Source organism: Phyllopteryx taeniolatus, chromosome 7 (assembly GCF_024500385.1).
Source record: "Phyllopteryx taeniolatus isolate TA_2022b chromosome 7, UOR_Ptae_1.2, whole genome shotgun sequence".
NCBI classification, from domain to species: domain Eukaryota; kingdom Metazoa; phylum Chordata; class Actinopteri; order Syngnathiformes; family Syngnathidae; genus Phyllopteryx; species Phyllopteryx taeniolatus.
This window is the reverse complement of record NC_084508.1, coordinates 4,105,073-4,350,658: the sequence shown is the minus strand read 5'-3', so window position 1 is coordinate 4,350,658 and position 245,586 is coordinate 4,105,073. Positions and strand designations below refer to the sequence as shown.

The 245,586-nt window shown below is 44.9% G+C and overlaps 11 protein-coding genes, 1 long non-coding RNA gene and 1 other non-coding gene across 45 annotated transcripts; 5 read left to right on the top strand and 8 right to left on the bottom strand.

The window, feature by feature from the left end:
- Nucleotides 1-2,244: 2,244 nt before the first annotated feature.
- Nucleotides 2,245-13,504, bottom strand: LOC133480999 (UV excision repair protein RAD23 homolog B-like). Of its 2 annotated transcripts, XM_061779835.1 has the most exons (12): nt 13,363-13,504; nt 13,111-13,214; nt 11,462-12,889; nt 9,046-9,127; nt 8,882-8,961; nt 7,385-7,731; nt 6,382-6,428; nt 6,169-6,296; nt 5,268-5,397; nt 3,949-4,130; nt 3,709-3,864; nt 2,245-2,541 (listed from the first exon to the last, which is right to left on the bottom strand). In XM_061779835.1, exons 3-12 carry the CDS (start codon nt 11,528-11,530, stop codon nt 2,428-2,430), a joined length of 1,335 nt encoding a protein of 444 aa, XP_061635819.1. In that variant the 5' UTR covers nt 11,531-12,889; nt 13,111-13,214; nt 13,363-13,504; the 3' UTR covers nt 2,245-2,427. The 2 variants fall into 2 exon arrangements, with proteins under 2 accessions (XP_061635819.1, XP_061635820.1); XM_061779836.1 differs by lacking the exons at nt 8,882-8,961; nt 13,363-13,504 and having other exon boundaries at nt 11,462-13,324.
- Nucleotides 13,461-20,852, bottom strand: LOC133481000 (calreticulin-like). Of its 2 annotated transcripts, none has more exons than XM_061779838.1 (9): nt 20,674-20,851; nt 19,236-19,337; nt 18,671-18,874; nt 18,433-18,527; nt 17,558-17,767; nt 14,615-14,728; nt 14,403-14,546; nt 14,236-14,328; nt 13,461-14,084 (listed from the first exon to the last, which is right to left on the bottom strand). In XM_061779838.1, exons 1-9 carry the CDS (start codon nt 20,756-20,758, stop codon nt 13,929-13,931), a joined length of 1,203 nt encoding a protein of 400 aa, XP_061635822.1. In that variant the 5' UTR covers nt 20,759-20,851; the 3' UTR covers nt 13,461-13,928. The 2 variants fall into 2 exon arrangements, with proteins under 2 accessions (XP_061635822.1, XP_061635823.1); XM_061779839.1 differs by having other exon boundaries at nt 13,927-14,080; nt 20,674-20,852.
- Nucleotides 20,853-21,220: 368 nt separating this feature from the next.
- Nucleotides 21,221-21,292, top strand: trnah-gug (transfer RNA histidin (anticodon GUG)). Its single transcript has one exon. It is a non-coding gene; the product is annotated as a tRNA-His (tRNA).
- A 539-nt stretch (nt 21,293-21,831) lies between these two features.
- arhgap39 (Rho GTPase activating protein 39) lies at nt 21,832-51,324 on the bottom strand. Of its 3 annotated transcripts, XM_061779830.1 has the most exons (11): nt 51,159-51,322; nt 34,852-35,280; nt 31,073-32,342; nt 30,840-31,004; nt 29,801-29,986; nt 29,105-29,318; nt 28,312-28,385; nt 28,035-28,234; nt 27,514-27,605; nt 27,131-27,300; nt 21,832-24,918 (listed from the first exon to the last, which is right to left on the bottom strand). In XM_061779830.1, exons 1-11 carry the CDS (start codon nt 51,167-51,169, stop codon nt 24,724-24,726), a joined length of 3,006 nt encoding a protein of 1,001 aa, XP_061635814.1. In that variant the 5' UTR covers nt 51,170-51,322; the 3' UTR covers nt 21,832-24,723. The 3 variants fall into 3 exon arrangements, 2 of the variants coding, with proteins under 2 accessions (XP_061635814.1, XP_061635813.1); XM_061779829.1 differs by having other exon boundaries at nt 27,131-27,605; nt 51,159-51,323; XR_009789421.1 differs by lacking the exon at nt 21,832-24,918 and having other exon boundaries at nt 27,275-27,300; nt 27,816-28,234; nt 51,159-51,324.
- A 3,540-nt stretch (nt 51,325-54,864) lies between these two features.
- rad54l (RAD54 like) lies at nt 54,865-64,537 on the bottom strand. Its single transcript, XM_061779158.1, has 17 exons — nt 64,075-64,537; nt 63,911-63,991; nt 63,067-63,183; nt 62,926-62,986; nt 62,645-62,780; nt 61,689-61,758; nt 61,293-61,581; nt 60,884-61,008; nt 60,668-60,818; nt 60,130-60,256; nt 59,973-60,047; nt 59,189-59,319; nt 58,519-58,629; nt 58,233-58,435; nt 57,319-57,498; nt 57,077-57,240; nt 54,865-55,190 (listed from the first exon to the last, which is right to left on the bottom strand). Exons 1-17 carry the CDS (start codon nt 64,075-64,077, stop codon nt 54,980-54,982), a joined length of 2,235 nt encoding a protein of 744 aa, XP_061635142.1. The 5' UTR covers nt 64,078-64,537; the 3' UTR covers nt 54,865-54,979.
- A 1,018-nt stretch (nt 64,538-65,555) lies between these two features.
- On the bottom strand, nt 65,556-78,324 carry lrrc41 (leucine rich repeat containing 41). 4 transcript variants are annotated; one of them, XM_061779160.1, is made up of 10 exons: nt 77,729-77,863; nt 75,890-76,035; nt 72,629-73,349; nt 71,586-71,795; nt 70,797-70,964; nt 69,772-69,870; nt 69,293-69,421; nt 69,142-69,214; nt 67,822-68,057; nt 65,556-66,790 (listed from the first exon to the last, which is right to left on the bottom strand). In XM_061779160.1, exons 1-9 carry the CDS (start codon nt 77,814-77,816, stop codon nt 67,838-67,840), a joined length of 1,854 nt encoding a protein of 617 aa, XP_061635144.1. In that variant the 5' UTR covers nt 77,817-77,863; the 3' UTR covers nt 65,556-66,790; nt 67,822-67,837. The 4 variants fall into 4 exon arrangements, with proteins under 4 accessions (XP_061635144.1, XP_061635143.1, XP_061635145.1 ...); XM_061779159.1 differs by having other exon boundaries at nt 65,556-68,057; XM_061779161.1 differs by lacking the exon at nt 75,890-76,035 and having other exon boundaries at nt 65,556-68,057; nt 77,729-78,324.
- On the top strand, nt 73,258-77,735 carry LOC133480691 (uncharacterized). The gene is made up of 3 exons (XR_009789343.1): nt 73,258-73,389; nt 75,721-75,835; nt 76,315-77,735. It is a non-coding gene; the product is annotated as an uncharacterized LOC133480691 (long non-coding RNA).
- Nucleotides 78,325-79,024: 700 nt separating the features above from the next.
- On the bottom strand, nt 79,025-94,623 carry taf4b (TAF4B RNA polymerase II, TATA box binding protein (TBP)-associated factor). Of its 2 annotated transcripts, none has more exons than XM_061780085.1 (15): nt 94,204-94,623; nt 93,740-94,134; nt 90,924-91,051; nt 90,735-90,836; nt 89,625-89,747; nt 88,751-88,873; nt 87,347-87,436; nt 82,757-82,894; nt 82,582-82,690; nt 81,305-81,389; nt 80,846-81,137; nt 80,653-80,778; nt 80,442-80,498; nt 80,241-80,348; nt 79,025-80,160 (listed from the first exon to the last, which is right to left on the bottom strand). In XM_061780085.1, exons 2-15 carry the CDS (start codon nt 94,086-94,088, stop codon nt 80,044-80,046), a joined length of 1,947 nt encoding a protein of 648 aa, XP_061636069.1. In that variant the 5' UTR covers nt 94,089-94,134; nt 94,204-94,623; the 3' UTR covers nt 79,025-80,043. The 2 variants fall into 2 exon arrangements, with proteins under 2 accessions (XP_061636069.1, XP_061636070.1); XM_061780086.1 differs by having other exon boundaries at nt 82,760-82,894; nt 94,204-94,622.
- Nucleotides 94,624-94,892: 269 nt separating this feature from the next.
- ddx10 (DEAD (Asp-Glu-Ala-Asp) box polypeptide 10) lies at nt 94,893-98,549 on the bottom strand. The gene is made up of 2 exons (XM_061780084.1): nt 97,076-98,549; nt 94,893-96,130 (listed from the first exon to the last, which is right to left on the bottom strand). Exons 1-2 carry the CDS (start codon nt 98,372-98,374, stop codon nt 95,069-95,071), a joined length of 2,361 nt encoding a protein of 786 aa, XP_061636068.1. The 5' UTR covers nt 98,375-98,549; the 3' UTR covers nt 94,893-95,068.
- An 829-nt stretch (nt 98,550-99,378) lies between these two features.
- Nucleotides 99,379-158,668, top strand: szt2 (SZT2 subunit of KICSTOR complex). Of its 10 annotated transcripts, none has more exons than XM_061779961.1 (74): nt 99,379-99,547; nt 100,296-100,421; nt 100,489-100,659; nt 105,165-105,335; nt 105,407-105,556; nt 107,948-108,101; nt 108,171-108,277; nt 108,777-108,987; nt 110,381-110,551; nt 110,720-110,951; nt 111,024-111,153; nt 112,414-112,559; nt 112,833-112,985; nt 113,124-113,238; nt 113,726-113,961; nt 114,392-114,631; nt 115,043-115,121; nt 116,141-116,229; nt 116,308-116,476; nt 116,564-116,681; nt 117,760-117,870; nt 118,398-118,601; nt 118,696-118,790; nt 119,525-119,663; nt 119,735-120,013; nt 120,348-120,534; nt 121,365-121,492; nt 123,148-123,415; nt 123,987-124,140; nt 124,215-124,307; nt 126,046-126,124; nt 126,189-126,494; nt 127,661-127,796; nt 127,867-127,983; nt 128,358-128,427; nt 128,499-128,684; nt 129,849-130,040; nt 130,160-130,349; nt 131,081-131,155; nt 131,337-131,475; nt 131,562-131,697; nt 132,535-132,655; nt 132,743-132,895; nt 133,627-133,729; nt 133,853-133,967; nt 134,870-134,957; nt 135,031-135,149; nt 135,516-135,680; nt 136,102-136,186; nt 136,574-136,744; nt 138,208-138,402; nt 139,430-139,650; nt 140,159-140,319; nt 140,748-140,845; nt 140,935-141,067; nt 141,442-141,572; nt 141,757-141,807; nt 142,820-142,983; nt 144,227-144,412; nt 146,930-147,185; nt 148,094-148,173; nt 149,197-149,322; nt 149,860-150,062; nt 150,529-150,625; nt 151,098-151,178; nt 151,434-151,508; nt 152,685-152,750; nt 154,074-154,287; nt 155,228-155,405; nt 155,476-155,598; nt 155,755-156,262; nt 157,257-157,367; nt 157,438-157,506; nt 157,572-158,668. In XM_061779961.1, the coding sequence occupies exons 1-74, from the start codon at nt 99,524-99,526 to the stop codon at nt 157,713-157,715; spliced, it is 11,067 nt and encodes a 3,688-aa protein (XP_061635945.1). In that variant the 5' UTR covers nt 99,379-99,523; the 3' UTR covers nt 157,716-158,668. The 10 variants fall into 10 exon arrangements, with proteins under 10 accessions (XP_061635945.1, XP_061635950.1, XP_061635947.1 ...); XM_061779966.1 differs by having other exon boundaries at nt 117,757-117,870; nt 126,219-126,494; XM_061779963.1 differs by having other exon boundaries at nt 117,757-117,870; nt 128,367-128,427.
- hyi (hydroxypyruvate isomerase) lies at nt 151,083-162,003 on the bottom strand. Of its 3 annotated transcripts, XM_061779984.1 has the most exons (8): nt 161,796-162,003; nt 161,609-161,720; nt 160,443-160,557; nt 160,301-160,379; nt 160,188-160,237; nt 160,016-160,085; nt 159,230-159,364; nt 158,664-159,150 (listed from the first exon to the last, which is right to left on the bottom strand). In XM_061779984.1, the coding sequence occupies exons 1-8, from the start codon at nt 162,001-162,003 to the stop codon at nt 159,095-159,097; spliced, it is 825 nt and encodes a 274-aa protein (XP_061635968.1). In that variant the 3' UTR covers nt 158,664-159,094. The 3 variants fall into 3 exon arrangements, with proteins under 3 accessions (XP_061635969.1, XP_061635968.1, XP_061635967.1); XM_061779983.1 differs by having other exon boundaries at nt 161,609-162,003; XM_061779985.1 differs by lacking the exons at nt 158,664-159,150; nt 159,230-159,364 and adding an exon at nt 151,083-151,220 and having other exon boundaries at nt 161,609-162,003.
- ptprfa (protein tyrosine phosphatase receptor type Fa) lies at nt 162,004-227,215 on the top strand. Of its 11 annotated transcripts, none has more exons than XM_061779972.1 (36): nt 162,004-162,143; nt 165,093-165,324; nt 179,024-179,193; nt 179,260-179,405; nt 182,150-182,291; nt 184,722-184,910; nt 189,363-189,380; nt 191,574-191,684; nt 197,665-197,934; nt 198,882-199,463; nt 200,674-200,810; nt 202,489-202,633; nt 204,663-204,974; nt 206,022-206,215; nt 211,323-211,440; nt 212,397-212,978; nt 213,469-213,566; nt 213,648-213,904; nt 214,589-214,667; nt 214,830-215,039; nt 215,182-215,345; nt 215,491-215,502; nt 216,636-216,748; nt 216,890-216,922; nt 217,431-217,528; nt 217,846-217,969; nt 218,041-218,216; nt 218,282-218,401; nt 220,052-220,206; nt 221,061-221,346; nt 222,952-223,130; nt 223,214-223,340; nt 224,027-224,152; nt 224,240-224,394; nt 224,974-225,109; nt 226,331-227,215. In XM_061779972.1, exons 3-36 carry the CDS (start codon nt 179,094-179,096, stop codon nt 226,397-226,399), a joined length of 5,763 nt encoding a protein of 1,920 aa, XP_061635956.1. In that variant the 5' UTR covers nt 162,004-162,143; nt 165,093-165,324; nt 179,024-179,093; the 3' UTR covers nt 226,400-227,215. The 11 variants fall into 11 exon arrangements, with proteins under 11 accessions (XP_061635956.1, XP_061635955.1, XP_061635958.1 ...); XM_061779971.1 differs by lacking the exon at nt 162,004-162,143 and adding an exon at nt 162,192-162,681; XM_061779974.1 differs by lacking the exon at nt 162,004-162,143 and having other exon boundaries at nt 162,192-165,324; nt 215,185-215,345.
- Nucleotides 227,216-227,679: 464 nt separating this feature from the next.
- kdm4aa (lysine (K)-specific demethylase 4A, genome duplicate a) lies at nt 227,680-243,690 on the top strand. 4 transcript variants are annotated; one of them, XM_061778787.1, is made up of 22 exons: nt 227,680-227,808; nt 228,801-228,968; nt 229,031-229,206; nt 229,726-229,840; nt 229,907-230,100; nt 230,750-230,799; nt 230,877-230,980; nt 231,084-231,221; nt 231,771-231,973; nt 232,036-232,169; nt 232,985-233,364; nt 233,940-234,024; nt 234,118-234,302; nt 235,441-235,645; nt 235,731-235,807; nt 237,569-237,624; nt 237,707-237,815; nt 238,056-238,244; nt 239,229-239,399; nt 239,492-239,611; nt 240,577-240,669; nt 241,298-243,690. In XM_061778787.1, the coding sequence occupies exons 2-22, from the start codon at nt 228,828-228,830 to the stop codon at nt 241,436-241,438; spliced, it is 3,066 nt and encodes a 1,021-aa protein (XP_061634771.1). In that variant the 5' UTR covers nt 227,680-227,808; nt 228,801-228,827; the 3' UTR covers nt 241,439-243,690. The 4 variants fall into 4 exon arrangements, with proteins under 4 accessions (XP_061634771.1, XP_061634770.1, XP_061634772.1 ...); XM_061778786.1 differs by having other exon boundaries at nt 233,937-234,024; XM_061778788.1 differs by lacking the exon at nt 239,492-239,611 and having other exon boundaries at nt 233,937-234,024.
- Nucleotides 243,691-245,586: the final 1,896 nt, after the last annotated feature.

Below are 245,586 nucleotides of genomic sequence, written 5' to 3'. Positions count from 1 at the left end.
TTGGACATTCCATCCATTTTCCACACTGCTTATCCTCACGAGGGTCACGAGGGCGTGCTGGTGCTGCAGCCTATCCCAACTCATTGCGGGTACACCCCCAACTGGTCGCCAACCAATCGCAGGGCACATAGAAACAAACAACCATTCGCACCTACGGACCATTGAGTCTTCATTAGCCGAGCGTCCATGTTTGTTTTGGGGATGTGTGAGGAAACCGGAGTACCTGGAGAAAAGCCACATGCAAACTCGAACCCGCCATCTCAGGACTGTGAGGCAGATGCGCGAACCAGCCGGCACCGTTCCGCCTAACGAGACATGCCACTAAATAAATACAAAGATTTATTCATACGCTAATCTATTATGACACTACCAGTGTCAATGCTTTGTCTTACAGGCGTTAATGAAGTATCTAAGTATGAATCATTGCTACAAGTATGAAACTTAAGCTGTATCAATATTTCAACTTTATTCTCATATGGACTATTAATATACTGTAGATATACTTTTGTTAAAAAAAAAAAAAAAATTATCCTTGTAAGAATTCATTAAGATTTGTCTGCTGCCCCCCAAAACTACATTTCCTGCATTGTAGAATATTATTTTTCAAAATGACGAAGATTATTGCTTTTTTTAATTATAAAAAAAAAAAAAAAAACAACATTGTAAGGAGGAGGAACATGACAGCCAGCTCGCATTTATTGATTTGACACAAAGATGAAAAGTAGCAAACCATCACAAGAAGTCTGCAACCAAATGTGTACGACTCAAAAGAACATGCTAGAAACTCGGTCGTTCAAATTTTCGACCTCTCTTTAAGGGGAACATTTTAGAAAAAAAGCAAGGTGCATGCTGGGAGATAATTGAGTTGTCCATTTATCGCGCACACACTGAAATTCCCTCTAATCCAAACGCTGTGACTTGTTTTCAACAGTGATTAAAATGCAAACTGACAGTCGAGATGAATTTCAATTTCTTGCTGATTGGAACGCCCGCTACCACTTAAGGTAGCCCACCTGAACAATCGGTGCGAGGAACGCCACCAAAATGCAGCTGATTCCATGACCGTACGAAGTTTTAGGGCCGCATTGAGGAAAAAAAGTCGTCAAATGAACACAAAGTCAACATTTCTTGAAGGCAAAATATTCCCGATTTTAATCTCAGAATATGACTCTTTCACTCAAAGGAAAATGAGTTATCTAAACAAAACAACATTTTATTTACCAAATGATATTCTCATTAGATTACAACTTTTTATTTAAAAAAAAAAAAAAAATCAACGTTCATCTCAATGGAAAAACGACTTTATTGGTGTAAATTTTCAACTTTTCCTCCCCCCATAAAAACATGACTTTACTGCCCTAAGAGTAAGGTTTTCCGTGAAAAAATTACTTGATTCTCATAAAATGACAATTTATTCCTTGAATCAATTGCAAATCTATTCTTGTAAAATGAAAAAAAAAACAAAAAAAAAACATTTTCCCTCAGGAAAAAGTTCCCTTTTACACTGAAAAAGAATACATTTTAATAAGATTGCAACTTATTTCTTCCGAATTTTTTTTTTACTATTACGAACTATAATTTTTTTTCTTGTATGAATTCAAATTGTGGTAATAGTTTGACATTTTTTGTGGGGGGAAAAAACTGTGACATTCCCTCAAAATATTCATGATTTTTAATTTGGAAAATCTGTAAAATTCATTAAAAATGTAAAACATTTTAATTGGGGAAAAAAAATGTGGACTTTATTCTTTTGTTCAACCAAAAAAAATCTCAAAGTTTGACTTGCTCTCATAACATTCTTGACAAAATTGACTTTCTCGTAAGATTATGCTTTTTTTGGTGCCAAAATCCGACTATCTGGGGGAAAAAAGTTATGCCTTTATTCTTCTGGCTTGATGGTAATTCAATTTCTGCCCCAAAAATATATTTTAAAAAAACTATTCTCTTAAGATTCCGACCTTTTTTCCTCAAAAGGGTGGATAATATATGTTTTCTTTTGCTAGTGGCCCTAATATCATGTTTGTAAAGTGCAGAATAATATCAAGCTCGTATTTGTGGACTAAACAAGAAAGTCCAGGTAGTGTCTTTCATTTTAGTGACGTTTTCACAAAAGATTTGTATTTTTATGTTGGCCCCCCCCAAAAAAAATTAAACATTTGTTTCGGCTTCATCCAAACATCGGAACTAACGACGACGTCCATCAGGTGTGATTGTGGATGACAAAAGAGCTTGGGAAAAAAAAAAAACTATGAATGGTGACATTTATTCAAGATTTGCAATCAATCAATCAATCAATCAATCGCAATGCTGCTCCTGCGCACACAAAAAACAACCAAAGGCTGGTGGCGTGTGAAGGAGACAGCGCTTTCGACATACGACTGGGGGTAACAAAACCAAACCAAACCAAAAAAAAAAAAAAAAAATGAACTACTCGTCATCCCAGGCTTGCTGCAGCAGGAAGTTGGCGGCCAAGTTCTCGTTCTTCTCGCAGGCGAAGTACGCCTGAATGACCAAACCCTCGGGGAAGCCCAGCGCTTTTAACTGAAACACAAGCACACGTACGCACGCTGACTTACATGCTTACGCAACACGCGGACTAAAGATTTCGGGCAGAAAATGACGACGCGTCGACGTCGGTCACGGAAAAATATCATATCTTCATTGCCTGATGTATTTTAAAAAGGCATTTTAAAAGGCAAACTTTCCTGTTTAAGCAATAATGTATTTATTTTTTTCAATGAGAAAATCATTGACCTAATGTAGGCTTTTATAGTTTTTTTAGTGGCAAAACCACATTTTCATAGTCCAATGTTGGCTTTTCATGACATATTGGATTTACATGGTAAACTAGACTCATCAAGCAGAGCAAAAAAAAAAAAAAAAAAAAGAGCCATTTTAAGGCTTAATATCATATTTGGTTTTATTGTTGAGTGGTTCTCAAACTTTTGGCATCAAGTACCACTTCAAAAAATATGAAGTACCATCAGAACGGCCAACGTTAAAAATAGTCCAAAAAATACAGCGGCTCAGATTTGAGTCCTAAGAGCACATTTCCTGTACCCAAGGTAAATACAACTGAACACTACTTAAAACAATGTACCGTACTTGAGAAGTTAAGAAGGTACTTGAAAAGTAAAAAAAAAAAAAAAATTGACATGATTTAAAGTCGTCATGACAACATTTAAAGTCGACAGGACGGTATTTTTTTTTTATTCTGATGTTTATTGAAAATGCAGCCGGACACAAACGGGTTTTTCGGCTTGATGTCTCATCACGAATACTTTACATCGCGTCCTGTCCACTTGAAATGTCATTATGACGATTTGAAATCACGTCTCTGCTCTTTTTTCCTCTCTCACGAGGTGACCCTCGTAGCTTCATTCCAAAATGTATGATTGTATTTCATGTTTGAAATGTTGCCACTTTGAAAGAATCGCCGAGTTGAATACAATTCGCGTAGCAGACTGAGAACCGCCTGGCTAGGCAATAGAACATTTTTCATGAAGCTTTCTGTGACCAAATAGTGTTAAAGTTGAACAATATTACATTTACATGAAAAACATCCTGTTTAAGCAAAATATCTTTCATATAAATGGCAAAATAAGACAAATGTAATGTTTTTGTGGTTTAATGTAGCTTCTTTGTGAGCAAATAGCGAATTAGTGGCTTGACATTTGATGTGTGTTTCAGCAAAGCTTCTTTACTGACCCTCTCGATGGCCTCCTTCTCCTGCGGCGTGACCTGGATGTAGTTGGCACGGGACGACGCCCGCGGCTCGGCGGCACCCTCGCCCCCTCCGCCGCCTCCGCTGCCCTGAGGCTCGTTGAGCATCTGGACAAATCTCTCCTGGTGCTGCGTGATTTGCTGCACGGCAACAAAAGACGAGGCGAGGCGTAAGACCAAGCGGCCGCCCGCGTTCGGGTGTCGGCGGGCGTTCGGGGTTCCGACCTGCAGAAGCTGCGGGTTGTCGCGGCCCAGCTGCTGCAGCAGCGCGGGCAGCAGGGCCGGGTTCTGCTGGATGATCTGACGCATCTGCTGGAACTGAGGCTGGTTCCTCAGGAACTCAAGCGGGTTCCGCGTGGACGGCGAGCCGCCGCCCCCGCCGCCGCCGCCGCCCGACGACGACAGGCCTGACGGGAGAAGAACCCCACAACTGTCTTCAATTACAGTCAGCCCCGCCTATTTGCACTTGGCTATTCACCTAATTGTGTTTTTGGCGTCCTCTCCGAAACACTCAAGATGGCGCCAAAGCTATGGCAAATAAGTAGCAGACTGGCACCTTGACTTAAGAGCTGAATTCATTTCCCTGAACAAGCGTGTAAGTAATTCTTTGAACTTGTATATCAAATCAATGTTTCCCCATTGAAAAGAATTGAAAATGCCATTAATCCGTGCCAACATAGTCGCGGTTCGGCATTCACAAATTCGCTGATTCTTTTTGGGAACAGATCCTGCGTTATTTGCGGCAAAACTCAAGTCTTCGAGAATTTCTGTAACGTAGCAAAACAAGTCCCACAAATATTTTGTTTTTAAATTTTCATGTCGAAAGAAGAAGTCACCGACATGGTGCTCAAGGGCACCGGGCAGCCCCCGAGGACCACTTGGGGAGCCCGCGGGCCTCTTCTAAAAATTGCTCACCGGTGATGGGACATTGTGATTTTCTAGGAATGTGGTATAAGTGATCATTTGAAAATGTGAACACTGGCAGAGATCAATAGAAATAAAGTGTTGTTGCTTTAGTACCTATCAGCGACCCACCTTTGGGTCCCGACCCACCAGTTGAGAATCACTGGTCCAAAGTATTGATGATATTTGTTGAATTCATTTCACTAATTTCTTTGAGACAACAAACGGTTACGGTTGGCAGGAAGTTGTCCGCTCAACCAAACTTCCATGGCGGAAGACAGAAGGCTGCTTGCTCATCCAATCCCAAACGTAACAGCAGCCACGTTAGACTGGCGATCGACAGTGAGCGGGAGAGAATCGACGGCGTACACGGCGGTGCCCGCGTCCGCTTCGGCTCGTGATCGTTTTGCCAAGCTAGGACTAAATGGGGAATCAAAACCAGTGGAATCCGGAACAACAGCTCAGCTGAAGATCGCCAAACGTATCTGCGAGCGCCAGCTCGTGTCGTCGCCGCTTGGATGGAACGCCCGGTAAACACAGACGACCGTTCGAGCACCGCTACATGTGTCTTTTGCCATCGGACAGCAACGCACAAAATCAGCACACCGAAAAAAGGCCACGCGTTGTGTTTTTGCACATACGTTCGGCGTCCGCCGCCGGCGGCGTCTGCGTAGCGGGGGCCAGGGTGGCCGCGGGGACCAGGGCGGCCGCGGGGTCCGACGGAGCGTCCCGAAGAGCCGGCGCGTCGCCGGCCTCAGTGGCGGGGAGACCCTGTGGCATACAAACGTGGCATACACCCGTGGGTGGGCAAAGTCCAAGGATATTTGTTCCAATCATTTTGCGGGTTTCTTCCTACAATTGCGTGATTAAAATATATTGTAATGTTTTTATTAAGACATAATTGCTAAAGAAACACACATACATGAATAAAATGAGAATATTTTACATAAAATGAATTATTTTATTACAGTATATTAAAATGTATATTGATATTTTAATTTTACATTTCAACTCTTAAAATCTAGGTTTATTTCAATTATAATTAAAATCAACTATACAATTATATTAAACAATTGAATTATTTTAATGTAATGTAATTGTAAAATAAAATATTTTTTTTCTTTTCTTTTTTTTTTTTTTATAAATACTACCAATATAGCCCTCTATTTTTTATTTTAAACCATCATGAGCCATTTAAAAAAATATTACATTTATATAATTTCTTTTAAATGATCCATTTTACATATACACCTGCACATCTGTGATGAGATTTGATTATTGTATTGCCTAAAATAACATAACATAATTATCATTCATCAATTATACATACTTGTAATTAAATTCAAACAAATAAAAAAAACAAATAATTGTATTATTTTTAAATACAAAATATATTGGTTGTAACAAATATATATTGTATAATTTAAAATAGTATATCTTCCATATTTTATGTTGACATATTAACAAATATTTACCTTTTCTAAAACTGTTCATTAATAAGAGGTCCTGATTATTTCATAACGAAAAGTAGGAAGCGCTCACGGTGAGCAAATACTCGACGGCGCGGTCCGGGTTGTTGTAGCTGGCCCGCAGCGCCGAGACCACGGCCTCGCGTTCGTAGCCCATGGACATGATCTCCGACACCAGGTTCTCGTAGGCCTGGCCCGTCACTGCCACAACCACAACCACAACCGCGAAGAGTCAACACGGGGTTTTTTGTTTGGCGTGCACTTTACGGATCGGTCGGCAACTTACCGAGAATGGACGCCGCCTCCTCCAGCAGGCCGAGCTCGTCCGCCAGGCTGACAAACGCAAACAAACAAATTCATCGAGCGGCAGTGCCATTTATTTAACTGGCAAATACTACAAACGTACACTTCCGTGGCTTTTTAGCTACGTGATAAAGTCCCGTCTGAATTGAGAGTTGCGAGACTTCAGTGCGGTACTGCATTTTGCCACAACATGCAGCGGATTTAACCGTTTAATAGCCACCGTGCTATATAGCGGTCGAGTACGTTTCCCGTGTCACTCGTTCACTGGAAGTTGAGGCATCTCACACGCTGACAGAGTGCGTATTTGTACGATATAAACAGAATATGTGTCGCGATGGTGACAAAAGATGACGCAACGCAGTTGACGGGGCGAACGGCGAACGCCATGTAAAAACGACGTTATTGGGAGGATCTCGACAAACCAATCAAAATGCTCGAAAACGGCTGAAGATAGCTTTGAAAATGGCTGGCAGTGAAGGAGTTAAGAGCAAGAAGAGGAGGCAGAGAAGGCCCCCAACAAAGCTTCAGCAGCAGGTGTTCTATCCCACGGAGCAGCGAGAATCGATGCCTGAGATTAATGTTGTATGCGCTCTTTGCACGTGTTGCTGCTCCATGTTCGTTTAAATCCTTGGAAGATTTAGATGTATTGAAACAGTTATGCTCATTCCCATTAGCCCATCTATGGCATTTCTCATTCTAGGTCAGCATTTAGCTACGGACAGACTTTCGTTAGACAAAATGACATGGTTTGGTTGAACATTTCGCCGTTGAAATATAAAATGTTGAATTGTCTTGTTTCGTTTGTCAGTTTTATAGTCAACTGGGCTTGACAAATAAACAGCTTGAAGCAAGCACACTGTGCCTCGTAGTCGAGAACTTTTGTGTTTCCGCAAAGTAATGTTACCCATTACATTTATTTTCTTTTAAAAAAAAATAAAAAATTAAAAATAAATTAAAAAAAAAAGGCTCACGCTTCCGGGTCTCACCTCGAAGCTGACGAATGGACGGACGCTCGACTTCCCGCTTCCTCCGTCGGCGTGTCTTCGGCCTTGTCCGGGTCCGCCGTGACTGTCGAAGGGGCGGCGGCGGGGTCTTTGGCGGCGGCCGACGGCGGAGACGCGTCTTCGGGAGAAGTGGTGGGGGTGTTCTCCGGGGCGGGCGGCGGGGGCGGCGCTTCCGACGACTGCGTGCCGGCGGGGGCTTCTTCTGTCGGGACGCGCACCGAGGAGGATGAAGATGATGAGGACGGCTCTGTCGTTGAGGAGGAAGAGAGGGGCGGCGCTGATTGGTGGGACGACTTTGGGGAGCTTTGAGGGGCGGGGGCTGTTTTGGGCTACAAACAAAGAGAAGCGAATGTCAATGTTTGGAAAAAAAAAAAAAACGATGACAATTACATTTGTCCCTCCCTTTATTTGAAGGAGACATATTGTTCATTTTTTTCCCACAAATTAATTTTTTTTTTAATAACATTTGTGACTTTTTGTTAAAATCCACAAAGGAAAAAGAATGATAACACACTCTGCTTCAAATCACTCGGCTTTGGGGGCGTGGGTCAGTCTCATGCAGCGGTTTTTGTTATGGCGACAATGGAAAATTGCTTATTATTCTGCCATTCCTAGTTAATTCAACTAACCAATTATTTGATAAAATAGGTTAAAAACATTTAAAATGCTAACGTGTATAGAAAATATGTACAACTGTATTATTTTAACCATAAATTAAGAATGTATTAATTATTTTAAAAATTGTATTCTAATTTCATTAGAATCAATCAGCCATTTAATTACAGTTTAAATAATGTAAATATGTATGTAAATGACAAATTCATTTTAATTTTATTATTTATAATTTAATTATAACTAACAAATTACAAATAATTAAACATTGTTTGTAATCTTATAAAGTGCATGTAAAATAGCTTTAGTAAAAAAATAATTGAACTTTTTAAATTATCTTAAGAATTTAAGTATAATTAACCAATTATTTAATAAGTCACCTCTTTAAATATTAAAATGATGTAAAATATATAAAAGTTTTTATAGAGTAAAACAAAGAAATTCTTTCAATTTTTTAAAATATGTTCTTTCAGTTCCTTTAATACAATAAAACTAAAAAAATAACGTAAAATTGTTTATTTGATTATTATTTAGTAGAGCATCAGTAATAATAAAAAATAATAATCAATACATTGCAACTGGCCAATTTCAGGAAAGAAATAAAAAATAAAATGTAAACTACTGTTTATTGATGTAACTTAATGAAAAAAATAAGACATGCATTTTAACTGACCAATTTTCGGGGAGGGAAAAAAAAATAACTTTTTTTTTTTTTTTTAAATATAAAAGAAAATCGAAATTAGTGCACCAAATATGACAGGACGGCTTATTGAAATGGAGCAGCCCGTACTTGGCTGTACTTTGTCCCCTGGCGATTAAAACATATTTCATATATATACAAAAAGCAGCCAAAAAAGCCCTTTTGACCTTGGTGACCATGACCACCACAAAGTTCTTCTCGCTGATGTTGTATTCTTTCAGCGCCGTGTCATCGTTCAGGATTTTCCCTGCCACCGAGGAGAAGTTACGTGAGCAGCGGAACACTTTTTTTTTTTTTTTTTCCCCCCATTTTGACGAGCGGCGTCCATCACCTGCGTAGATGAGCTTTTGTCCCGCGACGGGAAACGCATCTTTTCCTCGCTCCTCCGCGATTCTCTCCTTCAACACTTTCACCTGACAAACACAAAAGAACAACTTTCAAGCTGGAAATGAAGATCATTCAACACAATGCTTGAGATGGCATATGGCTGCGTGTTCTTTTAATCCATTTGATCTGTGAAATGAGAAATTCAGTTTTTTTTCTGTCAATCGGAAAGAGTTCCCAGGTGTCACTCTTATAACAGATCTGTGGCACGGTTTTGTCAAAGAACCCCAAGGATCAAATACTGCGCACATATTGCTACAGCTTTCGTTACCATGGCAACCAGTGGGCTGGATCTCATTTAGCAGTCCACTCCTCCATCTTTGGCGGGCTTTTTTGCTTCCACACCGAACACGCAATTTTTTTCCATCTAAATTTTGTCCGTTTTCGAACATCCGCTTGGTTTTCGGAGAAAAAAAGAAAAAGAAAAAGAAAAAAGAAAAAAAAACTGATAGCGACGGCCATTCATTTCCTGGAATCGATGCGTGTTCATCCGAGGCATTTGGTAAGTCTGTAAGTATCAAGGGTTCAATAGACGGCAAGGCGAGCGTTTATGCACAATAAAGGCAATAACAAGCCTCCCAGTCAGCACTGGCAATGTTGGCAAAAGTCAAACCTTCAAAATAAAAGCATACAGTATAATAAGAGTTGCACCGCACTTTCTTGGGCCCCGTGGTGGCTTATTTTGCATCTCTGGTCAAGTAGTGTAGCAGTGTGGTGCATTTCATGTCCAAACAAAAACACACGCAAGCCCCATGTAGGCAACTCAGCCAAACATTGTTATTACATTATTAAATTGCTAAATTGGAATATTTGTTTCATGAAATTGTATTCATTTATTCCCTATCCTGTTCATTTGGTCACATTTCTCTTGGCTGAACTGCTTCCACCAGGCATATGTAGATATTCAAAACCATTTATTTATTTATTTACTTTGTTTGTCCAATCACATTTGAGCCCCCCATGAGTTGCCGTGCTAATGTAATCTGCCCAGGACCTTTACAATCAGATGTGCCGCTGGCATGTGTAACTTGAACTATACAGTATTAGCAAGGACACATTTCTTGAACCAGTCACATTTGAAATTCACCCGCACAGGGCCAGAGCGCTTTTTTTTTTTTTTTCCTGTCCTCTGATTGGTTTGTCAGAGCAAAAATTGTTACAGCCAAGGTCTAGCAAAACATGTTGGTACTGATCTGCACACGTTAAAACATTTAATAATCCGTTTTTCTGGTGAGCATGATGTTCTATTTACATTTTTATATATGTTTTTGTGATGTTAATTGTGAACCGCTCCAGATGATTTTTCTATTGTACAAAAACATGTAGTAAAGTACATTTTTCATATGTTCCCGTTATGAAGCTCATTCAACATAACTGTTGACATGCTAAATGTTCTTCCGTTTGCTTTTTCTTCCCTGTGAAACTATTTTAAGAATTCATATTACGACAGCCATCGCTGTGCTATTTATAGCTCAGTGGGATTTAGGAATGGGTGGAATGACTTTGTTTTTATTTTTTTAGTGGCATTTATTTTATTTGTTCCGAGTTCTACCCTTTTCCATGTGTTGCTTCGTTGTTTTCAGCAGCTCATCTTTCCGTAGATGCAAGCAGTTGCGTCTAGTGTCTTCTCTCCGTGGATTTGTTTAAAGCCTTTCGGGCTAAAATAACTTCTGTTGTGTTACCATGAGTGTAACATACACATTAGTGCAGTTAAGGGACGTCAAATATGGTTTAAAATGCAAATATGAAAGGCTTTGGATGCACAAACAATGAGGAATCTTGCACAGTCATTGACTGACATCGAGAAGCGTAAATCTTCATCCGCAGCAACACTTTCGTTCGGCGTTTTTCAAACTACAACAGCACCCGACTCGTTCTGAGTGCTATTATTTTAAACTGTACAGCAAAACTGTTACGAACGTTGTACTGTGATACTATAATATTCATAATATACATTTGCCCTTAAGGAATCGAAGAAACAAAGCGTAGTGCGAATTAGAACGCGAAGCATTTTTATTTTGAAGGAAATCGACGCATGCACCGCTGTGACTTGGGTTAGCTTGACTCGAGGCTACGAGTCAGAGCGCAGGTGACTTGAGGTCCCCCAAACACGTCGACTGGTGTCCCCTCCCCTCACAAACCTTGAATTATCCCCCACTCAAAAAAACAAAACAAAAAAACGACACCTAAAGAGCTTTTAAGCCCCAGTTAACCAGAATTACGCCGCGGCTAGGCTAGGCTAGGCTACCACAACCATATGCTACAAGCTAGCCCGCGGGTCCGGTGGGGTTCCGGTTCGGTCCCGGCCGCCGCCGCCGCCACCGCCGTCGTCGTGTTTACTTCCTCGAGCAACTTTCACTCACCGTCTCCTCGGCGTCGATGTGGATTTTAAACGTCTGCTGCTGGAGCGTCCTCAGCGTCACCGTCAGCATCCTGCCAGCCGCTCGAGCTCGAAATACACACGAGAGAGGAGGGGGGAACAAACAAACTCCTTTCACACTTCACATTCGCTCTGTGTTCGTCTTTCTCGACTACTGAAGAGTCGGAGTTTTAAGCGCACAAGTGGACTCTGTGAGTGACTCAGCGGTCTGACTCAATGGAAGCCGGCCGGGGCACAAGGGCGCCCTCTAGCAGGCCGCGGGGTAGAATGGCAGGAACACGGTGGCTTCACGGACGGTGGGAAGTAAGAGAACCCAGCGAGAGCTGATGGCCACTCCGACCTGAAACGCATGTCGTCACGCTGTGCTGGCGGAACATGGCAGCAAAGTTTCATGACCCGTCACACTCCGAAACTTTAATAACCCCAAGATGTTCAGAAATTCAGCCAGTTCGACTTAGCAACGTGAAATTTGGTGGACATGTCTGTCATGAGTTGACCCACAAAAGAGTCTCCAAAATCCAACTTTCCTTTTCTATCCTTTCCGAGCGAGATGAATTCCTAAAATGCTTCGGGAAGGTGCCTCCATGCCAGCGACCCACAATCCTTCCAACTGCAATATTTCAAGCGACTGACCACTGACGAAGTTTACAGACTACACAAAGACGCTCGACAGTTGCACGCTAGAGACTTCTAAAAAATGATTTCATCCAACTTTTACTTCATTAAACAAACATGCATCAAGAATACAATGTTAGTGAATGTTAGCCTCAACAATTGTAAGATTAATATTGCGCACAGAGAAGACACAAGAGCTGTAAACACCAAATATCCTAAGATGAAGAAACGTGCGAGGGATGAAACTTCGAGTGCAAGAGAAAAAGGACAACAAATGAAGAAGAAAAGAAGCAAGCTCGACTTCATTTTCAGGATTTATTCCGAAAAGAGAAGAAAGAAGCAGGATCGCCTGCAGGGGGCGATATAGCACCAGCGGCCGAAAGGCAGACGCACGCGCCCTCCATTTCCGTGCTGGAGCCCATCCCGGCTACCTTCGGGCGAGAGGCGGCGACGCCCTCAACTGGTCGCCAGAGTGTCGCATTGCAAAAACACACACGAGCACATCGAGCCAACGTTTCCATGGCTTTTGCAGTAAAGCTCCGAATATATTCTTTCACTTCATGTTAGCATCTTTACCTTTTTTGTTGTACAAACGCTCTACGTGGGTAGAATCTGTCAAGCAGGAATTTTCCCAAGCGCCCAAGCTCGAGATTCAAATCAGCAATACTCGCCGTGGTTTGAAGTTAACATTTGCAGGCGTTCTCCGAAGGTGACAAAAAAAGTCCGTTTCGCTCAGCGACGTGAGATTCGGTTGACATTTCTATCACGGATAGACGAAAGGCTCCAGAAGCCAGGTCTGAAAAGACACCCGAAGTCGGCCATTTTGGTTTCAAGCTGCCACTTTAGTGCGCTCCAAAGAAACTCATAAGCGCCTGAGCTTTAGTTACAAATCCTGTTGAGTTAGCTTTCTACGCTGATTCCAGAATGTTTCTCGCACGGCCATTTTTTTTTCTCCCCGGCAAAATCCCACTGATTCCCGCTGTACTTGACTTGGCAGCGGATTCCAATCGCACTCACCTACGGCACCCGAGAGGCGCGTGCGGCGCCCGATCGGTCGCCGCGATCGACGTCTGCATACAGAAAGCTAGCAGAGTAGGAATGCTGAGGATTGGCGCCGCATCCTTTGAAAAACACGACAGTGTTAAATGTACATTGTTTCTTTCATATTTCATTGTATGTCAATATTTGAAAAGTTTTGGAAAACAAGAATAGCATTTTTTTTTTTCCCCCCCCCCAAGAAATCAGGGATCTATAGTTCAACAACTTGACCTGATCGAGGAAAAACTGAGAGCAGTTTTGCATTCCGCACCCAAAAATGAGCTCAACAAAAATGCTGTTCCGCAGGACCAAAAAAAAAAAAGCTCGTGTCAGATTGTTGAGGCGTGTCAGTTTATTCGTAGAAGTCCAAAAGCAACGTCGAGGACCAGTGGGGGGAACGGTCATACGTTTAAACACACGCAGGCGGAAAACGAAGAAGAAGAACGTTGGACTTTCAAGTGTAAAATCAAGACGAGACAAAATAAGAACAAAATCTCTTATCGACTTCATGAATGATGCACACGCGCGCGCGCGCGCACACACACACACACACACACACACACACACACAAACTGGCTGCGCAAGAACTCCAACAGTCAAAGCAATTGTGGTTAGCAAAAGTGCCAACGCCAGTCAGTGTGCCACGGCCGCCATTTTAGGAACACAGCAGACCTCAAAAACAAACGAAAAGTGCAAGCAGGGATGGAGGGGCCCCCCCCGCGCAACTTTTGGCCAAAAACATCGTCAAACTGTAAGCGTCAGTAGCAACTCCTCGCAACCGCCAGCCTCGTGCGCGACTACAGTTCGGTGTTTTTGATCTTATACACATCATCCTCGTCGTCGTCGTCCTCACGGTCCCCGTCATCTTCATCGTGCATCCCGTTCTTCTCCTCTTCCTCCCACTCCTTCCTCTCCAGCTCGTCCCGCTCCTCCTTCATCTTCTTCTCGGCTGCCTGGCGAGCGCAAAAGTCAACATGTTGGCATAACCTCTGCACAATGGAGGCAAGTGCCCGAGCTCAGCTGCGATAGGCTGCGGCTCGCTCGCCACCCCAAAGACGACAAACCCGATAGAAAACGGACGGATAGGTCGCGTGGCCTCGTTACCTGCGTAAGTCCCCAAGTCTGCCGGGCAAACTCTTCCGCTTCCTGGACGTCGTCGGCGATGAGGAAGTTGTCAAAGATGGTTCCGGACTTCACCTGAAGGGGGCGACACATCACTTAGCGCACAACGGTCGTCCGTTCCGGACTGCGGTCTGTGTTTCGGCACTCGCCTGCCACAGTTCCAATCCCAGCACGCCGATGTCATCGAACTTGTACATGTCAGCGTCGTAAACGTAGTCCGGGTTGGCGATCTCGGGGTGCACCCACGGGCCTTTGTAGTCGGGGTTGTCCATCTGCTTGGGCGTCCAGTCGCCCTGCGAGCGGCAACAGGCGAGGTGACGCGGCGACTGGTCGCGGCCCGGCCGGCTAGGGACGCACGTACCTTGTAGTCCGGATTGATCATCGTGCGAGGCGCCCACTTGCCGTCGAAGCCTTCGTCCCAGTCGCTCGGCTTGCGGTGCTTCGGGTCCGGGATGGTTTCCGGCTGGTCCCAGTCCTGGAAAAGCACAATTTCAATTTTCACACGGTAAAGTTAGGAGGAGCTACAAACCCCTTTCGCACCGCCAAATCCGGATTTTTCACTGCTTCTCTGTGTAAAAACCGGGATCAGGGTATGAACCTCGTCACCGATTTGGCCTGCGCAATTATCTTATGCGGCGCAACCTCGGTTTTGGTATGATTTGATTTGGGATGATTTTTAGGTTGGTTTTTTTTTTTTCGGCAAAACTTTACAATCAAAACGTGCGACTCGGCAAATTCATTTCCCGGAATTTTCGTAAGTTGCGTACAAAGGCAATAACCCTCCCGGTCTGCTCGGCAACACTCGGGGAGCATCAGTGCAACGCATCCTGTCAAAAGTCGCACCGTCACGATAAAAGCACACTCTGCTTGGCCGCCTGGTGGCTCATTCAGCAGTCGAGCAAAATAACAGTTTGAGCGCGACTGCTAAATAGGCCACCAGGGGGCCGGGCAAAGTGTGCTTTTATTTCGAAGCCCGCCTTTCGAGCGGACGTTACATCGATGTTGCCGAGCAGACCGGGAGGGTCGTTACTTGCCTGTTGAACGCTTATGACAAAAGAATCTCCCTTACCGAACTTCATTTTTGAACGTTTGGTGTGGTCGTTGCAGAATGTCAGGAATGTGGCAAGTTTCAACGTGCTAATTGGCACGAACGGGATGCGTTTGATCAGATTTAGACATTCAAGCTTTTACTGTCACACAATGATGTTAGGAAGAGCTACAAGTCCTTAACACATTTTTTTTGTGTTACATGTATTTTAATTTGTATTATATTGTGAAATATAGTCGCTAAACTTTTTGAATGACAGTCAGTAGTAATATACTGTCAGCCATTTTGTAAGTGACCGAGCAGGAAACGCTGATGTTTTTCCGAGAATGAAAAGCATTTGCACTTGTTCTAACTTGACTTGTTATTCTTGTCGATCAACTGTCGCGCGGGTGTCGTCATTTGACGAGCTCCAGGCCGAGTGGCTTGGAAGGATTTGGGGAGGAAAAAAAAAAATGGCAACGTGTGGAAGGTGAGAAAGGATTTCAAAGTGTTTGCGTTACCACTTTGAGGTGTCAATTTGGACACAATTACTTCTGTCGTTTTGTGTAAAATGGTAGAGGCCATTTAATGCTGGATCTTCTGTTACGGTCTCAATTTTGCTGGATCGTCGTGTTCCTTTGGGCTCGTCCCATTGGGGGTCGCCACAGCGCGTCATCCTTCTCCATGTCAGCCTATCTCCTGCATCCTCCTCTCCAACACCGACTGCCCTCATGTCTTCCCTCACGACATCCATCAACCTTCTCTTTGCTCTTCCTCTCGCTCTCTTGCCTGGCAGCTCCATCCTCATCATCCTTCTACCAATATACTCACCATTTGTCCTCTGGACGTGTCCGAACCATCCAGGTCTGCTCTCTCTAACTTTGTCTCCAAAACATCGAACCTTGGCTGTCCCTCTGATGAGCTCATTTCTGGTTTTCTCCAACCCGCTCAGTCCTAGAGCGAACCTCAACATCTTCATTTCCGCCACCTCCAGCTCTGCTTCCTGTTGTCTCTTCAGCGCCACTGTCTCTAATCCGTCCATCATGGCTGGCCTCGCCACTGTCTTCTAAACTTTGCCCTTCATCCCAGCAGAGACTCTTCTGTCACATAACACACCTGACACCTTCCTCCACCCGTTCCAACCTGCTTGGACCCGTTTCTTCACTTCCTGACGACACTCACCATTGCTCTGGGCGGTTGACCCCAAGTATCATCTGCGAACATCACGGTCCACGGTGATTCCAGTCTAACCTCATCTGTCAGCCTATCCATCACCACTGCAAACAGGAAGGGGCTCAGGGCTGATCCCTGATGCAGTCCCACCTCCGCCTCTGCTGCCCTCGTACATGTCCTGTATTATTCTAACATACTTCTGTGCCACTCCAGACTTCCGCATGCAGTACCACAGTTCCTTTCTGGGTACTCTGTCATAGGCTTTCTCTAGATCTACAAAGACACAATGTGGCTCCTTCTGACCTTCTCTGTACTTTTCCATCAACATCCTCAAGGCAAATAATGCATGTGTGGTACTCTTTCTAGGCATGAAACCATGCCGTTGCTCGCAAATACTCACTTCTGTCCTGAGTCTAGCCTCCACTACTCTTTCCCATGACTTCATTGTGTGGCTCATCAACTTGATTCCTCTATCGTCCCTACAGCTCTGCACATCACCCTGGTTGTTAAAAATGGGCACCGGCACACTTCTCCTCCATTCCTCAGGCATCTTCTCACCCGCTAGAATTCTATTGAACAAGCTGATCAAAAACTCCACAGCCACCTCTCCTAGATGCTTCCATACCACCACAGGACTGTGATCAGGACCCGCTGCCTTTCCATTTTTCATCCTCTTTAATGCCTTTCTAACTTCCCCCTTACTAATCATTGCCACTTCCTGGTCCACCACACTTGCCTCTTCTACTCTCCCTTCTCTCTCATTTTCCTCATTCATCAACTCCTCGAAGTATTCTTTCCATCTCGCGAGCACACTGCTGGCACCTGTCAACATATTTCCATCTCTAACCTTAATCACCCTAACCTGCTGCACATCCTTCCCATCTCTATCCCTCTGTCTGGCCAGCTTGTAGAGATCCTTTTCCAGACTACTGACCAATAAAAAAAAACAAAAAACCAAAAAGGCGTTTTCACGCTTTTTAGCCTCCTGTTGATGTTTTATATGGATGCCAGGATTTTGATGTTCCCGCACATGAGGTAGTATCGGAGCGGAACCCATTTTTCTGGGTTCCGTGCCTGCGAAAGGGCCAGAACGCGGCACGGTACCTCAGGCTTGGTGTCGGCGGGGTCGTCGACGGCGGCGCGGTCATCCCAGTCGACGGGCTTGCTGGCCAGGGGGTCTTTGAGGGTCCGGGGGGGCAGCAGGTCCCAGTCGTCCTCCAGCGAGCCCGCCGCCGCCTCCCGGTTGTCGATCTTCACCTGGTACGTTTGGTCCGGACGCAGCACCAGCGTGTACACGTGGCTCAGCTCGTCGTCCTGCTCGTGAAAACAAGTTGCCATTTTGTCAAGGAGAAAAGTCACCATTTTTGATGAGAAAATGCTGTCATTCTTTTCTAAAAGAAAGACGTCCAAGAAAGACGGACAGAAAAATATTTTATTCCTCTCAGAAAAAGTCGTAATCGTTCTGAGAAGAAACATTTTACTTTTTTCAAAAAAAGTTTAAGATGTTCTTTTTTTCCAGAGGAAAAAAGCGACTTCTTTCAAAAAACATTTTATTGTTAAATGTTTTGTTGTTGCTGTTTTCATAATAGTAGTGCTGTTTTATTTAAATAATTAAAACAGAATTAAAATATGATTTTTTTTTTCCCCCACCCAAGGTCATTCATTATTTTTTCCAGGAAAGTTGCAATTTTTCTGACATTTTGTTTCAAGAAAACAAAGTTCTCATTTTCCCACAAAGGTGAGTAAAAATTGTCTTTTTTTTTTTTTTTTTTTTTACAGATAAGTTGTAATTTTGTTGCAATCTTTCAGAGAAAAGGAAATAATTTCCCCCAGAAAAGAATGCTATTGTTTTTTTTTTTTTTTTTTTTTTTTTTTTTTAAGATTAAACAAAGTATTAATTTTTGGGAGGAAAAAAAGTTTGAGCAATTTGCCGTCCGTAAAAGGCGGTCGGTCCGATTCCGCCAGAAATGTTTGCGGACCTTGCACCGGATGTTCTTTTTGATGAGATGTCCTCGGCCCTTGTAGTTGAGGATGACGTGAACTTTCTTGTTCTTCGAGCCGCAGATGTCGGCACCTTGAAAGGCAAACACAAACCGCATGCAGCAGGTCAAAGGTCAAACCTCCGCTTTTCACAGCCAGCGTTCGGGTCGCGGAGCAGGTTTAGCCTTTCAAAGTAGGGTTTCAACTTGGGGTCGGGTTCTAAAGTCATTTGCTGACCGAACATGATGTAAAAAGGCGACTGGTCGTTCAGGCGGTTCTGGTCGAGTCGCGCGGGGAAGATTTTGACGTAGCCGCCGCCGCAGTTCAGCTTCTGTTGGTGCTTGACGCTGAACTGGATCACCAGGACTTTGCCCTCGTTGCTGAACGGCTCCATGCGGGCCGACAGCGCGTAGAAGTGGGCGTCCTCGCTCGTCTGCAAGCCTGAACGGAAAAGGCGACGCGCAAGAAAAAGAAGAGTGAGCAGTCGTTGCACAAACAGCCCTCGAAGCCTTTAATGCCACACCCAGCTGAATTTGACACCCCAAAATGACACTGTGCATTTAAAACAATCGAACATCGTCGCCTTCAGAACGGCCCGCGAGCTTAATGCTAACGTATGATGGAAAATCCCATTGAAATGCTAAATGTTAGCATTGAGAGTCGTGCTTTTAAAAGCAAACACAAACGGTGGAGCAACACATGTAGATAGATAATATAACAACACTCACGGGAATATATTTGAAAAAAACTTACTGAGTTTGGGAGAAGAAGTTTGGGTGCATTTTCGGCGGTCCCGACTCACCTTTATCGAGCTCCGCGTCACCGTAGAACTTTCCGGCGCTCAGCTCCCATTGGCCGTAATCGTCCCTGTGCTTGGACTCCACCCACCTGCTCCTCCAACTGTCTGACAAAACAAACGCACCAGATTTCATGTTTTTACTTCGGTTATGTTCAAATCCTTCGAAGGGGGAATTCAGCACAGCTAACACTTTCAAAATAAAAGACATTTTAATGTCGTCTGTGTGGACTTTGCACGTTCTCCCCGTGCCTGCATGGCTTTTCTCCGGGCACTCCGCTTTCCTCCCTCGTTGCTATCAAAGTACGACCCCCCCCCCAAAAAAAACATGATGCAGTTTTCTTCCTGAAGTTGCTCTCCATTTTATATTAAAAAAAACCATACTTATTTCATACAATTTGACATTTACTTATTTTGTCTGCAAAAATAAATGTAAGTAAAACAACACAGCTGTTGCCCTTCTTTGTGTGTGTGTATCTTTTTTTATTTTATTGAGAAAATAATACAAAATTCAATTCAATATTGACAGGTGTTGTGTTACTTTTTTTTTTTTTTTTTTTTATTAAAAGACTACCCTTATACAGTTTTGTTACAATTTTATTGAAAAACAAAACAGTTGTTTTTTTCTTCACGAAAGTGGGCATATATTTGTTATAAAAAAAAAATACAGTTACTCAATCAAAATGGCCTTTCTTACTGTTTAATAACTTTTATTCAAGGAAAACTGAACATTATTGCGTCCTAATTTCATCTTTGTGTTTTCTAGGGAAAGCATAAAACATTTCTGTAGACTGACGTCATGCCATATTCGTGCACGAAATCAAAAACACTATTATTAATGATCTGTAAGGGGGGGGGGGCGGAAAAAAAAGAAGGTTGTTAGTATTTGAAAGTGGTAGTTGAATAATTTGCTGTTAAAAACGTGGTCCTAAAAAAAAGGGCGACAGATGGCGAGTTTGCAAATTCCACGTTTGTCCACGCAAGTGCGATGTTCGCTTTTCTGCTGAAGTTGACATTTTGCGTGAAGTCGCGGCGGCAAACAATTTTGGGGGTGGGGGGGGGGGGGCGGGTGCTCGAGCCCAAAATATTTATACGATTAAGAGAACACATGGATTTTTGGGAACGTCAATAAAACAACTATTAAGAAAGGAGTTGACTATTCCCAAATGTCAGGTTTTTGTGAAATACAAAGTTGAGACCAAAATAGATCATTTAAAAAAAACAAAAACAAAAAGAAACTGTACAACTCAATTGAGACAAAAGCAGAGGGGAAGTAAAAATCCCAAATCAATTATGACGGGAGCATATGCACAATCCTTCCATGGACTCAAATAAATGCCCCTCAAATATCAAATGTGTGGAAATCTTATTTTGTGGCTAAATGCAGCACTGCTTTGTTTGTTCCAGTGGAGTGCGTGTGCGTGTGCGTGCGTGTGCGGCGCACCTCCGTCGAGGAACTGCTCCTTGAAGAAGATGGCGGCGTGGCCGAGCGACAGCAGCGGCAGCAGCAGGAGGGCGACGGCACTCATGGCTCCGTCCGGGCTGAACTTGGCCAAACTTGAAGACGCTCGAGCGGGGAGAGACCAGAACCGCCGTTGCGCTTTGAAGAAAATACGGAAAGCGAGCCGAGCACCTGTGGGGCCCGCGCCGATTGGCCGAACGCTCGGCCAATCGGAGGAGAGAACGAGTGTGCCTTCCGGCAAAGTTCGGCAACGTTCGGCTTCCTACTTCCGCATGCAAGTCCAAAAGAAAGTCAGCGGAAAACATTTCAACGTGGGTTTTGGTCCCTTATTGTCACAACGTTTTTTGACTTTAGGACGACTTTAGTGGAGTCAACTTGGTCACCTTCACCCTAAGCTGTACATTTTCGTTCTGCTTTTCCATGCAAGTTGGATTTTTATTTATTATCATTTTTATCTGAACATTTTTTTTTTTCATCTTCAGTTCTTAATGCGTCTGCTGACACCTGCCGTCGTCCGCCAGGATAGCGCGCCGTGATCGTATAGTGGTTAGTACTCTGCGTTGTGGCCGCAGCAACCCCGGTTCGAATCCGGGTCACGGCATGTTTTACGAACCTCTCTTATTAGCCCTGAAAAAACAAGCTTGGAACTGAGTTTCTTCTTTTGTATTGCGACTCGAGCGAAGATCATTGTTTCCGTGGACCTCCCAAAATTCCGTACCGAGGTTTGGGAAATCACCACAAGGGGGCGCCGCAGTCTGTCAATACAGTTACAAATAACAGAGCCAAATACTGAAGCGATCATGCAGTTCAGTTCTTTTCTGGACAAATATGAATGTATGTTTTTTTGGGGGGTTAAACAATCCTTTTTGTGAGCAAATGTTGTGTTTTGATGGCAAAATGTACATGACTTTAGTGACTATTTTGGGGGCAAAGACGCTGTGCTTTCCCCCAAAGTTCCACTTTTTTGGTCCACCGTTGCATTTTTGTGCACAAATGTTGCACTTTTGTGACCCAACTGAGCGTTTTTGTTTTTGTAGTGTGGCGCAAAAAAAAACAAAAAACAAAAAAACATTCGCATGGCCTAATGGAAATTCCATACAAATATCATTTCAGGGTTGAACATATTGACGAGAAACCGAGTCGCTTGGAGTCTTTTATTCAAGCAAAACGTTCAGACTGGACAGGAAGTGACAGTGACACAAACAACACGGAACTTCTTCACTCTTCACCATCCTCCTCCTCAGCTTCATCTCGTTGGAGTAGAAAAAAAAAAGGTCCAAATTTAAGAAGAACTTTAAGAGAACTATCTGCTCGGATGTGGCTACGTCTGCATGCTGATTGGCTGCTCGGCCGGGCTTGGCCACGCCCACAAGGACGACTGGCAAACTTCGATCAATGTGAGGAAATTTACCCAAAGTTTTTCTAAGCTCGTTAGTCTCACGTTAACATTCACAGCAATTTCTCCATACGTCGTTTTTCTTCCCCCCGACACACTTAATGTACATCGTCAACAGGCGTCAAATAAATAACAAATAAATAAAAAGAGCAGGTTAAAAAAAAAACATGTTAAGTTGGACGGCTTCTCAAACTTTTAGAATCGTCGTGAAAACATTTTGAAAATGACAATTATTTCAAAATTTGAATAACAGCGGGGTGCCTTGAGATAGCGTGCTGAATTCACGGCCCCGCCTTCAGGGATGTGCGACTTGGCCACCGGGTGGCAGCATAAAACAGTCAAACAAGACGAGACGAACAAAGTTTTTGGCAGAGGATAAATAATATATGCCTGTAAATACTGTCTTTATTTTCTCGCTATGTGTTGCAGCATCAATGCTAGTTTTGTCAGCCCATCTATGGTGTTTCCCATGATGTGTTAGCATAAAGCTAAGTGGACATTGTTTTAAGTACAGGACTTGTTGTCTGCTTCCTGTCAAGTGAGTTGAGTTACATTCACTGCCACCGCACGGCGCTCGCATCTCAAATTTTTGCTCGCAAGTCAAAGCAAAAAAATATAAAAAAATCAATTGGTCACTGGTATCTCAAGGCAGCGCCGTACTTTTAAGCTCGTTGTGGGTCAAACGGGGGGCCTCTTTCACACAGACAGCCTGCCGAGGATTTATTCCGCCTTCAATTTTGACGCGGAACCCAGCAAACGGGAGAGTGTGAGAGAGAGTCTTGTGTTTTCACGTACTTGGCCGAGAAAGATCATTCAGCGAGTGTCAGGTTTTAAATTTCACACGCCCGTCCCGTCCCGTCCCGCCCGGCGTAGCGGAACACCCTTTCACACAGACGGCCGACTGCTCTGAACGTTGGAAAATTGCCGCTGGACTTCTTGCGCTTAGCTTATCCGGCCGGACTTCCTTCTCCCCGGCCACTCGGTCCAGCTCTCCCGGGGGGGATCCCGGCTGGACGTCCCCGGAACACCTCGCCGGGGAGGCGTCCGGGGGGCATCCGAACCCGGCGCCCGAGCCGCCTCATCCGGCTCGCCTTCAACCTGTGGAAGTGTGGTCTGTGCCAAAGGGGCACTTCGACTTGGCACCTTGAGAAGCACGTTTGTGTTAAATGGTGTGGAACGAGTCAACAAAAAGACACATTCGCAAATCAGCGGTGAGTCGGGCCGGCCGGCAGGAAGCCGCGTGACCGGACGGCGTCCTGGTTGGTCCTGCTCTGTGAAGGCGTATGGAAAACCCTTTCAGCATTTAGTCCATATCCTTTATTTCTGGCTGAAGTTCCATGTACTAGTATGCACTTTGCCCTCACTCGCTAGTACATAGAATAGAGCGGACCGCCGTTATTCGCGGGCTGGACCGCCAATAGCAAATATCCGTAGATAATTGTCACCCATTTCTAATTGCATTCATCTAATCTTTTTTTTAACCCCAAAAATTCTTGAACAAGAGGAGATCAACTGCTAATAAGCGTTTTGGGGGGTTTGTTCTCTCCCAAAAAAAGAAAAAAACAAAATGTAAACATTGAAACTGCCCCCAGATTTGCCAATAGTTGAATCTGCTCGGGTTGCACTGTACTACTGTGCATGTGATTGTCAGCGTGGGCTAGCAATACCACCCGTGGTACGCCGGCTCCCTCTAGTGATACATGAAAGAATCGCTGAAATAACAATATTACAATGACACTTGAAGCAATCTAAGCTCGTTTAAACCTTCTTTTTTAAATCCAGTATTGTAATTTTCTTTTACATTTTTAGTACCTTTTAAGTTGACTTGCATTTCATTTAACTTTACCAATTTGTTAATTTATTTTCTTTATTGGGTGTACAATTTCTATGTAGCTTTTATGTGCAATACATTTTGAATTGAATGAAGTAATTTTTTTTGTAACCGTGTTACAGTGGCTGACATTAATATTCAATGTACTTTTTAGGAATAAAACGTCTCACTTTTGATGAACAGTAGGGCTGCAAATATCGAATATTTGAGGACCGAGTATCCTTCCGATTAGCCTATCGATTAATCGAGTAATCGGATAAAAACTTCTCTCCACGGGGGCTGGTGCCTTCATCTGCAGTAACGTCGGCCTGTGTGGAAAATTGATCCCGCGTCCTCCTTTTTTTTGTCATCAAATTATTTGATCCTTTCGACTAATTGTTTCTTTAGGCCTAATATGTTATCTGATTTTAATGTTGGCCATGATGGGGTCGTTTGAGAGCCAAGTATTTTTTTAGGTGGTACTTGGCGCAATAAGCTTGAGAACTACCGCCCTCGTCATCGTACTAGTGCGCCCTCGTCGTTCTACTAGTACGCAGAATTTTCTTGCTTGCATTTCTATGCGGGGATGGGCTTCGTGCTACTTTGGCTGTTTTCATCTCTGTGAAGCACTTCGGGTTGCATTTTTATGAATGAAAAGTGCGATGTAAATAACATTTGATTGGTTGGTTGAGGACAAAGAGTATACTAGTACAAGGACATTAAGGATATGGAAAAAATGCTGAAGGCACGCGCGCGGAGTCCTGCCGTCGTGTGGCCCATGGCGTCGTCTTGTTTGTTCGTTTGTCGTCATGGTTTTCGGGCGGGGCTATAGGACGGCGTCCATGAATCGGGTGTCGAGCGCGTGTATGAGGAGCCTGATGAAGGACATCTCCTTGCGCGTGTTCTCGAAGATGACGCGAGGGTCGTCCGACTGGCAGCGCAGGCAGTTGGGCGCCATCACCATGGCCAGGTTGTTGACGTCCATCTTGGTCACCGACACGTTGGCCGGCTGCGCGAACACCTGCCGCACCCAAAAAGGCAAAATGAATTACGAACCATTTTCAGGAAACGTCACCAAAAGTCAAGCGCTGGCAATACTTTTCGGCTGCACACAACTTCCAATACTGACGTGACATTTTTAATTTGGCAAATTACCGTAATTTCTCGTGTATAATGTGCATTATTTCCCCCCCAAAATTGTCAAAAGTCAATGGTGCGCATTATACATAGGTATAGGGGAAAATGAGGGGGGGGGAAAAACGTTCCCATTTCATAAATGTATGCCGCCATCTAGAGGTTATGAAAAAGCTGTACACTTTCATTTCAAAATGCCACCGCCCCCTAGAGGTTATGAGAAATGTGTACACTTTCATTCATACGCCACCACCACCTAGTGGTTATAAAAAAGATGTAGCCTACACTTTCATTCCAATATGACAGGCGTAAGTATGACTGCATATATTTAGAGTTGTGCTCATAAATTTACATACCCTGGCAGAATTTGTGAAATATAGATATCTATTTTTTAATATGACTGATGACTGAACAACAACCATCCTTAATTTCTTCATGGTTATGTTTTGTTTAATGATAATGCTTTTCTGAAATGCTTGACCGTTTAATTTGAATCTCATTAAAATAAAATTAAATGTGTTTCGCCTCGTCCTTCATGTTGTCTTTTAAGAATTGTACCCATCTTACAAATTCTGCTTGGGTAATCTAACATATGAGCACCACTGTGGTTTTTTTTTCATTTACTAAATAAAAGTAGTGCTGTGAATTTCAAATTAAGAACAAGTAAATAAAAAGAAAGTATTACGTCTTCAAATAAAGTGGTTCACTTCAGAATAATTCTTTGAAAAAAAACTAACAAAATCCAGATAATACTTCATGTTTTGATCATATGGGTCGAAGCAAAATCATGCATTGTAAAAATGCATTATACATGGGTAGAAGGGTTTTCCAGAATTTTGAGGTCCACTCGGGGGTGCGTATTATACATGGGTGCGCATTAGACACGAGAAATTACTGTAATTAAAATTACTGCTTCACTTTTCCCACATTTTGTTATGTTTCAACCTTATTGCATAATGGAAAACAAATAATTTTTTTGCTTAAAATTCTACACACAACTCACGATAACGACAACCTCGAAAAAAAAGCTTGCTTTAAATTACTTTTTGCAAATTTACAAAAATTACAAAAACTAAGAACTAATATTTACAGTACAGTGCGTCCAAATATAAGTCTGCACAGCGCTTCAGCTTTTCCACATTTAGTTATCTTATGACCTTATTGTATTATGAGAAAAAAAACATTATTCAAAATTCTACACTCAACTCCTCATAATGACAATGCAATTTTTAATTTTAGCAAATTAATTACAATTACTGTTTACATTTTCCACAGTTTCTTATGTTACAACCTTATTGCATTATGGGGAAAAAAAAATCCTCTAAATTCTACACACAACTAACTACCCGTAATGATGTTATTTAAATTTTTTGGGGATTCGGCAAATTAATGAAAATGACTGCTTCACTTTTTCCACATTTATGTTACAGCCTTGTTCCAAAATAAAATCTATTAATTTTTTCCCTCAAAATTCGACAGACGTCTCCCCATAAAGACAAGGTGAAAAAGTATTTTTTTTTTTTTAAATGTTTGCCATTTTCCCAAAATAATAATAAAAAAAGCGCACTTCACTTTTTCCACATTTCCATGCTACGTTACAAACTTATTCCAAAATGGAATACATTCATTTTCCCCTCAAAATTACACACACAACACCCATAATGACAACATCAATACATTATTTTGGGAATTTTTGAAAGTGTATTGAAAATTAAGACATATGAAATTTCCTTATAAATAATAACTAATTATGTTGTTATTAAAATAAAGTTTTGTATGTACCACTTTTATTCAATTTTGTTAATATTTGAAATGGAATAATGAATAACTTTTTTCAAATGAATTTTACTAAAATAAAGAAAGGCCACATATATATGTATTTGACAGTTTTGAATTCAATGATGGTTTAATCATAATGACATTAATAATAAATGATAACACTGAAAAAGGTGCATGCATTATGTTATTATTAAAATAAACAATATTACACATACATTTAACATTTTTTAAGTCAAAAACTGATTGATTATTTGTAAGGCCAATCACACGTGTACAGCGGCCGCCGTCGTTGTTGCACACGTGCGCGTGTGGGCGCGTACCTGCAGGAAGCGTATGAGGTAGCATAGCACCAGTTTGTTGATGTGCGGCAGTCCCAGCACCACTTGGACGGCGGCGTCGGCGTTGTCGTAGTTCTTGACGCACTCGTCGTAGAACTCGTGCGGGATGAGCGGCTCCTCCAGCTCGCGGTACCAAAACTTCAGCAGCGACGCTGTTGCGCGTACGCGAGCACGCGTCAAAGTCGTTGCAGTTAACGAACACAATGGAATGACCAAAACAGAAATAACATTAAGATGGGAGTGTTTTAAAAAGATGGCTAACTCAGGGAAACGGCATTCATCCATCCTTCCATTTTCTGTCGCGCTTCTCCCCACGCGGGTGGCGGGCGCCAGTGATTGTAAAGGTGGCGGACGTGAGCGCTCACCCGGAATGTGAGGGTCTTCGAGTCCCGTGGGGATCTTCCACTGGTCCACTTGTAGCTTGAGAGCGTTCACCTCGTCGATGTCTCCCGGAACCCTGGACACCCGAGCGCCACGTCGAGTTACTATTACAATGACGTTGGCATTCAGTAAAAAAAAAAAAAAAAAAAAAAAAAAAAGGACACTACAACTACACTGGAATTCAAAAAGCCATACATCAGAACATTTTTGAAAAATGAGCAAGCACAAGGTAGCCACGCTTATAATCATAACAATAATGGTAAGACTAAAGCTGCAAGCATTGCACCTCATTTTTGGCGGGGAAGCCTCGAGCGGCAACAATGAATCCATTAACCCACAACTAATTGCATCCATCCATCCATTTTCTGTCGCGCTTCTCCTCACGCGGGTGGCGGGCGCGCTGGAGCCCTGGAATTTTCCCGAAACGGGACTGCTGAAATGCCGATGACTTCAAATCCCATCGCTCTGCCCGTCCGTATTAGGCACAAAGAAAAATAAGCCTGACCTGAAAATGCCCTCCGTCTGGTCCCCGTTGAGGCCCAGGACCTCCTCGGACAGGCGGGTCTGGACCCAGGGCAGCTGGTGGTCCGGGTAGCGCTCCCTCTGCAGGGCCATGACCTCCTCCAGGGAAGAGCCGAACATGGACGGGCTGAAGATGGCGTTGCGGGCGTGCTGGATCTCCTCAAGGGACGGCTTCTGAAGACCCTGAGGAGGAACGGGGACACGCGTGACTGGACCGGACCGGACCGGACCGGACCGGACCGGATGACACTTGCTGGTACCTTCTTGGCTCCGGTCAGCGCCGCCTTGGTTAGCTTCCTGTAGCAGTGTTTAGCGTAGCTGCTAATAGCAACTCCTGAACAGCATAACAACAACAAATTATTATTATTATTTCTTAGTTTGAAAAACTTTTTTAAAAGTTTTGTAGTTTTCAAGTTTTATGAATGCAAGATGTACGGAAGTGATTAGAAAGGGTAGTTTAAAAGCGATGAAAATATTGTATCTACTTTATTATTAATTATCTTATTTAGGTCATAATTATTATTATTACTAAATAAATAAAAAATATCGAATTCCCCTTTGAGGGAACATAATGAGCATAAATACCATAAATATAGTCTCGTATCATATTAATATACAATTATTTATTAGGAGTAAAAAAAACTGGATTTTCATTTTTTTTATCGCGATCATATGTTGTTGTTATTATTACTGTTATTATAATGTATTAAAACTTTGTTATTAAATACATGTTATAGAATTTCCCCTTGAGTGTGATATTGAGAATGTCATGAAAAAAATATAATAAAAATAAAAATGCCAATTTAGCATACGGCCATAAAAGACGAATTATTATAAGGTTTGATGAACAATTATGACTCTCTTCCATTTTTGCCAAATTTGTCCTGTAAAGTGGAAATCTGAGGCGCTTGTGTAATTAATGACGGACACGCGCGAGTGCCCAATGAGGTCAGAAGGAAGGCGGGGCTTCAGGAGGACCGGATCTGTTTTTCACGGTGTCCGTTCACTTCTTTCCCCTGCCGAAATGCGGTTGCAGCGGAGACGTGCGCGTACCCTTGGTGTCGTTCAGGGGGTCCATATGTCTGCAGATGTAGCCCTCCAAATAGTTGTGGAAGCGCGGCGTGGGCGGGAAGAAGGCCAGGCAGACGGCCATCAGCTCCCAGCCGCGCTCCAGGCTGTCGTAGCGGAAGTTCTCGGTGGTCTGGCGGCACAGCTGGATGTACAGCTCGTCGCGGAGGCCCCGGTTGCTCCACCCGCGGACCACCACCTGGGGGCGGACGGACGCACAAATGGACACGTCCTTTTATAGGGGTAGCGAGTCGACCCCATACCGCCGGTGAGAAGAAGTCACATATCTGAAGGTCGCAAGTCCCAAGCACTCACACTCAAGTACAAGAGCAACACTTAAGTTAAAGTACAAGTATCTAAACAGAAAATAACTTGGTAGAAGTTAAAAGCCACCTTGTAGACTGTTCGGGTTGGTCTGACATAATCGCCTTCGAAAAGGGGGTCCCACAGGGTTCAATTTAAGGACCGCTTCTGTTTCTTTTATATATACAGTTGACGCGCTATTCGCGGGGGCAATGGGACCAGGCTCGACCGTGAATAGCAAAAATCTGCAGATATAGAAAAAATATAAATAAAATTGTGTTCTTCGTAGACAATAAAGAATATATGCCGATGAGTGTTGTTCTATTGTCTATATCGTCAAAGCGCCACCGTAGTTGCGGAGGTTTTGCGTGGCCGTACCTCCAAGGCCACGCAGAGGGGGTCGGCTTTGGTGCGTCGGTCGCCCATGTAGGTCTGGATGAGCTTGAAGATGTCCACCGCCTCCTTCTTGACGTTGCGGTCCGACGTGACGATCATGGGCTTCTTGATTGGCTCGCTGCTCCACGCCAGCATGTTGGCGATCGACACCTTCCTCCTGAACAAGCCCTGCGCACACGCACGCACATATTATTATTATTATTATTATTATTATTATTATTACAGTCAATAGCCACCTAGTCACCATTCACAAATTCACCAACAGTAAAACCGGGTTTGCTCTTTCCATATTTCACCTATTTGCAATTGTTGTCAAGAAAGTGTGTTGAAGTATTTCAGCTCACCTGTTCTAAGATTTTTGTATGGAAGGGAGGAGTTCAATTTCGGCCAGGTTGATAAAGAAGTGACAGAGAGTCTCGGACGGATGTTTTTGCTCTGCTGAAATCAAAATGTCCGAAAGCTATTTATTTTTTAATGGTCGTGTAAGATGATTTATGCCTTCGAAACATATTGCGTGTGCAGGGTTTAAACTTTCAATATAAGCAACAATAAAGAATAAGAGGCGGGGTCGTCAATTAATCGCAGCGGGGTCGGGTCCCTCTGCCCCGTACGTAATTTGGGGGGGGGGGGGAATACCGTACGTAATTAAAAAAATCAAATCAAATGAGTGTATGAATCGCTGAGTGGAAATGTCATTAAGCGGCTGACAGGAAAGTAGTCATTTTATGCATTGCGAAGCCAGCAACCTCATACATACGCTGAATTTTCTTTCCCAATGAAATAACCTGTAAGTCATTTATTGTTAAGAGGAAGTTGGGTTCCACAGAAAAAAGTCACAATCGGCAAACTTGTGAATGGTGAACTCCAAATAGGTGGGAGTGGACCTTACATTTCAAAACTATCGCCCAAAGGCGGGCGGGGTGTCAATTAGTCACGTATTTTCCGCCGCGGATAGCGAGCGTTGGCGGTAGTAGTATGTGTTGAGAGTGGACGGAGAGTGCTAAAGGTAGCGCCTGTGCACCTGCGTGTGTTTGTTGAAGTGCTTGGACGCCCAGTTCTCGATGTCGGTCTCGGAGGACGGCTTCCTCAGGGTGAATTCCGGGAAAACGCCGCAGCTGGCGCTCGGCATCATGTTCCTGGCGTTGCGACTGGCCTCAAACTGGGCGCAGGCTCCCAAGTCCTCCGACTAAGACAGGAAGTGAAAAGTCAAGCGCCTGGGGGAAAGCGTGGAGGAGCAGCTTGCGAAGCGGGTACCTGTGAGGGGTGGAGGTACGTCTCGGGCGAGGCCAGGCTGGTCTGCATGGAGAGGCTCTTCTCCAGCAGGGCCTGCGGGAATCCGAGGCGCTCGAAGGTGCTCCGCTTCCAGAGGTGTCCGTCGCTCTGCGCCAGGGCCTCGTCCTCGCTGAAGGCCCTCACCACCGGGCCCGGCAGCGGGGGCGGCACGGCGCCGTCGCTCTCGTACCCGTCCTTGGAGCCCTGCGCGCCGCCGCCCTGGCCCGAGTCCCAGCTGCTGCGCTGCTTCATCACCTGCTGCGCCTCCCACGCCAGCCGGGCCTGCGCCAGCATGGCCTCGGACGCCGTGCCCCCGAAGTCCCCGTCGGCGGCGCCGCAGCGGGCCAGCTCCTGGGAGAGCGACGGCTTGCGGCTCTTGCGCTTGCGGTTTCCGCCAGGGGAGAAAGGCCCGGCGGACGACGAGGACAGCGAGTGAGTCTGGCCGGACGTCCAGGATACAGAGTCCTCGTAAAGCAGCCTCTGGCCCCCCTCGCCGCCCTCGCCGCTGTAGTCCAGCAGCAGGCGGGGGTCCCTGATCAGAGACTGGCTGTGCTGCAGGGTGTAGGAGCCCCCGTAGGAGCCGCCGTAGCCGGCCGTGGTGCCGTAGCGCAGCAGCCGGTCGGCGGTCTTGAAGCGGGGGCTGGACGACGACTGCTCCACGTACACCAGCTGCTTGACGTACTCCTTCCCCACCGGACTGTACTCCAGACTCTGCATCTTCTCCGGACACTTCTGGCGGGTCAGAACCAGCTGGCCGTAAGGGGACTGCTTGGGGGAGTGGTAGAGAGGCGCCGAGGTCTTGCGGGCGGGCGACTTTCCGGTGCCGTAGAAGGAGGAGGAGTCGGCCAGGCGGATGTCGGAGGGCGGCTCCTCGTAGATGGGCGGCGGCTGGTACTCGGAGGGCGGTTCCTCGTAGAGCGGCGGCTCGTAGGCGTAGCGCGGCGACGACGGCTGCGAGTCGGCCGACGAGCGCCGCTGGGTGCCGCCCGGATCGGCGCGCTTCAGGAAGGGAGAATTGCGGCGCTCCGAGTACGGGACCGGGGAGGCGTCGGGTTCGGAGGGCGCCGGGTCGCCGCCCCCGGACGAACGGCGGCTTCGCGAGGCCGTGCCCCCGCCCGACAGAGCCCCCGGCGTGGGCGGGTCGCACGGGGAGAAACCGTTGCCCTGGTGGCACAGGAAGCTGGGCTCCCGGTCCGTCACCTTGATCAGCATGCGCTCCTTCGTACCCGTGTTCCACCTGAACGGCGACGTCCTGACGAGGAGGCGAGGGCGGGCAGATGAGGAGAGAGAGGAAAGCCGAGAGAAGGAAGGAGAGGGGAAAAGGCCAGGGAATGCGGAAAGGCGACGAGGACCCAAACGGAGGACAGAAGGAGAGGAGACAAGGGGAGAAGGACAGAAGAAATGAGCGACGAGGAGGAGGAAACAAAGATTGGGAAGGACGGAAGACAAGCGGACAATGCAAGGAAAGGAGATGAGGGCAGAGGAGGCGACAAGATGAGGTGAGGAGATGAAGGAAGGGTACAAGGAGAGGGAGAGAAGTACAAATACGGAGGACGGGAAACAAGATGAGGTGAGGAGATGAGCGGGAGCATGCAAGGAAACGAGACGAGACAGGAGAGGAGAGGAGACGAGGGAAGGACGAGAGGAGGAAAGGAGACGAGATGAGGAGACAATCCGAAAATTCCAAGGGAGGAGATAAGAGGAGGTGAAAAGGGCAGAAGAGGAGATGAAGGGCAATTGAAGTTGATAATTAGACAATGAAAGGTTGAGTTCATACACTGAACAAAGTTGATTGTTTTCGTGCAAAAAGGACATCCGTTTTTTTTTCGCTTTTACGGAGGACGCGGACGAATTTGACGCGGCAACGCGCGAGCGCCTCACTTTGCATTCGCGGCGTCGAGGAGCGCCAGACGGCCCGCTGTGAAATCCATCGGTCAGCTGACGCGTTCGCCGGCGGGCGCTGAATGGCCGCCCGCGTGAGAACGGGACAACGACAAAAAAAAAAACAAAGACAAGGAAAAAAAAACTTCACGCCTTCCTTCCGCCTCGTTAATCTTTTCAAGGCGAAACGCAACATTTGCATAGCGCGGCGAGGCCGCGTTGTCAACAAACATTGTGCCAAAGTGCTGCATTCACGGCTCATTTTCGTCTCATCCGCTCAATAAAGTTTTCCTTTTGAAAATCGATCCGGTTGACTGGCAGGAATCTCGGAATGGTTGCGCGTTGTCGTCATCGTTTCTCCGAATCAAACACGCCAAATGAAGTTCGAGGATTTTGGGATGGATGAGATTTTGCCGCTGTTGCTGGACTGACCTTTCCCACGGAAAGAATCACAAACGCGTCGTTTTTGGGGGTGATCTTCTTTTTTCTTTTGCGAAACGCCACGCAAGCTGCCTCGTGACGTTGTTGCAATACACCAGAGGGATCTGTGATGGGGCAGCCGTTTGCATTCACACAATAGCAGACGGCAAAATAAATGCTGGTATGAATGCGTACGAATTTGTGAAGTGTCTTGAGCGGCATTAGGATTATTTATGCGCTGGCGTCGGCAGAGTTTGACGGACAGCACGTCAATTTTTTCCTGTCTTTCCTGTTCGCCTCTTTCGTCGTTTTGAAAACGGGACTTTCAGCGCGTCTTTGGCGGTATTGATCAAAAGATATGGAAACTTGATTCGAACTTTCGAAGCGCTGGGAGCTCGCTGCACTTTTTGTTACAATTTACAAACAAAGATGTCGATTGTCTAGGATTTTGGAAAAAAACATACTCGGGATTGCAACACCTATCGCGACCGCCGTCTTCCGATGTTTATCCGCCACCGCTAGCCCGGTTGTTCTCAACCACCTCGGGGTGGTGTGGGCCATCTTGATTGTGGGACCTCCAGTCCGTATTTGGTACACTATTGCTGCTACCTGCTACTTCGGCGCTTCTTTGCACAGCCTGCATCCAGGGTCCCATCTGATGCGGCAGACCCCGGCCGGCCTCCACTCATCTGGTGTTCAGGGCCTGTTCTCATGCTGCCAGGACCTGCGCCTCTGTGCTGTCTTTCAGTTTTCACTAGGTCAGCTACTTCTCCAATTTCTTATTGGTACATGCCATGCGGGGGCTTGTCTTTCCACAACAGCCCATCTGGCTCCTTCTCCTTACTGGGCTTCTGTTGTCTGAGGCATTCTTTTCGTTGTTTTTCCCTGGGGGGCATCTTCTTGACACCTGTTGTTTCCTCCTCGATAGTGCCTGTGATTTTTGTACGCGAACAAACGACTTTGATTTGCTAGCCGGTTAGCTGCCATATGCTCGCCACTTATGTTCAGAAGCGAAAGCGTATTGCCTGACTGCTATTGGTTGCTACTTCCTTTTTTCTTGATCGGACTCTCAAGTGGGTAGAAAACCATTTTTTTGTGAACGTTAAGTCAACGGCTTTTATTGTGCTCGATTGCTACTTCTTGTTTTTGTTCCATTGCCTTCGTAGGACTCCCCGCCAGTTGCTTTTTGGGAACAAACGACTTTGATTTGGAGATTTCAGGACTGGTGTTTGAGTCCAAATGTTTGACAAGTAAACAATGTAGACAACTACATTAGCTTAGCTAGCGGTTAGCGTTGAGCGCTCACAACGTGAAGCGCTATTACCGCTCGGCTGAGCGGCCTTTTACGAACTGATTTGGATCTGGCGTTTGAGTGCATCTGTTTGCGACGTTGGTCAAGAGTACTACGTTAGCTTCTTACGCTAGCTGCTTAGCACCCACGCGCTCGTCCTCTCACTCACCGCTCTGCGTCGTCTTTCCCGGCCTGCTTGTCTGTCCCTTCCTGGTCCAGAGAGGACGAGGTGCTCCCCTCCCGGCTGACGCCGCTGTTATGTCCCGGACTATTGTCGGCCGACGCGCCTCCTCCGGTGCCGGTGGTGGCGCCGGCGGCGTGGCGGGGGCTGGCGCCGTCGGTGTGCTGCTTGAGCGTCTGCAGCTTGGCCAGCGGGATGATGTCGCAGCCTTGCGGGCGGTGCCAGACGGTGCGCTGCGTGGAGGCGTTGTAGTAATAGAAGCGTGACGTGTTGGGGTCGAAAAGCTCCCACCACTGGTTGTCGCCGGTGCGCTTGATGCGCACGCCCGCCGGCGGGTCCCACACGCACTCGCCCGTCAGCAGGTTGGCGTACATGCGCTCGCGCGTGCGCGGCTCGATGATCTCCACCCACTCCAACCTGGCGGCACACAAACGGCAAGCCTCGTGAGCTTAGCTCAGTTAGCATGGGTCTTTATTTTGCTATTTTTAGCCGTAGAAGCTCAGCCTGGAAAGCGAATTCAGAAGAAGCTATTTGCTGAAAAGAATTACGTTGTACTGAATTGTGACCATATCGTGCTACACAGTTTTACACCATCTTAGTTTTCCACATTTTTTGGGCGTTGCTAATGCATGACTCGCCCCTCCAGACCTAAAGTTAGCTAGCAAGCTATTCCTACACCCACTTCCCTTCAGGTAGTCTACCGGCGTGGCCGCTTTAGAGCGCCTCGTTGTGCGCCGTGAGTGCCGCACATCATGGAGAGAAGGTGGAAGAGCGTGGTACATATAAAAAAAGAAAAAAAAGAAGTAAAAGTCTGGCGTGACAGCCAGCGTGTGGACAGGGGCTTCGCACTGGTAAGGCCGCTAGAGTGCCCCGTTGTCGTGGCGTGTGAAAGCGTGACATATTCCATCCAGCGGTGACTTTAAGTGAATATATTTTCACAGCTGAAATATGTATATAAAATATATCGGCGTAAGAAAGAAGCTAGACGAAGTCGTGTACATTTTGCCAAGTTGTACAAGTGGTATTTGATTGACAGTTTTTTTTCATTAGCAGCCCCTTTCACGCTGCTATTTGGCGCATCAAGAGAGACGGCATTTACAGGTAGCGCAATGCTGTTGTGCTGTCCATCAAGTATTTTAAATGTCACGGACTCACGGCAGATGCTGACGTCATTTAATTAAGTGTGAAAGTGCAGCAATATTGCGCCTTTGCTGGGTGAAAGGCAAAGGCGAAATATTATTGAGGGGTACAACTGCGCAACTGCTATACATGCACAAATCATAAACTACTACTAATATTATAATACGCTGGCCGACTGGTTAGAGCGTCAGCCTCACAGTTCTGAGGACCCGGGTTCAATCCCCGGCGCCGCCTGTGTGGAGTTTGCATGTTCTCCCCGTGCCTGCGTGGCTTTTCTCCGGGCGCTCCGGTACGGTCGCATCAGCGGCGGGACGAAACCTGCGTTCGTGGTAAATGCCCGAATGGCAGGACGCGAGTGCGTAAAATGTGAAGAGGTGTGAAACAATTTTGTGGGAAGTCTGTTACGATGTATTTATTCTTGTAGCGTACCACTGGACCGCATCATTAATCCCTGTCACACTGCCTTTACGCCAAATGGGCGCATCGGGAGGACCAGCATTATTCTTTCACACAGCTGTTGTGGTGGTTTCCCGCATTCAGATAATTAGATGCCATCGCCGCTACAGAGGCGTGAATGTCGGGTGCTAAACGTCGCAGTAGCCACTTCAACACAGGTTTCTCTTGCAGCTGTGCTCGTGCGTCAGGAGACGTGAGAAACCTGGGTGGAGTTCAACTTTTTGCAGGCTCTCTGCGTGAAAGAGGTAACACTGAGAACTGTTTTCTACTATTTTGATATTTTGACACATTTTGCGCACGTTCGTGCGTGGAGGCCGTCGCAGTGCCTCTGTATCAAGTGGAGGAGAAGAAGGGGGCTGTGAGTTAGAAATCCGGAGGGGCGATCCGGAGGATTAATTGGCCATAATTGCTTCGTGTGTTTGCGTTCCAAATGACCCACTTTAGCCGACGCCGCCGAATGAAATATTCACGAGTGAGAAATAACAATGAACACATGAACCCCTTTCACGCACACCGCTCAAGATGGGATTCTACAACCTTTGTCTCCCCATGTCACCGTTCTGTTTAAATGGCGCTGACAAGGAATGGGGGGGGGGGGGGGGGGGGGTTTGGCCAAGTTACCCTGCTAGTATTCGGTTTTTGGAGGCGGTTGCATCAGACGCCGCTTGGGTATAACGGTACGACACGATGCCGCAACTTCCACTTCTCCCGTCAGCTGGAATCCGAGCATTCATGCCCCGGATATTCGTCAAGTAGGTTTTTCGACGGGTCGCCGTAGAAGAGGCTCTGACCCTGCTTGTCTGTCACACGGCCAACTGACGGCTGCGGGACGTTGGCCATCTTGTTGCCGCTCACACGCTAGCGACGCCATACGACCTCCACACGCTCCAGCAATTTGCGCTGAAGAGTGAACAAAGCGTTAAAACCTGAAGCTCGCAGGCGCGGTCGCGTGTTTCCGACTACGCTTGCTAACAACTCGGACGGATGATACGATTCTAGGCTTTACACGATCCGGATTTTTGGGGCCGATCACCGATCAGAAAGTGTAAAAAAAAAACGATAACCGATCACAAGATGGAGCAATGTGTCTTTTTAAAGGACTTGTTCGTTTATTTTCGTCTATACTGTATACGACTGTAGACTGAGACGCAGGGTAAATGTCTTTTGCGGTCACTGATCAGACCGGCAAATTATGACCGATCAGCATAAAATGCTAATTATCGGCCGATACCGATCAAACCGATCAGATCGACGTAAAGTCTACACGATTCAATCCAAGAACGGTTTCTGTCCCTTCTGGAAAGACACAACTGGATTGCAGAAGGCTATTCGACTCACCTTGAAGCTATCGGGGTAACCCGGAAGGATTCAATACGATTAAAGAATAATATTTGAATTCAATGTTTTTTGATCAAAGAATTCTATTTTGTTCACTTGGCATGATAGGAGTGATTTCAAGAATGATATCTGACTCTTCAGAAACCATACGATTTATATTTGGCTCTTGTGGAAAGGCACGAATCGATTCAAGAATGCTAACTGGCTAATCTGGAACAATAGGATTGGTTGAACTTGAGCCGTGCGGCGAGTCAGTGTCGCTGGTGGCACGTTTCTTAGTTGTATATGTGTAAATAAAGGCTAATTGTGCTATCATAAGCTCTTTCTCGGTCTTGGTTTTGTGGTTTTCTAGTTTGCGTTGGCTGGCAATATTTGGATTTCTGCTTTGAAACCAGCTGGCAGTGAAGGAGTGCATATTGGCACAGTCGATGACTGACCGATCGCATACGGATCCCCGTGTCTATTTTGCAAGAAACTTTCCAAGCTGTAAAAAGTTCAACTCCCGCATGTAAAATGGGACAATTTGCAATTTGTGCAAAGCGCGCCTTCCGAGCGCATCCAAAGAGGAGCAGGGAGAGGCTTGAACTCGCTTGACCGTGACACCCGACCGACATCTTCGCATGTCCTCCGGCCAGCTTCTCCCTCGCCACTTTCTGTCCCTGAATGCAACGTTTGTCTTGCTTATTTGGCATTCCTGCGCGCGTTCCATTTTGTCTTTGTCTCCGTGGCTTTCAAGCGCTAGCCGCTCGGTTCTGCAAATCCGCCAGATTCTAATCCAGATTGAACGGAGAAGACGCTTGAAAGTAGACTGAACACTCCTCTGCAGATTTGTTTCTGTCGAGATACCATCGACAGTCTCATTTACTGCACAGCACTGACAACATACGGCATGTCTGTCAACTGGCACTTTTTCACGACAATGAAGACTTTAGAGTCTTTAGTAAAATGAAAGGACCTATCTAATACTGCCAATATCGGCACTTATTCCATCGTTGTGTGGACTGTAGAAAAAAGATATATCCGAATCAGTAGTCAACTTAAGCTTGTTTGCTGATGACTTGTTTGATTTTCAGCCGGCCCATATTGAGGTCGAAACCTGCTGACGTCAGCGACGGAATGCCAGCACATTTCCCGCTACTAGTACGTGTTCTTGGTTGCACCACAAATCGATACTATTGCTCTGTCCCCACTATGTCTGTTATTTTTACGCAATAGTCCCCAATTTAAAGCGGTGAAAATAGCTTGGATGCAAATCTCCAAATGTCTGAAAAGTGTTGGATAGATACAGGTTTAGAAACATTTGAGTAAGCTTGTTTAGTCAAAATTAATCACTGACAAATTTCCATTTGATATATATATTTTTTTGCATTTAAAAACAATTTAAAAAAAAAACACTTTTCTTACATAGTTGCGTTTACTTTTTTCCCGTCACTTTTTGCACTTTTCATTGAATGCGGCAATAAAAAAACGTGCAGAGGCTGGCAAATGGCTGACTTTGAAGACCCCTGATGTGGAATCAGATAGTGAAAGCACGAATGACGACACGAGGCGCTCCCGTGTCGCGTGTTACTACGGCACGACCGCAGTCGACGCTGGAGGCAGACAGATGGCGGCCTCAACATCTGCTGTCCTATCAGGTGTCGCCGCCCCGCCACCCCCCCCCCCCCCCCCCCCCCCCCCCTCCCCCCATCGCTCACTCCCTCTATCACTTCAAGATGGCGGCCACACAATTATTGGCGGCCGTAGGGTGAGCGATGACAGGAAGGCAAGGCGGGAGGCCTCGCCCTCTTCGATTTCTGTAGTCAGCCATGAAAGCAGAGGGATTATCTGTTTTTTTTTTTGCAAACATCTGCTTTTACTAAAAAAAAAAAAATCGACAGATTAACTATTAAAAAAACTGTTCAGTGCAATCCTATTTTAATGCAAAATAAATTTGTATTTGATGCCCGTATTAATCGATAGAATGATCGATTCTAAAGATAATGGCTAGCGGCGGCCCTCTTCATAATCAGGATAGCGCCGCATGTGTGCAAAAGAGAACGTCATGACGAGAGCCGTCGGGCTCCTCCCCGCCATCTGCCGCGTCGCGGCCTTCCGCTCAATCTGTCGCCGGCGCATCTCGTCTCCGGGGACTCCTGCGTCGTTCCCGGTGAGCTTCCTGAGCTCAACTGGACCATTCCCAAAAGCGAGCCGGCACGACGACACCTTCGAAGGCTGGAGGTGGCGGCCCGCGCCTGCCGCCCCGCACAACGAGGCCACAAAGCTTTTGTGCCGTCTCCTCATTCCAACTCAACCGTGGCACTTTTGTAATTCCGACTAATTGAATTACATTCAAATGAATGACGTTCATTTGAGAATGAGCACGTCTGCCTCACAGTTGTGAGGTTGCGGGTTCAAATCCGGCCTGGCCTGTGTGGCGTTTGCATGTTCTCCCCGTGCCCGCGTGGCTTTTCTCCGGGCACTCCGCTTTGCCCCCACATCTCAAAAACACGCGTGCGAGGTTGCTTGAAGACTCGAAATAGTTGTTTGTTTCTATGTGCCCTGCGATTGGCCGGCGACCAGTTCAGAGCGTACCCTGCCTCTCGCCCAAAGAGAGCTGGGATGGGCTCCGGCACGCCCGCGACCCGCGTGAGGACAAGCGGAACGGAAGATCAATGAATAATTCGAGAATGTAAAGAAATCAAATTGTGTAATTACTGTATGTTTGGATAAGCCAAGTCATAACAACAAAATCTGTGTGTGTGTGTGTGTGCCTTTAAGGGGCATGGCCTAGTGAGTGGCGTCAGAAATTTGGACCAGAAGTGTACGCGTGAGCTTCTGGACGTGAGTTGTGGCCGACAGCAGCTCCCGTGTGAGAGTTGCTCCATTATTTTCCTCCATTCAATCGAGCGGTGCTGTATGTGACGATCGCTCCTAAGTATCGTTTTGCATCGCAACTACCATTAGAGAGCGATTATCAGCCGGGCCCGATATCGGCGGCGATCATCCGCCCGGCCGATCATCATTTTGACGCATATCGGGGGAATTATTTATTGATGTATTTCAATTTGCAGCGAACTTTATAAGAGATGCTGCCGAACTTGGGAGCTCCCTGCAATTTTTGCAAACAAAGACAAGATTCAGTTGAAGTTATATTGAAATTTGGTAAAACTATTTATCGTTGAACACTTTTGGGAGCTATTTATTGGTTTCATTTTCCATTTTACTTTCTAAGCCCCGCTTGCTTAGCCTGGGAGCTCCCTGCACTTTTTGTTAGGATTTCCAAACGAAGATGAAGTTGAAAAAAGCAAAAAAAAAAACAAAAAAAAAAACTTCAACATGTTGCAAATGTGAAATCTGATTAATTAGCATAATGCTTAAAGGCATTCAAACGAAGTTAAGTGTTGCCATTTGTATTATTCAAAATTTGGACGCAAAAATGTTCCCTTTCACTGCAAATGAATATCGGCTCCGTATATCGGCTGTCGGCCTCCTTGACTAATCAAAATTTACAATTTTTTGGGGAAGTTGCTGATGTTTTTTCAACGGATTTAGGACAATTTTGCATCGCTGTATCCAAAAAATGGCATCTCTTTCTCTTTTTAAGGTCAGGTTTTTATGCTAAGTTAATTTTTAAAAAAAATCTGATTTTCTTACTCAATTGATTATATTTTTATGACATTCTCGATTGACTTTTGTTGGATTTTGTGAAATGAATCAAATGTTACAAACTTTGCTTCCTGTAAACTGAATCGTAGAGATTGATCAAATTCAGTACCACAACCTTCCGACTGTTCGTGACTCGCAACACCCTAGGGGGCCGCGCCCCCAGGTTGAGAACCCGACATAAAGCAAAACTACCTGTACATGCAAACAAAAACGTACAAAAAAAACCATGTAGCCATAGTTGACATCAAAATTGTCCCAAATCAGCAAAAAAAATCTCAAGACTCTTTTTTTTAACAAATGACTTAAAACCTTGCATGTCCACTTTCTACGCGGAGTTTTCTTTTACTTTGTGAGTTCTGACAGGTAAAAAGCGTTTGTACCCGTCAAGAAAATGTCATGTGACGCGCACGCACACGCGGCAGCGTGCCTAATAAACTATGTTCAACTAATTAAACATTGATCGCGGCTTTATCCATTTGCGCAGCGGCTCATGTTAAATGCATGAGCTGCTCTTTTCCGACACACGCGCCGCGCTAGCTAGTCGCCGTCACGCTACGCGCCGCCGCTAACGCCCGCGAGTGAGTCAGCGTCAACGCATCAGCTGATTCCACGGCATTTGATGACTGCGTACAATCGTCATAAACAGTGAGCGCGCCAGCACAGATGTCCTCCCCGCCGGCGACTCGCGGACGTGCCGCCTGTTCGCGCTTGCTAGCTGATCTGTTAGCTTGTCAGCGATCAAGTCTCCCCCTCAAACTGCTACCATGATTGTGACAGGCCGTGATTACAATCGTGTCGTCAAAAAGATTCAAAGACTTATTGTCATACCAACACACATTTATTTGGATGCAGCCAAAATACAATAGACGGGGGGTGTGGGGTGTGTGTGTGGGGGGGGGGGGGGGGCTACAGAACACTGCTCGAGCAGTCTAACGCGGCTTTTCCATTACAAGTTCCAGAACGGCCCGGCCTCGCTCTTGCCCGGTCTCGCTTGGCCTCCGTTGCGTTTCCAGAAGTGGGCGGGATCAAGCACGACGACGACGAATCAAGAATTCCTTCTAAAGGGGGAAAAAAAAACACGACGATGTTGCAAATATACACGGTGACAAAACTCACCGTCAGGTACAGTTTCTAGCAAAATTGTTGGTCGGCGGCCATAAATGGCATCCATTTCATCGGCCCCGCTTCTACTGTTTTGGTCTTTCGCTGTCCGGTAGTCGCGTTTGAACTTCTTCAGCTTCTCAAGACACTGCTTCACGGTAATCCAAAAGCCGAGTAGAGCCGTTCTCTGAACCATACGCCGGTAGATACGCTCATTTCTCGTCGCTCATTTCTCCTTCTGCTAATATGGACGAAACATCCACCGGCCAATCGAATGGCAGTGACACTACCACGCTTAAACAAACGCCTGCATCTGTCGGCCACTCAGATGGCCGAGCTGCCGAGCCTCTCCTCAGCCTGCGTTTTAGAACCCGGTCGGAGGAGGTTCTGTAAAGCGGTGCCATTGTCACCACTCGGCCTCGAAAAGGTGCAATGGAGAAGCGACCACATGGGGCGGAGCGAGGCTGGTTGAGGGTAGATCTGGGCAAATGGAAAAGGTTCTGGAAAGAAGCTGTTCCTCAGCCTGGTGCTCCCGCATCAGATGCTCCGTAGCCTCCTGCCCAAGGGGAGCGGATGGAGGAGCACATTTGGAAAAGCTCCTCAAGACACCCGCTCCCCAGTCTAGCATGTCGCAGCTTCCAGAGGAAGTCGAGACGTTGGTGCGCCTTCTTGAGCAGCCGGGAAGTGTTTCGGCTCCAGGTGAGGTCCTCGGAAAGGTGGACTCTAAGGTACTTGTGGCTGGAGACCACTTCCACTGCTGCTCCTCCGAGATGCAGTGGGAGGGAGGGGCCTTCTGTCCCTCCTGAAGTCCACCACCATCTCCTTGGTCTTCTTCACATTAACGCAAACATTGTTCTCTTTGCACCAGTGCACCACATGGTCTACGTCCTCTCTGGTGATGCGTCACATACACAAGTTGTGATACTCCACACTTGAATTCATCTGAGAGACGGATTATGTTACGGTAGGTGCTGCTGCTTTGGTTAGCAACAGAACACAAATGTGGACGCACACAACATTGGGAAGCAACACTTTCCCATTGAAATGAATTGAATTGCAATTAATCCATTACAGTCGACCCCCCCCAAAAAAATAAAAAAGGTTGAAGCAAAAATCTTGCATGGATCTTTTTTCCACAAGGACTAAGGATGCTCATTCGCTGGCTCCCACATCACTCACCAGGCCCGGCCCCGCCTTTGAAAGCCATACATACTCAAAGCCACAGATGCTACAATAGAACGTGAGGACTGTGATCCCGAAAATAAGGATATGGACAAAAATAAGACATGCACCTCACATGTACATGTTATTGCGTTTGATCATGCAAAAGCAATTTCGATCTGATGACTCGATTAATCGATGGGATAATCGGTAGAACACTCGATTCTAAAAGGCTGTCATTACTTATGCATGAGTAAAAAAATAATAATTGTTGATTGGACTTAATTTGTTAAAGCTAACAAATGAGAGAGAAAATAAAACGCTGTGAATGCTTTCTAGATGCACTTAGTGCATCCAAAAGGATTCACAGTGCTTCACTTTTAGAGCCTTTTCAAATTTTCATGAAGAAAAAAAATGAATAATCTATTCTGGAATAAGGCAAATGTGGAAAACGGGAAGCGCTGCGAACGCTTCCCGGATGTCGCCCCATCAATGTTACGCCGAGGATGGTCCACATCCCACCGATGACTTTCCGTGTCAGTGGGCAGGCTGCGTCCAGGAATCAATGTTTTACAGAGCATTTGGTCCCCTTTATCCCTGCGGTTATTATTCGTGCCAAAATGCCGAGTTCTGGTGTGTACCCTTCAAAATAAAAGGCTACACGCTTAAAACTTGCACATATAAACCACTTGATGCGATAAAACAATGAATGTATATTCAGCCCATTGGGTTAGTTCCACACGCATTGCCTTTTAGTTCAAAGGTTTGCTATTGATACTGGTTATACAGAACCCCGAGTCAAATGTTCATTTGAGTTGAACTGCTCAAATTCAAACGATTTTGGTTTGAAAGTGAAATCTAAAACCCCAACTTAAAACTCTTCCTCTGTCTTGTTCACCTATTCCGAAACCCAAAACCTGTTTGAAAGCATAATTCTAATTTGACACCCTAACTTGAACCAGCCTTGAAACTCGAGGTGCAATAATTACTCGATTAATCGACAACCAACCTCCGATGGCATCAGACGTCTGTGGTGCCATCATTAATAAGCACACACAAAAAGCTAAAGAAAAAGCACATCCTCGCTGCCTTTAAAATGTGTGGACACACACAGGGTTGAGTTCATTTTGTTTATTTGATGGGGAACAAGATTACGAACACGCACAGGTATATGCGCTACGCTGGATGGTGCGTATCAGTCGAGTGCAGTGGAGATGGTCTCCTGGCAACCGTGTCCTTGGCGATGGCGTGACCCTCCGCCGCCGCACGTGTGCCACACGTCTGCAAAGGTAGCGTGACACCACCCGCCACCCCCATCCCACCTAAATCCCACGATTCCAGCCTCACGCAGACAACAAGCAAGATGTCAGGCAGGGCGCGGTACGGTACGAAGCTGGTGTGTTAAAGTAAGGTAAGGTAGGATAAGGAAAGGAATGGAACGGAACACTACGGTATAAGGACACTTTGTTATCTCTGGAGCGACATTGTGACACCTTAACCCAGGCTTGAAACCCTAATTTAAAACCCTAACCCTTGTTTGAAACTAATACTATCCTGAAACCTTCATTTGAAACCCAAACTTAACACATTCACTGCCATTGACGGCTTTGGAAGTCCAATTTCCATGTTAACTGGGAGGGCTGGCAGTAATCCTAACCCTGACTGAAACTAACATCAAAACCTAAACCTGACTTCAAACCCTAACAGTGACTTGAAACCGTAATTTCAACCAATTTACCTGACTCCCAATTTTGTTGCGTTGTGTTGCATTTTCTACAGTACAGTGTATATACAGTACACCCAGATGGCCATCACGGGCATCAAGGGACAAATTGTGCTCGGCCAGTCTTTTACAGCTCTATTACACACACACACACACACACACACACACACACGCGGATTGTGGGTGTTGAGTGGCTTTGAATAGCACGTGGAACACTTGAGTGGGTTTGTTTGACCACTCTGACCCCGCAGCCTGCAACCCTGTGGACCAATCACAGCCATTAGCACGCACGCACGAATTGAGCAGCTTGCTGCATTTACACTGCGGCATAAACGATTCCCATCGAGTGCCTGTACACGTACTGTAATGACATATTTCATACCGTATTGACTGTGGCCCAAGCCATATGCACGGGTTTTTTGGGGCCAATGTTTGGCAGAATAAAATTCCGATGACTGATTAATCAGCCGATGAATTGAAAAATATATCACGAATAACTTCTTCTTTGGTTCCTTAAGGCTTACAACAATAAAGAATTACAGTAAGGACATGACTGTTTTACAATATTTTGTCCTTAAGGATGAGTTTAACTTTACCACAGAAAGAAAAATCAGCAAAGATTGGCCAATTCTTTGTTTTGTTGTAACGTGTTATTGTGTTAAAAAAAATAAAATAAAGTCTTTTGTATTATTTGAAAAGTTCAAATATCATTTGATTAAATCAGCCAGCCGATTAATTGGTCAGCCATATGTAATGTCTACACACCTCGATTGTAAGTTGTAAAATATTTACATTACAGCGGTGCTTTGAGATACGAGTTTAATTTGTCCCCTGACCACGCTGGTAACTCGTATCTCACATCATCTTTCATCGGCCGGGTCGTGTTCTGCCTAGAACGCAAGTAGGTCTCGTCTCCTCCCTGAGCTCATCAGTGCGGCACTAATGTTAGTTCTACACATGCCTGTGAGGACTGTTGCATTGCCTGTCTACATGTTGCTGAACCATTTGTGTTCAATCCATTGCTGAAAGGGTTAGGCACCGCAACATGCTAATGAGCATTAGCATTAAGCTAAATATACAACTATTGGAGTTATTAGCACTTGATGGCAGCAGGAAACTTCACATGACCTTTGTCTTACAAAAGTCTGTTAACTTAATGCTAACAGACCATGCAAAATGCCATCGACGGACATCGACGTTTCGGAAGTTGTAATGGATATTTAAACACAAATGGTGCAGCAATACACAGACAGACAATATGACTGTACTCACAGTAATATATTCTTTATCTTCAGCAAAAAAATATTTGCTACAATTACTATTATTACAGCTTGCTGAGCCGTTGTGACCGGCTTCTTCGTGTATTTATTATATTATGTACGTATTATTATTTGATTTGGATGCCTCCCGGACGCCTCCCTGGTGAAGTGTTCCGGGCACGTCCCACCGGGAGGAGACCCCGGGGACGAGCCAAGAGACGCCGGAGAGACTACGTCTTCCGGCTGGCCTCGGGATCGCCTCGGAAGAGCTGGATGAAGTGGCTGGGGAGAGGGAAGTCTGGGCGTCCCTGCTAAAGCTACTTCCCCCGCGACCCCACCTCGGATAAGAGGCAAAAAAAAAAAAAAAAGAAGAAAAAATGAGAGAAAATCCCACTGCCTGCGCTTACTTACTGTTGTTGTTGTTGTTGTTTGTCACAATTTCATTTTTTCAACAGAGCGCATCAATTATCAATGCTTTCCTTCAGGTGACATATTAATATTTGCGCCTCCCAAAAGCATTTGGATGTGACGACGGCGGCAGCTTGCGCTTGAATCGTCTCCACCTTCCCCACCGAGTCGTGCGTCCGTGTGTGTGTGTGCGCGCAAATCAAAGTGTTACACTGCAGCTTAGTGTGTTGATATACTGCCGCCACCACTCAAACCCTCACTGCAAAAACAACAACAACAACAACAACAACGGCTGCGGGGAATTCTTTCATTTCCACAACCTGTCAGTGTGTGTGTGAGTGCGTGTAATGCCGATTGGCCCACAGACACACACAAGCACAGTTCATTAAAATGGCCTCCTCCTTGTTAACAGTCTCCCATCTTGTCACATCAACACACACACTCGTCTCACCACACACCCACCCCACAAACAAGTACAGCAACACACACGCGCACTCCAACTACTACAATAAGACATAATCCCATTAGAGTGGGAAAGTGACCCCCCCCCACCCATTCAAAGGACCTCCGCTGCTAGCAAAGATTCGCACGTAGCACCCCAACAAGTCAACAATAACCACAAACCTTTCGTGCGCCTTTGACCGACTTTGAAAACTCTTTGAAACCTTACAACCTTGTTCGAAACCCTAACGCAGCCTAGAAACCCTTGTTTCAACTATATATTACGAGAATGGGATGGAACTGGTGCCCTGCGATTGGCTGGTGTACTCTTGTCTCTGGCCCGAAGATAGCTGGGATAGGCCCAGCACGCCCGCGTCCCGCGTGAGGAGAAGCGGTACGGAGAATGGAGGATGGAACTGGTTTTAGTTGTTTGAAACCCCACTTTGAAATCGTAAACCTGGTTTAAACCCGTCATCCAAAACCCCAAACCTGTCTTGAAACCATACTTAGATACCTAACTTGAAAACCCCAACCCTGTCTCCAAACCCCAAGTTGAAACACTAACTCGTAAGTCAAAACCCTTATTCGGAACCCTAACTGGAGCTTGAAAGCCTAATTCGGAAGCCAATTAATCAATAAAGGTAATTTGCTTGAATGGCCATTCATTTTTCCTGACACTTAAAAGTAATTTTATGTCGTACTCATTTCTTCAGGTCAGTATATTAACATAACAACCAGTAATCATCATGATGGGTTGTCGTCATCAATAAAAGCGATCAATCATCTCCACACAATCAACCCTCATACCTCACAAACACTGCATTGAAGAGAAAGTCTGCCATTTTGTTGTGAACCATTCCTTTGGGGCCAGTAAATGTGATCGTCACTTTGAAAAGTGGCAGAAAGTTTCCAAAAATCCAGAACTGGAAGTCTGTTTGATTTAGGGTCCTGATATTTGGTGGACATGTACATAGATATGAAGATGAGATACACCAGTGCGCTGTTAGCACTCCAGATAACCGACGCAACTTTGTGGCGGCCATGTTGGTAGGGGCGATGTTCCCATCAAAGGAAATACCATCACAGATGCCGACCTTGAACTTTGCGTCCATAACAGTCCGGATGGTTCTTTTCCTCTTTGGCCCGGAGGACACGACGTCCACAATTCCCCAAAACAATTTGAAATGCGGACTCGTCGGACCACAGAACACTTTTCCACTTTGCGTCGGCCCACCTTAGATGAGTTCGGGCCCAGAGAAGCCGGCGGCGTTTCTGGGTGTTGTTGACAAATGGCTTTTGCTTTGCATAGTAGAGTTTCAAGTTGCACTTACGGACGTAGCGCCAAACTGTATTTACTGACATTGGTTTTCTGGAGTGTTCCTGATATCCTTTACGCATCGATGTCGGTTTTCGATGCAGCGCCGCCTGAGGGATCGAAGGTCACGGGCATTCAATGTCGGCTTTCGGCCTTGCCGCTTACACGTGCAGTGATTCCTCCAGATTCTCTGAACCTTTTGATGATATTCTGGACCGTAGATGACGAAATCCCTCAATTCCTTGCAATTGTCCGTTGAGGAACATTGTCCTTAAACTGTTGGACTAATTTCTCCCGCACTTGTTCACCTCGCCCCATCTTTGCTTGTGAATGACTGAGCACTTCAGGGAAGCAATCACGGCCCCCACCTGTTCCCAATGAGCCTGTTCACCTGTGGGATGTTCCCAACACGTGTTCGATGAGCATTCCTCAACTTTCTCACTCTTTTTTGGAACGTGTTGCAGCCATCAAATTCCAAGTTCATGATTATTTGCTAAAAACAATCAAGTTGATCAGTTTGAACATGACATATCTTGTCTTTGTAGTGTATTCAATTCAATATAGGTTGAACATGATTTGCAAATCATTGTTTTCTGTTTTTATTTATGTTTAACACAACGTCCCGACTTGATTGGAATTGGGGTTGTAGTTTGAAGAGGCCACATCGGGCAAATTCCAAGGCTCGGTTTTGACAAATTGTATGTAAATGTTGACCATTTACATGACCGTGGTTACTGATGGCTGTTTGTAATATTTTGACCCATAATCATAACGGTACATCATTTCTCTGTTGAGCTTCCATTCAAATGCATCATCATGCTCACACACAACAAAATCTGCATTTTGTGTAAAGTTCAGAGCAGCCAAGCTCAATATGCGTGTGTCGTGATTTACATGTTACACGATCCCTGTGACACACAAATGCATCGGGCATCAATTATTCAGCGAGGCTAACTATACTAGCATAGCTGAGTAGCACGCTGTGCCAGATACAGGCTAGGCTAGCCTCGTCAACTCGAGAAACGTCCGCAGAAGCGAAAAGGTCGAGTGCACTCTCCTTCCCGAACTGCATTCAAATTTGGCTCGTTTGGAATGTTCCGCCGCACGCCGGCTAAACAGCGAGTCGGGAACACACCTCAGTCGTTATTCCCGACCACTAACATGAGCTCTCCAGTTGGCCGTGTGCGGAGAGGTTGAGTTCATCATCCAGTTGCTACATTTTGGCTGAGGTCCAGGTTTAAAACAGCTGCTTTATCAAGCTCGTGCAGCTCACGTCCTAAACTCTTGAATGCCAAATTCACTCGTAGCGGACACAAATTAATTGCCTTATGATATGCATCCATCCATTTCCCCTTGCGCTTGTCCTCACTACGGTGGCGGGTGAGCTGGATGGAGCCTGCCCTCGAAAACAGGGCGAGAGGCGGGGAGAACCATGAGAACATGCAAACTTGTGACCAGATGTGGATCCTGGACCTCAAACCTGCGAGGCAGACGAACTAACCAGTTGTACACTGTGCTGCCCGCTCTATGCCATCGTGTAGGCAAACAACAGTTTTTCCACCTTTGATGATGATGAAATTGTGCAATTGTGTGAGAGCTCGAAAGGTGCGGTAATGGAAGCAGGAGGGCGCCGCACTTCCTGTCATCACGATAAGGCCACAAAAACTTTACATTTTGCTTTCGATGTCTACATTCGATTAGTGAAGTGTGACATTTGTGCACCAAAGTGCAAAAATTGACAGCGAAAGTTGTATTTGAAAAGAAGATGTATTTGGCCAGGAAAGTGACCATTTTTCCATTCAAACGCACTAATTGTCGACAAAAAAGCAACATTAGATTGACGGTCTCCATCCATGCTGAGGATGCTGAAGACGACGACGACGACGAAGAAACAAAACAAAAAGCAGCAGCCTCCTCCTCATCCCACACTGATGCTCGCTTAGCATCCTCCGTTAGCATCCCGTGTTAGCCGCATTCCAGTGAGGACGATTCGCTCCGACAGGTGCACGCAGCCGGCAGCCGGCAGCCTCCTCCGGGGCACCGGCGGCCGACAAAGCCCAGCGAGAGTCGACGAGCACCGCACGCCGAGAGAGGCACACCTGCTACGGCCTTGTTTTTTTTTTTTTATTATTTTGCTTTTTTTTGGGTTGTTTTATTTGTTATTTTTGGAGGGCGGCGAGAACGTTGATGAATGGTGGCCCGAACGCGGCGAACGTCCGTCCGTCCTCCCGACCTACCGAGGCAATGACGCTCGCTTCATCCCGCAACCCGGCGAGCGGTGAAAATACGCGTCGGTCGGACTCACCTCTCGGCCATTTTTTCCCCCGGCGGTTGTTAAAATCCCTTCCGAGTAAATCCCACAGAGATTCGCTCCATGTTGCCCGAAAACGCAATCGCCGCAATCCAACGAGTCGCCCCCACACGGGCCAGACGACCGTCAAGCGTGCGGCAAGCACCAGTGGCACATCCGGTCACAACTTTCACAATAAAAATAAGATCGCGCAGTAATCCGTGTGAATCCCGAGCGCTCTCGCTTTTCCTCCTCAGACCTAATATCACAAACACATTGGATTACATCACAAAAGCCCGTTTAAGGTTATGTCCTCTGTCAAAATCGTGCGCAAATTTTATTCTGAAACTAACAAAGTTCCTTTCAGAGCGTTGACATGTTAGCTAACTTGGCGCACTGGAGGTTAGGCGTCAAATCGAAGAACCGTACAAGATGCCAGCCTGCTACGGTGGAACCGAACATGACGACACTCGGTGACGGCAGGGCAATCCCAGCATGCTCTGGGACATCAATCTTCTTCTTCCCCTACATTCTTTATGATCATTTTTACCATGAACACTGCTGCAAATGTTTGGATTCATGAACTGGAATCCAACCCTTCATTGCCACAGTTGTACATATTCGTCAAGTACGTCTTTCAACGGGTAGGCGCGGAAGAGGGTGTCGGCCTGCTTGTCTGTAAAACTCAGGTTTGTAAACTGCTGTAATGACTACCGGATCCACGTAGATGGCGGAGTTGCATCGCTTTGGATTTGAGATCAGCACAGTTTTTGGGTGGAAGATAAAGATTAGGCGGAGAATTGGGCTTGTCAGAGAAATGCCAACATATTGGAAGTCGGACAAGTTTAGGCACTAAACAGAGTCTGTATTTGTATGATATATAAAAAAAAAAAAAGAGTACGTATCACGTAGTAGAAAGTGTGTGTCATTTGTGCCAAAAGTTGACGCTTTTCATGGAGGGAATTAGGAACCATGGAAAGAAGCCGCTGACATCCAACTCGAGCCATGCCGTGAGTCAGTGTTGTTCGTGGCGTGTTTCTTAGTTGTATAGCTCTAAAGAAATGATTAGTTCAACGAAAGCCCTCTCTCAGTCTTGCTTTTCTTTTTGGTCTCATAATTTGAGGTGTTTCAAAACTCGCAAAAAATATTAGCATCAAAGTCACTGTTGTACTCGACGTTTTCTCCGCTTTTTGGTCAGAAACCATGTTTATGGTGAAAGCAACCCAAGTTCTCCCGCTAAAGACTAAAGAACGGAAACCGATAGAAAAGAACTGTTTTTTTCCTGGCGAAAGAAGAGAGTCTATTATTTCTTTCGGTAGTTTTGGCGCTTCTATTGTCACAGAACAGTGGGTCTCGAAAGTGCAGTCAAAATGCTCTAAAGCTGCTCGCAATTTGGGGAACTGCTTTGAAAGCGGCTGGCAGTGAATGACTTCATGCTAACGCATAACAGGAAATGCCATAGAAGGGCTAATGAATAACATTGGTGTCGTGTTTCAACCAATGGACATTTGAGCACAAACAGTGGCACAATACATGTAGACAGTGAATATAACGTTACTCAGAGGCGTATATTCTTTATCGTCTGCGTCGATAAACGACGTCACTTCAACGACTAATATTACTACGACTTACGGAGGAGCTGAGGACCGTCTCCATGTATATACAGTACGCATGTCTGTATTGTACAGAGGAAGTTGTGATTGGTGCAGATTGTAATGGACATGTTGGTGGAGGCAACAGGGGCGATGAAGAAGTGATGGGTAAGTACGGCATCCAGGAAAAAGGACAGATGGTGGTAGACTTTGCAAAAAGGATGCAAATGGCTGTAGTGAACACTTTTTTCCAGAAGAGGCAGGAACATAGGGTGACCTACTAGAGCAGAGGTAGACACACGCAGGTGGATTACATCTTGTGCGGACGATGTCATATGAAGGAGGTTACCGACAGTAAGGTCGTGGTAGGGGAGAGTGTGGCTAGACAGCATAGGATGGTGGTGTGTAAGATGACTCTGGTGGAAATATGTTGACTGGTGCCAGTAGTCTGCTAGATAGATGGAAAGAATACTTCGAGGAGTTGATGAATAAGGAAAATGAGAGGGAAGGGAGAGTAGAAGAGGCAAGTGTGGTGGACCAGGAAGTGGCAATGATTAGTAGGGGGGAAGTTAGAAAGGCATTAAAGAGGATGGAAAATGGAAAGGCAGTTGGTCCTGATGACATTCCCATGGAGGTATGGAAGCATCTAGGAGAGGTGGCTGTGGAGTTTTTGACCAGCTTGTTCAATAGAATTCTAGCGCGTGAGAAGATGCCTGAGGAATGGAGGAAAAGTGTGCTGGTGCCCATTTTTAACAACAAGGGTAATGTGCAGAGCTGTGGGAACTATAGAGGAATGAAGTTGTTGAGCCACACAATGAAGTTATGGGAAAGAGTAGTGGAGGCTAGACTCAGGACAGAAGTGAGTATTTGCGAGCAACAGTATGGTTTCATGCCTAGAAAGAGTACCACACATGCATTATTTGCCTTGAGGATGTTGATGGAAAAGTACAGAGAAGGTCAGAAGGAGCTACATTGAGTCTTTTTAGAGACAGACTAGAGAAAGCGTATGACAGGGTACCCAGAGAGGAACTGTGGTACTGCATGTGGAAGTCTGGAGTGGCAGAGAAGTATGTTGGAATAATACAGAACATGTACGAGGGCAGCAGAACAGCGGTGAGGTGTGCTGAAGTTGTGACAGACGAATTTAAGGTGGACGTGGGACTGCATCAGGGATCAGCCCTGAGCCCCTTCCTGTTTGCAGTGGTGATGGATAGGATGACATGGAGAAGGACGACGCGCTGTGGCGACCCCTAAAGGGACGAGCCCAAAGGAAAACAAGATGATGTCTGTATTGTGCTGCCTGCAGTTGGCCAATGCGCACACACCTAAAGGAGCAGCAACATGTCTACTGAGTGAAACCCCCCCAAAAATTTATTCTTTGCATTGTAATTATATCATTACATTATGTTTTTATAAAGAGCAATATTATATAGTGCTACTTAACACTATACAAAAAAAAGTCTCGGGATTTTTCGGGGAGACCGGAATGATTTAATGGCATTTCCATTCATTTCAATGAGGAAAGATCATTTGAGATACAAGTGTCTTAAGTTCCGGTATGCGCACATCTTTTCAGCATCATCTCATTTAGACATAAGTAGTGCTTTGCCACCATCTTGTGGCATCTATGGGCAATTAATGTGGATTTTTGGCTGTATCGCCAGGGCTGGGCCCCTATCAACCGCCAGGAATGAAGGTTCACTGTGTACGTTTACAAACGTTGTATTTTGACGAGCTTTTCATATTTTATCGGCTGCTCCGTGATTTGATGAAGCAAATTTGTCTTAATAAACCACCCTTGAAACATGGCTTTTCTCCGGGTGCTCCGGATTCCTCCCACATCCCCAAAATATTGCATGGTAGGTTAATTGAAGACTCTAAATTGCCCGTAGGTGTGAATGTGAGTGCGAATGGTTGTTTGTTTGTATGTGCCCTGTGATTGGCTGGCGACCAGGTCAGGGTGTACCCCGCCTCTCGCCCGAAGATAGCTGGGATAGGCTCCAGCACGCCCGCGACCCGCGTGAGGAGAAGCGGAACGGAAGATGAATGAATGAATAATTCTTGTTTCATTTGATTGTGGCGTGACGAATGCAGCTGGTGTCAATAGAAGTTTGCATAATAGAAGTACTGCACTTTACATGTTTACCTGTATGTTAAAACAAACATGGATTTTATTTTTTAGTTTTGATAGAAAAAAACAACAACAAACAAGCGGAAATAAATACAAGCGGAAATAAATACGTGTCATACGAGGGCCCTCTGGTCGTCGTGGGAGCGCTGGTGGAAGACGAAGGAGACGGCGAGGTCGGCGGCGCCCCAGCAGGCCTTCAACACTTGGTCCCTGAGGCCCTTCTTGTCCCAGCAGTGGTGCCACTGGGACAGGTCACTGGTGCAGTCCGACTCGGCGGCGGGGGCGCGCGCTTGGATGCCGTTGACGCAGCGTCGACAGCGGAATCTGCGAGGTCATTTCAAGTCATGAATGCTTTTTTGTTTTTTTTTAAACATAGCCCGTTTCATCATGAATGCTCCATTTATGTGTTGCTGCTCCGCGAGTGGTAAAGTAGGAGTTTGACGGTTTATAGTAACTGTGACATATGTGCTAATTTCTGGTTCACATTATACGTTTGCATCAAGACTTACTGTAATTTCTTGTGTATAATGCACATTTTTCCCCTCAAAAAATTGTCAAACGTCAATAGTGCGCATTATACACAGGTATAGGGGAAAATGAAAAAGACTTTCACATTTTACAAATGTATGCCGCCCTCTAGAGGTTATGAAAAAGCTGTAGCCTACACTTTCATTCCAATATGACAGTGGTACGTATGACTGCGTATATGTACAGTTGTGCTTATAAGTTTACATACCCAGGCAGAATTTGTGAAATATTATTTCTGTTTGTTTGTTTTTTTTAAATACGACTGATGACTGAACAACAACCATCATTCATTTCTTTATGGTTATGTTTTGTTTTATGATAATACTTTTCTGAAATGCTTGACAGTTTAATTTGAATCCCATTAAAATAAAATTAAATGTGTTTCACCTGGTCCTTCATGTTTTCTTTATAGAATTGCACACATCTTCCAAATTCTGCCTGGATAATCAAACATATGAGTAGACTAGAACTAGAACTACTATTTTTCTCATTGACTAAATAAAAGTAGGGCTGTGAATTTCAAAATAAGAGGAAGTAAATAAAAAGAAAGTATTATGTGTTCAAATAAAGTGCTTAACTTCAGAATAATTATTTGAAAAAAACTAACAAAATACAGATAATACTTCATGTTTTCATCATATGGGTGGAAGCAAAATCATGCATTGTAAAAATGCATTATACACAGGTTGAACGGTTTTCCAGAATTTTGAGGTCAACTTTTGGGGTGCGTATTATACATGGGTGCAAATTAGACCCGAGAAATTGCAGTATGTTATCATATCGTTTGATTGAACATTTTTGTGTTTAATTATGCAACGTTTACTTATTTTATTTTACATGTCAGTTGTACAGTAAACAACTGGGAGTGACAAAGAAAGCTTGAAGAAAGCACACTTTGTCTCTTTTTGGGCAAACTGTAGGAGCGAGTCTTTTCGTTTCCTCAATGATGTTATACGATTGTTCCCTATTTCTATGTAGCGGCACGGTGGACGGCTGGTAAGCACACCCGCCTCACACTTCTGAGGTCCCGGGTTCAAATCCAGCCTCCCTGGTTGAAGTTTGCATGTTCTCCCCGTCCGTGCCTGCGTGGGTTTTTTCCCGGTACTCCGGTTTCCTCCCACATTCCCAAAACATGCACGGTAGGTTAACTGAAGACAAAACTGTCCGCAGGTGCAAATGGTTGTTTGTTTCTATGTCCACCGCGATTGGCTGGCGAGCCTAGTGAGGCTAAGCGGTTCGGGAAACGGATGGTTTACATGTCCTTATTTACATTTCTTGTGAATATTTTTGAATGTCTAGAACAGATTTGGATTTACAATATTTTGTGTGGGAAATATTGCTTTGGTTTTTGTACAATTTGGTTTTGTTCAAGACATTTTTGGAAGAGATTAATGATGAAAACCAAGGTTCCATTGTATATTAAAATGGTCTCTATAGCGCGGGTCTAGAACGCATTATTGCCGATATTTGGGGGTTCACAGTGTGACAATTAGAGCTACTCGCTGACCCACCAGATGATGCGACTAGTTTTTATTTGATCTGAAACAGAAAAGGCAATGAACAGTATTATTTTACCTTGGCGGGGGTCTGATTATAAAGGGTTGTTGTTTTGGACGATGGCAACAAATTGCAATCATACATCCTCACAAGCTTTCGTAGCAAGCGGAAAAGCGTATTCTTACTTGTCGTGCGTGTCGCTGGCTGTCTCCCCGTTGAGCGCAAAGAGCTCGCGGAGTTCCCCCAGCGAGAAGTGTCGCTCCACGTCCTGCTCCTCGTCCACCACGCAGCTGCTGAGCGCCTTCTTGTGCGCCTGCCTCTGCAGGATCTTCTCCTCGATGGTGCCCGTCTGTGGGCGCACGGGCGCAAAGACGGGGTGGGGTAAAAAAAAAAACCTCAAGAACGCGGCAGCGTCACGGTAACTCACAGAAAGTAGCCGGTAGACGTAGCAGGTCTTCTTCTGGCCGTCCCGCCACACGCGCGCCATGGCCTGCTCGTCGTTGGCCGGGTTCCAGTCGGGGTCGAACATCACTAGGCGGTTGGCGCCGATCAGGTTCAGGCCGCACCCGCCCGCCTTGCTGCTCAACATGAAGATGAACTCGGGGTTCTAAAACACACACAAGGCCGTGGCCGCATAATGCAAAACGCCAAGACGGGCTGCTGAATCGCATCGGTGTTGCCATGATGTAGCCCTTACACACATACACATGACGCACACAGACACACAATATTACAAAACCGCCAGGCATATATTCTTTATCCTCTGCGAAAAATGACAAAAATATTAGTTCAGCTTACTGAGGAGCTGTGACCGTCTCTATGTATATGTCGGTGTTATACTGCCCCCAGGTGGCCAAGACGCACACACCAGAAGGAGCTGCACCATTGCCATGAATTAATCATGATGCACACACACTGTTCAATTCCTTATATTCTATTTGTTATTACTACATGCTCACATAAAGCACAGTATTATAGAATGCCATTTCCTTGTTTAAAAAAACATTACAAACATTTGTGTTGTATTTATTGGGAGGTTGTGAGTAAACAACTTTTTCCAAACAACTTTTTCTTTTTTTGAGCCTGTTGTGTGCGGACAAAAAGTTGCGGTCACAAGTTTACATTAACTAATCGTGGGCATGGATGTGATATTAATTTTGGGCCTTTAGTGCTTCAAAGTGAAGGTGGTTTGTTTGTGTGGAATGATTTGGACTACTGACGACAGTTGTTGATCTAACACTGGGTTCATGATTGCGTACATGCTAGATACAAAAAAGTAGCTCTCAACCTACATTCCTATCGGTTCCTCAAAACATCCGTGTACTTCTGGCTCCAACTTACGTCCGGACTGTTGAATCTCTCCACAATCTTGGCCCTCTTCTTGATGGACATGGTGCCGTCCAGGCGTACATAAGGGTACCTTCTGGAGTGGCACAGCTTCTCAAAGACGTCCAGCGTTTGCGTGTAGTTGGAGACCAGTACCACCTTATCGTCGGTGGTGCTCCTCGTCATGGCCAGGATCAAGTCCAGGAGCAACATTTTGCCTGGAACGAGAGGATGCGCACCGCGTGGTGGGCGACGACGTACCCTTCGGCGTCGCGGCTTTGGTGCACGTTGGGCTTCTTACCCGACAGTTGAGGCTCCACACTTTTAACGGAGTAGCCGGCTGGAAAAAGATCCAGAGCGCCTTCAAAACCTTCCTCGCCCTTCACGCACTTGTCATAGATGAGCGCGGGGTCTGCCACGCAACCAAAGCAGACATGTTATCGATTCAGGAAAATAGCACTCTATAATATTGTACTTTATACAAACATACAGTAATGACATAAACAGAAAAATAAATGAAAGAGTTTTCACCGCACTTTTTGCTTCACTTCGATGGACATTGTGTTTTGTCTAGTGTGCGCACCTTGGCCATTTTGGGGCAGCATAACAGACAAAAAGCTCTACGTGGAAACGGTCACAACTCCTCACTAAGCTGCAATTCCATTAGTTGTTTGTTGCAGACGATAAAGAATATAAGCCTATGAGTATAATGAGAATACTGCTCGACACTATCTGGTATCTGACCTCCTTCCAAAGATAATAAACTGCAATCTCTTTCTCCATTAAAAGATTTGTTTGTTTTCCCCAAATTGAAGCGAGTCACATTTTTCCATAACAGTATATTTCTCGCAGAACAGAATTACGTGGAAAAGGCAACTTTGATGGGCTGTGTGAAAACGGTTCAGGGCTGTCTTTCAGTCCATCTGTCCATCTTCAGGAGAGAGAGAGAGCGAGAGTCCGAGAAATCTTACGATTGCACAGTTTCTTGAGCGAGGTGATGGACGACAGGGACGAGACGCTGATCTTGCCCCCCTGCAGCGCCTCGACGGGTTTGGCCTGCCTCAGGAAGCGCTTGTAGAGCGCCGTCTGCAGCGGCGTCAGCCTGTCGGGGGACGCGTTGCCGCAGTTAGCACGCCGCCACAGCGAGTGCAAGTAAGTCACGGTGGGATGTGCAAGTCAGCAGTCTCAAGTCCTAACCTACGTTCAAGTTTCAAGCAAGTCCCAAGTTACTGTTGAAATATATATATATACATATATATTATAAAAGAAAAAAATCATTAAAAGAAAAAAAAAAAAATCATAAAAAGTCATCCATCAAGTGATACAATCTTGTTCAGTCACAAGTATCACCAATGCACTGCTATGCAAAGCGATAGTGTTAGGTAAAATCGGAATGTTCCTATTTTATATTTGTCTATTTCAAGTTCGTGCTTGATTAAAAAAATAAATGAGTCACCAGTGATTCAGTTTCATCTCATCTTGAGGCTTATTTTTACTGTCACGTTTAGACACACCACACCGAGTACGCAAATTGTCTGTTGCCCGGCCTTGGCCTGTTTTACTGCCGCTTCTCCTCTCTTCTCCCCCCTCCTCTTTTGCTCGGAGAGGGGGCTACGCGGCACAGCATGTTGAAAATGCAGATTTCCAATTGGAAACACAGGCAAGTCTCGTCAAGTCATATCGTTCAAGTCGAGCCGGTCAGCCGTTTTAGCAAATCGAGTCCCTCGTCCGAAAATTGGAGTAAATTCCACCTACTTGCAGCAGACCACCTGCTCAATCTTCACAGGCAGATACTTGGACAGGATGTCGGACGTTCTCCTGATTAAACACCTGAGGACACACAGCAGTTAAGATCACTTTCACCCCGAAGCAGAAAAGGGGGAGAGGAAAAAAAAAAAAAAAAAAAAAAGACCCGTTGACGATGCTGATGAGCTCCTTGAGTTTGTCCTCTCCAGTCTGTCGGTCGTTGTCGCTGGCGTCGGCGTCGCGACCCTTCAGGATGGGCAGCTCAAATCGCTTCTTGAACTCCTGAGCCGTACCTGCGGTGACGCGAACAGCAGCGAACGCACTTTGAAGCCCGTCAGGTGGCGCAATTGAGAAGTGAGGCAACCAACATGCATCCGTCTCATTCAACGCCAGCTCGCACATGAGGTGCAACATGATAGAAAATGCTTGGGAAAAAACACAATTTTTGGGAAATTCAGCCCCTGAATCTAGTTTCACGAAAGTCCGGTACACGTAAAGACAATCGGCCGGTTTTTTGCTAGAGAGGTGGCCCGACTGTTATCAAATTTGAAGTATGTACTCTCTCTCTCTCTCTAATTTGAGAAAACACCTTGCGCTAAGCTCTCTCTCTCTCTCTCTTCCGGGAGAACTGTGTCAAAGCAATAACTAAGGCTCCTGATGCTTGGATTTTCCTGCACGGTATCCTCATGCGCGCCAGCGCTTACCCAGGATGCCGGCGTTTACAAAGTGCACCAGGCTGAAGTACTCCAGCAAGTCGTTCTGGATGGGCGTGCCCGATATCAGCACTCTCCTCTGGGCGCGCATGGCGTTCAGGGCCTGGTAAGTCCGGTTGTCGGAGTTCTTGAGCCGATGGCCCTGCACGCGGCAAGCGTTAAACGCGTTTGTCGCGCCACACGCGTGCCTCATTGGTCAACAAATACCTCATCGCAGATGATGAGTCCGACTTGGCCTTTGTGCAGGACCTCGGCGTGCAGGCGGAACGTTTCGTAGGAGATGATGAGTATCGGCGTCGGCACGCGCAGCCCGCGCTGGGAAATGAAGTTCACTGGGAAAGAAGACAGATACAGTGAGGCCGCAAAAAGTGAACCGTGACATAGCGAGAGACGTCCGGACTTTATACTATCGTAAAAAAGGTGTAGGCACCTTTCAGTCCGCTTCATCCCTCATTGTTTTTTGGTCTCTGAAATTTGATTTTCACTGATGACCGAATAAATACTGCTACCACTACTGCTGAGAAAGACTGTTTATTGATACATTATCACTTTTTGCTACAACGCTGCTGACTATTCCCGCGGTTTATTCGACAGTATTGCACGGTAAACGATTTACCAAGCTGCCGGTCGATGTCGTCCTTGGACCCTCCGTCGATGGCGACGGGCGTGACGCGAGTTCCCAGCCACTTGGCCACCTCGTTGTACCAGTTGCGCACCAGACTGGACGGCGACACCACGATGGCCTTGTCGATCTCGGGCTTGGCGTCGGGGCTCTGGCGCAGCAGCGTCCACACCAGGGCGACGCACTGCAGGGTCTTGCCCAGGCCCATCTCGTCGGCCATGATGCAGCCGAACGAGCCGGGGATGCGTCGTCCCGTCACGCAGTCCCACAGGAACTTGACGCCCTACGAACAGGATGTAAACATGGACGTCGCGCACTGAACACACTTCCTGCCTCGTAAAACCTGGTTGAAGATAAGATCATCTTTTCGTGGCTTTAGATGGAGTTTACCTCTCTCTGGTGAGGTCTGAGCACCTTCCCCAAGACGGGATCCAAAACCACGTGGACGGGAATTTTGTCCCTGGACAAGATGAAAAAGAGGTGATAATATGACAATAAAGTGAACACGATAAATCAGTGGTTAGTTTTTTGTTTGTTTTTTAACACTAAGTACCAGAAAAATAATAAAAATAAAAAAATACTATTTTTAAAATGCTCACCAAGTAACACCATAATGACCAACATTTAAATACAATAACACATTAGGCCTGAGTGTTCATCAAAAACATGACAGTCACTGTAACATTATTGCATTGTTTGAACATTAACACTTGAGTTTAAATATAGGGAAATAAAAAAATAAAAAAAAAACATGATTCAATGTAATTTCATATCGCACGCAAAACTAAAATAATAATAATAGTACAAACGTTTTTAAACACAAACATTAAATCCAAATGGATTGGATTTAAATGCCACTAAACTGTACTTACAAATTTGACTGTACTGTACTTCGAGAAGAAAGTGTAGTTACATAAAAAAAAAAAAAAGTAAAAATGTACAGAAATGTAAACAGGTTATAAGCATAGCTACAAGCTTCATGTTTGACGGTATTTCATGTCTAAAATGTTGTAAATGTCTTTGTATTTAATTCATGGATTATTTCGCATATCACTAGTGTTACTTGTACCACACTTTTGACAATTACTCTCTAAAGCTCACCATTTCTGTAAATAGAGGGGTGCTAGCTGGCTAAAGCTAACTGTTTGGGTAAAATAAATGAGCTGTAGTCGTGTTAGCTTGCTAAAGGCAACGGTTTAGGTAAAAAAAAGAGGTGCTTAGCGGCCATGTTAGCAGCTAATGCTAACCGTTTAGGTAAATGGAGGTGCACACTAACGGTGTTTGTAAACTAGAGATGCTAATGTCATGTTAGCTGGCTAACGCCATGGCTGCAACCGTGGTCCTACTTGTCGGTTTTGAGCTGCTTGTGGGCGCTCAGCGACTCGGGCTCGAACAGAACCAGGGCGTCCTCCGCAAACGGGTCGTGGAGCGCCCGCCTCACTCCCGCTCGCTTCAGGCCCAACGTTCGGATGCCCAGCGGCCCTGCGGGGGGGGGGGGACAATCAGCTCACGTTCGGAAGACAGCGCCGTTTATTTATTTGAAGTTTGAAGTATTTTAGTTCCTGGAACTAAAGGCTTCCAATTATATATGTTCAGCAGTGCAAAGTTGTGGCGGGCAAAACCTCACCCGTGTAATTCGGGATGGGAACTTTAAAGGGCTTCGACAGAATCCGCCGAATAAATTCCTCCTGCGGAGAGAAAATGTTCATGAGGCCACGAGGCAGCCGGACTCGAAGCGTGCGCTTGAGTAAACGACACCAGGCCTCACATGTCGGTTGCCGTCGGGGCACACGGGACGGACGTTGAGCTGCGTCAGCGGCCTCCTGAACGGAGACACGGGACTCGGCCGCAGCTCTGCTTGGCCACCTTTTAGCCTTTTTTCCCCCTGGGCACAACAACACAGCACATCTGTCACTCGGAAGATTTCATGTTGAGAGACTGAAATTCTGAGGATTTGAACAAGTCTCGAAAAAAAATTAAGTGATTATCAAAAAAATTGTTGATTCATTTGATAATCGATTCATTGTTAATCAATTATTGCACCTCTGATACACACCAGCATGCCGATCACAGAAAAGTTCTGATATGCATGTGTTTTTTGGAGATACTTGGCAAATAAAGATGATTCTGATAGTTTGCGCCATTTGCACAACGGTCTCAATTAAAGCCTCTCAACAGTAAATATTCTCAGAATTCTGTCGTCCTGCCCGAAAGCTGACTGATTGTCTTTGTGTTTGATCAAAATAAGACATTCGCAAACACCTGGTTTTACTCATTTTTGCATCTTACGGCCCAAACCGCTAACTGAATCATAAACAATTTGAAATGTCTTGTTTTTGAATAAAGTGGGGGAAATAAAAATAAATAATTTTGTTTCAATCATCACAAAAAAAATAAAAATAAAATAAAATCAAGCCACAGATGAATTACATTGACAGTATGAATGTTAATTACATTATTGGTAAACTCATGCAAAAAAGAAAAAATACAAATACCAACTAGCTACTAATCATGTTGACACAGATTGTTGCAATTTACAATGTAATCATGTTTTATTGGTGTGTTTTTTTTTTTACTTTCATAACTAAGTAAATGGCAAAAAGGCAACTGACCGCCGGACACGTCCACTCTCCATCGTCCTCATCCTCGGCTTGCTTCCGTTTGGCGACCTGACTGGGAGCCAAACTCCTCCTCTGGATGGTGATACATAGCAAACAAACAAAATATGTCATAAGGAGACTTTTGAAGGTAGGTAATATCACACCGTGTAACTTACCATGACCGCTCTTCTCTTTTCTAGCCGTCGTTTTTGTTTCGTTTTTTTGGCACAGCCCACGAGCTAGCTCGCTAGCATCCTTGCAGGCATCAAATGAGATGAAATAAACGGCTGCCTTGCCTTGCAACGGATTAGGAGACTTTTTTTGTGGTCATTAACGTGTGGCAACACAAACCGCCAGCAGTGTACAGTCAAATTGTCTCATACTGCGCGCTAAACAACTACGGCAAACGCGAAGGGGAAAATCAAACGTTCCGCGTTTAAACTTCATCAGAACGAAGATGTACAACAGCAAAACAAATATAAAACAAAAACCAAATATATGAAATAACAGGAAAATTAGCGTTTGAATACAGACAAATGAGCCGGTGTTCAATAATGTCTTCATCATTGGCCGTTAAATCAATATGTAGTGAATGGTTCATCCCGCTAGACCCCCCTCTTCCAAAATCAAAATGGCACCGCCCGCCATGTCGTAGAGTCTGACGTAATCAATAAATCAGGAAGTAGGAACAGACAAATCTAATCCGTAGATTATGCATTATATTCCTTACTTTTTCAGGTTAGTGATTATTATCAATTATATATTTAATGTCTTATTATTGTTATTATTATGAAATATAAGAGACACATAGAGATTGATATGTATGTGTACGTATATATATATTTTTTTAAATGTGTACGTGTTTTCATGTGCTTGACTGGCGCAACATTAGCCGTTATCTTGAAAAAAACGGCTGCTAGTGAAAGCTATCCCCCGCGAGGTCGCGAGGTTCAAATCACTCATGAGTACATTCACTGCGTAGTACATGTTGTCATGCAGTCTCGGACCAATCTGTGTTTGGGTTCCGTTCGGAAATTCAGTCAGGCGGTACCCCCGCGCCCTGAGATTGTGGCATTCAGAGACAGAGCGTGCTCCATTTTCAATAGCTTTACGAATGAACGTGTTGACTTTTGATAGGGATACGTCGGTACAGCCGCCATATTTAACGTGTCCCTTTTGCTTGTATCAAGTGGCACGCAACCAACAACGCTCTGAATTTCCGAAGGTTCCGGGGTGCAGAGAGTGCGCCCGGAGTGAATTTCCCAACGCCCCCCGTTGATATATTGTGCCGGTGCGAATAAGTCTAATGCAATTATATATTTATGAGGATATTTGGGTGTGTATCTATAATGGGGGGCATCAAACAAAAGTGGATACAGTGTTGTGTAAGCGTGCAGCCAGTAATCCGAAGTCCATTAAATCGCTGAAAGCCAGCGGCATGGCTTCGGCGTTAGCTCTGATAAATACAAAAGTCTGGAGTCTGGAACATGTTATTTTTGGTCCAGTAATATTTTTTTTGTCAAGCCTTTGACAATGGATATGGAACGAGGAAGCGCACCAATTCCTCGAGACCCATGAAAGTGACTCACCTACGATGAGTACTGTACGTCAACAATGTCACCATGACCAAGTTTCGATAAAATCTGAAACTTTCAAACATTTTCAAACTTTTTATTATTTACAATAACTTTGTACTGTACTGGGCGTTTTAGGCCATGAAAAAAACTTACAAAATAATTTGTTATCGTACAGCAATACAGGGGAATATAGCCTCAAAACAAATGTGATTCAATTTCACGGACAATCGGCTATATCGGACGCCCCATTCGTCCGTTCTTTCGAGGGTCTGCTGTGTTGTATTTTGCAAGTAAAATCGTGGGTGTAAGCTGTGATACTTCATTCGACCCAATATAGACCCTTTCCAAAAAATGTTAATATCATGAAAAATGTTATTTATTCCATAATTCCATTCAAAAAGTGAAACTTTCATAGATTATAGATTCAGGGCCCACAATTTAAACAATTTCCAGTATTTATTTATACATAATTTGGGCTTCCAGCGCATAAAACCCACGAAATCAGAAATTCAAAAAATGTGAATACTGTGAAGAAATCACTATTTACTTCTCAGTTTTTGTCAAAAAAAAAAGATATTAGGGTGACATGAAATCAATCAAAAGACGGTACTTTCAAAACGATATGTTAATCTTCAGTACTTGGTTGGGAATCCCTTTGCTTGAATCATTGCCCGGATGCGCCATGGCATTGAAGCAGTCAGCCTGTGGCATTGCCTGGGAGTTCTGGAAGCCCAGATTTCATCTTTGTTTTTGGGTCTGGTGCCCCTCTTGGTAATACCCCATCGATTCTCGATGGGGTTTAGATCCGGTGAGTTGGCTGGCCAGTCAAGCACTGTGATGGCATGGGCATCAAACCAGGTTTTGGTGCTGGAAGACAAAATCTGCATCTCCGTACAGATCCTCAGCAGAAGGAATCACAAAGTCCTCTTCAACATTCTGGTAGACTCTTGCGGTGGCCTTGGAGTTTACCAACACCTGCACTGGACATTGCAGCCCAAATTATGACTGACTGCGGATATTTCACACTGGACCTCAAGCAGCTTGGGCTCTGTTCTTCACCCGTCTTCCTGCAAAGTCTGGGACCTTGATTCCCGAATGAAAGGCACACTTCACTTTCATCGGAAGAGGACCTCGGACCGCCGGCCGACAGTTCGGTCCTTCTTCTCCTTGGCCCAGTTGATACGCTTCCTACGTCGGCTCGGGCTCAGAAACGGCTCGACAATTGTAGCGCATCTCTCGGATGCGTCTGAATGTGGAATTACGCCCCCAAACTAGGTGGCAATAGAGACCGCATCATAATTCTCCGCCTTCACTCCTGTTGCAGACAATACTTAATGTCATCTATTTACAATACATCCCATAAAAAATATTGATACAGGGTCAAGGGTCACCCAGTTACTTTTTCCTCCCCATCCTGTCAATGTCGACACGTTATTTCTAGAAAAATATGTCTATATTATTTGTGTGATATTAGTTTAGGTAGACTGTGTTTGTTTATTCTTGTGATTTCCATGAAGATCAGACCACATTGGATGACCAATTTATGCAGAGATGTTAGAAATTCTAAAGGGTTCACGTAACTTTTTCCTCCCACTGTAGATGGCGTTCAGCCGATATTTTGCTTTGATGCGAGCAAAAACATGCGCTGTATGGTGGCAGTGACATGTCAAGCTGTTTAATGCCACTCCTAGCTGAAGTTTGCTGTCAAACTAAACACGGAACGAAGAGAATTCCCTGTTTTGTGTTGAAAACAACCACTTAGCTTTAAGTCCCTCTAGCTCAATGCTAACTAACAACGCAAAACGCATGAGACAGACTAACGAATAGCATCTGTGTGGCGGTCAAAACGGATATTTGAACACAACAACACATCAACACACGTTGACATATCACGATGTTGATATGTCACAATATTCACCAGCATACATTCTTTATCCTCTGCAAAGAATGACTAAGAATGACTGTACTTTGAGTAGATGAGACCGTCTCCATGTGCAGTATCTGTATGTCTGTTATTATACTGCCCCCAGATTGCCAAGGCGCACACACCAGGAGCAGCACAACAGCCATAGAATTGGAAGCAAAAAGTGTAGCTGAATGGCATTGATTCATTTCAGTGGGCACCACTGAACATGGATTTAGCAAATAAACCCTCAAACGGCTTTCCTCATTGACCACTTTACCACAACCACGAGCATGCTGGTGTCAGGTGACTAGTGACGAATCACATGACACGTGCATGTGACTCTCACTTCCTGGCACAGCTGCGCAAAAATAGAACATATACCAGAGCTTCTGCTTCCATAAAAGACTCGAAGCGAATCTCTCTCTGGGGTTGTCACGTACGTTTCCTTCCGCCGCCTCACATGTTGCTGACGTGATCGGCCATGGCGTTTCTCGAGTTCCACCAGTTGGTCCGGAGATGACAGAAAGGGCGGAGCTTGTTGAGCGCCGCGTTCCACGTGTCGGCGTCGCGATCTCCCGGGTTGTCCGTGACGTCCAGGGTGAGTTTGCTCAGAGGAGGATGCGACCTCAAGGCCTCGGCGAAGACCTGCAGGTCTGCTGGCTGAATGAAGTTGGCCCTGGACAAAGACAACTCAATTGCATGAAAGGGAAAGAAAAAAAAAAAAATCACATTCTATAATATTCTACTTTCTGAACGCAGAGGATAGCCAAGTACATATAGCAGGTATCGGTATTGGGCCAATACCGGCCTTATTTCAAGCTATCGGGTCCTCGTGGAAGCTGCCGAGAATAGCCACTGATTCGTATGAGCAAAACAAAAAAAAGAAATTTGACATTGAGTAAGTCGCCCTCGCCAGTAATTGGTGCTACACTGTGGCGGTCTGACACATTGGCGAATCAACAAAGGCGTAAGAAAGAGAAAAAGGTCTTTGCCTCACAATTATCTGTCATTGTGTTAATTGAATTTTTATGCATCAACAGTACTGGTAGTATTGGTGAATACACAAGAGTGAATACTAACACTGGTATCGGTCTGCAAAAAGTGGTATTGAGCATCCCTAACAAAAAACAACAGTATTGACATAATTAAATACAATTTAATTTCTCCTTCAATGCACATTGTGGTGTGTGTACCTTGGCCACCTGGGGGCAGTATAAGACTGACATGAACTATACTGTACTTCTCTTGCATTCTCAGTGCGGCAGTAACAGTCCTTCTTCGCAGAGGATGAAGAATATACACCTGCGAGTTTGTTATATTTCATGTCTATGTGTGTTGCTGCGCCCTTTGTGTTCAGATATCCATTGCTTAAAGTGTAACAACACCGTCATATAGATGCTAATTGTTAGCGGTGTGCCGATGGTGTTTCCCATTGTATGTTAGCATTAAGCCAACGGAGGCTATGAAGTTGTTTTAAATACACAAGCTCTTTTTGTTTTTGTTATGTTTATTTTGACAGTAACCTTCAGCTGAAAAGTGCCAATAAACAGCTCCAAGACTCAAACTGCTGCTTGTTGTGAAGTGAGTGGAGTTGTGTTTACTGCCAATACACAGCATTCATAGCGCAAGACAGCACTACTAGGATGAAGAAGAAATTTCGCTCCAGGCTCAAATATCAGAGTGAGTCAAAGTCAGCCTCAAGTATGCTGCACTCGAGAACCTTGTTGCTCAACTCTTCCACCGTGATGCTGAGCACTCACCTGACATTGAGGTACTCCAACGAGCTGGGCGCAGGTCTGGAGAAGAGTCCAGCCAGCACGTGCACGTGTTTGGCTGCGGACACACGGACACGTCAAGCACTGCACAACAGGTGGCCGTCGGCGAGGTGAGGCGAGGGGAGGCGAGGCTTACCCAGGCGGTTCAGAGACAAGGTTAGTTTGCGCAGGGACGGCAACGCCTTCAGGGCGTCCACCAGCTGACGCAGACTCTCAGCCTTGTCAACGGCACACTCCAGAAGGCGACAGGCATGGAGCTCCAGCTCTGGAAGACGACAAAGGAGGTGAAGGAGGAGGACAAGGAGAAGAAGAAAAAGGAGCAAGGGGAGCATGATGAGGAGCATGTGGATGAGATGCAGGTTGAGGGAAAAAAAAGAAGAGAAGATGAGAAAAACAAGATCAGAACAAGGAGGGAGTGGAGGAAGACGAGGCGGAGAAGGGGGAGGTCGAGGACGAAAAGAACAAAAAGGATGAGGAGAAGAATGAAGGGAACAAGAAGATGGAGGCTCAGAAATTGGAAGAGGAGGAAGAGGTGGTGGAGGTTGAGAAGAACAAGAAGAAAGATGAGGAGGAGTAAGAGAAGTAGAGGAGGTCTGTGTGTGTGTGTGCGTTTACCTTCCAGCTTGCAGACCCTCAAAACCTTGACGATCTCCTCCAGACAGTCGGACAAGTTTAGATCCGCCAAGCTTAGACTTGTCAGGCAAACGTTTGACTCTAAACACACCAAAGAGTGAAGTATGCGCTCACGTTTTCACCTTCTTTCAGCTCACATTTTTTCTTTTGTGCACAGGATAAATGCTAACTTTTAAAACATATGACCATCAAATCGGATTGAAGTCTTGGCGTGCGTTATTTCGAAACAGAAGCCTTTTCTTGACTTCGGGTCAACTTTTTTTTTTTTTTTTTTGCACACTATACCCAAAAGCGGATTATACATGAGACATTTCAGTAAACGCAGGTGCCGAAGATCCCACACAAAACAGCACATTTTGCTTTGAGAAGATGTTTGATTAAACTTGTTGCACTTTGACGAAAAGAGAGTTCAGCGTTGCACAATATGCAAATGACCTTTGTTTTATGAAAAATCCTTTTGAAGCAAAATTTGCCGCCGAGCACACCGGTCGGAGTCGCCTCACTCATCTTCGCACTGGCGTCGGCGTGGACCTGATCACTGACCTTGTAGGAGCTTTCAGATATCCTTCCGCCGTGTGTGTGTGTGTGTGTGCTCAAAATAAATTGTGTGATTAATCATTTAATAAAAGATTCATGCGCTAAATTTTTGTGATTGACAATTATGCTTTAATGCCTTAATTTTAACAGCCCTACGGAAATGCTCATCTTATATTTATAGTTCTTTTTAGTTAAAACAACAAAGTGCAGGGAGTTCCCAGGGTCAGCAGCGTCTCTTATAAATTCCATAGAAATTTCAAAGAAATAAATAGTTCCCTGAACTTTTCCCAGTTTTAAATTGATTGCTGATCAGACATCGGATTTAAAAGAAAAAGGGAGATGGCGAAATGGGCCAAAATGCCGAATAATCGTACTATGCCGAAAGTGCACTGAATTTGGGTACCCATCACAGCGCTCACACGGGCCAAGTGTGCGAGAATATTAAGTGTTGGAATAATCTGATGGTTTACCTGCGAGTGTGTTGAGGAGTTCCTTGAGATGGCAGCCGGTGAACAGCCGAATAGACGAGACGTGCAGCGAGACCAGACGGGGGCACAGTGTCAACGTGTTCAAGAGGAAGGCGTGCTCCAGCCGGCCCTCGTCCGATTGGAATGAAAGGCGCTCCAGAGGAAGTTCGCCTGCGAGACGCACACCCGGACACGCCATCAACCGGCGCACATCCACCAAAGCCGACTGGAGGCCACTCGGTCGTTTGCATAAAAGGCTGCTAGATTCATGCTAACACAATGGGAAACGCCATAGATGGGCTAACAAATAGCATTGTCGTAGTATTATAACATTCTAAGACAGGGGTGTCGAGCTGCTTTTTGTTGTGGGCCACATCGTAGTGATGCGTTCCCTTGGAGTGCCGTTATGACTGTGAACCCATATCAATGTCTAATCGCCTCATATTATTACATATATGCAAACAATTGATGAATAACTACTTTTGAAATCAGAAGCCAGTAAAAAGTGTTATTATTTATTATATAATATCAATTTTGGTATTTTTGCCAGAAACATGAAGTAGAGGCACATGATTTGCTTTTGCAGGCCACATAAAATGATGTGGTGGGCCAGATACAGTCATGGCTAAAACCATTTTATATTTATAGCTAACCATTTTATGATTATTATTATTGTTATTATTATTCCTGCACGTGCACACCAAGAAGGAGCAGCACAATGTCCATTTAATTGAAACAAAACTAGTGAACTTTTTTTATTCCATTTTTTTTCTAATTCTATTACATTCTCACCTTCGATCTCTTCGCAGATTCTCCTGAACCGGGCGGTCTCGAACTCCACATCCAGCTCTTTCAGTTCTCGGTAAGCTTTCAACAGCACGCCTAGCAGCGACATGCACGGCAGCAAGCAGACGGCCAGACGGCGGAGGGACCGGTGGGGCCGCGAAGCCAAAGACTGCAAAGCTTTTGCCAGGTCGTGTATGTGGCTGATAGGAATCCTGGCTGCGACACAACAAACAACAACAGTTGAACAATCAACCACAGTGGAAGCCGCAAAGTCAAATTGCTCAAATCCATGAAAAACGCCACCACCAAACCGTTTCTATCATCAGGCACTGTGGCATTTTTGTTTTGTTTTGGTTGCCAAATGAAAATGGAAAGAACGATTTATGACCTTAAAATGTTGCATATTGTCACTGTCAGGGAAAACCCCCACGTCGTCTGTTATGTTTATGGATTATTTAAAAGTGTTGCAAAATGCTAGAATACAAATCTATTCACGCTCTTGGGGAACTTTCTGACCGTGACGCCACCGACAGGGCGGGTAAAAATGTGCTCGTGATTATGCGCTTGTGTTGTTTGTTTGTTGAATAAAGCGATTAAAAGAGCACAAGTGGCTGTGTCCATTGTCCCTCTACCTAAACCACCTGTTATGGATTACAATTCATTCTAACTGGCTGTATTTATTACGCTACTTATGTTTACTTCCTCGTAGATGTGCAGCTGTACTTTGCAATGGGCACATTGGACTTTAGGTTCCTAAGTGTGAAACTATGCCAAACTTTACACACTCTTTCGTCCCGGCTCGCCCTTATTGCGACATGAGTGTGCAGTAACAGTTCTTGTGGAAAAACAATCCTGTGATTTAAGTCTGATTTTAGGAAATGCGAGAAAAAGCGAAGGACAAAATAGTGAGTAACGCCTGTACAAACTATCATACCAACTGATGTGGTGTTTGCTGACTTCAGCAAGATAGCGTTTTTTTTTTCCCCTGAAATGGTCATTTTGGAGATGAGAGGATTCTGCCCGACAGTGACGTAAGAAGCTGCACTCACACCAACTACGCAGCGTGAGAGAGGTGAGGCTGTCAAAAGTGGGCAGGATTTTGATGATATCCGCCAGCTGCTCCGGGAAACGCACAGTCAGTTCCAGACTTTCGATCTTTGAATCTGGATACGGCGTCATGCGGCTGGGATAACAGTCTTTACAATGGTACCGTGGAGGCTCACAGTATGACGCCCCCATCCTCCTGAGTTTGATTGAGGGACCGTCTTCGTCGTCCAATTCTTCTAAATATTCATCATAAGGAAAACCTTTAGTAGTACCTAGACCCAAAGTTTCATTGTTCTGCCATTCCGTGAGAGGTCGATACCGATGCCCTCGGTAACCGAGCAGCCAGGTCAAGAAGTTGACGAAAGGTGAGGACAGGCTGAGGTGTTTAACCGCGCCGTGGTCCAGAAGACGATGGATCATGAAGAACAGTAGTTGGGACATATCCCGGGACATCAATTCGTCCTTCAACACCACCCTCAGCTTCTCCACAGTCTTCTCCAGACTGTGGAGAAGAGTCGGCTCCCCCGAAGTCAAGTCCACGTAGGGGCGCATGTCGGAGCTGAACGTCACGTGGTTGACGCTCTTGATGGCTGTCGACACGAAGGTGGGAAAGCTCACATTTTTCCAGACGTCCATGTCGAGGGTGGAAGTGCAGAGGAGCTCGGCAAACATCAGTCGCATCACTTCCACTCTCAAGTCTTGCTCAGCGAGAAAGATTTTTTGCTGGAATCAAGCAGACGAGAAGCTGTGAAGATGTGTCAAGGTGTGTTGAAGACATTTGGAACAGGGTCAATTAAGGTGTTATCATTTCCAAGAATGGGTGAAAATCTGTGATACAGCAATACTGCGGGTTTTTTTTATTTAAAATTGGGGTTGGGGGCTTGTTTTAACACCTCCAACATGCTTTAAACACATTCAACCTTAATCAAAGACAGCTTCATTGATTATTTGTCTGTATTAAACGTATTCCTTTGCACGTTTTCACTCTCTGGTTCGCATAGTTGCCCAAATAGGAGGCAAAGCATGCTTGCTTCAAGCTTGTTGTCACTCGCAGTTGAAGTTTACTGTAAAACTGACACAAAAGACAATTGCACATTGTATGTAACCGCCATATGTGGAATGTCCGATGACCAATGTGGGACACGAGGTAGCCGCCTTCCTGTATATGCTATGCTAACGAGCATAACTACGGTTTGATGACAGAGTGGAACCTCAATTTACCAACGTAGCCCCGCAGATAAGTGAAAATCCAAAATTTAGAAATACTTTTACAAAAAAAAGGTTTTGGGAAACTTTTTGTTTTGTTTTAGGGCCTTCAAACACACTTAAAACAATACACACACACTTAAACACAGAATATACTGAGAGAGTGCAAGCGCAATGGATTAAAAAAATGGCAAAAATATCAAAATTAATAACACACACAGCATCAAAAATAAGGTGTTTGCATCTCAGAGAGACTACCTGTGCTATCAATTGCTTTAACTGGTTTCAATAAGTCCGGACAAACTATCGTGTCCATTTTATTTATTGAAATATAAGTCAATATAGTAATTATTGTGACAGGTCTAGATACTGTACATGTTTATTGTACCTCTTGCCATCCAATGGAAGAGCATTTCATTGTTCGGCCAGTCACGATATACGCCCCTGGCGTAGATAGAACAGCTAATATATATTGAAAAATAATTTCAATTCAACAATAATAATGCTGTGACCATACTTTCACTTTTAACCTAACTATACAAGACATAATTGATTATCCTAAGAGTCAATGTTCACCAAACAGAACTGAAAACCACGACCCCGAAACCGAGATGAGAACCGAGCCGTGAACCGTTCCACACCTCGCGTCGACATCGATATCTTGTTGTGAACCGTATCCGGTCGCGTTGGACAATTTTGTTATGCCATCTAGGCACAGGACGTCGCTAGCTTCCAAGATCATCGGGAAGCTGGCTCACGTGTCCACGAATACGTAGAAATTGAGAAAAGCTTCTGCAAAGCTGTAATGTTAAAAATAATCAACAGAGTGTGCCACAACAATATTTACATTATTAAACAATTAGTGTCTTCAGTAGGAAAAATAATTATACACCGGTGGGCTTCACAGTGTCACTATAGTATTTCTGTATCGCGGATTTCACTTTATTGCAGTCCGAAACCTAACCCCCGTCGACAAACCTAAACCCCGTTTCTCTTGCCGTGCGGGCAAGTGGATTTCATACGAGTATTCTTGGCAATTGTAAACATTAGAGGAGGTTTTATGGTTTCCGACTGGCTGTGATGGGCTCGTGACGGGACACCGTTCGGGTGCGTGTTGGTGTAGCGCGGTGCAGAAAGGACGGTTTGTCGCAAGTTCGTCATTAAGGACAAAAAGAGAACATTTGGCTGATAACGTTCGTGATATCATTACGTGAGCGCTTCTTTTCTTCAAAATTCGAGTCTCCCCTCTGGCCATGCGCGCCAAGCAGAGAACACTGCCCTCTGCTGGTCAGCGTTAGACACGGCATCTCCCTCCCCATAGCATTTCATTTTCCTTCCCTGTACCGCAACTTGGGTTCGCCATTTTTGATCGATCGCCCCTTTTCATGTTTGTTGCATCTTTCTACAGTTTTGTATATCTTGATATGGTGCTCAAGGTGTGCAAAGCTTTACTAAAATATGGACTTTTGTCAAAGCAATTGTTCACGTTTACATTATTTCTAATGGGAAGGTTATGTTCAACTGACAAACTTCAAGTGACAAACCCCGTTCAAGAACCAATTAAAATCGTAAATCGAGGTTCCACTGTTTTTTGAAGCCGACTTTGCTCAAATGTTTTCTTTATGGCCGCTGTCCTCAGAAAAGTTAAATACATGAACAGGGTATCATTTATTTATGGAAAAATATGATGCACGCAAACACGAACGAAGCCTAAAAACACTGTCTCTTGTCGTCTTTGGTGACATCTTGCGCCACAATCGGCCGGAACTAACAGGTGGCGTACCTTTAGTGGCAGTAGCAGGCATTCAAATCAATAAGAAATGGAAGGAACAAAGCGGTCTAATCATTTCTCCTGTGACTGTATATTCTCTCTTCTCTGCGCGCTTAGTGGCGGACCAGCGCTTCCTGTTCTTCTCCGCTGAATCCCTTCCTGTAAGGCCGGCTCAGTGGTGCCTGGCCTGTTGAGGCGGAACGTGCGACTGCACTGCAGGAGCGCAACCGAAGTGAGATCTGCCTGTACAGCGTACACTGTATACAACACTGTAAAACACACCGACCTCGCGCCTGCTCTGAAAATGCTGGTAGAACTTCATCCATGACGAGAACGTGGATATTCCTTTGAGCTCCAGCCCTGGTTGAAGCTCGTCCAGCTGACACACATTCAGGAGAGGAAGCAGCTCTTTTATCAGGTCTGCTGGCAGATCTGACGCCATGTTTAAAAAAACAAAACAACAACAAAAGCTCATGAAGAGAGGTTTCACGCAGTGAAATGTGTTCTCAAAACAATGGTAGTCATGTAAAGCATAAAAATACGGTTATTTTTTCTGTTTGGAAACTTACGGCACCACCTTTATTAAATGTTAAAACACTAAATATATTTTGTCCCAAAAAGTCCATGCGGCAAACGTCAATCACTTTGAAGTCAGAGTACGACTCGCATATCTGCTGTTACATTGACGGAATGTTTCTTTTGAGGATAAAGCGCTGAAACCAGGCTGACTTAATACCCTCCAACAAGCAACGCCTGTTTAAGTGACACGAGTCAGCCGACGGTGTGAAATCAACAAGCTGGGCCCGAATACAGCCACGACAGAGGAGATGTTCGCCGAGCACAGCGCCCTCTGCGGACAAGGAAAGCCTCCGGCCCCTCGTAATCCACATCTGGGCAGACCTCACCCGCCGTCAAGGATGCGACGCCAACACCGGCTCCCCAAACGCCATCCGGCACGGAGAACCTCCCGGACCGCAAAGGACACGTGGGCCCCGCAACGGCTGGCGACCGGCTGCGCCGGCAGACTAGTGCACAAAGCCAGTGGGATGGCAAAAGACCCTTCTTTCTGGAACATTCCGGTCTGGAAGAACGAGCCTCCAAAACAGATGTTCAAGGCATCTGCTCCCCTCGCCCACGCGAACAACGAATGACTTTGGAGTTGTCAAAATGACTTTTATTCACCTTTCTGGGGTTGCACGCCTTTCCTTTCCAATGTATTCTTTGACTGTTCCATAACTGCGGTGTAACTTCTTGGAGGTGTTCCCTTGTTTGTCTCATCCAAGGACATTCCCAAGCGGGCTACAACAGATGGTGGCAACGTCCTGAAGGAGCTTCCTTATCGTCCGTTTGTGTTTTTCGACTTGCGGGCTTAGAGAGGCTCGCAAAGAGCCTCAGGACAGCCGGCCGTCCTTTTACACCTGAGCTGTGCATATGGTCTGATCCGAATGAATCCGCGCATTACCCGACTGGAAATAATGGCAGTGTGTTTCTCTTGATGCGTTTTTTAGTGCTGGGCAAATGATACCGAGGCTTCAGCGCTCGTGTCACTCTTCCCGAAGCGGAGTGATTCGAAATGCTTGTATCGGCGCTTGTATCGAAACACCAGTGTCACGTGACCGATGACGTTTCGCTTCGCGCTTCAAAATGTTGCTAAGCTTTTCATTGGCTCATAGTCTTTTGGTGTGTGTCATGGCTCATGGAGTTTCAAGTTTAATTTCTTCTTTGGGTTAATCTGGAATGTGTTTTAGAGTACGGGGGAGAGCATCTGCATATTTGATTACGTCAATTTGTCCTAATCATTATTTGGTATGAATGAACGAAACACTCGAATGACTTTTCTGAACTTTTATTGGTGTCATGGGAAACAGTGCCAGTCGTGCTCTTTAGAGGTTGCTATGGCCTCAGTTGTCCACCAGAGGTCACTGTAGCCTTGAATCTTTTTCGGCACAATTGTTAGGAAAGCCTCAGTTATTTTCCCAATTGTGAAACAGCTTTACATTGGCGCTGTGCTAAAAGTTGGATTTGATTCTCTTCGAGTCGGCTGTTAAACCGGATGTTAGCATTGTCCCGGGCTAGCTTGCTCGCCACGAACAAAAACACGGAAACCGAAACACTTTGCACTCACTGAGAATCGCCGCGGTGCCCACAGCGCGGAAATGTTGCTCGTGGATGGCTCGGAAGCAGGCATCCTTTAAAGTCGGCCACTTTTCCATTGCCGTTGCCCCGTGATGCTTTTGATCGATTGCGTTGACTTCCGCGGAAGTGCCGTCACTCACAATGAGCGCCAACGGGAGAAGATGGCGACTACAGGAAGACGAGCGCCACCACTGGCTGGGAGGCTAGCAGTGACTTTCTTCTCCAATTGAACTCGGTGAATGTTTTTCCTTCTTGTTCTTTTTCTTTGGGCTTGCCACCCTTTTCCACACGAGCCTCTCTCCTGCGTCCTCCTGCGTTCTAACACCAAATGGCCTCATGTCTTCCCTCACTCCATCCATCAACCTTCTCTCGCTGCGTCCTTGCCATCCTTCGTACAACCCCAATTCCAATGAACTTGGGATGTTGTGTTAAACAGAAAAAACAGAATACAATGATTTGCAAATCTGAGAAAGTTGAGGAATGCTCATCAAACACCTGTTTGGAACATCCCACAGGTGAACAGGCTCATTGGGAACAGGTGGGTGCCACGATTGCTTCCCTCAATTGCTCAGTCATTCACAAGCAAAGATGGGGCAAGGTTCACCTCCTTGTGAACATGTGCGGGAGAAAATAGTCCAACAGTTTAAGGACAATGTTCCTCAGACAATTGCAACAGACAATTGCAAGGAATTTAGGGATTTCATTATCTACGGTCCGTAATATCAGCAAAAGGTTCCAAGAATCTGGAGAAATCACTGCATGTAAGCGGCAAGGCTGAAAAAATAATTGCTTCTTTTGTTGGTCTCTTAATGCCTACAACAATAAAGAAAAGAATTACAGGCAGAACATTTGACTCTTTTACAATACTTTGTCCTTCAGCATTTGTTAAACTTTACAACAGAGAAACATTCGGGTCCTACTTCGTGGTGAAGCCGACATGAATTCAAGCCGAAGTTGTGTGTTACTTCTTACTCGTTTGCGGCTGCAGGCGTCGGAGCGCTGAGAACGAGAGGGTTCCGGCTAAAGGCCTCACGGGGGCCCGCGACCCTAGTGAGGAGAAGCGGCTCAGAAAATGGATGGATGGGCCTCACGGGGCAGCGGCGGCGCGGACGCCTTCTCGCACTTCAGCCAATTCCTGTTCGGCCGGGCCAGTTGATACGTCGGCGCCCGCATCAAAAGCGAAGTCACCACACTGTTACTGTAAATACTGTACAGATGTGACAGAAAGTTTTTATGTTGTACCCCCCCCCCCCAGGTACAACATGCAAAAAAAGAAAAATGCTTGTGAAAGTTTTTTTAATGAAACAGATTGCTCTTTGCAAAACAATGTCAAAACAGCTTCAACATAAGCGTGAACACAACAAAAATATTTGATAAACACAAAATCCTACACGTCAATCTGTGTTATTACAGTGGTGCCTTGAGACTTGCAACTTTTGAGATATGAGCTGTTGTTCGGGTGATTTTTTTTTGGCTTTGACTTGCGAGCAAAAATTTGTGATTCAAGTGTGCGAGGTAGGAGCAAAGTCAACTCGCTTCACAACGAGCAGCAGTTTATCAGAAATTCTTCACGTCCGACTAAACGTGAAACAAAGACATTGTGGATTTAAAACAACCCTCTGCCTTAAGAATGACCCCGCTAGCTTAATGCTAACATACAATGGAAAAAGCCACTGACGGACGAACAAAAGTAGCATTGATGCGGAAACACATGTAGACAGACAATAAAGCAATAAGGGCACACACGTATTGTTTATCCTCTGCGAAAAAAATGTTTGATACATTGGAATCCCACATATTACTTTTCAGACCTCCTTATTCACGATTTTTTAGGGGGGGATTTTTTTCATTTCTTTTTTTCATGGCCATGATAATGAGCATCAGTAATTCACATTGCTGAAAATAGCAGTGGCTCTTCATTTGTCTTTATGAAAATGTTATACTGCCCCCCGGTGGCCCAAGGCGGCCACACCAGGAGCAGCAGCAAAAGGAATTGAAGCATTAAATTGTGATGCACAAGCTGTTTTAACTCTTTACATTCTATTTAATTACATTACTTGTTTAACTTGTGTAACAGATGAATGGCCTTTCCATTCACTTTAATGAGAAAAGAGCTTTTAAGGGTTTTGCGTTACAAGTGTGATCGTGGAACAAATGAAACTTGTATCTCAAGACAGCTCTGCAGAGTTGTCAGAATGTTGTCAGGATGGCACCTCACGGGCGGAGTTGTCAGAATGTCAAGATGGCACCAAACAGGTGGAGTTGTCCGAATGTTGTCAGGATGGCACCAAACGGGTGGAGTTGTCAGAGCATGGCCTTGTAGAACGTGAGTGAGCGTCGCAGGAATTGGCTGTGCTCCATGCACAGCAGCAGATCTCGCAGCGTCACGCGACTCACGCGCTGCCTGGGCGCCAGCGACACCTGATGCACACGCACACAACATTGCATTTGCACATGCACACTTCACACAATATAAAACACGCACGCACGCCCGTCCGTACGTTGCCTTCCGTGCGGGCGAGCCCCCTCTTCTTCCTCGGGCCAATGGCCGCCAGAGCGGTGAGGTTGGCTTCTCGCTGCTGCAGCTGAGCTTCTTCCATTTGTTGTAACTCGATAAGGACACGACCACAACAACAACCGAGTCAGCCAAACCAATAACGAAGAAATTGTGGAAACTGAATTTCGACCGAGTGAAAAGTCACCTCTTTTGCTCTCTGCTTCAGCTGCTGCTGCAGCGGATCGTCAGGGTGGGAGCGACTCTGCCGGCGTGAGACAGAAGGTGGAATGGGTGAGAAATGAGAGTGGATATGGAATCTGCGGTGATGCGGAGGAGACAGGATTGCGCCCAGATGCGGTTCGAGACAGGAATGAGTCTGGATTTGGCACGAGACAGACACGGTGTATCAGACTGACCCTGGCCAAACGCATCAGCCTGTCCCTCTCCTCTTCGTCCTTCCTCCTCTTCTTCAAAGCGTCCACCTCCTCCAGGAAACGCAGCTGTGAGCGCACGTCGCTCACTTTGTCGTGCCACGAGTCCTCCTGCGGACGCCAACCGGCCAAAAGGAGCTCAGACGGGACACAAACCGGGAAGTCCAGCCGCGAGTACCTTCAGGGCCGCCTTCCGGTGTTCCGCCATCACGGTGAGCTTCTCCAGGAGGCCGCGGAGACACTCCTGAGTGGCGTGAGAGACCAGAGCCACCACCTCGGGGCCCACTTCCGTCACCCCCAGCGGGCGTCCCGCGCGCAGGAAGCGGCCCAGCGCGGGGCCGGCGGACAGGAAGAGCTGATCCTGGCACGACCGCACCACCGAGCCCACCGCGCCGGTCAGGATCTGAGCGTTCTCCTCGCGCAGGTTGACGCCCGCCATGGACGCCACGTCGTTAATGTCGTCGTCTTCTCTGCGTCATCAGTCTCATTTTCGGTCAAATATTTCCACACGCTTGAAATATAGCACGGCCGTATGCCGAAATGCGACACGCGTTACGACAGTGTCATAAAGTGACACGAGATGAGATGAAAGCATTTGGACACACAGTTGGCGTGGAATGCATCTGAATCGTCTTACTTGTACGAGCCTGAAGTGTCCCTGAAAGCAAGTCTGGGGGCGCATGGAGGATCTCGAGCAAAAGGTTGCCTCACGGAGAACCCTCCTAAAAAAAAAAAACAAAAAAAAAAAAAAGAAAGAAAAAGAAAAAAAAGAAGATGGATTTATGACAGTTCCTACCACTATTTTCGGAACATCCGGTGTGACAAAATAGTTCAGACAGCGACAATTGCTTTCAACACAACAGAACAGAAGGGAGTCTCAGTCATCCAGGTCATTGCAATCCACAAAGGTTGAACCGAGGTAAACGGACTTTCCGTTTGTTTGTTGAGAACGGTTCACCTTTCATCCAAAAGGCTTCAGCCCGCAATGCGGTCATTTTTTGCAGCCGAGCTGATTTGAGCAAGGTGCCGACAGCCGCTGGGATAACATCAATTGGAAGATGGCGCCGGTTCCACCCACCCAGGGGTCAGACGAATAGGAAGGACATGTGACCTGCCAAGTCACCAACTCCTCTCCATTTCTAATTTGATGTTGCGGATTTTTCGCGATATCACTTAGACGAGGCAAGTGCACGGTAAAGAAAACATCATTAGCTAATTCAATATAGCCTACCACCGCTAGGTAGAATGAATCCTAATCCCTCGACGGGTGGTCAAGGATAAACACAGCCGCCTGTGTACTTTCAATTACAAGCACATTCATACATCGCATGGCCACAACTGATGCCCAGAGGCACGCAACATGCAGACTGGCTACCGGTTAGCCACTTAACAGCCAGCCAGCCGCTAACCTGAGCCAACAACGGCTAACTCTGCACTTGCATTCACCGACTCCCACGTCACTCACCAGCTCAGGCCCCGCCTTCTAAAGCCACACATTCAAAGTTACAGATACTACAGTATAGAATGTGAGGAAGGCAACCCAGAGCCGACACAAATAATACATGCTCCTCACATGCATATTTTGTATGGGTATTAGTCAAAATCTATTTTATTTTTTTGCGATTACTTGAATAATCGAGGGAATGATCGGAAGAATAATCAATTCTAAAATTATTCAATTGCCTCCGCCCCGATAGGACGAGTTTATAAGAGTACAGTAACGGTTAATAAGAGTGTGGGTAGGGTCATAAAGCTTTAAAACATAAATAATCAAATAAACATATTTTCTCTACTTAGCGGATTTGTACGTAATTTGTGTGCATCACAGGGGGTTCTGGAACGTAACCCTGTCGAGCCATTTATACAGAAAATTGCAACTTTAGAAGCCAGGTTTAAAGGTGCTCAAGGGCCTACCTGAGAAGGCTTTTCCCATCTGGACCGGGGTGACTTCGGGGGTAGAAATGGTTCGGAAGCTCTTGCAGGCCAAAGTTCTGGACTGGGGCAACGCGCTCGCTCCACTTGACTGTAAAACAGATCATTAACAGGAATTGACAGGATTTTTATAGAGATCGCTAGGAACAGCACAGACCACCTGATGGAGGGCTTTCGGACTTGGAGCTGGGTCCACATTGGGCTTCTTCACAGCAGGGGTGCAGGAGGAGGAGCAGGCCTGCTGGATGAATGCCTGCGGGTCTGCGGTGAGGCAACGCACTGCTGGGAGACTTTTCTGACAGAAGAAAAAAATGAAAGAATCCATTACTGTTATGCCGAGGAAAAACATACTAATATGGTCGGGCTGGGCGATATGGCCTTAAAATCAAAAAGGTGTCCACAAAAATCCGATTTCCCAGTTTAATCCTTACTTTTCCCTTCACTTAGTGAAAACGCAGGTGAGTGCCGTCATCAGTTTTTCTTTTTGTCTTTCCCCCATCTGGAATTTGCTTTCTTTCTCATGAAACTACTACTTCAAAACTGTTTTTTTTTTTTCCCCCTCTGAGTTTTTTCCCAGCAACTTACACAGAGATCACATTTTTTGCTTCAATTCAATGGACATTGTGCTCCTCCTTCTGCTGTGTGCGTCTTGGCCACCTGGAGGCAGTATAATACAGACATATAGATATGAATAAAGACAGGTCAGTCCTAAGTAAGCTACAATAGTAATAGTCATTCTTCGCAGAGGATAAAGAATATATGCATGTGAGTATTGTTAGATGATCTGCCTACGTGTTCTACTGTTTGTGTTCTATTATATATTGCTTAAAGGGATAATACAGGATGTCGTCACTACTCTATATTTTGAAAAACAGGAAAGAAGAATCATGTTCGTTTCTATCTTTGTCTGTTCTTTCATAATCCGCCCTAGCAAATGGACAGGTTTCGCCAAAAACAGCAGTTTCTGGCCCAAGAGCGGAGAAAACCTTTGGTCAAAAGAAACAGAACAGTGACTTTGACGTTAAGATTTGTTTTACTTTGTGACACCTCAAACTATAAAACAACAAAAGCAAAACTGAGAAAGTTTTTTTTTTTTTGGGCAAACTCACTTTATTTACAGAAAAACAACACACGCGATGAGCGACGCTGACCGACAGCATGACTCGAGTTGAACGTCAGCGGCTTTTTACACCTGCCGTTCGCCATCCACTCTGTGAAATGAGTCATCTTTTCTTACGATCACAACCGACACTTTCTACTACCTACCGCAACATACTCTGTTCATAGAATGCATACATATACACACTCGAGTCAAGTGTGAGGTGCCCAAACCTCTCCCTTTTTATTCCAAGATGGCGCATACCCCTTTGGACGTCTCGAATACATGCTCTCTAGTATAGTCTATGTGTTTGTGTTCTTCGTTCGTCTTTGGAGACATTACGCGACTCACTTACACAAGGGGAGACTTGCTAACTATCACGGAGTCTACTCCGGACTTTCTTTCACCAACTTTCGCAAATCCGCTCAGTTTTTTTTCCCCGTGTTACTCACCGGAGCAGCGACCGCGGTCTTTGGCGCATGGAGGCGGAGGCGGCGCCACAGAGGGAAGCGAGCCGGCATCCAAGTGAAGCTCCGCAAGAGAGGATGCAGATTGGCGTTCCCGTCGATTCCACCTCGCGAATCTACACTCCCTACCCAACAAAATGGACGAGCTTCATCTTCTGATAAAGACCAGTAAAGACTTCGGACGTTCTGCATTTAGAGTCGCTGTTTTTGAACTCTAAGCCATTCTACTCGCCGCGTGAGTTCGCATCTTTCATTCTCGCCGGTGTGTATATTCCACCTCAAGCCAACACGAACGCCGCACTGCTAACGCTCGCCGAACAAGTCTACGAAATTGAAAAAAAACCACCGTGCGGACTCACCCCTCATTATTCTCGGGGACTTTAACGAAACTAAACTCAACCACAAACTCCCTAAATACAAGCAGCACATCGACTGTCCCACCAGGGAAAATAACATTTGAGACCACTGCTATACTACGCTAAATAACGCATACCGTGCTATACCTCGTGCATCACTGGGCTCGTCTGATCACTATTTAATTCACTTAATACCAACATACAGGCAAGAACATAAATGAGTGATGCCTACAGTGAAAACAGTGAAAAAGTGGACCAATGAAGCAGAGAGAGAAATTCAAAGCTGTTTAGACTGCACAGCATATTCAATACAAAACAAGCCGTGGTTCACTGCCAAATTTAAGCAGCTTCGCCAAGCCAAGTAAGACGCATATCAAAGCAAGCACAGCACTGTATAATCGTTTAGCGCTAACGATTCTAAATCAGTCCGGCATCCTTTACTTCTACTGCAGATTTGAAAAGGACACTCCAACTACCGGAGACAAATTCCTTGGGTGTCTTTTTTTTTAGACATACTTGGCATCTTTGCTTTTTGCAGATGATGTGGTTCTGTTGGCTTCATCAAGCCGTGATCTCCAACTCCCAATGGAGCGGATCGCAGCAGAGTGTGAAGCGGTTGGGATGAGAATCGGCACCTCCAAATCGGAGACCGTGGTCCTCAGTCGGAAAAGGGTGGCGTGCCTTCTCCGGGTCGGGGATCAGATCCTGCCCCGAGTGGAGGAGTTCAAGTATCTCGGGGTCTTGTTCACGAGTGAGGGAAGAATGGAACGGGCGATCGACGGGCGGATCGGTGAAGCATCTGCAGCGATGGGGACTTTGTATCGGTCCGTTGTGGTGAAGAAGGAGCTAAGCCAAAAGGGAAGCTCTCGATTTGCCGGTCGATCTACGTTCCAACCCTCACCTATGGTCACGAGCTGTGGGTCGTGACCGCAAGAACAAGATCCCGGATACAAGCGGCCGAAATGAGTTTCCTCCGCAGGGTGTCCGGGCTCTCCCTTAGAGAGCCGCTGCTCCTCCACATCGAGAGGAGCCAGATGAGGTGGCTCGGGCATCTGATTCGGATGCCTCCCGGACGCCTCCCCGGTGAGGTGTTCCGGGCACGTCCCACCGGGAGGAGACCCCAGGGACGACCGAGGACACGCTGGAGAGACTATGTCTCTCGGCTGGCCTGGGAATGCCTCGGGATCCCCCCAGAAGAGCTGGATGAAGTGGCTGGGGAGAGGGAAGTCTGGGAGTCCCTGCTAAAGCTACGGCCCTGCGACCCGACCTCGAATAAGCGATAGAAAATGGATGAATGGATGGATACTTGGCAAAATTAAGATGATTCTGATTCTGATGGTTCTGAGGAAGTGGAGCGGCCGGAGCTGCGGTGCGGCCGACACAACCTGGAGCTGAACACGCTCGAGACTGTAGAGATGATGGTGGACTTCAGGAGGCCTCCTTCGCCACAGCTGCCCCTCACGCTGTCCAGCTGCCTTGTGTCTACCGTCGAGACCTTCAAGTTCCTGGGAATTACAGTCTCTCAGGACCTGAAGTGGGAGTTCAACACCAACTCCATCCTCAAAAAGGCCCAGTAGAGGATGTACTTCCTGCGGCTTCTGAGGAAGCACAGCCTGCCACAGGAGCTGCTGAGGCAGTTCTACACAGCGGTCATCGAATCCGTCCTGTGTTCATCCATCACATTCTGGTTTGGTGCTGCTACAAAAAAAAAGGACAAACTCCGACTGCAACGGACAATCAAAACTGCTGAAAGGATTGTCGGTACCCCCCTACCCACCCTTGAGGACTTGCACGCTGCCAGAACTAAGGCAAGAGCGTGCAAAATCCTCTTGGACCCGCATCCCGGTCACCACCTCTTCCGGCTCCTTCCCTCAGTTAGGCGCTACCGATCAATGCAAACTAGAACGAGGAGACATTCCAACAGCTTCTTCCCTCTTGCCATCGACTTCTTAAACACCTAACCTACAATTCCATTGCAACATGCTGGCAATTTTTTGACTTGAGTTCGTTGTCACATTTCTGTGGGGCCAATTGTACATTACTCGTGCACTCACTGTAGTAGTGTCGCCACGCTGCACTATTTGCATATCTGTTGTTGACCAATACTGGCATAATGGACTGAAGAGTATCTGCAACATTTGCACAATCGACATTGTCCCAGATGATCGGACTACTCGTCACTTTAAGCTGCATACATTTCCTGAAGTCTCGGCGCCCTTTGCACAATGGTCATTGCAACGGACTATTGCAATATTAGTCATTCAAACTGCTCTAATTGCTAGAGAACTCATCTTTTTGCACAATTGCCCAAAACAAATAAAATTGTACCAGAATTACCAGATTACTAGCAACCTTTTATTACTCAGTGACTGTTTTGCTCAATGTCTTTATGTCTCCAAAGTGTTCTCTGTCAATTGTCTGTTGTCGTCCTCGAGCGGCTCCAACTACCGGAGACAAATTCCTTGTGTGTTTTTGACATACTTGTCAAAATAAAGACGATTCTGATTCTGATAATCGAGAGATTAAGCGCCTAATATTTACCTTCGACTCAAAAGCTGAGCTGATCTCAAATCCAAAGTAATGCAACGCAACCATCTCCAGCAATATGTTAGTCATTGCAGTGGGTTATCAACCTGAATCTCAGGCAAGCTGGGCAAGAGCCTTTTCCACGCTTACCCGTTGAAAAAAGTACTTGACGAATATGTACGACGGTGGCAGTAAACATCCATGGCAGTGAAGGAGTTTAAAAGAATTACACTGAGCAATAAACTCTACTCAACAAAATCAATGAATGGCCTGCCCTAGTGTCATGGTGCCTCACTCACCTTGAGGAAGGGCACTAAGCAGGGCTGCGGTGTGGACTTGAGCTCCCGATAGAGCGCCTGCGTGAACTCCTCCGCCTCCATCTTGCCTTCCTGCAACCACAACATGGACGTTGGAAGCTACAAATGAATCAGTGGTGATTCAAATCGACTCGGGAATCCCCGTGAAAAAACAAATCCAGTGTCAAAGAACAAAATCTAAAATGAAAGCTCTACAATGAGCTACACGGATAACATGGAAGCACCATAATGGACGCTGAAAAGGAGCCATCGCCAAAGGGGGCAACCGTGGCAGAAATGGGAGAAAGTTTATCCAACACAGCAGGGTGAAAGAGGACGAGAGCGGCTAGGTAGCCAGCAGGCTAAGTAGATGCAGGCCAACTAGAAAGGTGGCATTTTGGTCCGGTCCGCGAGGATTTATGGCACCGACGAGCACATAACAGACCCGGGGTTTTACCTGTGCCCAAGGGATCCTGGTTAAATTAAGCCATTTTAAACTACGACAAAAACTTTTCTGTATGGAGACGCTGAAGCTAAAACGCAGTAGTCAAAACATGCCAGCGTTTACACTATATTGCCAAAAGTATTCGCTCACCTGCCTTGACTCAGATATGAATTTAAGTGACATCCCATTCTTAATCCAATCTGTTAGAAAGGCTTAAACTCCCCTGGGAAGGTTTTCCACAAGGTTTAGGAGTGTGTTTCATTCATTTTCCGTACCGCTTATCCTCACGCGGGTCACGGGCGTGCTGGAGCCTATCCCAGCTATCTTTGGGCGAGCGGTGGGGTACACCCCGAACCGGTCGCCAGCCAATTACAGGGCACATAAACAAACAATCATTTGCACTCACATTCACACCTATGGAAAATTTGGAGTCCTCAATGAACCTACCATGCATGTTTTTGGGATGTGGGAGGAAATCGGAGTACCCGCAGAAAACCCACGCAGGCACGGAGAGAACATGCAAACTCCACACAGGCCAGACCGGATTTGAACCCGGGTCCTCAGAACTGTGAGGCGGATGTGCTAACCAGTCTTTCACCGTGCGGCCTTTATGGGAGTTTATGACCATTTTTCCAGAATGTTGGACGAGAAGGCCTGGCTCTCAGTCTCCGCTCTAATTCATCCAAAAGTGTTCTGTGGGGTTGAGGTCAGGATTGTGCAGGCCAGTCAAGTCATCCATGTCTTTATGAACCTTTGTGCACTAATGCACAGTCATGTTGGAAAAGGAAAGGGGCCCATCTCCAAACCGTTCCCACAAAGTTGGAAATGCACACAATATTAGCCCCTGAGCACCAGTGAAAGGAATTCTGAATGCTTCAGCATAGCGAGAGATTTTGAGAGAGAGAGAGAGTGAGAGTGAGAGTGAGAGTGAGAGAGAGAGAGAGAGAGAGAGAGAGACCCACCAGCAGACTCCTGACCAGGCCCCGGACGTTGTTGGCCATGTTGGCAGACTTTGAGTCGCTGGACGCTAGCTTCATCAGCGTCACCAGGAAGTTCTTGCACTTCTTCACGCTCTCCAGCGTCTCCTGGTGGACAGCAGGACAAAAGGCAACTTTGCGGATGTTTGTCCTCAACATCCCCAGTCGAACATTTCAAGGGGACACACAGCGGCGCCTTGAGGTACGAGCCCAATTCGTTTCATGACCACGCTCGCAGCTCCTATCTCAAATCATCTTTTCCCGTTGAAATGTTGAAATGAATGGACGTGACCTGCCCTCCCCCTAAAAAAGCCAACAATAATGTTTGTTTTTAAATCAGGAAAATAGCACTCTATCATATTGAACTTTACAAATTTAAAAAAAAAAACTGGGTAATAACATAATTAAATAGAATGTAAACATTTAAACAGTGTATGCATCACAGGTAGATGATGAAAAGCAGGGGCCCCAGGACAGAGCCATAGGGCACACCTGAAGTGACTGGGTAGAGGTTGGAAGAAAAAGATTTTAGCTGAACGCACTGACTGCGGGTATGAATGAGACCAGTCTAGGGTGGTGTAGGTGAAGCTGACGGAGGAGAGTCTATTGAGGATGGGGTGTGAGATGGTGTCACAGAGGACGAGACGGAAAGTGAACCGAGATCAGTAGTTGAGTTTGCTGCCAGCATACAACGCTCGTATCTCAAATCTCTACTCGCCAGCCGAAGCAAAAACAAACAAAAAAATTATCTGAAAAAAGGCACTTGTATCTCAAGGCACCACTGTATTATGGAAAATTGCCTTTATCTGAAATTAATACTTTCGCACAGGCGTAAGCGACGTGAGGATCCTGCACTCACCTGACTAAACGCAGGAGGGGGCTCTTTCTTGGTTTCCACGGTGACCGGCTGAAAAGGAGCCCTGTGTTCAGCTGCCACGGTGCGGGTCGGAACCGCGGCTGGATTGGGAGTCATGCCGATCACCTGAGGGCACAGAACCACGGATGAACGCTTTACACACAAACCATGATTGGCATTTTTGTATTACCCTCATACTTGTGCATGTGTATTTTTTTAAATATTTTTTAATTATGACTTGTAATTTTGTATACTTATATTTTTATAACAGTCATAGTTTTAACATTTGTTATACTATTATATTCTTTGTTTTCCCAAAATTCTTTTCTTTAATATTTTGATATTCTTTTCTACTATGGATGTATTTTCACCTAGTAGTTTAGTAGTATTTTCTCATCTTTTTGCATAGTATGTGTACAATATTTTTGTAATTGTTTCTATTATTATTATTATTGTTTTTTTATTCTGTCCCAAAATTATATTTTTTTTTTTTACTAATTAGTATTTTTCGTGTACTTTTGTATCGTTTGTCTAATTTGTATTGTCTTGTATTTCTATTTATACTAGCTGCAGTTCTTATTATTTTTTTTCCTATTGTTTTCCTATTTTTGTAGCTTTTGTCTATTTTTTTCCTTTTTTTCTACTATACATCTAATATTTTTGTATTTGTTTATAATACTATATATGTGTATTTTAATCTAATATTTGTGATTTTTGTCAAATGCTAAAAATTTTATTTTTTGACTAATATTAGTTTTTTGTGTGTGTAATATTTTCATCTAATATTTTTGAATTAGTTGTCTAGTATTTTTGTAGTCATTTCTAATGGTGTATCTTTCATCTCATACTTTTGTATATTTGTCTTTTTTGTTTAATATTCTTGTATACTATGTCTAATATTTTGGGATTTTATCTAACATTATTGTATTCCCCCCCTACTCTATTTTGTGCGTAATATTTAAAGCATTTTTGCTGTTAGATTGTGCAGATGTACTTAATGGCGATGAGAGTGACAATGGCCATCATTTTGCTCACTGTCACTGCGATACGAAATGTGTTTGAACTCTACACAGAAGAGTAACAAGTCGTCCTGGCGGGAGCGCCGTGCCAGACCTTGACCATGGCCGTGTTCTGGACCGCCGCCGGCTGGAAAGTCGCAGAAGCCGTCATCCTGATCATCGTCACCTTCTCGTTGCTTTGACTTGCGGATGTCGCCTGATGTTCGAAAGCATCACAGACATCGTCAACGCGGACGACGACCGCGAGCGTAGGCGAGTACGGGCCCGCGGGGCGTACGCGTACCTGTGAGGCCGGAATTCCGCTCGCCGGGCTGTTGCCAGATCTCGCTCCCTGCTGTGCCTGAGCCTGTGCCAAAGCCTGCTGGGACATCAGCATCAGCTGACCGCTGTCACTGCGGATCAGCATCATACCTGTCCATTAAATACACAGTTTCACACAGTGGCGCCTTGAGACACAAGTTGAATTTGTTCCGTGACCACGCTCATAACCCAAAACACATTCATCTTAAATGAATTTGAACTGAAATAAACTGAAATTAGGAAATGCTATTAATCTGCTCCAGCACCCCTCCCCCCCCAAAAAAATGTGTTTCATCGTGTGACATATTGCACTCTATATTTAATTTTATAAAAATATACAGTAATGACAAAGAGAATTATAGAGAAAAGTAAAGAATTATACAATTTTTTCCACATTTTTTTTTCTTCAATTCAATGGACATTGAGGCGCTCTTCCTGGTTGGCCACCTGGGGGCAGCATAATGCAGACATAAGGCTATACATGAATGAGACTGTCAAAATTGCTCAGTAAGATGCTGTAATATGAGTCTTTCTTTCCAGAAGATAAAGACTACACGCCTGTGAGTGCTCTTATATTGGGCTCATCAAGTCTCATTCCGACCTCCTCAAAACATTGAAGGCGACCCGGAAGTTGTTACCAAGCCGCCATATTAAGGATCGTCTCCAGGCAAATCGAGGAGCGAGCAGCTTCCTTGCTCCTCGAGAGAACGTCTGGCGGGAGGAGCTAGCAAGAAGAAGCAAGGCGCTAGGAAGTTGCAAATATAGAAACGAAATGAGTCCATAGTCTGTCTAGATGTTTTGCCCTGCCACTGAAGTACAAATATCCGTTGCTCGAAGGGCGACGCCGATGCTACTGGTTCGCCCGTCAAAGGCGTTTTGCATTGTTGGTTAACATAACCCAAAAGGACTCCTTTAAAGCAAAGCTATGTGCTTGCTTAACATGCACGTGTAAATCTCTTTGTCCATCCATCCATCCATTTTCCGTACCGCTTTATCCTCACGCGAGTCGCAGCTATCTTCGGCCGAGAGGCGGGGTACACCCTGAACTGGTCGCCAGCCAATCGCAGGGCCCATAGAAACAAACAACCATTCGCGCACACATTCATACCGAAGGGCAATTTAGAGTCTTCACTCAACCTAGCACGCACGACTGTGCTATGAAGAAGTTTTTGAAATGTAACGTCCACTTAAGACAGACAGACAGCAGCTGCTGTGCACGGCGGGGAGAGTGCGGCGTGAGCTACAAGGAGACCGACGGCACTCACTCGGTCACACCATTTCAAGGCACAACACATGAACGTACTGCAACGTGTGTGTGTGACTTGAGGCTTAATTACACGTCATAGTTTTTGGGGTTTACATTCTCTCATTGTGTTCATATACATATATGTTTGCCATACAGTGCTACAGTTTTTGGGGGGGATTGGAACAGATTAATCGCATTTCCATTCATCTCAATGGGGAGAGGTGATTTGAGTCTGTAGATGTGACTAGATCGGAAAGCTGATGGCAAATTCAGCCCCTGAAGCAACATGAAACTTGTCTACCATGAGGGCACCAAAGAAAATGCCCCAAAAGACAGACAAAGTCGACCATTTTGGTTTCAAGTGGCCATTTAAGGGTAGCGTTCGGCCATTTCTGGGTGATCAAAGATGAACGGCTCAGTATTTTGCCAGCATGTTACCAAATTTTAACTGCGTATACTATGCACACGTACCACGCTAAATTACGAGGAATTAAAAAAGTTCCCGTCCTTGATTGTGGACAGAAAATGGTGGCAAAAATTGATGGGTCGCCACAAAACTCTCATAACTTCACCCATGATTTGGTATGTTTAAATTCAGCCCCCAAACTCAGTTTGACTGAGCAACATGACATTTGGCGGACGAGTCTATCACGCGTAACAAACAAACAAAACAAGTCTCAAGAAGACATGTCAGAAAAGACACGGGAAGACTTCTATTGTGGTTTGTAGCAGACATTTTAGGATCACGATCGGCCATTTCAAGTTGAACTCGCCCGAGAGCTTTTGTCTTTCTACTCAATTTGAGCCACAAATACGAGCCAGATGACTATTATACAGACCGACCGGGGGGGTTTGATCAGGGGATGTCGTCAATCTTTGTCAACTGTGAGGGTCTTTTGAGTAAGGGCTGGAGGCTACAAACAGACTTGACTTCGATGAAAAACACAAAATGACAAAACGGAGAGAAAAAAAACCAAACAAAAAAACTCATTAATTGTGAATGGTGCATGACCGCAAAGCTTAATGACTCCCGCTAGCACATCCTTTTGAAAATGTTTCGCCAGTCTGACCGAGCAACATGAATTTTGTAGACCAACAAAAAAAGTCTCGAGAAGCCATGACCTAAAAACACTCGGGAATTGTGCCATTTTGGCTAGAAATCGCTTTTGTAGGATCTTTTCCAGCTTTCCTTCAAATCCAAACTGGTTTTTGAGAGATTTGGTGGCAAATTTGAAGCACGTCCTCGACACGACGAGACAGATGAACAACACTGAATTTCCCAAAAATGTGACTTTTCACCATTACGTGCAAGTGGAGCATAGTAGCAAATTTTGGATGACACGATGACAACAAAAACTAATCTCGGAGCTCGTTTTGAAAATGTTGCCTTCAACATTCAATTTGGTAGACCGCAAGAAATACCAAGAAGATTTAGCCGAAAAAAAACAGCCCAATTGTGCCATTTTAGGGTCAGTTCCGCAGGGTCCTTCAGAAGAGAACTTTGAAGCATGTATACTAGACAGTTTCTGTCATATGACTTCCAAATCAAATACCTGGTGGGATCTGGATGTTGGCGGGCCGAGGCGCCACGGGCAAAGGCGGTCCGGCCGGCCTCGGCACCGTTATCACCACCGTCCTCCTCTGGGCCGAGGCCGGGGTCGGGGTCACGGCGGCCTGGCTCGCAGTCAGAACCGGTTTGGCGACCTTGGCCGTTACCACCATGATGGCGGAGGACGACGTCAGGGGGGCCTGAACCGAGGAGGCGGGTTGGTGGCCCTGGCCCTGGGAAACACCTGGAGTAGGCACGGGGCCGTGCTTGGCCGGGACCTGGAAGCTCTTCCCTGGAATGCCGCCGGCCTCTCCCGCTCGTCCCGTCCCCGCGGGGGCTTTATTCGTCGCCATAATTGCTTCCAAGTGGCAATTGTGTCTTTATTCGGAGCCTTCGTCACTTTTAAGTGGACAACACAAATGTGAGTTGTACCGTTGTTACATTTTTGAAAGAAACTTGGAAACTTACGCAAGTGTCGCGAACGTTGCCGACCTTCTGGAACACTCGAAGGCTAAACGAGCGTCGAGCTGCCGCCGACAGTTGCTCTCGGATCATTGATTTGCATTTTAGTGGCGTGTCAAAGCCAAATGTCTTCGGCTTCGCGCCAGGCTGAATCGTGTTGAACAAGGCGAATTTCGAACAATGCCCAACTTTGAAATGTTTGCTAACGCTGCCAATTTGGAGACTTTGGATGAAACGCGTTGTCAAGCCACGTCACGAAAAGGAGTCCACATTCACTTGTTGCACAAAATCTACGATAACAGATGGTTCGCCGGGTTGCGTTTTTTGGCTTTTTCGGACAGGCGAGAATATGTAAATGAGCTCTTCAGGTGACACTGAACGGTGGTGCGTTCAAGGCACACAGGAAGATCGCATGGCACGTGTTCAAATGACGTTCCTTTAGTTTATTGTCTGCATGTAAATGACTCAACGCCACCTTTGAACGCCAAATACACTGGCAATTGGATTTTGTGGCACATTAATACTGTATTCTTTATGTTCGGCTGCTGCGGGAAAACGGGTAGGAGCGCCACTTTCTTGAGGCTGTCACATTGTTGCTATTATCTTGAAGAAACTGAAATATGACAACGGAACCCTTGGAGGAGATCCGATGTTGTGGAGCAAAAAAAAAAGGAAACACACGCACGCAATACAAATGATTTCATAACAGAATAACTTTATATCCAAGTCAGAATATCACGATGAATGTACACTTATGAAAGAGGACATCATTAAAGTGGGACGAGAGACGATATGACAACGCGATAACGGTTAAAGGAAGCAAAAGCGCTCTCCCCCAAAATGGACGCCAGCGGGCTGCGACTTGTCGGCTTCACGTGCGTCCCGACAGCAGCTGCAAGACCAGTTCCTCGTCCTCGACCAGCGACAGTCCCGTGTCCAGCGCCACGTGTTCCTCCTCCTGCCGCCTTGCCTTCTTCCTCCACCTCCTCCCCGGTGCCTCCTCTTCCTCACCGCCGCTGTAGCTGCGTTTAGCGGGGCGATCTTCATCCCGCTCCCGCTCCTCCTCCTCGTCGTCGGGGTCCGGCAGCGTGTCGGGGTCGAACTCTTCCTCGCCGTCGGTGGCCAGGTACGCCACCGCCTCGTCCGACTCGGCTCCGTGCTGCTTGCCGGCCTCCCTCCTGGCAGCTTTGGCCTTCAGCCTCTTCTCGCGGTGTTTGGCCTTCACCTTGCGGCTGTACTCCTGCTTGTCAAACTCCCGGTCCTCCCTCCTCAGCCGCTCCTTGGCCTTTTCCACGTCGATCCCCGACACTTCCTCCTCCTCGTCCTCGCCTTCCCGCTGCGGTGCATTGCGGCCGGCGGCCGACCGCTGCACGGGAGGCCACACCTGCGTGGCTTGTCCTTCCTCGGTGAAGGACACTTTGGTGTTGACTCTGAAGTTCCTCTTGAGGACCTTCTTGGCCTCTTTAAACTTGGTCATCTTTTGGATTTTCTTCTTGCCTGATTCATCCATCTGCTTCTGGTGTCCTTCCTCCGGACTGAACACATACTTTCGCTTGAGCGTCAGGAAGTCGACGTCTCCCAGGTCGTCGTCGTCCCGACCCTCGTCATCATCAGACTCTTCCCGGAGGGGAACATCTCCTCTCAGCTGGGTTTTGAAGCCGCTCAGTTCCTCCTCTTCCTCAGACATCTTCTCCGCTCCCTGCGCCTGAGCTTTGTTGAGGAAGCGCACCCGCGGCGCCACCGCCAGGCCCAAGGACAGCGCGTACTCGTGCAGCCGGAGCTCGAAGACGTCGAACACGTCCTTGTTCCTCATCAGGTAGACGGAGCGCAGGTAGGAGACGAAGCAACGCTGCGCCCGCTCCTTCTGCTGCTGCTCCTGAGCCAGGAAGGCCTGCAGCTTCTGCTGAACATTTTGGAGCTTCTCTGGATTCACCTGTAAGCGAGCAACAAATCACAACAGGAACTTAAGACGCTCAGAAAGAAAACAAGGCGTTTTCTAATTTGCTGCCTCAACGGGCTGCGGAGGAAATTCTAACACAAAGTAAACAGTAAGTTTTCTAGTTTGTTCCCGGGCGTAACGCGTAACTGGGAAGAAATCCAAAGAAGGGATAAACAGTAAGAAGGAAATGGTCTCGGTTGCTGCCTAAACGGGATGCAAAAGGAATGAAGACAGGAAGTAAACCGTGTTTCGTAGTTTTTTTGCGAAACTTGCTGCGGAATAAATCGAAAACAGGTAGTAAACATGAGGGTTTTGTAATTTGCCACCACACTGGATTGCAGAATAAATTGAAACAGTCAACAGTCTTTGCTGCCTAAATCAGCTGCAGAAGACATTCTAACAGAAGCTAAACCGTACGTTTTCTAGTTTTCTGCAGAAGAAATCCAAAGCAGAAGGCAGACATGAAGTTTTTGAGTTTGTGGCCCCAAAGGGCTGCAGATGGAATGATCGAAACGTTTTCTTATTTTCTGCCGAACGGCGCTGAAGAAGAAATCCAAAGAAAGAACAAACAGGAAGTGTTGTAGTGGTTGCTAAACACGAAATGCAACTACACAGTAACAAGGAAACGTTCAAGTTTGCTGCCTAAACGGGATGCGGAACCAATCAAAACAGGAAGTCAATGGTCTGTTTTGTAGTTTGCTGCTGAACGGGCTGCGGGAGAAATCGGAAACGGAGAGGAAACTATGTTTTGGAGTCTGCTGCCAAAATGGATTGCAGAAGAAGTTCAAACAGTCGACAGTAAGTTTTGTCGCTTGCTGCCTTAATTGTTAAAAGGTTTGCAGTCGCTGCAGAAGCATTTGAAACATTTCGAATTTGCTCAATAAACGGGGCATCGTCAACCGCCGAAGAAAAGGCAAGGAGAGGACCAGGAGGACCCACCTGGATCTTGTCGACGGGCACCTTCTTCTCCCGCAGCCTGGCAATCATGCCCTTCTCCTCGGAGGGCAGCAGCAGCAGCAGGGCCTCGCCGCCCTCCTTGTAGCGTGCCGTGCGGCCCACCCTGTGGATGTAGGTGTCGGCGTCCTCGGGGCAGTCGTACTGCAGAACCCAGTTGACGGCGGGGAAGTCCAGGCCCCTGGCGGCCACGTCCGTGGCGAAGAGCACGGCGTTCTTCTTGCGCAGGAAGTCGTCGTAGACCTCCACCCGCTTCATCTGCCGCTGCTTGCCGTGCAGCGCCAGCACGGGGACGCCCGGCCGGAGGCGGCAGAAGATGCGGAACAGGTACTGCACCTCCTTGCAGCAGGCGAAGAACACCAAAATCTTCTTCTTCAGGTGGCTTCGGATGAAGGAGAAGAGCACGTTGACCTTGTCGTGGAGCTCGCACACCACGTAGCTCTGCTCCAGCGTGGCCGGCGTGCTGAACTTGGCCTTCTCGTGCACCCACACGTACTCGGGCTCCTTGAGGCTGAGGCGGGCCAGGTCTTTGACCGACTTGGTCTGCGTGGCGGAGAACAGCAGCGTCTGGCGGCTCTCGGGGAGGTTCTCCACAATGGCGTCGAGCGTGTCGGCGAAGCCCATGTCCAGGATTCGGTCGGCTTCGTCCAGCACCAGCACGCGCAGGTCAGTGGCGTGGAAGGCGGCCGTTTCGTCCATGTGCTGCAGCAGCCGGCCCGGGGTGCAGATGACGATGTTGGTGCGGCGGATCTTCTCCGACTCGCCCTTCAGTTCCTTGCCGCCGATGATGAGCCCCGCCGAGAAGTCGTGGTTCTTGCCCACCTTGCGGAGCACCTCGAAGGTCTGGTAGGCGAGCTCCCTGGTCGGGGAGATGATGAGGGCGCCCAGGCCGTCCACGGAGCTCCACTGCTGGCGGTACAGACACTCCAGCACCGGGATGAGGAAGGCTAAAGTCTTTCCCGAGCCGGTCTTGGCGGCCCCCAGCACGTCCTTTCCCTGCAAGGCCAAGCCGACCGTCTGCCTCTGGATCTCGGTGGGCAGCCTGTACTGACACTCCTGCAGCCCTAACAAGGTCTTCTTGGAAATGGGGAAGTCGGAGAACTTGACGACTTCCCTGGTGTCGATGTCGGCGTACTTGCTCACCAGCCGCTTGATGTTCTCTCGCTCGACCTGCCACTCTGGCTTCTTCGTCTGGCGCCGTTCACGCTTGACGCGAGCTTTCTTCACGTTGTATTTCTTCTTCCATTTTTCGAAGTCTTTGATGGGATCCGACGTGTTTGCCATGCCGACGACTTTTTTATGTTTTTATTTTGTACTTCTTTTTGTAATCTTAAAACATGGAGAGCAGCAGACAAGACAGCCAAACGCGCTCCGGTTGACGGATGTGTCGGTCAGCGTGGAGCAAACGGCGCCTTGTGATGACGCCATCACCGAGCGCCGTCGTAGTCGAGGTCTTCAATTTTTTAATCATGTTTTTTTCCCCCCCGTTAATATTATGATATGGATACTGCCCCTGTTAAGTTAAAATTTAATGAAATGTTATTGTTGCCATGTTTGTATTATTTTATTGCCATTGTATTGTTAATAAATCAATTTGAAAAAAAACAAAAATCTTTCTTCTTCTTCCTTTTTAACGATGGTTTGCAAAATGTGATAATGCTTTAGCGCCACTCAAGGATCTTTCATCATTACTGCGTCAGTTTAAAATTAGCGTATTGCATTCGCTTGGATAAAAAAACCCTGTTTTTCGGAGTATTTTTTGAGGGCTTTGTTTTTCTGATTATTTTTTTTAAATTAGTCACTATTTTTTTTAATTAGTCCAAAAGGCAGGTGGAAAAAAATTAGTCCGAAAAACAGAAAAAAATAGTCAGAAAAACAGGTGGGAAAAAAAATTGTCCGAAAAACTGAAAAAAATAGTCAGAAAAACAGGTGGAAATGTTTTCTGTCAGAAAAACAAAGCCCTCAAAAAATACTCAGAATAACAGGATTTTTTTTTTTTTAATCCAAGTGAATGCAATACGCTTCTGTAGTACAGTATCTTCTTTACTTGTGGTCGTTTTTTCTCTCTCACAACTTTTGTGAAAATACCCTACAAATTAAACCAGGAGGAATTTGCGCTACACTCTTGGGTATGAGGCATTCATTTGACCTGTATTTTGATATTTCCAGAAATGTTTTTGTATTGATTTGTTCACTGCTTTTTATTTTTTTATTCGGCCGAAGTCGTTCTCGCGACGGCTCTTCAGTTTCCACTTCGGATCGCTCGGTGGCGCCTGTGAGTTTGATAGCGCTTTTCCGACCGCCATTATTGAACGCGAAGAAGACGCGTCCGGAGACCAGCAGCTCCGCGACAAACAAGAATCCGCTTCGGATGAAAACAAGCTCCAAATCGATCTTCCGAGGACCGCCGACAAGCCTTATGCGACGCATGGCATGGCGGAGAGACAGGACAATGAGGTCAGTCAGCGCAGCCGAACAAAGTGGCGCGCTGTTGTTCCATTGCACTCGCGGTTGCTCCCGTCGAGCGCCATCAAGCCAAATCCGAGCAAGTGGACTTGTTGAGCGTCACATTGTGACACTTTCAACACCAACTTGTGCTTTAAGGCTGCCACCTGACGGCTTGCTGTTCGTTGGTGAAGTCATGTTTGCTGTTGTCTTTGTCGTTGATGTTGTTCTTGACATTCATGAACATCCAAATGGAGTCGGGTTCAAAACCCGGTGACATCACGCCATTGCCTCAATTGACCTCAAATTCAAACTTCAAACTTGCAGTACAGCACCGCTCAAAGGGACGACGACTACTCCACTGTTAACACCCTCAGCGACGACTCCTAGCTGCCGCACTCAACTACAGTAGAATACTAACTACACCCTCAACTAGCTGCACTGAACACTCAAAACAACTACAGTGCAACCTCGGTTCACGAACAATTCGCGTCGAAGTTGGTGCTTCGGGAAACAACAAAAAAGGGTTGCCAGCTCGGTTGGTATCAGGAGAAATAAAGCTAACCATACAAGGGGGAACTAAACAAAGCACTAAACACGTTTTGAATAATCCTAGTTGCTTTTTCTACAGGCAAAGGGGGTGAGAATAGATGAAAATCAGGAATGGGATTTTTGTGGGAAAAAAGTCTCAAATGTGATTTTAAGGACATTTGGTCGCGCTCCAGTTGTGAGCAGTGAATTCTGTGCTTGCGTGGTCCAGGTGGAGGAGGCCAAGCACATCTACCTGCTGATGAAGGAGGAGTACCGCATCTCCAGGAACGTGCGTCTGGCCTGGTTTCTGGGCAAACTCAACCAAGTCATCTGGCCCGCGTCCGAGCGGGAGCTGGTGAGTTCCTCGAGCTCGCCGTTTGCGTTCCAACAATAAGGCGGCCGATCGGAATCCTCCCTTGCAGCTCAACTCCGGCAACGAGTTGGATTTGCTGAGCGTTTTACCCAAAAGATGGCAGCAGGACACCAACGCCGCCCAGCCGTCCATGTTGATGCCGTCCACCCGCGCCACCTTCTTGGCACGCAGGTATCGCTTCATCATCGAGCTGGACCTCAGCCCCTCCACAGGAATTGTGGTGAGTTTTACTCCGGTCGGCCAATACTGCACTTTTGTCTACTAACTACACACTATCGCACCCTTAACTACTACACACTCATCGGCTGCTACACCCGTAACCACTACACTTAGACAACATGGCGCCTACCCGTGCGGACGCCTCGGTTACGCGTTCTCTAGTATTGTTTTTGTTTTTGTGTTTTTCGTTCGTCTTTGAAGACATTACGTGACTCACTTACACAAGGAAAGAACTATCTTAACTATCACGGAGTCTACCCCGGACTTTCTTTCACCAACTTTCGCAAATCCGCTCAGTTTTTTCCCTCTGTTACTCACCGGAACAACGACCGCGGTCTTTGGCGCATGGAGGCGGAGGCGGCGGCACAGAGGGAAGCGAGCCGGAATCCAAGTGAAGCTCCGCAAGAGAGGATACAGATTGGCGTTCCCGTCGATTCCACCTCGCGAATCTACACGCCCTACCCAACAAAATGGACGAGCTTCATCTTCTGATAAAGACCAGTAAAGACTTCGGACGTTCCGCCCCCCTGTGCTTCACGGAGACTTGGCTTTGTGAGGCTGCACCAGAGGGCAGCGTCATGCTTCCCAGCTTCTATCTTCACTGGGAGAACCGTGACATGGAATCATTGGGGAAAACAAAAGGCGGCGGGATATGCTTCTATAGCAACAAAAAATGGTGTACGGACGTCAAGGAGATCAGCACACACTGCAGCCCGCGTTTGGAGTCGCTGTTTTTGAACTGTAAGCCATTCTACTCGCCTCGTGAGTTCGCATCATTCATTATCCCCGGTGTGTACATTCCGCCTCAAGCTAACGCGAACGCCGCACTGCTAATGCTCGCCGAACAAGTAAACGAAATTGAAAAAAACACCACCCGGACTCACCCCTCATTATTCTCGGGGACTTTAACGAAGCTAAACTCAACCACAAACTCCCTAAATACAAGCAGCACATCGACTGTCCCACCAGGGAAAATAACATTTGAGACCACTGCCATAGTACGCTAAATAATGCATACCGTGCTATACCTCGTGCATCACTGGGCTCGTCTGATCACTATTTAATTCACTTAATACCAACATACAGGCAAGGACTTAAAAAAAAAGTGGAGTGTCTTTGAAAATTCAGCTGGCAGCCTGGATGAATATACGGACACTGTCACATCCTATATTAGTTTCTGTGACGATGTGTGTGTACCAACAGAGTCATTTCGCACATTCAATAACAACAAGCCGTGGTTCACTGGCAAACTTAAGCAACTTCGCCAAGCTAAGGAGGACGGGTATCAAAGCGGGGACAGGACCCTGTATAATCGCGCTAGAAACCAGCTGACTAAAGAAATTAACATTGCAAAGAGGAACTATGCAGCAAAGTTGGAAAAACAGTTTAGCGCTAACGACTCTAAATCAGTCTGGCATGCGTTCCAATCGCTAATTATTACAATTACAAGCGACGATCCGCCCCAAGCTGAGAACAATAGTAGACTAGCAGACGACTGGAACACCTTCTACTGCAGATTTGAAAAGGACACTTTCACACCCCACACCCACCCAGCCGCACCGCCGACCACAATCACACCTCTGACTTCTGCGTTGACCATCCACGAACAGGATGTGGGACGCATCTTCAAACAACAAAAGATTAACAAAGCGGCAGGCCTAGACCATGTGTCCTCATCCTGCTTCAAAGTCTGCGCGGACCAGCTCGCTCCAGTCTTCACTCAGATCTTCAAGAGATCTCTGGAACTGTGCGAAGTACCATCGTGTTTCAAACGCTCCACCATCATTCCAGTCCCCAAGAAACCTACAATCTCGGGTCTAAATGACTACAGGCCTGTCACCTTGACATCTGTGGTCATGAAGTCCTTTGACCGTCTCGTGCTGGACCACCTCAAGAGCGTCACTGGTCCCCTGCTGGACCCCCTGCAGTTTGCCTACCGAGCGAACAGGTCTGTGGATGATGCAGTCAACATTGGACTGCACTTCATCCTAGAACACCTCGACGGTGCGGGGACCTACGCGAGGATCCCGTTCGTGGACTTCAGCTCTGCGTTCGACACCATCATCCCTAACTCCTCTCCTGCCATCTGCCAGTGGATTTACAGCTTCCTGACGGGCAGAACACAGCAGGTGAGGTTGGGGGAGGCCACCTCATCCACACGCAGCATCAGCACTGTCCTCTCTCCGCTGCTCTTCTCTCTCTATACGAACGACTGCACCTTAACACACCCGGCTGTCAAACTCCTGAAGTTGACAGATGACACCACTGTCATCGGCCTCATCAAGGACAGTGACGAATCTGCATATCGACAGGAAGCGGAGCGGCTGGAGCTGCGGTGTGGCCGACGCAACCTGGAGCTGAACACGGTCAAGACTGTAGGGATGTCTGACTGTCCAGCTGCCTTGTGTCAACTGTCAAGACCTTGAAGTTCCTGGGAATTACAGTCTCTCATGACCTGACGTGGGAGTTCAACACCAACTCCATCCTCAAAAAGGCCCAGTAGAGGATGTACTTCCTGCGGCTTCCGAGGAAGCACGGCCTGCCACAGGAGCTGCTGAGGCAGTTCTACACAGCGGTCATCGAATCAGTCGTGCGTTCTTCCATCACAGTCTGGTTTGGTGCTGCTACAAAAATGGACAAACTCCGACTGCGACGGACAATCCAAACTGCTGAAAGGATTGTCGGTACCCCCCTACCCACCCTCGAGGACTTGCACGCTGTCAGAACTAAGACAAGAGCGTGGAAAATCCTCTCCGCATCCCGGTCACCGGCTCTTCCGGCTCCTTCCCTCAGGTAGGCGCCACCGATCAATGCAAACTAGAACTAGTAGACATTCCAACAGCTTCTTCCCTCTTGCCATCAACTTCTTAAACACCTAACCTACAATTCCATTGCAACATGCTGCCGATTGTTTTGTCTTGAGTTTGTTGTCACATTTCTGTGGGGCCAATTATACATTACTCGTGCACTCACTGTAGTTGTCTCGCCACGCTGCATTATTTGCATATCTGTTGTTGACCAATACTGGCCACTCATGCCAGAGTAGCATCTGCTCCATTTGCACACTGACTGAGGAGTATCTGCAACATTTGCACAATCGACATTGTCCCAGATTATTGCGCTACTAGTCACTTTAGACTGCATACATTCCTTGAAGTCTCGGCGCCCTTTGCACAATGGTCATTGGACCGGAGTATTGCAATATTAGTCATTCTAATTGACTAATTAGACTCTGCATCTTTTAGCACAATTGTCCAAATTTTTTTTTTACCGGCATTACTAGATTACTAGCAACCTTTTATTGCTCAGTGACTTTTTTTTTTTTTAAAATGTTTTTTTATTAATTTTACTTAATGTCTTTATGTCTCCAAAGTGTTCTGTCACTTGACTGTGTTGTCGTACTCGAGCGGCTCCAACTACCGGAGACAAATTCCTTGTGTGTTTTTTGGACATACTTGGCAAATTAAGATGATTCTGATTCTGACTTGGGCTGCACGAGTTTTTGTTTGAGCATCGTCATCGCAATGTACGTGTGTGCAATTGACGCTGCGATGTTGGTGTCCTGTAATATACAGTGAATCAACTGTAACATTAAAAATGACCAGCAGAGGGACCTGTTTGGACATGCTCAAAAGATGAAAAGATTATACACTTGCTGCTTTTCCCATTTCGCTCCTCAGAATAAAACTAGGCAGTGCGCGAGGTGCATTCAGGGACACTGCGTAAATGGGTGTGAATATGTTCTTTTCTAATACGGTACATAATTGTAGAAATGGATTACTAGGAAAATTATTTGTGTCAGAATGCTTTAGTTAAAACACTGTACAATCACACTGATAATATGGAATTTGTTTTGTAATAAAAGAGTAGATATGTTATTTTGTTAATATAGTCAACAAGAGCTGTGAGGAAGGCAGAGTTATAAATGTCCTTTCACCATCGTTTCTGTCATACTGTGTTGCACATTAAGGACAAATGTCCTGTTTTTGTTTTAATTCCCCATTTTAAAAAAAAGACCGAGAAAGTTTTTCCCATGTTTTTGAGATTGTAGGGTGAAAGCTGCTGCTGGCTACTAGTGTGGACTGAATGGCTGGCAACATTGGGGAAGTGAAATGCCAGTTTGGAGGGGAATCGCTCATCAGCAATGTACTGGGGGGGGAAAAGAACAACTGTGAACTAGTTTGTTTTTGGACAGGTGAACTTCGTTCAACATTTTGAATGATGAACGATGAACTGAACAAGTTCATTTTTTGGAACAATGAACTGAACTTTGAACTAACCAGCGCTTCCACAACTAACTACACGTTCAACTACTATGTTCTCAAATCCAACCGACAGCACACCGTCAGCTGCTACATGCTTAACTACTACAACACCCTCAACAACTGAGTACACCCTCTCCACTACTAAACAGAGAGAGTTTTCGTAACATGTCTGCTTTCAATATTTTAGCAAACATTTCCCTGGCTTAGCATCAGCACGCTAATACGCTAACCTGATTCCCAGGACGACAGCACGGGCGAGCTGATTTTCGACGAGGTTTTCCACGCCTTGTCCAGATGTCTGGCGGGGCTCGCTCAACCCTTCAAGGTCCCGGGAACCGAGCAGCTCTTCACGCCAAAGATCTTCATCACCGTCCTCGTCTACTCCTCCATTTTCGGACTCACGTCCCATCAGGTCTTCCTCTTTTTTTCCATCTCCCGTACGCCGAAGCGTTTTGGTGAGCTCAGCTTGTCGGTGCGCTGCAGGTCCTGGTGCAGGGATGTCAGCTGGAGCGAACGGACCTGGGCCAGTTCCTGCATCACATCTACCAGCAGCTCAAAGCGGTGGAGAGCAACATCGCCGACGTGCTGAATCAGCAGCATGAAAGTGTAAATCAACATCCTGGGAACGGGAGAGTGAGATTAAGATTACCGCTCTTTTCTCATAATAGCACAACTTTTTGTCTTCGAAAATAATGATTTATTTTCTCATTAAGATTATGACGTTCTTTTCCTTGGAAGAATAGGATTCGTCTTGTGTGAATGACTTTTTCTCGTAAGCGTGAAACTTTTTCTGTAACATGGCGATTTTGTTCTTTGTAAGATGACATTGTTTTAACTTTTTTTCTTGAAAGAATACTGTTGCTCTAATGAGATTGCGACTTTTTTTTCTCATGAGATTGACTTTTTTCGTCATAAAATTCCGACTTTTATTCACGTAATATTACAATGTATTGTCTCGTAAGATGACCAACTTTTTCTGAAAAGATGAAAACTTTTTTTTCTAACATTGTTTTTCTCGTAAAATTGTAACTTTCTCCCCCATAAGAGGACAAATTATTCTCGTAAGATTATGAGGTTTTTTGTAATATTACAAATTTCTCATATGATACTTTTTTCCTCATAAAATACATATTACAAAAATATTTTAAAATGTTTTTTTTTTTCGCAAGACAATGACTTTTTTGCCTATAAATTTATAATGCTTTCATAAAATACATTTGTCTAATGAGAGTTTGACCTTTTTCCGCCCAATAGTGCGGCTTCTTTGTTCCTTGTGACATCCATTTTTTTTTTTCTTATAATGTTATATTTTTCTTGTATTATCACTACGAGGAAGTGTGGCTGTCACTGTTGAATATTTTTAGAATCGAGTCTCCTATTGATTGATCAAATAATTGAATAATAATCGCCCTCCCGCACTTACTTAAAAAAAAAAAAAAAGTACTTATTTTATACTAACATGCATTTTATTTTCATTTACTTCATTTACTGATGGACTTCAATCCTTCAACTGCATGTGTTGATAGTAAGGTTTGAATAAATGGTTAGCAATCGCGTTTAGCATTAGCGTGCTAGCGACGACCATTTGAGGTCAAACAACCAACACGTTATCGCCAATGCTTATAGCATACATGTCAAACTTAGGCCAGGGGGCCAAATTTGGCCCACGATGTAATTATATTTGGCCCGCAAGACCATATCAAATGTGTATTAGAGCTGGACCGCCAGTATATAGCACATGCGCCACTCGTATTCCAAATCCCAGAATGCTTTGCTAGTGTGTTGGCCCATCAGTCTCGAGCGGCGAGCACCCCTTTCCCTTTCTGTTGCAGTCGTTAGCAACTATGCTACCGGTCTCCTCGAGCAAATTTACACTTCCCCTTCCCAAAAATGGCCAAACGAAAGTTGGAAAACGGTTCAATTCCAAGACAGGTGGGAGACAGACCTTTTTGTCATGTGCGGTGCAACGCGGCTGTAACAAAGAATATAACATAATTGAATTAATGTTTTTTGTTTGTTTTTTTTTTAACGCCCTTTATCAACTCCTAGGCAGGGACTGTTAATACTTTGAAGTTTGGATTTTTATTGAAGGACATTCTTATTTTTTGGGGTTGTGTTGTTGTTGGCCTTGGAAAAACGATTTCCATCAAAAAGAAAGGTAGTTGGTGATAGACAAATAGAAGATGGTGAGACAGAAGAATTCATGTTATCAATTTAAATACAAAACGACAAACAAATACCACTGATGTCTTTTATCGCCAATTTGATTCCTCGTGTTTATAATATTAAAGTTTGTTAATTCCAGATTCAGTGTTTAAGCAAAAAGTAAGTTTGTTGTCATATGCTAAACTTTAGCGCTACATTTGTGGAGAGAAGGGAAACATGGACAGTGATTTTTCATGAAATGTTGAGTTTTGAATTTAGAATTTTGGCCCACCGTGAGTTTGAGTTTGACACCCCTGGCGTATAGAGTGTAGCGTGTAGCTGAGTTTGGTAATTGCAACGTCACTTCCGGTAGCCCTCGCGGTGGGTCCAGTCACTCCACCCCGGTGTCTCGAGGTTCGGGGAGTGCTCAATACGTGTAATAAAAACCTCATAACAGATAAACAATGCAAATATGAATTTTAACTGACCCCATAACATCTTTGTCCTCTGGCCTTTAACTACCAATCAGCTCGCTCATCGTGATGATGTGATACTGTATGTACATTACACATCAAGCAGCGTCTTAGAAATCACTTCCAGATGTGGCAAGTTTATCATTGGCTCAACTCTGTGTCCGTCTGCAGTAAACGTCAGTGTGAAACATAGGACATAGGACATAGGTTCCGGCGGTGCAAACGTGGTGCCGGGCTGATTATGATTGTTTTTTTTGGGGGGGGGGTAGAAATTTTGTGTCGACCTCATTTCGAAGTTGTTGACTTCGCCGAGTTATTGGTTTTTGTTTTTCCATTTAAAAAGAAAAAAATAAAATAAAATCCCAGCCCTGCTAGGAAGTAATCGTTGACTGTGTTTGACCTTTAGAGCTCTGCTGAGTGCGGTCTCCCTGGCAACGGCGCGGACGAGCAGCCTCCCAGGAGGCCGAGCGTCTCCATAGTGTCGGCGGACATGGGCCTGGTCAGCATGGTGCGCCAGGGCATCCTGGCCCTGCAGCTGCTGCCCCCCAACTCCAGCGCCGGTAGGTCGGCCTCCCTCGGTGCCGTCGTAGCGTGACGCGTGCTCATTGTAGCGCGCGCGGCTGTTCCAGGCATCATCATCATCACAGACGGCGTGATGAGCGTCCCGGATGTTGTGGTGTGTGAAACGCTGCTCAACCAGCTGAGGAGCGGAACCATCGCTTGCTCCTTTGTGCAGGTTGGCACGACGCTCCACTGCTACCGCATTCTCAGCTGCTACACTTCACGAAACTATACCTGCTTTAACTACTACACCTTCCACTCCTAAACCCGGAACAACTGTCAACTTCTGCTACCCCTACATTGCACTACGCATTACGCGACTACTACACCTTCACCCGTTACTGCTACACCCATGACAACTTCCCCATCAACCACCACTACACCTTTGATGATTCCTATACCCATAAATACTACACCCCTCCAGGCCACCACTGCTAAACCGTAACTACTAGACGCTCAACTTTTACACTCGACTCTTACTACACCATTAACTATTAGTACTAGACCTAGAACTACTCCAGCCTCCACAGCAAAACCCATAACTACTACACTCTCAGCTCCGACGACACCCTCCGCTATTTCTATGACACCCTCTACCGTCAACTACTCCACGCTTAAGTGCTACTGCGGACTTTTCAATACGCCTGAAGAAGTGCGATGTGCCGGCCGTTCAGGTGGGCGGGCCGTACTCGTACGACTGCAGCTTCGGCTACATCCCCAACGTAGAGCTGATGAAGTTCATCTCCGTGGCCACGTTCGGGTCCTACCTGGCCAGCTGTCCTCAGGCGGACCCTCGCAGTCAGGACATGAACGCCTTCCACAAGGCCTTCCTCACGTACTCCTTCCTCAAGACCCCCGACGGCGTCAACTCGGACATCTTAAGCGGTGAGACGCTTTTTCTCTTGCGATGACTTTTTTCAAAATTATAAGATTACAACTTTTTATGATTCATTTTCTCGTTTTCTTGTGTAATTACACCTTTTCATGTAAGGTAACGACTTTGTATGACCTTTTCTACATTTGTTTGGGTTTGTGACTTCACTCAAGTTTTTTTTTTTTAAAGGATTATGACTTTTTTAATGTTTTATTTCCTTGTTAAAGTTGGACTTTTTGAATGACGACTTTTTTGGTAAGTTAACAAATTCTATTGTAATATTACAAGTTTTCTTTTGAAGACTTTTTTTGTGTAAGATTACAACTTTTTACGATTTATTTCCTCATAAAAATATGACTTTTTTTAGATCTTTTTACATTATGACTTGTAAGGTTACACCTTTTTGTGTAACTTTTTATGATTTGGTTCCTCATAAAAGTATGACATCTGTAACTTTTTAATTGCGACTTTTTTCATGTATTTTTACAAATGTTCTTTTATTACAACTTGTAAGATAACTTACTTTGTATGATTTATTTACTCCTAAAAATAGGACTTTCTACTATTTTTTTTGTAACTTTTGTCTTGCAAAATTACAAATTTTCTTGTCATATTAAAAATGTTTTCTTGTGAGATTATGACTTTTGTAGGATTAAATCTTTATACTTTTTCCCATATAATTACAACTTTCGGTAAAATTAGAGTTCGATGACTTTTCCTCTAATTATTTTACGACTTTTTTTCCGTGTAGGGGTTACGACCTATGATTTCCTCATAATAGTATGGCTTTTTACAACTTTTGTTCTAAGGTTACAAATTTTATTTTGTTAGTTTACAACTTTTTCTTGTTATATATATATATATATTATATATATATATATATATATATATTTTTTTTTTATTTTGGTATTTTTTTTTGTAAAATTACAACCTTGCAATGTAAATTTATTGTCATCTGATTCCGTTTTTTTCTGTCTGGAATTTTTATGAATGGTTTCTTGTAAGGTTACATCCTTTTTGTGGAAGCCAACAAAATTTCCTTGTAAATTTGACCTTTTTTCTGTTAAAATTATGACTTTTTTTTGTCCTCGTAAGATTGCGACTTTTTTAAATTTTTATTTATTTTATTTTTTTTAAATAAATAAATTATTTATTGTAAGAGCACAGCTTTTTTCTTTGTAAGGTTAAGATTTTTTTTTCTTCATAAAACTGCCACTTGTTTCTCATAATCTTACAAGAAAAAGTTCTTGTAGCATTTTTTTTTTTCTTGTATAATCACAACTTTTCTGCTCGTTTTAATTTTGTAGATGAAGACCTCTTTGGTAACCTGACGTCTGTCTGTCTGTCTGTCTGTCTTGTAAGATTGCGACTTCTTTCCCTCGTAACACTGTGGACGTTTTGCAGTGTCTCAACACAAGCTGTTCAACGAGCACCTGGTGTCGGCCAGCGGTAATCCGGCGCTGGTGATGCGCAGGAAGAAGCACACGGAGAAGGAGGTGCACGCTCACTTGATCAGCGTGGTGTCCGTGAGGCTCAGGGAGGGTTACACCATCCGAGAGATCGGCCTCACCAAAGGTTGGACCGCCGAGAGCGGAGAAAGTCTTTTATTTTATTATTTATGTATTTTTGCCACCTCATGAGATTACATCTTTTTTTTCTCCTCAAATCAAGATATCTTTTTCTCGTCGTAAGATTGCAACTTCTTTCTGAGCCGACGTGTGGTGCTCGTTCGCTCCCTTTCAGGCGGCAGCCAGCTGGAGGTGAAGCTGGTGTTGCTGTGGAAGCACAACATGCACATCGAGTACGTGGCGTCCGCCTGCTGGCCGCTGGACCCCGGCAAGCGCGCCACCCGGGTGGAGGTGACCATGGAGGGCAGCTACGACATCCTGCACGACATCAGCTGCACGCAGAGGAAGCCCATCACCAGCCCCTACCGCACCTCCGTCATCCGCCGCTTCTGGAACACTCTGCAGAGGTAGCGAGCGAAGCTCTCGACTCGTGACGATCGATCGTGCGATTGAACGATTGACAACTGCCGCGTTTTCAGCATCAATCAAACGGATCAGATGCTGGTGCACCTGCAGTCCTTCAACTCCGTTCCGGAGAACTACACCATCCCCGAGAGCACCAAGAACGGAGTTCCGCTCTTCTACATCCCGCCTGGATCCACCACGCCGGTAAAGTCGACAGCTCTCGCCCCTATGGCGGTGCCCTTCCAGTCAGTTGGCACGTCGGAGGCCAGCATTTCTCTGCCCGACTCTTTCAGGCAGAAAGCTCTGCTTACCTTTTGGCTTTGACCAAGCAGTGCTTAGGCCGTCGTTCGAAAGTGGTTCCTTCCTTCTAGAACGCAGATGTCAAACTCAAAGCCCGGAATGAAATTCAAGAAAATTGGCAATGTTTTTTTCTCTCTCTTGTAAATGGTCTGCCTGCGATTAATTGTTCATTGTTGTAAGTGTTAAGGGACCAAAATAGAAGTTATTTTATTCAGATTAGCACCAGCACACCCGTGACCTTAGCGAGAATAAGCGGTTCAGAAAAGGGATGGATAGATACATTTTTAAACTAATCATGCCATGAATCGGTGAACGTAATTTTCTTTTGCCAAATATCGGAGTCGGCCTCCCAAAAAATCTCTAGGGGTCGGACCCCATAATAACATTTGCTCACCACATAACCTGCAAACATGACAAATGTAAATAGAACTGTACCTAATGTTTTGTCCGTCCTTTTTCTTCTGTGAAGTTTATTGGCGGTTGGTAAACCAGTTTAATGGTGCAATAGCGCCACCAACGGATATTGTTCGTACACTGCAAGGAAACCAATGTGAACTGACGGTGACGCACTTGTGTCTCTAAATGTGAAAGTATCTCAAGGCACCACTGTAGGTACGAAGCTAATGATACTTGGTTGTCCAAAAAGCGCATTTCACATAATACGTCCCCTTAATAACATAACTAAATTGTCTTTTCAATTAGCGAGTAGGAATGTTCGTGTGTCTCTTTAGCTGAATTCCCACATAGTGTTCTTAAGAATTTTGTTCCTGGAACAAAAAGTTTCTCTTTACATGACACCGACTATAATTGCTTTGAAAGTAAAAAAAAAAATGTAGATATTTATTTTAAACCCCCAAAAATTCTTGAAGAAGCAAGGATGAACTTCCAGTCAGTGTGTTTTCGGGGTTTGTACCCCCCCCCCCACCCCCCAAAAAAAGAAAAATTCATTGCCGATGAAATCGAAAACAAATCTGCGAATAGGTGAATCCGCAGAAGCTGTGTTGCAAGTATGTGGGGGTCCGCTGTACTAACTCCCCCTTAGCAGGTTCTGCGGGAAATTACACTGAAGTGAATCTCCAAAGACACGATGGTGGCATGACGGGCGACGGGGGGGCGGGGGGGGGGCGCTTCCTTGTGACATCATTGCGCTTTTGCCTTGTCCAGGTGCTGTCCCTGCAGCACGGCGGCTCCAAAGACTCGTCGCAGTCGCAGTTCGCCTCCTACTGGAAGCCCATCCTCTCCATGGACGCCAACTTCTGGCAGAGGTGGCTGCACATGCACCGCATCGCCATCATCCTCGAACACGACATGTAAGCCGCGCCCGCCCACACGGCGCGCTCTTTGCGTCTTTCTCTCGCCACGTGTGCTCAGTGTGTGTGTGCGCGCGCCTCTGTGAGTGTGTTTTGTGTGTGCGTCTTTGTATATTTGTGTGTCTGTATTGCTGTGTATTTTGCATTGTGTTTTTGTGTGCCTGTGTGGTGTTTGACTGTGTCTATTTGTGTGTGCGTGTGTGACCATTTCTCTGTCTGTGTGTGTCGTGGCTCTCTTTGCGTGTGTGTTTGTGTGTGTGTGTGTGTGCGCAGGCCCGTGCCCAAACACCTGCACACGGCGGGCAACAACGGTCGTTACAGCACCATCCAGTGTCGCATTTCGCACTCTGCGCTCACCTCGCTGCTGCGGGACTGGAGCAGCTTCGTGCTCGTGGAGGGATACTCCTATGTCAAACTCATATACAGGTGATGATGATGATGATGATGATGATGATGATGATGATGCCACCCCCCTGTTCAGCTTGTTGAGCAATGACACATTTGCCTTGTACGCTTGGTCCTTCTTCAAACTTGAGTTGTGAGATCTGCATCGTGTGCCCGCAGTGCTCCGGAGCAGCCCCCGTCCTCCTTCTATCTGGTCCGGCTCATCTCCAAGACCCCCTGCATGGTTCTGCGACTGGGCTTCCCCATCGGAACGGCGGCGAACATTCGAAACAAGGTGCAAGGGCATCTTATGACTTCAACCAACGTACCAAACCACAAATATGAGAGGGTCCACCATAATGGGAAATACACTGAAGAAAAATATAAACGCAACACTTTTGTTTTTGCTTCCATTTTTCGTGAGCTGGACTCAAAGATCTAAAACTTTTCCTACATACACCAAAGGCCGTTTCCCTCAAATATTGTTCACAAAAGTATTTTTGTTCAGTATATTATAAAGTGTACTGATACTGATGCCCTTGACTGTGTTTCTCAAATTGTGGTACTTGTACCACTAGCGGTACGCATAATGGTACTTGAGTCACCGCCTAAGCACAGTTTCGTTGTACTTAACTTTGTAGGACAATACATTTGCATTTCATCTTTCTTCAACTTTTATTTTTATTTAGGTTTACCAATACTCTCTATGGTATAGGCCTATGTCAGTAATCAACAATATTCTAATATGTAATGATACACTAAATGAGTTTCGTACTCACTAGATTGTGGACGAGCTGCGCGAGCAGATCCTCAAACTGCGCTTCCCGCAGCGCATTCAGAGCAAGGAGGCCACGCCCAAGACCAAGAGGAAGGCGGCGGCGCCGGTGCCGGTGCCGGCGGCGGTGGCGGGACAGCCCTCCCCGTCCAAGTCTCTCGCCCTCTCCGCTCCCAAGCAGGCGCTGTCGGACCGGCCGTGCGTGGTCGTGCTCAACAAGCCGCTGGAGAAGCTGCTCATCAGGTCGGACCAAAAGCGCATCCGTAAAAGTGGTTCTTGGTCAGGGTCACAGTTTCAAAGCACGGTCTAAAAGTAGGGCTTCAAGTTATGGCGAAAATTAGGGTGTCAAACTTGGGTTTCAAATTAGTCTTCAGGTTTCAATTCGTGGTTGGGGTTTCAAAGAGGAGTTTGAGTTCAAGTCAGATTGAGGTTTTCAAGTAATTTACTTGTTCTTTTCTGGATTATGATATCACACTAAAGTTTCTAATCACAGTAAGGTTTTCAAGTTATGGTTTTTAATCAGGGTTTCAAATGAGTGTTTCAAGTAATTTTTTGTTTTGTTTTATTTTATTATTTTTTTTTACTTTAAATCTGAGATAGAGTTTCAAATCAAGAGTTGCGGATGATAAAAATCAAAGTCTTAGTTAAATAGCCGCTTCAATCTGTTCTCCAGGTACGAGAAGTTGCCTCCAGACTTCAGGACTCCCTTCATCTTCAGCTCGGAGAACTCTTCCTCGCAGCCGTCCGGCGGGGCGGCGCCCCTCAGCGTGGCGGCCAACCGCGCCGTCACGTCCACGCTGGCCTCGCTGTCCCGCTACTTCCTGCACCGCCGCTGGGTGTGGGCGGTGCAGAGCGGCCAGGGTCCGGCCGTCGCCATGCAGGCCGTCGCCCACATCCTGTCCGTGCTGTCCGAGTGAGTCCCGGCGTGCAGGGGCGCCTTGAGATGCCAGTGTCCCGGTTTGCGACTTTGATTTGACACTCAAATGGAGATTAGATTCATGCTAACCCATAATGGGAAGCGAAATAGGTATGGACTAACAAATTACACAATAGTGTTTTTGGGGGGTCGGGGGGGGGGGGGGGGGGGGCAAAACAGATTAGTGGCATTTCCCAAATAGATTAACCGCATTTCCGAAACGGATTAATGGCTTTTCTGAAACGAATGAATAGCATTTCCATTCATTGTAATGAGCGTGGTCACAGAATGTAAATATATTTGTATCTGAATGCACCATTTTGCTTTTTTTTTTTTTTTTTTTTTTTTTTGCTTTTCCCTCTCGCTTTGTCCCACACAAACAGACAGAATGAAATGTGTTTTGTGAAGGATCCGCCTGTTGGAGGGTTTTCATTTCGCCGCCAGCGGAGACGGCATCGTCAACATGGTCGTCGAGCTGCCAATGAAGGTCAAAGACTTCCCGTACATCGAAGACACAAAACAAGAGCACTCTTTAACTGCATTGACATTCCTCCACTATATCGCAGATTTTTAAGCAGTTCTTAGTGGGTTTTTTTGTTTTTTTGTTACTGGGGTGTAACTATTCATTTTTACAACGATCTGTATCACCCTAATGAGGTCCAACACTAGAGAAAATGCATGGATGGTTTTGGCCTCGCAGTCAAGAGGTCACGGGTTCGGGCACCTTAGATACACTGAAGACTCTAAAATTGCTGCTACAAGTGAATATATATGAATAGTATTGGTGAAGCAGCATGTGACTTGTTATCCAGGGTTCATTTGAACACCCTGTACACAACTGTGCAGGTATATCTCACATCGCAATCAATTAGAATAGTGTCAAAAGCTTTATTAAGTTTGGTAGTTCAATGCAAAAAGGGAAACTCAGAGAGATGCACAACACACAGAGTGAAATTCTGAATGATTTATTTTCATCAATTTGTATCATTTTGATGTTGCGGCAAAGTCATGTTTGTGGTGGGCCACATGGTAGTTATGATCTCCCTCAGACAGCCGTCATGACTAAGAAACAAATTGATGGATGAGCCAGTAAAATTTGAATTCTTTTTTTTATTTTTTAAACCAGGGATTGGTAACAAATAATGCTTGCATCTCATCACCATTAAAAGTGGAGACAATTTGTAATTTTGGTATTTTGGCAAGAAACAGGAAGTGGACAACATGATTTGCTTTCATGGGCCACATCGAATGATGTGGTGGGCCCAATCTGGCCCCTGGGGCTTGAGTTTGAGAACGCTGTGGCTTGCAGCAGACAAGCCAAACAAAATTCACCATGTCTAGTAACCACCATACTACACAAAGAACAATGAAAATGATTTTGAATGTGGAAATGATGCAGGAAGTTTCCCTATGAAAAGTGTTGAATGATGTCCTAATGTGTGAGTACTGAAGTAAATCGATGACTTTTTTTATTTATGGAGACGTACCGTATGTGCGTGTCTGCAGGGCATGTCGGCCGACTCTGAGCGAGAGAGTCACTCGTGCATCGTCCAGTACATCCTCTTCCCGCCTCACGCGACCTCCACCAAGGACAGGTAGCGCCTCCTCCGAGGCTTCACTTTCCCTTTTCCCGTCGGCGCCGTTTGTCAATAAAGTGGCGCCGAACGTCGCAGCTTCTCCACGGACGACGACAACGACACGGAGGTGGAGGCGGTGGACGTGGACGTGGAGCTCAACTTGGTGACCGAGTGCTGGGTGGAGCCTCAGAGCGGCACCGTCGCCGACTGCTCGGAGCAACATCGCCACCTGCGGGGCCTCCGCTACCAGGAAGTGCCTCAAGCCGTGCGTCCTCCACCGTTCCGCCTCCTCCGCATCGGAGTTCCCTTCGAGCGGTCCGATTGACTTTGCTGGGTTTTTTCCATCACCCAGATCTTCCCCAGAGATTTGGCCTGCATGTCCACCATGATGACGTTTGAGTACCTGAGTCAGCTGTGTCAGAACAAGGACCAGGTCTGCACTGTGCCTGCTGGTCTCAAGGACACCGCAGGTGACCAACTATCTTCTCTGCTTTCATTCCTAACAACCGTATTTATTTAAATAACACCAATCTAGCTAAAATTATTAATAGTTTAGTAAAAAAAAAAAAAAAAGCTGCAATATCCGCTGCACAGCGTTATCTCCAGGCAGATTTGAATCATGACTTTTATTCCCGTATTAATTCATTGACCACTAGCCCATTTTCAAAGCAGAGTTCCTCATCTTGCCAACCGCTTTAGAGCATTTTGATGGATCTTTCAAGACCCACAGAATATTGCTCCGCGTCAATGTATAAGCACTGAGAACCTACCGAAAGAAGTAGTAGTAGTCTCTCTCCTTTCACCAGGAAAAAAAAAAAGTTTGTTTCTAGCTTTTTCTGTTCTTTTGTAATCAGCAGTAGAACATGGGCTGCTTTCACCAAATCACCGGTGTCGAGGATGTTTGTGTAAAGAAACAAGCCGAACAGTGACTTTGCTGCTAATATTTTGGACTTTTGTGACACCTCAAAGTATAAAACAACAAAAGCAAGACCGAGTAAGGGCTTTTCATGGCAAAATACTAATATATTTACAGATGTACAACTAAGATTCGCATGGCTGGAATTTCTCACTTTTCTCACAGTCGCGATGCACACTTTCTACTACCAGCCGCAACGCTTACTTTGTTTAAAACACACATGACATACTATTTGTGGGAGATCTACACCAGGCACGACCAAGAGTAGCGAAAATTTGCGAATAATGGACTCCCATTTTAATTGGGCAATAGAATTTTTTTCTGGAATAATCTGGAAAATATCACCACTAAGCGGTTTCTCCGAAAAACTGCAATTTGCTCGTGGAAGAAGCAAAACAACGTATTAAAGGGGTAGAGAAAATAAATGGATCATTTCTTTCATTTGGGGGAAGACGGCAACCCCATAAAAGTCACATTTGATTTATTCAACCCGATGTAGCCCGACTGCAAAAATCGAAGAACCGCCATCCATAAGGGCGTATTGTAGCGTGCGGGGCGTACCGAACGGCGCGCGGTTTTGTCGTCCATCCTTGACCCTGCTCATATCCGTGTGTCCCTTCTGGTTTCAGCAGAACTTTCTTCCTCTGAGGAGAACATTCACATGGTTCCTTTCCAGTTTGATCTCATCCAGCTTCTGCCCAAATGCCAGCAGGTGGAGCTCTTCTTCCTGACGTTCAGCACAGGTAATCATCGTTTACATGAATCAAAACATCTGAAGCAGGAGTGCACAGATCATTTTACACTTGAGACAATGGGAGGCCCAGGATGCACGTGTCATGGAAACAATGAGACCCACCCCTGGACAATGAGTCCTTGCAATTTATCATCACAGATTACAGATACAGTAATCCTCCGCTATATCACGGTTCTTGCTTCTCGGTCCTGCTATACTGCAGATTTTTATGACAGTTGTTACTTTGTTGTATCTTTTTGTACAATACTTTTGTGTTATCTATTACTCTTGCTGTCTCTCAATATATTATATGTATTGATGATGTGTGTGTGTATATACTATACTATAAAAAGTTGCTGTGAATGTGTTCTCGAAGTTATAAGCTTTGCAAAGGTCCACCCCACGGGCCAGATTGGACCCCCTGGTTTTCCGGTTCTGCCCCACGGGCCGTACGCTTGGCGCCGCGATCTCAAATCTCTGCATCATCCAAAGACGTCGTTTCCGATTCTGGGCAAACATCGTCTTCCGTGTGTCCAGACGTGGAGGTGGAGGAGCTCCTCCGCAGCGGCCCCTGCCTGCCCAACGAGCTGCTCCTGGGCCTCTTCCACAGCAGCCTGGAGGAGGAGCTCAGTGACCGCGAGATCCCCGTGGTCGGCGGGGACCACGCCGCCTTCGTACGGCACGTCCTGGAGCGCGAGCGCGACGCCCACCGAGCGCCCTTCCCCCTGCTCGTCATCAAAGGTGAGTCACCCCCAGGCCCCGCTCATCTCATGAGTCTCACTCATAATGTTTTTTTTTTTTTTTTTTTTGGGTTTGTTTGTTTTTTCATCACAAGAGTTTACGAGGCATCCCGATAGACAGGAAGTGATGTCATCCTTTCACTTAAGCGGCAGCAGTAAAGAGATGACGGAATCCACTAGCACTTTACAGGTAATCTTGCAACAAACCAAAATCAATGTTTGTGCATGGCTAACAATAATACTCAGAAAGTTTACGGTGTAAACTTTACACTGAACCTTTTGACATTTATGCTGCAATGGATGCAACATTTTTGTCAGTATGGACACAGATTTAAATATAATAAAAAAATAAATAAAAATGGTTTCCATTTAAATTGTTTTAAGAACTATACAATAAAACAATATTGGACATTTTTTTAAATAAATATTAGAAAGAATAGGAAATATTAAAAAATAGATTAGAAAATATGATGCCAATCAGACATAGGGTCCCCCCCTCTTCACTCTCTCTGATTGGTTCAAAGATCGTGTGTCTGCTCTCAAGTTGTTGTTTTTCCTGAAAAAAATATTTTTTGTGTCGCACCTTTCAGAAATTGCATATGCGACCAAATTAGTTGCACTATCGAGTCCTGTCTCACCCCCCCCCCCCCCCCAAAAAAAAATCATATGCCAGATTTCCAGCACCACCCCAGTGTACTAAACCATCATCTGGAGACGTCCTTGCAAATTTTTGTGCATCTGAGACGCGGGACGCACATCAAGAGAGATCCCTGCATATTACCCGAGAAATATGAGAATAAATAAATTCGAAATAGAAAAGAGGGAGCAGAGGACATCTGGTCACCCGCTCAAAAACATCCTCAGATGTGAATTCCTTGTTCTTTGAAGATATTCTGAATGTTTATTGTAAGTTTTGACCGGCAGAGTTTGGCCAACGCCGACCTGGCGTACGATGAGCCTTCGCTGGTGGGGCAGAGTTGCTCGGTGCCCCAGTGGAGGTGCTACGCCAAGCACGTCAGCTCCCAGCAGATCTTGCTCACCTTCCTGCCGGCCACCTTCGCAGGTTTCCACATCTCCATGCCCGCTCACTGACAAAATGCTGCAACGTACAAACCGGTCTGCATTTTCCCTCAGATGTCCTGATGCTGATGACCTCGGGGCTGGAGGCGGAGCCTTTGAGCCACGCCAGCACGCAGGAGGACGACACGCTGACGCAGGCCGACTCGCCGTCCGGATCCACCGGCGGACCGGACCGCTCCGAGTCCGGCCTCGGTCTGGCCTTCAAGATGACGGGGAGCTCCAGCGGCAGGTCGCCCCTCGTCTCGCCGCCCCCGGACGGCCATCCGGACGCCCTGGCGTCGGACGGCTGGGAGACCAGCACGCCGGAAACCCAACCCGGAACGCCTGGCTCGGGTCAGTCCACGGCAGGGGGATGCGGGGCTTTTCACACCCACACTTTTCCCGTTGAAAGGTTTCAGCACTTGTACCCGTGGGGAATGGGTGTGTTTCACTTTTTTAGTGAAAGGCTTCAATACCCACACTTTTCCTCACACCCTCAGGGCGGTGGGTGTTTCGACACCCATCATTTTCCCAATGTAAGAGTTCAACACCCACAGTATTCATCCCACCCGCGTGAAATGTGGGTGCTTCAACACGGACACTTTTTTCCCCCGCCGTTATTGCACAACGTATCGTGCTAGACGCCGTCAATATGTCGAACAGGTGCATTTGTGCGCGTGTGTTGCAGATTTGGGTGAAAACCGTCATTTCTCTGAGCCGCAGCGCGCCGACGCCCTGGGCCGCCAGCTGTCCCAGCAGAACGCCGGCATGCAGCTCAAGTGTCCCGTCTACGTCTACAACTGCTGCCTGGAGCTGCTGAAGGAGCAGCTGGTCCACCCCGCCGCCAACCGACAGCCAAGAGACGTCTTCTTCAGGTACGCCAGACCGACCGCCCGCCCGCCCTCAAATTATTTCATTATCTAAATAGTTCAAACAGTGGATGATGGTACTGTGGCTTACAATAGTATTAGATCAACATTTTAGGAATCAAAACTTTCTAAAACCTGGAGCTACTACGCGACCACATTTGTCTTGTAGCCTGATCCAGCCATAAGACTCCAGGGCGCCACCATCGAGTTGGGAACTCAGCCAGTGACATGGCACCTCCCACAAGATCTCAGGGGCCATGACATGACTAACACTTCAATGTTTGAGATATATCATTTTTATAACGGTTGCATTGCTGATTTGATGTCTTTGTTTGCCGTTGTATGGCGTTTTTCGGAGTTGAGTACCACCTCGGTGATGACACTTGACTGTAGGCCGGGAAGTGCTGTTGTGCTCTTTTCTGTGCCATCACCAAATAAATCAAGTCGGTCCCAACAATAAATAAGGGCGGTTTAAGCAACATTTCCACCGCAAGTTCTTGGAAATTGTGCTTTTTGATGTCAACTCGACTTTATCTATATAAAACACTTTGAAACAGCCTCCACACAAAGTCCTCTACATAATATAGGGTTCGCCGACTCAAAGGCAGTTTTATTCATCAGGCTGTCAGGAATCTGAACGCTCTGCCCGCTCTGCCCTCTCTAACTCTTCTGTCCTCTGCCCACCTGAACTCTTGACCCACCGCAAACATGTAGATGCACACACACGCACACAAACACATACACAATACAATAGAAGTACCTTTTGAATGAGAACAATAGATTCATAGCAACGTGAAGTTGTAGAAGCATTCCTGTTGCACCGTGTGTCCCGACAGGTCGCTGTCTCAGGACCGCAGCGGCCCGTCGCCTTGGACCGACCTCCTCGCGCAGCCTCACAAGCACAAGGAGCTGGCCCACTACTGCGGCCTGCTGCAGGAACACTACCAGCAGAGCTTCGCCAAAGGTGATCCGTCCAAACCGCTAGTCTGCTTAGACTTCCTCAGTCACCCTGGTCAGGGAATTGCACCATTGTTTAAATGGAAGGCCACTGGATTTTTGTAATGATTTATAGGCACCTTTCAAGACAAGAGACAGTAGGGCTAATGCTAATTAGAGTCGTCCCTCCATAGATCACGGTTCACTTTTTTGCTGGTTCAGGGCATCGCAAATTTGTTTATTCTACTTATATGATCGATTTTTCGCTATATGGCGGGATTTTGCTGTTATTATTTTTCCACATGGGCTGTTATACTTAATAAAATAAGCTAACGGGCAATTTACCGATTGGAAAGTACCACTAGCTTAAGTTAAATGTTAAAGCAAAGCAAATGTATTTATATAGGGCATTTCATACACAATGTAACTCAATTCGCTTTACATGATTAAGAGCATTTAAAAACAAAGAAAAATAGCTTATAAACATTTCAAAAAACAAAGAGAACAATAAAAATACAAGTAAAAGAGCGTGCACTGCAAGAAAGATCATTTAAAAGTGGAAATGCTCTAAAAAAGCGTGAGTTTTTAAAATTCACACTTGGGGCTGACCTCACTTCTCTTGGCATCTTATTCCATTTGTGTGCGGCATGACAGCCACATGCTGCTTCACCATGTTTCTTTGGACACTATCTGAGCTCAGAGCCCGACTGGCTTTATATTCCATTAGCGTTTCTTTCATGTATTCAGGACCTAAACCATTTAGTGATTTATAGACCAGTGCCAGAACTTTCAAATCTATTCTATAACTGACTGGGAGCCAGTGTAGAGAATAAAAAATTGGAGTAATATGTTCTGACCTCTTTGTTCTGGTCAGAACCCGAGCCTGCCGCGTTCTGAATGAGCTGCAGCTGTTTAATGCTCTTTTGGGAGACTCCAGTCAGAAGACCGTTACAATAGTCAAGTCTAATTGATATGAAAGCATGGATGAGCTTCTCCTGGTCTGCTTGGCACATGCAAGCCTTTGCTCTGGATATGTTCTTTAGCTGCTAGGGAGGCAGTTTTAGTAATTGATATGATGTGACAGGTCGGAATCTATCAGTACACCAAGGTTAAATGTTAAGTTGAATGGTAAAGTAAACATCATTAGCTAATTAAAAACTGAATGACCTACCACCACTAGTTAGAAAAAATTGTAATCCAAAACAGGTGGTTTGGCTAGAGGGAGGGTGGAAACATCCATTGGTGTTCTTTGAATCACTTTATTGAACAAACGGTAACAAAATACAGTAAAGACGAGCATATTCTTCGCCGACCTGCCGACAACCTCAACTGACGCCGTCACTCTGCACTCTCAAATACCACAGTGTTGAACGTGAGAATGGTCATCTCAAAAATAATGCCTGGATAATGCCTGGACCTCACATGTATATTTTGTGTAGGTAAAATTTTTTGATCATGCAAAAGCAATTTTTACACTATTACTCAAATAATCGATGAGATCATCTTTAGAATAATCGATTGTAAATATATTTGATAGCCCAAGCCTGACACCTGACACCCACTTTTCCCACCCTTTTGTGTGCTAAAAGCAATTGTTGCTGGTGGACAAAAGCTGTCTCTTTTTACGGAATCTCTGTGTGAAATGGTGTCAAGGGTCAAGTTTGTCTTGCGTGTGGCATCCAGGCGTCTACCGAAGCCTCCAGCAGTCGCTCAGCATCAGCTCCCAGGATGTCCTGATGGCTATGGACTACTGCGAGGAGTCCTTGCAGGAGATCGACATCACGACCTTCCTGCAGACCCTGTGCGGACACATCCGGGTGTTCCAGGAGAACGGCCAGGCTCCGGCGTGGGCTCGGCACCCAAAAGCCGCCGGGAGGTCGGCCACCTTCGTCGTCGGTGAGGCTGAGGAGGATCGAGCCGACGTCAAGTCTGCAGTTGCCTCCTTGTCCAGGTAGGTGAACACGTGGACCAGACGTCATCTGGAAAGTATTCACAACGCTTCACTTTTTCCATGTTTTACTTACAGCCCTAATTCTAAAATAGAATACAGTAAACGTGTGTGCGCACATGCGGTTGGGCATTCGTCAATTTTGCTTTTGCACTAAATCCAAATGAATAAAAGTTGTCTTGGCGGCATCTGGGTGTCAAGTAGGTCGTATGTTGAATTGAGTTGAGACCTGCATTCATTTAGATATAAGACACCAGTGGGCCACTGCAGGCAGGCTCATCGACACCCGTGGGTGGCTCGGATACATGTGGGTGACATGCGGGTAACTTATAGACAACGGCAGGCGACTCCTCGATTTCAAAAAAACAAAACATGTGGATGACTCGTAGACACCCGTGGGCAACTCGTAGACAGCCGCGTGGACACCCGTGCGCGACTTGTAGACGCCCGACACCGGTGGGCGACTCGTGGACAGACTTTTCTGCCATCTTGTGGCATCTGTAAGCGCTTCCTAACCTGTGAATACTTCACAGATGAACAGCATATCGCTTAAGGTTTTATGTGTGGAATACAGTTTTGAGATGGAAGACGCCAGCGAAGCAGAATCCCGAGGTCACGCGCCCCAGCTCGTCCATGAGGAGTCCAGGAAGCTCTCGGCGTTCCCCCTGGAGTTGCTCCAGACGCATCCTACATGTGACACGTGTCCAGATGTGCACACGATAATCCAGGTGAAATGTCGCTGAAGGGCGATCGCATGACACGCTGATGTTGTGCTGAAGCTGATCTGCTTCAACCTCTGCAGGAAAGGTTCATGGGGATCGTGTTTCAGTATTTCAAACCTGTGCCTTCCAATCCACATTACTTTTTCTACTGCCCGCCGTCTTCCAAGAAGGAGGTGAGGAAGTCCACGTTCATCTCCTCGATTTCTCTCAAATAAAATTCCCATTACTCTCTGACATGTGATCGCTCCGCAGTGTTGTGTGCATCCATGTTTATGTTCTGTGGAGCTACGCCATTTACTTGTCCCACCCTATCTGCCTTTCTTGATGTTCTGCTTAATAGCTCCCAAATAGTCCCTTTTTTCCCCCAGTAGACTTTATGTGGTCGCTCCAAAGTGTTGTCCATCCATGTTTACAATCCAGGTTGCATATTTGTCCAGTCTTGCCTTCATTCGTCCAAAATACAAACTGTACTTTCTCTTGTATAATGCACATTTTTCTCCCACCCAAAAAAATCAATCGTCCATGTTATACATAAGTATAGTAAAAGTTCCTAAAAGTAAATATCCTTCACAATAAAATAAGATATGAGTAGATTGGGTCTTAGAATAGCTATCAATTAGTTTTAAAACTTGTGGGTAATAAGTTTACATCATATTTAGGTTCCCATTTAAAATGTTATAATTCATATACTCCTATATTGTGCATAATAGTATTGTGGCTGTGATGCACCCTAGTCTTTCGTTTTGACACTGCGGCTTCACGGTGGTATTTTCCACCTCCCACGTGGCCATTGGCACATTAGCCGGCTTGCACAATATACTGAAAGCCAGAGAGGTCATGTGCCCGGATAACACGTTTACTCCTGGTGCAACATAATTAAAAAATACTTAAAACACAACAGAAGGTACAGTGGACAGATAAACACGATTTAGAAAATAGACAACTATTTATGGTACTAGAGTACTAACTGACATCAATCAACTATACAACGGCGCTAGGCACGCTTGGAAATGCGATGTTTTAATGATGGCGTCAATGTTGACGTCGTCGTGGCGGCTTGCTGTTAGAGGATTTCCCCGGTGGTTAAATCCCGGAAATACGATTAATATAAATGTTGATCGGTCTTATGTGTGGTTATTCCCTCTCTGTAGCTTTATTTGTGTCTGAACTATTTTATTATTATCTTGCACCAGGAGTGAACGTGTTATCCGGGCATATGACCTCTCTTGCTTTCAGTATGTTTTGCAAGCCAGCTATCATGCCAGTGGTCACGTGGAAGATGGAAAATACCTCAGCAAAGCCGCAGTGATAAAACTAAACACTAGGTTCCGCCACAGTAATATTACTAAAGAGCAAGTAAACCTCAATATTAATCATAATACTGATCAGACTTAATTTGAAAAACAAATTTGAAGGGGACGACTGCGAACATTTATTGCATATAAATATATCAATGGATAGGAAGTAATGGGTGCGCACGATACTGCACATAGGAAGAAGGGTTTTCCTAATTTTGTCAATTTTGAGGGTGCACGTTATACCTGAGAACGTATTATATGTGAAAAATTATGTTAGTCCCTCTTTGTCCCAAAAGACCCTGCCATCATCACTCCACAATGTTGCGTAAGTACGCAAGTATGTTCTGTGGCGCTGCGTAATTTTGTGTCTGCCTCGTTTTCCCAAGGAGACGCTGACATCTGTTCGCTCCCGTTCTTATTTGCGTGCATGTCTATGCTCTGGGAAACTGAAACTATACTTATTTATTGAGCCCTGTCTGCCTATGTTACTCATTGTTTGCTTAATATCCCTAAAATAGGACCTTAATTCCGCAGTAGACTCTGACATGTGCGTCAACGTTATGTCATGTCATGACTGTACGTTATGTCGCAATTTATTGTTTGGCTACTCCAGGAGGACTCAGAGGACGGTGAGATGGCGGCGAGGCCCAGCGAGGAAACGGTGTCTGAGGCTGAGCAAGCCAGTGAGGACGGTGAGGTTGTTCCCGACCCCTTTCCGTCCAAGATTTGAGTCTGACGCCGACTGGCTGTTTTTAGAATTGAAGTCCGACGGCTGCATCACCACAGAGAGCGACAATGACCTGGTGGTGGAATACGAGGAGCAGCCCAGCGGCGGCAGCGGCGGGAGCCTCAGCAGCGGCTGCGAGGACCGCTCGCGCTCGGACTCCAACACCGTCAACCAGGACCAGGACTCCTTCAGCATCTTGGACGAAGGAGACTCCCTGCTGGAGGCGGAGGGGCCGCAGATGGACATGCCGCCGCTCTTCCTGCACGTCACCTGCTCCGTCAACGTCAAGAGCTGCCACGGATCCACACCCATCCGCACCCTGCCCACCTGCCTCGGTGAGTAAGATCCAAATAATACCAATAGCTCTCATGAAGATGCACAAAATGGCCATTTTGTCAAAACGTACAGTGGTGTCGGGGTGCAACATTTAATTGATTATCGAATTAATCGACGACTATTTTGGTAATTGATTCATCGTCTAGAGACCTTACCTCCAAATCTTCCAAAGCCACGGACTTTTAGCCTCTCAATAGTAAATATTCTCTGAACGCAGACTGATTATCTTTCTGTTTGATCATAAAAAGACATTTGCAAACATCTGTTTGTACTTTACAAAACAGTGATCAGCATATTTGCCTTTTTTCTGACGTTACAGTAATGGATTTTGGTAATTAGAATCCGTTTGTATGTACATTTTCTTCACTGTCAGTTTGAAATAATGTCCCATTTTTTAATTGAAGAGATGGAGAAAAAAAAAGTTGTTATCCCATTCATCGAAAACAATTATCAACAGATTAATCGATCAAATTCGGTCATTGTCACCTAGCTCCTCTCTGAGCAGCAGCGGATGGAGGAGGAGAGAGCACAAGCGGCAGTAAAACAGGCCTATGTGTATTTGAACTAAGTACGAAAGTGTAAAAATAACTCTTAAGTCTGGATTTAAACATTTCTACTGAGGTAGCAGCTCTAATATCCGCAGGTAGGGGATTCCAGAGTACTGGACCCCGAATGGAAAATGCTCTAGAGCAGACATGACAAGCTCTGGGCAAGTGGCCCGGGCAGCAATTTCGTCCGGCCCACGGGATCAATTTGAAGTTAGCATCAACCAAACGTGCACATAATTCCGTGAGCAGAGTTTTCTTATTTGTGTGAACGATACAGTACTCAGTTTTGGCGGTGTGGGGATAATCGGGTGTAACCGGTGACATTTTTCTGCTCGCTGTCGTAGTAGTTTTGCACTAGACATCATCAATAAACAGCTGCTGTGTTGTCAAGTTACTGCCACCATCTCACAATCGGCTGGACGAAAAACCTCAGAAGTCCGGGTAGAACTTTTTTTTTTTTTTTAGCAACAGCTCTCGAAAGGATGCAGTACCTTTTGTAGAAACATAAACATCCCTTTGTTCCTAATGTTCTAATGAGTCTAAGGGAATGTCAGAAGGCCGGGACCAGGTTGTGGAGGTGAATGCCCGTAAATTGATGATACATGTCGTGTCTGCAGGTGAGATCATTTCCTGCTTGGAAGGCGCCGAGGCCTTGCAGTCGGTGGACCTGAACGAGCTCTCGGTCACGCTGGACATCTTCGTCCTGACTCTTCCTCTGGAGATCGAAGTCATGGCCGACTTTCATCACAACAGGTGAGGCGATGGGGTGAATGCGGCCGGCGTTGTTCGAGATGAACACGCTGTCGTGTACGTGTGCTCGCAGGTACACGTCTGAGAGCAGCGTGTCTCTGAACCGTTCCCCGGGACAGCCGTCGTCGTATCGGTCGGACGAGGAGCTGTCGGCCATGCTGGAGGGACTGAACGGAGCTGACGTGGACGTGTGAGTGTAGTTTGGATATGCTTTACGTGAGGCAGGTTTGCAACCCTCCAGGAACGACGTACATATTCTCAGGTGTTAATACTCACAGGCATTTGTTCTCTAGCCTGTCCGAAAAAAAACTAACATTATTTCGGCTTACTGAGGACCGTCTCTAATATATATCCATCCATCCATTTTCCGTACCACTTACCCCCACTAGGGTTGCGGGCGTGATTAATCGATGATCAAAAATAATGATCGATTAATTTGATAATCGATTAGTTGTCGATTAATCGTTCCACCTCTTTTAAAGGAGGAGGTCAAAATGAAGGCACCTGATTTCATTTGTCGGCGCAGAGGCAGAAATGTTACATGTGCTTTTTGTTATCTGTCAGGGTGTGTAGTGAACCTTTGTCCAAGCTACCGCTTCCTCACAAGCTGGCCATCCTGGCCACCATGGACGAGGTGAGTGTGCAATGACGCCGTGCCGCCCCGTACAGGTCCCCGAACGTCCTTTGCCGTTTCCTCGCCATCAGATCCGCTGGCTGCTGGAGGACGAGATCGTGTCGGCCCTGCGCCGCTCGCGCTCCGTCGGCCTGCCTACGCTGCTCAAGGTGGCGGAGCACGTGGTTCGCTCGGCCGGGCGGCCGCACTGTCGCAGCGAGGACGTCCCGCTGCAGTTTGTCTTCAGGCCCGAGCAGTCGCTGGAAAAGTTCAAGGAGGCGAGTCTCTCCACTCACTACGACCGCTTTTTACACAGAATTCAGCCAAATGGCAGTGGTTGTACTTAAATCAACTCACCACAAGCAGCAGTTTGTCAGATAGTGAACAGTTCTTGAAAAAACAGGCTTCAAGATATTTATATCCACTCCCGATGGAAGTTTACTGCCAAAACAAACATCAAGAGAGAATTACACGTTCTGTATTTAAAACAACCATGTAGCTTTTAGTCCACTCAGCTTAATGCTAACAAACAATACAAAACACCATATACAGGCTAACAAATAGTATCAGTATTTGCAGTGTTATACTGTAATCCTTCGGGCTATATGAATATTAATGGTGGAGCAACACATAATAATAGTCTGCGTATACAGCGGATCCCTGCTATTCGTTGAGGATAGGGACCAGGCCTGACAGCCAATAGCGGCAATCCGTGAATAATTACATTATCATTGAGCGAGGAGGGCATCTGGGAAAGCCAGTCCGTGGAATTTTTTTTTTTTTTTTTTTCTGTTAACACGGAAAATCCGTGAATACGCGGGGATATACCACCCAATAAGCATTTTCCGTGAAAAAGGGAGGTTGTCCCCTCTAACAAAAAATGGGGGGAAAAAAAATCCATGAATGCCGAACTGCCAATATGCGGGGGTCCACTTTATTCCTTATCCTTTGCGAAAAATGACTCGGGTTCTAATATTACTGCAGCTTACTGAGTCAGTCGTGAAGCTCTTCTTCGTCTTTGTCTCCGTCTGTATCATACTGCCCCCATGTGGCCAAAGCGTGCAAACCGGACGGAGCAGCACAATGTCCATTGAATTGAAGTAAAAAAAATGCAGCAAAAACTGTTCTTTCTTTACATTATCTTCAATTGGCATTACTGTATTTTTTTATGTAGTACGATATTATATATAATATATAAAGTGCTAATTAAATCTTTAAAAAGTCTAGTCTTAAAAAAAAAACACATTACCAAAATGTGTTTTTTATGAATGGATTAATGGGATTTTCATTTATTTCCATGGAGAAATATGATTTGAGTGTATCGAGTCGCGAGCGTGGTCACGGAACAAAAAAAACTCCTACCTCAAGGCGCCGCGGTATATGAATTCTACGTCCAAAGGTCAAAACGGCAGCATGTAATCTGTAATGTGTGACCCCTGCAGGAGTTCCGTCGTATGGCGCTTCCTGGCTACGTGCTCAACAGCGAGGAGGACAGCTTCTACTACGCGTCTCTGAGCCGGCTGCACCCTCAGAGAATCCACGCCGTCAAGAAGCTGTCGGAGAGCATCGCCGCCAACAGTGCGCCGCCTCAGGAAGAGTCCCTCTTGGAGAGCGAAGCTGAGGCCGAAGACATGGTCAGAAAACTCGAAAAATGTCTTAAAGAGCCTATAAAGTCAATTGAGAGCTTAGTTTCTACATACATTATACTTGTTTGTCAATTGGTGTAAATAACTTTGAATCGTTTCACCCGCAGACCGCCAACGTTGCTGCCGACACCAACGAAGAGGCGACAGTGGAGTTCGGTGAGCCGCTGGGGCTCTCAAAGACCGATGGCGGGAACGCGCAGAGTTCCGTTAGCCTCCAGCTCCTGAACGAGCCCACCTCACCCCCCAAGACATCGTCCAGCGTCAGCTTGGCCGAGTCGGTGCAGTCCGCCTCTCACAGTAAATCCCTCACACAGCGCACGTTTGTTCGCGTAAACGTACATTTAACAGAGTGCTGAAGTACGGCTACATATGTTTTTGGAATGTCACGCCTGCAAAAGACGCCACGGTGGGGATGGCCGTCTTTCGAGGGTTACTAGAACAGCTGAACTTGATTTTGGGGTTACTCAACAGCAATTTTAATGGTGGCAGTTGTGTGCTGACTCCCATTTAACATAATTTGGAATGCAATGGTTAATCCTGAACACATCCACATTCCCCGTTATCAGAGGGTGTACAATTTTCTCAGTTATTTTTACTTTCCCTTTTGAAAAGATTTTAAAATTTATTTTAATTGAGCTGCATAGGTCAGATGTCACATTAATAGTGGATAAAGTTTTGAAATGATTTATTTATTTTTTAATTTTTTGTATCACAATAACCTGGCATGTGAACAAGGGTGTGTATATTTTTCTATAAAGCCTGGTTTTGGAATGTGGGAGGAAGCGTACTCGGAAACACCCACACAAGCACCAGGTGAACATGCAAATGGCACACGGGAAGGCCGGAGCCAAGATTGGAACCCTGAAGCTCACTGTGCTGCTCCAAATAAACTAAATAAACAACACAAACAAGTCAAGAACCAAATCACAAACCAAGACAGCAAGACAAGATATTCAGCATAGTTCACCCCCGCTGCTCCATTCAGTCCTCTAATCATGTTTCAGGACTATTGCTATTCTCTTTCACAGGCTTTGGCAGGATGAGGCCAAGTCGAGTACAGAGTGTCGTCTCCAGCCAAGGAAGTTTGGATTCTGACATGCAGGGTGAGTGGGAAATCTACTGTTCTTTAAAAACAAAATAAAGATCAGAGAAAACCATCATCTTGAATCAGGTGTTGTTACTGTACATTACCCACATAAAATGCATAGGGCCCTTGCATTGAAGCTTGTGGGACACCTCTCATTTGTGCGAAGCTCAGCGTTTCCCCCCCCACCCCCACCGTAGGATATGACGGCGGTAGCAGCGACTCTGAGTGCGATAGTCCCACCCTGGACAATCAGGAGAGTCAGACCCCTCTGATGCCCGACTTCTGGCTCATGGCCAAGATCCACCAGGACAGAGTCAAGGTCTACTCGCATTCTAGGTAGGACCGTTGCTCAGGAACCTTACGAACTTCAACAAACGGTGGTGTCTGAGACAGAGAGTCGTCGATTTATCTTGTATGTGCAGAAGCGTGAGCGAGGAAAAGGAAATGAACGCCAAGGAGCAGGAGAACAGGGAGGAGAAGCAGGAGCTGCTGGAATATTTACAGCTGCACCAGATGGTGGTGAGGAAGATTGGAGAGCTGTGTCGCAGAGTCAACCAGGTAACAACACCACCACTTTAACTACTGTTCCTATCACAACTACTACTATTGTAACTACTACCACTATCACAACTACTGCTACCACTACTACTATCAGTACCATAACTACCACAACCATTACTACTACTACTACAATCTCAACCACAATTGCTAACTCTACTATCACTACTACCACTGCCACTACTACTAGTCCATGTACTAGTACGTTCTTGGTCCTCACGAGTAAGACAATTCAGCGCACTGGTAGACCAAATATATTTTACTAGGAAAGTTGTTTCCACTACTGTATGACATTTCTGCGCAGCAGTTAACGACTAGGAGGTACTAGTAGAACAACTGCATATTTGTATTGTATTCTATTAATGTTACTTAGCTAAAACTGTGCACTAGTTGACATCTGGATGCTTCTTGTACGGCTCGTGAAGATGTTAAATAGTAGAATTTTAATTTTAATAATTTTATGAGTAAGACACAGTTGTTCTACTGGTACACACTCGAAGAGAATTACATGTGTATTCAAAACAACCACATAGCGTTGCCTTAATAAAGTCAGTTTAGCTTCATGCTAACAAACAATGAAAAATGCCACAGACGTGCTAACGAAGAGGGTGTCACTGTGTTGTACCCTGTAAGCAATGGACATTGGAACACAAATGGTGGTGCTGGACATGTAGACATAACAATACGCACAGGCATATATTCTTTATCCTCTGAGAAGACTAGTCTTACTGCAGCTTTCTGAGGAACTGTGACCGTCTCCATGTATATCCATGTGTCTGTATTGTAATTTTCTGTGCTCAGCTCCAAACATCTTTGTTGTTGTTTGTCTGTTTTTAGCACATGCTGCTGCAGGACCTTCACGACACTCACATGTGCAACTCTCTGCTGGTGGCGGAGAGCGAGGAGGACATCTGGAAGAGCGAGTCCGTGTACAGGCAGAGGCGCAACACCTCGGACGGTCAGTTCGTGCCCTCCAGCCGCATGCTGTGAAGTCGGACGGATGTGTAGTACCCAGCGTTTTGTGTGCGTGCGTTGTCCACCGCAGATTACCACGCCGAGGAGAGCTACCAGGCCAGAGATTACCTGGCTGCCACCATGCACTTCATCCCAGGACACTTTGCCTGCGACGTGGTGTGGAGTACCGTCATCCACATACACCCAAAACTCAAGATGGGACCCAACACGGGCGTGTCCAGAGGTCGGGATGTCTATCATGAGTAGAACCACGAAATAGACACGGGGAGTCAGCCATTTTGGGTCAAAGGGGCCTTTTTGGCCATTTCCGCAGTTTCCTTCAAAGACTAACTTGTCGGTGGGGTTTTTTGAAAATTCAGTCCCTGAAGCCACTTTTACCTAGCAACATGAAATTTGGTCGGCATATCTCGACCCACAAAAGTCTCACGTGACAGGCTCGAAAAGACACAAAATGGCTTCCATTTTTGTTTGAAGCAGCACGTTTCGGCTTATTGTGGCCTTTTCCTTCAAAAACCAAATTTAGCCCAGGGATTTTTAGAACATTTTATGCCATAAGCCAGTTACACTTAGCAACATGAAATTTGGTAGTTGTGTCTATCATGAATAAACACAAAAAAAGTCTCGAAGACATGGTTAAAAATACTCAGGAAGCATGCCAATTTGGGTTTGAAGCACCAAAAGTTGGCTCATTTTGTCCGTTTCCAGACGGTCTTCAGAAACAAACTTGGCCTAGGTATTTTGGGGGAAATTCAGCCCCTGAAGCAAGTTTCACCAAGCAACATGAAATTTGGTAGACGTCAGTAGACCCGCAAAAGTCTCAAGAGCCATTCCCTAAAATACACAGCAAGTCGGCCATTTTGCTTTGAAGCAATCATTCTTATCAAGTATTAAATCAATTATGCACTGAGATGGTCCTCTGCGTGAGTATCTTGACTTGTTTTTTTGCTATCTCAGCCATCCAGGCCTTACACTCCGTGCTCAACTCCTTCTCCCTGGGCAACAGGAAGAACATGTTTGTCTACCAGGAGCGCACCACTAAATCCGTCTTCTACCTCAGGTTGGTGACACCCTAACCTCTTTCTCTGTGAACATGCCATGTTCTCCTGTTGTCATGCAGCCCCCCTCCCCCCGTCGCATTGCATTTTGGGTATTGGGTCACGTGTTGCTTTTTCCAACGCAGACTTTACGAGACGTCTCTAGCGGGCAAATACTCCGACGTGGACGGTGGCCTCCACACCTCTCGCTCCCTCAGCCTGGCCAGAAGTCAGGAGCCACTGTTTTCCGAAGACATCATGGTATGTTTAAAATAATAACTTTAACTTTTAATGCTTCATGTTCAGTGTCGAAGAAACCTAATCAACCGCAAAAAATGGAATGGTTCCTAGTAGAGTTAAGACCTTCAAAAACAGTCCTTTGTAAAGTCGTCTGTTTCTGTTTATCATAAAACTTGAACCGGCAATGTTTTATAACTTTATTTTTGCGTTTGAAGCACTCATTTTTCCAGGCCAACTTGTCCTATAGATTTGATCAAATTGAATCATGTACTCTACATTTATTTCTTTTTTTTCTTCAATTCCCGGAACAAGTTTGACTTAATTAGCAACATGAAATTTAGTAGGGATGTCTATTATGAATATAGCCTCCCAGAAATCTGACAAAGCCATGCTTGAAAAGTTACCGGAAGTCTTCTATTTTGGTTGGAAGAAGACATTTTGGGATTATTTATTTTGGCCAATCTGGGGTCCTTCAAATGTCCGGGGGGGAAATCTAGCCCCCCGAAGACAGTTTCAGTTTGCATTATGAAATTTCATAGCCGTGTCTATCATGAGCAGACCCAGGAAAAGGTCTCAAGAAGTAATGCCCAAAAATGCACAGGAAGTCTGCCATTTTGATTTGATGTGTCACTTCTCGGCTCACTTTTGCCATGTTTGGGGTTTCTTCAAAGACAAACGTTTCCTTGACATTTTGTCCGATTTCTTCCAAATTTGAACCACTTATACAGTACATATAGACAAATGGATGGTTCTGAATAACGTAAAAACAATAAAAGAGTTTGAAGATTGTTATTTTCTAATGTCATGATTAAAAATGCCATATTGAAATGTTATAGCCCATGCAGCAACCTGTTACCTGCTTCCCGTGTACCTAATGAAGTGTCCGTAAAGTGCTGACTGATGTCTGATGTTTTGGCTTTCAGGGTTCCAGGTCATCTCTGGAGGGTTCTCGTCCGGTGGGCTTGGTGGACAAGCACATCTTGCTACTGGTGCACGGCGTGGGAAACGCGGGTAACAGACGGGATACTTTAGACGCCGCCGAAACGTCAAAGACATTTTGCTGAAGCTCGTCCGCGCTCGACAGGTCCTGAGATCACGGACGAGCTGGTGAAGGTTCTGCGCAAACGTCTGGATGAAACCACGCTGGATATCATCACCATCATGCTCGTCAGGAACTGCAAGCTGACGCCCGCCGACGTGGAGGTCACTTCTTCTTTACTCAGCCCCAAAATTCTGTAATCACGCTTGTGTGTGGCAGGTTTCTGAGTTGTCCGGGCAATGTTCTGGCTTCAGAGGTAGTGTCAGAGTTGGATTGGAGGCAGGGCAGCACCTGTGTGAAAGCCGGGACAGGGGTGTAAAGTTTAACACTGTTGTGTCGAAAGCTATTGTCGCCTCTGACGTCATCTAATTGCGGGATGCTGTGTGAACGTGCACACGGTTCTGGCAGTATCCCACTTTTTCTGGGTTCTGTACTGAAGTCACAGGCAAATAAAACCAAATGTGCTATTCCAGCGCTGATACGTTTTGTGTGTGAAAGAGGCTGACGCTGCTTTCACCCGCTGTGTTCAGTTCATCCAGCCGTCCGGCTCTCCCTCCAGCGAGGTGATGACGTTCGGCCTCCCCGCCTTCTGCCGCCCGTGGCTGTCGGCCGTGTGGCACTACCTCCGCCAGAACTTGCTCATCTTCCTGCACGTGCCCAAGTACACGGATAGCAACACGGCGCACCACTTCAAGGTAACGCCGCATCGTCTTCTGTTCTGCAAAAGTTGAACTGGACTTTTGTTGGTTGTTGAAGACAGACCGCCATCAATGCAAAGGGCTTCTTCAGTTCAAAATGCTGGGGGAAGCGGCAGTAAAACAGGCCAAAATCCAGATGTCGGGGTGAGGCAGGGCTAGAGAGTAGTTGCATAGCAGGTGTGGTGAGAGTGTAGAAATAAGTCTTACGTCGAGATTTGAACATTTCTACAGCGGTAGCCGCTCTAATTTCCGCATCTTGAGCATTCCAGACTGCTGGAGCCTGAATAGAGATTGCTCTCGAATGTTGGGGTCATCCAGTCGTGACCTGGATGACTGAGAAACTACCCCTCAACTTCACTCACTGTGAAACTCCCCTCCTCATTTTACCGGATGAATGATGTCCATCTCCTTTCTTCAGCACTGCTTTCATTCGAGCGCCGACATGGCGGACGGCGACATCTACCTCTACAACAAGCCTGGAGGTCAGGGGACGGGGGGCAAAGGTGCGTCTCCTTTTCACTTGCGTGGTCACAGAACCAATTCAACTTGCATCTCAAGATGCCGCTGTACTTGGAATAAGGTGTTCAAAAGTCATCTTGGCTAGTAAGCCACTTTGTGCTTCACACTATTATCTGGTAAACTGAAAATATTTCATACTTATTTCAGATACAAAATTGTGAAGGCAAAATCTTTTTTTTTTTTTTTTTTTATTATAAATTGAAACGTTTTTCCCCTATTAGAAACAAAAGATATTACCGGTATTACAACAGCCCCAAACTCGCCGGGCCTGCCTGAATGAACTGCGATTTCTGCTCGTCGAATGGAAAAATCTCACGGCAACCTCACACATGCAAATGGATCATTGATCAAATTTCAAATGTATTGATCAGGAATCGCTTGCATCACGCTGACGTTCGTGGATGGCGCGGGGCGACCCCTTCAGGCCCCCGCCCAGGAATGCGGCAGACAAACCGACAACTGCTCCGCCCCTCTGCAGCCCCAACACTTTGACCTTTTGACTACCGTGCTTAGGGTAACGGCCAACGCCGACTGGAGCCAAGGTGAGCTGTCGCGCAACGTTTGCAATTGCTTCCAAAATGTCATCCATTTCATTTTAGTCGGCAGTCCAGTTACATTACAATCATCGTAAGGAAATATGTCAATGACATACTCCTTTATTTCTTTAAAAAATATGGTTGTAGATTGAATACTAATTTATCCATCCATTCTCTGAACCGCTCCTCCGTCACTCAGGTCGCGGGTGCGCTGGCGCCTATCCCAGCTGACTCTTGGCGGGCGGCGGGCTCCACCCTGAACTGGTTGTCAGCCAATCGCAGGGCACATAGAATCAAACAACCATTCGCGCTCACATTCAATTTAGAGTTGTCAATTAATTTTTGGGATGTGGGAGGAAATCGGAGTACCCGGAGAAAACCCACCCGGGCACGGGGACAACGTGCAAAGTCACAGGAAGGCCGGAGCCCAGATTTAAACCAACGACCTCTCAACTGTGAGGCGGATGTGCTAACCACTCTTCCGCCCTATGAATTTATTTGAAAAATATAGTCCTAAATTAGATACTAATTCCCTTTTAAAAAAAAAAAAAAAAAAAAAAAAAAAAAAGATTGTAAATTAGACAGTAATTTATTAAAAACATATATTTGTAAATTATATACTAATTCATTTCTTTTTTTTAAAAGGAGACTTAAAAAGTAAATGAGTCACAAATTTATTTATAGTAAAATGTCATTGATATAAAATTGTATTTTCTTGTAAATATGTCAAGGAATTCAAATTCATTTAATTGAACATATTTGTAATTACACTTTTTTTCTTAAAAATGTCATTAAAATACGAATTTATTTCTTTTAAAATATATTTTTAAATTACCTAACTTCCTGCTTTTAAATATGCCATGAAATAGTCATTTTATTTAAAAGAATGTACATTAATTACAATTTCTTAATATTTTATTTACATTTTTATGTTATTGAGATACCAGTTTATTTTTTAAATGTTAGTAACATTCTCAAAATTTACAAATGAATATTTTCAAAATATTTTGACTATAAATGCTAATTTACTACTTTAAAGATACTGTATGTAATTCATGTACTCCTTTATTTCTGTTTTTAAATATCATTAACATTCCAATTTTTGTTTTCAAAATATTTGTAATTGAGATGAAATTAATTTCTTTAAAAAATATTTGTGAATTGTTATTGAGATGCTACTTTTTCCTAAACATGGCAATATGTTCTGAATGTATTTCTTTTAAATACTAATGTTCTTCTTTTAAAATATGTAATTGATACAATACCTTTCCTTTTTTTTAATATTTGTAATTTATTTGAAGTCAGCCGGGATGGGCTGGAGCGCCCCGCGACCCTAACCGGGATACGCCGTGTTGAAAATGGATGTATGGATAAGGCTCTAACATAAGAAAATGTGGCGAAAGTAAAGCTACACTTTGAGACTTTGAGCAATTTTTCTTTTGATTGAATTTCTTGGAATAACTACTTAGAGGCGGCGCCGCTGCTGGTGCGCTTCGACGTGTGGGAGCAAGGCAACGTCAGCCCGGCGCAGCTGGCCGACAAGCTGCAGGGGGCGCTGCGCCACGCGCTGTGCGACGTGCTGATGGAGCTGATGGTGCTGCCCAACCCGCTCTGCCTGCCTTGCGCCAATGCCAGCGCGCACGGCCGCAAGGACCACGGCAAAGGTGCGATGCCGCCGTCTGCCCGCCGTTTTTAAAAAATATTTAAATTGTCACTATTTTTTACGTGCCAAGTATATGCTCCTTTTTTTCCTAATTACATTTTCGATCGTTTCACAATGTCCGTCATCGGTCAAATCGTTCGTCGACTGTGTTGTCCCAAGATTTCATGGCTACATCAAAAATAACTAGGCACACTAAATCCTGATTCGTTATTCATGTTGACAGTCACAATTGTCTTCCGAATCAGATTCAAAGTGTTACCGAAATAAAGTCAAATAAATGTCATCGTCCAACAAATGAAAAATCCAATTTGATTATTTGAAAACTATCTATTGAACCGGAAAGAGAATATGCTGTTGCGTTACGGCTGCCGCTTCTGCCTCCAGAAAATTTTTTCTCTTTAGTTTCAAATGACTTACTTTACCTCGGATCCCTCGCTGCACAGTGACCAAAGGTACAACCCGGGTCGGTTTTGCGCCTGTCGGTGCCGTAAATCCTTTGCTGCCTGGGACCAGCTGCCTCCTTTCTAGCTCGCTAGCTAGCTAGCTAGCGTCACGCGCGACCCTGTGTCGAATCCACTTTCTGGCATTCGTTCTGCCACCGTGGCCCCTTCCGGTGTTGACTCCTTTCCGGTATCGGTTGTGGCGCTGGCACGACTATCCGGGCAGCTCCTTGGGCTTGGTTATCGCACGCCTCATTCCGCGGAGATCATCTTGTCGGTGGAGGTCTGTGGACTTCAGGCCAAATGCGCACATGCAGAAACTATGCGCAATAAGCCAGAATGCCGTACGCCCTAAACACGGGCTCAAAATCATTAAATAGTTTGTATTTTTTTAAGTAAATGCGGCGTAGCGGCGGTTGCAGCTCGTGTCAGAATAAAGTACGTAGTATGATCGTATAAGATTTGTTCTGATTCGAGCCTGAAAATTCCGATTCGCCGATTGCTTTTGCACGCCCACTCGAATCCCAGTTCGAGTCACCACCGATTCGTGTGTAGCCCTAAGGATCACAATTGGTTTCCATTTCCAAGATTCAGGTGCGCTCGAGGCGAAGGAGGCGAAGAACACTCCCCGGCAGCGCAGCGGCTCTCGGGTGTTCAGAAGCAGCCCCTCGCCCATCACCTTGCCGCACGCCGGCAGCGGCGCCATTGGCGGCGGCGGCGGCGGCGGCAGCGGCGTGACGGGATCCAGCACGCCCGAGTCCACCACGCCCACCGGAAGAAGCACGCGCCGCAGCTTCTGGGACATTCTGGTATGTTGGCATGGCTTCTTCGTCAATAGAGTGTTACTCCAACACAAAATGTTATCTTGTTGTTGTTCTTGTTGTTGTTGTTGTTGTACAATCAATCAAAAATCCAAAAGCGGTGATAAACCTAACTGTCGAGCAGAAATGCTGCTAACTACTTGTCGCTTTGAGTCCTCTCAGCTGCCCTTTGCTCTTTTGCCCACTTTTTTTTTTTTATTTTTTTTTTTTTAAACGAACCTAATGAAGATGGGGCCCGAGAGGGCTGACTTTTTTCACAGATCATATTTCTGATTTTTTTTTATTTTATTTTTTTATTGCAACCTCCCTCTTAAGATAAAACTGGAAAAAGTCCAAACTCTGAAATGTACTTCAGTAAAAAGAAATTCTTTACTCCGTTATCGATCGGATCGGCGACTTATGACGTGAAAGCCGATCAGCATAAAATGCCAATTATCGGCAGATACCGATAACACCGATCAGATCGTTTGAACTAACTTGTAGTTTGTGGCCCCAGAGCAAACCCGACTCGTCGGAGCTGAGCAGCCCGAAAACCACTGACGACATCGTGCTCGAGCGAGGCGAGGAGGGCCGCGCGGCGCGGCGCAGGCACAAGACGGAGAGCGTCAGACAGCAGTGGTCGCAGGAGAGGCTCGGCGAGCTGGAGCAGGCGCACAGGTATGAGTCGTTCGTGCGCCTGTGCGAGCTTTCGTTGAGAAGTATGACACCGGAGAGGGCCGGGCAAACGATATTTTCAGACGATGGGCCCCAGATCTTTTGTACAAACCCCCCCCCCAAAAGTGTCTTTGAAAAATATGTGCAATAATAAAATGATCATTCATGCTTTTTTTCAAATTGAATTCATTGAATTTGTTTGTAATTATGATTTTTTATTATTAAGTAATTTGGGACAGCCCAGGACACGCTGGAGAGATTATTTGATTAAAAAAGTCGTTGCTTTTACTATTATGTGGATGTACATAAACGCTCGATGGGTCTGATTCAAGACGTGTACGCGATGCTGTCATGTCACGCGCTGTCCGAGTGTTTTTTCCAAAAGTCGTCAAATGGGGTGAACGGGGAAATATCCATTTTTGTTGTCGCAGGAGGCAAGCGTGCCAGCTGGAGGAGGGCGACGCCGGCGTCCTGCATCCCGTCTACCAGCTCACCTGCCAGCCCTGGATCGCCTTCATGGCCCGGCTCGGTACGCCGCGCTCGCCGTAAATCACTTGTTTTTAATAATTCAATAATAAATTGTTTCATTTTGAATTGTGGTCCCGGCGGGGCGGCCAGGCTGCCCGTCTGTTCAGCAGTGCTCGGCCGACGTGGCCTCCCACTTCCTGCTGCCGTCCGTCCTGGCCGAGCTGGTCAACCTGGTCGGATCGCTGGCCGCCGACACCGACGTCAAGGTCTTCGTCGAAACCAGGTCGGTGCTCGTTGCGCCCGAAATGCAGCGGGTGGCGCCGGTAGCCTGAGCTGGAAGGACCTTTGAGCCAATCACGAGCCGCAAGAATGTCAGGCACAGAAAAAGCAAAAACACTATCCTCTTGGATATATGAAGTTAAGCAAAAATATCAAACTAAAAGGATAAAGCACTCAGCTCACAAGGCATTTGTAAAAATATGTCAAGGAGTTACTCATTTATTTCTTTTTAAAAAAAGAAATAAATAAATAAGGCAATGACATTGACAATTGAGATTAAACTGCAATAAAAATGTATACAACTAGTACGTCGGTGATATTTTTCTTTCCAAAAAATAAAGTGCGTTGTGTCAATAATGTTGTAATATCTCCTTCCAGCTGTCCCGCGTCAGGAGACGTCTTCGTCCCTTCCTCGGCTGTGCCGAACCTGTGGCGTCCTCCCCAGGCTTCCCGCAGCTTCATCGTCGTCGGGAGGAACTTGCAGCAGTGGCGCTGCAGCACAGAGCAAGGTAAACGCATCCTAACCTCGTCATTAGTCTAGCCCGCACGTGTTCATGCATGTATGTCTAGCGTGCGTGCGTGCGTGCGTGTGTGCGTGTTGTCTTAACATGACTTGGTGTTGAGCCGTGTCCTGTCCTCTGTTTCTTGTCGCTCGCCGTCCGTCCGTACCGTCTTTCCGTCTCGCGTCGGCAGCGGATGACAGTTCAGGGGAGGAAAACGCGGCGACGCTTAGTAGATTCACACGTGAGTAGGACTTCTTCTACCTTCACAACTGTCACACAGGTCGAAAAAGAAGTCAGAAATTAGAGACAGAAATAGTGGAGGAGTGGGAATAAAAATAAAAAAAGGCTAAGTGACGCAAGCAAAGCAGAACATGTAGGTTTCTAGGAGTGATTGAAATGAGGGGAGCTCGGGGCAGTCTCGTATTTGAGGCGGGAGACAGTTCATCATTTATAGACTATATATACATACATTTCAGCTTTGATTTACTTACATTTTTAAAGGTCACAAAACAATCCTGGGTACAAAGACTTTGCTCATTGGAGCAGCAATTGCTTGGTTGGTTATATATTACACAATGTCATGTTTTGGGGGTTCTTTGTACAGGTAAAACCCGTTTTGGAAAAAGATGCACGGAGTGAGATACGGAAACATTTTGCTGACATGACTTACAGTCGTGGTAAACTGAAATATGCTACAATTCTTAAAAGCCTGAAGTAGTATACAGAGTACCTTGGCGCCCATTGTTTACAAACATGAAGGGATGGTCTATAGCAATGTTTCTCAACTGTTGTCACCCTGGGACCCGCATTTTCCTTTTGTTGCAACGTCGTTGACCCTCTTTTGTAGAAGTTCAAAATAATGATTTTTTTGTTTGTTTGTTTTGTTCATAAATCGGCTGTGAATTCATGTGCAGTATATTATATTTTGAAACACCATTTCAAATGAGTTTGACACACCGCAGAACACTAGAACACAAGTGTGTAACATTTCCTGTCCCTGACCTAGTATGTTCCATGTAGGAACTTGGTACGCCTCTGTACTGGAAAGAAAATATCAGAATATGAATACGTAACATTTTTTACTAGCTGTCTTCCACCCACCCAAAATGGCTGCGTCAACTACTTTTGGGTCCGGACTCACCAGTTGAGAATCACTGGTCTGGAGAGCATGAAATGTGGTCGCTGTTGAATGAAGAGGTCCAGAAAAGGCCCTTGACGCGCCCGTCCGTCCTTGTCCTTCCGGCTGTGTGCAGCTCACAAAGGCCTGCAGCGCTTCGAAGCCTCCGAGCAGCAGCAGCAGCAGCAGCAGGGTGACTGCGCCAGCCTCTCGGGTCAGCACCAGCAGCAGCAGGCGGGCTGGGCGTCGGCACCCGTTCCCCGACAGAGGTTCCTCCTCATCCGCATCCTGGACAAAAAGGTAGTTGGCACGGCACATGGAGGAAGATGTCGCATAAAGTGGACCACATCGCACGGGCCCCGAAATTCAATTCAATTGATTTAAATGGGGCCCAATCGCAACGGAAGCTGTCTCAAGGCTGTACGGTGAACCGCCGCAAATAAACAACGGGGATAGGGATTGAGCCCTGCCACAAATAGCGAAAAAAATTCATGCCCACAAAACAATATTGGTAATTGCATGTAGATGCCACAAGATGGCAGCAAAGCACCGAGGGTAGGTCCCCCCGAAAGATCAGCGACTGGGCAAATTCACTTTGTAAAAACATATTATTATTCAGGCACATTTATTTTTTAGAAAAGTGAAAGACAGCTTAAAAGCCTTTTAAAGCAAAGCATTAAATGCATTTTTAAACAGACAAAATTACGAAAAATGTACAGTGCCGGAAAGAGAGTGTCAAGAATTAAACAGTTTGTGCATTGTGATGAATTCAACGGGGCTCTCTCTGTCGTGTGCGAGATATCAAATATTTTTGGAAGAATTGTTCACAATCTTTTGCTGAGTTGAGTTCACTGCCTCCATACGGCGCTTGTTTGTATCTCAATTTTTTTACATCGACCAGACGACAGCTCATATCTCCAAAACGTCATATAAGTTGGGCTAGTTGTATCTCAAGGCACTACTGTGCTTTAAAATGTGCCTCTTCATTTTGAATTGTGTTTGGGGGAGGTATAACTTTTTCCCCCCCCAGCAAGGATTACAAGTGGGACTGTAATAGGGCTGCAGCTATCATATATTTTAGTATTCTCCTAAAAATTGTATCAAATCATCAAATATTTGGGTAAACTCTAGTTTTCCTTGGTAAAAGAGCAATTATGAATGCACAAGGAAAAATACACCATTTGACTGGATAATAAATGACCGATTAGTTATCAACGTTTTAATTCTTCAGTTCACATTAAGCAGCAAACTGTATTTTCTTGTCCATAAACGTTTTCAGTGAAGCAATTTCAAACCCAAAAATAAATACAACTAATATAAAGACATTTCACTTGAAAGTGAGCATTTGTTGTAAGTATAAAAACATAGGGCTTGAATTAAAACAGGCATGAGCAGCCTTTACGCGGTGTGCTTGACTTGAGCTTTTTAGCACGTGACGTAATAATAAAGTAGCTTGACGGATGTGCGCTGATGAGCTGCGACCCCCGTCTAAGTCGAGTAAAAGCAACGAACTCGCCCTCCAATGAAAGTTGCCCACCCGCAGGTGACGCTGTACAGCTACAACTGGTCCCTGGACCTGGGCGCCTCGCTCAACCGCGAACTGGTGCGCCTGGTCAGGTGGCAGAACGCCCGCGCCCACGTGCTGCACTGCCTGCTCAGCCAGAAGATGGGCCTGTTCCATCACCACTGCTTCTCCGACGCTCCGCTCCACGACGTCCACTCCGAGCGGGTAAGCGGCCGCTCGCTCGTGTCGCCGGGCCGACGTCTGCCGGCGCTTCTGCCAGCTGAGGTGGAAGCGACCTGTCGGGCCAGCATCTGCTTCCCGGGCCGCGGCGGGCGGCGGCTCCCGCGGCCCCGCGCGTGCAGCTGTTGCGGCCCCGGGGCTGTCGAACCACCGCGTCCTCCCTTGCTACTCCCTCGAAAAGCAGATGCATAGCATGAATATTGAACGTTTCATCTAGCGACATGAAATTTGGTAGCTTTGTCTATCGTGAGTAGAGTCACAAAAGCGTCTGCCACTTGGTGAGAAACTTTCAGGGGTTCTTTCAAAGACCAAACTCAAATTTCAATCCTGTTAAACAGGTGTACGCCACAAAATTACATTCAAAGCAACATTTGTGTGATGACCATAAAACACAAAAGTCCAAGAACTCAGCTCATGAATGTTTTGAAAATTCAGCCCCTGAAGCCAGTTTCACATAGCAACCTCGGTTTTGGCAGACATGTCTATCATGAGTAGAGCCACCAAAAAGTCTCAAGAAGCCATGTCTGAAAAGACACCGGCAGTGTGCTATTTTGGTTTAAAGCAACCCCTTTGAGCCTGATTTGGACTGTTTCCAAGGGGTCCTTCATAGACAAACTTGTCCTATGGGTTTTTTTTTTTTTTTTTTTTTTTTATATAAATGCAGCCCCTGAATTAGCTACATGAAATTTGGTAGACATGTCTATTATGAGTAGACCCACAAAAAACTAAAGAAATCATGCCTGAAAAGACAATCTGCCATTTTAGTTTGAAGCAGTCAGCTTGCGACTGAATTTGGCCCACGCATACTGGATGGACAGATGGTCGACACTAAATAGCTTTTTCTGCGTACGACATCGAATGTGGTCTGAGCATGGCTGCAAAGCTTTGTCACGGGGGGAAAAAAAGGGCTGCAAGGGCTTGTTCCCATCGCCGCTTGCAGCTTGAACATTTCTCACTTGGTTCGCAAGACGGAGAAAAAGTGACAATGAAATAAGCACATCTGGAAATGTGTCAGTGTTGTATTGATGAGGCATCACAAAATGAAATGCTGTGTCGAGATTTGCTTTGGATGAAATCGATTTCAGCTTTGACTTTACGCTCGGCAGTCTTTTATTCGAGTCGGTTTCCTCTTCCGAGCACCTCAGCAAAAAACACGGCCGCTGCTCTTGTATTAAATCTGCAGTCAAAAGCGAAACACAGCGTGTCAGTGTCAGTGCTGATGCATGGCAAAGCTGGAAAACTTGGAAATGTATTATTATTGGTACTGTACAGTACTGTAAAAAGAAAAAGAATATAAAGTTGTGGTGATCTAGAACAGGGTGGTTTGTATGCAGGTGGTGTGCCAGGCTTAATGTGCAATGCAGATTTGATGCCAAAAATACGCGATTACTTCAAGCATTAAAAGTCGACGCGGCGTAGTCGACTAGTCGACTGATCAGTTCAACCCCTATTGTGAATACAGCGTTTGACTTTCTTCAAAATTGTGGGAAAAGTGAAGCGTTTCACTTTTTGAGACTTTGATCATTTTGAGGAACAAAATGAATTGAATCCATTTTGCAACAAGATGAAATAACATATTGTGTGTGTGTGTATGTGCTTGAGATTTACTGGAGCAGCATCTTCCAGCAAAGTGCCCTTTAAGTGCGCCCCGCGCAACAGCCCATCCCCCACGTGCCCCCTGCGGCCAATTACCAAGCGCAAAGAACTTTAGCTTTCCCTCCGATGGCCTTCACGGCCGCGTCACTAACGAGCTCGGACGGGAAGCAGAGTCAGAGCGGCAGAAAATTTGCCTGAATCGGCCTTCATCTGTCACGGCCGTGATTGTGGAGGGGAGCACCGGCCGGGCCGCCGCCGCCGCCTCGCCGGCGGCCCGCGCCTCTCCCGCCTCGGGGTCGCCGCGGCGGCGCTGGGCCGTGCCGGTCCCGAGCTGCTCCGCTGAGCTAACGCGCCCCAAAGTTGCTCGACAAACGGCGAGCGTGGAAATTAAAAGTCACCGTCTTGTTCCCTGATGAGCTCCGTTTGGGGGCCAGAACAAATGGAGCCTTATAGAACATGAAATATGAATATGTCGAGATGTTACACGAGGGGGACATGCTTTAAATGTGAGGGCGATGTGCCACATTGGAGTTCTGCAGCAATGCATGTTTATTAGATCTGTTTAGATCATTAAATAGGATGTGTTACAGATGTATAGAACATTAGATTTGTAAATAGGCTACATTAGTGATGCATAGAACATTAAATATGATCTAACTGTCATACATTAGAGATGTCTAGATATTAAATCTGATGTAAATATGCTACATTAGATGCGCATACAACATTAAATATGACGTAATTTTGGTCCATTAGAGGTGTGTAGACAAAGACAATGTAAATACGTATGTAACCGTAAAGGTCCATACATTAAATCGAAATGTGTGACATCAGACGTTCATCCATTAAAAATGATGTCGCTGTGCTACATTGGCGCTAAGACGAGTGTCGTCGTTCCTTGCCCAGGACCCCAACCCCTTCCTGGGTCCGTCCACGGAGCCCGACACGCTTCTGCGCAGCGCCGTCCCGCCGCCGGCCGGCAAAGAGCAGGGTCGGCTGGCGTCTTCGGGCCGCAGCCTGGCGCCGCTTCACTTCCCCTCCGAGCTGCTGCCCTTCGACGAGGCTCTGAGGGACGTGTGCGCCATCAGGACGCTGACGGACGGAGACGCCGTGGCCCGGCACGGCGGACAGCTCTTGGACATCAAAGCGGCCGAGAGGAGAGGTTCGCGGACTCGGATTTGAATTGACGCTAATACGCTCTTACTCGCCAGCGCGACACCAAAATGTTCAACCAAATCATATAATTATGAAAGCCTGCTAGCTGAATGCTAACATATGTGAAACACCGTGGAAATTAGCATAGAGGTTACGAGATTTCCTGCTACTTTACCACACATACAAACAGATCATACAATAATACATGTATGTATTTTCTGAGGAGTTTACTAGGGGACCTTCTCTGCCTCTTCTTGTTGCTCTTAATTACGCGGCACGTCTTCCAGTAGAGCTCAGTGCTGCCCAGCATGTTGTGGCAAAACGTGGTACTGCACTGAAGGCATACAACTTTAAATTCAGACTTGCCTCCACACTGTAAGAACTATAGATTAAAAATCTGCGCTATAGCGGGAGTTCAATTTGGCGTTAAAAAAAAAAAAAATATATATATATATATATATAGCAAATAATTGTCACCCTCCCCCACAAAAAACCAACGCAAACCATAAACCACAAACTATGATCGTGAAACACTTTAATATAATTTCAAGCTCATCTTACATTACCCTTAAAATGTAATGACTTAAAGATGATTTGATTTTAGCAGAGCAAAAACGTCATGGAAAAACGGTTGAATATTGTTTTCCAAAGTAAAAGCAGATGTTTGTAAATGTCTTTTGAATCAACACAAAGATCATGGAGGACGACAGAAATTGGAGAATCCGTATTTACGGTTGAGAGGATGGAAGGAAGTGAAACAAGGTCTCTCAACGATTATTCGATTATCAAAATAGTTGGCGATTAATTTGATAATTGATTAGTTGTCAATTAATAGATCATTGTTGCACCTATAATAACGTTGTTATTGTTACTTTCGTTGCAATGTTGCTCTTTTGTTTTTGTGGTTTTGTGCAGAGCTGGAGAAGCAGATGAAGATCGAGAACCTGTTTGTGACGTGGCAGCAGCGGTCGGCGCAGTCCAACATGCCCATCGCGGTGCGTTCGGCGGCGCGTCCAGGCGTCAATGACAACAATAATACATTAGATTTATATAGCGCCTTTCCGGACACCCAAGGATGCTTTACAGATGAGACAAAAACAATAATGCAGGACTAACTACCTAACAATACTTAAAGGTGGATAACTAAGGGCCAAAGGCCTGGGCAAGCGTGTGGGTTTTAAGGTGGGTCGGGGCATCTCAGAAGATGGTGAGCAGACGCATGCTTGAGGACCGCAGGCTGCGAGGCGGAGCGTATTGGCGGAGGAGGTCCGATAGATACTGGAGGGTTTTGTTGGTGAGGAGGAGGCGTTTGTAGGAGATCCAAAATTTCACGCGGAGCAAGTGAAGGTGGATAGACATGGGGTGATGTGCTGCCAGGGCTTGTGGTGGGTGAGAGCCGTGGCAGCTGAGTTCTGGACAACTGAAGTCCGTCCAGGGTGTTGTTGGGTACACCCAACAGTAGTCCAGGTGGCTGGTGATAAAGGCACAGATCAGTTTCTCGGCAACGGTGCCGGAGAGTGATGGCCACACATTTAATGTGTGACGGCGTCAGGATGAGGTCCAGGTTGCGGACTTCAGGGGATGGGGAGATGTAGGCGCTGTCCGCCTGGAGGAGAACGTCCTCGACCTTATGGAACCACAACCGTGAGCTCTGTTTTCTTGGTGTTTAGCTTTAGTAGATTTGATGACATCCATGATTTTATTTCCTGTAGGCAGCTGGCCAGAGAAAGTGGGAAGCTGAGTGGATGGCGTAGTGCTGAGATAGTATAGTCGGCGTAATAGTGGAACTTGAGTCCACGCCACCGCATAATATGACCAAAGGGGAACTTGTCAATGGTGAAAAGGAGGAGCTCAAGGACTGAGCCTTGAGGCACACCTTGATCTACTGGGATGGGGGTAGCCGGAGCCGTTGATAGTAAATAGTGCATATAGAACATAAAGCTTCCCAACGTCGTGGCCCTTGAGCACAAAAGTTTGCTTCTTGTCATTCATACCGCCTTTCCGAACGTCCTCTTCAGCTGGCCGACCTGGAAACCCTGAAGCAGTCATCCCGTCTGGTCCACTACTGCGCCACGCCGTTGCTCTTTGACCCCATCTTCCGCAAGCAGATCCAGGAGGAACAAGCCCCTCAGCCGCCGACCAAGGTACCGGACTCATCAACTTTAACACCCATTATGACTATTTATATTGTACTGTAACTATTACTAGAACTATAACAAAGTAACTATATATATATATATATATATATATATATATATATATTTTTTTTTTTTTTATTTATTTATTTATTTATTTTTTTCTTTTTCTTTTTTTTTGACAGATTAAAGTTGAAGAATGTCAGTGGCCCTTGTATCATTCCATTTTTTGTATGCGGCCCTTACATATTACAAAAAGATGCAAAAATATTGGAGAAAACTGAAATAAAAAATACATATGTACACACAAAAAATACACATTTGAAAGGATTTAAAAAATGTTAGGATGGAAAATAGAAAAATTCAAAATTAGAAAATATTGAAAAATAATGTATTCAAAATAGAAAAATATAACTAGAAACATTTAAAACTACGACAAAATGTTAGAGCAAATTTAAATAATTGCTCAAGAATATGCAAATAGAATGAAAATATAAAAATATTGTACTAAAAACAAATATTATTAGCGCTCCCGCTGTTTTGCAGAAGCGACACCGGTCGAGCGACTCGACGGCGTCGGGCCGCGATCGCAGCTACAGCGGCGACTCTGGCGACGCGCTGCCCGGCCGGCTGAAGGAAGAACACTGGCTGCTGGACATCTCCGGCAGTTTTCTGCAGCAGTACGTGCAGTACCTGCAGAGCATGGGCTTCATCCTGGTGCAGGTGCGCCCGCAGTCGCCCGCTCGCAGGTCTGTATCCAGCCGTGTCGCCCGCATTCACTGTTGGGGGGGGGGGGGGGGGGGGCGTATGATACCAGCCGTCCGTTGTCTTTGCTGCGTGTCCTCATTCGGGTCGCGGGTGGACGCAGCTTATCCTAGATGACTTTAGAGGGGAGGCGGGATCCACCCTGGACTGGTCCCCAGCCAGACAATGTCAGGGCACATGTGGGCAAACAACGGACTGGACTGACTGCGGTTTGTTGAAGTTGGCACAACGGTGAACATTTGTCACTTCTGGAGAATTTCCACTTGGTGGCTCACGCACCTCTGACCTCACCCCACGCCCCCCGAGTGTGTGTGTGTTTATTTGTATGTTTGTGACTTGAAGTGTGCACGCGCGTCACTTTGTCGGCCTCCTCCCGCGTGACTCGCTTTGCTTTCGGACGTAAGCGGACCCCCACTGACCATCGCTCTCGCCCTCCATTTTGTCCGTCAGCATCGCCCGCGCCCGAGCCGCCATGTTGAGCTCCATGTCGTCCGAGGGCAGGATGTCGTTCTCTTACGTCAAGCAGAAGAGCGAAGACAGCCCCAAGGTGAGGCAGCCAAATTCCAGCAACAGCACTTTTGTCTGTATGATGCAGCGACTTATCAACACTCCTTTTATAATTGTTGAATTATTTTAAAAAAATTAAATTAGTGATTTAGTTTATTTTTTCATTTATCGCCTTAATTTATTTTGAATGGCATCTAATAAAAATGGGTAAAATATACAATTTTACACGCACATTTTGCGCATTTTTACTTAATTGGTGAATTAATATTAATTAGAATTATTCGGGAATATATGCTGTTTTAAATATAGATTTACCATTTTTTAAATAAATGGTGATTATAATTAAGTACATTTTTAAGTAATAATACAAAAGAGCATGACTTATTTAATCAGAATCCTCTTTATTTGCCAAGTATGTCATTTCACCTGTTTTATTTTATGAAATAATTGGTGAAGTAATGGTAATTCACTTATTCTTGTTATTTTTCTCTTTTTGTGAATCCATTATGCAGACCACTGTGTCCGCCACCACCGCTTACCACCTCCAGAGGGCGCTGCCGGGCGGGATCGTGCTGATGGAGCTGGCATTTCAGGTCCGATAAATTAACACTCACCGGATTCTTCATCGGGGACACCTTCAGATGACAAGAAACAACATAAATGCTGACTTTTGCTCGCTTTAGTGTTCATTCGGGTTCTCTCTTGCTAATGCTAATGCTAAGGTAACAAAAATATAAGAAACTGTTCTCAGTATGTACAAAAAGTAGGAAGTCGAATTGCAAATATGGCAACAAGTACTCAAAGGTGTTTGAGTGGAGTGATTTGTATCTTTTCTTTTTTTTTTGCAGGGCTGCTACTTCTGCGTCAAGCAATACGCGCTGGAGTGTTCTCGCATCCCCATGGGCCAGTCGGTCAACTCGCAGGTAGGAAGTGGGACGATTTCACGGTTCTGTCCGCAAAATGAAATGTCACTCCATCCAAGTGTGTCAGAAGCTCATCAAACTTTGACGCCACGCTCCGCCCATATTAGACGACGTAGTCAAAAAAAAAAAAACATCACAATTTAGCGTCGGCCATCTACCTCTAGGATAGCCGATTCCGGTTTTACCGATGAGGAGTTTGGCAAAGTTGGAGTCTTGGAATTCGCCAAAGAAAATGTCTGCTTCAAACCAAAATGGCCGACTCCTGTTCTATTCCGGGCATGGGTCCTGGAAACTTTTTCGTCTGTCCTTTTATTATAGACGTCCACCCAGTTTTGTGTCAATAAGTGAAATGGGAGTCAGGGGATCTTTTTTTTTTTTTACTTCAGTCTGCGCTACTCAGTGAGATTTTGGGGCTGGGGGCGGCGTCTTGAGGTCCCCCTCAAAATATTATTAATAATCAGCGATTTCAGAAATTTGAGTAAAAAGATTTATTACAAAAAAAGAGGAGAGTAGATGGTGTTCAGTCTTAGCCAGGAGCTCCGTTCGCAAAACCTTTGTTATATTTTGTTGCAATTGTTAGAATTGCAGTTTAAAAGTGGGATTTCAAAAGGGTCTTGTTAAAAATGAACTCATCAGATCCAACGGAATGACGAAACTCGGCTGGACTAAAACGATGGTAACTTTGTTTGTGGGGCCGCTTCGTTCCATCTGGAACGGGTGGCTCGAATGTGAAATCTCAAGACGAGCCAGCCGTTGCTGCGTGTAGCCCTCAGGCACACTTCCTGGTTCTCCACCAATCAGGCGTGCGTACGGTGCCTTCAGGGACCTCTAGGATTAAGGAACCCACGACGACGGCAAACATCAATCCAGTTTGCTACTGTGTTGTTTGATATTTTTCATTTGAGGAATTTAGACCTGGTGAAACAGCATGTGGCTCATCACACAAGGGTTACTTGTTTTGTACGTTTGTCATCATGAGGTGGCTTGATGTTTTCATGGTATTTCCCAGTGTTTCAAAGCGAAAATGCGTTTTTTTTTTGTGGGCGGCCTACCCAATGCCGAACGGACGCCATCGTGCTGTGTGTCTGTCCTAACCCCCCCCCCCCCCCACACACACACACTTCCCTCCCCTTACTCCCGCATACACGCACACACTTCCTCTCATCTCTCCATCAGGGCGGCCTCCTCACCAAACTTCGTTGCAAGCCGTTCCCGGACGCCGCCCCGGTGTTTGACTGCGCGGTACGTCCCGGCCAATATCGGGCGAGGGGGCCGGGGGGCCGGGATGGGGGAGACAGTCAACCCCCCCTCCGCCCTTCCCTCGCCGCTCTGCTCGCTGCCGTCAATCTTTGCTTTTTTCCTCCTGCGGGATGGCTGGCAGTCGAATGGAACGAGAACTTCCCGGTTGACTTGAAATGGTGGCACAGGCAAAGGTTTATCTGGACCTTTGAACCGCTGAGCTCCTCTGTCTGATTTCCTGGCTGCTTGCTGGTTGTGATTTGCTTCCGGTTTCTCCCGCCTTCCTGCAGCATTTCCTCCCGCTTGGACTTCTCCCCCTATCGCTTGTAGCATGTTTTGTCATTTTGCCTTCGAAGGGGTCAATCATGAGTCGACCGTGGATGAAAAGTCAACGGTCATCCGTTGTGCGGACTTCGCCGGGGCCATGACTTTCATTTTCCCACCGTGCTTTTGGTCCCGGCTAACAAGTGGTGTCCCCGAGAGACGACCGAGTTGACTCAGCCGCAAAAGGAGCCGTTCGGGACTGCGGATTAGAGACTAGTCGTAATGACGCAGACTTGATAGTCACGCTAGAAGTTCAGGAACACCACGACGGGGGATGGAAAAGTTCATGTTTTCATTCCTCCGTGTCGAAAGGATGGTCTTACCTTGTCACCGTGGTTACCCATGGTGGCTGCCGTCTCCTTGACTCCTGGATTTGAGCGGCAAAGGTCCAGAAAGGACACTGCGGCGTATGAAAGTTAAGAGCAAGCACCCGTAAAGATTTGATTATATTTTCCCTCGTGGAGGCAGCACTTCGTCACCAAATGACACTTTGTCTAACATTTGAGTATGTGCCAGTTATCAGAAGCTAAGACTAATGTGCAACACTGCAACTGTGTTTACCTTTTGGCTTGGACAAGTTCGTGCTTTCGTGTCGTGTGACCGCCGCTCGAAAACGACTTTTTACATCATATGTCCCCTTGACGCGAAGCGTCCAAGCATTTCTTTACGGCTCGACCTGTTCAGTGTGATGGGTGAGCCGGAGTCTCTCCTAGCTGACTTTTGGCGAGAAACGCAGGGTCCACCCCGGTCTGCTCGCCAGTCAGTCAGTTCCAGAACACAAATGGTCAGATCACCGCTCACAAATATGGAAAGTGAAACCGGAGTACCTGGAGAAAAACCCCACACAAGCGCAGAACATCCTCACTAACCGTACGCAACGCCGCGCCACTACTCTGATGATTACCCCAGCTTGGTCTGCTACCTTTCTCCTCATTTCCCAGAATGCTCTGCCCGCTTTGGGCTGCGATTGACATGCGAGATGAACTAACAAATCTGTTGCAGCTCTCCATGCTGTTCACGGAGGAGTGCGACAAGGTGCGCGACTTGATGCACGTGCACTCGTTCAGCTACGACTTCCACCTGCGTGTGGTCCATCAATACCTGGTGGGCTGCCACATGACGCTGCGCCAGGGCTACCAGCTCACCGACTTCCTCCGAGACTTCATCGCGCAGCACCCCGACATCCCCAAGTTTGGACGCAACCACGTCTTCCAAGGTGGGGGTGACGAGCATCCTCGTACGCTCCGTTCCAAATTGTCAAACAGAGATATAAATATTCGTGATGAATATTGAAATGCGAAATGACTTGTAACAAACAACTCACTGTTCCAAATCATTACGGCTTAACAGTTTAAAAAAAAAGAACAAATAGGTTGTAAAGAAAAATAAAAGTAAAATTATACTCTACGGGTTCTCAATAGGGTTGAGATCAGGGGACGACATTGGCCACACAATGGCTTTTTCTCCCAGTGTAGCCATAGTTGCCAGCCACTGAGGTTGTGTCGTGGTGTCTTGCGTGAGGATTATTTGACCGTGTTTTCTTCCGAGGCAGCAAATGGTCAGTTCGAAACTCATTGTGACACCTTCAGGCACCCTTGACGGGTTTCACTTCCAGACTCCAAAAAAAAGCAGCCTTGTCAGATCTGGCCACCGAAAGTCCCGCTCTCTTGATATCATGCATCTGCTTGACAGAAACTTTCCGTTACATGACTTGATTGGAAAATAACAGTACAGTGCAGTCTGAGTCCCACACAAAATATTTAACAGTACAGTGATTGATCTTGAACTGTCTGGCGTTCTCCTTCCTTTTCCCAAATAAATTGGACTTTTGCTCCCCATTATGTCTAAAAACTTTCACTCCTTTCTTAGATATCTTTCCTTAAACTCTGCTCACCTTGGTAAATAAGGTTCAAACGTGTCTGAGATTGACGTCAGCGATCTCAACAAGTGTGCAAAAGCTCAAACGTTGATTTACTTGAAACCACACATGCATAATAATGTGGAACACAGGACATTTGAGTTTGCAGTATAGTTGAAAAACTTTTGTGTTCCTGGTACAAAAATAACTGTTTGAAAAGCTTGTAGGTTCTGTGAGTTGGGGGTTTAAGGTGCTCCTAGGGGCTTCCTGATTGTTCTCCTGCCATCCTTTGATCCAGGGAGCTTCTCCATCTCCACGGGGATGATCACCGCCCACCAGCTGTACAACTACATCACCGACCACGCCAGCACGTACGGCATGAAGCCCCTGCGCATGTCCAAGCCCACCTTCGCCACCGACGCCAAAAAGGCCACGTCGGACCTGCATGAGTACGCGCTGGTCGCCTTGTGGAACAGGTAGGACAAACGGCGCCGCAACAAACGCCTAAGTTGCTTGGCCTGACTCGGAATTCTTTCCCCGCTCCAGCTCGGGTTCTTACAAGGACCTGGAGGGGCTTCACCACCACGACGACTTCGACGTGTCCCTGGTGGTGTGTCACAATGCCGCTCCCTTCGAGGAGCAGTCCGAGGGGGAGAGACACTTGCTGAGGTAGGAGAGGCCGACTGAATGATGTAAAATAGCCCGCTTGTGACGTCACAGTTGGGCACAACTCAGGGACACATTTTCAGAAATAGCCAAAAGAAAGATGCACCGCAATTTGTATACAAGACATTAAAATGTCATTTTCCATGAATGTGTGCGCAGGTTGCACTTCTACGTGATCATGACGAGCCAGCGAGAGCTCTTCCCTCGACTCACAGCCGACATGCGGCGCTTTAAGAAGCTTCCTCAGACCCACCGCGAGCTGGGCGGCCGCGCGGCCCCGGATCGGGTGGAGACCTGCACGTCCCCCGGCGGCGAGCAAGACCTCTGGGAGGATCCCACCGGGTCCAGGTCGGAGGCCTGCGCACCCAGCGACGGCAACGAGTTCTACCCTCTGGTGGGCGCCGCCGGCGACTCCCTGGGGCTGCTTTACCCGACCCCGCTGTTCCCGCTGCTCAACAACGAGGTGGCCGCCGCCCGCCGGCAGGTCCGGGCCAGCGTGGACGAGGCCATGGGACACTGCCGCCGCGACAACCTGTGGAGGAGGCTTTTCCACGGCGAGCACCTGGCGCTGGACAAGCTGAAGCTGACCAAGCTGTCCTTCTGCGAGCTAGAGGAGCTGCTGGAGGCCGTCCAGAGCCGCTCGGTGGGGGACATTGACCCCCAGCTGGTGAGAACCACCCTCTTGGGTGCCATTTTACAATATTTGGGTTTGTATTATCTTTTATGTGTAGTTTTTGCTCTCAACGCAAGGTGGAGCATAAGCACTAGAAAAGGGAAGGAGTAAGGGTAAGCTCCTGGTAATGGGGGGCAGATGCGAAGGGGAGTTTGAGGTGCCTTTAGTTGGGGCTGATTGGTCCATTGCCACATCCTTTCCAGCTCCAGCCTTTCCAAAACAGAGTCTTTTAAAGGGGCTATGTTTTCCTGCCGGTTGGTTGAAATGAACCGGTAGCCACCAGGAAGGGTGAAGGCCAGTCTTCAAACGTACTTCCATGTTTGTTTCAGACACTTAGGGCACCTCACCAAGCAGGGGAAAGAGTTCTCAGATGTCTGTAGACTTGCAAACCTTTAACCTATGCAATGATGGTTGTTGCCGCTGGACACAGTTGTGTGGGCTAGGGAATGTATTGGATGGTTCATCAGCAGGTCCACGTTGTCAAAAAGTTCACTTTTCTGGCAGCGTTGGACTGCCAGTTGACTGAAGTGAACCAGGGTCCCCACCAGAATCATCTTTATCAAAGTGTTGCTGGTGGTAGGCGGTCCCGGTTAGTAAAATGGCAAGCGCACAACTTTAGCAGTGGAGCACCCCAGGGGAACTTCAGGGTTTCTGTGCCTTGCTCCAGGACACCAGGTGCTGGTAGGGGACAGATGATCCTGCATTGTCCATCCTCTACAACGCCTTTTGTCCATGCAGACAAAACGTTTCCGGCAACATTCTTCTGCCGGTCGGTTAAAATAACCCAGGATCCAAACCACCAGGGACTCGTCAAAGTCATGGTAGTGGTGGTAGGTGGTCCCGGTTGCCCCAGGAAGGGTGAAATGTGCTTCTGTATTGTTTTGGACCTCCATCACCTTACCTACAGTATCTGGGGAAAGAGTTCTTTGATTTGTAATTTGTAGACTTGAGCCCATGAACTCGTGAGCTCGTCTTTGTGTCGCCACAGGATTGCTTCCTGAACATGAGTACGGCCTGGTACCAGAGTCTCATCAAAGTGCTGCTGGGCCGATTCCCTCAAAGCTGTCGGCATTTTGATGACGGCGGCATCCAATATCTGGTGAGAGATTGTCTACGTACTGTGCCCAAAACTGAATCACGTGGACAACAAATCTAACTTTTTGTTCCAGGCTGTTCTGAACCAGAAGTTCACCGACTGCTTCGTTTTGGTCTACCTCGACTCCCAAGCCGGCAAAACGGTGAGTTTTCAAGATGTCGTCAACTGTACCAACCTGCGAATTTTCCACCGTCGTTGTCGTTCCAGAGTCTAAAGGTGGTTTTGCGGGAGCCGCTGCCGCCGCGGCCGCAGGACGGCAGCAGCCTGCCGCCCCAACTGGTCTCCATGTACCACCACCTGGAGTCGGTCATCAACACGGCCTGCTACAACCTCTGGACCGGACTCTTGTAACCAACGCTCCTTCTCGCTTAAGTTTGTGTCTTTCATCGCCCATCTGAGGAAAAGCCAGTTTGCGTCGACTGTCGTTGGCCCAAAAGCTAGATTGTTGCTTGATAGCATTAGCATTAACTTAAGCTGCTAGAAAGCATTTATTTATTTATTCAGACATTTATGGATCATGTTTTTAGTCATAAGTCTCCAGTTTGGACTCCTTTTGGGTCCAGACGGACGTCCTGCCCAGTTAGCACAGAATCGCTCACACTGAGTGTCCGTAGACTACAAACGCTTGGTCCCGAGATGCGTGCCAGTCGCCTTGCTTCCTTGAAAATGCTCCCGGACACGACATTCCCACACTTAGTTGGACTCTGTGGAATGAAATGAAACTCTTGAGGCTTTCCATCCAGCTGTCTTCAAAGGCAGATTGCACCCTGGATTGGGCAGCAGGACCACCGTAGCGACACCTACAGTCCCTGCAAAGGGCATGTTGGACTTTCTATGCATCTTTGTGCGCCGTTCCTGTTCAGAGTGACGCCAGAATCTGTGACCGGGAGCCGACGCTGGATCTGTCGCAGTCATGCGCGGGGACATGTTGGGCTTGATCGGTGCCTCGCGTCGGACTTTGCGCCGAGATTTCAGTCCGAGCTTTTGTTTTGCTTTTCGCTGCCCAAAAGTGCCTATCCGTTTTTTTTATTGACTTTGCGAGTCACAAAAACTTGATGAGAAGGACATTTCTCAAGGGGTTTTTCCCCTTTGTTGGGGGTTAGCGGCGCTAAGTAGCGTCACTGTTAGCCAAACACACACAAACAGTGAGCTTAAGGATGCCTAACACTGCACTCTTCAACTGTGTCAGTAGTGTACTGTTTATGTACTGCATATTGTATATAATATAGTATATAGAGGACACTTGATGCACTCTGACAAATGCAAAATAAATCAGGCAACAAACAATTATTCGATCAGTTCAATTTTGGAGAATTTGTATTCATTATTGCGAAAACCTGCCTCAATCAGAAACCATTATCTCATTCATTCAACTGCTCTGCAGTGCATAACATTGCCCCCTACAGGACTGGAGAGGAACAATCAACTACTGCAAATTCTGATCGTTTCAAATTCTTTCTCCAATTAGATTTTTCCTCTACACACATAATAATGTTGTGGGGAAAAAACGGACTTATTTACTTGTGGAAATGCAGGCGGTCGGCTTTACACCTTTTGCGCTTGTTCTCGAGCAGACAAGACTGGAATCACTTCTTGTGTTTTCTAATGAAACCAACTGTGGCGAATCACTATTAAAACAGACTAAAACCAGTTCTGCAATCTCAAATATGACATTTTACGAGATAACATTAGCAGCTAGGCCACCGCTTTCATTGTTTGTCCGTGCAGCGTCACTTCTTGCGTGTCCAGTAATCTCGGAGCCAAGCCAAACCTTCCTGCGTTCTTCCTGGAGAACAAGACGACAAGCGCAAGGTTAACGACGCGGAACGGACGCACGCATGCACAGCGCCCGCGAGCCCGCCCACCTAGCGGCTTGTACTCGCAGCCGACGTATCCTCGGTAGCCGAGCTTCTCCAGCGTGGAGAAGACGTAGTCGTAGTTGATCTCGCCGGCGCTGTCCGGCTCGTTCCTGCCGGGAACCTGAGCCACCTGGACGTGACCTGACGCAATGTCCACAATTTCACCGCATTCAGAATACTGCGTATATTTCCCGATTAAAATACATCATTGTAAGACGTTGCATGAAAATTCAGAAATATTTTTAAATGTTTGAATTTTTCATACGAAAGACACCGCGACCTTAGTAAGGATAAGCGGTACAGAAAACGGATGGATATTAAAAACATACTTTTTCAGCTCTTTCTCACATTTGCTTTCAATTTGTTTTAATAAAAATAGATTTTAAATATATTTATTTTGAATGAAAATATATACTTATTCAAAAGGTCTTTAAGTAATTACATTAAAGACCAGTTTAATACTTGGCCGGCGACCAGTTGAGGGTGTCGCCCGCCCAAGATAGGCTCCAGCACGCCCGCGACCCGCGTAGGAGAAGCGCTACAGAAAATGGATGTTTTAGTGAATAAAATGACATTTGAAAAATAGGAATGTCTATTTCTTATCTTTGTTCAACTACGGTTTGATGGCAGCGACATATAATGACAGGCAGAACAATTCAAAGCTCTTCCACTAGAGGGCAGAAGGTACAGCATTGCAGCGTATCCGCTTTTTGTGCTATTTTCGTTCGGTGCTTTGCGAGATCTTTTTGTGTTCATGGCGAACGTCCGTTGACGAACCGGCGTGTTGCTCACCCAGCAGCGGCAAATATCGCTGAATGTTGTGCGTCAGGTTTCCGTCCATAATTTGCCAGTGGAAAACATCCTGCATGAAAATGCGGACGTTGTCACCCGCCGCAACATTTGCGAAACGTTTGAGATATATGTATATATATATATATATATATATATATATATGGCCACTCACCATTTGCAGTTTGATGTTTTCCTTGGCCACTTTCTTCAAGATGGCGGCGGCTGTGCACAAAGACAACGAGTTGGAGAGCGACAATTTTGAATGAATTTTTTCCGGCTTTTTACCGTGGTGAGGCGAGGACAGAAAGTAGCGAGCGTCGGTCAGCCGCGTGTTGATGGGCTCGATCAGGCCGGTTATTCCTTGCTAACACAGATGGGAAGTTAAGTGGGTCGTTTGGCGTTGTTGCGTCGCTATGGCGACGGACACCTCTGAGAGCAGCTCGGCAGCGTAGGTGAGGTTGCGCACGAACACGGCCTCCATCTCCTGCAGCGCGGTGCCGCCGTCGACTCCCGCCGGAATCCTGCCGGCCATAATGTGGATCCTGACACGTGACCCACACGCGTGTGTGTCAATATGACAGCGCATACACATTTGAAATATTCAAAATCGATCATTTTTCATGCCATTTATGTTTTGATTCAAATGTTAGCATCTTATTGCAATTTTAATTCTTTTTCATTGAGTTTTAATTTAATAAAAAAGACCATATGAATGGATATTTTTCCCCAAAAAAGCAAGTTTACATTTTAATGTAATGTTTATTGACGTCAGTAATGTTTTTTGTTAATAAAAATCAATACATGTCAATACACGCGGCGTTGAAAACACCGCGACTCATACAAATTTGCAACTTTTGAAATTATAGTATTGAAGAATTTGAAAGACCATTTCATCAATTGATGTATTTATTTTCACATGGCTAATGAAGAGGCCAGTTCGTGTGTGCGTGTTGTTTTTTTGAGTGTCTACGTCAGGGGTGGGCAAACTATGGCCAGCGGGCCACATCCGGCCCGTTGATCATTTCAATCTGGCCGGCCGAAGATTGGTACAGAATCGCCCAAACCATATGAAAATCATGACGACATTCATTTGACCTTGTGCTGTAATGCCCAGTGGTTCCACCAGGTAGCGCAGCAGCTTCAGTGATACATTAACTTGGCTTTGGCTGTTCTGTTTTTACTCTGCTACTGCTCTGAACCGTTCTTCGACCATGAGCGGGCCAAAGAAAAGTCGACAGTGAATGCCGAGTGTTTCACATAGAATGGACTACGAAATACCTTTTCACCGAAGACCGGTCAAAGGCCGAATGTCTGGTTAGTTAAGAAACCATTGCGGTTTTCGAGGAATATGACATCAGCCGTCACTTTTCGACCAGGCGAGCGGATTACGCGGGAACCGATGGCGGTTCAAATGGAGCTCGCGGGCTCCGCAAAAACACCTTTACCTGACAAAAAAAAAGGTGATCAACAAAACAACACTGTTCCCATTGAACGTATTAACAGTCCAATCGCTTTTTTTCTTCTTCTTTTTGATACGTAAGCATCTGGTCCTGTTTGCCCACTCCCGCTCTATGTGTTTTGTGCGCGCGTGACCTTTGGCAGTCGAGAGCTGCTGCATAGCGGACGGCCTCCTTGAGTCCTCGTTCGAAGTCTTCTTCTCTTCCGGGTAGCGCCGCCAAGCCCAACTCTCCCGCTGTGACGTCACCTGCAACACACGATGATGACGATGACGTAGGGGGGAGGGGGTGTTGTTTCTGTTTTCCGTCTCCTGTCTCCTGACCCGGCGGCGTGTTGATGAGGACGACGTCCAGGTCGTGGAGCTCTTTGGCCGCGCGGAGCTCCAGCGGGTGGACGTCGTAGAGCCAGGCCGCCTCCACCGCTCGGAAGCCGGCCTCGGCGGCCGCCCGCATCCGTTGCGGGAAGTCCGGCAGCTCGGTGAACAGCCAGCTGATGTTGGCGCAGAAGCGGAGCGCCGACGACGAAGACATCGGGGAACTTTGCTTTTTCCACCAACTTTGACACGGGCAGCTGTGACGTATACGGAAGTAGAGCGCAAACGGGAACTAGTCACGTGACTTTCCTTTTTCTTACATCATCAAGAGGACACGGAAAAAAGTCAACAAATAACGTCGGTGTGGTTGTGTGGTTATCTTTAGAATTTTCTTATTGATTCAAGTCACCGCAAGTACACCTTTTTTTTTTTTTTTCCCCTCACCATGGGGGCGTTTTGTTTAGTCATGTGACGTGTCCGGAAGTGGTGGGGAAACTTTTCAACATTTCAACAACCAAAATAAATTTCGTTTATTTGCGACCTTAAGTGGCGACCAGTCAAGGGTCTAAACGGCCTCTCGTCCCAAGTCATGTGGGAGCCGTCACCATTATGACGAGCGCAAGGAAAATAATAATACAAAACTAGCTGGTTGATGTCGTTTCTACGGAACCCCTAAAGGGACATGGCGGGGGGGCGGGGCGGAATAAACAAATTAACAAAACCCATTTTGCTCATCCTGCTGCTACACTCGTGTGACGAAAGTTTACATCGATGCTCACCGCCAGTCTTCTTTTATTTGGTCGATGACGCCATCAGGTTTACAAAAACAAACGTTTGGAGGAAGGAGCGCTGCTGCTTCTGCTGCCATACACTCGTGTGACGTCAAGCAATGAAAGTAAAGATGAATCTGATTCTGACTCTGATTCTGATTCTAATTGTGATTCTGATTCGAGCCACCAGGTGGCGCTACTTGTCAAAGCTGTTGCAACATTTGCCGGATATGCAGCTTCAGGTCCATGTACTAGTGCACTCTTTTGTCCTCACTAGGAAGACATTTCAGCGCACTAGTAGAGCAATTGGTCTTAGTAACACTTCCGCTACTAGTGTCAGTTTTCAGTTTGCAATGAAACGTACCGGTTGACTACTGTGATGCAGTAGTAACACTACTAGGCCCAACGAGTAAATCATCTGTCACGCACTAGTAGCCTTCTGATCAAGGATATAGAATAAATTCTTTCCATGAAGCAGTTTGAGCATTTTCTGGATATTCTGGCTAGCCGGCTTAAGCCCCATGTACTAGTAGACTTTTTGTCCTCACAAGTAAGACAATTCAGTCCAGTAGTAAAACGATGATTTACATTTGGCCTACTGGTATGAAAAGTCAGCATACTGCCACGCCCTAGCAGTAGTCAAGTGCCATGCACTAGTAGCCTAGTTATATGGAAGAAATGCTTTCCATGAATTGTTTCAGCATTTCTTCCATGTCCAAGTACGAGTACGCGCTTTGTCCTCACTAGTAAGATAGTTCAGCACACTAGTGGAATTACACGGGCGCAGTAGTCATGTTTTTTTTCACTATTAGGGTTAGTGACATGATATCATTTTACCATTTAACATCTAGTGCTTCACTGGTAGTGCCCAGATGTCAATTAGTGCCCAGTTTGGCCATAGTTGAACATTTTGACATTGTATTATAACATATTTGTATCTAGTTCATTGTAAAATAGTAAACATCAATTGATAAACTAGTGTTGATTTGTATTTTTATTTTTCCTTGGAAGTGATTTGTAAATGTTTGGAAATGATCTAATGCGATTGTTGTTGTTGTTTGTTTTTTTTCTTTGCGGTGCCGAGCGGACGCAGGACGCCATCTGTCACCGGGAGTCCGCCTCGCGAGAACCGCGCTAATATTAGCATGCGTGCCCTCAGGGAGGCGGGGCCATCTGGTGGGCTCTTAAACACGGAGGGGGCGGCTTGACCACAAGTTTGCGGGCTGGACCGTCAAGTTTTTGCAAACACAGGATTTTGATTTGGATCTTTGCGACTTTTGCGTTAAGATTATTTTGCAAACTGTAATTGGATTTCATGCTTTCGTTTGACAGGCTTCCCTCGCAATATCGCTGTTCGCCTTTTGCAGATTCAGTGCATTGCGTTTAAAAAAAATACAAACTCTGACAAAAATAATATACAAAAAACTGAATATGATACAATAGATATCAATACAAAATGACCAAAAACTTGATATGAATCTACTAATATTGGAATGAAAATGGCAATTTGCATTGTAAAGCCACGTTTATTTATTTGACGAGAATTTGAGCAAAAATTGCCAATTCACGCAACTTTATGAAGGGATTAATATGACAAAATGAAATAAAATGAAATATATTTGACCATAAATGACCCAAAAACACAAAAAAAATACAAAAGAAAATTCACAAAACACAGTTAATAAGCCTCACATACTTTAATAATTAAAATAAACTCTGACAGTGTTGACATACAAAATATGATAAATGAATACGATACAATAGGTATGAATTCAAAATGGACTAAATTTGACCAAAATTGAGAGGAATCCATTAATATTTCAATACAAAATGGACAAAAAATGGAATGACCTTAACTAATATTTGAAAAAGAAATGGTAATTATTATTGCATGACCAATTATTTTTTGATTTGACATTAAATTGTGAACAATAAGAGATAATTAGCATCACACAATTGGTTGCTTAGACAAAATCTGACCAAAGCAGCATAAAATTGATGACAAACTGGATAAAAAGGTCAACAAAATAACACAAAAAAGACCACAGAACGAGTTGATGAGCAGCATACATTCACCTTTTTGTTTGACGAAAAAGTGGACCAATGACAAAATCTGACAAAAATGGCACAAATAATAATTGAAAAGAAAAACTTTTAGCATAAAATGTAATACATGATCTAAAATGACTTTGAAGGGGCATAAAGTCCTCAAAAAAGCTGTATCGAGTTATGATTTAGAATCTAAACTGTAAATTCTGAGACGCTTAAAAATTGTGACGTCATGATTGACGTGCGTGAGAGCCGCGACAAAGCTCGCCGACCAATCAGCGTCGTCAGGTTCGCTGGACTTTCCGGAAAGAGCCGAGGTCGTCCGAGGTTTGCCGAAGTCTGCCGAGCGACCAGCAAGCATCAGCGCCGAGCTCGGTCGCTTTCTTTCTTTCTTTCTTTCTTTCCTCTTCTAATTCTTCTTGTTCTTCTTTTCTTTCTTTCTTTCTTTCTTTTTCTAATTCTTCTTCCTGTTCTCGTTGACGGCCAGGCAGCCGGACGGAGCGGAATCAGCGGACGAACAGAACCGGAAGAGGAGAAACGCGCAAGGATTTAACGGGACTTTTTTTTTTTTTCCTTCTTCTTTTTTTTGTCATTGGGATTTTCCTCGTGAGGACTGATTTTGTTTTCTGTTTTTTTTTTTTTTGTTTTTTTTTTTTTGTGGATGTCGTGGTGCGGACCACCTGAAGAAGACCACCTCCACCCACCTCCCCGGGAAGATGGTGAGTGTACGCGTGCACGCCGTCGTCGCACCTGTGCGCGCGCCCTTCACGTGCTGTGCTCAAATCAAGAGACAGCAGGCAACGTCCATGCAACAGTTCAACACACTGAAAATGATTCAACAATAACATAAAATCCACAAAAGTAAACATTACAATCATTTCAGTAATTGCATTTAAATAAAACAACAACCCAAAACAATAATAATAATAACAACAATAAACTGGTTATGATAAGTTATCTTTCATTTATTAAGATTACATTTTTTATTTTATTTGTTTTTAATTAGATTTGATTTGAGATATTTTGTATAATTTTAATTATGCATTATATATTAATATAATTTTGCTATAATAATAATAATAATAATAATATACTGGTTTCAATAAATAATTGATTTATTAAAATTATTTTTTAAATTGTAGTATATATTTTATTGTATGTTTATTATTTATTAATGTAATTAAAAGATAATATTTAATAATGATAATAAACTGGTTATGATGGATTATTATTGATTTATTAAGAGTAGCTTTATTATTTGATCTTATTTATGTTAGATTTTTATTTTTCAAAATTGATTTTGTTTTTTGTATAATTGTATTAATGAATTTATTATTTTTGAATTGGGTCTTTAATGGAAAATGCTGTAAGTCAGTCATAGTCAATAAATTCATCTATTGCTACGAAAATCGATATTTGCTGACCATATTTGCGCTTGCATTATGTTTGATATTTGAACACGCTATTGTGATTGTATCAATTATTACAATATTACAAATTCTTGAGATATATTTAGCAAGCCCCGACCGATGTGGATTTTTTGAAGCAGATGCCGATTACGATAAAATTCTGATAACCAATTAATCGACCAATTTATTGAAAAACATATAATAAATACAATAACTTCTCTATTGGTCCCTTAATGCTTAGAACAATTAAGATGAATTAAAGTTAAATGATTTGACTGTTTTGCAATAATTTGTCCTTTAGTATTTGTTTAACATTACAACAGAGAGAAAAATCTGCAAAAATCACCAATTTTTGGACGATTTTGCCATTTAAGAAAAAACATTTGTTTGGATGTCATTATCTTTGTCTTATATTGTAATGTGGTAATGTATTAAAAAAAAAAAACCTGAAAAAAAAATCGGCCCAAAATTTGAAAAGGGCTAATATCAGCCGATTAATCGGTCGGCCCGAATATTGATTATGATTTCCCACAGACCCAAGTAAGTGCCGATGATGTCATTGTTGATGATGTCGTCATCACCGATTGTCACGACGTCAAACTTGAGCCGCATGTTGCGCGGAAACGCGCCGTCAAAGGCACGCGGCGACGAGCGCTTTGCGCCCACAATGTGCGGGAAGGCCGAGCGGGAGCCCGCCATGGAATACTGATGAAACGCCTCCTTCGTCTTCCTCAACTTCCTCATCGAAAATACTGTCGCCCACACAAAAAAGTTGCTTTTTGTACTCAAAATTGACATACTTGGCCTTAAAAATGCTATGCATTGTCATCAAAATTAGAGGCTCATTTTCCTGTAATGTGATCAATTTTTTTGACGGCGCTTTGGTTTTCTCATGCTGAAAAAGTCCACAAAATTGTTATTCCAAATATTTTTCCATAAGAATGATGTTTTTTTTTTTTTTCAATGTGTGTGTTTAAGCATGTTAGTTTCCCATGTAAATAATTCCAACGCTATTCTTTGACACACAAAAACATTCAAATTTGTAACAAGAGTGCAAGATTTGGGCAACAATTGACTGCAAAGTTGTATTTTTATTTTTGTATTCTATTTTTTAGTAGCTGTAGAAAATCTTCTAACAATCAGAGTAGCAACCCTTTGACAAAATTGTCAACAAAAGTGCAATATTTCTGCACCAAAATGCAATCGTTGACCACAAAAAAGTTGTCATCTTTTTGTCAGAAAAATATATATATAGTTGGGAACATGCTTGCCATTATTACCCAATTTCTTGTGGCAAAAAGATCACATTAGGTTATGGAAATGTTGCGTTTTGCCTTGAAAAAAGACAAATTCCTCGTGTGTTTTTTGGACATACTTGGCAAATAAAGATGATTCTGATTCCGATTCTGAATCTGATTCCGATTAGAGAACAAATTATAATATTTAGCTGTAAAAAATAAAAGTAAAAAAAAAAATATATATATATATATATATATATATATTTAGTAACTTTCTTGTTATTTTGAGACATTTTTAGGCACACAATTGTTTGATTTCCTCAGGAAATTACTTGTGTCATCTTTTAACAATATATTTGATTGTAAATTACTACGTTAGATGAACAAAATGTTACGTTTTTGCCTAGAAAACAACTCAGGGGGAAAATGTAGATTTAAAATTTACATTTAAGATTTTGAAATATATTTAGCATTTAGATTTAACATTTATATTTACAGTAAACACTGCACATATTTAACATTTAGATGGAGCCATGGGGACAAAATGATTATAGCAGCCTTGTTTCTTCAGTTTCTTGTTCATTTTTTAATGCCTGGTACAACTAAAGGTACTTTTGTGCACAAAGCAAAATAGCTCATAAGAGTTGAATTTAAGCGCAATTTGTTTTATGGTTTTCTTGATAATAACCACAATCACGCCCAAGCGTGACTCAATGGGCTGCATTTTTGTCGTATTTGTTGTAAATGTGCAAACAAAGTGAGTCTCCAAACGTGACAGCAGTTTTTGAAACATTTTTTAAATAATGTCATTTTCGGCCTTTTCCGAAGCATTAATGTGCTTTGGGGCCATTTTGGGTTGTGATTCTCCCCGACGAGGCGATGAATCACCGGCGGCCATCTGTTGGCGATGTTCCGGCCCGAATCCGGTCGGCGAGTCGAGTCTCTGGGCCGGACGCCGGCGGGATGGGAGCCCGCTGAGCCCTGGCGCGCTCGCGTCGCCAAGACAATCTGGCGCCCCGCGGGACGCTTCGGGGCGGAGCCGCGCCGCGCCGCGCCACGCCCATGCCCACGCCCACGCCAACGAAACCAACTGCACACGAGAGGACGTGTTACGATGGTACCAAATTGAACACTGAAACATGGCGGCGCATTCAACCTTTTACTTTATCGTGACAAGAAAAATGACCGCCAAAAAAAATACTAAAAACTAAAAAATACAAACAAATTACAAAAAAAAAGACAAAATTATCAAACAACTTCATAACGATTTTACAAAATCAAAATGACTGTAGCATAATCGACCAGAAATCACAAAAAGTGACAGAAAGTGACAAAAACATGACAAAAAATGCCAATAAATTAGAAAAAAACGAGCCCCCAAAATACTTCATGACAGTCGCAGAACCACCGACTTGTTGATCCAAAATTACTTTTTTTTTCTTTAAAGAAAATGACAAAAACAACCTATTTTATTTTACAGAATGAAAATTGCGTTATCAATATTATTATTATTAACTACAACTGACCAGATTGACATAAATGGCCAAAAATGACAATATTTCCAGAAAATGACAAAAAATGCCACAAATATGACGAGTCAAAAAAACAAATGTATTATTTTGTTTTAAAATATATATATTTATAGTGTTTTCTTTGTGTTTAAACTAACCATAAAGGCATTATTGAAAAAGATAACTTTATTCAGTGCTTGAGACCCCATACACTCACACTGAAAAAAGCAGAATACGAAATAAAGGTTGGAAATAAATCATAAACAGCAGTCGCGCCAGATGCACACTAGAGGGCGTGTTTTCACGAGTCCTGACGCAAAAGCAAAGAATTGTCAAATAAGATCAAAGATGATACTTTTTTTTTATCAGCAAAGCAAAGAACAAACGTGACGTCTTTTGTGTGCACGAATGCGGTTAGCAGTTAGCAGTGAGCATGCGATCTGAAAGCACAAAGCGAGGCTCCTTTGATCGGACGCCCGTGGAAACGTTATCAGATCGCCGAGATCTTCTTCAAGTTCTTGGACAAACTTCTGAGCTTTTCACTCCCGCTTCAGGTCGCCGCGATCCCATCTGCAAATGATTTTACACATTCCAACATAGTGCAAAAGGATTGGGACACCATGTGGAAAGTGGAGAAAAAGTATTGGGACGCCAATCGGAAGTGAAGAAAATACGGACAAAAGTATTGGGACGACAACCGGAAGTGAAGAAAATAGGGACAAAAGTATTGGGACGGCAACCGGAAGTGAAGAAAATAGGGACAAAAGTATTGGGACGACAACTGGAAGTGAAGAAAATACGGACAAAAGTATTGGGACGACACCAGGAAGTGAAGAAAATACGGACAAAAGTATTGGGACGACAACCGGAACTGAAGAAAATACGCACAAAAGTATTGGGACGACAACCGGACGAAGAAAATACGGACAAAAGTATTGGGACTACAACCGGAAGTGAAGAAAATACGGACAAAAATATTGGGACAACAACCGAAAGTGGAGAAAATGTGGACAAAAGTATTGTGACGCCAACAGGAAGTGAAGACAATGTGGAGGAAAGTATTGTGATGCCAACAGGAAGTGAAGGAAATATTGGGATGCCAACAGGAAGTGAAGAAAAAGCGGACAAAAGTATTGGGCCGCCAACCGGATTTGAAGAAAATATGGACAAAAGTATTGGGGCGCCAACAGGAAGTGAAGAAAATGCGGAAAAATGTATTGGGACGCCAACTGGAAGTGAAGAAAATAGGACGCCAACAGGAAATGAAGAAAATATGGTCTTTTTTAATAGCTCTGCTGTGAAATTGGGAGTTATTATATTAATTTGACAGCATTTTGACAGATCTTTCAAGACCTGCAGAATACTGTGTTCTGTCACAATGCAAGCACCAAACTTACTAAAAGGAGAAGTAGACTCTCTTCATTCACCAGAAAAAAAATTGTTTCTAGCTTTTTCTGTTCTTTAGTAATCAACAGCAGAACATGTGCTGGTTTCACCAAAGACTTCGGTTTCTGATACATCCGCGGAGAAAATGAGGTTTTTGTGAAACATTTCAAGCAGAACAGTTACTTTAACGCTAATATTATTTGCTTTTGTAGGCACCGCAAAGTGTAGAACAACAAAACCAGACCTTTATTTACAGACATACAACTAAGAAACGAGCCTTGAGCAACGCTGACATTTTTTACATGGTGCCATTCACATCTTTTCTCACGATCACAACACGCACGTTCTATTACCTCCTGCAACACATGCTATTCCATACATCTACGTGTTCTATTTGAGTGTGAGGTGCCTAAAGTTGTCCGACTTCCAACGTGTTGCCATTTCTCTCCCTCATAATTGACGCGATGAGCCCAGATTCACCCCCTCATCTTTATCTTCTACTCAAAAGCTTTGCTGAGCTCAAATCCAAAGCGCTGCAACACCGCCATCTGCAGGCATCTGTTAGTCATTACAATGGTTCACAAACTTGAATTTCACAGACAAGCTCGGCAAGACCCAAAACGTACTTGACGAATATATTTTTGGGTGGCGGGAAACAGTTGGATTCCAGTTAACGAATAGAAAGTCAATGAGTCAATCTCAGTCGAGATCACTTCAACAATACTTCCTTGACACCAATGACTACTTTCCTCACAGCCAGGGCTTTGGTGCCAACTTGTGGCATCTTACAGAAAGAGCACAAAAACATGCGACTAGGTGGGGGTTTTCAGCAAATAGCTGTGGATCGATTCCACAGACAAAAAAATACAATAAATGCCAATAGGTGAATTTGTGAATAGTTGGGAATTCACTGGATAGCATTCGAAAGCAACGGGAATCTCGCACTTACGTAATCCCTGACGGTCAGAGGAAGGGTGTGTGTGTGTGTGTGTGTGCGTGTGTGCGCAGGTTGTGAAAGTGTAGCAGCTTTTTGACCAGCGGGAAGGAGACCAGCATTGTGCTGACGCTGCACCTCATCACAGCATCCACACACAAACACACACACGCACACACACGTTTGGACTTATTGGCCAGGCATGATGAGAACAAACTGGAGGGCTGGGTGGCATTTGTGTATCATCTAATAATGGAAGAAAATCTTCTTTTCCTTTGCGCTCGTCCCATTGGGGGTCGCCACAGCGCGTCATCCTTCTCCATGTCAGCCTATCTCCTGCATCCTCCTCTCCAACACCGACTGCCCTCATGTCTTCCCTCACGACATCCATCAACCTTCTCTTTGCTCTTCCTCTCGCTCTCTTGCCTGGCAGCTCCATCCTCATCATCCTTCTACCAATGTATTCACCATTTCTCCTCTGGACGTGTCCGAACCATCCAAGTCTGCTCTCTCTCTAACTTTGTCTCCAAAACATCGAACCTTGGCTGTCCCTCTGATGAGCTCATTTCTAATTTTATCCAACCTGGTCACTCCGAGAGCAAACCTCAACATCTTCATGTGGTCTGCTTCCTGTTGTCTCTTCAGTGCCACTGTCTCTAATCCGTCCATCATGGCTGGCCTCACCGCTGTCTTCTAAACTTTGCCCTTCATCCCAGCAGAGACTCTTCTGTCACATAACACACCTGACACCTTCCTCCACCCGTTCCAACCTGCTTGGACCCGTTTCTTCACTTCCTGACCACACTCACCATTGCTCTGGACGGTTGACCCCAAGTATTTCAAGTCCTCCAGCCTTGCTATCTCGTCTCCCTGGAGCCTCACTCTTCCCCCACCACCCCTCTCATTCATGCACATATATTCAGTCTTACTTCGGCTACTCTTCATTCCTCTGCTTCCCAGCGCATGCCTCCATCTTTCTAACTGTTCCTCCACTCTGCCACTCCAGAGTACCGCATGCAGTGCCACAGTTCCTCTCTGGGTACTCTGTCATACCCCGACTCCATTTCTCATCCCATCTACACCATGGTAAAATAATTTCAACCCTGCCCCTAAACTTCTAGCCTTACTGCCGTTCCACTTGGTCTCCTGGACACACAATATATCAACCTTTCTCCTCATCATCATGTCAACCAACTCCCGAGATTTTCCTGTCATAGTCCCAACATTCAAAGTCCCCGCATTCAGTTCTAGGCTCTGTGCTTTCCTCTTCTCTTTCTGCCGAAGAACCCGCTTTCCACCAAATAATGGAAGAAAATACTGTACAGTCACTTGTTGACCTCACGTCACCTAACCTCACATCACTTGACCTCATGTCACTTGTTGACCTCACGTCACCTGACCTCACATCACTTGACCTCATGTCACTTGTTGTCCTCACGTCACCTGACCTCACATCACTTGACCTCATGTCACTTGTTGACCTCACGTCACCTGACCTCACATCACTTGACCTCATGTCACTTGTTGTCCTCACGTCACCTGACCTCACATCACTTGACCTCATGTCACTCGTTGACCTCACGTCACCTGACTTCACATCACTTGACCTCATGTCACTTGTTGACCTCACGTCACCTGACCTCACATCACTTGACCTCATGTCACTTGTTGTCCTCACGTCACCTGACCTCACATCACTTGACCTCATGTCACTCGTTGACCTCACGTCACCTGACTTCACATCACTTGACCTCATGTCACTTGTTGTCCTCACGTCACCTGACCTCACATCACTTGACCTCATGTCACTTGTTGACCTCACGTCACTTGACCTCACGTCACCTGACCTCACATCACTTGACCTCATGTCACTTGTTGACCTCACGTCACCTGACCTCACATCACTTGACCTCATGTCACCTGACCTCACATCACTTGACCTCATGTCACTTGTTGACCTCACGTCACCTGACCTCACATCACTTGACCTCATGTCACTTGTTGACCTCACGTCACCTGGCCTCACATCACTTGACCTCATGTCACCTGACCTCACATCAATTGCTGACCTCATGTCACTTGTTGACCTCACGTCACTTGACCTCACGTCACTTGTTGACCTCACGTCACCTGACCTCACGTCACTTGAACTCACGTCACCTGACCTCACGTCACTTGACCTCACGTCACCTGACCTCACATCACTTGACCTCATGTCACTTGCTGACCTCACGTCAACTGACCTCACGTCACTTGAACTCACGTCACCTGACCTCACATTGCTTGACCTCACATCACTTGACCCCATGACCACGTGCAGTTCCACGCCTGACTCGGAGCTGCTGTTATATAAGCAACCGAATTGAAATGGGCTCAGTCGTTGTTTTTTCTTTGTTCTATTTGAGGGAGGCGTTTTTTTTCCTTAAGTGAAGGACGCATCTGGCGATTAATTGGGTCACGGCAACGATTTGAGGAAGCATGAAGTTGATCCGACATGACCTTCAGGGGTCACAAAAGTCTTTGTTGGTCCGGCTGTGATGGAGGAAGTGTTTCGGGGAGCGGGGGGGTCGCTGGCGGTCCGGGCTCTGCGTTTTTGTGTGTGAGGTGGGGGGCGCGTGAGGTGCGGGCCGTATCCATTTCAACAACACAAAAACGTTCTTTTCCTTCTAAAGGCGAACAGCTCACGTTTCTACCGCACATGAATCACTGCTGAGAACATGAACTCATGGGGGGTCAAAAGTCACATGACACCAACACAAAAGCGGCCAAGCAGCGGGTGTGGCCGCTTCATGCCCCGCCCCCGCGAAGTCACGCAACCATCATGTTGGCGTCCTGAAGGAGGCGGTCGCGTCTCGTGTTGCGTTCGCTTCAGGGCGCAATGAAGTGGCCGCGCCAGCGCCGAGCCTCTGCCCACTTGCTGTCTGTCATGTCAGACTTTTTTTTCTTTTTCCCTCACTCTTCTACCTTGTCTCTGTGATGCGGGTGCACTCGCGGCCGACAACGAGGCGCTCTAAAGCGGCTACGCCGGCCCTAAGTCCGTCCACGCGCCGGCTGTCACGTCACGTCAGACTTTTCTTGAATTTCTTCCCCCTCCCTCGCGCTTCTGTCTTTCTCTTCGTGACGCGCACGCACTCATGGCTGACGACGAGGCGCTCTAAAGCTGTCAGCGGACTATCCAAAGGGAAGATACATTTTCGGGTGCAGGCATAGCTAACTAACCGCACGTCGCAATTTCTCCGGATAACCGCTGACGTGAACGAAGACGCTCATGTTCTTATTTAGCGGTCTTGTCTTCAAGCATGTTTTGTAACGTATCTGTGAATTTTCTCGCAGGGACTTTAGCACAGGAAATGAAAAACATTTTGGGTTTTTGTGTACATGTAAACGCAAGCGAACGTTGAAGATTCCCAACGGGGTCTTCTCGAAGACCCTCATCCACGCGTACGCTCCTGCTCTGTTTCCCAACAAGCACTCGTCCTCCTCCTCCCCCTCGTCTGCTCCAGTAGCACTAGAGGGAGGAGCCGCTCTCACCTGGGTCAAACCTCTAGCGCAGCTCCCACCCTAGTGACCCCCAACCCCCGATTGACGCCCCCCGATCCCCCGAGAGGAACCCGACACCCTCGACGCGGTCTCCGCTGCGGCGACGTGAGCGGCTTCCCAGCGGGCGATGTCAGATCGATCGCGACTCCGCAGCCGGCCTCCGCCTGTGGTTGACCCAGCCGGAACCCCCCCCCCCCCACCCCCGCAGTAGCCCCCTCCCCCCCTCCTCCAACAACACCCCCAGGCTGCACGCTGAGCAGCCAGAAGGAGGAGCACTTTTAGGGGCTTTACGTGAGAATTCTTCGAAGGCTGCCAGCATTTTTGCAACTCTGGAAAGTCGTCTTCATGCTTGTTGGCCGCAGGTCTTCTTCATCTTCAGAAGAGTCTTCTTCATCCTTGACACGTCTTTATTCATCTCATCTTTGGACCATCTTGTTTTACCCTCAGAAGTCAGCAGAGTCTTCTTGTTTTTCTTCCATTTCTTCATCCAGTGTACCTGTGGTGCAGGTGAGACGTCTGCTCGCACGTCACGTTTTCTGTGTTTAATGGACAATAGTGGAATTCCGGTGGTGAGAGCAAGAGCTCACCATGGCGTTTATTATTATTTTGGGTGTGTGTCTTTATTTGAGTTTTTTTTTGTTTTATTTTACTGTGTTAGTGTACTGTATGGTTTCCTGTTTTCTATGCCGTGCTTCTATTTGTGTATATGTTGTGTTAAAATATATTTCAAAGTAATTTACCCGCCAAAAAAAGGTGGAACTTTCCAGAAGATTGCAATTTTCCCTCAAATGCTGGTGTTGTTGTATACGGTCCTCAAACGTGTACTGTGAATGTAGTGTGTGCACGTCGTCCACATTAGTTAGTAAGAAACTGCTTCAATTGTTAGTCAGTAACCAGTTGGAATGAATCAAGGGGGGTTGTTGAGTGACCCGGTCGTGCACTTTGAACCCGCTGCAGGTGTCCACACAAGTGTTGCCGTCGCACGTTCAAGGAAACAACCTGACAAAATGCAACATTTCTGTTCCGGCCTCCCCCCCAAAAAATGACAACACATTTTGTCATGTGTATGTTCGATAAGGAAAATCTATATCATTGTCCTTTATAAAAACATACAGGAATAATTACATAATTAAATACAATGTAAAAAATTAATATGTTTGGTGTGGCATTTTCCATTGTCGTGCTTTAAGCAAGCAGGGGTATTCTAAGGCAAAGTTGTTTTAAAGACACAGTGTGTAATTCACTTTGTTGTAGGTTTAGTTTGACAGTAAACGGGGCGTGGCACGAAACAGCTTGAAGCCTCTTTTTTGGGAAAACAAATGTTCGCCATTTACCAAAATGTTGCTCGTCGCGAGTTCGCCGCCACCGCACAGCGCTTGTAAATCAAGTTTGCGCTCGCAAATCAAAGCGGAAAATGGATCACACGAAAAAAAATCATATCGGGAAAAAACTCCCAAAACTCCCAAAAACGCTTTTGATGGGTAGCAATGACAAAACAACACATTACGAATGATAATGATCTGACCTTCTCTCCCCTTTTCACTAAATTAGTCCATATATTATTTTTCACCAACATTCTTTTTTAAAAATATTATTTCTTTATTCTATTCACTGTTTTAATGTTCCAAAACTCCATGACGTCAAAATATTCAGCTCATTCAGAACGTTCAGTTATCACATTTCGCATTTTCCACAAGAAAAATACTTTCAAATTCATCGAAAAATTCATAATGTTCAACATTCCAATAATTCCTACTTTTTGAAAAATTGCACATTTTATGTTGATTTCATCGAGATGTTTTAACAAATTCACCTCAAATTCAACATTTTTTAAAAACTGATTTTAATTCACAATTCCAAATATTCCTATTTTTGGATGAAAAATAATCATTTTTAAGCAAATTTACATTGATTGTATAATTCTGCATTTTACAAAGTCTCCTATTCTACATTTGTAATTCATACTACAACATTCACACACAAGTTCAGCCAGAATTGCACGTTTTGTTTTTATGGAGTTTTATAGCTTCAGATAAAATGTCAGTTTCTAAAAAAAAAAATAATAATAAATCCAGATGAGGAACATAAAAAAAGAAACAAAACAGGGACAAGGATGTTTCATCTTTAAATTTTTTTTTTTTCGAGATTTGTAAATGTTAAAACGGGTCAGTTTGACCCGTGACATACCAGGTTAGTCAACTGAAATCCAAGTTCCAAGGAGAGGAGTAATACATGCCGACTGAGTAACTAAAATCACGTTTATGTCCAAAAACGTGGTCCATCCAAAGTTTGTCAAATGTGACTGAAAATGTGATAGTCATGCTCGTTCAAATGACTGATTTGTTTTGTTTGTCAGTGGCTTCTGTTAATAATAATAGATATTTTTTTTCTGGAAAAAAATGTTTTCCACGCTGTCCGGCTGGTTGCAATTATTATTTTTTTTATTTTTTATTTTTTTCTGGCAAGAAATCTTACACGTTGCGAAGCAAAAGAGTCCCCGGGGCAAGTTTGAGTTTCACGCAGCTGGAATTACGTCCGTGAGACACAACAGTCGCGAACACACAGACACACACGCGCACACACACAAACGTGTTCCGTTCCCACCGGTGGAATGCGGCTGCTCGCTTACATCATTGCTCAAAGATCCGCTAATGCTAATGCTCCAATTTCATGACATCATCACTCAAAAGTACTTCACACTCGACTTCAATTATTTCTTTTTTTTATGTGGAAACGAGCAAAATTCCAGCCCTAAAAAAAGCCCCACATTTCTATTAAAGAAAAATAGCACTGTACTGTATAAAAAAGATAATAAAAAATTGCCTAGCCCCATTTTTAATTGCTTACCTTTTTTCCTTTTTTATTTGCCTTTCTTACTTTCTCTTTTTTAATTGCCTTCATTTTCTCTATTTTTATTTGCTTTCTTCCTTTCTTTTTTAAATGACCTTTCTTTTTTCTCTTCTATAATTGCCTTCCCTTACTTCCTTTTTTTTTTTTAATTGCCTTTGCCCCAATTTTAATTGCCTTTCTTTATTTCCTTTTTAAAGAAAATTGCCTTTCTTACTTTCTCTTTTTTAATTTCCTTTCTTTCCCCCCTTTTTATATTGTGTTTCTTTCCCCCCCCCCTTTTTTTTTAAATGGCTTTCTTTTTTTTTGTTGTTGAAAAAAACCATTTTCCCCCCCAAAAAATTGGCTTTCTTGAGATTCCACCGCTAATGGCGCTAATGGCGCTAATGGCGCTAATCCGGCTTTTGTGGCCTTCCTCTTTCGGACGACAACGTCACCTGACTCGTGTGCTCAGTCATTCGCGCTCTCTCTGCTCCTCAACACATACTCAACGATACCACATGACTGTACAATATAGCACGCTACCATACTATTATTTACAAAAAAATAATAAATCTATAATATAGTTGCCTTAGCAAGAGTAACTAAGGGGCGTGGCTTAGTGGAAGCTTCATGGTCCAAAACATCTCGCACCTGAGATGAAGAACCACCGAGGCGGGTGTCGGGTAGCTTGGGCGACGTGCCCGCAGCACCCGTAGACGCGCCGGCTCCGCCGGCGTCGACATTTGAGCACGTTTACGACAGGTGGCCGCCGGGCAGCTGGCCAGTCGGCGTTCGGCGTGGTCGAGCGCCGCCGTGACGCGTGACGTGTCCGCCGCGCTGCAATGTGACAAAGTGTGGTGCGCCGTTGTTCGGGGGGGGGGGGGGGGGCGGACGTGGCCTCGGAGGTCGGAGGTCGGAGTGAGGGAATTGAGCTTTTACAGCAACATCAGTTAATCGGCTCACATAATCCATTTTGTGGCCATTGTCCTCATTTGTGTGGCGCGTCGACTATCACGAAGCGACCCACCAAAAAGTCTCAAGGAGCCATCGTGAAAAGACACAGGAAGTCGACCGTGTTCGTTAGTTCGGCCATTTTAGGCTCATGTTGGACTTTTCCAGCTGTCCTTTGAATTTTGGGGAAATTTAGCCCCCAAAGTCAGTTTCACTTTGGAACATACAGTGCCGTGACAAAGTATTGGCCCCCTTCTCAAATTCTTATATTTTTGCAGAATTTCCTCACTTTCACTTTCATGTTCAAGAGCATCCAAAAAAATGTAAATATCAGACTGTGAGTCTTGCGCCGTTTTAAGCGTGCGAGGCCTGAACTTGTTTTGGGTCGGAAAAGGTTGACATTCCTCTCGTACTTTCCATCTTTAAACACTGAGACGGTTACAGCTGTTTCTTAATCACGCTTTCGACGCTGCAAACGGAGCGTTATTTCACATATGACACTTTGTTTACTTTGGTGTGCCTGCTCATCGTTTTGATGGCTTGAAACGACTCGGCGGTTGCTTCACGTTAGCATTTTGAGCTAACGACAGCTTTGCATCCTTTTCCATCTCTCCCGGCAGGTGTCTCTCGATGACGGCGTGAATTTGTAGCCAACCGGCAGCCTCGTCAGGAGCGTAGAGGAGAGAGAAGATGGGCATGCGCCGCATCTGTCGGCCCGACGCTGGCGCCGTTCCCCTCCTGGCGCTCTTGTTGTCGTCCGCCTCGCTGGTGCTGCCGTCTCACGCCGACAGTGAGTGCAGTGCAGTACGCGGCGTTTACCGTACGCGCCGTTTTACGGCGGCGTTTTTCCTCGCAGGCGTGCCGAGCTTCGTCAAGTCGCCCGACGACCTGACGGGCATCTCGGGGGGCGTGGCCTCGTTCGTGTGCCAGGCGCTGGGCGAGCCCAAGCCGCGCATCACCTGGATGAAGAAGGGCAAGAAAGTCAGCTCGCAGCGATTTGAGGTACGACGCCCGACACGACACGCCCACCTTCGCGCCCGTGCTGGTGATGAATATTGTTTCATTTGAAAATATGGAGAAATTATCTGTGTAAATTCATTCAAATTAAATCAACTTATTGAAATATATGATTCAAAAACGGAGCATTGTTATCCAAAATATTTGTAATTAAATGACTGAAAGTTAAAGTGAACTTGTTTTGATTTTAAAATATTGAAAATATATCCATCCATCCATTTTCCGTACCGCTTCTCCTCATGCGGGTCGCGGGCGTGCTGGAGCCCATCCCAGCTATCTTCGGGCGAGAGGCGGGGTACGCCCTGAACCGGTCGCCGGCCAATCGCAGGGCACATCGAAACAAACAACCATTCACACCTACGGGCAATTTAGAGTCTTCAATTAACCTAGCACGCATGTTTCGGGGATGTTGGAGGAAAGCGGAGTGCCCGGAGAAAAGCCACGCAGGCGCGGGGAGAACATGCAGACTCACACAGGCGGGACCGGGATTCGAACCAGCAACCTCACAACTGTGAGGCAGACGTGCGAACCGGTCTGCACCGTGCTGCCATATGTAAATTAAGCATGATTTTATTTTTGTAACATTTGAATCAAAATACAGTATATCGGAATCAGAATCAGAATCATCTTTATTTGCTTAGTATCTAAAAAACACACATGGAATTTGTCTCCGGTAGGTGGAGCCGCTCTAGTCCAGCAACAGACAGCCATTGGACAGAAAATACTTTTGAGAAATGAAAAAAAAAACCAGTTGATTTTATTTTACATGTGTTTTGTGGACTTGGAGAAGGCGTTCGACCGTGTCCCTCGGGGAGTCCTGTGGAGAGTGCTTCGGGAGTATGGGGTACCGAACCCCCTGATACGGGCTGTTCGGTCCCTGTACGACCGGAGTCAGAGTTTGGTCCGCATATCCGGCAGTAAGTCGGACTCGTTTCCGGTGAGGGTTGGACTCCGCCAAGGCTGCCCTTTGTCGCCGATTCTGTTCATAACTTTTATGGACAGAATTTCTAGGCGCATCCTGCCCCAAGTGGAGGAGTTCAAGTATCTCGGGGTCTTGATCACGAGTGAGGGAAGAATGGAACGGGAGATCGACAGGCGGATCGGTGCAGCGTCTGCAGTGATGCGAACTTTGTATCGGTCCGTTGTGGTAAAGAAAGAGCTAAGCCGAAAGGCGAAGCTCTCAATTTACCGGTCAATCTTCGTTCCTACCCTCACCTATGGTCAGGAGGTGTGGGTCGTGAGAAGCTCGGTCATCCGGGAGGATCTCAGAGTAGAGCCGCTGCTCCTCCGCATTGAGAGGAGCCAGATGAGGTGGCTGGGGCATCTGATTCGGATGCCTCCCGGACGCCTCCCTGGTGAGGTGTTCCGGGCATGTCCCACCGGGAGGAGACCCCGGGGACGACCCAGGACACGCTGGAGAGACTACATCCTTCGGCTGGCCTGGGAACGCCTCGGGATCCCCCCCGGAAGAGCTGGATGAAGTGGCTGGGGGGAGGGAAGTCTGGGCGTCCCTGCTGAAACTACTGCCCCCGCGACCCGACCCGGATAAGCGGTAGAAAATGGATGGATTTTATTTTGTTCCTCTCGGTACTTGAAATGAGATCTGCAAAATCCATGTTTGCGTTGAAGACGTGTGCGTTTAACAGCTTATCGCATTCCCGGACGTTCGCAAACAAAAGTTCACCTTTTGTGTCGCCCAGGGTAAGAACGCTCGAGAATGTTTGCTCGGTGTCACGGTGGGCGTCGGGTTGCCGCGTAACCGAAGCCGACCCTCATCATTCCTCCGCCGCACACCTGAGTGTCGTAATTGGCTGGCGACGTTCTGGGCAGTTCCGAATGCCATCCATCCATTTTCTTTACCGCTTTATCCTCAGTAGGGTCGCGGGCTGCTGGAGCCCATCCCAGCCAACTTCGGGCGGGAGGCGGGGTACACCCTGAACCGGTCGCCTGCCAATCGCAGGGCACATCGAAACAAAGAAGCAATCGCACTCACATTCGATTTAGAGTCTTCAATCAACCTAGCACGCACGTTTTTGGGATGTGGGACGAAACCGGAGTGCTCGGAGAAAGACCACCCAGGCACGAGGAGAAAATGCAAACTCCACAAAGGCGGGGCCGGGATTTGAACCCAGGTCCCCAGAACTGTGAGGCAGACGTGCTAATCAGTCGTCCACCGTGCCGGCTGCAATCCGGAATGTTCTCCAGGAATCATCTTCTTCTTCATCTTCTTCAAGTGGAGCTCAAAGCTGAAAGCGACGCCCACCCGCCGGGAGGTGCCCGCCTCATTAGCGCAGGAATGCCGTGGCGGAAGTGCAAAGCCCCGTGTCCCGACCTCTGAGTCGTTAACACCCACCCCCTTCTGCGTGCCCCCCCATCCCCCGCGTCACCCCCCCCCCACACCCCTCAACATTCCCAAGACCCCTCGCATACCCAATCTCCACTCAGGCACGTCATTGCATGCAAAACTTCCTCCTCGCTAGGTGGTCCTCCTTTCTTCGGTCCGTTGAGCTGCAAGCCGAACGAAAACCTGGACGGAGGCGGGACACACCCTGGACCGGTCGCCAATCGATGTCAGGGCACATTTGGACAAACAATGGAGTGGTCAGACTTGTGGAAGTCAACATTCATGCATTTTCTAGCTTCTCCTACTATTCCCTTTTGACATTTTCTTAAGCTAAACTAAGATAGGCTAGGCTAGGCTAGGCTAACCTCTCCCATCGTCTTCGCAGGTGATCGAGTTCGACGACGGCTCGGGTTCGGTTTTACGCATCCAGCCGCTGAGGACGCACCGCGACGAGGCCGTCTACGAATGCAATGCCGCCAACAGCCTGGGAGAGATCAACACCAGCGCCAAACTCACCGTACTGGAAGGTGCTACGCCCGCTTTCATGCGTTGTGTAAAAGGGGCTCAAGACAGCGACAATTAGTGTCGGGTGTTAAACTTCACAAACCTCTAACGGCTTTTCGCTTTCCTCTTACACACAGCTGTCCTTCCGCCTCAGGTCTAGCCTCTGACTCTATCTTTGAAGCCAGGGTCCACTTTGAGTACCTGTTCCATGTCGGTACCTTTCACACAGGACAAACACCCAGGAAAAAGCTGGCGTTGATGTACTGTGTGAAAGGGGCTGAAAACGTGTCATCACAAAATTAGATGACTGGTGTGTCGTATAAAATGGTTGACTGATGGCGACGATTTAGTGTCTGGTGTTAAACTTCAGACCCCCATCCCAGCTTTCTGCTATCCCCTTACACACAAATAGTTGGGTGTAAGGACAGTGAAAATTGCTTTCCACACAACAAATGATACTACTGTTACTACATGGGAAGGCAGTAAATCCGCTGGCTGACTCACCCCATTCTATGTCAGTGACCTTTCCCACCCAAGTGCTCAACTTAACACATCTGTCACAGGTTGTCCACTGTTTTAGCTTTGTGGTTTGAACTCCGAGGCAGGGAAATTAACAGAACAATTTCGTACCCCCAATTCTGTGTCAGGGCCATTCATATGGAACAGCGACACGGGAAACGTCACTGAAAATGCCGACTGCTATTGTGGCCTAAGTGCGACCTTGCTGGATGGCAGAGTGGTCAAAAAAAGTGACCTAGAGACAAGCTCAGGGGCCCCATTGACACGCCGGGGTACGCACCTGTTTTCTGTTTTCTGGACAGACGTGACTTACCAGGCATAACTTCCACCTCACGCACGCATGTTTTCACGCATGTTTCCACGCCCGCCGCACCAAGGTCGCCACAGAGAGGGCGAGTCGATGCCAAGGGTCAAAGTTGCACACTTATCTTTAGATCAGCTTTTATTTTTAAATTCATTGGTTGAGCTCAAAAGTGCATGATAACATTTGACTGCCACATTCAATTAGATTTGTGTCATTAAAGTACGTGTGCACAGAAGCGCTAGTACAGGTATGTGTGCCTATGTTTCCACAGATTGCGCTATGCCCCTATGTTAAAGCTATAGTATGCTACCTATATATTTATTATGTATCATTTTTAATGTGTATATATGTATATATTGGACGACTGGTTAGCACATCTGGCTCACAGTTCTGAGGATCGGGGTTGAGTGGAGCTCGCATGTTCTCCCCGTGCCTGGGTGGCTTTTCTCCAGGTACTCCGCTTTCCTCCCACATCCCCAAAACATGCGTGGTAGGTTGATTGGAGACTATAAATTGCCCATAGGTGTGAATGTGAGTGCGAATGGTTGTTTGTTTCGATGTGCCCTGCGATTGGCTGGCGACCAGTTCAGGGAGTACCCCGCCTTTCGCCCGAAGATAGCTGGGATAGGCTCCAGCACAACCGCGACCTGCATATAATAATAATAATTATTATTCATATAATAATAATAATAACAATAATAATCATAATTAATTATTATAATTTTTGTTGATGCTATTGCTATCTTCTGCTCTTTTAGCCTATTTTTCCAGTTGACCTATGGCGTCAACAAATGTAAACAAGCTACCTGGTGGCTAACTAACTGCTAGCATAGGAAACAGTGATTTGGACAGTGTTACATCACAGTGTCTTTTTACTTTATACAAACTATCTGTTTTGGAAATTGTTGCTGTGGGGGTGTGTGACGGAATCTCAAGCCGAAACCCCTCTAAGCCCCCCTAAGCGTCCTCCTCCTTCTTCCCCCACGCTGTCACTTTTGTTTGGCTTCCTGATCAGGTTGCGGGTGTGCTCGCCTAAACGGCGCGCGCCTCATGGTCACACTTTATTCACGACGTGTTTTGAAACCGGAGCAGCTCTTAAATCTGTCCTGGTATCTCGGCTCAGGAAAACAATATCAAGATTACCCACAGCAGTGATTCCCAACCAGTGTGCCGTGGCCCATTAGTGTGCCACGAGCGATCTTCAGGTGTGCCGTATGAAATTATCAAATTTTACTTAACTGCTCAAAAAATTACTCATTTACAAGAAATCTTTGTCCCTTTATTTATGCCAGTGAAGCAAAGTGACAGACGAACAAATACATGCTCTTCTATTAGATATCAGGAAGTACAAAACGTAATGACTGTGTATCGACTTTTTGTGACGTTTGTTTGTTGGTGTGCCGTGAGATTTTCCAATTGTAAAATATGTGCCTTCGCTCCATAAAGGTTTGAAATCACCGGTGTACAGTGAACCCGCACTATATCGCGGTTCATCGTTTGCGCCCTTGCTGTATCACAGGTTTAGAAGCGATTGTTTTTTTCTTTCTTATGGATTTGTACAGCATACTGTATACACTGTACAGGTAAGTCCGGGATTGACTGTATTTTGAAGTATGTTGTGTTGTGTCAGAGGAGCAGATCCCTCACGGCTTCCCGAGCATCGACATGGGACCTCAGCTGAAAGTGGTGGAGAGGACGCGCACGGCCACCATGTTGTGCGCCGCCAGTGGAAACCCAGATCCCGAGATCTTCTGGCTCAAGGACTTCCTGCCCGTGGACATCGAAAGCAGCAACGGACGCATCAAGCAGCTGCGCTCAGGTAAGCCGCACATAACATGGCCGCTACGCTAGAACACCCAATATGGCTGCCACTTGAACACGGCAGCGAGCTAGCCGGAATTCCTTTTCCAGGAAAGAAGACCACTGGAACACAACCGACAAGGCAAACCCACCTGTGCCCTTTTCCTCACACCACAATACTGTCTAAAGCTAATGCTAATGGTGTAGGTAAAAAAGAAGCCAACTGTGGTCATTTTATCTGGTTGAAGGACATGGATAACTGGTTTAAGCTAATAGCATTGTTAGCATCAGAGTATAATTGCCATTTTTAAATTACTGTGACAATTTCAATAAAAAAAACAATGTTTTTTTCAGAAAACCTTCAAACATGACTTTGGCAATTATTCTATTTGTTAACAGAATTAGGATCCCCAAAAGCAGACACGTGGTTAGGTTGTGTACATTTGATTTAATAACCAAAGTTGTATATAACATACGTGGAGAAAGCGGAACTAAAAGTGCACGTAACACGCGAGTACAAGTAGTAAAAGTACAATCCATAGGAGACGCTGACAAAAAGGTTAGCGTGAAACAAGTACCAACTATCCGGATCTAAACTAACTAGGTGGACGGAGCCACAGCAGAAGGATGACGCCAAGAAAAGAAAAAAACTAAAAGGGAATCTAATCCACACCAGATTAGAAGGGACTCAGGGTTTGCGTCAGACACGAAATGTACCAAAACTAATACTAAGGTACAAGAAGCAATCGTGTAATACGCATAGGTGTGGAACAGCGAGGAACAATGGAAGAGAGCAATGCAATACAATAATCCAGCGGCCTCCTTCTGTTTCTGTTGCACCTAAATAACCAACTGATCATCATTGCCATCAGGTGTGCAACAGGAGACGCCGCCCACGAGCAGTCAGCCAGGAAACTGGAGACTGAAAAAGAAAAAACAGCAGAGGCAGAGAACGGGGACATGACACTAAGGGGCTAACAAGGTGACATAGAAGTGCACTGTTGTCATGTTAACTGGCTAAAGCAAATAATAGCTAGCTAAAGTTAACGGTATGCATGAAATAGTGGTTCACCGTGGTCATGCTAGCTGGCTAATGCTAACGTGCTAATGTATATAAAATAGAGGTCTGCTGTGGTCATGTTTATAGACTAAAATAGCAGTGCACGCTGGTCATGTTAGCTAGTTAAAGCTCACGGTAGTGATGGCGAGATGAAACTTCAGGACGCATCGTAACACTTCAGTCATTGGTTCGAGTAATGGTTCATTTCTTGATGCTTCATGTGCACACGAATCCACCTGCTGGTCATGTGCAAAATCACAGGCAGCTGTATCTTAACACTTTCACTGCCACTGAAGGCTTTAGACGTCAAATATCCATGTTAACTGGGAGGGCTGCCACTGATTAACCACATACCTTTATGTGATGCGTTGCATTTTGCATCTTTTTGCCTTTTGTGAATGACTATGTATGACAAAACAATCCTTGACCAAGTAATTTCCCAACATATAGTGTATAATAAATTATTTGTGAACGTACTCTGTGTGCATAAAATATTCATCATCACTGGTATGGCAGGTTGTATAATGTTTTTCTGTCACTTTCAGAAAGTGGCATGGGCTTAAGCGGGCAGAGGACGTTGAAAGTGCTTATTTAGAAATAATAGTTTATCACCATTTTTGTTATAAGTGATTCATTCAAGAGCAGGATTATATAAATTGGGGTAGAGTCATTTTTCCTCTCCCAGTTAGGTTTGATTGTACCCTACTTTCTTGGAACACAATAAACCTCTTCCCTTTGAGTAAAATAAGAAATGGTGGAAAATACAGTTTTTGATAAACAAATGTGATTAATAAGACCACACGACCACCATACCCCAGGTGAATCAAGTGCACCAATCGCTAGTCTGTTAGCCCAGGGTGCTAGGTCAGCGGCCAGGAGCCTATTTCCAAGGATTAAGAGGAGTGACGTAAACTGAAATAGCTCGCTATATCTACTGTCCAAGCCAAGTCCAAACTATGCTGTAAACACTCTCCGAACTCTAGTAGCCTATACAAACTACACAATCTTTATCCAAACTCTGAGCTGATCGCAACTCTATAAATATATATATTTTTTAAAAACACGTTTTGAATGGAGACTGCATGAGGGCTGTCAAACCTAGCAGCAAACTCTGAAGTGCTTTCCGAATCGGTCACGTGGTACAGCGGGACAGCGAGGCTTCGGACGTCATCATTTCCGGCTCCTCCCCTAAATGAAACAAGCCTCGATATGCGTTTTGCAGAAACGCCCCCTTCATTACCCGAAACACGCTTCGAAGAGTCGGCACATCTCGTAACATCACTAGCTAACGGTGTATGTACAAGTAAAATAGAGGTACACTGTGGTCTTGTTTTAGTTGGCTGAAACTAAACTCGAGCAATGGGTACATTCAGAAAGTCAATCTGACGTTCTAACTTTACTCTAAGTGTGCGAGTGTTCCAAGAGGCAGAGCGTGTGCACTTTCTTTGAATTTACGAACGACCGCCTTGCTTGAACAGCTTCCATGCTTGTCCTGCCTGACGCTCTGACGCGCTTTCTCCCCAGTCTCCCAGTATTCTCCGAATAACCTAACGGGACAGTCCAACAACGCTCTGAGTTTCCAAACAGTGTAGCACAGTGCACTCGGAGTGCATTTTCGAACTCACTCCATGTATGTAAAATATTGGTGCGTTGTGGTTATGTAAGCTGGCTAAAGATAATGCTAACATGGGTTGTAAAACGGAGGTGCACTGTGGTTGTGTTAGCTGGCTAAAGCCAATTTGCTGTGGTGATGTTCACTGGCTGAAATAGTGATGCACTGTGGCCATGTTTTAGTTGGCTAAAGCTAATGCTCACACTGTATGTAAAATAGAGGTACATTGCGTTCATGCTAGCTTGCCAAAGTTAACATTGTACACTATGTAGATGCGCCCTAATGGTGTAGATTACAAAAAAAGAGCTGTGCTGTAGTCAGTTTATCTGGCTAAAGCTAACACTAAAAATAGTTGTGTGTCTGCTCTGTGTCACGCTGTGGTCATGTTAGCTGGCTAATACGAAAGGTGGCTATATGTAAAACAGAGGTGCTAACGCTGCTCCACTGCCTCTCTTTTGAAGCAAAAATTGTGAAAAGATAATAAAATCTTATTATTTTTCACAATGACACACCATAAATCTGTCATTTGATGCCGGAGCGTCATGGAACGTCCAGCCTCTCCGCCCACCCGGTCCACTGGGCCCTTGGAGAGCTGCTGATGGCCCCTAACCAACCCCCAAGTGGGGCCACACAGCTTCCAGGGCCCCTCTTTGTCTTGGGACTTGGTTTATTATCCAGATGGACGGCATCTGCATAGTAACCATACCTCCATATGTCTCTGACTCATATAACAAAGTTTTATCATTCTATTGTTAGCAAAAATGCAGCACAATTACTTTGTTTAGCTTTCCACAAACAGAGAGAGAGAGTAGCTACAAACTTAGTAGAAGACTAACACTAAGCACTAAACAAAAAAAAGCTAGCAGGTGACTTAGTGGTTCATAATTAAAAGTAATTTTAATTAGACAGTAAAGGACAGTTAGCTTGATGCTAGGCGTGATGTAGCTCACCAATTGTGACTAATCCAGTGAGCTAGAGTGTAGCTTAGTTGGCAGTATGTCCGGAAGAGGGTGGCTAAGTAGTCTGTGTTTCAAATAAGGAGTACTTGGTCACTAAGGTAGTAGGTAGCTAGCTAGTCTGTAAAACAGATTGCTAGGGCTAGCTAAGTCGTCTAGAACGACGCAGCTGTTGGAAAAAAACAGTTAGCTAGATTGTAGCTAAGTAGTTGTTAAGTATGATAGCATTTGTTTGCTTGTTAGCAGGTAGCTCGAGGTTAGCGAATTTATTGGTAACTAAGGAGTAAATAGCTAGAGTATAGCAAAGTAGTCAGTAATTAAGTTAGCAGGTCATTAGCTAGGTTGTAAGTAGGAAAGATAACTAGAGGCTAGCTGTGTTGTTGTTGGTAAAATGCAGTTGGTTGGACTAGTGTAGCACAGTAGTTTGTTGGGAAGTACGTTAGCCCGTTGTTCGATGGTTAGCTCAGCAGTTTGTTTGTAAAGTACAATTAGCTAAATTATAGCTAAATACTTAGTGGGCCTAAGAGTAAGACAGAAAATTTGAGGTGAGCTAAGTGTAAGACTGGTTAGCTAAGTAGCTGGTAGCTTAGCATCTTAGGTTGGCTGTCGTCCTTGTTGACAGCAGGGTGTAGCATTTAAATAAGTACCTGTAGAAAATGATAGTGTGTGAATGTAAACTTAGGAGGAGAACACATAATAACAGCTTAGTAAAAACAAGAAATGCGTATTATATACTTATTCTAATTACACAGAAAGAGTAACAATCTTGTTGAGTTGTCTCCTTCCTCCCTGACTAATGAAAAATTCTTTCTGGTCTTATTTGCATTGACTTTACCTCACCAGGTGGTACACCGATCAGAGGTAAGAATGCTGGAGTACAGAAACACCTCCTAACCCCCACCAAAACCCCCCAAACCACCAAACCTCCTCATACACCTCCACCTCATCATTATCATCATCATCATCATCATCATCTTCATCATCTTCATCATCATAATTTCTGTTTGTCCACTTTCAACACTCAATCCTTCTTCTCAAAAGAACACTCAGCAGCATTCGTGTTCTTTTGTGTCATTTGATTTGAATGGAATTATGCCAATGTAACTCTTTAGTATCCAGTAGTTTAATATCTTAGCGCAAAGAGTTGAACAAGTCAAGAAGAACATTTTGGACATCTATGGACTCTGAATGCTTTTACAAAAATGCTTTGCAAGTGTGTAACCGAGTAGTTGGTATGTTAGCGGGGTTTTAGGTAGTCTGTTACAAAGACTGATAGCTTGAGGTTAGCTTTGTATTCAGTAGCTAAGGAGTCATATGTAAAATACAGTTAACTAGTTAGTTAGTGTAGCTGATATGTTGGTAAGTCTGTTACTGGGTCCTGAGCAGGTCTCTGTCTAAGACAGATAGCTTTAAGATTAGCTAAGTTGTTCGTAGAAAGATATAGTGAGCTACAGTGTAGCCAAGTAGTTAGCTAGTCTGTGAGTAAGACAAATAGCTGGAGGCTAGTTAAGTTGTTAAATTGAAGTTGTTATGAAAAATGTTTGCTAGAGTAGAGCCAAGTAGTTGGTAAGTACATTAGCAGGTCGTCAGCTCGTCTGTGACATACGCAGATAGCTCAAGGCCAACAAAGTTGTCCTTAGGGCGTTAGCGTAGTAGTTAGTATTGTTGTCAAAGTTTTGGCAACAATTTTAAAACTGCTAGTGCGCTACTCTATTCTTTGGAAATGGAACTTGAAGTGAAGTGTGGCGAAACCTTTCACCTGTAGCTCGCTCTAATTGGGCTAGCCTTCTCTAAAGAACAGGACTGATGTTGACATCTTACAAATCCATACCATGATGCATTTCACGAATCTATTCAGAAGACATGTCACAATTGCATGATGTAGTGTGTCACTGCACCTACAACGACACATCCTAGTTTTCTGTCTCAACTTAAACACAATTGTCCGACAAAAGTTCTCAAAAATATCTACAAAATGGAAATGAGGTGCAGTCGACATGTCAGGTAAGTTACATGAGAAAAGACATGCCGAGTACCCGTCAACACAGGAAAATAAGTTTCTACAACATCCAGTTTGACTCTGGAGTGAATTACATGGGTTATTGTATTTAGAGTGAATCGCAACATAATTAGAGTGCATCATATTGTATACCAATTGAGTTTGATTGTTTTATAATTGGAGCAAGTCATATCATGATTAGAAGGAATCGTATCATAATTAGGGTTCAATCACATGATATCATAATTGGGGTTTATTGTACAATAACTGGGGTAAAACATATCATAACAGCTTATTGTGTCGTAGTTGGACTGAATCACATTGTAATTCTAGTGAAGAGCATTATAATTTAGTGAATCAGCTCATATTTAGAGTAAATCCTCTGATGATTTGCGTTAATGAGATTATATTGCGAGTGAATTATATTGTAATTAATATAAAATGCATCGTAATTAGAGTAAATTGTATGGTAATTGAGATGAAACGTATCTTACTTAGACTGGAAAGAATCATACCGTAATTGGAGTGAATCCTGTCGTAATTGGAGTGAATCGAGTCGGATCGTAATTGTCGTGAATCGTGTTCTAATCGACAGAAAACACATTGTATCATAGCTGGAGTGAATCGCATCATAATTTGAATGAATCATTCCATACAGAGTGAATCATACCATATTGTAATTGGGGTTAATTGTATTGTAATTGGGGCTAATCTTATTATTATTATTTAATTAGAGTAAATGTATCATAAATGAAATGAATCGGATTTTAACAGGAATGAATCATATGATAATTGGACTGAATCGAATCATAATTACAGTCAATCGTATTGTAACTGGAATGCCTCTGGAATTGGATTAATTCGTATAATAATTTCAGTGGATCATATCATAATTAGAGTGAATCTTATCGTAACCGGAACCAGAACCACTACACCAGCAATGACTTTGAAGAATCAAAGACGCTAACGACGCTACATGAATACAAACTCTCAGTCACGCTGTCCAGTCGTAAGTAAACAAGGATGCTGACGTGACCTTTGACCTGCGTCCACAGGCGCTCTTCAGATCGAGAACAGTGAAGAGTCGGACCAGGGGAAGTACGAATGTGTGGCCGTCAACTCAGCCGGGACCAGATACTCGGCCCCAGCGAACCTCTACGTTCGAGGTAAGACCAGGAAGAAAACCACAGAGGCCTCCTGACGCATCACGCCAGGACTTCCTGCTTTGTCATGTCCAACTTCCTGTCTTGAGCATTCTCTGCGGCCCTCATTTGTCTTTGTTTGATTGATTGATTGATTGATTGTGTCCAAATTACTGTTCACCATGCTAGCAGTTAGCCACAGGCTAGCTAGAAGCACAGTCGCTGTTTTTAATCAGGCTTGTTGTTGCCTTTGATCTTTACAGGTGTGATGTCATCTTCTTCTTCTTCTTCTCCTCCTTCTTCGTCTTCTTGTGTTAGTTGTTGTTTGTGTCAAACACTCCTTCATCCGTTCACTCTGTCATCAGGGGCGGGTAGAGTAGCCAAATATTATACTCAAGTAAGAGTACTGTAACTTCAGAATAATATGAGTCAAGTCAAAGTAAGAAGTAGTCCTCCAAATAATTACTTGAGTAAGAAAGTAGTCAGTGAAAAAACTACTCAAATACTGAGTAACTAGTGAGTAACTTGTGATTTATTTTTTTAAATTAGAGCATGAATGTCAAATAAAATAAAAATAACTGAATAAAATATTAATGTGAAAATTCAGATATTGCTGAAAAATATGACTTAATCCAAAAATGATAAATAACATTTTTATTAAATTAAATCTTCATAAAATAACAAATTAAGGCAAACTCAGCTCTAAGAAGGGGTCTTATACTATATTGTTTCTACTTGTTAAAGGCTCACCAGGCAGATTACAAAATGGGGAACAAGGCTGCAGTGAATTTAAAAAGTATACACAACCCGCTTCAAATGCCAGGTTTTTGTGTTGTAAAACAATTTTGTCCAAGATAAATCATTTTCAAACCTTTTTCCACCATTAATGTGACCTAGAATTTGAACAACTCAACTGATTTATTTTTGTATCTTTTTGAGAGGTGATAATAAACAACGGAAATAAACTTGAATGTGATCGACTTGGACTTGACGTTGAACTTGCTGCCTTCTTTGCTAGGTCACCATTGCAAAACAGATGTCCTGTTTTAACTGCTCTTTTACCTGGTTAAATAAATTTGAAACAAAATAAAAATAAATCTGGTTGCACGAGGATGCACTAACTCTTGTACGTAAATGCCACGTGGCTGTGTTCAGAAGTAACAGATCACATTCAAACTCATGTCCACACACACCTGCCACCATTTAAATTTTTAAGTGGAAAAAACAACATGCATAAAACCTTACAGAAACATTTGCTTCATCCACTAAAATGACTGAATGAAGAAGCTGTTTGCTAACCAGACATATTGATAAAGTGTGTGTGTGTGTGTGTGTGTGTGAGAGAGAGACAGTGAAAGAGAGAGAGAGAGAGAGAGAGAGAGAAAGAGAGAAAACAAGATGCATGTTTTACAGTTACTTTAGACCTAAACGTAGCGTTAATGTTGCCATATGCTCACCAAGACAACAGCAAAAACATCTGCAACTTAGCGCAAGGTGTTCTCTCAAGTTAGAAGTGGGCTGAAATATGCAAGTTGATTGGTGAGCTGGAGTCAAATGTCACTGTGGTAATCACGGCGGATTGCAGCAACGGCGCCCGACGCAGAAGTCGACAACAAAAGTCTAAAAATAGATCGCGCATGCAATTATTGATAAATGAAAGTAGCGAGTGGCATGTAGAATATTGTAACGTAGTAAAAGTACCGTTTCACCTTAACATAAATAATCGAGTAAAAAAAGTATGGTTCATTAAAACTATTCTGACAAGTATAATTGATCCAAAATGTTACTTGAGTAAATGTAACGGAGTAAATGTACCCATAGTGTTTGTACCCACCTCAGTCAGTCATTTAACACTGATCCATGAGTTCATCCTGCTATTATTCCATCCATTCATTCATTTGTTCGATCTTTTGCTCTTCTGTCTTAACATCCATCCATCTGTCCGCCCGTTCGTTCGTCCGTCCATTCATTCATTCATCCATTACTTTTCCTGTTGATCCACTAATTCATCCAATCCTCCATCATTCATTCACTCATTCATGTATGTTGGCGTATGTCTCGTTATTGCTCACCCCTCGAACCACGTCGTGTGTTTGGCCCTTACTTTTCGTCGGACTTTGACTGTGGGTGTGCGTATGTGTTTGCGTGTGTGTCCAGTGCGTAGTGTTGAGCGTAATTATGATGCTAAATAGACATTTTAATCAAACGTGCAACAATGATGATTGTCACTATGGTCAGGCATGGTATCAGGCTTGTGTGTGTGTGTGTGTGTGTGTGTGTGTGTGCGCGCGTGTGTGTTGAAGCATATTTTTGGCCTGTTTTACTCTTCTCTGTTTTTCCTTGTCTCCTTCCTCCTCGCTTCCCTTCTCTCGTTGTTGTCGTTGTTGTCGGCTCCTTGTGCGTTGCCACCCCGTCACACAAAACCCAAACACTGCAAACACTGCAGACCAGCGAGAAGGTTTGTTTCTTCACTCGTCCCGGACGTGGAGGCGCGGCGGACAGGTGCCAGGGAGCGCTGGCGAGTCGCCAGGCGCCTCAGGCCCGTCCCGGCCTCCCCCCCTTGCACCCCCCTTCTTCTCTCTCGGGTCCCCCCGCCAGCCTGCACCCTTACGCCCCCGTTCCCGCTTCCCTGCTTCTGCTTTGCCTGATGATGCGTGCACTCTACACTTTTTAAAACAATCTTTTCACAATAAAGCATGAAAGCAAATTTATGGTTTGACCTCAGGAAAAACAGCACACCGTCCATCAATAAACAATGGTATCAAGCAAATATTCTTCACTCAAATAAAATAAAATGAAATAAAAGAAGGAAACCAACTCAATCAGTGAACCAAATCACGAGTCTGCAGTTTTTCAGCTGATTCCGCTAAATTGACTCAACTCAAGTTGAAATAAAATCATTCATTATTCAATGAAGTAAAATAATGTGAACTAATACAAAATATACATTGTTCACTTGTACAACAGAAAATGTTAACGGAGTAAAAACATTTATTTATTAATGTAAAAAAGAAAAAATTTTGACTCGTCAAAAAAAAAATCATTCAATTAAGTAAAATTAAGTCTTCACAAATGTAAAAGCATGCTTTATTATCAACTTAAGTGAAATATGGAAAAAGTGTTTTTGTGTGTGTGTGTTTTTTTACCTAAGGCTAATACAAATGTTCACAGAAGTAAAAATATTGTTGACTTACATGAAATAGAGAAAAAGATGCATGGAGTGAAAAAAATATTCGCTTAATTAAAATGATGACAAGTGTTGACAAAATGGTAAAAACATCCACTACTCAGTTAAATAAAATAAAATGTTAACTGAGTTAGGTAAAAAAATTAAAAACATCAACTGCAGTAAAATTATATATATATATATATATACTGTCTGTGTATATATATATATATATATATATATATATATATATATATAAACCATTTAGTAAAAATAAAGTAAAATAAAAAGGTTCACACAAATAAAAGAAAACTTTTTTTTATTAAGATAATAGAAAATGTTAGCTGAAGTAAAAAAAAAAAATGTTGATTTCTGTTTGCATGTTGCTACAATCTCCACCTCGCTGCATGACTGCGTCCCACTGCTTCCTCCCCATCTTAGAAATCTCCTGCCCCCCCCTTTTCCATCTTTTTGCTCTCGGGCATGTCTACACACCTGCTCTCGCCACGTACATCCTCTGTGTCGCCATGGCAACTTGGGATGGGGGGGCTGAACACGAAAACATCAAAATGAATCCATTGTGCTAACATGCTAACGTGCTAACGCTTCCCTCCATGCCAGCATGTTGTAACTTCGCAGCCTCTTAATAGGGAAACCAGCCACTTCATTAAGTACACAGCATACCTCCTCGAGTGACCTTTGAGAGTAAGAGAGACTCCCTAGAGATGTTCACATGTCTATTTCAAACATCCGGAAGCTATTTAAGGACGTGGGTGTCTTTTAAGTGGCCGTCCATGCTGCATTATTTAACACGTGCAAACTCAAAACATTTTGGGATGCGGTATCGTAAAAAAAAAATTCTGCAAATGGGTTGACTCAATAAAGTGATCCGCTTCAGTCGTGTCACTTGAGTCACTCCTGTGGCCGGTGACTCCAGTGACTCAAGCCAGTGAACCAAATCAACTCAAGTCAGTGAACCATATTACAAGAGACCGCAGTGTTTACGGTGAGTCCGTGAACTTGAGTCAGTGAATCAAATCACAAGTCTGCAGTGCTTCTGGTGAGTCAGCTAAGTGGAATCAGTCAACCAAATCAACTCGAGTCCATCCATCCATCCATCCATCCATCCATCCATCCATCTTTCCCGCTTATCCTCACTAGGGTTACGGGCATGCTGGATCCTATTCCAGCTATCTTCGGGCGGGAGGTGGGGTACATCCTGAACCGGTCGCCAGCCAATCGCAGGGCACATAGAAACAAACAAACCATTTGCACTCACATTCACACCTACGGGCAATTTAGAGTCTCCAATCAACCTACGCATGCTTTTGGGATGTGGGAGGAAACCGGAGTGCCCGGAGGAAACCCACGCAGACACGGGGAGAACACAGCCGGGGCTGGGATTTGAACACCGGTCCCCAGAACTGTGAGGCAGACGTGCTAACCGGTCGTCACCTTGCCGGCTCAACTCGAGTCAGTAAACCAGAACAACTTGAGTCAATGGATCACATCAACTTGAGTCAATGGATCACATCAACGTGAGTCATTGAACCAAATCATTCCAATCTGTTGTGTTTTCACTCAACTAACACGGGTCAGTCAAGCAAATCAACTTAAATTAGGGAACCAAATCCCATGAGTCCGTACCTTTTCTGCTGAGTCTTCTAACTCAACTCAGTAAGAAAAGGAACTTGAGTCAGTGAACCAAATAAACTTGACTCCATGAATAAAATCAACTTTAGTTATTAAACCAAATCGCATGAGTCCGTAGTGTTTCCGGTGAGTCGAAATTTCAAGTCAGTGAACCAAATAATCTGAGGATTTTGGTGTTGCCACTTTCCACTGAGTCCACTAGCGCGAGTCAGTCAATCAAATCAACTCAATCAGTGAACCAAATCATGAGTCTGCAGTTTTTCATCTGATTCCGCTAAATTGAGTCAGTCAACCAAAGCGACTCGAGTCAGTGAACCACATGAACTCAAGTCAGTGAAACAAATAGTCGGAGGCTGCTGTGTTTCTGCTGAGCCTGCTAACTCAAGTCAGTGAATGAAATCACGAGTCCATGGTGATGGCAGTTAGTTGACTTCAAATCAACTTGACCAAATCATGACTCTGCAGTGTTTGCCGTGAGTCCACTGACACGAGTCAGTGGAACAAATCACAAGTGAACTAAACCAACTTGAATCAGTGAACCACATTAACTGGAGTCGGTGAACCAAATCATCTGAGTTTGCCGTGTTTCAAGTGAGTCCGGTAGCTCAAGTCAGTGGATCAAATCACATGAGTCGAGTGAACTAAACCAACTTGAGTCAGTGAACCAAATCATCCAAAACTGGGGTGTTTCCTGCAAGTCTTCTGACTTGAGTGCGTGATTCTAATCCACTTGAGTCAATGAGGTTGACGCTTGCCCTGAGCATGACCTCTTCTGTTGAACCAAATCATCTGAATTTTGCAGTGTTTCAGATGAGTCTGCTAGCTCGAGTCAGTGGAACCAAACCACGTAAGTCTAGTGTGCAAAACCAAATGGGATCAGTTAACCAAATTATATGAGTTAGCCGTGTTTCCGATGAGTCCGCAAACTTGAGTCAGTGAACCACATCAACTCCTGTCTGCTGTGTTTTCCGGGAGTCCACTAACTAACCTTCTGTGCCCAGCCAGAGAACTCGTAGGATGCGGGTTCATCAAGAACTCTGAATCTCAATCCCTGATTCAGTTTGATGATTCGGGAATGCTAACTCGGTTCACCGTAAACTCCAGGCCAATCTAACGTGCTGATGTCCTCCCCTTTAAACATCCTCCTCTGACGCCGCCTCTCTTCGTCCCGTCCTGCCCGCGCAGTTCGCCGGGTGCCGCCACGTTTCTCCATCCCGCCGTCCCACCACGAGGTGATGCCCGGGGGCGGCGTCAACCTGACGTGCGTGGCGGTGGGCGCGCCCATGCCCTACGTCAAGTGGATGAGCGGCGAGGCCGAGCTGACCCGCGAGGAGGAGATGCCCATCGGACGTAACGTGCTGGAGCTGGCCGACATCCGCCAGTCGGCCAACTACACCTGCGTGGCCATTTCCTCGCTGGGCGTCATCCAGACCACCGCGCAGATCACCGTCAAAGGTAGAACAAACGCTGTCACTACGCTGGGGCTTTTGGGACCAAATGGGACCACTACTGCATTTCCCCGTTCAAAACATGAAGCAACATTCAAAACCCTTTGAGAACGATACTGCATTTTATGATATTTTGCTCCGAATTTGATGCATTTTTCTAAACAGATACATTGAATTAAGATTTAAGATTAAGATTTCATTAATATTGTCAAATTTCTTTTTTTTGTTTTTTTTTGTACTGCTTGTGCGTAATACAAAACCTGATCAATAGTATAACCACTTTTATAAAAAGAAAACATATTCAGACTTTTTTCTTATAGCATCATGACTTTTGCGTGAAATTACAACAGTTTTCTCTATTTTTTGTAATGGTAGTTTTTTTCTCTTAAAATTAGGACTTTCTACTCATGGTATTACAAGTTTATTCTTGTAAGATTAAAACAAATTCTTCTCAAATTCAGAATTTTTACTTATATTATGTTTTCTTGCAAAATACCGATTTTTCTCATACGATTGTGCAGCGTGTATCGGTTATTCAATAAATGGACTTCATTTGTTGTAAAATCAGGAAAGGACCCGCCAGCAGTACCTCCCGACACCACTAGTCGGATAAAGTGAAACTAAGGGTTGACAAAAATACTTTTATCCTTTATATTTCAACTTGTTTGTCGTGGTATTACAACTTGATATTCTGAAAATTATGACTAAATATTAGAACCATTTTCTTGTAATACAGATATTTTCTAATAATGTTAGGACTTTTTCTAGCTAGCTAGATAGACCGAAATTGAGAAAACGGCAAAATATTGTAAAACGTCGCTACATTGGAAAAAAAGTCGTGCCATCGATTGTACAAATATAAGGAAATAAAAATTGAAAGCCAGTGGTCCAAATTCAAATTCAGAATCGATGTCAGATGAAAAATTTCATTTCCGTGTGCCCCCCCCCGCCCAGCCCTGCCCAAGCCCCCCACCTCCCTCATGGTGACCGAGACCACCGCCACCAGCGTCACCCTAACGTGGGACTCGGGCACCCCGGAGCCCGTGTCCTACTACGTGATCCAGTACCGGGCCAAGGCGTCGGACGACGGCTTCCAGGAGGTGGACGGCGTGGCCACCACCCGCTACAGCATCGGGGGTCTCAGCCCCTTTTCCCAATACGACTTCCAGGTAATGGCGGTCAACAACGTGGGCCGGGGGCCGCCCGGGGCCTCGGTGGACACGCGCACCGGCGAGCGGGCGCCCTCCTCGCCCCCTCTTGGCGTCAAGGCCCGGATGCTGAGTCCCACCACCGCGCTGGTCCAGTGGGAGCCCCCCGAGGAGGCCAACGGGCAAGTCCGGGGCTACCGGGTCTACTACAGCGCCGACCCACGGGCGGCGCTCGGCGCCTGGAGCGAACACGACGCGGACGACGGCCGGCTGACCACCCTGGCCGGACTCACCCCCGACGTCACCTACGGCCTCAGGGTGCTCGCCTTCACCTCGGTGGGCGACGGACCCCCGTCCGACGTCCTGCTCATCAAGACGCAGCAAGGAGGTGAGCGCGTCCAAAACAGCTTCAGTCCGTACCGTTCCGTATCATATTATGCCATATCATAGCTTAACATACCATGTTGTATTATATTCCCCTATATCGTATCGTACGCTACCATACCTACCAAATGATTTTCATACCCAGTCGTACTGTATCATATCATACCTCACCAAGCTAAACCATACATTAACATATCTTACCATTTCATATGATGTCGTACTGCATCGTATCGTACCCTATCATATCATACATATCCTGCCACAGCATACCATATCATATTATACGCTATCATATCATACCATATCATATTGGATCATTTTAAATCATATCATATCACAGCATACCGTCCTGTATCATATCGTATCATATCGTCAGTGGCGGAAATTGGCACGTGCGGAGTGTGCGACCGCAATCGTCAACTGTTCCGTTGATGAATGGATTTCTCAAATCATAAAATGTATTGCAAATGTGCCCATTATCATTAGTAGCGTCTTGGAAAAGGTATAATTCTTCATCCGTAAGCCCCCGCCGTTGACGATTGGCTGTCCAACGTAAACATATAGCGTAGGCTGCATTTGGACCGCATTTGTACAGTGAAAGAAAATGGTCAGCATCTCCCCCGCCCATGGAAACGATTGCCCGCCGGTCGCCATCTCGGGGTCTCGGGCCGCCATCTCGGGGCTTCGCACAGGGCACCGTTAAAGCCAGCACCGCCACTGCATATCATATCACGTCACACTACATCTTACTTTATCATATCATCCCAGTTCATAATATGCCATACTATACTGTATCAACATCATACCATATCACACTACATCATACCGTGTTACTCCATGCTATATGATATAATACTATATCATCATATAGTATAATGCTATGGTATAACATAGAATAGCTATCCACCGTAGCATATTACAGTATTCCATAAGATTCTCCAGCATGCCATATGATGTATTAAAATATTACACCATGCCATGTAATGTTCAAGAGATGGGAGGAAAAAAAAAAGACAAACTCGTCCAAAGTTGTTGTCTGCATGCTCAGACAGCAACTTATCTTTGTAATATATGAACCCGAAAAAAAGGATCCACACCGCATCTGAAAGATAAAAACCACCAACAAAGTCAAGTGAGCGTCTCGATTTATTACTGTGCTGCGCCTTTTCACACCTTCGTAAATCAAAGGCAGATTCTTCTTGTCGCTTTTTCAGTTCCTGCTCAGCCGTCCGATTTGGAGGCCGAGGCCGAGCTGGACTCTCGGATCGTGCTGACGTGGCTCTGGCCCGTCCGGGACCCGGTCGTCGGCTACGAGCTGCTCTACTGGGAGGCCAACGAGCCCCAGGAGAAGGTAGACGGACTTTGGATTCATCTTTAGCTTTTAGAACAGGGCTGGGCAAAGTGTGTGTTGAGGGTCTGTTCTCGAAGTCGGCCCACCCAGCATTTACACCATCAGGAGTCTTGTAATGTTTCTTGCATTAATTTTCCTTTTTTTTTCCTCTCCTAAAATGTGTTCATTCAAATATATTTATTCTTTATTCATTGTTGATTGGTTGAATATTTGTCAAAATACATTAACATTTAACATTAATGTTTTATTTATGGTAATAAATAATTGTTCAATTCATTATAATTGGATTCTACTTGAGTGTATTATTTGGGGATTATTTTGTATTTATTCCTTTTTATTTAGCTTATTCATTCATCTTGTTAAATAATTGGATAATTGATTTATTGTAGATACGAAAATAAAAGATTTTTACAAAAATAATTTAGCATAATGCTGTACATTTAACAGTTTTATTTTTTAAATTAAATATTTTTGTTATTATTTTGAACTATATTAATTATAAACAATACAATTTAAATAAAGTAAATAAATTTATTGTAAATATTAAAATTAAAAGTCATTTGAAAATAGTTTTGAATGATAATGTACTTTTTTACATTTTTAAAACCATTTTATGAAATAATTTCTTACATTTTTATAATAATATAAATAATTATTCTTTATTAGAATAAACTATTTTGACATGTATTTATTCATTATTATTTAGTTTATTCATGTATCTCATTAAATAATTGGTTAATTCATTAATTGTAGATACTACCATTAAAAAAGTAATGATTTTGCATAATACTGTACTTTTAAGATTAATTGTTTTATAGAAAATAATAATTTAATTTGAACTAAATCCATTATAAATAATCCAATTTAAACATGAATTATTGTTTCATTATAATTGGATTCTACTTGAGTGTATTATTTGGGGATTATTTTGTATTTATTCCTTTTTATTTAGCTTATTCATTCATCTTGTTAAATAATTGGATAATTGATTTATTGTAGATACGAAAATAAAAGATTTTTACAAAAATAATTTAGCATAATCCTGTACAGTTTTATTTTTTAAATTAAATATTTTTGTTATTATTTTGAACTATATTAATTATAAACAATACAATTTAAATAAAGTAAATAAATGTATTGTAAATATTAAAATTAAAAGTCATTTGAAAATAGTTTTGAATGATAATGTACTTTTTTACATTTTTAAAATCATTTTATGAAATAATTTCTTACATTTTTATAATAATATAAATAATTATTCTTTATTAGAATAAACTATTTTGACATGTATTTATTCATTATTATTTAGTTTATTCATGTATCTCATTAAATAATTGGTTAATTCATTAATTGTAGATACTACCATTAAAAAAGTAATGATTTTGCATAATACTGTACTTTTAAGATTAATTGTTTTATAGAAAATAATAATTTAATTTGAACTAAATCCATTATAAATAATCCAATTTAAACATGAATTATTGTTTCATTATTAGAAGAAACTATTTTGAAGGGATTTTTTTTCTTCCACTTCATCGCTGAGTGAGCTTGTCCGTGTGTCCATTTTTAAACGTCAAAAGTGTTTTTTTTTAGTTTGTAGTAGTAGTTTGCCCAGCTCTGACTGAGATGATCCAAGATGGCTGACGGTTGACGGCCCATTGTGGTTGTGGTCCGGCAGCACCGCGTGACCTTTGAGCCCACCGGATCGTACGCCGTGGACGGGTTGAAAGCCGACACCGTCTACGCGTTCACCCTGGCCGCCAGGTCCGAGACGGGCTTAGGAGTCTTCACCGAGCCCATCGAGGGCAGGACCGCCCGATCCAGTAAGTGCAAAAACGATTAATTTTTTTTCGGGTTTGTCTGTGTGTGCGTGTGTGTGGGGGTCAGTTTATCTGGGTTAGCGATTCTCAACTGGTGGGTTGAGACCCAAAAGTGCACCGCAGACCCATTTGGGTGGGTCGGGGACAACTAGTAAAAAAAATCTATTCCTCTTCGGATTTTTTTCAGTAGAGTACAGCGACGGAACATAGTAGGAAAGTGACAAGAAATGTTGCTTCTTTGCGTTCTAGCCACACGATTAGCCTTTGGTCGGCGGACATCACGGTAAGCGATATGCCTTTGGAGCTACAGCAAATTCATTTCAAACGGCATTTGAAAATATAATATACTTTCCATGTGTTTTCAGAGGCTATTTTTAACCCCCAAAAATTCTTTAATGTTCTTCTATAAAAGTGGTTTGCGAAAATGTGGTTACCTGAAACAAATCAAAGCTTCTCAACCGCTGCAATCCTGAGAGCCGCACTTGCCCGATGTCGCCAGGTTGCGACCCACATTTACAGACAAGAGCAATAAAGAATAGCCTTTGCAGACATATGTATATAATATTTTTAAACATTCGCATGTTCAAAGTGCCTTTCAGGAGCACCTTATGATTAAGAAACTGAGGATAAACATCATGTAGAAATATTAATAAGGTACAATAAAAAAATCAAAATTGCATAAAATACGGCGACAAAATTTCACTCATCTTGGCACTGATATCCCTTCTTTTTTTTTTTTTTTTTTTTTTTACCAAAAGTAGTAACGTTCCTCACACACAACTGTCAAAATAATGTCCGACCTGGGACACACTTTGAGTATTTCATTGATCCTCAGTTTTTAGCTTACATACAGAATTTGGATGTACATCGTTACATACAACACAGTAGTAAAGTCATCATAAATGTAACTATTTGTAGGACAAACACTTGACAAATATCAAAGAATGAAACGAAAACCAGAAAGTACGAGATTAACTGAGTGTGCCTTCTTGTGCCACGTGACCACGTATTCTTACGCCACTCACTGCACAAACGAACCTCGAAACCCTTTATGTCGGGACTGTCACGACGCACCCATTATGGGTCCGCAAGCCACTTTTGGGTCCCGACCCAGCAGTTGACAATCACTGCGCTAGATCCTTGCTAGGTTAGCATACTGATAACTGGTCCTTTAACGCTCACTGGACAAGACCAAAGACAAGGTGGCCAAATGTTCTTCCGGAACCATGCTAGGTTGGCATGCTGCTAGCTGGGCCTTCAACACTCACTAGACTCCTTCACATCAAAAACAAGATGTTACTCTTTGGCTGTACTAGGTTAGCATGCTGCTAACTGGTCTCTCAACACTCACAGGACTCTACAAAACCAAAGACCAAATGGCAAAATGTTCCTCTCCGGGTAGATAGGTTAGCACAATGCCAGCTGCACCTTAACCTCTCATTGGACCGTACCAAGATCGAAGACAAGATGTTTGTCTGGATCTATGCTTGGTTAGCATGCTGCTAATTGGTCCTTCAACACTCACAGGACTCTACGAAACCTACAAGGTGGCAAAATGTTCTTCTGGATTTGTGCTAGGTTAGCACATCGCTAACTGGTCCTTAAACATTTGCTGGACTTTACAAGACTCAAGACAAAGTAGCAAAATGTTCCTCCGGATCTTGGCTAGGTAAGCACGGTGCCAGCTGGACTCCTCGAGATTTAAGACGGGGTTGGAAAATATTCCTTTGGATCCATGCTAGGTTAGCATGCTGCTAACTGGTTCTTAAATGCACGCTGGACAATACAGGACCGAAGGCAGGCTGACAACATGTTCTTCTGGATCTGTGCTAGGTTAGCTCACAGCTAACTAGGCTTCATCACTTCCAACTGGATCTATGAACCCCCAGCGTTCCAGTGCCTGTAACGTCATCTCCGGCCAGTCCTCGTTCCCCCCCACCCCCGCTGCATTGTGTGTTTGTGCCATTTCATACTTTTCGTGTGTTTTCATGTTAGTGTGTCGTCTTCCATGATGCGTCTGTGTTCCCATCAGCCCCCTCGGTGCCCCCCCGAGACGTCCGTCTGCTCAGCCTGAGCTCCACCAGCATCCAAGTGAGTTGGGAGCCGCCGGCCTCTGCCGCCGGACTCCGCGATGCCGGCGTCGCCGGCTACTCCCTCGCCTACCGCGCGCTGGCCGGGGAGGACGCGCAGCGCCACCAGGTGACGGGCATCGGCGCCGACGTGCACAGCTTCGTGCTGGAGGGTCTGGAAAAGTGGACGGAATATTCCGTGTGGGTGCGAGCGCTCACCGACGTCGGGCCCGGACCGGAGAGTCCTCCGGCCCGCGTCAGGACGCAGGAAGACGGTACGTGGACGGAAGGCCGTCGCCGCGCTGGGGAAGTCCAAAGGCCGTCCTACGTCCTGCGTCAAAGAAGAATACTTGTCTTGTTGGCAAAATGATTTCCTGGAAAATTTGCACAGATGCTGTTGATCATGTCCTTATTTTATTTCACTTATTCAATTATTAGTTATTTCCATTTGTAATCTCTTTTTGGGAACTAAACCCATTTAATATTCTGCTTTAAAAATGATTTTTTAATCAAACATATTTAGTTTTCCACTTTTAAAAAATAGCCATCCGCCCATTTTCTATCGTGTTTATCCTGGTTCGTGTGGCGGCTGAGCTGGCGTATATTCAATTCCTTCAGTCAGCAATTTTAGTTTAGTTGTTTTAGTTAGTTAGTTTAGTGTAATTTTAGTAAGTAGTATTTCATTTTGACTTTGATTTAACATTCTCCTTAATCTGTTTCATTCAACATAATTAATAGTCTGCTAAAAATAACTTACATTTTTTAAACAATTGGTTTCATTGAAATCATTTTATTATTTTGTACTACACTTTATAATGTATTTATATATTTATTTACATATTTAGGTAAACAAAAACAATGTTTAAATAATTCAATTAAATGCAGTCAACATTTTGTATTTTGAAATATATTTAATCAAAACAATTAGTTTTGTACATTTTCTAGTTATTCATTGTTTTCCTTTTTTAAATAATTTAATATATTTAATGATACACATTTAATTCTGTGCTTTACAAAAAAAAAAAATTTTCTCCATTAAGTAATTAAATTTGACATTTTGATTTTAAAGAAAATAAAAAATTTAAAAATGATACATTTAAAATAAAACAAATATATTTTGTATAACATAATTAACATTTATTTTCAAAATAATCATTCAACATTGCTTTTATTTGTAAAGGTATTTAATTTATGGAATTAAACATAGTTCACATAGTGCCGTTTACGACTTTTTAAATTTCATGCTAGTTGATTTGTAACATTTCACATGATAAACGCCATCATATGGATGACACGTTGTTGTTGCGGTTGTGGTCGTTCAGTGCCGGGAGCGCCGCCCAGAAAGGTGGAGGCGGACGCCGTCAACTCCACGGCGGTGCGGGTCAGCTGGAAGCCGCCGCTGTCGCTCAAACAGAACGGACAGGTGCGAGGCTACCAGATCGTCTACTCCAGGATGGAGAAAGGCGAGCCTCGCGGCCAGCCGCTCATCGTGGACGTCGCCCGGCCCAACGCTCAGGTACTCGCCGGGACTTCCAAACTTACAAACGGTAGCGCTCCGGTTCTTTTGGAGGGTCGCTCGAAAATGACCCAAAAGGAGGCCTGGGACGCCCGACTCCACATTTTCCTCACTTGTCACTTCCTGTAGGTGGACCAATACTTTTGAACACGTTCATAGACAATTTGACACTTGATGAGTTCAAATGCAAAAGCAGACATCTCCATATTTTAGAAATAAAAAAGGGGGGGGGGGGGGGGGGGGGGGGAAATGGGGGTATTCTAAATTAATATGGATTAAGAAATTATGAGGCTAATTTGAAAAAAATCGAATTTCGAAATAAAGAAAATGTGACACTTGTAAAAGTGAAAAGTGAAGAAAATGCTACAAGAAACAAAAGAATTGGGACATGTACAGGAAGTGATGAAAATGTGGAGTTTGGACAAAAGTATTGAGACACCAAGAAGAAGGGAAATATGAACAGAGGTGGGCAAAAGTATTGGGACACGTACAGGAAGTGAAGAAAATGTGGATTTTGGACAAAAGTATTGAGACACCGATAAGAAGTGAAATATGAAAAAGGTGGGCAAAAGTATTGGGACACGTACAGGAAGTGAAGAAAATGTGGAGTTTGGACAAAAGTATTGAGACACCAATAAGAAGTGAAATATGAACAAAGGTGGGCAAAAGTTTTGGGACACGTACAAGAAGTGAAGAAAATGTGGAGTTTGGACAAAAGTATTGAGACACCAATAAGAAGTGAAATATGAACAAAGGTGGGCAAAAGTATTGGGACACGTACAGGAAGTGAAGAAAATGTGGAGTTTGGACAAAAGTATTGAGACACCAATAAGAAGTGAAATATGAACAAAGGTGGGCAAAAGTTTTGGGACACGTACAAGAAGTGAAGAAAATGTGGAGTTTGGACAAAAGTATTGAGACACCAATAAGAAGTGAAATATGAACAAAGGTGGGCAAAAGCATTAGGACACGTACAGGAAGTGAAGAAAATGTGGAATTTGGACAAAAGTATTGAGACACCAATAAGAAGTGAAATATGAACAAAGGTGGGCAAAAGTATTGGGACACATACAGGAAGCGAAGAAAATGTGGATTTTGGAGTCATAAGAGACACAATTAGTCTCCTGTTGCCTACCGCCTTTGGGGCTAGTCGAAGTCTTGGACATAAATCTTGCCCTGCTGCCACAAAACACACGCAAGTCAAACAAAACAGAAGAGAAGTAAACTAAAGAGAAAGAAAAGTCACCCTGGAAACAAAACAAGGAGATTAACTCGGACTTTCCCACTCTCCTTTTTCTTTTTTGGCAAAGCGGATAAGAATCAGCCTGCATGAAGGAAATGGAACGTGGCCTGGGGGTGCGAGGAGGAGGAGGAGGAGGAGGAGGAGGAAGAGCCAGACATGCACAGACGTGTCCGTGCGCGCCTTAGCAATCTGACTCATCTCACTTTTGTCTCCTCGGGACGTCCTCGTTCAAAACTAATAAGATCATTACTCTAATAACAATCTAACCCTTTATACAGTATGCTATATAATATCACACCTGGACTATCTATCTATCTATCTATCTATCTATCTATCTATCTATCTATCTATCTTGACTTTTACGAGTAATAAATTGTAATACGAGGAAAATATAGTCGGAATACTATGTTTTAATTTTTTACGAATATAAAATAATCTTCTGCAACTAAAGATGGAATACTACGAGTATACAGTTAAGCAAATTCTTTCATGTGAAAAAAGTCAACATTTTGCAAGGAAACGTTGCAATACTATGTACAAAAAGATTGAATCAAATGTTTTTCTTTAAATATTAAACAAAGTTGCGATACTACGAGAGGGAAGTCTTCATTTTCTGAGAAAAAAAAATCATTTTCAGTCCTTTTAACAAGAAAAAGCGCATATTACGAGAAACCAGTTGTAATGTTATGCACAAAAAGTCAGGAAAAAAAATAGTTGGATTTTCAGCTAATAAATCGTAATGCAAGTGGAAAGTCCTCATTTGACCAGAAAAAAAGGTCAAAATACTATGAGAAAACAAAATTGTATTTTTAACAATTGAAGAAGGTAAATGTAAGAAATTTTACAGTTCAAAAAAGTGCAATGGGTGCGCATGTGTCAGCACGTTTGAATCCTTTCACGTCATCGTCCGCCGCGCGGACATTTTGTTCGGACGCTTCGGTCACGTGAGCCACCGAACGTCCTGACGGCCTGCGGGAGTCGCGTGACCTGTGCGTTCGGTTTTTGGGAGCTCGAGCGAGTGGCGAGGCGCCGACCGGTCTTATCTGATCACGCCACGCTCACGCTCCGCCGCCATCTTCGTCGGCGCCGGCGCAAGACAGCGTTTCATTTGTGTGAGGATGTTTGACTGAGTCGATCATTGTCGATCATTTCATGTCAGCGGCAAAGTTTGGATGCGATGTCACTCGGTGTTCATGCTCTCATTGGCTGCGCTACGTGTCAATCAGTACTGATTGGCTGTCACGTCGTCGCGTGGCCTAGCCAGTGAGCCATTTTTCACTTGGTGGTCGAAGTTTTAAACAATTGTGGAAAAGATTCCAGATTTCCAGATGCACACTTTAAGAGGTGAAAAAGTATGGAAATGGAACATTTTTAAAGTGGTTCATTTGAATAATAACATAATAATTCATTGAATTCATTATGATTACTAACGAATTAACCAATCATTTTAAAATGTTATTTATTCCAAAATGACTTTTAACGCCCGCAGAAAAAGGATGAAGTGGTCAGCTTAAGAAGTGTTGGTGTAAAAAAAAAAAATGAAAGCATGGTGTGGAGCGTTTTGCGACGATGAGGTCGATGGGGACCAGCACTACCACTACTACTAAATGGGTTTTATATACTGTTGAGCTTTTCTACACATGCAAAGCTGCTAATAATCGAGTTACGACTAAAATAGGAACAAAATGTCTTCCTAACAATGTGGTGAATGAAGGTTTCCTCCCCTTTCTGCTCCGTGTCAAGCGCCGATTTGTGCACATATCGCATGACTGATCCTCAAGGAACTACTTTAAAAAATGGATTATTTTACTAACATTTGTATTATTTACAATAACTCAATTAAGCAATTATTTAATAAAAGGAATAATACTAAAATGAGTACATTTCATTTGTCCAATATTGGGGGGGAAAAAACATCTAAATGAAGGCCACAAATGATACAGAACTCTTGATCATGTAAATGTAAATGCGGATTATTAGCGACAAATGTAGCTAATTAGCATGCTCACCAGTGTGCTAATGTTTGTTAGCATGTTTGGATAACCCTGCACTATAGCGCACAGTGGATGTGCTGCGTGCGTGTAAGGTGAAGCGGAAATCTGCGCGTCGCTTCTGATCTGCGTCATTGTCAGCGTCAGCGCAGCCAGGGGGCGCCACTAAACTTATCAGGCTGAGGCTGTCAGACAGGTCCCCGGAGAGACCCCCGCGGCGGCCGCGCGGCTTTCGTCGCAAGCCCTCGGAATCGGCAGCTCGCCGGCTTGAGACGGGAAGGCTGCAAATCGGCTGCGACGCTCCTCCGGGTGAACAAAACAAATGCGGCCGAGACCACCGGCGGAACGTTCTGCTCCGGCGCCAGCTGCCATCTTACTGTGACCTCACCTGCCTCCTCTTTCCACACACCTGCATGCTCTGGATCTCAACTCCTCTACAAACAACAACAGACTTTTTTTTTTTTTCTCGCTTCAACGTTTCAGTGTTGTACTCTAGATGTTGCATATGCGCCAGGTTGACAAAATGTAGATTCTCAGGTCATCCAGGTCACGGTCATCCGCAAAGGTTGGATCGGGGCAACTGGACGCTTCTTGTTGTTGAAAACGATTCATCTTCAGGCTTCTTCAAGTTCTTAAGTGTGGCGTCTCCCTACTGTCCCTCTCTAAAATCGGAGTATATTACTCCCATTCCGAAAGTCTCTAAACAGTCCCTAGTCAACTTTAGAATAGACTTTAAAATTCTGCTACTGGTGAATAAATCACAAAATGGTTTAGGTCCTGAATACATTCAAGAAATGCTCACGGACTATAAAGCCAGTCGGGCTCTGAGGTCTACAGACTCGGGTCAGATCGTGGAGCCCAGAGTCCAAAGCAAACATGGTGAAGCAGCATGTGGCCGTTATGCTGCACATAATCGGAGTAAGCTGCCAACAGAAGTGACGTCAACCCCAAGTGTGCATGTTATTAAGTCCAGGTTCAAACTTGTTCTTTTTTCTCCTGCTTATGATTGAGCATTATAGCACTTTTAAAATCTTTCTTGCACTGTACGTTATTTTAACAACTTTAGTAAGATGTCTTTTATTTTTTCTCTACTTTCTTTTTTAACACTTTCAATCACGTAAAGCACATTGAGGTCCCTTGTGTATGAAATGCGCGATATAAATGAATTTGCTTGGCCTTGCCTCAAATCTTAAAATACAGTACATCCTTTATGCACATAATCTGTTATGTTTTCTTGTGGGGGGGGGGGGGGGGGGGGGAATGATGCAATTTAGTTCTCAAAGTACATGTAAGGACACCAAAAAGCTTAATGCGTTTTTTTGTTGTTGTTGCTTTCTTTACAAGATATTAAAGTACCTTGAGAAATGTTCCAGTTCCTCTTAATGGTCCAGAGAAAAGGACATATTTGGGTTTCAAGCCCAACAGACGCAACAACGTGACACACTGAGACTGAGAACAATCTCAGGATAGCGTCTAACTTTCATCATTTCCTGCCAGGATGTCAACTCTCCACTGGATAAACTTCCAGATATTCGACACTTTGTCTCCTAACATTGGGAATATTTACACTGCTCCTTTTGCACTCTACATGATCCAAACTAATTCCGACCTGGTTTTGCAAAATACCATCCGCACGGTTATAGAAACTGCCACCTCCGGAGAGAGTCGTGGAGCCTCCCCAGGGGCACATCCCAGGGAGGTGAGCGTCAGGTCGGCCGAGCCCCGCTCAAAGCTCTGGTTCAAAGCAAACAAGCGATTCCTAGGAATCGAATTACTGGGAACCGGTTCTCAAAATGAAGTTTTCTTTCGATTCCCACCCTTATACGGTGTCCCAAAGGTTTGTGTCCAAACTGCTCACGTCCTTTCCCGACAGGAAGCCATTTTGACGGGCCTGCTGCCGGAGACCAGCTACTCGCTGACGGTGGCGGCGTACACCACCAAGGGGGACGGCGCCCACAGCAAGGCCCGGCTGGTCACCACCACGGGCGCAGGTGCGATCCTCACTGGAGGACATTTCACCATGACGTCACACGTACCTCCGGGTGGCAAAAGCTCCGCCCTTCTCAGATGGCACCGCTAGTACACAAACCCTTCTTTGTCATTGAGAAAACGGGGGAAATGGCTCGAATCATGATTTTAGAGGGAAGATTTTTGAAAGTGTGACGTGTCAGTCGGAAAGTAGATGTTACGTGAGGTCGATTGCTTGGAAGGGAGACGAAATGCCAGCCGTAATTTACATTTCAACACATAAGTAGGTTCACAAATTCAGACATAGTTGACATGATTACTGAGGGACTAGCTGACTAATTGGTTGTGACGCTGTAATGGATAGTGCGCTGTAGTCTATTAGCAGACTAGCTTTTGCTAAATTACTCAAAGGCTGCGCAGAAGGTTAGAGCCATAAAGGGTCGAGATGGAAATGCGTTGACTGGTGCCAGTAGAGTGCTGGATAGATGAAAATGATACTTTGAGGATGAATGAAGAAAATGAGAGAGAAGAAAGCAGAAAAGGCAAAAGGACCAGGAAGTCTCAGTGATTAATTAGTACGAGAAAAGTTAGAAAGACACGAAGGAAGAGGCTGAAAAATGGAAAGGCAGCTGGTCCTGATGGAGATGTGGCTGTAGAGATTTTGATCAAGTTGTTCAACAGAATTCTAGAGGGGACAAGCCGAAAGGAAAAGACTACTACGCCACCAGTTCTTGTGATCATCATCATTTGTCCCTCTTACCCACAGGTTTTTTTTTTGTTTTTTTTAATAAATAATGTAAACCTTTTGGTGTCTATTTTAACAACACAGTTTTTGTTTTCGTCACGGTTTCAGTCCCCGTCAGTGGTAGTCGCTCACTTTTGTGTCACCCGGATGTAACCTGACTCTTTACACACTGTGAAAAAGTCTTTTATCGTATTGAGGGGCGACCTACTTCACTTCCTGGTTTTCTGTTTCCAGTACCAGGCAAGCCCACCATGATGATCAGCACTACCATCGGCAACACGGCGCTGATCCAATGGCAGCCGCCCAAGGAGATGGTGGGCGAGCACGTGGGCTACCGGCTGCAGTACAAGCGGGCCGAGGAGGAGTCCTTTGCCGTCAGAGACTTCCGCAAGACCGACGACCACTTCACCGTCACCGGTCTCCACAAGGGGGCCACCTACATCTTCAAACTGTGCGCCAAGAACCGGGCGGGCAACGGCGAGGAGTACGTGAAGGAGATCAGCACCCCAGAGGACGCCCCCGCCAGCTACCCCCTCAACCTCAGCGTGGTGGGCTTGACCGCCACCGCCACCCGGCTGTCCTGGGAGCCGCCCCCGCTGGCCGAGCGCAATGGGAAGATCGTCAAGTACGTGGTGGTGTACCGCGACATCAACAGCCAGAACGAGAGCGCCGACACCACCGAGGAAACGCACGTGAGCCTGAGCGGCCTGCGGCCGGACACCACCTACGACATCCGTGTGCAGGCCTTCACCGCGAAGGGCGGCGGACCCCTCAGCCCCAGCATACAGAGCAGGACCATGTCCACCGCAATGTCGGGTCAGTACAACACAACTCTTACTATTCAACCGCACAAGCTTAAGTTGGAGATCTAGTTTTTGATTAGGGTTTTGACCTGGTTCTTGAGTGGATCTTGGCTTGGTTTTTGACCTGGTTCTTGACTGATTTTTGACTTATTGTTTTAATTCGGCCGTTAACATTGTTCTTGACTTGATTTTATACTTGGTTGTTGACTGATTCTTCTCGACTTGGTTCTTGACATAGTTATTGACATTTTCCTTGCCGTGGTTCTGGATGTGGTCCTTAACTTGGTTTTTGACTCGACTTTTGATGTTGTTCTTGCCCTCTTTCTTGTTGTGTTTCTTAACTTGGTTTGAGACTTGGTTTTGGACTTGATCTTGATGTGGCTTTTGACTGCCGCTGAAGTGATTGCAGCTAAGAAACAGCAAAATGTCCCTACCGCCTTGAGATTTTGTCAAATGAAAATGCATTCAAATCATTGTTATCAATCCTTGCGATGTTCCTTCAGTGTTCACCCAAAACTTCGGTGTGAAGGCGGTTACGAAAACATCCGTGCTGTTGACCTGGGATGTTCCTGAGACCTTTGAGTCCGAGGTGCCCCTTAAGGTAGCTCCCTGGGAAGCGTCCGATCGCAGTATCGTAGCAGTGATGATGTCAACATAGCGGCGATGATATCATCCCCGGCAGATCCTCTATAACCAGCAGAGCGTGGAGGTGCGCGGCGAACGCAAGAGGATGCTCATCACGCAGCTCTCGCCCGACACCGAATACTCCTTTGTGCTGATGAGCCGCGGGAACAGCGCCGGCGGCCTCCAGCAGCAGGTCTCCGTCCGGACCCCTCCGGACCTGCTCCCGAACAAACCGTCAGAGTATCCGCCGGATGTGGAGGAGGGCGGGAAAGTCACACTGCGGCTGCCTCGGGTTCCGCCTGAAGTCCCAGTCAGGTCTGCGCTGTCCTGGTTTTCCACCATAGTCAACATATTCAGACATTTTCATCTAAGATGACATGTAGTTACAAAGGTACATTATGAATGTATTGTAAGTTACAAATGTAGCTTACGAAAGTACGTTAAATGTATGTTACGAATATACTGCACGTTCCAAAGGTGCATTTTGGATGTACGTTCTGAATGTGCATTGCGAAGTTACCTTACGAATCATTGTGACGGATAGCTGTACATTACGGAAACTTGAATCTACGTTTCAAAGGTGCGCTACGAAGGTACAGTACGTGACGTATTTACGTTACGAGTATAGGTTCCGAATGTAGGTTACAAATGTAGGTTATGATGGTATATTAGGAATGCACATTATGAAGGTACGTTACGAAGGCACGCCATGAACGTACAGTAAGTTGCGAATGTATGTTATGAAGGTACGTTACCAAAGGATATTCTTAATGTATGTGACATATCTACGTTATGGATGCATGTTACTATGGTACTGTATGTTATAATATATATTATCTAGGTTACAAAGGTACGTTACGACGTTACAATGTAGGTTACGAATGTACATGACAAATGTTAAGATGTTAAAAATGTACACTTGGTATGTTATGAAGGTCCATTGTGAATCTATGTTATGAATCTACGTGAAGGTACGTTACATTGACAATGTGTTCTCAGGTGGTTCTACATTGTGGTTGTCCCGGTCACACCGGCGTCCCTGAGGTGGGAGAACCCTGAAGACATGGACCTCCAAGAGGTGAGTGTCAGACCCACGCCTAGTTTTAGCTCACTTGCCAAAAACACGGTGAAGTACGGTGGGACTCAAAGCTCATCATCTGCTCAAGGTGACAATTTAAAAACACGGTTGTTGACATTCGACTCCATCCACCATGTTTGTCGTTTTACATCGGTTGGACAGCTCTTGGATGGCGAGGGCGACGCCAGGAGGAAGAGGAGGCAGATCGAGAGCGACTTCCTCCGGCCGTACGTGGCGGCCAAGCTGGACTCGCTTCCTGACGTTTTCACGCTGGGCGACGGCCACGCGTACCACGGCTTCCGCAACAAGGCGTTGCCGGGGCAACAGCAATACCGATGCTTCGTGCTGGTCGAGCTGATGAACGGCGAAACCGTAAGAGTCTCCATTTTGTAACCACGTTGCCAACAATACAAGACGGCAGCAAGTGTGGAGCGAAAACAAGATGAGAGTGTAACATTTTCAATAGTGTTCCGCGCTTTCCAGTTCTATGCTAAATGTTCTGACCCATGTGTAGCAGAGGACACTGGCAGCCAGTCCGTTCTCGGAAGCCATCCTGGTGAAGCTCCACAGCGGGATGGCACGCCACTCCGAGGACTCCGAGATGCTTTGGGTGATGGGACCCGTGCTGGCCGTCATCCTCATCGTCATCATCGTCATCGCCATTCTTCTCTTCAAGAGGTCAGGGACGCGGAATGACACCGCCGCAGCGTACCTCCATTTTGAATATGATGTTAGCATTAGCTCGAGCACCTGAGTGTCACGTGCATGACCTTTGAACTCCTTCTCTTCCTGCTGCCTTTCTTGTCTCTCTCTCTGGACGCAGCAAGCAAGAAAGGTGAGCAAGCGCTTCTTTTTACAACCTCCTCGTACTCTTTTTCTTGCTACTTCTTTATTCAATGCTACTTTTTGAATGTTACTTTTCAATTTTACTTTATCAAATGTACTTGAATGAGGACAGGCAGTCTAGAAAATGGATGGATGGATTTGTTCAATGCTACTTTTAAAAACAATGCTACTGTATTCGATGCGATATTATTCAGTGCTGCTTCATCAATGCTACCATAGTCGGTGATATTTATTCAATGTTAATTTTTCAATGCTATAGTACTTCATCGATGGTATTTTTCAATGCCACTTCATCACTGCTATTTTGTTCAGTGTTACATTATACATTTTTATCAATGCTGCTTTATTCAATGTCACTTTCTCAATGCTTCTTTTTCAATACTTGCTAGTTGATACCATGCTGTTTTTTCGACCTACATTATTCAACGTTACTTCATTCAATCACATTATTCAGTAGTGTCTTTTCAGTGCTACCTTTTCAATACTACTTTATTTAATGGTCCTTTCTCAGTGCTACCTTTTCAATGTTGCTTTTCCAATACCTTGTACAATTCTACTTTTTAACCAACATTATTCAATGTCCCTTTATTCAAAGCTACTTTTTAATGCGACTTTCTCAATGCTCCTCTTTCAATACCTTTTTACAATGCTACCTTTTCAACATACATTCAATGCTACTTTTTCCAATTCTACTTCATTCAAAACGACTTTCTCAATGCTGTTTTTTCAAATACCTCATACACTGATACTTATTCAACCAACCTTATTCAAACTCCCTTTATTCACAGCTAATTCTTTTAATGTTACTTTCTCAACACTACTCTTTCAATACTTTATACTATGCTACATTCTCAACATACATTGTTCAATATTACTTTATTCAGTGTTACTTTTTCAATGTTATACAGAATGCTACCTTTTCAACCTAGTTTATTCAATACAACATTTTCAAACTACATTATTGCAATCACTTTATTCAATGCTATATTGTTCAATATTACAATTGAAATGCCACATTTTAAACGTACCTTTAATCATAGCTACCTTTTCAATGCTGCTTTTTACTGCTACTTTTTTCCAGTGTTGCTTCTTCAATACTGTATACGATGTTACTTTATTCAGGAAGCGGACGTGTCCGTCGTCCAAAGACGAGCACATGGCGGACGTGAAGGACTCACTCCTGGCCCACTCGTCCGACCCCGTGGAGATGAGGAGGCTCAACTATCAGACCCAAGGCATGCACAAACGCGAACACGCACACACAACACACACACACACACACACACACACACTGTTGATTTTGAATGACGTGCCGTCGTGTGTTGAAACTGCGATCTGTCAGTCCATTTGTGACGTTTTTCCCTCCTCCCCAACAGGTGGCAGCACAGTCAGCTGTCCAACCACACCAAGTAAGTTGCCATTTCTCTTGTCAAAATATAGTGTATGTGACAACATTCAAATGCAACGACAACTGTGTAATATTATGATGAAGTGATTATATGTTGACTATATGATTTTCACTGTCTGAGGGAAACCCTAACCACAGTGCTGCCCCCGGTGGAAATGACTTTGACACCCCTGAATTCTAGGCCAACTAAAAATAACAAAAATAATTCGGTATGCCTTGCCTTTACTGTAAAGGTATCATTTGGTTTAATAGTTTTGCTTTCAAAAAACTGCAACAGCAATGCGCAAAAATAATTTGTAGTACCTGTAATACCTGAAACAATGTGACAAAAATGGTTTAAAAAAAAAAAAGTACAGTCTTGTCTTAAACCTAGAGGAAAATGTGCAAAATCTTTAGTAGAAAAAAAAAATCCAAACGAGCAACCAGATGCCTTGGGAGAGCTCTGCTCTTGTGTGTGTGTGTGTGAGGTCCAGACTTTTCTCTCACCACGTTTGTCTTCCCTCCATCAGGAATGAGGCAACATCCTCCCATCGCCACCTGCGACCTGGCCGACCACATCGAGCGACTCAAGGCCAACGACGGCCTGCGCTTCTCGCAGGAGTACGAGGTAGTACGAGCACGCGCACGCACAAAAACACACGCGTACCTTGAAGTAGAAATGCCCCAAAAGTTGTTGGCCAGACCTTCTAGCGCAAAGTTCGAACAATTTTTGAAGTGTGAATCATATTGTGACTGGAATGAATCTGATCGTAATTGTAATTGAATTGTGTCGCATCCAAATTGGAGTGAATCGTTTGTCTTGTAACGGGAGTGAACCGTATCACATGGTATTGTTTTTTGTCATTGTATTTTAAACGGCGGGAATCCAAAGAATTTTCGGACGGATGCTCGTAACAAAGGCGACGTTTCCGTGTCTCCCTTCAGTCCATCGACCCCGGTCAGCAGTTCACGTGGGAACATTCCAACATGGAGATCAACAAGCCCAAGAATCGCTATGCCAATGTCACCGCCTACGACCACTCCAGAGTCCTCCTCACGCCCGTGGACGGTGAGCGCCACCGACCGCCTGCTTTGTGATTCCGACGCGGCTCATCTGATTTGAATCTGCCTTCGTCTCAGGAGTTCTGGGCAGCGACTACATCAACGGAAACTACGTGGACGGCTACAGGAAGCAGAACGCCTACATCGCCACGCAGGGACCGCTGCCCGACACGCTCGGAGACTTCTGGAGGCTCGTGTGGGAACAGCGCACCTGCACAGTCGTCATGATGACGCGTCTGGAGGAGAAGTCGCGAGTAGGATCATGACGAGGATGATGATGATGGGGATGTTGAGGATGAGGATGTTCATGTCTTTGTAGGTGAAGTGCGAGCAGTACTGGCCCAGTCGTGGTACTGAAACCTACGGCATGATCCAGGTGACCGTGTTGGACACTGTGGAGTTGGCCACCTACAGCGTGCGCACATTCGCACTCTACAAGGTCAGATTAATATACCATATTTCGATCATATTTAATGTTGTATACCGCTAATGTACAACCCCAATTCCAATTGAAGTTGGAATGTTGTGTTAAATATAAATAAAAACAGAATAGGGTCACGTTTACCACTGTGTTACATCGCCTTTTCTTTGAACAACATTCAATAAACGTTTGGGAACTGAGGACACTAATTTTCCCATTCTTGCTCTTCAGCCGTTCAACAGTCTCCGTAGTCGTATTTTACGCTTCATAATGCGCCACACATTTTCTATGGGAGACGGCTCTGGACTGCAGGCAGGCCAGTCCAGTACCCGCACTCTTTTACTACCAAGCCACGCTGTTGTAACACGTGCAGAATGTGGTTTTGGCATTGTCTTGCTGAAATAAGCAGGGGCGTCCGTGAAAAAGACGTCGCTTGGATGGCAGCATATGTTTCTCCAAAACCTTTATGTACCTTTCAGCATGAAATGTACCTTTCAGCCTTCGCAGATGTGTAAGTTACCCATGCCATTGGCACAAACACAGCCCCATACCATCACAGATGCCGGCTTTTGAACTTTGCGTCCATAACAGTCCGGATGGTTCTTTTCCTCGTGGACACGACGTCCACAATTTCCCAAAACAATTTGAAATGTGTACTCGTCGGACCACAGAACACTCTTCCACTTTGTATCGGTCCATCTTAGATGAGCTCGGGCCCAGAGAAGCCGGCGGCGTTTCTGGGTGTTGTTGATAAATGGCTTTTGGTTTGCATAGTAGAGTTTCAAGTTGCACTTACGGATGTAGCGCCGAACTGTATTTATTGACATTGGTTTTCTGAAGTGTTCCTGAGCCCACGCGGTGATATCCTTTACAGATTGATGTGGGTTTTTGATGCAGGGCTGCCTGAGGGCCTGGTCGAAGGTCACGTGCATTCAATGTCGGTTTTCGGCCTTGCCGCTTACATGCAGTGATTTCTCCAGATTCTCTGAACCTTTTGATGATATTCTGGACCGTAAATGATGATGATGAAATCCCTCAATTCCTTGTTTGTTGAGGAACATTGTCCTGAAACTGTTGGACTATTTTCTCCCCCACTTGGTCCCAAAGAGGTGAACCTCGCCCCATCTTCGCTTGTGAATTCAGGGAAGCAATCACGGCACTCCCAATGAGCCTGTTCACCTGTGGGATGTTCCAAACAGGTGTTTCATGAGCATTCCTCAACTTTCTCACTCTTTTTTGGAACGTGTTGCAGCCATAAAATTATTATTGTTCATGATTATTTGCTAAAAACAATCAAGTTGATCAGTCGATTAAATATCTTTGTAGTGTATTCAATTAAATATAGGTTGAACATGATTTTCAAATCATTGTATTCTGTTTTTATTTATGTTTAACACAACGTCCCAACTTCACTGGAATTGGGGTTGTAATTTATACATCTTATTTAATGTATATACCGTTATGTACCACACTAATGTCCATACACCTCTAATGTACCATATTTAATTTCTTCTACACGCCTCTAATGTACCACATTTACATATTTAATGTCTATACATCTGTAATGTGTATGTGTAATCTGTAACGTATGTACCTGTAATATTGCATATGTACATGACATTTCACTTATCAAATTAACATGATATTTGACGGTCATGTTTCCATCAGAATGGTTCGAGCGAGAGGAGGGAGGTGCGCCAGTTCCAGTTCATGGCCTGGCCCGACCACGGCGTGCCTGAGTATCCTACGCCCACGCTGGCCTTCCTGCGCAGGGTCAAAGCCTGCAACCCCCCGGACGCCGGACCCATGGTGGTCCACTGCAGGTGATCGCGCAAGAAAACACACTTGCAATATATTGCTAACGGCAGATAGCACAGCCACATAAAGCTATTGGCCGTGCTATTGCGTTGGCTACTTAATCAGTGTGACATCATTGCATAGCAACATACGGTAGCATCGTGCCATAGCATCGTAGCGTAGCATTGCGGTGTGATATCATACCGTGACATCATAACTTGAAGTGTGACATCAGATATAGTAGCATAACATTATATTATAGAACCAAAGTGTGATGTCATAGCTTAATATTATAGCCTCGCATTGTAGCATAGCATCGTGGCCTAGCATCATCACGTAGCATCATAGCATATCGTCATAGTATGATACAAGGGATGGGCAAATACCGATACCGGGTATCGATATTGGGACGATACTAGTCTTATTTCAAGATATCGTGTACTTGTGAAGGCTGCCAATACCGTTGACTGATACTTATGGCAAAAAAAAAAAAAAAAAAAAATCTAACATTGAGTAAGTTCTCCTCGCCTGTAATTGGCGCTGCAGCGGTTTGAAACATTGGCAAATTATCATGTGCATCATAAAGATAGAAAGAGCTTTGTTCACAATTATCTGTCATTGTGTTCATTGAAATTTTACATATCAAAAGTATTTGTAGTGTCGGTACACGGTAGCAATGAGTACTCAATAGTGAATACTCTACTAGTACGGGTATCAGTCTGAAAAAAGTGATATCGAACATCCCGATATGATACCATAGCATCGTAGCAAAGCATCATAGTATAGCATGCTAGCATAAGATTATAGCGTGACACCATATTTTGGCATGATCGCGTAGCACGCTAGCCTAGCATGACAGCGTGCGGTGACGTGCTTCCAGCGCGGGGGTGGGCCGCACGGGCTGCTTCATGGTGATCGATGCCATGCTGGAGCGCATGAAGCACGAGCATTCGGTGGACGTGTACGGACACGTCACCTGCATGAGGGCCCAGAGGAACTACATGGTCCAGACCGAGGACCAGTACGTGTTCATCCACGAGGCCCTGCTGGAGGCCGCCGTCTGCGGGAACACCGAGGTGGTGGCGCGAAACCTCTACGCGCACATACACAAGCTCAGCCAAGTGCCGACCGGGGAGACCGTCACCGCCATGGAACTGGAGTTTAAGGTCAATATTGGCTTTGGTTTATTCATATTATATAAATATTATAAAAAGGCTACTCTGTGATGCAGCTTAGTAGTTTTTGGGACGTTTACCTAAAGAATCGGCCAATCCCATTTTCAACATCACATATTTTTTTTATATAGTGTATATTATTCATATACGTATTATATAAAATTGGAATCCATGCTAAGAAAAAAAAATTACGATTTCATATGTCATAATATTCATTATTTTGTAATGAAATATTTATATAATGTTTTTTTTTTAGCATGGTTGACACGCCTCTGCAACATTGCGGGGGACATCGGGGACAGTGCCTCTGGATTGGCAGACTGGGGTGGTGGTCCCCCTTTTTAAGAAGGGGGACCAGAGGGTGTGTTCCATCTACAAGGGGATCACACTCCTCAGCCTCCCTGGTAAGGTCTTCTCAGGGGTGCTGGAGAGGAGGGTCCGTCTGGAAGTCGAATCTCAGATTCAGGAGGAGCAGTGTGGTTTTTGCCCTGGCCGTGGAACAGTGGACCAGCTCAACACCCTCGGCAGGGTCCTCGAGGGTGCACGGGAGTTCGCCCAACCAGTCTACATGTGTTTTGTGGACCTGGAGAAGGCGTTCGACCGTGTCCCTCGGGGAGTCCTGTGGAGGGTGCTTCGGGAGTATGGGGTACCGAACCCCCTTGTACGGGATGTTCGGTCCCTGTATGACCGGTGTCAGAGTTTGGTCTGCATTGCCAGCAGTAAGTCAGACGCGTTACCAGTGAGGGTTAGACTCCGCCAAGGCTGCCCTTTGTCACCGATTCTGTTCATAACTTTTATGGACAGAATTTCAAGGCTCAGCCGAGGCGTAGAGGGGGTCCAGTTTGGTGGCCTCAGTATTGCATCTCTGCTTTTTGCAGATGATGTGGTTCTGTTGGCTTCATCAAGCCGTGATCTCCAACTCTCGCTTCAGCGTTTCACAGCAGAGTGTGAAGCGGCTGGGATGAGAATCGGCACCTCAAAATCTGAGACTGTGGTCCTCAGTTGGAAAATGGTGGCATGCCCTCTTCGGGTCGGGGATGAGATCCTGCCCCAAGTGGAGGAGTTCAAGCATCTTGGGGTCTTGTTCACGAGTGAGGGAAGAATGGAACGCGTGATGCGGACTTTGTATCGGTCCGTTGTGGTAAAGAAGGAGCTAAGCCGAAAGGCGAAGCTCTCGATTTACCGGTCGTTCTACGTTCCTACCCTCACCTACGGTCACGAGCTGTGGGTCGAGATAGGGTGAGAAGCTCGGTCATCCGGGAGGATCTCAGAGTAGAGCTCCTGCTCCTCCACATTGAGAGGAGTCAGGTGAGGTGGCTGGGGAGAGGGAAGTCTGGACGTCCCTGCGAAAGCTACTGCCCCCGCGACCCGACCTCGGATAAGCCGTAGAAAATGGATAGATGGATATGTTAAAATGTTTTTTATTTTTTTATTATTTCCACATACAGTGCATATTTTCTTCAAGTTACTTATACCGACAGTGCATATTTAAGAATATTTCGACATTCAGCATATATAATTTGGAATGATTTGATTTGAATTATTTAGACAGCACAACTGAAGTCAACAAAGGTGTGTGTGCGCGTGTCTGTGCAGAAGTTGGCCAATTCCAAAGCACATACCTCACGTTTCATCAGCGCCAACCTGCCGTGCAACAAGTTCAAGAACCGCCTGGTGAACATCATGCCTTTCGAGTCCAGCCGCGTCTGCCTGCAGCCCATCCGAGGCGTGGAGGGGTCCGACTACATCAACGCCAGCTTCATCGACGGATACAGGCTCGTCCGCTCGTCGGGTATTTCTGCAGTGCCGCTCGCTGGCGCTCCGTTCTCACTGGCCGGTTTTGTGTTCGCTTGACCAGGCTGCAGAGAGCCTATATGGCCACCCAGGGCCCCTTAGCCGAGACCACCGAGGACTTCTGGAGGATGCTGTGGGAACACAACTCCACCATCGTCGTCATGCTCACCAAACTGCGCGAGATGGGACGGGTAAAACATGACTGGAGATAACAGTGAAATGGAGAAGGATGTGGGTCGTACTGTTGGAACGCGCCCCCTAAAGATGTGGGGGTTGAGTTAATTTCATCTCTGCATGTGTTTCTGTTCAAAACCTGTTTCCAATGGGAACTATCCAATTACAGTACTACCAAAACACCCAAAATCCCAGTTTGGTTAAAGGTAGGTGGGCAGTATCGTTTAAAAGCTCGGCCCTGGAAACCCGAGGGTAGAAGTCAAATTCATCCCTGTATGACTTTCCGTTCAAACGTTTTTTCCAATGGGAATGATCCACGGATTGTCGAAACACTCCAAATCCTGACTCTGACACTTTCCGACTTCGTACAAGGATTTGGGTCGTACCGTTGGAAAGCTCACCCCTAAAAATGCGGGGATATAAGTCAAATTCATCCCTGTAGCAGCTTCTGTTCAAAAGTTATTTCCAGAGGTACCGATCTGTAGACTGACAAAACGCAGCAAATGGTGGCTCTCGCACTTCCTGATATCATAGAAGGACGTTGGAAAGCACATTGCTAAAACTGTGGTACTACAAATGTAATCTATATCTTTGTATGACCTTCCGTTCAAATGTTATTTCCAACAGTAGTTTTCGACGAACCTCCCAGAACTCCGTGCGCTACCATTGTTAGCGTCCCCCTAAAATTCCATCTCTACTGCAGGAAAAGTGCCACCAGTACTGGCCCGCTGAGCGCTCGGCCCGCTACCAGTACTTTGTAGTGGACCCCATGGCCGAGTACAACATGCCGCAGTACGTCCTGAGGGAGTTCAAAGTGACTGACGCCAGGGTAGGTGGCGACCGTTTGTTTGCTATCTTTGCGCGAGGCGTACCGTAGCCGTAAGTTGCAAAGCGTTCGTCCGTCTTTGTCGATCAGGACGGCCAGTCGAGGACCATCAGGCAGTTCCAGTTCAGCGACTGGCCCGAGCAGGGAGTGCCCAAGAACGGGGAAGGCTTCATAGACTTCATCGGACAAGTCCACAAAACCAAGGAGCAGTTCGGCCAGGACGGACCAATCACTGTGCACTGCAGGTGGGCGTGCCCCATCTTGCTCCACACTCGCATCACGCATGCGCCACACTAACCCACACTTACTTCCTTATATTCTTAGTCAGTTGGTCAGCCATTTAGTTAGTCGGCCAGTCAGTCAGTTAGTTAGTTCGTCGGTTAGTTTGTTAGGTAGTTAGCTCACAGAGTGCTTTGACAAACAAAGTAGAGCACTACATGTTTTGTTTAATGTGCTATATTAATAATTATTAGTTAGCTAGTCAGTCATGTTTTTAGTCAGCCAGTCATTCGTTCAGTTAGTTGGTTCTATAGTTAGTAAGTTAAATAGTTAGTTGGTCAGTCAGTTACTGGTAGTTACTCAGCTAACTAGTCAATTAGCCAGCTACTTAGTTATGTAGTAATTTAGTTAGTCGGTCAGTCAATTTGTCTCTTAGTTGCTTATGTAGTAAATCAGTCAGTCAGTTAATCAGTTAGCTAGTTATATAGTTCGTCACTTAGAAAGTTAGTCAAGCATTTTTTGGGGGAGGGAGTTAGCTCATATAGTTAGTCAGTCAGTCGTCGGCCTGTGATTGGTTGTCCTAATCCCGTGTACCCGCCCACCAGCGCCGGCGTGGGGCGCAGCGGCGTCTTCATCACGCTGAGCATCGTCCTGGAGAGGATGAGGTACGAGGGCGCGGTCGACGTCTTCAACACGGTCAAGACCCTCAGGACTCAGCGGCCCGCCATGGTGCAGACCGAGGTAACGATCGGTTACTCGTTCCCCACTCACTAGATTATTTAGGGGTTTTTATTTAGTGCATGAGATAATTGACTAAAAATTCCACAAAACAATCCTTAAATAGTGATTAGGGAGTACTTGAATAAACATTTCAGCCCTGGAGTCAAGAACTGTATACAGTATAGTCCACTACATAAAAATATGCAAATAATTCCCGTTCATTTTAATTGAAAGAAATCCCCTGAAAAAAGCAAATAAGCGGGTTTAGGTTCCCCGAAAAATCCACAAGTCGGTGAATCTGCGAATGCCGAACCAGGAATATAAGACGGTCAACTGTACTTTGTAAAAAATGATAGTTATAACAAAATTAAGGAAAATAAGATTAAGAATTAAACAGTTTGTGCGTCATGATTAATTCATTGCGGCTGCTTTTGGTGTGTGCAACTTGGCCACCTGGGGGCAGCATAATACGCTCATGCTGACACAAACAAAGACGAGTTTAACAACTACTGTAAGTGACTCAGTAAGCTGCACTAATATTAAATGTTTTTTGCAGAGGATAAATATATGCCTGTGAGTATGGATATATTGTCCGTCTACATATTTTAATAAAAACGAGTGTTATAACACTGCCACATAGATGATAATCGTCAGCTTGTCTATGGCGTTTTGCATTGTGTATCAAGCTAGCAAAAGGCAAAGTTGTGTGGTTGTTCTAAATACACAATGTGTAATGCTTTGTTTTATGTTTAGTTTGACAGTAAACTGCAATTTACTGTCAAACTAAACATAAAACAAAGGATTACACATTGAAAACAAACATTACAATAAAAGCCAAACTCATAGTGGTTACTATAAAGCGCACAGGTGTCAAACTCAAGGCCCAGGGGCCACATGTGGCCCGCCACATCATTTTATGTGGCCTGCGAAAGAAAATAATTTGTGTCAACTTCCATGATTCTTGCTAAAATCTGCAGAATTGTTTTTGTTACAAAGCCCCTTTTACAGTAACGTGAACAATAGTTGAACAAACGGGTATCCTTGACTTCTGATTTCAAAACTAGTTATCCATGAATTTGTTATGTATATGTATTACTACGATGAGGTGATGAAACATTTATATGGTTTGACAGTTATAACAGCCCTCTGAGGGAAACCGTACCAGAAATGTGGCCCGCGGTGGAAATAAGTTTGACACCCTTAATAAAGCGGATCGGGAGTGATTCCGTCTTGTGCCTTCAGGACCAGTATCAGCTGTGCTACCGGGCCGCTCTGGAGTACCTGGGAAGCTTTGACCACTATGCAACATAACCGCACCCTGAAGACCACCCTTGTGCCAGCCATGCCCGCTACGCTCCGACCACGAGGAGGTGACCAGTCGGGGGCCTGACTGACTCCCGACTCTCACCGAACCCTCGCCAACCCCTCCCGGAACCCCCAAACACCCGTGGCTCCTTCCTTGATCTTGTACAAATGATTTTATATCAATATCTATTAATCTTTTCATTTTCGATAAGCACTGCTGAAGACATGTCTTTTCCAACATGCTATGATCATGATGACTATTAGTATTATTAATATTCACCTGCTGCTACTTTGCTTTTCCACCATAGACATGATACTCCAATGTTATTTTATTTTTTATTGTTTTTGCGGGAGGGGGTGGGGGGTCCAAACTTCTTGACGACGTTTATTTTTGGGGTGTTCTAACTCCCTAACGACGGAGCACTTCAGACAAACGGTTCAAATGCAAACTTTATGGCTCTGAAAAAGCTCAACAGGAAGTGGAGCCACTGCAAGTCTGGGTGCACTTCTTGTTATACGTGAGCTGTGGTCCAGTATACAAGGAGTGTACCCTGACATATTGGGATTTTCAAACGATATAGTCATCAAACAGAGGAGAATAATGACGTGTCACTCCAAAGATGAGAAAGTATCGTTTATGAGGTTTAGTCATTTTGGGGGGTGCAAAGTGACCAAATGACAGTGCTTCAGTCATCTGTGGATGAGGGGAGATGCATTACGGTCAATCAAAAAAATATAGATTTTATGTTGTCTCTTGCATATGTGATCTCTTCTCTATTTTTAAATAAAAAAGATGGAAATAAAAGGCTTTGGAAACCTTGATGTTCAGACTCATCATTCCATTTCACTTGCATTTACTTCTATATTTTTTCCGTATTCATTGACAGTATGTTGTTAGTGCCAAAATCCACTCTACATTGCACAGTAGGTTGCAGTGTATAGCTGTCATACTATATTTCTCATGATCATAATCATTGCCTGCACATGCCTGTCGAAATAGACTCGTGACTTTCAGAATGGGAAACAACCCATGTAAAACCAAGGTGGCATACTGTATAAGAATAGCGAAATTATATATATTTTTAATTATTATTATTTATTTTTTTTACAAGCATTTATACCATTATTGATCAAGTTATATGAAAATGACACATAACATGTAGTTTCATTTGTCATATTAATTTAGTGAACGTAAAACTCACTCAACTTAAATCACATATTGGGACCTTTTCATTGTTAGTGAGAACCGCAAGCCCCGCCCCCTGACCTCATGTCAACAAACGCAGACTGCGCATGCGTGCGTCACCGCCGTTATGGACGACTGTCGTCTTTTCTCCGTGAACTTCACGTTTCTCTTTCTACTCCGCTAACTCGCGGCTTACGAGGGTTAACAACACGTCCGCGTTGCTTCGCACGTAAGTGAATTTTGGATCTTTCGCGTTAAGTTTGCGCGCGGAAAAGTGTGAGCAAAAGCTAGTTTTGTGGCGAAGAGAGGCGGCGAGCAACAAGCTGTGTTTGCTAGTTGAGCTAACGTGCTAAGCGAGGGCAGCTGTCAGTTTTTAGTGCGCTCACACCGCATCTCATCGCCTTTAAACGTTCAACTTTTCACACACCTACACGTGTTTATTGCACATTTTGTATTCCTGAAAGTCGTGTTCGCTCTCTTGACTTCTGAGTTGACTTTAACCTCACAAGGCGAAACGGGCTGTCCAAAGTGTTAGCATATTTAGCTAGTAAATATTTTTCCGAGGAGCTTGGCTGTCATTGGGTCACAGCCGGTGGCAGACACGCCCTTCGGCCAATCCCCGGTCTGCGCGTGTTTAATTGGCCGGCTCGAGTAGGCGGGCTCGTTTGCGATTGGACGGTTCGGTAGTGTTTAAACAGCGCATTAGCCACACCACGTTAACGTTTGTTATGCTCTTTATCAGCGGTACTTGGAGCCTTTAGAGTTCTTCCGTCGCCTAGTTGACCTTCTAGGATCTTCTCTCCATACTACTCATCAATGCGTTGGGGAAAAAAGCAAAAGAATTGGCTCTGAAACAGTCATTCTCAACAAATGGGTCAAGAAGGGAAACTTGACTGGGGATCCTTGGTTTACGACGGTACCGACATACGACGTTTTAACTTCTTCCCCCCCCCCCCCCCCCCCCCATTACAGATCTTTAAAAAAGTAGATATGTTTACATGAAAACACAAAGTCCGACTGAAAAGAAGCAAGGGGAAGAATACATCAATTTTCTGAGCTGTTTACAAGAAAATATATACATAAAAAAATAAATACGTCTAAAATGTTTCTTGCATGTCGAAGCAAAAAAACAACAACAACAACATCCGAATGATGGCTCATGTCGGGAAAAACTCGTAAGCGGGGATCACTCGTATCTCAAGGCGCCACTGTATTTTCCAGCCCCGTAGCAGAAAGCAGACGTCCGCGATGAGCGCCAACTCGGCCGCCCCGAGCGCTGCGGCCTGCGGCATCATGACGTTCACGCCCTCGGCGGAGGAGTTCCGAGACTTCCGCCGCTACGTGGCCTTCATGGAGTCTCAGGGAGCGCACCGGGCCGGAATGGCCAAGGTACGTCCGGCCGCTTTGCGACCTCGCCGGCCGAACGTCCCGCTGACTTGTTCCCGGTGCAGGTGATCCCGCCCAAAGGCTGGAGGCCGCGGAAGACGTACGACGACACGGACGAGCTGGTCATTCCCGCTCCCATCCAGCAGGTGGTGACGGGCCAGTCGGGCCTCTTCACGCAGTACAACATCCAGAAGAAGCCCATGACCGTTCAAGAGTTCCGCAAGACCTCCAACATGGACAAGTAACCTTCACATGCAATCAGCTCGAGTAGCAGAAGCCTTTATTACGTGAATATTATAAGCAGTGATTATAATCTGCAATGTTGTATGTAACAGAAAAAACTATTCATGTATTAATAAATAGAATACTGCAGTATTTGAAATTAATGTATGTATACAAAGGTTTTTGTGAACATCAGCAATAATAGTCAGTAGCATTTTTATGAAGCAAAGTTACTATACATGTATCAATATAGTCTATATATAAGCATTATATAAGAATGTACAGAAGTAAATGTGAAGGGCAGCGGTTATAGTCAGCAGCATTATAAGTAGCAGAAAATGATAGAGGTATCAATAGATAGTGTAAACATAAGCGGTATATTGCAGATGTACTTCTACTATGCTATCCTGTATATGCTAATGTAAACAAATAGCAGCAAGAATAGTCAGCGGCATTGTCTGTGATAGCGACAATACTAAGCCATATTACACATGGATATACATTATGCAAAGGTTTTCTTTTATTTCTACCTTTCCAGGTTCTGCCATCCGCGCTACGTGGACTTTAACGAGCTGGAGCGGAAGTTCTGGAAAAATCTGACGTTCAACCCTCCGCTCTACGGAGCTGATGTCAGCGGGAGCCTGTACGACCCGGTAAGTAGCCGGGGCCCGGACCGCGCCGCGGCTCACGGTCTTGCTCACCCATTTGTTCGTCCACAGGACGTGTGCGAGTGGAACATCGGCCGCCTGGACACCATCTTGGACACAGTGGAGCACGAGAGCGGCGTGAAGATTAAAGGAGTCAACACGCCTTATCTTTATTTTGGCATGTGGAAGGCCGCCTTTGCCTGGCACACAGAGGACATGGACCTATACAGCATCAATTACTTGCACTTTGGAGAGCCCAAGTCCTGGTACGTGGGCAAAACCCCCACCCGCCCTCGCTAGCTTCCGCTGAAATTTTGGGACAGCTCAGCCGCTGAAGCAAAATGAAATTTGATAGACGTGCCTATCATAAGTAGACCTACAAAAAAGTCTCAAGAAAAGACACAAAATCTGCCATTTTGGTTCAAAGCAGCCCTTTTAGGGTCATGTTGGCAATTTCCGGGCATCCTTCAAAGACGAACTCAGAATTTGCTGAAAATTCAGCTCCCTAAGCTAGTCTGACTTAGCAATCATGTCTATCATGAGTATCCTCACAAAAATGTTTGCAGAAACTATGTCCGAAAAGACACAGGAAGTCTGCCATTTTGGTTCAGTTTAGGGTCAAAGTTTGCAATTTCCAGGTGTGCCTTTTAAATATGAATGTAAGGAATTTTGGAAAATGCAGCCCTCAGAACCACTTTAATTTAGTAACATGAAATTTGGTATGCATTTCTATCATGAGCAAAAACAACAGAAGAACGCTTCCATTGTGGTGTCAAGTTGACAATTTATCCTCCCATTGCACGCATTTCCAGTGGTCCTTCAAAGACAAACTCTTTGAGATTTTGTCCACTTGCTAGAAAATTTGAACAGCGTAGACTATGTTTAATTCACATCTGTTGTTTATGTTCTACCCAGGTATGCTGTTCCGCCCGAACATGGGAGGAGATTGGAACGTCTTGCCAAGGGTATACGTGCTTTCTGATTATCTTGTTCAACTTGTGTGGCAAAGAGGACGGTGTTACCGTGACGTGTTTGCGCGTAGGTTTCTTTCCCGGCAACGCTCAGAGCTGCGAGGCCTTCCTGCGCCACAAGATGACCTTGATCTCACCGTCCATCCTCAAGAAGTACGGCATTCCCTTCGAAAAGGTGACTTTGAGTCAAGCTGCATCATGAAACCGATACGCGGAACTCCCTTCAGTACGTTCTGTGCTCGGCTTGTGTTGAATGACACTCGGCGTGAATCGTGCAGGTGACGCAGGAAGCGGGCCAGTTCGTCGTGACCTTCCCGTACAGCTACCACGCCGGATTCAACCACGGCTTTAACTGCGCCGAGTCCACCAATTTTGCCACGGAGCGGTGGATCGACTACGGCAAACGAGCCACGCTGGTATGCCAGCTTTCACGCAGTGTCAGGTGTTAGTCCCCAAAACGGGCGCTACCCTGTCTCGATTGTAGCTCTAATTCTGCTTGCGAAGGCGGAATATTACCGGGTTAGCTTGGGCTCCCCCGTTCTGTGTAGTTCCCTTTATATAGAACAGCAACACTAAATAAGAGCAGAAAAATGCCATTTATTTTATTTAAAAAATTGCAAATGTCATTTTATTAATTTTGAGTTTTGTGATTGTTTATAATTTGTTTTTAATTAAAACATTTACATTCAAATTAATGACTTTTTGGTTGTTTTTATGAAATTATTCAATAAAATGTTATTGATAGTTTTTAAAAAAAAATTAATTATAATTTTTTGTCTTGATTCATTTAACATAATTTTCTTTAATTGCTGAAAATTAAAATGTTGTGAAGTGTGCTTTTTAAAATTGTATTTGATATTGCGTTGATGCAATAAAACCACAATCGATTCGAAGATTTGAAACACTGTAGCGCTGACTAAAGTGTTCTCCTCGTCTTCCTGTCTAACTGCGCTCGCACTTGTCAGTGCTCGTGCCGCCAGGACATGGTGAAGATCTCCATGGATGTGTTCGTGCGTAAGTACCAGCCGGAGCGCTACAAGCTGTGGAAGGCCGGCAAGGACAACGCGCCCATCGACCACTCCAAGCCCACGCCCGAAGCCGCCCTCTTCCAGAAGGAGAGCGGCCCGCCCGCTGACAACGCCGATTGCGACCGCCCCCCCGCCGGCGGGTAAGCGAGTTGGTCGACGGGCGGCGTGCGCCGACATGTTGACTGACGTCTCTGCGTTTCAGCCCTAAAGCTCAGACGGCCGCCAAGCGACCGCTCGACGCCTCCGAGGACACCGAGGCCGAGTTGGCCGAAGAGGAGGCGGAGCCAAAGAAGGCCAAGATGGAGTCTCCCGCCCGAGTCGAGGCAGACACGCATGGTAACACGCACCAGAGCTTTCAGGAAATGCTTCTTTTGGAATCAGTGTGGAAAAAAAGTGAGATAAAGAAGATATAATTGTTTTTTTTTAAGTAAAGAACAAAAAAAAGATAATACATTTTAGATTTTATTACAATTTAGAAAATAATTGGCATTTAAGAAAAATGTAATACATTATTTTTACTTGTTTTAATTTACATTTATTTTTAGTTTCATTATTATTTATTTATTATTATTTAAAAATAATACAAAGTATTACTCTTAAGAATGTGATATTTTTAAAATGTAATATACTTTCATTTCTTATAAATTAATATTTCTGAATTACATTTAATTTATATTAAGACAATTTCAATGAATTAAATGGCAAGATTTTGAAAAGAAATAAGATTGTTTTAAATAAATTTAACACATTTTTCAAAAAGATTAATACACAGTAACAATAAAGCACCTTCATCTGAAAAGTGTTGCAAAAATGTATTTGAATTAGTTTTCAAATTTTTAATTGTATTTACTTTATTTTGTTAATTTATTTTGTTTTTAAAATGTTATTTACACTTTTCTAAAAAAAAAAAAAAAAATGCAAAATTTGTGACTTATTTTTTTTTAGAAAATGGAATTAGATTTTAATTATTTTTTTAGCTTTACAAAAGAAAATTGAGTTTTAATTACATTTTTAACACAACGGTGACACACAAGCACTTTCAGGAAATATTTCCCTTGGAAAGGTTTAACAAAAAGCCAAAGAAAAACTTTTAATGCTTGCTGGACTAAGCTTTTTTAATTAATTAATTAATGTATTTATTTTTTCTGTAGATCAGACAGTCAAATTGGAGATTGAGTCTCAGGAAGAAAAAGAAGACCAAGAGGAAGAAAAGCCTGGCAGCCAGGAAATTTTATCAAGAGCAGAGGAGGAGGAGGCAGAGCCTCCGGCGAACCACACGCCCGAGCCCCCAGAAGGCCAGGTGGCGGCGCCGTGCTCGGCGGAGGCGGGCGGCGACAGGGAGGAGCCCAAGCTGGACGGCGTGTCTCCACAGAAGGTCTTCCAGAGGACGCTGAGCCCCGCCGACGTCCTGCACGTGCACAGTTACGCCAAAGGAGACTACGCCGAGGAAGAGGCCGCGCCCAGAGACGAACGTAAGGAGGAAGACGGCAGCGGGGGCGACCGCGACGACGACGACGCATACGTCAACAAAGTGAGTCTTGACCAATCTTTCATTACCCTTCAGGGATCTCGTTTAGTGTGCGTCTGAGACGCACAAAAATGAGCAAGGACACGTGAAGCATCCGTTGACGCGTGGTTTAAGACCCGCTCTACGTATGTATATGTATGTATACATGGTGAAGAGTCTTCACGCACAGCCAACGAAAAGTATACGCAGTACACGCAAACTTGTTTTTCTGCGTGAACCGTCCCAACACAGAATGCAGGGTTTGAGTTAACGTGCAAAATTCCGTCTCTCCGAGGTCGTATCAGAGGTGGGATGCTACCTGTGCGACTTCTGGAAAGCCACGAACGGGGTGCGACACGCTTTTCTCCCGCCCAGTTCTGTTGAAAGCACAATTGCTCACAGCTGCCCAGAAAGCGGGTAGAAAGGGGCACGGCATCCCGCAATCAGATGAGATGACATCGGCGCCAGCCTGTGGTGTGAACTGTAAAATAGACATTTTCAACACAGCGACATGGAGGGGGAAAAAAGTCGACTTTTTTAGGGGCTGTCAAAGGGGCGTAAGGTGCCAGTCGTGTGACAGTACTGCTTGTGTCCAGCAGGGGCCAGAAGAGGCCACCAAGCAGAGTGATCTGGGTCAGCTGCCGGGACACCACCCGCTCATCAAGGACATCCTCAGCGATGAAGGTGCGCCTGCGGAGGGACCGCAGACATTTTGTGTGGAGGTTCCATTCCTCTTACCTCAAACTGTGTGTGTGTGTGTGTGTGTGTGTGTTTCAGAGGCTCCAGAGGAGGCGTCCCCCGTGAAGGAGGCGGGTCCGGAGGGAGAAGGCTGGGCCAAACCTCTGGCCCACCTTTGGCAGAGCCGACCGCCCAACATGAAGAGGGAGCGCGAGTACAACCAGAGGGCGGGCGCCAAGCCGCCGTACTGCTCCATATGCTCGCTGTTTGTCGCCTACCGGCAGGTACGCCTCTGCTTCATCTTCATCCTCATCCTCGTCCTCATCCCGCGCAGACAGATGCCGCTTTCATGTCGATGTGACACACGTGCGCACCGAGCTAGTCCTGATTAAAATTTGACAGGGATAAAGTCACTTTTTTTGTGTTTGTCAAATTATTTTTGATGTTTCTGTGAAAAAGAAAAAAAACAAGAATTTTGTGGGGTTATTTGGAAATAAAAAGAATGAAGTAGTATTTCCTTTCAGACATGAAAAACTCATAACATTGTCATATCTAAAAAAAAAAAAGAAACAAGTAAATTTTTATTAAAAAAAAAAAATGTGTTCAGATAAGAAGTCAAATTTCAAAGTCAATTTTTCTCAATAAGTGTGTATATATATATATATATATATATATGACAATTTCAAGATAAAAAGCAAAAAGAAAACATTTTTTGATGAACAAATTTTTCGAGATCAAAAGTCAGATTTCTTTTTTTTAGGTGAAAAACTAGTATTTGCATGATAAAAAGTTGGACCTTTAAAATTAAAAAAGTATACTGTTTTAGATAAAATCTAGAATAATAGGAAAATGTCGTATTTTCTTTCAAGACTGATGTAGTATTTAAAAGAAAAAAAGAAAGAAAACATGGAAAAAAATAATATAAGATTTTAGCGCAAAAGTCAAATGTGTTTGAAGATAACATTTTCGAGAGATTTTTCAAGATAAAAATTTTGATAAAAAAAAAAAAAGACAACTTTGAATCTTACAAGAATAGTTTTTTTTTCCCAAGAAAGAAATCTTTCAAGAATAAAGTCGCGTTTTTTTAGATTTTCATTCTCAAGATAAAAACTATTCATGTTAGGCAAGTAATGATATTTGGAGAATAAAGTCGTATTTTATTTCTGGATTAAGAAAAAAAATAAAAATAAAATCACAATATGACCAGAAATAATCTTGTAATTTTACAAGACTAAAATTGTGTTTCTTTAAGAAATACATTTTTATTATTTTTTTTATTTTTATTTTTTTAGAAAAACAGTCTTCATATGATAATTAAGTCCATTGTATTTTGGGTTTTTTTTTTTTTTGAGGCAAAAATTTGTAATTTTCTTCCTCTTCATGTCCATCGCACACGTAGCTGTGATGTTGTCCCGTTTGCAGACGGAGGGCGCCAGCGGCGCCAACGCTCCCGTGGTGGTGGCGGGCGGGCGCATGCGCACCAAGCCGCTGATCCCGGAGACGTGCTTCGCCACCACCACCGAGGAAGACTCTGAGCGCCGGGAGCCGCCGGCGACGCCCCGCCTGGAGGAGGACGGGACCAGCCTCCTGGTCAGCTGCTCACAGTGCAGCGTCCGCGTTCACGCCAGTCGGTTACCCCGCCTCCGCCTTTCTGTGATGCCGCCGTTCCCGACCGCCGCTCGCTCACCTCTTTTTCATTTTGTCCCTTCCAGGCTGTTACGGCGTCGATCCCGCCAGCGTCAAGAAGGAGTGGAAGTGCGCCCGCTGCAAAGCCAACGCCTTGACGGAGGTTAGACCGGCCACCGCCGTCCAGTTGCGTTAAACGCGATAAGAACTGATCGCGGAAGTCGGAACATTTCAGACCTGGAGGAAAAGTACATTGAAACACTGCCTTTTTAAAAAAAAATATTTTTTTTTTTTTTTTTTTACATAAAAAGTCATATTTCTTCTAAATAAAACAAATTGTCAATTGATGAGAATAGTGCTATATTTTTGAGAAGTCTTATTTTTTTTAGGTAAAAGTTTTTATATTTTCAAGAAAAACGTCCCAATCTTACGAGACCAAATTTGTTTTATTATAGATTACGAGAGTAAAGTGTTATTTGTTCAATGTAATATTTTTTTTAGATAGTTGGATTTTTCGACAGGCAGGATTTCTCAACCAAGTGATAATCTGACAATGAAATATTTTTCCCTTTTTTTTTTGAATGTTGTGTATTTTTAATAAAAAATTGCAATATTACAAAAATAAAATATGTTGAAGAACAAAAATCCCATTATTATGGTAAGAGTCAAATTTTTCAAGAAATGAAAACTGAAAATGGTCATTTTCCAGATTAATGCACAACTTTCTCAATGTAAAAAGTTGTGTATATTTAAGAAAGTCGCAAAAAAAAGTCCTAATAGTCATTCACGTTTTTTAAGAGATAAAAATGCACTTTTCCCAAAAATTATTTTGAACATTTTTTTTTTTTTAAATTAAAGAGTTTCACAATCCCTCGAGACCAAATTCGTCTCAGTTTTACATTCCTAATGAAATGACTAATTCCTAATCACAAGATGGCGCAATGTGTAATGACTTAAATGACTTGTTCATTGACTGTATATACTTGTGTACCGTATACTGAGTGTCTTCAAAAGTAGCCTCTAGCGTTTTAGACAAAAGGTGAAACAATGACCTCTCGGGCGCATTCAAGGATTGGCCACTGACATATGTTGAAAGTTCAGTCAGGTCAAACCGAGACTGCTTGAGACAGAAATAATGGGTGCTAACTTACTGTCCTGTAATTAAATGACTTTATTGCAATGACATTACTTTAACAAATACCGTTAATGACATGCCAGCTGTGTCCCGGCTATATGCACTGGTGGTTTTCCACGCTGCGTTGCTTGAACTCAGCATACTCCTCCTCGTTGACATTCTTCAGGTGCCTGATCAAATTTGTTGTGTTGAAGCATTTCGATGATGTTCCCCCACGAGGTACTTCAGTTTTGCACAGACTGCAAATGACTGAGGTGTTGTCTCTCCGAGACGCCGCCGACATGTTTTTTTTATTGGCCGTCAGATATTTGCAGTACTCACAAGACACGTGTCAAGGCTCAAAATAAGCTAGCATTTGGATTCATGCACGATGGCAATGCGGAGTGAATGTCTTTTGCGAAGCCGATCATTTATGACATTAAAGCCGATAAGCGTAAAATGCGAATTATTGGCCGATGCCCATCAAGCCGATCAGATCGATGTAAAGTCTACTTTTTTATTACATCTTATTTTTCTTGCATCATATTTTTTAAATAATGTTGCAAGAATAACCATATTTTTTCAAGCGGTAAAGGCCCTAAAACCACAGAAGACATTTTTTTTTCTGAGAAAGGTCCAGCATGCGGACACACCTCCCGCAAACAAAAACCTTGACGATGTTACTTTTTTTATAAATTCTTTTTGCTACTTGTCGCTACTACTTAACTGACATAAACATTTTTTACGTAGATGTATATGAGTGATAGCTAGCCTGATGTATTTGGTGAAATGGTTGTATGTGTATTTCAGAACTGCTGCTTGTGCTGTCTGCGGGGCGGCGCGTTGCAGAAGGCCAACAACAACAAGTAGGCTTTGTCGCTGGTCGTCAGCTCGAATGTGGGCGCGGCGGCGTCACACGCGGACTAACGTGTGCGCTCGCTTCGGCAGGTGGGTGCACGTGCTGTGCGCCGTGGCCGTGCTGGAGGCTCGCTTCGTTAACGTCACGGAGAGAAGTCCCGTGGATCTGAGCGGCATCCCTCTGCAGAGATTCAAACTGGTGAGCTTGGGAACCCCCCCCCCCCCCCCCCAAAAAAAAATACTATTTTGTGGTCCTTCCAGTTGCGAATAAAGAACATGCAGGGGAAACACTTTGAAGCTTAATTTACTTGCTCAATATACTTGCATATCAAATCCAAGAAGCAAGAATAATCACATTTGTGCAGCGTCTTTACCATTATTGATGAAATGGTATGAAAATGGCCCATATATCCGTTCGTAATGAATGATGCATTTGCAGAAGTGTTACTACTGCAAGAAGCGTTTGAAGAAGGCGTCCGGCTGCTGCGTGCAGTGCTCGCACGGGCGCTGCCCCACCGCCTACCACCCGACGTGCGCGCAGGCCGCCGGCGTGCTCATGCAGCCCGACGAGTGGCCCTTCGTGGTGCACGTCACCTGCTGTCGACACAAAGGACCCGCGCAGATCGAGGTGAGCGCTGCCGCGCGTATTACCGAATGAAGGGGGGATTTGAAAAATGAAGTTGGACATTTGCGAGGAAAAAAAAAATCTTCTTAAAAGAATAGAGCTCTCAGTATTATGAGGATAAAGTCAGGAAGAGAATACATTTTTGGGATTAAAAACTCTTTAGTATCGGTAGTACGCTTTAGTATCAAAGTAGTTTTTTATTTTTTTTTTACCAAAACGATTATTTTTGAGTTGTTATATGGGAATAAAGTAGTTTCTATTCTAGAAAAAAAATTGTACATTCGTGGGGGAAAAAATTCTCATCTTAAAATCAAAAGTTGTTCATGTTTTGAAAACTGTCTTATTTTTCCAGAAAAGGTTCTAAATCTTATGAGTATTAAGTGAGATGTTTTCTGAATTTGAAAAATTTTGTTTTAAATAATGTTGTAATATGAGAAAAAAATATTGGTTTTTTTTGTGGGGCAATTTTTTTTCCAGATAAAATGAGAACATTACAAGAATAAAGTTGAAAATAGTTGTATTTTTTGGGGGGGAAAAGTTAGTTTTTGGGACAAATTGTTTCCTGGATAAAAACAAATAAATAAAGTCATATTTTGAATAGTATTATTTTTCAAAATAGTTGTATTTTTTCCTCGCTAAAACTCTGAATCTTACTGGAATTCATTATTTCTTTAAAGTTGCCGTATTTGTTCCAGGTAAAAAGTTGTGTATTTTCGACAACCCCAATTCCAATGAAGTTGGGACGTTGCGTTAAAGAGAAATAAAAACAGAATACAACGATTTGCAAATCATTATTAATCATGTGAATGATGTCAAGAAGAAAAAGTTGCCTATGTTCTAGAATGTCTTTTTTCCCCCCCCAGACAAATAAGTCTGAATATTACAAAATTGAAGCCCCTGTTATTTCTTTCAACAGTGAAGTCTTATATATTTTCAAGCAAGTATTGGCTGATGTGTTGAAACGCAGTCATTGTATGGATGTGTCAGCGCAACAAGGCGGCCATGCAGGACCTGACGGTGGGCCAGAAGGTGATCTGCAAGCACAAGAACGGCCGCTACTACCAGTGCGACGTGGTGCAGCTCTCCAAGGAAACCTTCTACGAGGTCAACTTCGACGACGGCTCCTTCAGCGACAACCTCTTCCCCGAGGACATCGTGGTGGGTCTTCCTTTTTCACCGGTGTCGCACGCACGACGGTGCGGGAAAAGCGTCAAACCGCGTTCGTTCGCGTGTGCCGTCTGACCCGCCAGAGCCGAGATTGCGCCCAGCTGGGCCCGCCCCCGCAGGGTGAAGTGGTGCAGGTGCGCTGGACGGACGGCCTGGTGTACGGCGCCAAGTTTGTGGCGTCGCGCGTCGTCCAAATGTACCTGGTAGGAACGCACTCGTCTTTCCGCCTTCTTGATTGGCACCTTACGAACGAGCCGCTCACAACTAACGTGGGCTAACTCCCTTTTGGTTATGTTCCTCGGATTTTTTTTGCCATAAACGTAATCGCAACTCAAAACACGCCAATCATCTTTCCCCATTGAAATAAAAGGAAAGCCCTTAATCCATTCCAGCCTCGCAAAAAAATGTAGTTTAATTTTTAACCAAGAAGATAGCACTCTACAATATTGTGCTTTTATCAAAACTGAGTAATAATGTTAAGAATTAAAGTCCCGCAAAAACTGGCTTGTAAATTTGGGTATTGTTCGCTAGCTGGACAAAATTTGAATGAAGAAAAAAAATGGCAAAGTAAGTGAAATCCGGCTTCGGAATGATCGAGAACTGAGACGTTGTTTTAGCTTGCAGACACTGCGGGAGTGTCGCCGAATGCTCTGAAAGCCCCGCCTCCCCGGATTTTTTAGCATTCCCAGCGACACACTCACTGAGAGCTGCAGAGAAACATTTTGTTTCCAGATAAGGTCAATTTGTTGCGAGCAGAAGGGCTGGATCGTGGCGGCAAACCGAACTTACTTGACAACAAGCAGCCGTTTGGCGTTCTTTATGAACGAACAAATATTTGGGACGATCATTTGTTGTCTTTCAAACAACCGCACAACTTTGCCATCGGAATCTCCCCGAGCTTAATGCTAACACGCAATGCAAAAGGGGTGAAACAGGCTAACGAAACTTGCGCTAGTTAGGCAACAAATATTTGAGCACAAACGTAAAACACGCAAACTCCACACCAGGATTTGAACCCCGGTCCTCAGAACTGTGAGGCAGATGTGCTAACCAGTCGGTCATATACGTGCGCGTGTGTAATGAATTCATCATTTCTGCACTTTGCGTAAACCCGACCGAAACGGAGTTATCCCGCTGGAAGGTCAACCACGTGCGTGCGTGCGTGCAGGTGGAGTTTGAGGACGGCTCGCAGCTGACGACCAAGCGAGACGACGTCTACTCGCTGGACGAGGAGCTGCCCAAGAGGGTCAAGTCCAGACTGGTGAGTCGCCAACAGCAACACCAACATTCCTCCAGATGGCGCCGAAGGGATACTTTTACTGCTTTGGCCTGAGCGCAAAAACAGCATCTCGTCAGTGAGTGGGGAGAGGTTCCAAAAGAATGCCGAACCGCGAATATGCGCCGGTTGCCGGTTTCGATTTACACGGACGGGATGGCAGCAAGATTCCGATTCCGTTTCAGAGGGGCGGCACGTTTTCGAGGGAAGTTAAGATGGGGTGAAATTCGAGACGCATTTCATGGCCATGAGTTGAAAACATCACCGCCATCATTTCTGGGTTCTCATATTCCTTTTGTGGAGAGTTTGTGCACGGTGACCTTAAGTGAAATATTTCAAGCCTTTGTTTGTTTCAAATTTGATAATTCTAGACAAAAAATAAACAAATCCAGTATTTGACCAAATTTGAATATTTCATGTGACCAACAAAAAAGGAGCTTAAACACTGAAATGTTGGCCTTCTGACAAGTGTGTGAAAGTCATAATGAGAATAATTTTGATCACAAGACACAAAGTCATGGGCGGGCGAATACTTTGCGGCTTGCGTTGATATATGAACGAGGGCTTCCTGTAATGTGATTTTATCGCTAATGTCCACGTGGTCTGCGCGCAGTCCAAAGCGTCGGACATGCGCTTCGACGGCATCTTCGAGGGCAAGGAGATCATCCGCGAGTCCAAGAGGCAACGGGTCATCAACTCGCGTTACCGTGGCGACTACATCGAACCGGTCATCTACAGAGCCATCATGGAGTAGCCCAGCAGGAGGGCGACCGCTCCCGCCGTCAGGACCACTCTGGACTTTTGGATTTTTATTATTATTGTTGACTTTTTATATTCTTCCCTAACAGAGATAAGGGCAGTATTTTCATTCCCCCTGCCAGACAGCGACGAGAAGAAAATGAGTGGCAAAGTATTTCATTTCATTTAGCGCACATTTATTTCCGGGAATGTGTCTTCGCGCCGTTCGATGCCTGCGACATCGTAAACCTACGGACTTGGGAACCAATCATTTCATTGTGGCCACGATCTAGACATATGCTTATGTAGCAACTCGGACCTTTGGGTACGCAAATGGAACGCACCTTCGCAAGGAACTGCTATACGGCGATCCGTTCTAGTTCCAGAGAAGGTGTGCTCCATTTGCTGACCCGACCGCCCAGGAATGACAATAAAACAGTTCATGAATCTGTTCCAGCCCCCCAAAAATCCCACCAGCGTTCTACCCAATGACTGCCAGCCGTTTTCAAAGCGGGGTCCCGCGTGTAGCCGGTCGCTTTAGAGCATATCCCTCATAGTCGACGTGACAAGTCGATATTCACCTCCAATCTATATATTCTATCCATCTGTCCACTTTCAACGCCGCTTATCGCGAGCCTATCCCAGCTGACTGCGGGCGGGAGGCGGGATACACCCCGAACCGGTCGCCAGTCAGTCGTAGGGCACATATAGACACGGACAACTGAGTGGGAACTGGACCCGCGCAGCCCGCACCGAAGTCAGGCGAGTGGACCGCTACACCATCAGTGACTCGCTTTATACTTTCTACTCAATCTAAAATGGAAAGCGATGCGGCACTGCCATCTGCAGGGATCTGTTCGTCATTACAATGCTTTACAAGCCTGAATTTCCTAGACCAGCTGGGCGAGACCCTCTTCCACCTCTTCCCACCACTTGCAAATTAGACTTGACGACTGCACGTCAGTGACAATAAACAGTTGATTTCCAGCTGACTAAAATAAAAAGTCCACAGCAGTGAATGAGTTCAGCAAGAAAAATAGCACCGTGTTGTCAAATATGAAAACATAATGACATCGAATGTAAAGAAATAAACTTGTTTTATAAAGTGTAATGTAGCCAAAAGTCACAAACACACACTGTCGTACGTGTGTGTGTTGTGCCTTGAAACGGTGTGGCCTAGAGAGTGCCTCGTTGCGCTCTCTCTCGCTCCCTCCCTCCCGCATGGCAGCTCCAGCAGCAGCCGGGCTTAAGGGCTTACCTAACCAGCGAGAGCTCAGTGGACGCCGGTTTTCATTTTTTCACAGCCTTACTGAGGGCTAATTTACTACAAAAAAATAATCATGGAAATATCAAATCGTAACTTGGGGTACTCAAAAGTAGAGTTACCACTGTATTATTAATTTATGTTTTTTGTGCACTTCATACCTAATCCGTGGCCACAAAATACTAATTTGAAAAACCGCCAAATCAGCATTTTGTGCGCACGTTTTATCTCGATTGTGGCCAGAATTTGAATGATATTTTTCCCACGTCACGTTTGGGCCTTCGTCGACACCAGCTCACATGCGACTGCATTTCGCGTTTTGGGTTGCGCACACTTACACGCACAAAACCCACAAATTAGTATATTCTATGAACCAACATTTTTCTGGGAAAATTGTGATTTAAAAAAAAAAACAAAACAAAACATTTTTAACCAGAACTCGGTGCTTTTCAACACCTTTTATCAGACAAAACCCGTCAATTATGTTTTGCTCATTAGCATGTTAGCTTTGCTGCCTGCCTATTCTCATGGATAAATAAAAAAAAAAAAATATATATATATATATATATATATTGGCTTCAAACAAATATATATAGCGATAATATATAACATTCAACGAAAGCAACTCCGCTGGTAGCGAGGCAATGTAGCACACATGCTAGGCTAAGCTATGCTAATGTAACGCCACGTGTCATTCCGGGGTTTTTTTTTTTCGGAAGGCGCCACAAATGCTATTTTTTCTACCACAGAGAGAAACATTTTTAAAAAGATTTGACTTTTTAATGTCGTCCCACTTTGTAATTTAAGTTCAAAGCGCTTTTAGTGAGGCAGCTTGTGTAGTTTTGGCAGAGCGTAAGAATATTTGCAAATATTTTTTTCGTCTTTTGTAAAAGTTGTTTGTCAGTTTGTGTTTTGTGTGTAAATGTCAAGATGCTCTTCCAGATATTCAAGGGTTTTGTAAAAGTTTTGTTTCAGTAAAAAAAAAAAAAAAAAAAAAAAAAAAATGACTAACCTTCAGACCACTGTCTTTGTTTTTTAAATTGTATTTAAGTGACTAAAAAGTGGATCTTTTCATAAAGTGGCAGTACTCAAATACAGTAAAGCACCAGGTGTGTATTACTGCTAAGGTGCCATTGAAAAAAAAAATAAAGATGAAGTAATTTGTTATTGTTTAGTTTAGATTTTGGTTGTGCAATACTTTTTCTTTCAAATGCTGTTAAAAAAAACAATCGGCTTTACATGGCATGCATTCCAGAATAGGCCACTATTGGAGGAAATTATTTTTTCCCAACCAGATGGAAATATATATGTATATATATAAAAAAACAGAGCCATGTTTGTGAATTTCAGCTTTACAGATGCCCCAGCTATAGAGTGATGGTAATCACAAACACAATTTGAGGTGGAAAAAGGACAACTGGCGCCACGATGACTTGGGATATGGAGTATATTTGCGCGCAGGCCACTATTTGAAGAAGCGCCACTAAAGCGTTTTCTCCTCCAAGTTTGGTTCTTGTTCCCAGGTTCAAAATGCAGCAATAACAGAAACGTCCGCTTTACAGGTGCCACGTCTCTTTTGACGGCTTGGGGTGTGGTGTCCATTTGAGCGGAGGCAACACTCGTTTGTACTTTTAATAACAGGGTTCCGACGCAAGTATGGAATTTGATTTCATCATTTTCCCAAGACTGTTTCAACAGCTCTATTTTGTAAAACAAAACATTATATAGATCTAAAATAATAAAAACATGGCCCGTTTTTTTTTTTTAAGACGCTTGGAAGCGCAGCTACAATGTTTGTGTGAGCGCGCACAGTCTTCTACCACGGTCTTGGTGAATGCTCGATTCTGATTGGCTCAGAAAATTCCATCACTGAATATTGTCAGCTGATAATATACATTACATTATTATCATCAGCTGATGAACGTGTCGAGCAGTTCCTGCCAAAACATTCCATCGTTCCAAATGAATGCGCGCGCACTTAGCCGCTCGGTTACTGGAGCAAAACGTGGCAACCTAACGCTCAGATTTTCTGATTTCATACTTTTGATGACCGCTGAGGAATTGAGTGAAAAAGGAAGTAGCGCAAAGAGTTCACTCCGTAAGATTGAAATCAACAAAATGGCAGATATAAACGCGGAGACAAAACCAGACAAATGTCACCGTTGATGTTTGTGGAGTGAAAACTGCCGTCGGGCGACGAGAGAGAAGAGCTGGCGTCGACCTCACGGAGAAATAAGACAATAAATGTGCGTAGGGTTTCAAAACAAGATTAGGGTTTCAAGAGCATTTTACGGTTTCAAGAGTTTTAAGGTTTCAAAATAGTATTAGGCTATCAAATTGGGGTTTCAAGAGCATTTTAGGCTTTCAAAACAAGATTGGGGTTTCAAATTAGGGTTTAAAAACAGGGTTAGGGTTTCAAAGTACAGTTTCAAAACGGGGTAAGGGATTTCAAAATAGGGTTTACAAACATGGTTACGGTTTCGAAACGGTTAGGAATCACGGCTGTTAAGAGTGCAAATTAAGGTTTCAAAATGGGGTTAGGGTTTTAAAAATGGTACGGATTTCAAAGTAGGGTTTGGAACTAAGGTTTCTAAACGGGATTAGGGTTTAAAATTAGGGTTTCAAGACAGGGTTAAGGTTTCAACACTGGGTTTGGGTTTCAAGTTAGTGTTTTAAAACGGGGATAGGGTTTCAAAACAGGATTAAGATTACAAATTAGGGTTTCAAGAGCGTGTTAAGGGTTCAAGAGAGGTTTGGTCAAATTGTGGTTGCAATCGTCAGCTTTACAGATGCCACGTCCCTTGCAGGGTCAGTGCCACGTCTTCCATGGAAGCACTTCCTTGTTTTCTGAGGCGGAAAATCCGAGCGTTACCTTCTGAGCAGTTTGAGTTTCATTTCAA

What these genes read in the sequence shown, in the direction of transcription:
- rad54l (XM_061779158.1), bottom strand. An exon ending in TCCCATCCCGAATTACACGG is followed by an intron (nt 62,781 to 62,925) that starts GTGAGGTTTTGC and finishes CCCCCCCCGCAG; the next exon opens with GGCCGCTGGGCATCCGAACG. An exon ending in AGAGATTCAACAGTCCGGAC is followed by an intron (nt 57,499 to 58,232) that starts GTAAGTTGGAGC and finishes TGTGTGTTTTAG; the next exon opens with AACCCCGAGTTCATCTTCAT.
- lrrc41 (XM_061779159.1), bottom strand. Translation starts at nt 77,816, where the DNA reads ATGGAAAAGTGGCCGACTTTAAAGGATGCCTGCTTCCGAGCCATCCAC. An exon ending in GAGGGTCTGCAAGCTGGAAG is followed by an intron (nt 69,422 to 69,771) that starts GTAAACGCACAC and finishes GTCGTCTTCCAG; the next exon opens with AGCTGGAGCTCCATGCCTGT. An exon ending in TTGGAGTACCTCAATGTCAG is followed by an intron (nt 68,058 to 69,141) that starts GTGAGTGCTCAG and finishes GTCTTTGTCCAG; the next exon opens with GGCCAACTTCATTCAGCCAG.
- kdm4aa (XM_061778786.1), top strand. Translation starts at nt 228,828, where the DNA reads ATGAGCGCCAACTCGGCCGCCCCGAGCGCTGCGGCCTGCGGCATCATG. An exon ending in AAGCCAACGCCTTGACGGAG is followed by an intron (nt 235,808 to 237,568) that starts GTTAGACCGGCC and finishes TGTGTATTTCAG; the next exon opens with AACTGCTGCTTGTGCTGTCT. An exon ending in CAGAAGGCCAACAACAACAA is followed by an intron (nt 237,625 to 237,706) that starts GTAGGCTTTGTC and finishes TCGCTTCGGCAG; the next exon opens with GTGGGTGCACGTGCTGTGCG.
- LOC133481000 (XM_061779838.1), bottom strand. Translation starts at nt 20,758, where the DNA reads ATGAGTGCCGTCGCCCTCCTGCTGCTGCCGCTGCTGTCGCTCGGCCAC. An exon ending in AAAAGAACATCCGGTGCAAG is followed by an intron (nt 17,768 to 18,432) that starts GTCCGCAAACAT and finishes TTTCACGAGCAG; the next exon opens with GACGACGAGCTGAGCCACGT. An exon ending in AGACTTGGGGACTTACGCAG is followed by an intron (nt 14,085 to 14,235) that starts GTAACGAGGCCA and finishes TGCGCTCGCCAG; the next exon opens with GCAGCCGAGAAGAAGATGAA.
- szt2 (XM_061779960.1), top strand. Translation starts at nt 99,524, where the DNA reads ATGGCGGAGAGACAGGACAATGAG. An exon ending in CGCTGGAAAAGTTCAAGGAG is followed by an intron (nt 128,685 to 129,848) that starts GCGAGTCTCTCC and finishes TGACCCCTGCAG; the next exon opens with GAGTTCCGTCGTATGGCGCT. An exon ending in GGGGAGAGACACTTGCTGAG is followed by an intron (nt 155,599 to 155,754) that starts GTAGGAGAGGCC and finishes ATGTGTGCGCAG; the next exon opens with GTTGCACTTCTACGTGATCA.
- LOC133480999 (XM_061779835.1), bottom strand. Translation starts at nt 11,530, where the DNA reads ATGCTGACGGTGACGCTGAGGACGCTCCAGCAGCAGACGTTTAAAATC. An exon ending in ACATCGACGCCGAGGAGACG is followed by an intron (nt 9,128 to 11,461) that starts GTGAGTGAAAGT and finishes TGTGTTTGTCAG; the next exon opens with GTGAAAGTGTTGAAGGAGAG. An exon ending in GGAGGCGGCGTCCATTCTCG is followed by an intron (nt 6,297 to 6,381) that starts GTAAGTTGCCGA and finishes TGGTTGTGGCAG; the next exon opens with TGACGGGCCAGGCCTACGAG.
- arhgap39 (XM_061779829.1), bottom strand. An exon ending in CGTACCTCCACCCCTCACAG is followed by an intron (nt 31,005 to 31,072) that starts GTACCCGCTTCG and finishes TTCCTGTCTTAG; the next exon opens with TCGGAGGACTTGGGAGCCTG. An exon ending in ACCTCATACGCTTCCTGCAG is followed by an intron (nt 24,919 to 27,130) that starts GTACGCGCCCAC and finishes TGGGTGCGGCAG; the next exon opens with GTGTTCGCGCAGCCGGCCAA.
- ptprfa (XM_061779972.1), top strand. Translation starts at nt 179,094, where the DNA reads ATGGGCATGCGCCGCATCTGTCGGCCCGACGCTGGCGCCGTTCCCCTC. An exon ending in TCAGCTCGCAGCGATTTGAG is followed by an intron (nt 179,406 to 182,149) that starts GTACGACGCCCG and finishes TCGTCTTCGCAG; the next exon opens with GTGATCGAGTTCGACGACGG. An exon ending in CCGCCATGGTGCAGACCGAG is followed by an intron (nt 225,110 to 226,330) that starts GTAACGATCGGT and finishes TTGTGCCTTCAG; the next exon opens with GACCAGTATCAGCTGTGCTA.
- taf4b (XM_061780085.1), bottom strand. Translation starts at nt 94,088, where the DNA reads ATGGCGACGAATAAAGCCCCCGCGGGGACGGGACGAGCGGGAGAGGCC. An exon ending in GACACTTCAGGCTCGTACAA is followed by an intron (nt 81,138 to 81,304) that starts GTAAGACGATTC and finishes CTGATGACGCAG; the next exon opens with AGAAGACGACGACATTAACG. An exon ending in ACCGGAAGGCGGCCCTGAAG is followed by an intron (nt 80,779 to 80,845) that starts GTACTCGCGGCT and finishes TGGCGTCCGCAG; the next exon opens with GAGGACTCGTGGCACGACAA.
- hyi (XM_061779983.1), bottom strand. Translation starts at nt 162,003, where the DNA reads ATGTCTTCGTCGTCGGCGCTCCGCTTCTGCGCCAACATCAGCTGGCTG. An exon ending in GCAGCTCTCGACTGCCAAAG is followed by an intron (nt 160,558 to 161,608) that starts GTCACGCGCGCA and finishes GTCACGTGTCAG; the next exon opens with GATCCACATTATGGCCGGCA. An exon ending in AAAACATCAAACTGCAAATG is followed by an intron (nt 160,086 to 160,187) that starts GTGAGTGGCCAT and finishes ATTTTCATGCAG; the next exon opens with GATGTTTTCCACTGGCAAAT.
- ddx10 (XM_061780084.1), bottom strand. Translation starts at nt 98,374, where the DNA reads ATGGCAAACACGTCGGATCCCATCAAAGACTTCGAAAAATGGAAGAAG. An exon ending in TGCCCGTCGACAAGATCCAG is followed by an intron (nt 96,131 to 97,075) that starts GTGGGTCCTCCT and finishes GCTCGCTTACAG; the next exon opens with GTGAATCCAGAGAAGCTCCA.